Genomic DNA, 288,358 nt, shown 5'->3' with positions numbered 1-288,358 from the left:
GAGTAGAGCCCAATCCACCATCAGTGATGACTTATGTGAGCATCCAAAATGTAAGTGAAACTGTAGTTGAACAGAGTAAAGAAGGAGCTGTCAGTTTTGGAGTTTATAGTGGCTGAATCTTGTTTGGTATTGACTAGAAGGTGTATGTAAGTCACAGCGATACATATATTTCAATTGAAAAGGTCTGAACACACCTTTCCAGTCACTGCTATCCAATGTCCTGTTGCTTTATCCTTGCAGGGTACAAATACATAACACATGGCTATATGTCACACCCTCCAGGTTAATTGCACCTTGTGCAAGATCACAGTCCAAGCTGTCATCTTTAAGTGTGTCAATAGCCAAAGCCATTTCATTAGCAGAAACATGTGGATTACTGGTGGGTTTCTAGGAGTCCCTGAGAGAGACCATGCAATGTGTAGCAGAGTGTGGCAGGTTAACCCACAGGAAGATAACTGGTGTACATTTTGACCTGCACTGTACAGTCAGTCACTAAACTAGATGCATTTGTCTGACTTGCTAATAGTTTGCGTGTCAATGTTTCGCCTCCTATTCCAACCAGTGTCGTCCTGAAAGATAGTGAGCAAATGGAATCACTGCCTTTGGAAGATGGTCCACTTGGCTAATGTCGAATTTACAGAAAAGATGTATAGCAGCAAACTCGGCATGATTGAGAATGAAGCGTGGGAAGGAAATCACTCTTGGAACCTTCCATTACCAACTCAGGAGAGACCAAGACAGGCGGTGTGTACCCCAAACTTGACTTCAGACCGCATGTATTAAGCCCAAAATAGAAATCTAAATGTGATGGACCTTTGCAGTCTAGGTCCACAATGTCACTAATATTCCCTAGATTGAAGTAACAAACACCACCACGTTGACAAGTGAACTCTACGTCTTACCCAGTAAATGTGCAGAAGGAGAAGTAAGGGAGAAGCCTCTTCACTGATAAACAGACTGCAATCCACAAAGACTAAGCCAAACTTACCTTTTCCATCTCCTGTCGGCCAAGACGCCAATTGCATAAAAATCGAGCATGATGCAAGTTGAACAAGGTAGGCTTCATGAGTCACAATGGACCTGACTGGCACATGACAAAGGCGGGCCTAGTCCACAAATGTTGCGTTATAAGTATCTAGTCTTTACTGAACCATTGACTATGGTTTTTGTACTTTTTATGGTATTGTTGCTAATTATTTCCTAATGATTTTGGTTCATAAAATCAAAGGTAGTTTGGAAATTCCCTTTGCTTGTGCGTTCCTTTCTTTGTGCTAAATCTTTCTTTTGCTTGGCCCAACCAACAAACAATGCACCAACGACAGCCTAAGCAATGTTTAGTCACCACGGTCAGTAAACATCTAAGTGCAGGTGCTGTGGAAGTTCGGGTGTAGTAACCTCCTGCTTCTCTGCTCCATTGGTGGGTCAATATTTGTGTCTGTCCTGCAATAGCTGCACTTGAAGGACCAGTGGTTTCAGCCTGAAAAAGCTGTAGCAAGGGTACAGGCTTCCTTTTAGACATCGAGCACAAAACAGTTGAGATCCTCAATTTCGCATGTCACAAAAAAGGAAAGAGAAATGAAGGCAAAACAAAACAGTTGAGGGCAGCTCCAATAAAGGATCTCTAGCATAAAAAGGGAACTCCAAAAGAGTGAAGACAAATAGGATGTGATTCAAATGTTTTACCTCTCAAATTCCAGTCAGAGCCCAGAGGTAGTCGCTTCTAGATGTCAGAGAGGTATCAGTCCTGAAAAGTTGAATCTGACGAAGAATAGAAGAACTTAAGTTATCCATAGATGAAACCGGATAGTTTAACTCCAAAAAAGCTAAACTTTTATTTTGAGCCTGGTTATATAGAAAATGGATCTTGAAGAGGAAATGAAACCACTAGATTTGACACCATTGAGATTCTGGTCTCGCCCATCTAGGGCAGCACACCCAGCCACGATGAGGTGCCTGTGTAACTCCGTCTGGTGTCCATGGGGACCATGTCCCATCAACATGATCCTTCTTTGAACTTAGTTGTCAGATGCACCTTGAAATTGAAAAATACTGATCGGAGTTGTTTTTTAAAAAAATTTTTAATTAATATTCTAATTTAAACACTGCAGTTTTAATGGAGCTGCTGCCAACGTGAGGTACAAAGTCCTTTTTTATGTGAATTCGTACTGGTTTAGCATAGCCTTTTACCAGTGAGTTTAAGGGTACTGAAAAAGAAAACAAAATTATTTTCTAGATTTACAGATTAAAACTGACAGGGTAGGTGGGCTAAAGGAAAGAAATTAGACACCTGTGATGATAAATGTACCCTTCTGAGCTTGACACTATCCATCATGTGCTGATGTAAATCTTCAATTTACAACAAGAGAAACCCCATAAACGCAGTTGAGACCCGGGTGACTATAGTAACATATAACAATGTCTCAACGGGTAATAATTAAGTAATTATTTGCACAGAGTAAAATAAGTACATAGAAAAAAGAGAAACACCAAGGATCGATTATAGAGTATGTTTTCACGGTAGAAACGAGAACAACTTTGGGACATCAGTATACAGTGGGTGCATAGTGCTCATGAGTTAAAATGTGAACATGGCATGTGAGGCACATGAAAAGGAGGGCATTTATTTAAAATGGCACAAAACATTTATACTGGAGGAGACAATTTTACAGAAGCATGTTAAGTGCTAGAGGCCATAAATCCGCTGGTTCGTGTCAGACTGCGGTTTGACCTGTATTACGTCAGGTCATCATCAGGACACAGAGTGCACAAAATAAATGTATATGCTGTCAAAAGAAAGAGGAGATAAGAGTGGGGCTCGAAATGATGGGTACTTGATCAGTAAGGCCAATCAATTGGTGAAAAATAGCTAGCTGGACAGAGTCTAGTAGCCTATTAAGAGATCAATAGCAAGGCTGGTGTTAAAACACTAGTTTGGATAAGGGACATAATTGGAGATTGGAGCAGTAAGTCTCAACTTAAAGGGCACCAATGTACATGTGTGAAGGTTGGTCACTGTAAACCGTGGCCCAGGGAATGAAGGTCGACCCAACAATAAGGCAAGAGGTCCGTCTGTGGAGCTAATACCAAGGTCAAGAGAACGGGAAGTGTACCGTCCGATTACATTTATGGGCACAACCTGCAATCAGTGGGAAGAAGTTTAAGGAACTTGCTAAATCAAGCCGCAAGATTCGAAGTTGAAAATATTCGGTCCTGACATTCTCTCTCTGATTTGAACCAGGAGGCCTGTTTTACAGCAAAACAGCGGTTTTCACAGTTTTGGCCTTAGATGTTGTGGTTATGTGGATGCTTCTCATTAAGCTTGTTGCCTAAAGCTATTTTAGGTAAATTATTTCGCAGGCCATGTATGTAGTTGAATTGCTATCACGGGATAAGAGAACATGCTGCATGAGGTTACAAAGGAGATGTTTGAACTGTTGATTCTATTCTACCTAACTCCTCGTTGAATTATTCATCTACAGGGGCTGTAGTTAAATGTCATGGCTTGGGATATTGTAGTGCACATGCGCTGTTGAAGGGTTCATGTATTTGCTTAATAAGCATATATTGAAAGAGATATGTTGGCAAGCGGTGGAAAGTGGATCCAGCGGAGTTGTGTTAAAGTTCGTAGCACAACATTTTTTTTTGAATGATTTAAGTTAAAGCTGCCAACGTTCAGACAAGGAATATAAATAACATTTGAGTTAGGAGTGTATTAGAATAGAAGCAAAATCACATACCCTATCTATCAGGAGAAATCTCTGTAGCCTCATGTTTTTGTAACATTGGGCATGGGGAAGTCTTTGCATTTTTAGATGACATTCCAGTGTGGGATATGTTTGTGGGCCTCAGAATAGTGGTACATCCTGCCTGGAAGACTAAGGGCCATATTTAGATCCCGGCGGATGGAATACTCCCTCACAAACGTGACGGATATCCCGGTTGTGTACCACAAGCTCCATAGGATATAATCAATGGCATTGTAATATAGTAGATGTTTGTGACCGTATTCCCTCCGCCAAGATCTACATCGGACTCATAGTGCTTAATGTCCACAATACAAACCAGAAATGGATGAGTTGTTATCTGTACCTTTTTTAATAAGTTGTTCCTTGTTTTTTGACCAGCGACAACTTATTTTATTTCCAGTACTTAACGAGCATAATTTTAGAACAATATCTTTTACTGTTTATTTGTTATGCTAAATTCCCCATGGGAATATTATTGAAATTGCACATTTCCGAAAAGTGACTTTGAAAACTGCTGTTATGACTGACTCTTAGGGTATGAATATTGTGTTATGGATGATAACATGAGTGAGTATTATTTATGTTATGTACTTTCCAAATTGTTATAAGACAGTTGCCTTGCTGAACAATAAAAAGGCAGCCAAGTCTACCATGGAGAAGACGTGATTCACTTCTCTACAAGTATCTTAGTTTGAATGCAGTGGAAGGTCGCTCATTGAAGCCCTAACCTTCTCTCACGTCCCTTAGGCAAATGACTTACTGTATCAAACGGATCTTGGGACTCAAGCTGTGTATGATAAGGTAAAATGGCCAGCGAGCACCACCATTGGCTTGCAGTCTTTCTTTCCAGCCTTTGCTTCTATCTACTGGTCACCGAAGAAGAGCCCCTGAATGCTTGCAAATATCCCATTCTAGAGCGTTGAAGCTCATCACAACCTCCTTCACATAGGTGCATCACAGCTCCCCTGTAGCAAAAAAAATCAAACATAATTTCAAAGGCAAAAGTTCAACCCCTTCTCTTCCGTTAGACTGCTGAACATAAGGTTCTGTGCGAGGATATACAGATTTGTTTTTCCCGCGTGTTAGATTTTCTTTCTTTCAGTAACTGAGTCAAGCCAAGGCAGCACAAACTTGAATGTCATTTACTGATTAGCCAGGAAAGAGCAGGAGGTGCAGTCTGCGTCTTCTCAGCCCCACATATAACCCATATGCCATTGGTAAACCTGGTATAAAAACTTTGTTGCTAAAAACTCTTGTAACATAAAAACAAGTACCTACATATATTCCTACTCCCAAGAATTCAACCTGCTCAACAGGGCTCCAAAATGGCCATGAACAAAAGACACCCCAGACCAAACTTAACCGCATATCTGATAGAGACTTCTAGCTGCAGATTCCTTACCTTTTGAATTATCCCCGGGCGTCAGACTGGATCCAGAAACTTTTTCACGAGCAGTACTCCTGTGCGCTGGTAGGTGGTATTGTTCGGCTATGCGTGGCGCCATCGGTGTCATCTGGACCTGAAATAACGCTTGTGGTGCCTAAATAGGCGTGATCCTGGGGCACTGATGTCACTTCTTTACTTTCGCACCAATCCGTGCAGATCCGGGAAGAGCTGCCTCTTAGTCATATTTTCACTAAGCTTATTTCAAAGTTTTGTCAAAGTCTATTTTAGGTCTAGTGGAAGAGGTGTGACGCAGTGGCCAGGGTGCCTGACTCCGGACCACGGGGTTCACGGTTCAATCCCCGGCACCAGCAGCAGGTTAGCCCAGCACCATGTGACTCTGGGCAATAGCTTGCTTAGTCTTCCCGACGGCCCCCAGCGCCTGGACACCTCTACGGAGGTAGCTGTGCCCTTTACAAATGCTAGTATTTCATTTACCTTCTAGTGCGGTGAAATGTCATAGAAGAAGGCCAGTTTAAGACCTGCGGCGCCTGTCACTGACAGATGTCGGTGACACACCCGCACATTGTTGGACTCTGGTGCCTCGAACAAGACCATGACCCGAAGGTCTATTCCAACTGCCACATCATGCCTCTGAAGGCCTGAGGGAGCGATCCCTCAAACTCCTGGCAGTTCAACATGTGACGATCAAGGTCCCGGTTGAGAGGAAGGTCTGAGGGGAACAGTCGCAGAGCCAGGGTCTTCGTTGCACTCCAAGTCATTAAGGTAAGTCCCACTCCCACAAATAGAAAAAAGTCAATCTGTGCTTCGACTTCAACTCGTCCATCAGCTGATGAGACAAGGGAGTGTTCCCACCCGAGGCTTGGCTCTGCGGTTGAGCCAGCGCCTTGGCCGACACTGCGCCTCCCCAAGTTTTGGGGAGCTGTAGTGACTGACCAATTTCAACAATTTATTGAGGCTATTCCCCTCAGATGTGGGCAGCCCCTTCCCTCTGGCACGCCTTCAGGCCCTGCTGGTTCAGAAAGGGTCCCTGCTGAATCCACACTGGTGGCCCTTGCACCATTTGGATGCCAGAGATGGATCCAGACCAGAGCTGGTCGTACCATTCTGAGCTTCACAGCCGCCAATTCCGAGGCAGACGCTCCTGGCACCCTCTGGCAGTGCCATCCCCATTCTCATCTCTGCCCTGACAAGGAGCCCAAGGGGTGTCATCTGACGCATACTAGAGCCGTGCTGTCAAGACCTCAGCCTGGCCCTATTCTTTTGGACTAGGACTCTGGGAGGAATCGGATGGGCCGCTGAACCCTGGAAAATACCAGCTTTATGAAGAATTTAGCATGGACTGGTGTGAGGATCTGGGTGAAGCCCGTGGACTGGACACTTCTCCAGATACTGGTATTCTTTTTCTCCCTACTGTGGCTCCAATGAAGGGTGCGTCCTTCGCTATGGTGGTGCAGAGGGCAGCTGAGGTCCTTGACCTTAGTCTGCCCTCAGTGGCAGTCAAGACAAACATCTTGACAGAGATGCTGCAACTAGGAGTGTCTCCGTCTATTCTCCCCCACCCCCGAACCACTACTCCAGTTTAAAAAGGCCCTCACGGACGTCCTACTTGGCACCTGGTCCAAGCCCAGCACAGGGGCTCCTGTGAATAGGACAATTGCCTGCCTCCACTGCCCTGCTCCAGGGGACCCAAACTTACTCACACTACTACTTCACAGAGCTTTGTAGTCCAAGCCTCTTGGTCTCATGTAAACCAGGGTGCGTTCCCTACTGCGCCCCTGTGTAGGGAATCCAAGAGGCTGAGCACTTTGGGGAAAAATGTTTTCTTCTGCAAGCCTGGCACTGTGGTCTTGGAGCACCACATGCCTTTTGGGCTGCTATTCCCATGCCCTGTGGGATACTTGTTCACAGGTGCTGCCATCTGTCCCGGAGGTGACATACCTTCTCAGGCTGTTGCTGATGGGAGAGATGCAGCGAAGTTCTCACTACAATGTAGCCTGGACAACAGCTACTCACTAGGCAGAGCAGTTTCACCGATGGTGGCCTTACGGCTCCATGCCTGGTTGACGACGACTGCGTTTTCTGGGGATGTTCAGTCATCTCCTATGGACACACTCTTTGATGGCTCCCATCTCTTTGGGGGTCAAGGTGGATTTGGCCCCAGAGAGTATAAGGTTAGTAGGGCTAAGTCCAGGTCCTTGGGCCTTTCCATGGTCCCTCGTCACCCCAATCCGCCTCTGCTCCTTTCATGGATACAGAAGGGGTTTCCAACTGTGCCTTTCCCCCTTCCAGCCACTGTGCTGCACATGCCCCACAGCCTCTGCGTGGCTGAGGGCATGGTACCCACAGACCTCTTGGATCAAGCAGACCGTGATTGGGCCTGTCCACAACCCCCTGGCAGCCTTCAAACCCTCCTAATCTGCTCTCATCCGATCATGGGCACCCACTTAGCAGGATGCGCCATCACCTACCCCACTGGCAGGCCATATCATTGGACATGTGGGTTTTGCAAAACGTTCGAAGGGGCTATTCAATCCCCTTAATTACAACCCCTTCCCCACCATCTTATGACCGACTGTCTCTTCTCCACCAGAGAGTCGCAGCTTTCTTGGCCAAGGCAGCCATAGAGAGGGTGCCGTCACAAGAAGTGGGTCATGGTTGCTGTTCCTGCTACTTCTTGGTGCCATTAAATGATGTAGGCCTTTGTCCTATCCTTAATCTACATCCTCTCAATTACTTCCTCAATAAGAAGTTCAAAATGCTCCCCCGCTCTCAGGTCATGTCTGCCCTGGATCCAGGAGACTGGATGGTTGCGTTGGACTTGCAGGACACATGGACATTCCTGTCCTGCCAGGCCACAGACATTACCTGTGGTTCACAGTTGCCCACGAGCACTTGCAGTTCACTGTGCTTCCCTTAGGCCTTACCAGCAACCCTCGGATGTTCACCAAGGTGATGGCAGTGGTTGCAGCTCATCTGCGACGTTCAGGGGTATCAGTCTTTCCCTATCTTGACGACTGGCTGTTGAAGGGGGGCTCGTCCCAGGCTGTCGTTTCCTACCTCCACAGTATGGCGGGCCTCCTGCATTCGTTAGGATTCACTATCAACATGTCAAAGTCACACCTGACTCCCTCTCAGATCCTCCCTTTCATCAGAGCTGTTCTGGACACGGTACAGTTTTGGGTCTATCCTCCTGAACGGCGAGTTCAAGATATTCAGGCTATGATGCTGACGTTTCAGCCTCTATCTTGGAAGGCTGTTGGGTCTCATGGCCTCCTGCATGATGCTGGTGACACATGCTAGTTGGCGTATGTGGGACCTGAAGTTCCAGTGGATGCAGCATCAGCAGAAATCTCTGACATGGTCCAAACCTCAGAGGGAATTGTCAAAAGATCTGCTGCGGTGGTTAACAAACTGCGATTGGGTCAGCGGCAGACCTCTCTTCCTACCCCAGCCAGATCTTACAGAATTGACAGATGCATCACTCCTGGGATGGGCAGTCATCTGGGACAGGCGGAAATCAGAGGGCTCTGATCTCCGGCTGAATCAGGACTCCACATCAATCTGTTGGAGCTCCGCGCGTTCTGAATGGTATTGAAAGCCTTTCTACCCTCCATTCATGGAAGACTGGTGCAGGTGTTTGTAGGAAGCTGGTTTTCTATGTAACATACCAGTGCAGGGGCACATCATGCAAAATGTCCAGACAACCTTTATTGGTTTACAGGGCTTACTTTAATAATCCCAAATGCTCTATTTGTGGTAATGTGGTCGAGCAGTTTAGGCTTATCAGGGGGCAATGTTAAGCATTTGTTGCACACAGAGTCAATAAATGGTACACACGCTCAAGAAGAAATTCGAAACCAATATAGAAAAATAACACAGATTTCTATATCACTTTAGACACCAAGATCATCAGAATCAGGTAAGTACTTTCAGAGTTAGGAATATTACAAAGAAACAGTAAAATGTTCAAATAATGTTTTTTGAGGTACAAGCCTCTAATGCGGTAATGTTATCCTATGGGAGGAAAGACATGGACTGCATACATATACTTGCAAGCGGTTGTAGAGGGCGCCCTTTAGGACATAAGATGCTTGGGGCCCAAGGTCCAAAGAACCACCAGTACAGTAATTCGGGTTTACCTGCCCTGGTATGTCTGGGTGCAGAGGTGCTGGTCTCGTTGCGTAGCCTCGAGTGAGACAAGTCCTGCAGAACCCGAAGGGAGGCTCGGCTTGTGAGGGTCTCTGGAGCAAGGGGACGCAGGTGGTTTCAGTGAACCTGTGCTGTGGGGCTCGGGTGCAGAGGTGTTTCGCCAGCTGGCCACTTGAACTTTAGGCTTTCATGATTCTCGATCTTGTTCAGCAAAGGAGAAGAAAACAGACAGCAGGGCCTCTCTCTATGTTAGCTTCATCGGTCTGTACAACCCTCGGTCGGCAGGTCGGTTTTGGGGGTGGTGGTGTCCAGACTTGACACTCAACAAACCTTGGTTGTGTAAAAAGTTCTGTTACCCAGGGGATTGGTGCAGGGGGGCTCCTGGAGGATCTAGCCCCCCAAATCTCGCTGGAGAGACAGTACTGACCTTTTGGAACCACAGTGACCTCCTCCTGTAAAGATGCTCCCTTGGTGGGCCAGATGGTGAGTAAAAGGAGGTACCAGACAATCGAGGTCGTGGTCGTGCCTGCAGATGCAGAGGGATGGCTCCTTTGTTACAAGGGAGATGCTAAGTGGTTGTTGAAGCAGTGGACAGAACTCCAGGGGTTTGGGGAGGATGTGCAGCTTTTGGACGAGTTGATCTGGCAATCATCAAGGTTACCAGCAGCCACGCAGAGTATGGCACCAATTTTGGAGTAGGTCCTCTATTCTTGCGGTGTCAGCTCTACTTTTCCTTCTTCTGTTCCCAGTTAGACAAATCTGAAGTTCTAGTGTGAGAGGGACACCTAAATACTGATTTTAGGAGTGTTTAGGAGAGCCAATGGGCTATCTACACCTGGGGTGTCAACACCCCCTATAGTACCACTTCCTGCTAGTAGCGGGTGTAATTGTGGCCCAGAGTTCCTAGTTTCACCATAAACAAGATGGTGAAACCCATCTTCGACTGTCCGCTCCAGATGATCCACCTTAGGGTTGTGCCTAGCCTGCCAGGTCTAAACTGGGGTGGCATTGTGAGCAAAAGAATGATGGATTTAACCCAGATCTCTTAACTGGGGGTGAATGTTTTGATTTGTTCTGCAGTCCGTCCATCAATTGTGTGTCTTTTGCTTCCTCGCCCTAAGTGCGCCAGGTATGCCCAGATGTGAGTCCCGGGCTCACTGTGCCACTGGAATCAAGCTATCCTGGCAGAAGAGGGGTGAAACCCCAAAACTGGTCCTAGGATACTTGTTTCCGGTCCAGGGAGGACCTGGCTTGGCAGTTCGGGCTGGACTGTTCCCATGAGGCACAGGGTCAAGACTTATTTGCATATGGCCAGGTCTAAACTGGGGTGGCATGGTGAGCAAAAGAATGAAGGATTTAACTCCGATCTCTTGACAGGGGGTGAATGTTTTGATTTGCTCTTTGTCCCGTCCATCAATTGTGTGTCTTTTGCTTCCTTGCCCTAAGTGTGCCGGGTATGCCCAGACGTGGTTCCTGGGCCCACTGTGCCACTGGATACAAGCCATCCTGGCTGATGAGGGGTGAAACCCTGAAACCTCTCCCATGATGCTTGTTTCCGGTCCAGGGAGGACCTGGCTTGGCAGTTCAGGCTGGACTGTTTCGATGAGGCACATGGTCAAGGCTGATTTGCATATGGCCGGGTCTAAACTGGGGTGGCTTGGTGCGCAAAAGAATGATGGATTTAACCCAGATCTCTTGACTCGGTGTGAAGGTTTTGATTTGTTCTGCGTGCCGTCCATCAAGTGTGACATGCCTTTTGACTATCTAATTTCCTGCCTGCTCTGGGCCAGATGGGCCTCCGGGCAGAGGGTGGTGTTCCTCAGATCTGGGCGAAAGCCATGGATGCATTTCAAAGGCAGCAGAGGCATTGAAGCATCTAGCCTTGAGATGCTAATCTGCTAGCCATCCTGCTGGAGGTGGTGTGATCACCTTCTGCCAGACAGGCATTGTTCCTGGCCTCAGAGCACAGGCTCTCACCTGGAGGGGGCCAGAAAGTCATCTGTGGTGGCAGGCTGGAAGAATCCAGTCAGCCAGCACACTGTTATTAGTAGCGTTTCGGGGAGGGGAGGGGGGTTGGGGGGACCTCTAAGGTGCCCTGTGTGTGCATGTCATAAAGAAATCCATTACTGGCATCAGTCCGGATTTATTAAGACAAGCTGTTTGATACCAAACATCATTATTTTCAGTGAACCTTAAGATGGCTTCCTGATCCCTTGCAAGGCTTAGTAATGGAATTAGGCATGACAGGGACACATCTGCTCATGCACTTGTGCCCTCACATGTTATATAATGTACCCTGCCTTAGGGGCTCTAAGGCCTGATGTATGGGTGACTTACATATAGTATGTGCAGTGTACTGGGGCAAGGCACACCAAGAGAGTGCCATGCCGTATTTTCTGAATGGTTTACCACCATTTCACGCATCCTGCAAAGTCAGTCTGCATGCAGCTTGTGTGTTGGTCCCTTAGGGTGCCATAATACATGCTGCAGCCCTTACAGACCCTCTTTAGTACTGATGACCTGGGTACCAGTGGTACCATTTACTAGGGACATACAGGGTTGCTAAGGTTTTTGCTAATTGTCTTATAATTTAACATTTGTCTTGTTTTTAGGGAAAGAGCACTGGCACTGGGACCTGGTTAGCAGGGACCTAGTTGACTACCTATCAACATCAGTACCAGTGAGCAAAAAGTGATTGTGACCATGTCAAAAAGTGGCACTTTCCAACAGTGTTCACAGATAATACCACTGCCATGTGGTACTGCAACAAAGAGGGTGGTATGGGATCGTGGACCCTCTGGCAATAGGTCATTTGTATCTGGACGTGGCTGGAACAGAAGGGCATTTATATTACTAGTGGTTCAACATTTGTTTGGGTTCTCTGAACACCAGCATGGATGAACTCAGCGGAAGATGCCTACTGGATCACGAATTTCCATTCGGAGGTGGTGCAATGTCTTTCAGCAGTGGGGAGATCCTTGGTTTGATCTGTGCCACCAATGAGAACGCACAATGTCAGCAGTACTGTGCCCTGGAGTTTCCAAGGTTTCTCTTGGTCTGAGATGCTTTTCGTCTCCAGTGGAGCTCAGGCCTTCTGTGCGCCTTTCCGCCCATACCACTCCTGCCCAGAGTTCTCAAGAAGACCAGGAATGACTGGGCCCAAGTCATCCTAGTGGCTCTGCATTGGGCATGGAGAGTCTGGTATCCAGAGCTGTTGAGCATGACCATTGGTCCTCCGATTGGGCTGCTTCTTTGGGACGATCTTCACCTGAACCTGTCAACGCTCCACAATTGACTTCTTTCTACCTCCCAAAAATTTGTGGCATGGTATACAGAACGAATAATTGATCCCCTTTCTGACCCCCTTGCCCCCCTTTTTTGAGTTCTCCTGTTCATCTTTTCCCTTGCCCAGCAGAGTTCTGCCCCGAGCACTATGAAGGGCTATCCCTCCACCATTTCAGCTTTTCTGTGGTAGCCTGATCGGTCATCCCTCTTCAAATCTCCTATTGTAAAACGGTTTCTGAAAGGTTTAAAACATTTGTTTTCTCCTTCTCCCTTTGTTATGCCCCATTGGGACCTCAATCTCGTCCTCACTTTTCCTTATGTGCACTCCTTTTGAGCCTCTGCACAATTGTCCACTTGGGCTCCTTACCATTAAGACAGTCTTCCTGGTTGTAATAACATCTGCCTTGAGGCTCACTGAGTTTCAGGCCTTGTCATCCAAGCCTCCTTATCTTAACATCTACCCAGACAAACTAGGGATTCATACGAGAACTTCTTTTCTTCCAAAAGTGGTCACTCCATTTCACATAGACCAGTCCATCACTCTGCCTACTTTTTACGCTACTCCAAAGAAAAGCAAGTCCACCGTCTGGACCCAAAAAAAGAGTTGTCATCATACTTTGACTGCACATGATGGGTCCGGGTGGATGACCAACTCTATGTGGAGTATGTTGGAGCAAAGAAGGGACGCCGTTTGAGAAGCAGACAATCTCTTGATGGATCATGCTCTGCCTAAAAATCTGCTACACATTGGCCAAAAAGCAATCCCCGGAGGGTTTACGTGCTCATTCCACCAGAGCAAAATCTGCTACCAGTGCTTTAGCAGACTGAGTTCTGGTCCTGGGTATCTGCCAGGCAATAACTTGGGCCTCTTTATTACACAATTTACCAAACATTACTGTCTGGGCAGTCTGGTCCGGTCCGTAGAGATGGGCATCTTGCCCATTCGATCCTGCAGTACTTCCTCATATGAAATTGATCGGTAGACCCACCTCTGGGGAGGTATTGCTTTGGTAGCTATTCAGAAGGTAAGGAATCTGCGGCTAGAAGCCTTTATCAGATGAGCAAGTTGCTCACCTTCGCTAACGCCTTATGTGGTAGAGACTCTAGCTGCAAATTCCTTACTGAGCCACCCATCCTCCCCGCTCTGTGAACGGATTTCTTGGCACAGGGTTTTTCCCCTTTCAGGGCCCCAGTTTTCCCCATCGGTGGTCAGTATACTTAGTGACTGCGCTTCTGGCGTGGGTAGTCACAAAAAGTAAGTGACATCAGCGCTCCTGGGTGGCATCCATAAAGGCACTGTGAACGTCACTTCCGACGACTCTACATGCAGGCAAACAACGCCACCTACCGGCACGCAGAGATACTGCTCATGAAAAAGTGTCTGGATCCAGTCTGACGCCTGGGGATAATTCAAAATGTAGGGAATCTGCGTCTAGTAACGTGTTTATCAAAGGTGTAGCTATATAAAGACTGGATACAAATCAGGCTTTCAAGACTGCACTTATTCACTGTGCAAATGAGCTTCCTTTTAGATTTGTACTAATAAAATGTATCTTTAGTGACTATTCTGAAGCTGTACCATTGATCTGGCCCTTCTGGACCTAAGGTGAACACCTCTAGGTTATTGGGTCTAGTGAATCAGTCATTTGTCATGCAGGATTAAAAATCTAATTGCTAAAAAGTGCGAAAGTTGTGCTGTTTCAGAGTGGGTTTCCTTCAAATAATCCAGTGAGATGCCATCTTCACACTGCCAGGTCTAGCTGTTGACTTTCATGGATGTTTCTTGGAGAGCATTTTAAGAAACAGCACGATTTCATATTACATGACAACTAACATCCTGCCTCAATCCAAGATCTAAATATATGAGGTCCATAATATTACTGTAGAGTCATTATTTAAATGTAGTTTCTGATGGATACTTCTACCTGCAAATTATTCCCCTCTTGAGTTCCCTCCAGGTGCTTGACTGGATCTGGAAAGTTGAAATAGGTCTCTCTTGTTGATAGATGGTGCCTCACCTCTGGGAACCACTGCAAATGTGACATCACTGAGCCGTGTAAGGAGAAACCTTGGTGCACTAATGTCCGTTCCTTTTTTCCACAACATTCAACATGGATTCATAGTTGTTCTCTCTGAACGTTTTCTACCAGCTTTGCTTTTTTCTTTGTAGTGCAGAATATCTGTGCCCCCCAACCGCCCTCCCCCCAAGAAATGTCATGGTTTAAAGCATATTGATCCTGCCACAAACAGCTTTTGCTCTCGGACCCTCATCTTATCTTTCTTTGGTGCTTGTAACCCATTCCTGTATCTAGGCCATGCAAGTAGTGTGGTCTGCATATTTAGACCGTGATGCAGCGCAAGGGGCAAATTTACATATTCTCCCTATGTCACAGATTCGTAATCACAACTCCTCCTCCATACACTCATTCAATGGTGGGGCCCATAACACCAACACACACTCGTCTCATTCGAATCCGTACACAGGAGAAAAAGCGCTGGACATGTGGGTACCTTATTACCTATCAGGATTACATTTCTTTACATTATATACATTATATACACGTGCACCTATAGAATCCTGACCTTAACATCAAGGCACTCCACCACTTGGTCGATGAACCAATTAGTTGGACTGGTTGATGGTGAATTAGAACCAGCTAAAACACAATTAAAGTCTAGGAAACATTTGATTATTTTCTGTCATCAATTAAAGAACCACAAACTCTTTTCTTATTAATTCAAATTTTGTTTATCTAATAATAATTTCCTCTGCATTAATATTTATTCACTACAGGTCATAGTATAAATTCGATTTATTTCAAAGAGAGATCGAAAAGCTGGTAAATAAGCATAGATTTAGAAAGCACATTTAATAATTACCAATTAGTATGTGTTAGCAAGTTTCTGAGTAAAACGAGGAGCTATCCGCATCCTCTGGTATAGTATCCAGGATAAGCTGTCCGACCCACAGCAATAATCAAACCATCAGACGAAATAACTTCCCAAAAATCAAAGAAACCCAAGGTAAACCATGGAAATCTTCACCAGCTCAATGCAGACCCAACGCCATGAAAGATCCACTCAATGAACCACCCCCCTTTGGCGGAGGAGGGCATTTTATACCCTTTTTCCCTCTTACTTCATTTTAACACGCAACATTTTAGGGGTAGAGAAATGTTCTGATTGGACAGGACGGGGTTATCTGTAATTTTATAAAAGTTTCCCAGGGTAAACTGGTTCTTCATGAGACTTGGCATAGCAAAGTGCAAATTTTATACTATTCATTCAGCTCCCAGGCGAAAGTTTCGAAAGTAACGTTTGGAGGAAGAGAAGACAGTACAGGTTCTGTACTGTCCCCTTTGCTGTTCACACCGTCCATCACTTGACAGGCAACCACGCTCATATCCTTGACAAGGAACACGGTGTCACAGAGCTGAGGTCACTTGGAGATCTCCAGAGCCATCCGATTCTGCGCAGAAGTCATCGCGCTCACATGGCGGCAGCTTTGTAGGGACTCCATCTTCGGTACTGCGGTCTAGTAGGCCCGATTGCCAACTTAAGCAAAAACAGACATAACCATAATTAAATTATAGAAATGGAGATTCTAATGTTTAAACCCACACTAATCCCAATTTATATTAGTATTTACCTAGCTTGTAGCAACATTCAAAGCGATAATACTCACCATTTTGTAGTACTGGAAGCACAAACCATCACAAAAGCAAGATAAATCATGCAATTTTCTTTTTCACCACAATCTAACGTTAGTTTGCGTACCATAGTTCATTAATTAATTGTTCTGCCATACGACTAGCATTTTAGTCCGACGTGTATCTTGTGTTTATCAAGGTGTGAATGTTGATTAGTAATATTTCACTTTAAACCAATTAGTACGAGTTAGATTTAGAATGATTACATAATTAATTTCATGCAAATTAGAGGAGGTATACATAATCTTGTTTTACCTGCTCCATCAATCCCCCCATTTGGTGGCTTTAACAGCACCACTAATCACTAAATTTTCTAAATTTCTCTACGGAAATAGTTTTATTCAGTCTCTTGCATTTGTTAGGTTAAATCATAGTGTTTCCCATGTTGTTCTCTTTTGTTTTCTTGTACACATTTTCTTGCAACTCTTCTAATTCTATTTCTTCTATCTCTCTTTCTCTTATTTCCTTCTCTCTTCTTTTCTTGTTTTCTCCTTTTATCTTATTTTGTAATTTTCTTCTTTTCACGCACACACATCCTAATCTTAATATTAACACTAAGATAATCGCAAAGGTCACAGGTATCAGTATTTTACCCACAAAGGAACGACCTAGTTTTGTTAATAAATTCTTAATAGTGGAAAAACCCTTATCAAGTTTCTCCCATACACCTTCAACCTCCAGTGGAACAATTTCTTCATGCAAATCAGTTATATTCTTAATGTATTTCTTTAGGATCTGCCTTTCTTCAGGAATGTAAGTACAACAATGTTGCACTTTCAGCATTCCACAGACTTCTCCCTCTTTGGTCAATATAATGACAAGGGCAAGTCGATTTTGCATAATCATAGCTCTCATGGCAACCATTTCGGTATTCACCATTAAGAACCCTCCAGCTGTGCTGGATGATAAACGATCTACAACTGTAGACAATTTTCTAATCTTATGAGCATTCAGAGATATTCCAACTGCTGGTATCAGTGCTCCAAAAATATCACCTATAATTTCTGACCAAATTTCCCTCCTTCTACGGGTTAGTTGTCTACCTATTTCGTGCAAACCGTCCTCTCCCCTTCCCACATGAAATATTTTTGGGGAGACCAGGCCTAGGTAACGTGTCCCATACCAGTGGTCCGGTAACCTATAGTAAGCTCTATTCCCACAGATGTAATATATTCCAGGGAATACCAGATCATTTCCTCCTTTAAATCCCCATCCTCCCATGATTTTATATAAGTCATGGCATTCACTTGCACCTACAAAATAATTATCATGTACAGTATTATCTCTACTGATGCACAATTTCCCTTTCTGGGGCCAATCTACAGCCATTGCTCGATGTGTTTCTCCCTTTAAATGTTTTTCCTTTGAAGCATCCCAAAATGTTGTTTTCATCTTTTCCCCAGACGCCTTCCTTTGCATCTTAACTCTTCTCTCCTCTACCATGTTCAGGAAAGTTTTCTCTTCTTTTCTCAAATTACAAGTAAGGTTATTCTTAAACACTTCTTCTAAAGTTAATGTTTCCAGGAAAAAGTCACCTAATGTTCTACCAGGAATTACCTTGTTTAGTTCAGGAACTACAGGATTCTGTGAGAAAATATTATCTACATCAGTGTAATAGTATTCTAATTTTCCTGTTTTATAAAACAAACTAGCTAAGACACTACTAGTTATCCCATATGTCAAAGGAAGGTGATAAATGACACCTTCTGATACGGATGCAGGGAACTGCATGCAAACGTAGCAGTCTCTAACTTCCATGTTTTTTACATACTCTTACAACAACTTTGAAAAAACATTATTAGACAAATTATTTATGGACTTATCTTTGTGAAGTTGTGTTCTATCTACCAGTTTGGTAACATAACTTTCATCAACCTTTTCCTTATTAGTTCCGTTTTACTGTGTGTTCTTCTATATTTTCAAATGTTACTCTAAATGAAATTGTTATTGCTAATATGATCCAGACAAGCATTAGTAATCCTGTACATCAAAAACACATTTTACACTATCTTTGGAGAAACCCATATGTGGGATTTCTATTTTCTCTGTTTGCCATTTCGGTAATGATCAGTGTCTTTTGACTTAGCCTCTTTTCTTCAACAATTTACCTTTGTCTAAACCTAAGGCTCTAATTGCCTACTTGGTTCTTTTCTGGTCACGTGTCTTGTCCGGGTTTTTAATTCCTTGTGATTTCCTTTGTCATTGCACTCAATGTATGAATCTTCTTTGCCTTTAGGTTCACAGTCTTTGTTCAGAACTTCCTGATCATCTGTTTCTTCTCTGGTGTCAGACAAGATAACTCTCAGGATTTCCGAATCTTCTTCTTCAACCACTTTCCGCACAGTCACTCTTAGTCCTTCTTGGCTATCAGCTTCCTCTTGTATATCAGGAAGTGTCACATATGTCCATTCCAGTGACTTGTACTTCTGGTTTGGTTTCTTTATCCTCTTTGCAAGTGTTTCTGATCAGTGTCTTCTTGTTTTTCTTGACTAGACACTTCATTCACTTGTTCAGCATTGCAGATTTTATTCTGGTTAGTCGGTATCTCAATCTTTTGATTCTGTTGGGCCAAATCTCTTCTTTTAATGGCCTTTATAATTTTGTTCCTTTCCCTTTTCGCTCTGTTTTCCAGGCTCTTTTTCCCAAAGTTCTTCTACCTTTGCTTTCTTCTTCACTTTCTTTAGATTCTGTATCTGTCGGGATTTTACTTTCTTTGAATTTTATTCTCAAGACTTCAGGTTCACTGTCTGTATCTATCCCTCCTCGTGTTTCTTCCATGCAATCTTCCTGCTGACTAACAGTCCCTTTTTCTACCTGGGTGTGTTGTGTCCCTACACCTCCTCGGGGGTCTTCCGCAATCACCTCACCCTCACTCTTTGTATCTAATTCCTCACCTTCTATCTCTATGATTTCGGGCGGAATTTCTCTTGTGCTTGTACTCGGGACTTCCTTTCCAAAGATTACTTGTTCAGTTTTTCCAGTATTCTCATTTATTCTTTCTTGTATTCCCACTGGTTCTGTCTCCGATTCAGAACTGGTATCAGAAATTTCAATTCGCCTTCTTAGTGGTATATTTTCTTTCCCAACAATTTGACTTAAACCCACTTCTCCTGTTTCTGGGTTTTGTCTTGTTCTCGTTTCTTCTGATTCTGATTCAGAACTGGTATCTGATGCGTCTTGTTGTTCCTCTTCAGATTGATCTTCCGGATTTGGGACTCGAAGAGTGTGACTGTCATGAATCCAGTTCTTCACCCCTGCACACTTCACAGCAGTTGTTGTTGTCAGAATCACTTGTCGTGGTCCTCCCCAGCGTGGAACCACACAATTTCTCCTTCTGTGTACTTTGGTGCGTACCCAATCTCCAGGACTTAAGTCATGAGCTGGCTTCTTGTCAAGAGTGGTCGCATCTGGTCCAACCTGATGAAACACAGAATGTACCATATCAGCCAATTCTTTGCAATAGTTTAAGACAAAGTCATCAGATATAGGCAGTAGTTTGTTGACAGGAATGAAAACATGTCTCATTTCTCTGCCCATGATAATTTCATGGGTACTCAAACCAGTCTTCCTATCAGGAATTGAACTTATTGTCATGAGGACAAGAGGCAAGACATCTGGCCATTTTAGACCTGTGGCCAAACACATTTTTCCCAATCTGTTCTTTATGGTGCAATTTATTTGCTCCACCACTCCAGCAGCGTCTGGTCGGTAGGCACAATGCAGTTTCTGTTGTACATTCAATGCTTCACAAATCAATTTTATAATGTCATTCTGGAAATGTGTTCCTCTATCTGTTTAATCGTTACTGGGAAACTAAACCTAGGAATGAAGTCTCTCAGTAGGAGTTTTGCTACAGTAACTACATCATTCCTTCGGGTCGGGTAAGCCTCCACCCAACGTGAAAACAGACAGACAATCACCAGTACATATCTTAGCCTGTTACATGAGGGCATTTCAATGAAATCAAGCTGCATTCGAGTGAAAGGACCTCCCTCCCGTCCTATGGTTCCCAAGCTCACTACAGTTTTCCTTCCTGGATTATATTGCTGGCATATAAGGCATCTCTGACAAAGGCTCTCAGCTATAAGCTGAAACTTTGCATTGTACCAGGTCTGTTTAAAAAGTCTAATCATGGCATCCCTAACTATGTGAGCCTGCCCATGGTACATCCATGCCATGGTAGATATCATGCTATTAGGCATTACTGGTCTTCCATCGCGTTAAACCCAAACTCTGTCTGCCTCTCGTGGTGCACATCCTGATTTTATCCACTGTTTCTTCTCCTCTTCCCCGGCCTCTTCCTGTAACTGTATCACTTCATTCCATGTACTTTCAGTGTTAGTAAAAAGCAAGGGACATAAATCCATTTCCTTCTCCCTATTACGATTTAATGAAGTATGGTTTTGTGCACAATACTGTGCTAGGTCATTGGCAAACTCATTGCCGGCTGACACATAGTCAGTTCCCTTTCTATGGGCGGCACATTTTATAACAGCGATCTGTTTAGGCAGCTGTATTACCTCAAGTGATTTTCAAACTATTTCGGCATTTCTGATTGGTGTTCCACTTGACGACAAGAAACCTCTTTGGGACCAGATCTGCCCAAAGTCATGCACCACTCCAAACCCATACTGACTGTCAGTAATCACAGTGACTCGCAAATTATTTCCCAACTTGCATGTTCTAATCCGTGCAAACAACTCAGCAACTTGAGCAGATCGTACTCCTCTCAAACAAGATGCTTCCAACACAGTCGCTACAGTACACACAGCATAGGCCGCGCTCAAAATCCCTTCTCCAGTTCTTAGGCATGACCCATCCACAAACATCACATAATCACTCTCTTTCACAGGCACATCTTTTATGTCCGGACGTTGTTTGGTGCAAAAATCAAGCACTTCCAAACAATCATAATCAACCTCATCATTCACTTCCGCTGCATTAGGTAGTAACATCGATAGGTTCACATTAGTGCATCTTACAAGACTCACATTTGTAGCACCCAAAATCACCTTTTCATATTTGGTTAGATGACTATGCGTCATGAACTGTGTTTTACTGCTTGTCATAAGGATTGCCACATCATGGGGCACAAACACTCTCACAGGGTATCCCATTACAATTCCTTCACTTTGTTCCAAGCTTTTACAAGTGACTGCTACGGCTTTCAAACAACCAGGCAAAGCTACAGCCACCGGATCTAATCGGCTGAAAAATACGCAATCGGTTGTCTCAATCTTCCATGTCTCTGCACTAATACGGCAAGGGCACACCCATCTCTCTCACTGCAATAGAGCTCGAATTATTTTTCGTAATCAGGCATTCCAAGAGCTGGTGCTTCACACAAGCTGTCTCTCTCAGTTGTTTAAAAGCCCATAGCTCTTCTTTATTCAGCTCAAGGGGATCTTTCACATCACTTTTTGTCAGGCGTACCAGTGGTTTTGCAATCAGCGAGAAGTTGCTGATCCAGTGTCGACAATATCCCACCATTCCAAAAAACATTCTGACTTCTCTCTGTGTCATTGGTGCTCTCATTCCTTTTATTATTTTAATTCTGTCCACAGTCACCTTTCTCAGGCCCTTTTCAATCTTATGACCCAACTATTGTACTTCTTTCTGACAAAACTGTAATTTTGATGGGGATACTTTGAGTCCTCTATCGGCCAAACGATTCAGCAGTGCAACTGTGTCAACCACGCATGCCTCTCGCGTCTTCGATGCCACCAATAGGTCATCGATGTATTGCACAAGCACTGAACTTTCGGGCATCGTTAAATCTTCCAGTGACTTCTTCAGAATCTGATTAAATATTGATGGACTTTCTGTATACCCTTGAGGGATACGGCAATATGCCAAAATACGCTCACCGAACTGGAACGCTAAAATTGTTGGCTATCGGGGTGCAACGGAATAGAAAAAAAAGCATGACACAAGTCAATAACTGTGTACCATTCTGCATCATGGGGAATCTGATCTAGAATTACCAAAGGGTTCGGCACAATGGGACAGCATGGAACAACAATTTTATTCACCGTTCTCAAATCCTGTACTATCCTAAAGGTCTCTCTCAGAATTCCTTGTTCAATCATTCTGTCTATTACAGGCATTACTCTTGCAATTATCTCTGGTGTTAATTTATACTGAGGAATATTTGGGTAATTTACTCCTCCTTTTACAATTATTTTCACAGGATCTACTCTTTTCATTAATCCAACATCCTCTCCTGTGAAATCCCACACTTCGGCTTTCACTGTTTCCTTCAACTCTTGAGGCAATACTTCCGGATCAAATGCCTCAGTGATTTCAGGTTCTAAGTTTGCCATTGTCATTCTATACAATACGTCTTCATCAGAAGTTTCAAAAGCTATACCATCAGAAGATGGTGCAATTCATCTTGCACAACAAATCTCTCCCCAACAGATTTACAGGACTAGTGTCACACACGACAAATCGATGCATATCAGTGAATTTCCCTATTTTAACCTTTACAGGATCAGTAAGATAAGCTTTTATCTGTATGTTTGAAACTCGGACTACTTGGATTGTTTCACCCGAGAGAGGAAGATTTTTAACTTTAGCTGATCTAACAGTTGAACGAGTAGCGCCAGTATCCACTAGGAAAGTAATGTTCACTTCATTCACCTTTCCATCCACAAAGGGTCCCGTCTGGTCTACCTCTAGAGTTGCGCCAAGTACGCACTCCTCTTCCTCACGGTCAATTACTGTCTTCTGACTCACTCTCATCGCATTGCAGCCAATACTGCGAAATGGCACCAGCGCACGGTAGCTTTGTTACCTGTTATTCGGTGTAGAATCCTGTCTCATTACTGTATCTTTGAGGATTTACATGCTGTGGAAAAGGTGGCTTTGGCACCTGACACTGTTGGGTAACATCCTGCTGCTGTCGCGGCGGTTGGCAACTCACCTCATTCTGGACCTGTGGATTCAATGATGAATTATCACCATTAGCTCTTGGTGGCAATTTACACTCGGATTTCCAATGCCCTAATTTTCCTCAATTATGACATGGCCATTTCTTTGTAGCTTCCTCTATGCTGATCTGTCCTTTTCCTTTTCCAATATTAGGCTTTTGTTTTGCTTGCCCCATACCATTAGCTTGCTCGATCAACTGGGCTTCTTGTTGCTCAGCTACCTTAACCTGTGCCCACATCGCCTTTTCTTTCAATTTACGCTGTTTAGCTTCAATTTCATCACTAAAATATTTTGCATGTCGTAACACTTCATCTATCGTTTTGTTCTGCCAATCCACTGTATGCTGTTTAATAATTTCACTAACCTCAGGCTTTAAACCATAAACAAATCTGTACACAAAATGATTCAAATCCTTTTCGCTTAATTTCTCATCTCCACTGTATTGTTTAAAAGCCAACAATGACCTTTCATAATATGCATGTATGGATTTTTTAGCCTCCTGGTGAGTTCTGTCAATTTTTACCCAGTCAGATTCTTTCGGAGGTACTTTATTTTTCAAAAAAGTAATTACCTGATCATATTTTTTCATTACTTCCGGATCAGGGGCTCCCGTATTAGGATCCCTAGGATACTTCTTGCGTTGGCCAATCTATTGCAATTTTACATTCTGCCCATAAATCTGCAGGTACAATTATATCAAAAAGACCGTTCAGATCTATCCACAACACCTTTGAAAGTTTGACAAACCTTTTTACCTGTCGGTACCATTAAACTGTTTTTTCTCTTAACCTTAGAAAATCATTGGTAAATGACAAAATATCCTGTCTAGTCCATGGAACATGCACATATCCTCCTCCAGGAATTTCTCTCATGGGACATTATGTTACCACTGGCTCTTTTTCTCTCACTGGGAATGCTGAGAAGGCCTTATCTGTAGTTTCTTCTCTCTTTCTGAACCATCTACTTTTCCATCGATCCACATCACCCCATTTCCTTAGCAATGCAATCAGTTCTTTAATTTGGGTCAACCTTTCTGTAGTATTCAAGTTTTCAATATCCTTTTCAGAAAAATCTACCCTATATGGCTTTTGTAATGACCGTATTTTCTCAAAATCGATTCCCATTTCACTCACTGTCTCTTCTAACTTTTCATGCAAAGTCCTTGCTCTCCAAGTTATACTTTTGCAGAGAATCATTAACTCCTCATCCTGAAATGCTTTTAATTTTTCAGTTGGAATGGTTCCTACAATTAACTCTTCTAATGTTACTTTCAATTTTGCTACATCTAAAGGTTGTGGTTCTGTATCTTTTTTCTGTAAACTTCTTAACCAATCACTTAATTCTTCCGATGTTGGTCCTACAGGGGTTGTCTCTGTTCTTATTTTTTCTATCATTCTTTCTGGGGTTTCGGTTGCTGATTCTGTTGTCATAGGTGTCTTACTCGCAGGACTTTGATTTACAGTTCAATTTTTAGGGGTACTTAATCCTGATGTTCCTGCCATACCCTTCCATTAATTTTCTTCGGAACCACTCCTTTCGTTCTGCTTTTGCATACTACAATTATATGGGACTGTTCAACAATGCTCACTATCTTTTTGTTTATCAAAAACAGGTATCACCGGTCCAATAGTTACAGGTACTGTCACTCCTTCCATATTCTTAGTTAATTCTCTAATTTTCTGAGTTAATTCCAGTGTAGTTCTAACTCTGCTGAATTTTCATTTCCAGTTCTAACGGGTTGTGACATTTCAGATTCTTTAAATGGATACATTTTTCCCAAATTCGGTGGCATGTGCTCAAAATTTTTATTCATTACAGTCTCCTTTGCCGGTGCACTTGGCGTCATTAACGTGGAATTCGGTTGATATGGAGGTGGGTTTTTATAAAACATGTCTTACAGCACTTCATCTTCTGATTCACTCACTCCATATCTATAATCTTCTGACCCTGTGTTATTTCTCTTTTCTGTACATTTCCTGCCACTCGTCTCTTCAGCATTTCACAGAGGAAACATTCCAACAGTCATATTCGCATTCCGCCATCTTCTCATTCTGTCATCATGGCTTTCTTGACCACAATGTCTACCAAACATGTAATTATACCTTCTTCCACTCCGATGCCTTTCCCTTTCATACATCTCTTCTTCCCATTCAGTCAAAGCCTCGAATTGGGTAGGTCTGGGTTTCGGTTCTAACCTCATCATCCTATCTCTTAAATTTCGTAATACTGCCAAACTAAACAAACCATTTTCTGGAAATGCTAGTACTCCATCCTCTTTGGTGTACTTTGCCCAATTTTCTAACCAGATACATGTATGATAACCATATTTCGCTACCATAAAAGATGCAGGCGATTTCGGTGGAGGCAGTATCTGTCCTTCCCTAGTCACAATCGGCATATCCTTCTTAAATAGGTCTTTAATTTTCCCAAACCATGATTTTTTTCTCTTTCTCAGGTGGATCGTAGTACATCATTTTTATTTTTCAAAGTTCTTAATCAACTAAGCTTTGCAAATCACTTCCTTCACGGCTTCTCCGTATTCTGTCCAATCCCAGCGCGACTGACACTAACGCACCAATCCTGGGCGTCTACGTCACTCTGGTAATTCTCCACTCCCAGCGCATCTCACACTAACGCACCAATCAATGAAAGCTTCGTCTTTCTACAGCTGACCAATCCCAGTGCGGTCTTTCTGACGTCAGCCTTTCTCGCTGCTCTTGCTGACCCCTCCTTTACAAACTTTTTCAGCAAACTTTTCTTACGTTTTCTTTAATCAAAATCTGTTAGTAACAACATAAAACATCTCCAATGCCTGTTTCGCTAAACCAAAGAGATAGTTTTGTTCATTTACATAAGAATTCTCTATTTCCAGTAGGCAGCGCTTACCTCTACCCTACGACAGAATTTTCTGTTACGCCGATAAAGTAGCACTTCCCTCTACCTTACCCTTCTAACAAGCAAAAGGTAAACTGTTTTTCTGGGGATAAAACACATGTGGAGACTACAATGCTCCTGAGAATTAAGGCCAGAGTTTGACAAGAGAACCTATTACCATGCCACTCACTCACATTCACACAAAGATTTCCCTAACATAACACAATTCTGTGTTATCACAATTCTTGAAACCAGACCATGTTCAATTCAATGTGACTTCTCTTGCCACATAAATCCACTCCCTACTTCCTGGAAGCTTCAAATTTCCGACTACATTTAACGTAGACACTACTCAACATAAAGTGTTAAACCTAAATCAATAATCACCAAACCAATGCAATAAAACCATCAATCTGCAACCAAGAAATCTGATGCAGCGCAAGGGGCAAATTTACATATTCTCCCTATGTCACAGATTCGTAATCACAACAACTCATCCATACACTCATTCATTGGTGGGGCCCATAACACCAACACACACTCGTCTCATTCAAATCCGTACACAGGAGAAAAAGCGCTGGACATGTGGGTACCTTATTACCTATCAGGATTACATTTCTTTACATTATATACACAGGCACCTATAGAATCCTGACCTTAACATCAATGCACTCCACCACTTGGTCGATGAACCAATTAGTTGGACTGGTTGATGGTGAATTAGAACCAGCTAAAACACAATTAAAGCCTAGGAAACATTTGATTATTTTCTGTAATCAATTAAAGAACCACAAACTCTTTTCTTATTAATTCAAATTTTGTTTAATAATATCCTCTGCATTAACATTTATGCACTACAGGTCATAGTATGAATTCGGTTTATTTCAAAGAGAAATCGAACATCTGGTAAATAAGCATAGATTTAGAAAGTGCATTTAATAATTACCAATTAGTACGTGTCGGCAACTTTCTGAGTAAAACAAGGAGCTATCCGCATCCTCTGGTATAGTATCCGGGATAAGCTGTCCAACCCACAGCAATGATCAAACCATCATACGAAATAACTTCCCGAAAATCAAAGAAACCCAAGGTAAACTATGGAAATCTTCACCAGCTCAATACAGACCCAACGCCATGAAAGATCCACTCGATGAACCACCTCCCTTTGGCTGATGAGGGCATTTTATACCCTTTTCCCCTCTTACTTCATTTTAACATGCAACATTTTAGGGGTAGAGAAATGTTCTGATTGGACAGTCCAGGGTTATCTGTAATTTTATAAAAGTTTCCCACGGTAAACTGGTTCTCCGTGAGACTTGGCATAGCAAAGCGCACATTTTATACTATTCATTCGGCTCCCAGGCGAAAGTTTCAAAAGTAACGTTTGGAGGAAGAGAAGACCTTTCATTACAGGTTCTGTATTGTCCCCTTTGCTATTCACACCGTCCATCAGTAGGCAGGCAGCCGAATAGATTATAGTTGATTGGACTAGATTACAGTGGAGTGAAGTAAAGTGGAGTGGCGTGACAAGAAGGACAAAACAAAGACACACACAAGGAGTCATCCTTGCACAATTGCAGTTAAGTACAAAACTCCTGGAACTCTGTGCCAAAAAACAGACACAACAAAAAATGAATATGACCTTTTCTAAATTAACTTGTGCTAATGTAAAGCACTGCAACACTGTCGGGTCAAGACAAATTTGTGCTATAAAAGCATTGTAAAAAAAAAAATAATATTACTTTAATTACAGCATGAGCAGACACTCAGAGAAATCAATGTGAACTTCGTCCATACACCACGCAAAGAACAGAAGGGATGCAGGAATTGACGCCTGGAAACTACTGCCGAATTAATGGGCAGTTAAGAAAAGTGATAATGATGCCAACAAATGGAAAGTGATGGGCGAGCTAAAAGTCCCTTTTAAGGATTTAAAGAAAAATGTATTCAATAGGTCGCAAAGCAACAGCAGCGCATGTACTCATCCTGCAGGCTCGATCTAAAAAAAATTGTATAACTCAATATAACATTTACTTGGGGCCTCCTTGCATGCAAAGCAAGCAAAGATTACACAGCGAACTTGCCTGGATTTCATTCAAGTACCTCAACCATCAAACATTCTCACCTTTGAAATGTAATCTCCTGACAGACTATTTACTCTGCTTCCTCACCTCCTAAACTCATGGCACGTAATGCCATACCAAAAAGCTTTTGACCCACCTCTCCATTGCACTTAACGCCCTCCCACCATTATCAATGAACCAAGGATTGCATCTGAAACCTATTTCTTAACCTAGATACCTTTGAAGCACTAAAGGGTTCCATTGCCAACCCCAGGTTTCCCAATCGGATATAGATTTGTTCACTCCGCATGTATTTATTCTTCTGGAACTTCAAAAATACTTAGGTCAAATAAATTTAAATGAGTCGCTAGTTTCCTACCTCAAGGAAATCAATTGCCTAATGTTAAACAAGTAAATTGAGATCTGATTTGGAGAATCATGAGATTATTATTGATCGTCAACTTTTGTGGACAGTCGCATATTTAGAATCTGGTACGTGCTACAACAGGCTTGTTACCGAGGTCGGAGATTTGTATGCATTCATATTTTTGTATGTATCAATAACCTGCAGAATGTATTTTCGCAGTTAATTGCACATGTAAATCCTGCTTTTGTACTATTGCTTTTGAAACAAATTCTCTATGATATGTCAAAGTGTTTTTCTGATATGTGTTAACTAGGCCTCAAGATCAAAGTCACCCCTGTCACTCATGTCTTTCCGGGACTGACCATGTCTTTCCTTGCTATTTCTGCAGCACACAGACAAGCTAAGATGTACTTGTTTATTTCCACTGTTATTGTTTATGCTGCTCTCAATGAACTTCCTCAGCTCAATTATGAAACTGCAACTACTTTTTACAAGGCCCTTCCGCTGGATCACTGTGCCCTATAGATTCTTATAACACTCTGTTGGTCATGTATCTAGTTTTGTTCAAGCATCTCTGGTCAACATAAGCATAGAGGGAACTGGATAATTATTTATGTAGTGGGGTAGTGCTTAGGTTTTAAGGCAATATTACAATTCTTTTTCATGTGCTCTGATTTGCTGATAAAAAAATATATTTACTTACACCACAGTGATTCTGCAGTTTTGGGAATTTCATATATGAAAATAGCGTATAAAAAAAACACTAATTCTGGAGGTGAGTCAGAAGATTTTTCTGCTCTCCTAAGGAGGCTGTCTGTTACTCTCCCTGTTTTGCTGCTCAGTTGAAACTTGGAATGATTACTGATTTTGCATTTCTCTATACTTTTTCATTAATTGAGAGCCTTCATGGCATTGACTCTATACTGCTCTATTTTTTAAAATCTGTGATAAAATCCTTTAACTTTTATTGATCTAGAACTCAGTTATTTAGAAGGCCTATTTACCAAATTGATTGTTTCCGGATATTTTGATGCATTACAACAGTAGCGGCCCGTGGTGGGAGTGCTACCGGGCGCTGAGGTGGGGCACGGTGGGGGTAAATTACGGATTACTTCCGAATAGAGGTAAGTAAATATATAAATACATTTTTAAAAATAGTTGCGCGCGCTGCATCGATGCAGCACGCGCAATGAAATTAGTTTTATTTATTTATATGTTTACTTACCTCTATTCGGCCGTAATCCGTAGTTTACTACCCCCACCTTGCCCCTCCCCACGTCAGCACCTGGCAGCACTCCCACCACGGGCCGCTACTGCATTAGAAGGTGCCCTAACATAGGGACACACTGCCTCATGAAATTGAGGTTTAACACCGCCTCCGATCCAGTAAATGTGGGCATTCTGATTAATTTAACATTTTAGGGTGTCTAAAACACGAGGTGCAGCCGCACAGGAGCAATGGGGCGCATAGCTAGGAGTATATGTTTTGTGGAGCATGCCTACATGTAATGACATCGACACACAAAGTTTTTGGATGAAAGGGGGGGGATTTTTTTCTGCAATATCTTTAACAAAATGGTACAAAATGGTCAGATTTGAAAGATCACACTATATTTCTGGTGTTTTGGAAATTATTGGCGTTAGTCTACCTCAAGGAATCTGTATTGTAGCTGGTTTATTATAATGCAAAGAGGATCATTGGTTAAAACTTCATCGAATTTTATAGAAAGGCTTCTCTTCCAATAAATTTCTTAGAAATGTGTGTCAAATTGTGATGTTTCAGGCACCTTAGTGCAGTCGCATGTGTGAAAACTATTGAATTTAAATACCGTTATGCACGTAGTTAGGAGTTCTCTTCAAAGAACTGTGTCGTGCGCTTTCAAATGGTGGTGTTACATTACTTTTAACCAGGAAGATAGGTCAAACTTGGATAGAATGTAAACACTACTTTATAGAGGACTTGCAAAATCACAGCCAAGTTCCTTTTGAGAAAATGTGTGGCAAAATGCTGCATTTCTAAAGTAAATTTTAGCAAATAAACAATGAAAAGTGAGTGGACTTTAGGAGTAGTTCTAGACACATGCGTGCACAGACTTGACCACAGAGACATAGTGCATCTGGGGGAAGATCTGACATGGCGGCTGCCACCTGGGGACCCGAGTTCGAAGCCCGGCCCCGTTCCTAGACTCACCATAGTTAATCTCTGTTCGCCTAACGAAAAGTGAAATGCAGTGTCTGTAAAATGTATTTGGCAGAAACTGGTATGGCATACAGGCAGTGTAAATAATTAAATTACAGGTGGGCAATCTCTGTGGCTCATAGTCTATTCTCCCACGTTCCTCTAGGGCAACCTCCTTCGGTGTGTAGAAGTCTCAGGGTTATACATTTTCTGTGCATTCTCAACCGAGGTACAATAAACTCTGGGGCAGGAAAGTGGAGATCATGATGAGATTCCTACAGCCATGGCGTGCCAATACTGGGCAGTCCAGGAAGCAGCTCTAAGCTAAACTGGTGGTGTTTGTTTTAACTTTCATATTCAAGAGTGTCTGATGTCGAGACCTGATTGTTTCAAGCAGAATTTCACTACCAAACAAGTGGTTTTCAACAAACACCGCCTCCATCTTTAGGCTTGGGTCGAGGCAGTGCACCAGAATGAACAACTTGTGCCAATTGTGAGCAATTGACCAACTGGGGATGAAACCAGGCTGGTCAAGGAGGATTGGGAGGAAGCGGCACGAGAGGAGCTTGGTCAATATCTTTGTATCACAGTTTATAAGTGACAATTGCCTTCAAGATTCACTTTTGTCCATTGTTAGGTCTCGCTGAGCCAGCTCATGCGCTGCGAGACATTTATTGCACACGCACAGCCGCCAGCTTTCAAAGCCCGATCAGGCGGCATCTGGCTTTCCTCTCGCTTGCTCTCTAAACGCTCCTCCGCCCCTCCCCCGCCGCGTCTTGCGTTAATTATAAACATATATGCAAACGCGATGCTTCCATTTTCGCTCGCGGGCGCACCACTTTAGAAGCCGGGCTTGTTATGTGTAGATTGTACTCCGAATTGGTAAACGGGGGAAATTTCGTGTTCTGGCACGTACAAACCCTACACTCGCCCTAACATAGCGCCTGGACAAACCAAAGGGAGCCAGCTCTTGCTTACTTGAAAACAGCGTTTTTTTTTTTAATGGAGCTCGTTCTGCCTGTTGCCTACAGCGATTTTTAGGTCTCGCTGAGCCAGCTTGCATGCGCTGCTCGGAAAGCATTTAGTATACGGGTTTTCAAAGTGCTACCCACATGATTTTGTAGGCCTGAAGCTTAAGTGCACGATGGCGTGCACGTGCACAGCTGCTGCTCGCACTCCCTCCTCCCTTCTCCCCCTCCCTTTTCGTCAGCTTTGATAATGCTCCTCTGCTGCTGGCATTCCCCCTCCCTTCTCGCCCAGCCCTTCTTGTCACCTCGGCTTGCACTCACCCCTCCTTTCTCCCCTTTCAGCCTCTTTCGGCCGCTTTGATGTTCTCCGTGAGCCGCGCGGCCAATGCTTGTTGTTAAGTGCTAGGAGTTATAGGACTGAAGACGTAGAAGCGTGACAAGCTGGAAAGAGGATCTTTTTATGTTTACATACTTCGTGCCTGTAATTTATGGCATGCTAACTTGCAGATATGTTATGTTGTCAGCGTTTGTGTAGCACTTTCCTGTCGAGTGTAAGGCCTCACAACACACGTACTCACAAAAAAGGCCGGTGACGAGTTGCTTGTTTCTGACGTGCTTCCTCAGTGCTAAATGGCAACAGATCCCTTGCTGTCCACGGAAATCCATGCAAAATGCTGCCTCCTCGCATGCTGTCTATGTGAACAGTCACATCTGTGGCGCATTCTGAGTTCAGCAGTTGTGGAAGGCCTCTCTTGCACACTGCGCCCCCTAGGTTGCTTAGCCTTGCGCTGCATGATGTAAGTCTCAAGATAACAGCTGGGCTTCTGCCACCACCCACATGTGCGGCCGGGGACGTGTGGAAGTCAGCTGCAGAGCCCATCGCACAAAGGCAGACAATAAATATAGAAATTGCAGTGCCAGCAACTGTCGGGAATCTTTAAACACAAGGATAAGGTTTTCAAGGATAAAAGTTCATCCAGAACTTGTGCCTGGCACTAGTAGCACGGACGTGTGCTCAGCTGAACTACTGCGTTGTGACACTCTCCTTGAAGCTGCTTTTATACTCTAAATTTTGAGTGGTGCGATCTAAACCATCTCTTTTGAGGGCAGAGTGTTGGGCCTCACTTCGTTTCTTCTCTTCCGTCTCGCCTGCCTTGCATTGTGAATGCAGTACTGTAACTGACCACTCCAGTGAAAGCACATCTTAAAAATCAATCAGTTAATTTTTTTTATCGACCGATTCTTTCATACACAATCTCATTTGTGAGGCTCCTCAGAAGAGATTTTTTTTGTTTTGTTATCTCTTACGCCATAAATAGCCTAGTATACATAGGTATTTTGTATTTCCTGGACACATGCTTTTTTTTACGCCTCTCTTCTCTCGACCCCAGTTACATGACAGATTGAAATCATAACGTCCAAACAAACACTTTGAAAAAGTTTGGGAGTACTGGATCCTGCCATTGATAGGATTCAAACTTGTACGTTGCAGATCAGAGCTTTTAATAGTGGCCAGTCTTTTCCATACTATTACTTAATTTAACAAGCATTGGCATAGTCAATAGTTCTCGCTTTTGGGACCTTATAAGTATTTAGTTATTCAGCACAATATCCTTGGTGCAACAACATAAACTGTTGCATGGCTAAACACTTACAAGGTTCCAAAGGCGAGACCTATTGGCTATGCCAATGCTTGTTTAGGTCGAGCCTAGAGCAGCGCATGCGCTGCTGCTCGACTTTTATTAAGGGGCTTTTCAAAGTGCTACACTGTGGCCTAGAGCTTGCATGCATGTGCCCAGGCACGCGCTTACGAGCAGAGGCGCCATATGGCTTTACTCTCTCGTCATGGGTCATCAGCTTTCAAGATACGAGAGCTTTCTTTCACATTCCTGAAGTCAATAGCTTCCTTGTTGCTCTTTGTTACTACAATTGTCCACAAGGTGGTGGTGTTCCCACATTGTATATGGAAGCTACTTAATATAGACAACATAGAAGTTAATACAGCATTATATGGCTTCCTGGCCAGTATTGTAACGACACAGCTGGTGTTTGTATGTCACGACCGTTTAAAAAAACAACAAGCATTGGCATAGCCAATAGGTCTCGCTTTTGGGACCTTATAAGTATTTAGTTATGCAACTGTTGCATGGCTAAACACTTATAAGGTCCCAAAGGCGAGACCTTTTGGCTATGCCAATGCTTGTTTTTAATGGAGCTCGTTCTGCCTACAGCGATTTAAGTAACACTCAACGGCACATCACAGCCACCTGCCAGAGGGTGACGACCACACCCTTAATAGTAGGTACCTCCCCATCTCCAATATCCGTCGTCGCCTCCTGTGAAATCTACCGCCCTGTACACCCACCAAAGATACCAAGCAAACCTGCCATCCGCCGTCATTTTAGGCAATCACCATCTATCCAACCACCCATCTATACTCCACTTTTCGACACTCGAAGCCCCGCTTCCACGTAAAAGCAGAGTTTGCAATCGGGGCCAAGCCCAATTTACAATGAGCATCAGTTATGAATCGACAGCATATGGACCCCCGCAACCTCTCCACGTCTAACTCTACCACCGCCCATATCAGGCGATTTATGCTTCGTTCAAAAAATAACAAAACTGTACATAAATGTAAGCACAAACCAGTATCCCCTACAACGGCCTGCTTTCCGCGCTCCTCTCACCCCCTGCGGCTCCACTGGCAATTAGAGGTCTCGGATGGACAGTTAAGTGTGCGCACGTGATGACACAAAAGTCCAATTAGGTGGAAGTTGTGCGCGCGTTCAGCCCCCTCCCCCATCTACGGAACCCGCAAGGCCAGAAAGGAAAAGTAGAGTCTGGTTTCGATTTTAAGCAAGCCAGTTTCAGTCTGTTGAGGTCTACCACCTCTTCATGTCCCTTGCACTGCTCGGTTACCTTTTCAGTTATTTTACGGACTCTGACAGTGTGAACTTTTGAGGTACTAAAGTCCAACAATCTCATGAGAAGTATGCTAAGTATAACTTTTGTTAATTGGGGCATATGGCACTTCCAAATTCAAGGACACCCATATAGAGAAAAAGGCTTCTTCATTGAGGCAGCCTTCTGCTTTTTTCATGACCAAAACTTTACAAGAAATTTCACGCTTCACTAATACCCTAACCACCTCCCTTTAAACCACCCCCTACTTGTTAACAACAAGCATTGGCATAGCCAATAGGTCTCGCCTTTGGGACCTTTAAGTATTTAGTTATGTAGCACAATTTCTTTACTGCAACAACATTAATGGCTAAACACTTATAAGGTCCCAAAGGCGAGACCTATTGGCTATGCCAATGCTTGTTTTTTACTGCTTCAATAGTGCAACCAGTATTCCATCAATTAACATTAGAGGTAGGACCTTTGCTTTTTCATATAGGTCAAGTAGATGAAGGGCCAGTATCTCTGCATATTTCTTATAGAACTCATATAGTAGCCCATCTGATCCTGGAGCCTTTCGATACGGCATGCTCCTGATAACCCAAACACACAAAAGGTGATGAGAGGCTGCTTGCAATACAATAAGTCTAACCACAGCAATAGCTTGGGTAGCACTCCAACTCATCGATCTTTTGCTCACTGTTTCACCTCAGTTTGTACCCAGCCATATTCAAATCAGTCTTGACCCTGTTCCTCTTGGGAACAGTCCAGCCCCAACTGCCAAGCCAGGTCCTCCCTGAACCAGAACGCAAGTAACCCAGGACAAGTTCTGACCTAGTTATGGACATTTCAGCCAGGTACAGCTTTATTCCAGTGACACAGTGAGCATGGGATCTACGTCTTTTGCCATTGGTTACACTTATTGCAAGCAGCCTCCCATCAACTTTTGTGTGTTTCATGTACAGCCCTAAGAGGCATGTGTATGCCCAGACGTGAGTCCCATACTCACTGAGTCACTAGAACCAAGCTGTACCCAGGTGATGATCCCATAATGAGGGTCAAACCGGTCCTGGGTTGCTTGTATTCTGGTTCATGGAGAACCTGGCTTGACGGTTCAAGCTAGACTGTTAACATTGGAGCAGGGTTGAGACTGATTTGCATATGTCTGTGTCCAAACTGAGGTGGCATGGTGAGCAACAGAATGATGGGTTGAAGTGCTACCCCTAGCTATTGCCAGTGATTAGACTTATTGCATGCAGCCTCCCATCAACTTATGCGTGTTTCATGCTCCTGATAACCCCCTTGACTTCCTCTAATGCGAATAGATGGTGTGTGTCACTCACTCATGCCAAGGCAACATCCACCAAGTAGTTTCCCGTCTAATGCTCGGAAGACCTACCCTCGGAGGAGTATAAACTTTAGTAGCATACCTGTATTAGAGGCTACCATCCTGTGTAGTTATTTCTGTTAAATTGTTTGCAGCCCAGAGTTTCATTATTAATTTGTTCATCATTTTCTCAGGCATCTCCCCTTCCCTATTTGCACAGGTTTGTGCACATATGCCACTATATTTCATTTTGTCTCAGCCAGTTCATTGCAGAATGAGATTTTATTTCTGAATTTTTTCCTAGTGATCTGAGTATGCACTGTCATTTTAGTCTGATTCTAGGAATTTTATCTGAGATTCAAGTTTATATGGGTGATGCTGAAGTGCTTTCAGAACACTTTCTCTTGTTTTAGCTTTTCAGTGCCCCCAGATAACAACTCCAAATATCACTATGCTGTTCCATGATTCATATTTCAATTTTATTTATGTTGAAATCACTACTGAAGTTCCAGTCTGGCTTCTTCGGAAAGAAGACTCACTTCTGAATAATGTATGCCTTCGGCTTTTGAGTGGTTTTGTAACGTAGAGAACGGAATTCGACAGGAGTGCTACTAGTTTCGCCAGTTGTCTCTTTCTTTCTATATTTTATCTTCAGATTTCAGAGAGGCAGAGTCACAGAGGTTGAATCCAGTTTGATCCATAAAAAATTCATTGCCTTCTTTGGGCGTAGACTCATTTTGGAATATTGCTCAAGGACCCCAGGATCTGAGGTGTCTACACGTCTAAGGATACTTGAGAATAGAATTCAACTGCCCTGGCCAATGTTGTCTAAACAATGAATTTCATTTCTAACCTTCTGAGATACTCTGCCACTGGCCATAGGACCTTTGTGAGCCACCAAGGAGCAAAAGAAGATCTGAATGGAAGGCAATAAACTGGAATGTGTGTTGTCTCCACACATATTGAAGGAATCTGGAGGGTGGCTAGAAAACTGCAATTGTTAAGTATGCATATTTCAGGACCAGCCTCACCATCAAGCCATTATTTCTGAGAATGTCTCTCAAAAAGAGCACACACCCTCCATTTTGAAATACCGATATAGGATTCATAAATTGAGATCTTTCAAGTTTAGCAGAAGACGAAAACCTTTGTTCTTGTTTTTGGCTAAAAACGTATTGTTCAGAAACTCGTTCAGATGAGGGCTCGTCTGCATAACTGCTCTTTCTTTAAGAAGCTCCGCGATCTCCTTCTCCACCAGGTTATGCTCTTGCCTTGTGAAAGAGGTGCTGTGACAATGCTTGCACTGGGGAGCCATACAATTCCAGGCGAAATCCCAGAATTGTCTGGAGAATCCATGTATCTTCCATCAACCTTTCCGAGGTTAAGGCACTCTTCATTCTCCTTGCTTAGAAAATTCCTTCAAATGGGATCAAGCTCCTCTATAAATCTAGCTTGGAATAAGTTGTCTCCTTTTGCATTACTTCAGAAATAGCTTCTGCCACCTAATCTTCTGGAGGGTAAGAAAATGGCAAACTTGCTCTGTTGCCATCTGCCATGTAGTGCATCTGCATTGTATCTGTGAGGCCTCTTTTAGAGGGAATGGCCAGCAGTGCAAACCCTAGCACGACCAGCTTTGACAAAAAGTTGATGACAGAACACGTTTTTAAAGGAGAGATGGACCTAATTCAAGCCTGTGGAGGTGGTCATGAAGCCTCACAATTATTTAACAAAAATATTTTTGAAACCGCAATGGGGCCGTCTTCCGAAGAAGCCAGATCACCCAATTTGGGTTCTAGGAAACATAGTATGGAGCACCTTTGTTGTGTAGTTAATGAACATTGGTATTGCCCAACATTGAAATGGAGTGTTTGGCTAACTCAGTCAGCACCTCTAGATCAATTAGTGCTTGTTGGTCTCTAGATGTCAAAGCCATATAGGAACTTCATATGAAGGCCTGTCAGATTCCGAAACCAGTCCTGACAGCCACGTTCGGCCCGATTGAGTCCTTTCTTGGGGTCCCTGGTGAATTTTCCGATTAAGGTGGACATCTTTGTCCCCCTCCTGTGTATTGGCCACCTTGCTGGTTAGTGAAGGTTTGGGGCATTTTTCCCTAAGGTTGCTCCTAATCTCTTTCTCTAAAGCCTTATGTAACTTTGTGCATAACCTGGCTCTTGCAAAGATGGTATCTAATGTGCAGACTTGGGATGAACAATGTCCTGTGGATTGAAAATGCAGACTGCTAATCGTTTGGTTGAGGACATCTCGGAACCCGGAGGGCTGTCCTCCTCTCCCTCCACAAAAGTCCATTTCCTTGTAGACCATGTGCCAGCTAAGGCAGGATCTTCTCCGCTGGAGAGATAACAGACGTGTCCAAACCAGAAACTCCATCTTCATCTGAGGAATGAGATTTCGCTCTCTTTCTGAGCAGGTAGCACCGTGAAAAAGATCTTCTGGTAGAAATAGTGAGCTCTTGGTTTTTTCAAAGGTCCCCTCGTTCATCAGTGCAAATGTGGATAGGTTGGAACGCTACATCTAGGCCTTTTTTAATACACTCTATTATGTACATGTCACCTGTCATTTGGGAAATAATTCCCCCCCCAACATATTGGTGGCAGCACGCTTCTCCACAATGTTATGGGCCACCTATTTTATTGCCATCCGCAAGCAGTAGGAAAGGTCTACGACAATGTCTGATTGACTCCCCAAACAAAAACTCAACAGTACTACAGAGGGAACTTTTTGAAACAACACCCCTTGTTTTGCATGGGGCCACAGGCCTATTAAAGGTGCACCAACCTTATGTTTAATGTCAAGGGTTGCCTCACTGAGAGGCGCAACTGATGGGACCAACTATCCTTCCATCAGTAGAAAGGGTGACTTTTGACATGTCCAGCCCCATTTAGAAAAAAAAAATCTGGGCAGGGACGTGGAAATCAAGCACAAGCGAGTAAAGGGCAACGGCACGCCAGGCGGTCCAACATGAAGATCTGGAAGAGCAGACCTTCAGAGCCTTAGATGCTGCCCCACCCTCAGCACTGAGAGAGGACTGCAATGTGTCTCCCCTTATATTTCACTTCAAGCCGATAGAGCTCTGGGCCAAATTAAATAGAAGCAGATGAGGATAGCATACATTGCTTAAAAAGGCAGGGAAGGTTCAGACACCCTTGACTAACTTCGGAAGTCTCAGACCTCAAGTCTTTTATTGACTGGCTCTCCAAATAAAAATAAACAGTCTGCCCAACAATACGCTACAATGCACCAATCTGATGTGACGGGCCTTCTTTATTGTATGTCATTGTTTCAAAAAGTTTAATTTAAATTGTAAGTGATTTGAATTGAATAGTTAAAACATAATCAACTTAAAGGTAAATGGCAGGAAAGTACCTGTAATCCCCTTAGTCTTCCTTCCTCATGTTCCTCTTCACCTTCAGTGCACTTGTCCCTTCCTCTCTTGTTCTCTATTTCCTTCATTCTGTGTCTTTTTGTTCACATCTTCATGGAGTAAATCATCATCTACAAACCCCTGGGTAAATTCTGTAACGTTTACGCTTACTGTTTCCCATTTCTCTCAATGATAACCAAAATATTTTGAGCTCTGTTTAATAACAGGTGCTTATCAGGTCTCAGCTAGACAGTGAATGCGCTGTCTCAAAGAGACGTGTTGTGTTCTGTCTGTGAGCTTACAGACCGCCCCTCTCCTACTATTGGTAAACATCATCATCGCTCTCATTTTCTTTGATGCTATTCGTCATGGCATGCAGGGGTCATGTCCTCGTCTTATGTTTGGCCCTCCTATATCACATGGACCACGTAGATGTCTCCTTACACTGCTCCCGGTTTGCACAGCTATTTTTTTCTTTGTTTTAAGCACTCCATAGGATTGCTTGTGTTTTTAGGCCTTCTCCCTTGTACACATGCAACTAAAATCCATGCGCGTGTACATAAACTAATGCATTTCTTAAAAAGTTGCTAAAACACGAACAGCACTTGTTTATTTATTTTTTTGCACGATCTAATGGTATTGGAGCATATGCTACATTGTCTGTCTTGCCATAGGGCATACACAAGTCAATGGTATTAAAGTGCTTTTAGTGCTCACCAGTTACATTGCACAGTGACGCAATCATTTTTGTTGCTGATCCTGCTTCAATTAAGGTTTTTTCCCGTTGTTGCTTACCCCTCTCCCGATCCCCTCCTGCTTACCTCTTTGACCTGTCGCCCCACTGCCTCCCTCATTGCTGCTGCTCTTTTTCTTTTTTTTTTTTTGCACAGTCCAATAGTATTGGTGCACTTGTTTTTTGAGCTGTGTATCTTTCATAACTATCTTCTTTCTCATTGATTGAATCTTGTAATCATTAGACTCGGACTGCAAGAAGTTGTAACCAAATTATTACACTAGGTCCTGGATAACCTTTGTCTTATTTGTCCTGGTAGTTAAGAAAAAATATTCATTGGGTGGGGCTCCAGTGGCTGGATTATACAAAAACGATGAGCAGATAAGCGCTTTACTTTTTGCAATGCTGGTATCTGGAGATGAGTTAACAATGGTTCACTGTAGACTTATTCAAAGCACCATTCCTTGATTACTTAGTAGATGCAGTCACTATTCACAGAAGATACATAAATCAAAAAAAGATGTGCAATTTTAAACATTGAATGACCTGGATAAAGCGTTCATAACATAACCCAACCATAGCAAGTGAAAATTAGTACAATTATTTTACAGAATTTCACAGGTAAAATCTGCAATAATGATAAGTGAAAAAGTTATAACAAACGCAAAAAAGTGCCAACGTGAATCAAGAGTGAAAAGTGCATCTGACAAAAAGATGTATAACTCTTGATTCCTTAAACGATTTTTAGACTTGGAACCAGAGTAGAGTCTATATAACATCTGTAGTTAACGGCGTTTCGACCTCTGGACAGATAGGAGGTCATCATCAGGACGGCAAAATAAGGAGTGAGTCCTAATTATAGGGGTGAAGCCTCAGATGAGAAGAGGTATGGACCCAACACAGGGCACTCCCGTTAAGTTGAAGTAAGCCGAAGAGGGTCTATGGAGCGTTACAAGGTAATAGGTATTACTACTAGAGCCCCACTGGATCAGAGCTGAACCAACAAGATAAATGAGAGATGGCAACTCATCAGTATGAATGATCTGGCAACACAGAATTATATAGTTTCTCACCAGATTAATTCTGGATGGGGTTGCTGCCAGTGTAAGGAGCACAGTGTGCCGAATGCACGCACTCGGATGCATTGAATCTAGGCGTTTCAGCTGCCCGTGCAAGAAAAGGGTGACTTAACAGGAGCTGTAGCAGCTAAGAAAAGGCTAAGATGGCAGTATTTTCTGGTGTTATGTACTATATGCACAGATAGGATTCGATAATGATGTCATGTGGTTTGTATTTCGGATTAATCCTCCTGTTGGGATTTGTAGTTTTTGATTGTACTCTGGTATGACCTGAGGTGTAAAAAGTAAAGAACATAATACTTACTTCTGGGTCCTGGCACAGACTTGCAAAGCAATCACAAATGTGTCCTACTACATTCCTTCTGAGGCACACTAGTCTTTTGATACTGCCCTTCTCTACCAGTCTGTTAATTCCTAATTAACGTTTTCACACAGAACGCTTGTGATCAAGCCTCAATACCAATAATTGATCAGGGATCGATACTTAACAAATCACTACAATGGCCCATACACATTCACCCAGTATCCCTGATGAGCTGGGGTCAATTTGTTTCGTTCATCACTTATTTATTTTATAAATCTCCTAGGACATCTGCCAAAATAACTAATATGGATATCAACTCTTCCTCTACTTGGTCAATGGACCAATTAGTTGAATATTTGATGGTAATGATAAGATACTAACTCACCAAACATTTGTCAAATTAATCACAGACTCTCTGTAAGGTTAACAAGTGGGTTTTATCTCAGAGTTCAAGGTAAATGCTCATCTGCATTTGGTCACAATTATAAACACCAAACCTCATGATCGGAGACAAATTTACATCTAAAACAGACTCATTATGCAATGACATTATGCAATGAAGGAGTGAATAGAGTAAGAGACAAAGGATTCAGCAAAATAATGATGCCAAACAAATATTACCTAATGGAGGGATAGACGAAGAGACAACATGTTAATCTAAAATAATGCATATCAATATATTGTTGATGGAGTGGGTAGGTTGAGAGACAAAAGAATCGGAAACAAGTACATTAATGCTAAAAACGACATAGGCTAGATACAAACCTATCGGTCTGTAGGAAAAACCACTCCCTGGACCCAGGAGATGATGGAGGTTCCCCAAAAGGTAATCAGGAAATGCAAGAAATTTGATCAGGAACAGGACAGGATAGGAACAGCTAGGCCTCTCTGCAAACCAACGGACAGCGACACATCTCCCCTCTTCTCTCCTGTCAGCCTAAGCATCTATGACACGCCCCTAAAGGTACCCTAATTATAGCCTAAATTGACATGTCCATCCCTCAAATGTTGCATTTTACTCTCTAACTCGCACAGGGATTGGAGGGCTCGGGAGGTGGCGTTGTCACACCACCATGACTTCGCATTTATTCAACAACTTTATTGTGTAAGATGGTTCCCATGGTCCAATTTTCAGTTTATTCATGCACTCCCCATATAAGATACATTTTAGTACATTCTTCTTTCATCAGTCAATATTTTTGCAGAGCTCATCCCAGGTCTCACGCTCGGGTACAACAATTGGCAGTCATCTGATGCTCTGGCCTTCACTCCTTCATGTCATCTGCGATGCTCAGCACATCTTTCTTGTCAGGGAAGACTCTATCCGAGGAAACTTCCCCCTCCCAATCATGTCAACTTTTAAAAATCGAGGCTTCATTCAGCTCACTATAGTAGATGAAAACGAACAATTATTAATTATATGACAGTGAAACCTTCACTGTTTCCCACCCACCTTGCACTACTTCCCCATTAATGTTACCTAGCATAAGCTTAGTGCGAAAGAGGCATTAATAATTAACCTTTAAAGCAGGATACAACGTGAAAAGCACTGATATACATGCGGCCTACTCATGCAATTTCTTCGTTTCTTCCAAAACATCAAAGTTATTACAAAATTCTTTATTTACGTGTTATTTCAGGCATGCGCAAAGCAATTCCCCTGTGTTTATGTGGGTGCACGTTAGATTTACCATGTCTACTTACTGTTAGTATGTATTATGGGGGTACTCGATTCGAGCAGGTTTCATTTTTGCGAAACCCTGCTCCATCAATTGCAAAGTGAATCATGTAAAGGCCACTCGCATAAAAGGGCACAAATCAATTTGCACACTTTTTGCAAGTGGGGGAAGCCAAGATTCAGTTGCTGGTCTAGAACACATCTCATTATTGCCCTCCCTTCCTATATCTGGGTATTAGAAATGGGGTTTCTGATTGGCGGAGTATGCACCCTGTCCAAGCAGAAGCCACAATCCTAGTCAGGGTAAGTCACTACACACCCTAAATGATCCTGTGGGCACCCTCTGGTAGCCTGGCACAGAGCAGTCAGGCTTAACATAAGAGGCAATGTGTAAAGTATTAGTGGAACACTTACACAGTAAAACTGTGAAAACACCACAAAAGACTCCACAACACTTTAGAAAAATAAAGAATGGCTTGGGGAGGAGCCTAGCGCTTGACCAAGATGGCCGCGTGAGCTTAGAGCTCCCGAGACCCTCGCGCCCTCCGTCGACTATCCTGTCTCTAATCCTGATGGTATGCATGGCACCGTGTTGCTGAGTTGTCAGGGAGGCGATTGATGCTACCCGCGGTCGGATCGCCCATCGGGAACCGGACTTACGACTGGCGGAAGATTGCGGCCTAACTCCCGGGGATGCCAGGGGCTAGAGTTGGCAGGATGCCCGACTCCTAGTTGATCAACAACGGCCTGGCGAGGTGTGAACTGTCGGACGGAGGTCCTCGCACTTTCACTTTCGATTTCGTTCCCTTTGTCTGCCCGGACACTGTAGAGCTCTGGGTGGCTTTATTACCCCAAGGACGCTCGGCGGGCTGCTCACTCCTTATCCCTCTCTCTGAGAGGGAACAGTCTTAACTGCACTGGACTGCCCGGAGTCCATTATGTCGGGCAAAGCAGAAGGGGATCGGCTGAAGACTAAGTCCACCAGGCGGGGAACGTATTCCCAAGTCAACAGTATGGACCGCTACGCCCTCCTGAAAGCATCGCCGAGTGGATCGAGCCAGGCGCCGGATGCCCAGAAGGAGGACTCGCCTGGGACACCGGAGCTCTCCCTACAGGATGTCATGGGCACGCTCGACGGGATGCAGACCTCGATGGGGAGACAGTTCGAGGCCCTGGCGCATAAGGTGGATGCCATCCTGGTAGATGTCAATCTGATCCGCTCGGACCTGGGCAAGACGAACGAGCGCGTTAAGAACCTGGACCACAAGACCACGGGCCTCACTGATGATGTTGCGGATCTGCAGACCGAGGTTCGGAAGCTGAGGGCCGAGAGTGACCTCGCCGCCCGCCGGCTGGAGGACTTCGAGAGCCGGGCCAGGCGCAACAAGGTGCGCGTCATCGGGGTCCCGGAGTCCTCGGATGAGGCTTCGGCGGACCTGCTTGTGGAGGATTTGGTCCTCAATCATCTGAAGCCTAAGGGCCTTGGAAAGTTTTTTGCGGTGGAAAGGGCCCATAGGGTGCCGGGCGGGCGGCCTAAGGCGGGTGCCCCGCCGCGGCCGATTGTCGCCCGGCTCTTTCATTTTCGAGATCGGGACGCTATCCTGCAAGCTTCGAGGGTGACGGGCCCAGTCCCCTTCCAGAATGCGTCGGTGAATTTTTATCCGGACTTCACCCAGCAGGTGCAGAGACAGAGACAGAGCTTCCTGGGGGTGAAGCGGAGACTTCGGGAACTGGATCTGAAGTATGCCATGCTTTTCCCTGCCAGACTACGGGTGGTGCATGAAGATCGTACATTCTTTTTTGACTCTCCTGTTATATCCGACGAATGGCTGGACGCTTTGCCCCGGCGACGGACGGGGGATGACACAGCCGAGCATGGAGACAGTGGCCGGGATGGACAGGGCTGAGATCTCAGAGCCGGCCTGACTTGATTTGACCATACTTGAAGCTTCGATCAGAGTGCAGTAACTGTGGAGGGTTGCGGGAGGACGAGGGGTGCTCTTTTCCTCCCTTAGGGTACTTTTTGTAGAATGTTTGTTTTTGTAGGGCGACAGGCACACTGCAAGTTGGGGGGGCTTTGTAAGCTGCAGCAGGGGTGCAGGGTGGGGGGAGTTTTGGGGATTTTGAGTTTGTTGTTGGGGGTTTATTTCCGCAAGGCATGATGATTATCCTCATGGCTGTTCCATGGTGGCTCCTCGGGTGTGGGATGGGCCTCTTTCCGTTTGAGGATTGGGGGTAGGGGCTTAAGTGTTATAAGCTGGAATGTTAATGGTTTGGGGGATCGCATCAAGAGGGGGATTGTTTTGCAATTTTTGAAACGCTCAATGCCAGATGTTGTCCTGCTGCAGGAGACGCATCTCATAGGTAATATGTGCTATGCCTTGAATAGGAAGGGGTATAAATTCATTGCACACTCGGGATTCTCTTCTGGGTCCAGGGGTGCGGGCATCCTTGTTAGAGCATCGTTGCCTTTTGAGGTGGACTCCACCATTGTTGACGATAGGGGGAGGTTTGTGGCGGTGGCGGGGCGGTGGGAAGGAAGGACTTTGGTTTTGGTTTCGGTTTATGTCCCGCCGGCCCTGCAGGCCTCCACACTTGCTGAACTGGGCAGGGCTTTGCTGACTCTCCCGGGGGGAATGCTGGTAGTGGGAGGGGATTTCAACGCTGTGGGCTCCGGACTGTTGGATAGATACCCGCCCAGGGACACAGGGGGGGCTCAGAAATGGCTTCCAGACTTCCTGGATACGTTTGGTCTGATAGACTGCTGGAGGCTCCGGCACCCCACACAGAGTCAATACACGTTTCACTCCGGGGCGCATGGTAGCCTCTCCAGGATTGATTACCTGCTCACTCTGGCCGCACATGCCTCGTTGATATCCGAGGCGAGGCACATGGCACGCGGTATCTCTGACCACTCGCCAGTGTGGATCCGGCTGGATCTAGGTCGGGAGGGAGGAGGGAGGGTGGCCCCCATCAACCCATGGTATTTCCGAGACCCCAAGATGCGCAGCGCCCTGGTAAAGAAGGTGGATAATTACTTTAAGGACAATCTGGGAACCGTGGACTCGGCGGTGTCGTTGTGGGAAGCCTTTAAGACCGTGCTTCGGGGGGAAGCCCTCTCCCTGGTGGTGGCTGCCAAGAATCGGAGGGATGGCGAGGTGCGGCAAGTGGAGGAGGAGATCGCGGCCCTTGAGGGGGCTATGGAGGAGGAGGTTACAGAGTCCTCAGTGCATGAGCTTTGCTTGAAGCAGGCGGAGTATAGGGACCTGGTTACGAACGCCGCTAAGACCCTCAGTAGGGAACAACAGGGCCGCCTGTATGACGTTGGTGATAAGGCAGGGAAACTCCTGGCGTGGTTGGACAGAAAAGAACGGGTCAATAGAGTGGTGCCAGAGTTGACGGGAGAGTGGGGAGAGGCGATTGTGGAACCTGAGGGGATTGTGAAGTGTTTCGCCGAGTATTTTCGTAGGGTTTATACCTCTGTGTCGGACAGGCCGCCCGAGGACTCGTCTGAGCTCCTCCGTGATATCGAGTTGCCCTACCTCTCTGACATAGATAGGGATGATTTGGATGGTGACATAACGGTTGACGAGGTGGCGGGGGCGATTCGCGCGTTAAACTCGGGTAAGGCCTCTGGACCGAATGGACTGCCGATCGACCTGTATAAACTGTTCCCGGATAGGGTCGCCCCTCACCTGCGCGCCATGTTTTTGGAGGCGCGGGGGGATGGGATCCTTCCGTTGGATCAGCGGCTGGCGTCGATCGTGGTAATACATAAAGAGGGTAAACCCCGAGATAGGTGCGCCTCCTATCGGCCCATTTCACTCCTCAACGCTGAGCCGAAAATTCTGGCCAAACTCCTGGCTATCCGTTTGAGTAGGGTGCTTGGCGATTTGGTCCACCCGGATCAATCTGGCTTCATCCCGCACCGAAACACAGCATTAAACCTTAGGCGTCTTCATGGCGTCATCGCCAGGGCGGGCACGCTGCGTGAACCGGCTATTGTGGCATCTCTTGATGCCACGATGGCCTTTGACACGGTGGAGTGGGCATACTTATGGGCCGTGCTGGCCAAGTTTGGTTTCGGTCGCGGTTTTGTGAGTTGGGTTCGGTTGCTGTACGAGGGGCCACTAGCGAATGTTGTGGTGAATGGTCGGGCATCTACTCCGTTTCAGCTTGGTAGGGGTACTCGGCAGGGTTGCCCCCTGTCGCCTCTGTTGTTCGCCCTCGCCCTTGAACCGTTGGCTGCGTGGATACGTTGGCACCCGGATATACGGGGCCTTCGGTGGTCGCCTGATCACGAGGACCGTATTTCGCTTTATGCCGATGATATCCTACTGTATCTTGCCTCACCTAAGAAGTCACTTATAGTGGTCTGTGACGTACTCGCATCGTTCGGTAGGAACTCGGGGCTTGTGATTAATTGGGGCAAATCGTACTTGTACGTTCTTAGTGGAGAGGTCCCACCGATCCCTAGAACATGTTCGATACAGGTTGCCCAGCAGGGTTTCGTGTATTTGGGGATTTTTATATCCATGGATCCTGCTGTGCGCTATGAGAGGAATCTGCTCCCCCCCTTGGCGCGCTTGAGGCGAGATGTTGAAGGTTGGCGGAGGCTGCCGCTCTCCCTTGTTGGGCGTGCGGCCCTGTTCAAAATGATGTCTCTTCCCCGCTTCCTCTATGCCCTCCAGAACACCTTGGACTGGGTACCGGCCAAATACTTTCGGGAGGTCGAAGGCCTCCAACGGACGTTGCTGTGGGATGGGCGGCCGCGAATAGCTATTTCAAAGTTGACGCTCCCATGGTACGATGGGAGCATTGCGCTCCCAGACATCCGACGGTACTATTGGGCCACGCAGCTGAGCGCGATCAACCATGGGTTTTACGGCCCTGCCCTCAGCCCTGGGTATGCCCTGGATAGGTGGCTGCTTCGTGGCGGCAACTACTACAGGGCGTTGTATTCGCGGTCCTTAGACTCGTCCCTCACGGGGCCCACAGGTGTGGCGGTGCGTGTATGGAAGATGGCAACTGATTCGTTGGGCTGGAAGGATAGGCTCACCCTCGCTACCCCATTGTTTGAATCGGAGAGATTGGGAAGACTCTGGCATACGAAGGGCTTTGATAAGTGGGACCTGATAGGTATATCCAAGGTGGGAGATGTGCTGCATAAGGGGAGGGTGAAGTCCTTCGAGGAGTTGCAGACTGAGTATGAGCTAGGGCCCTCAGAGTATTTCAGGTATATCCAGCTGCGTCACGCCCTCCGATCAGTCCTCGTGGAGGGTGAGAAGGTGCCGGAGTCCTCTCCCCTTGAGGACCGAGTCCTTGATGGTCATATGCCCGAGAGCACGATCTCGCTCATATATAAGAAGTTGATTAACGTCCGGGCAGATATGCTTTTGGGGCTGAGAGAACAGTGGACTAGGGATGGCCTTGAGTTGGATAATGAGGACTGGCAGTTAGCGGTTTCTTCTCCTAAGGAGGTTGCGATCCCGTCGCGTCTGCGGCTGGTGCAGCTTAAAATACTGCACCGGGTGTATGTGACGGGGCCAAGGCTGGTCCACATGGGATTCTCGGAGGACGGCCTGTGCAGAAGGGGATGTGGTATGGTGGGTACTTTCCTGCACATCATTTGGGAATGTGGTGTCATTGTGGAGTTCTGGAGGAGAGTCCATGCAGTTATGGGGGAGGTGACGGGCACTGCGGTACAGCCGGAGGCGCGGTGTTGCCTCCTGAACGTCTGGGGGCCCACTGACCTCGATGAGGCGCAGACCCAATGGGTGACTCTGGGTAACATGGTAGCTAAAAGGGATATCGCGCGATTGTGGGGCTCCTCGGGACCCCCTACACTGACCGCGTGGAAGGAGAACATGGACTGGAGCATGTTTAGGGAGAAGACGGTCTACTGCTCTAGAGGTCGCCCCCGGAAGTGGCACGCCATCTGGGGGCGGTGGAACCAATACAGGGGGGGAATATGTCTTGCCCCGGATCTGGAACCTCCTGAGGAACAGCTTTCCCCCTGACCTACTTTCCAGCACAGTTTGGTTTTAGGAACCATTTTGGGCCTCTGCTGTCCCCCTTCTTCCTCCGTACACAGTCTTGTAACTAGTAGATGAGTGGGGTCCGGCCTCCCCTGGGGGCTTTCGCCATGGGCTTTCAATGTTCTGCCTTGCTGGGGTTTGTTGTGAGTTTTTTCTGTGTTTATTTAAAATTGGACCTTTGCATTACTCTTTCAACTGTATTGGGGACACATCACTGTATCTAACTCTCAATGCTGCCGAACCTTCGGGCTGTCGGCTGAATAGCTGTGTCCTGAATTTTGAAATAAAGGTTTTCAAAAAAAAAAAAAAAAAAAAAAAAAAGAATGGCTTTATACATAAAACGAGATGAAAACAATGAAAATCCAATATGTATTATTTGAGATACAAATTCTGAAGTAGTAAATGTCACCGTAGCGCTTAGAAGCAAATAGCGTTTAAAGGGTTAACTGTTCGCGCCGGGATGGGACAAAGACAAGAGTTCAGGATGACCACAAAGGAGCGCGGGCCATATACGGGGATGCACTTAGGGCCACTGAAGAAAAGTACTTTGATCCTAGGTTTGTGTTAACAGAAGTAGGGTGCAGCCGACCGATGCTCCCCAAATGCAGCAGAAGCAGCGATGCGACGAGGTTCATGGGTGAAGTGCCGGTCTAGGAGTGTGGTGGGTCCAAGTGCGATGCGGTGGCTCTGGTGAGATGCACAAATCCCATTTTAGTAACGTCGGACAATAAGTCGATAACACTGCACAGGCACCTAGGCCCACGTCCAGGGATCCAAGACTGTGTTGGCACCTCTTGGCAGGATAGAATCAACAGCCAATGAGCCCAAGGGGTGGAAAAGGAGAGTTCTAAGTCGTTTGAGACATAGACAACAGGAGGCAAGCCAGCAATCCATTGGAGTCACTCTGGATTCAGTGATGCAGCCTTCTTACCCAGGCCGAGATAGAGAGCAGCAGGGCGTCAGAGCAAGGCAAGAGTTCAACAGCCGATCCAGCAAAGTGGCAGTCCTTTTGCTGCATAGCAGTTCCCTTTCTTCCTGGCAGAGTGGTCACCGGTCCAGAGGTGTACTGATTTTAGGGGGTCAGATGCCCACTACGGACACCCAAATGTGCCTTTGAAGCGGGAGACAATTCAAAGAAGGGTCTATGAAGTGTACACAGGTCCTTTCTTCTCAGCCCTTGCTCCAGACTATCAGTAGGGGGTAATTAGCCCTTTGTGTGAGAAAAGGACACTACCTGTTGAAGTGTAAGTGTCAGCCCTTCCCTCCCTCCCTTCCTGTCCATGATTAGTTATCAGAATGCAGCTGTATGTAGATGGGTATGCAGACCCACCTAGCCCTCCTGTGTTTGTGGCTGTCTCGAGGAAATGCACAAAGTGTAGCTGTGACCCACCCCAGATGTGTATTGGGGCAGGCTGCAAGGCACACAGAGCTAAGAGCAGAGAAATGCCCACTTTCTAAAAGTGGCATTTCTAAAATAGTAATTTTAAATCCAACTTTACCAGTAAAGGGGATTTATCATTACCTTTCCAAAGATATAAAACATAATGCAGCTACTCCTTTCTGATCAGGAATTACAGCTTAAAAGTGTATTAGGAAATTTCCAATGTTACCCTATGAGAGGAGTAGGCCTCGCAGTAGTGAAAACAAATTAAGCTGTTTGTCACTACCAGGACAGGTAAAACTTAAGAGTACATGTACTACATTTTACTCACACGGCACCCTACCCGTGGGCTACCTAGGGCCTACGTTGGGGGTGCCGTAGATATAATAAAAGGGGTTTAAGGCTTGGCAAGTAGCTTTAAATGCCAAGTAAAAGTGGCAGTAAACTGCACATGCAGGCCCTGCAATGCCAGGCCTGAGTCATGTTTAAGGGGCTACTTATGTGGGTGGCGCGATCAGTGCTTGTGGCCCACTAGTAGTAGAACAACCACAACGGCGGACTGTCACGGCCGCACTTCACTGTTCTGTTTCTTTTTCTTTTCGTTCTATAAAGATGTGCACAACAATTCCTGCACCTGCCGTCGTTCGGTGCAACTTCAATGCAGAACAGAAATTTTGGAATGGTGCACTATTAAGCTTCCTGTCCACATCCAATAAGAGTAGACATGAGGACAGGTATTACTTTTTTTTCTTTCTGCTGCAGGCCCACTAGTAGCATTTAATTTACAGACCCAGGACACATGTAGTGCACATTACGAGGGACTTCTACGTAAATTAAACATGCCAATTGGGGATGAACCAATATTACTAAGCACTAAGCACTTTAACACTGTTTAGCAGTGGTACAGTGCACAGAGCCCTAAAACCAGCAAAAATTAGATCAGAAAAATGGAGGGAGGCAGGCAAAAAGTTGGGAGGAAGACCATCATAAGGCTGTCAGGTCGAACATTGGGATAGTCCAAAGGATGAACACATTTGTGTGAGTACAGCAGTATCAAAGTGGTCAGATCCGTACAAATAATTCTTCAGGATTCAAAATTGTGAGGCGACACCTCTCCAACTACAATCTTTAAAATGATTTTTTTTAAATCAGAATATGTCCTCGTTGGTTTTTCCAGGTTAATCTCTCTGACTTTGGCACATAAATGTCTCATTTATTATAGTTGCTGTCATTTGTATTTTCCTCCTCAATTTTCCCCAGCTGTAAGCTTAGTTTAAAATGGAGCACAAACTGATGCAAAGCGAAATGCAAAAATATTATTTGTTCTTGTCAAAAATAATCAATCAGTGTGGTTTTCACTGCTCAATTTACCTTGATGGCCAAAGAGTAAGACAGTGTCAAATGTAAGTTACAAAGTAATGGCAATAGAATGGTCAGCTGTCCTGCATTGTGCAGATCAACCCTGCAATCATGGCGCGTGTCCTGCTGACTAAACACAGGCAATATGAGAAGCCAGTTCTCACTCTTTCAGCCCTTTATTAGCTGTCATAGAGGTACCTATCGGTGGCTGGAAGGGAGGTGCTGTGGCACTCTAGCTTATATGCCAACATTTTAGAAGACGAAAGTGGGAGATACAAAAAAAACCAAGAGGATGTATGTTCCCCATTGACTTCTATTAAGGCAGAGGCAGTTTCTGATGGGAGACAGCCAAAATAAAGCGAATTTTGCCTTACAAAATGGGCAGTCTCCCATCTGATTCGGGTCTATTGGCGTGTATGCTTTGGGAGTCCTGGACAATGCAACTTCGGATGCATGTTTGGCCTTAGAGATGTAATTACACCCACCTGGTGTTAAAAAGCCCTGAATGTGGGGATGAAAACGATGGTGGGTCATGTACCAGGATAAACCTTAGGTGTTTATTTACACCATTAAGCTGGTCTTAAAGCGGTCACTTATGGTCTAGTTATCTGGCGGTGTTTTTACCAGCCTGCCCTGTATTTTTAATTCCAAGCCGGTAAAACTATTGGGCAAACAAGTGAAATCCGTTTTTTTTCAATTCTGAAACAAACTTAAAACAGAAAAACCATAAAGAAATCAGTTAAAATATATTTGAGGGCTAAACCATTTCAATAATTATTGAAGCAAACAGAGGGATAATTGCCATGCTGGTAAAGAATCCTGGCAATTTGACACTAATTATTTTCAATCCACCATCTCCTGTCTGTTCTAGAAGAGCAGTCTGGAAACAAATGGCCAGTATGTTTTTTTAGTAGAAAGGTGTCAACCCTGAGACAAAGGGAGCGTAGAATTGCCCATGGTCGAACAATATGTTAAAATATGAGACCTGAGACCCCACCACGCTGTCACCTGCTCTAAAGGCTATAAATGTACCTTGAATATAAAATGAGGCTGGGCACAGTCCACCCTCTCCTCCAGGTAATATCCAGTCCATATTTTAACCATACAGTTCTTTGCAGCTTTTACATTGATTCTGAAAACTCCCAATCTTGCCCAAAAGGGACCAGAGCAATAAGTTTAAAAAGGGACTGTGCAACTGTACAGAACTGATGAAAATAGGAAGACCATGATTAAAAAAACACGTCTCCTGGTTCCACAGTTTCCAACAAACTCACTAGTCCACAGCAGGAGTGGGAGTAATTCTGATGGCAAGGCCAAGTGACTATCATTTCCAGAGAAATGTCATTATGTGTAGGCACTGCCAACTTTAGACTACAGTGTTTATTTCAAGAACACTTAGATGAAATGATAATGCCGAGTTCAGATGTCAAATACTCTACTTCCATGACTAAAACCGAACGACTGGACCACATCTTGTTCTGGGTCCTAGGCTCACTGTGCCACTGGAATCAAGCTATACTGTCTGAAGAGGGGTAAAACCCTGACACCGGTCCTAGAATGCTTGTTTCCGGTCCAGGGAGGACCTGGCTTGGCAGTTCCGGCTGGACTGCTCCCATGAGGCACAGGGTCAAGACTGATTTGCATATGGCCAGGTCTAAACTGGGGTGGCATGGTGAACAAAAGAATGATGGATTTAACCCAGATCTCTTGACTGGGGGTGAATGTTTTCATGTGTTCTGCATTCCGTCCATCAATTGTGTGTCTTTTGCCTTCTCGCCCTAAGTGCACCAGGTATGCCCAGACGTGGGTCCTGGGCTCACTGTGCCACTGGAATCAAGCTATCCTGGCTGAAGAGGGGTGAAACCCCGAAACCAGTCCTAGGATGCTTGTTTCTGGTCCAGGGAGGACCTGGCATTGCAGTTCGGGCTGGACTGTTCCCATGAGGCACAGGGTCAAGCGATCCTGGCTGAAGAGGGATGAAACCCTGAAACCGGTCCTAGGATGCTTGTTTCTGGTCCAGGGAGGACCTGGCTTGGCAGTTCGGGCTGGACTGTTCCCATGAGGCACAGCGTCAAGACTGATTTGAATATAGCCAGGTCTAAACTGGGGTGGCATGGTGAGCAAATGAATGATGGATTTAACCCAGAACTCTTGACTGGGGGTGAATGTTTTGATTTGTTCTGCCTTCCGTCCATCAATTGTGTGTCTTTTGCCTTCACTTAAACAATGGCAGGTGTCAGTCAGGTCGGTCTTCTGTTGCGCACATGTCTTAGACATGAGCTTCTTTAAACTCCAGTAGGACTAGGAGATTGATAATTATGATTTAATTATGTGTTAGGGTAAAGTTCGACAGTGACTGTGTTCCAGCTGTACCTGCTTTTCAAAAGCGTGCTGTCGAAAGAGATGCTGTTACTTTGAAGACCGCTTTCATTTTAAAATTGACTTTGATTTTTATACTCAGCTCACATATTGGCTACCTCACTCCACCCTTGCCCCAGCAACTCTGACACTCGGGTCCCCCTGCAAGAGGAAACACTGAGTCCAGGGAGAGCGTGTTCCAGACATGCCGACTTCGTGTAAGGAATAATCAGTTACATGAATACAGTTAGTGTGCTGTATACATGTCTCTTATTGACTGTTCCCCTCCTGGTCTCTTTCCTTCAAGGGAAGGCCTGTGGGTAGGGTACCACACTGATGAGGGCCTAGCCTGGCTGCTGAGGCCACTGCCTTTCACAGAGGTTGTTGTGCAACAGCGATGAACAGTGGCGGGTGTGCATTAACACACTTGAGCACCAGCTCTACGGTGAGTGTCTAAAAAGTTAGTGTCACCGCGCGCATCATTGTATATTATGCTCTGAAAATAATTCCGGTATTGCCCTGTTTATCGCTTTATTGGCGTTATCTGTCTAACGCTTCATACCATGATGCAGGCGTCTAAGTGCTTTTGTGAATCCTTGAGGTAGTAGGATCTGCCTCCCTTCCTTTCGAGGTTGACAGTATTAGTGAAATATTTGTGTTATTTGCAACGCCTCAAGACCGGAAAAGCATGGAAAAAGGCTGTAAAATTATATGCACTTATAAATCACTGTTAATGAAAAAAAACGTTGGTCACACCAGCCCTACTGCCTTCAAATCAAGTCAAAACATGTTTATTGTTTCAGTTAATTAAAACCATAACAATACAATTACTAATCAGAACGCTGTGATTAAAAAGAAAATTATTTTTTGTTTCCTAAAAAATCATGTCTTTCGTTTCTACTAAAATTACATTTGAAAGATGTCATTGGTAAAAAATGCAGACATTTTTAACGTGCGTAGTTTACAGTTGGTGAGTCTGGAGCGTTGATTGACTCCTGGGCCGCTGGGTAGGATTGAAGTGTTCCTCCCATTGTTCTGGTTGTATTCTACTTTGTGTTCAGGGGTACGATCTGCTTCTGCGCAGACCTTCTTTTTTGATATTGGCGAGCTGGGCACAGGGTTTCTTTTTAATGCTTGTGCATGAACTGAGAGGAACTTTATTAGTTGGCAATTCAATGGAGTGTCTGTTGGGGCCAAGGCCGCCATAATTGCCGTTCTGCATGTTCTTATGCCTCTAGTGTTCATTGCTTGTTTTAGAAAAGTGACTTGTGCTTGGGCTAATTTAGGACAAGGTGGACCAAGTCGTCTTTACTGCTCCCACATAGTCTACAATCTTTAGGCCCGTCGTGGACCCAAGTTGGCTGGTCCATGATGGACGGGAGTTTACCTAGACGCAAGGCCATTAATTGTAGCTTTCTGTAGGCCGAGAACGTGATGGTTAGGTATGGTGCTGGGGTGAGTTATTTGTAGTTGGACATTACCATCCAGGCATGTTTTCTCGTGCTGAAAGTGTTTTTATCCGCTAGCAATGAGTGCAGCTTTGCTGATTTGTTTATAGTTTGCTTAAAGGCCGGGTAAGGCAGGTTGGTTTCCCAGAGTTTATTGTGGAGACTTTGCGTCTTTATCTAATTCGTCCCACAGAGCCTTATTCAGTTCTGAGACTGCTATGTTTTGTTTCAGGCTGTACCATTGCTTGATGGTTGCATACATTCTCCCCAGCATTTCGTTGGTTACCCCAAATTCTGTCTGGTCTGTGCTTGCGAGGCTCCCTGATGGATTTGAAAGACTCTTTTGTAAATTGAAACTTGTGCTTTGTTTAGCAGGTCAGCGTCTTTCCTTTGGAGAGCTGTGCTGCCGTATGATAGCATTTTGGCTTTTAGTACTGCTAGCAGGGGTTTGAATGATGGCCCCTTGAGGTTTTTTTGATAAGGAGCTGAAGGCGAATGATAAGGCATTTGCTCTCTGAGTGATATAGGCTTTTTGCTCCTGGTGGTTATGCCGATTATCAAAGTAGAACCCCAAGTACTAGTAGTTAGATGCTACTTCTAGCTTTTTGCCCTCTAGTTGGAATTGTTGTTTGGCCGTCCGACGTCTGGTAATAAGCATTGTTTTGCTTTTTGTGATGTTTATCTCTAGGTTGTTGTTGGCTATAAATTCCAACATTCCTGCAAGTGATCTTTGTAAGCCGATCTTGGTTAGGCTCATCAAGACAACATCATCCGCGTAGGATAAATGGGTTAGTGGTAGGGTACCTAATTTAGGTGGGTGGGAAGTGATCTTATTGAGTTTTGGCGCGAAGTCTGCCATAAAAAGATTAAAAAGATGGGGGGCCAGGACACAACCTTGTTTGAGCCCTTTGGTGGTTTTAACTTTTCTTGATAGCCTTGCACCGTCTCCCAATTTTACTCTCATCCATGCGTTGTAGTATAAGAGCAGTATTCCTCTGAGTATTTTGTCCAGGATGTTCCAGTTATGCAGTTTTCCCCATAGGATGTTACAGTCCACGCTGTCAAAGGCCGCCTTTAGGTCGATGAAACAGAGGTGCAGCTCTTGTTTCCTTCGGATGTATTTGTCAGCTATCAGGGAGAGTGATAAAATATTTGTTGTTGTCCTGCACCCTTTCCTGAAGCCTGTACTGCCTTTTTTACCAATTTACATTTTTCGTGTACTAAATATGGTGTTAGATAATATTCCATATATTCCTTCAGAAAGATATTTTTTTTTTTGCCTGAGCTCATATGTATAACGCATGTCTATAACTGATTCACCTCTAGCGGGTGTGAGAATGTACAAGATGCATTTGGTGCTAGTTAGTGGTACCGCATTGAGAGCACAGGCATCTGAAGTCCTTTGCTGTAGTGACAGCTTATGGCAGGCAAATGGCATTACGTTTTGGCAACATTTGTTTTTGCTTTGTGTATTCTTACAATAAATCAATAATCCCACAAGCTCGCCATTGCAATTGGCTTAATCATGCCCACATTTACATTTTGATACATGTAGTTTTTCTTTCCTATTGAAAATGCAGGAACTTTATTGGTGAACAACTTAATTTACCAACTACGACACTAGGGAAAAAGATCCAGAATAAAGACGGAAACCAAAACGAACCTACAGTCTCGGAGCAGGGCATGCAAAGGGATAGTTCATATTGAGCCTTGCATCCTACTTTCTATGAGGTTCTGACAGCTGGGCAAACACAACACTAAGCAAGACACAAGAGTTCACACAACCGATAGTACCACAGTCCAAAGTCTAGGAATTATTTATTTCCATGGTGCCCCGTAATCTGTAATAGTCAGTATCAGGGGGTGCTGACGGCATAAACGTGAACACGGTGTGCACCCGTCGTGAGTCCTGATACAAGGAGCTCTGCTGATACCATGCATGACCTGGGCATGTCAGCCAAGCTTCAGCCATTTGAGCTCTTACTTATGTACGTTATAAACGAGCATAACAAATTTGCTTAACTATTAAGATGGCTATTGGTGCTAGCACTAGTATATGTGCTTTCTTTGCGCGTAAACTGGAGAGGGCACTGGAACTTTTCAGACACTCACCCCCAGTCACAGATCTGGGTTGAATCCCTCATCGTTCTTTAGCTCACTTCGCCACCTCAGTTTAGACCCAGCTATATGCAAATCAGTCTTGACCCTGTGCCTCATGGGAACAGTCCAGCCCGAACTGCCAAGCCAGGTCTTACCTGAACCGGAAACAAGCATCCTGGGACCGGTTTCGGGGTAACACCCCTCATCAGCCAGGCTAGCTTGAATCCAGTGGCAAAGTGAGCAAGGGACCCACGTCTGGGCATACCCTGCCAACGTAGGGCGAACAAAGCCAACACAAGGAGATGATGGATGTAGCTCTGAAATGTTTCAGACACTTACCCCCAGTCACAGATGTGGGTGCAATCCATCATCTTTCTTCAGCTCACTTCGCCACCTCAGTACAGACCCAGCTATATGCAAATCAGTCTTGACCCTGTGCCTCATGGGAACAGTCCAACCCGAACTGCCAAGTCAGGTCTTACCTGAACCAGAAACAAGCATCCTGGGACCAGTTTCAGGGTAACACCCCATATCAGCCAGGCTAGCTTGAATCCAGTGGCAAAGTGAGCAACGGACCCACGTCTGGGCATACCCTGCCAACTTAGGGCGAACAAAGCCAACACAAGGAGATGATGGACGGAGTTCTAAAATGTTTCAGACACTCACCCCCAGTCACAGATCTGGGTTCAATCCATCATCTTTCTTCAGCTCACTTCGCCACCTCAGTTCAGACCCAGCTATATGCAAATCAGTCTAGACTCTGTGCCTCATGGGAACAGTCCAGCCCAAACTGCCAAGCCAGGTCTTCCCTGACCCGGAAACCAGAATCCTGGCACCGGTTTCAGGGTAACACCCCTCATCAGCCAGGCTAGCTTGAATCCAGTGGCAAAGTGAGCAAGGGACCCACGTCTGGGCATACCCAGCCAACTTAGGGCGAACAAAGCAAACACAAGGAGCTGATGGGCGGAGCACTGAAGCTTTTCAGACACTCACCCCCAGTCACAGATCTGGGTTGAATCCATCATCATTCTTTAGCCCACTTTGCCACCTCTAAAAACCATGATGGATTCAACCCAGATCTGTGACTGTTGGTGAGTGTTTGAAAAGTTTGAGCTCTCCGTCCATCATCTCCTTGTGTTTGCTTTGTTCGCGTAAACATTGTGTCACCATTCCATGAATTGCCGAAACTTCCTAGCTGTGGGTCTTCCACAGAGACTGCTATCTAGTTCCCAAGATGACTTGTTATTTGTTTCACTCTGCAAGCTATATGTATTTATGTTTAAGAAAACAAAAAAGTGTAGAAGTGTTTTAATAACTTAGAAGTTGATAAAAGGTGAATTATGTGGCATAAAAAGCAAATTTTTGTAGTTTATATTACTTTATATTTTGTTCCTTTTTACATGTTAACAGTGCCTGCCATAGGGAATAAAATATTGCTATTATATTAACACATATTATTTGAGAGGCAATACGGTTTTACAATTTTTATTTTTATTTTGTTTAAATTGGCTACATACCTCTCTATCTTTCTTTCTATCTATTAAATACAGCTCTCAACCCTATCTATTCACGTACTTTTATGGCAAGATCGGAGGCTCATATTATGCTTTCTAATCTTGCATTTATTTAAATAGCAGCCAAGATAAGCACTAAAACTACACTTCACAGAAGGCCAAGCAAACGGTTGACCAATGGGAAAAACATGGAATCAATCAACAATAACCAATGAATGAGCAGTCCCAAGTATAACGTCAGCTCTGACTGCGAACAGCCCTCTTTTCTTGCTGCTCGCAGTCAGATAAGTACCTCTCCTCCTTGCTTACATTGAATTTGTATACAGTTCATAGTATTATTGGTTATTTTGTGTATTTAAGGGTTTTTTCGCTGTCTTTAGCTTCGGCGCTCGACTTTCGCGCTCTGGGCTCCCCCCCTGTTGCGCTCTCCCGCCGGTGCCCGTAATTACTGCTCTTTGCCGCTCGCGCGGGTTGACAGTTGTTTCAATGTGTTCGGGACGGCCGTTTCTGCCTTTCCCTTTGGTTACTCCTCACCTCTGTGAGCTACTGAGTTCCGGCCTGACACGCTTCATCCTTTCCATGTTTCCTCACCGGAGTTCCGTCTTCCCTGTCCTCCGGTTGGGCCCCACCGTCAAGGGAGTGGTTTCCTCCCCCTTTCAGTGCTATTTGACGCCCAGAGGCGGTCCTTAGCTTTGGGTTTAGTTAACCCTTACTTTTCCTACGCCCTCTGCCTTCATATATATTTATGATGGAGATTGACAGCTCTCCCGGCTCAGACATGCAGAATGATGAAGGGGAATCCTTCAAGAATGATTTGAATGTCTTTATTAATTCCTCTGTAGAGCATGCAGTGGAAGTCTCTATGAAACGCTTCTCCAAAGACATGGAAAATTCTATGCTGTCTCTAATGTCCAAAGCTTTGGCCCATTCTGTGGGGGATAGTAGAAAGAGGAAATTGGTACCCTCCAACACTAAACATGATACTCCCGATGCGTTACGTTTGGTTAGCGAGGTTTCCTCGTGCAAGGTTGAGGACGTGGTGCCCCCAGCCCTCCTTCTAAGGAGGGGATTTCTGTTTTGGGTGGTAAACGTAAGGATAAGTCAAAAAATGTGGAGGCACCTAAAAACTGGTTATTTCCCATATTCTGGACCCAGACGATGATATGGGTGACACAGATGATATGTTTGACCTTTTTGATGTCACTGACCCTTCTTCCCCTCCATTTAAAAAATTGAAGTCCGATTCTTTATCCTCAAGACCTGTTCTGGATTTGGAGGGTGCTCCTATGTTCGAGCCTTCTTAAATTCGCCATCCAAACTCCACGGAGTGGTTCCCAGTTTCTCATGTTGGAGATTATATTTCAGCTACACTTTGTCTCTCTTTAGACAAGTCTACCAGGTCCAAGCTCAAGTCAGAATGCCCTAAACCTTCTCTGGCTTCTAATATTACGGTTACTCCGACTATTGATCAGCCTTTACTAACCTTCTTTTCCAAGTTTGGTAAAGATCCCCGTTAAGGGGTGGATAAGGCTTGGTCTACTTGTCAAGACAAGTTATTGGACGTCGTAGGGCCCTTAGCCTTGACTTGGCAGAACCTGCTCGTTTGGATGGCAGCGATTTGGATCCTCAGGATATTTTCTTATGGGTTCAAAGAGGCTTTTGTCTCCTCGGTAATGCCAACTTGGCTCTTATTCATGAGCGCCGCAAAGGTCTCCTTATCAAACTGGATCCCAAATTGGCTAACTTGGCTACCCTTGACCCTGGCATTAAGGCTGATGGCCTTTTGTTTGGTGACTCTTTGGTAAAAGAATTAAGCAAGTTCGTATCCACATTTGCTTCCCTTGATAAAGCTCAACAGTCCATAAAGAAAGTTTTTTCTCCACTGATTTTTGGACGGGCCAGCAGAGGCAGGAGTCGCTTTGCTGGCCGTGCATACCAAAACCAAGGCTCCAAAGGATCCTTCAGTTCCAACTACCAGGACTTCAAGCCTCAATTCTACCCTCACAGATCGAGGTTTCAGAGGTCGGGGACAGAAGAATTTCCGCAACAATTCCCAACCAAGTAAGTCCCTCAGATCCTCCCCCGGTTGGGGGTCGCTTAAGCCTATTCGTTCCAAAATGGCAAACTCTGACTGCAGATCCTTGGGTTCTAAACTCTATCCAAGCTTATCTTATAGAGTTTTACGCTCCACCTTTCCAAACAGTTTTCCCTCCTCCTCTAGTTTTCTCTTCCGACATGGCAAATCTAATTTCAATAGCGGTTCAAACCCTTCTCCGAAATTAAGCAATTCAGATTGCTCCTCTAGATCCTTCAGGGTTCCTCAGTTCCATCTTTCTCGTGTGCAAAAAGAAAATGTGTCCCGTCATAAATCTGAAGTGGTTCAACCAATTTGAGGTTTATCGCCACTTCAAAATGGAAACCATTATTCATCTCAGGGATTCTCTTCGTTTAAATGATTGGATGGTCAGAATAGACTTGCAGGACGCGTACCTTACTATTCCAATTCATTGCACTCACAGGAAATTTCTTCAATGGCTGGGAGTAACCTATCGGTTTTGCTCCCTTCCCTTCGGTCTGTCGTCAGCACCATAGTGCTTTACGAAGATAATGAAACCGGTGGTGACGTATCTGAGGTCCCTCGGGGTCAGATTAATTATCTATCTCGACGACATCTTGATAATGAATCTGGACAGGCAAACTCTGGTGTCCCATTTGAGCATCACTCAATCTCTCCTTTTAGATCTGGGATTCCTTTTAAACCGTGAAAAATCCATGCTCACTCCTTCACAACGAATAGATTTCTTAGGTTTTCTCGTGGATTCTTCCACTGCTTCTCTTCATCTTCCTCAGTCAAAAGTCTCAGCTATAAAATCAGAAATCTCCCAAGTGATTCGGACCTCTTCGGTCTCCCTCAGATCTCTCGCAAGGATTGTAGGTCTGCTGTCTGCCTCCATTCAGCGATCTTTCCAGGGCCTCTTCACTATTGTGCCCTCCAGCGCCTAAAAATATGACATCTGCATCGAGGCCTGGCTTATTGTGATCTCATTTGTTTAGACCAGGAATCTCGTCTAGAACTTCAATGGTGGATAGACCATTAGATGCATGGAAGAGGCGAACAATCTTCGCCTCAGCCCCAGATCTTGTGTTAGAATCTGATGCAAGACTGTCGGGTTGGGGCGCCAGTTGTGGTATAATCTCGACTGGAGGTACATGGTCTCTCGAGGAGTCGAGATTACACATAAACTGTTTAGAGATGCTGGCAGGCTCCTTTGCAATCAGGAGTCTTGCAAAAGACAAAGTTCGCTGTTCTATCCTTCTTTGCATGGACAATGTTTCTGCGGTGCGCTACATAAACCATCTAGGTGGCTCCAAACCCCTTGCGGAGTTAGCGAAGAGCCTCTGGGAGTTTTGCCTTCTCAACAAGATTTCTCTCAGAGCAGAGAACCTCCCAGGCAATCTCAACTCTATAGCAGATTGGTACTCTCGTCACCTTCGGGACTCCAGCAATTGAAGCTTCTTCCATCTGTTTTTCAATCTCCGTTTAAAAAATGGGGCCCTTTGCAAATCGATCTCTTTGCCTTAAGTCTCAACTCCCAACTTCCTCAATTCTTCAGTTGGCGTCCAGATCTTTTACCTCTGGCAACAGATGCTTTCCTCCAAGATTGGTCTCCTTATCTCAACTACGCATTTCCTCCTTTTGTCATGATCAACAGGGTCCTTGCCCAGACCAGACACCAACTTGCCTCTCTGGTAATAGTGGTCCCCTTCTGGCAATCACAAATTTAGTTCCCATCTCTGTTGGAGATGGTGGTGGATTTTCCAGTCCTTCTTCCTTCTTGCAACAACCTTCTTCTAGATCCCTGGGGTCAGCCGCACAGTCTCATTCTGGACAATTCTTCGGTTCGGTCCGCGTGGTAAGTTTCGGGTCTAACCAGTCTGACCACCTCATTTCGCAAGAAGCTTCTCTCTTCATTATCAGAGCTTGGGCTCCAGTAACAACTAAAGCTTACAAGTCAGCATGGTCTTTATGGGCAAGCTGGTGTGTGGCAAAACATGTCGATCCCTTTTCAGCACATTTAAATTACATCGTCAATTTTTTGGCTTCTGAGGCCAGTTCAGGTAAGTCTTACAGAACGGTTAATCTGTATAGATCTGCGATTTCCCTTAATCACTGTCCAATTGAAGGCAAACCAGTGATTGAACACCCTTTAATTTGTTGGCTTCTAAGAGGTGTCAAGTTCTCTATACCTTCATTGGCAAAGTACTGTAAGCTATGGGACGTGAATCTAGTTCTCAAACATTTTTCTGACTGGCCAGATAGTGCAGTTCTTTCTTTAAAAATGCTTCCAGCCAACCTTGCTATGTTATTGTGCTTGGTGTCTATCAAACGTGTTTCTGATGTCAAGGCTATGGATGTTTCCTCTCGCCAATTCACCCCTTCCGGTGTGATGTTTCACATTAACAAGCGTACAAAAACTAATTTGAACACTGTTTTTCATCCCTATTTTCCTTCTCAACCTAAACTGTGTGTGGATCAATGGCTTAAAGTGTATGAACAACTGACCTTTGATCTCAGAACGTCCTCCCATTCCCAGCTTCTCATTTCTTTCCGCAAACCTCATAATCCTGTTTCTTCTGCCACTTTAGCCCGTTGGGTCCGCTGGGTTATGAGTCTTGCTGATATCGATGTTTCTGTTTTCGGGGCCCATTTCACCAGGGGAGACATGGCCTCCAAAGTTTTTTGGGCAGGCTACAGATTGGAGGACATTCTGAGATCAGCTGATTGGTCCAATGACAATGTGTTCCGAATGTTTTATTGCAAACCTGTTATTACTGCTGTTTCTTTGGTTGTTGATATGCTTTGAACAAGCATAATATGAGCCTCTGGTCTTGCCATAAAATGTAGATTTTCCTAGTAATTTATGACGGAAAGTCTTAATTTTTATTAAAGACACGGAGGTGAGTATTATCCCACCGCAACACCTTTTAATATGTGTTTTATCTCCCTCCCTACAGCGGCTCCAGCTCTGCCTCCCGCTTCTTCCTGATTGGGACCATCATCTTCACAAGAATTCTGTTCTTCTAGGTGGTGTTCCTTCGCCCACCAACGATTCTCCGATCCTTGCTCCTGCTTCAAGGACGACTCTGCTGGATTTTGGTCAACACTTTTTTGCTTGGTCTTTAGCTTTTTGTATTGTTTTCTCTATTTTTCCTCTGTTTATGGACAATATCTAGCCTGCTCGCCGACGAAAAGAGGGCTGTTCGCAGTCAGAGCTGACGTTATACTTGGGACTGCTCATTCACTGGTTATTGTTGATTGATTCCATGTTTTTCCCATTGGTCAACTGGTTGCTTGGCCTTCTGGGAAGTGTAGTTTTAGTGCTTATCTTGGCTGCTATTTGAATAAATGCAAGATTAGAATTTTACTCGCCTCTGTGTCTTTAATAAAATTAAGACTTTCTGTCATAAATTACTAGGAAAATGTAGATTTTTATCAGCTTTGATGGACAGAAAATCTGGATTTTATTAAAGACACAGAGGCTAATATAATGCAATGTTCCTTTATTGCGCCAGCCACAGCAGCACCTTTAAAGAATATAGAACACAACCAAAGTTCTAAGAAATTTAACAATGTGCCAGAACCTGCAGTCATCTTCCTTCTTTTTTTTTTTTGAGTACTGCAATTAAACACAAACATAAGTTTTAAGGAACAGCAACTTGAAATCCAGTTGAAAATATAATCTACAAACAGCAAGAATCCATTTTCCTGTCTCATTGTTGACCACGAGCTGAAAAAGAACAAGAACAATTACCAAACATGGGAAGGGAGAGAGGTGGGATAATATTAGCTTCCGTGTCTTTAATAAAATCCAGATTTTCTGTCCATCAAAGCTGATGAAAATCTACATTTTATGGCAAGACCGGAGGCTAAGATTATGCAAGTTTAAAGCTTCTCTAACAAACAAGAAGCTGCATTAATCACAGGTTTAAAATAAAATTTCCTAAAAACAGAATCATTAGACCAATCGGCACATCTCAAAATATCATGCAAAGCACCTCCCAGCATAAATTCTTTAGAAGCTGAAGCGCCCCTCACTGAATGTGCACCAAACCTGCTTATATCAACTCCAGCATTCTTCATCACTTCTTTCACCCATCTAGCCAGAGTCCGACTAGACACAGGCCTGTGTGGTTTCCTATAGGATATTAAAAGCTGTTTTTCATTTGTAGAACGAATACCTGAAGTTCTCTTCTCAAATTCCTTTAAACAACGTACAACACATAGACATTCATGTACGTCAATAATAAGGGTAGAATATGCTTTCTGAATTCGTTTTCGTTCTTCTGCAAAGATAAAAACAAACTCCCTCGGGATTGAAAATCCTAGCAGAAACATTCAAAGCCTTCACATCTGAAACTCTTCTAAAAGATAACAAACACAATAACATAGTCAGTTTCCCACTTAAAATTCTCAAGTCTAATCCACTATTATTTCCTAAATTCTCTAAATATAATAATACGTTTGATACATCCCAAACAGAGGTATATCTGTCCACAGGAGGCTTTGAAACTCTCACACTTCTCATCAATCTTTTCACCAAAACATTCTGTCCCACAGAAACTCCATTAATCAATTCATGACGTGCGGCAATGGCTGATCTATGTAAATTAATAATTCTGTAAGCTAATCCTGACGCAAACAAGGTAGTCAAATAATTAACTATTATGACTACATCCACTGAAACGGGACTGTAATCCCTCTCCACACACCAGCGTAACCATTTGTCCCATGCCAATCCCATGCCAATCTATACATTTTTCTGGTTCCTGGAGCCCAGGATTTCATTACAAGACCGGAGGCTACCATTATGCAAATACTTTTATTTGCTGCCCAACATGCAGCCCTTTAAAGAATGCAAATACATCACAATGAATAGAACATTAACAACATATCTAGGAGCCAGTGTACACTCTAATCTTCCTCTTTTGTTCGCTGCTCTGACACAGATAAGTACTGTTCTACTACTACTCCTTATTTAAGTTAAATTGTATAAATGAGTTGATTATGGTTCAAGTAAGATTATTTTCTGTTTTTGTATACATGACTAAAATGCTTTCTTAATAATTACATGATGCTTTCTTAGCCTTACTAACTGACTTTATATTTCAGAAACCTTTTTTCCCTGTCCAATTTATGGCTGGGAATAGGTTTTAGTTTCTTCTTCCCTCCGATCGCTAAGCGTTGGAGGAAACCGGTAAGCTTTTCCCTTTTATATTTTGTTAAAAAATTCATAAGATTCATTATTTTGGTAGCGCTTATCTCAAATGAGGCTCATCTCCTTTTTTTCCCCTTGAAATAACTGATTTTACAGCGTGTGCATAATTAAAATAATAAATAAAGAAGGGAGATGAGGAAACGAATATCAGCGCAAGCGCCGCCCGTTTTATTTGACTCCCGCGTCTCTTAGCAACTTGCTGGTAGATGCGGGAGCGTGCCATCACGCGTCATTTCCCTCCGGCTCAGCTTGAGGTTACCATAGTTACGGCCCTTCAACGAGCGCGTAACGGTGCCTTCGCGAGCCGGAGCAACGGAGCCTCTCACCTTCGTTTTTTCTCTCGAAAATAAGATAAATTAGCACAAGCGCCATCTAGTGGCCTGTATTAATACTCTTTTTAGAGTTAAATTGTTCTCATTTCAAATGAGAGATTGGAGATCGGTTTAAATACCTTTTTGGTACATCCCAACTTTGGTTTATTTCAACAGATCAGACCTGATTTTAGCAAGATATTATTGTAAGTACTCCTTACAAGGGCCATTTACTATTTTAATAAATTTAATTAAAGCCTAACCTTATAATGAACTCTGACACTATTAACCCACCACAGACCCCTAAGGAACTACTGGGTGATAATTTAAAAAGAATGATTGGGGAAGAACTTAAGTCTTCCGTCAAGGGAAGCGGTTGATGCCGCTTTAAGTAAGAGAAAGAGGACGTCCCCCGTTGAGGAAATTTACTTTTCTCTCTCGGACGGAGACTCCCCCTCTACATCAGGCCCTAAAAAGAGAGGGAAAGTTCCCGAAAAAAGGAAACATACGAATGAGACACCTACCCGTGCATTTGATATCGGTAGCCCTCGCGCTACAATAGATTTTGGTGCTCATGGCAGCACAAAAGCAAGATCCCAATACCTTGGGACAGAGAGAAGAGTTGTCCATAGCGGCATGATAAATCAAGGTAACCTTTACGGTACAAATTAATTATATGATGATCCGGAATCTCCAATTTATGAGGATCAAACTATGGATGAATTCATTTTCGATCCCCAGGACACCTGGGAGGATCTTGATGAGGATATTAATAATCCTTCCACCTCATCATGTATTGTTAAAGACCCCCTTGCTGGGGAAATGTTTAATCCAAATGCTATTCGCCACCCCCGCAGTTCAGAATGGTGGCCAATGGACCACGTCGGGAAATACCTCTCTCAGAGAGTAAGGAAACCCTTAGATAGGGATACACGCAATCTTATGCAAAACGAGTGCCCTCACCCCTCCTCGGAGGACACGATTTGCAACACTCCTAACCTGGACCCCGAGATCATCACCTTCCTATTTAAATCTTGAAGGGATTCTAGAAAAGGAATCGAAAAATGCCTCAAGCAGTGCCAGGACAAACTACTTGACGTTCTCGGCCCACTATCCAAGATTCTTGATATGACCGAAGAGGCAAGGACCAATAATACCCCGGTCGATATTGAACTGTTACGAGGTTGGTCTCAACGAGCAATTTGCTTTGTTGGTAATGCCAATTCTAGCCTCATTACCGAACACAGAAAGGTGGTCCTCTTAAGAATGAACCCTAAGCTCGCAGATCTTTCTACAAGAGAAGACATGTGCGATGCAAAAGGGTTATTGTTTGGGGACAATTTTGTCCAATCCCTTGGAAAGTATGTATCCACCTTTAACGCCTTTAGTAGAGGCCAATCTAGTTTTTGGAGGTCGCGCAGTTTTTGGAAGGGTTGACAGGAAGGGACAGTCTGTCAGCCGAGGCTTCTACAGGTCCCATTTCTATCCCCAAGACGAAAGAGGCTCCTTCCGCTCCAATACAGGCTACCGCTCGTACTCAAATTTCTATCCAACAAGAGGAAGGGGCGCAAGATCCCGGAGCGGCAGACCCAGATCCACCAATCAAACTTAGCAAGGTAAGCCAGAAGCCTTTTTTCCCCTTAAAGGTGGCAGGAAGACTGAGACACTTTGCTCACAATTGGACAAAAATTACTCAAGAACCTTGGGTATTAGAAACAATAGTTGAACACAGGATACCCATGCACACGTCAATGATTCAGTTCTGTAAGTACAGAAAGTAATGGAGAGAACACAAGTTCAAGAAACACTTAGTAAGTCCAATGAAGTGAATATTTCTTGATTTAATAAAGTTCCGTTGCCCAGCCAACACGTGTTTCGTCTGGGTGGGAACCCACGACTTCTTCAGAGCTAAGAGGCAAAACAGGAAAGAGTACAAAGTCTCTCCGCCGGTTATACTACCGTCCCGGCTGCACGGGAAAACAAGTGAGTGATGAACACTCAGAACGTGTAACACGGGTAAGTACCCCTTCTGATACAGGACCTGGAAGAAGAGTACGCCACCGGATTGAACCGGTGGCGTACTCGTCTTCCAGGTCCTGTATCAGAAGGGGTACTTACCCGTGTTACACGTTCTGAGTGTTCATCACTCACTTGTTTTCCCGTGCAGCCGGGACGGTAGTATAACCGGCGGAGAGACTTTGTACTCTTTCCTGTTTTGCCTCTTAGCCCTGAAGAAGTCGTGGGTTCACACCCAGACGAAACACGGGTTGGCTGGGCAACGGAACTTTATTAAATCAATAAATATTCACTTCATTGGACTTACTAAGTGTTTCTTGAACTTGTGTTCTCTCCATTACTTTCTGTACTTACAGAACTGAATCATTGACGTGTGTATGGGTATCCTGTGTTCTACTAATTGTGACCTTGGTCTACTTGGGGGGTTTAGGGTTGTTTCCCCTCGCCCTTTTGCACCGTTGTAAATTTCATCATAGACTAATTACGTACACACCGGTGGGCGCCACCACCTACCGTATACCTGAAACCCTTCGCATGTATCTCTTAGAAACAATAGTTGGGTTCAAAATAGATTTCTGGGAAGAACCATTTCAGGAAAAAGTCCCAAGAGAATTGACCTTAGACATGGAGAACTCAAAACTTATAGAATTGGAAATTTCCCAAATGTTAGAAAAGGGAGCCATTATAAAGATTCCTTTATCCGAGATTCAGAATGGTTTTCTAAGTACCATATTTCTAGTCAAAAAACGGACAAAGATTGGCGTCCTGTCATAAATCTAAAATATTTAAACTACTTTCTAACATACAGACACTTCAAGATGGAGGGTATCCATCTCTTAAGAGACATTTTGCAAGCGAAGGATTGGCTAGTAAAACTAGACCTCAAGGATGCATATTTTACTATACCCATAGACGAGGTGTTTCGCAAGTACCTCCGTTTTCATTGGAAAGGGACCCTTTATCAGTTCCAGTGTCTCCCCTTCGGTCTTTCCTCAGCACCTTGGTGTTTCACCAAGGTTCTATGACCAGTGGTCTCTTATCTCAGGGAGAGAGGAGTTTGTCTGATAATTTACTTTGACGATATCCTCATTATGTCTCAAGACATTTTGATTATCCAGGAGCATTTAAAAATGACAATAGACCTACTTCAGAATCTGGGCTTAATCGGAAATATAGAGAAATCCATCATGGTCCCTACACAGGAGTTAAAATTCCTTGGTTTCAAAGTAAATACTATTCTTTCCAGTTTAATACTTCCACACAAAAAGGTTACAAAGATAAAGAAACATGTTTCCTTTATCCTTTCGAAAGATTTAATCCGCCTCAAAGACCTAGTCGGGGTTCAAGGTCTCCTTTCTTCCTCCATCCAGGCTATTTCACCCGGTCCACTCCATTACAGAGGTTTACAGAGGCTGAAAGCTTTAGCCTTGAGAAAAGGTCCTTGGTATGAAGACTCAGTTCCCCTCTCAGAGGATGCACGAGAAGATCTTTATTGGTGGTTGAGAAACCTTCAAGCCTGGAATGGGAAAGCTATTTTCGGGAATATTCCAGACTTTACTCTAGAATCGGATGCGAGCAATCGGGGATGGGGCGCCCGCCTAAACAATTTGGAGACCGGGGGAGGTGGTCCTTAGAGGAACAATCCCTTCACATAAAGTCCCTGGAGATGTTAGCAGCTCTGAATGCGCTTATGAGCTTCAAAGAGCTTCTAAAGAATTCCAATACCTTAATCCATTTGGACAATTTCTGAGCTGTCTCATACATAAATCGCCTGGGGGGCACGAGATCCAAGAATCTCTCAAGTATCGCCAAGTGGATCTCGTATTTTTGCTGGGATCACAAGATCATTCTCAGGGCAGAATTCATTCTGGGAATTCAGAATCTGAGAGCAGACTGGAATTCTCGTTATCTCCACGATTCCAGCGATTGGAAATTGAATCCAGAGATTTTCTCACTGATTCAAGAGTTATGGGGTTCAATTCAGATAGATCTTTTCGCCAGCAGATTAACCTATCAAGTTCAGACGTAGTTCAGCCGGAGACCGGACCCCAATGCATCAGGGGTAGATGCCTTTCTCCAATCCTGGACGGGAATCAGGGGTTACGCTTTTCCCCCATTCTCAATGATCCAGAGATTGTTGTGGAAAGTGAGACTCGAGTCTTGTTCAATCATCCTCGTAACACCCTTTTGGAAATCTCAAGTTTGGTTCCCAGGGGTTATGGAGTTAGCAGTGGTCTTTCCACGCTTAATCCCATCTTTGCTAGGCCTCCTCCAGGGTCCGGACGTAGAAGAACATCCTTTGGTTCTAGAAGGGAAATTGAACCTTCTTGTCTGGAGGATCTCAGGAGTTCAGGGAGATATTCTGAACTTTCAGGAGAGGTTAAGAGCCTTTTGGAAGACTCATGGGCACCTGGAACAAGAAAAAGGTATTCAGGTGTATGGAGAAAGTGGTCTTGCTGGTGCTTGGAAAGGGATCTGGATCCCGTACAAGCCTCTCTACTGCAAGTAGCCAACTACCTTGCCTGTCTTTTTGAGTCAGGCCTCTCTTATAGAACGATCAATTGCTACAGATCAGCAATTTCTTCCGGACATGCATTGATCAATAATCTTGCTATTGGTAGCAACCCTCTAATTAAGAGAGTTAGGATAGGATAGGATAAGGATTTATATAGCACACGAATGCCGAAGCGTCTTGGCGCTGGTAAGCACAGAGGGAAGACATAATCCTCAAATACGATCCTCTTGGAAGAGCCGTGTCTTTAACACTTTTCTAAACGCTTGATGATTTTCTGTTAGTTTTAAAGAACAGGAAAGCTTATTCCAAAGTCCAGCAGCACGGACTGAGAAAGCTCTGCCGCCCCATCTGACTTTCCTGATCCGATTGATCTTGATAAGACTCTGAGTGCTGGACCTTAGCACACGGACAGAAGTATAGGGGATAAATAATTTCTGAGCATCCTTGGCTCCCCCACCGAAGACAGCCTTATGTACTAGGCATATAGACTTGAAGTCTATACGTTGTTGAACAGGGAGCCAATGTAATGTTTTAATTCCCCCTGAGATAGATTGATCTCTTGGGACGTTCAGTAATAGCCTTGCCGCAGCATTCTGGAGAGTCTGCAACCTCTTTATCTGCGTCTTATTTATCCCTAACAGTAAGGCGTTGCAATTGTCTAATCTGGACAGCACAAGGGCAACTACAATGGTCTTACGAAGATCTGGTTCGATGAAAGGGAAAATCTTACGCAGAGTCCTTATTAAAAAGGAACAAGATGACGCGAGGCTGTTGACATGCGTTGAAAAGTTTAGCTGGTTGTCGAACAACACGCCCAGATTTCTTACTTTGGGCACGGGGCAGGGACACTCCCCTACCCCCACCGGCCACCATGATCCGTTCCACAGGGGACTCCCCTGGCCAAACTCGATAATCTCCGTCTTCTCGGTGTTGATCTTCAAGAAACTTTCCCACATCCAGCTCATAATTTCAGACAGGCAGCTATGGAATTTAAAAGCCATGTCATTAGATTGTTTAGCTGCGGAGATTATGAGCTGGGAATCATCAGCATAGGAGGCGATCGTAAAGCCATGCTTCCTAATGAGCTTGGCCAGAGGAGTCACATAGATATTAAACAGCGTAGGTGACAGCGCTGAATCCTGCGGAACACCACATGGCAGATGGAAACTGTCAGACTGCAACCCTTCCCATAGCAGACTATGCTCCCTACCCTCCAGAAAGAAGAGAGAAGGGACAGCACAGACCCCTGAATGCCAATTTCCTGAAGCCTTCGGATCAACACCGCATGGTTTACGGTGTCGAAGGCAGCCGATAGGTCCAACATCACAAGGATTACCTTGCCTCCCATATCCATTATACTGCAAATTTCCTCTGCTGCCACAAGAAGTGCTGACTCCGTGGAATGTTGTGCACGGAAACCGTTCTGAGAGGAGTCAAGCAAATTGTGGGAGCTTAGATATTCTGTCAATGATCGGTTTAACTCCTTCTCCAAAATTTTGGCTGCAATAGGCAGTGCAGCGATTGGGCGGTAGTTCTTTAATATGTGGGGGTCCAGTGTAGGCTTTTTTAACAGCGGTCTGATTATTGCCGTCTTCCAGCTTAGAGGGTAGCTGCCGGACTCGATTACTTGATTGATTAGGGAGGATAGTTCTCCTGCAATCAAATCTGTAGCAAGATGCATAATTGAAGGGGGGCAGGGATCCTTGGGTGAGCCTGATTTAGTTAAAGTAACCAGTCTACACGTTTCCTCTCTTGTAATAGGGGCAAAATTCCTAAGGCCAATATGGCCCTTAGTACTGATTGTCAGCCACTGCCCACGACTCTCCGAACTAGGGTCCAGACTCATAAAATCCTTATAAATTACATGCACCTTATCCTGAAAGTACACGGCAAGCTTTTGACATGTTCGTTGGTCTGGCCGATAAGTGTTGTCCTGAGGGGGCTTAGACAAAGCAGTGATTGTCTTAAAAATCTCCTTGGCCGAATTCCCAGCTTCCCTGATCTTGATCGCGTAGAAAGCACTTTTAGCTGCAATTATTGCATCTCTATATGCTAATAAGGCACGATTGTAGCTGCCTTTACCATCAATACTGTAGTCCACTCTCCAAAGGCGCTCCGCCCTCCTACAAGTGCATTTCAGGGCCTTGAGTTCCCTATTATACCATGGCACGGGTGGTTTGGCTCTCCTCGTGCCGAGCAACTTCTCCGGTGCTACTTCCTCAACAGCGGCCGCCAGCCATTTATTGAAGAGCAGTGCCGCCTCTGAGTTATCCCTGCTATGAATAGGACGTGAGCATCCCAGCGCAGCAGTTAAATTGTCCGCATTCACCTGTGACCAAGGTCTAATTTTTTGCTTCGCCGGTTTAAGGCAAGTGGGGGATACTAGTGATCCAGCCCTGATATTTAAATGAACTGCACTATGGTCAGACCAAGGAAGAGTCGTGATGTTGACAATCTCCAGGTCCATATTATTCATAAAGATGCCATCTAAGGTGTGTCCCAATTTATGAGTAGGACCCTTGACTACTTGGTTGAAGCCTAATGCTGCCAAATTTTCAAGCAACAAGGCTACCTCCGGCTGATTAAGGAGTTCCAAGCGGTAGTTGAAATCACCCAAGAGAATAAAAGGATGGGGATCCATCTGAGATTCTAGAAGATTCATGAGCCTTGAAGGGAAAGAGGCCTTAGGCCCGGGTGGTCGATAAACTAATAGACCTTGAAACTTAAATAAGTTTCCTAAATAGATAGTGAAGAAAAGTACTTCCGCGGGGAGATCTAGGTGTGTTTCCACTCGTATTTTTAGATGTGTTAAATGGGCAACCACTATCCCACCACCCCTCTTACCTATTCTATCTTGTGAGGTGACCACATGGCCACTTGGTAGAGCAGTGTTCCAATCTGGACCGGATGTACTGTCCATCCAGGTCTCAGTTAAAAAGATTATATCTGGTGAACAGCTCTCAATCAGGTCCTCAATTTGATACCTGTTTTTATGTAGGGATCAGACATTTAAAAGGATACAGCTTAAAATTTGTGGCCTATTGGTTCTGGTCACGGTGTGCCCGTTATGTCTACCGTTGATTGCTACACAAGCTATGCGCCTCGTATCCAGCGGATTGCTTGGACCCGCCTCCTCTCGGTGCCCCCTATTGTGATATGAACATTTGGTACAGGCCCAATTCTCTGTAGCTTCATAGGATAAATCCCTATCGTGGGGCCTGCATAGGGCATTATCGAGAGCCATCAGCTCTCCTCTACGGTAGAGATATGCCTGTGGAGAGGCAGGGGTTCTGGCGCTGGGCGCGCTCCGGATGCGGACGGGCGCAGACGGGCTTGCCTTTGGCACGCCCACTGCGCGCGCCCGCTGCGCGGACGTCCCAGCGTCCCTTTTGTGTGCATCCGGAAACGCCCCCCAGCTGACGCGTCAACCCAGGTGCAATGCGGACCCGCCTACTTCCGGGTCCGCTTGGGTCGAGCGTCAGAGAGCAAGCAACAAAGAAACAGGACAACAAGTGAACAGTCTCCCCCAATCTGGCAACCGATTAAAAAGTTAGATTTCAATTTGTGCAAATGACGCAATGTGCAATGTTTAAGCAGCGATTTTAACAGTAAACAGGAAAAACAGGCTATAAGGAGCAACAAGTTAAAATATTTAAAATACTGATGCAGTTTTCAATTTTTCAAATTCTACCTGTGCAAATAACGCAGTGTGCGGGATTCGAGCGGTGCTTTAGAGCAATGCGGGAAAACCAGGCTTGGAGAACCACGAAATGAGGAAAACAACAGCCCCCTCTGCTTAGCCGCTGCGCGGACGTCCTGGCGCCCCTTTTGTGTGCATCCGGCAACGCCCCCCAGCTGACGCGTCAACCCAGGTGCAATGCGGGTTATGAAAGGTATTAGATTGAGGAGACCACCTAAAGCCCGTTATGAATCCCTTTGGGATGTTAACCTCATCTTTAATCTCGTCCTTTCCTGGCCTGTCAACAATTTTCTCTCTCTTAAAAGGATCTCCATGAAACTGGCGACTCTTTTGTGTCTGATTTCCTTTAGAAGGGTCTCAGACATTAAAGCTTTGGAACTTTCTAACAGATTTTATTCATCTGAAGGTGTTCACTTTGATATCTGGAGAAGAACTAAAACAATGTCAGAATCTGTCTTTCACCCTTTCTTTCACGAGTGTGAAAAACTGTGTGTTGTGAATTGTATGAAATGTTATGACAATAAAATTTCTATTTTTAGGCCTGTTGACACCTATCAACTTCTTTTGTCATATGTTAGACCTTAAAGACCTGATTCTTCAGCCACCTTAGCCAGGTGGGTACTTCTGATTATGCATGAAGCTGGTGTAGATCTCTCTAGATTTGGAGCTCACTCTTCAAGGGGAGCTATGGCTAGCAAAGTATTTTGGGCCGGAGGTTCCCTGCCCGAGATACTTAGAGCCGCAGATTGGCCCAATGCAGAGACCTTCTCAAAATTCTATTTGAGACCAATAGAGCATGTTAGCAGTGTAGCTTTACATGGCTTTAAACATGCATAATGGTAGCCTCCGGTCTTGTATGTCTTTAATGAAATCAAGATTCTCTCTGCATAAAAATTGGAGAATCGTCATTCTCTAATAAGGTTTGTAGCCTCATCTGAAAGCCCAGGCACTTCCCAGACTCTCCTGAAATTCTTCATGCCATCAGACTTAACTGACCTGATACCACTAAATCGTGATGTTCTCCCAAAGGACCCATCAGAACACCTTGAAACGATGGAAGCAGAATTGGAAAATCTATTGACATTGCTAGAAGGAGATGATACCAGATTTGGGACTTCCATAGTGGAGTTATCAAACCACTGTTTCCTTCCATTTGCGAACTAACAAGGTTACTTGTGTTATCAAGACAAAAGGAGGGAAGGCATGAGGACGAAGTCCCCTCCAATCCTGTCTGAAGGCATCTATCCCTGCTGGGTCTGGATCCGGACGCCAACTGAAGAACTTTACTAGCTGAGTATTCCACCTGTTCGCAAACAGATCCACATGACAAGGACCCCACATCTCCATCAACCTCAAAAACACCGACCTGTGAAGAGTCCAGTCGCTGGAATCCATGTAATTCCTCGAGTACCAATCCGCTTGCACATTTTTCAGGCAAGGAATGTGTTCCGCCTGAACCAAAATTTTCTGATTCAAACAATAATCCCAAAACACTATCGCAAGATCCGCCAGACCCCTTGATCTCAGACCCCCCAGTTTGTTGACATATCTCACAGCAGAGACATTGTCCATTCTCAATAGGACCGAACACCTTGTCTTGTCCTTTGTAAAGCTCTTTATCGCAAAAGACCCTGCAAGAAGCTCCAGACAATTTATATGCATTTTCCTTTCCTCTACAGTCCAGGTTCCTCCTGTGGAAGTCGCACCACAACGAACTCCCCATCCAGTTAAACTCGAATCGGATTCTATAACCAATTCCGGATTTGCTCCAAAAATTGCTTTCCCATTCCAAGCCTCCATATTTCTTAGCCACCAATGGAGCTCTGACCTTGCTTCCCTTGAAAGTGTAATCTCCTCTGGATACTTAGTACTGTTGGAAGGCGTTCCCCGGGAAGGCTGCGGAATGTGTTCCCGACCACCCGGAGGCCCACCTTACCCAGAGTTAGGCCGAGCAAGAGCAGGGAGGCCCTTCCTGGAAGGGTCTCGCACCTAGGATCGCACACGCTGCGCTTACTCTCTCTTCGGATAGAGGGACACCACACAGTAAGTCGTTATAAGACAATATGCTTTTATCGGTAGTTGTCAGGGATCTTTATGATCCGGCAGGCAGGTGCAGAATTAATGCCACAAGCGGCCGCGATCTCGTGAGGAGGGAGAGGGTAGCGGGACAGTCTTTGAATCAGTGTCTCTGCGAGGTATCCGGCGCACAGCTCTCAATCCTCGAGCTGAGGGGATGTTGCTTCTCTCGGCAATCTCTGCCGATTCTCTTGGAGGAGTGGGCCGCGAGTCACTCAGCAGGCACCGGAGGGTCGTAGTTCAGGGAGCCGCGACGGCGTCAGCAGGGCTCAGAGGGTGTCGAACGCCTTCTGGCAGGAGGGAGTCCAGTGTACTTTCTTGGGGTGTTTTTTGGAGGTTAGTTCTGTGAGGGGGCCTGCGATGCTGCCATAGTTCTTGATAAACCTTCGGTAGTAGCCGGTGAGGCCCAGGAAGGCCCGGACTTCCGTTTGGGTTGCGGGGGGTTCCCAGGACAGGATGGCGTCGATCTTCGGCTGTAGGGGGGCGACCTGCCCACTTCCCACCTGGTGCCCCAGATAGGTTACGGAGCCGTGCCCAATTTGACATTTGCTGGCTTTGATGGTGAGGCCGACCCGGCGCAGAGCCAGCAGGACTTGACGGAGGTGCTGGAGATGCTCGGTCCATTGGGAGCTGAAGACTGCTATGTCGTCGAGGTATGCTGCGCTGAACCCCTCTAGTCCGGACAGGACCCTGTTCACCAGCCGCTGGAAGGTGGCCGGAGCATTCTTCATTCCAAACGGCATCACCCTAAAGCGGTAGTGCCCATCCGGGGTGGAGAAGGCGGAGCGCTCCTTGGCTCCCTCGGTGAGGGCAATCTGCCAGTATCCACTAGTCAGGTCGAAGGTGCTGAGGTAGCGAGCGGCCCCAAGGCGGTCAATGAGCTCGTCGGCACGGGGGATAGGGTGAGCGCCCGCTCGGGTGACCGCATTGAGTCCTCGGTAGTCCACGCAAAACCTCAGCTCGGGGGCAACACCCGGGGTAGTTGCTTTCGGAACCAGGACTACCGGGCTGGCCCAGGGGCTGTCGGAGGGTTCAATCACCCCGAGGGCTAGCATCTTCGCCACCTCGGTCTGGATGCAGGTTCGGACCCGATCAGGGACCCGGTAGGCCCGATGTCTCACTGGCGGGCTGTCGCTGGTGTTCACGTCGTGGACACACCAGTTGGTGACCCCAGGGGTCAGGGCGAAGAGGTCCGCGAACTGCCCTAGTAGCTGGCGGCAGTCGTCGGACTGTTGGGCTGTGAGGGCGGTTGACAGTTTCACTCCCTCCACGGACCCATCGGTCTCTTTCGTCTGGAAGGGGCTCGGTGTCTTCTTCGGCCCCATCGTCGGTGGCCAGGAGTAAACTTAATTCGGTCCGTACAAAGTGAGGTTTGAGGCGGTTCACGTGGAGAACCCGGAGGGGGTTCCGCGGGGACTGCACATCGACGAGATAGGTGACCTGGCTCTTCCGCTCGACCACCTTGAAGGGTCAAGTCCATTTATCTTGGAGGGCGCAGGGTTTCACCGGGGCCATGACCCAGACTTGTTGGCCCGGCTGAAACTCGACCAGAGTAGCATTCTGGTCATACCAGCGCTTCATTTCTTCCTGACTAGCCTCGAGGTTCGCTTCTGCGAGTTCTCTGAATTTCCGGGTCTGGTTGCGGAGCGCCAAGATGTATTGGAACACATCCGGAGGGGTCCCCCGGGGGGTTGTTTCCCACCCCTCCTTGACCAGGCTCAGGGGTCCCCGGACGGGGTGTCCATATAGTAGTTCAAATGGGCTGAATCCCAGGGATTTTTGGGGAACCTCCCGGTAGGCGAACAGGAGGCAGGGGAGGAGGGCGTCCCACCTCCGGCGTAGGGGTTCCTCGAGGCCCATGATCATCCCTTTCAGTGTTTTGTTAAAGCGCTCGACTAGGCCGTTTCCTTGGGGGTGGTACGGGGTGGTGAATTTGTACGATACTCCGCACTGCTGCCAGAGGGACTTCATATATCGGGAGATAAAGTTCGTACCCCGGTCACTCACGACTTCGCGGGGAAACCCCATGCGGGAGAAGATCCCCATCAAGGCCCGGCCTACCACGGGGGCCGTCACGGTGCGGAGAGGGATGGCTTCGGGGTAACGGGTGGCATGATCCACCAGGACGAGGATGAACCGGTGGCCCTGGGCGGTCTTGGGGTCCAGCGGTCCTACAATGTCGATTCCTACCCGCTCAAAAGGGGTACTGACGACGGGGAAGGGTTGTAGCGGAGCCTTGCGCTTGCCCCCACTCTTTCCGCTGGCCTGGCACGTGGGGCAGGACTTGCAGTGGGCCTCCACATTTGCTCGCATCTTGGGCCAATAGAAGTGGGTGACGAGTCGTTGGTAGGTCTTATCTTGGCCTAAGTGTCCGGCCAGGGGTACATCATGGGCCAGGCCCAGGAGATGACTTCGGAAGCGTAGGGGTACCACTAGTACTCGGGCCGATCCCAACTCGGCCGACTTCTGTTCGCTGTACAGCAGTCCGTTCTCCCAGTATACCCAGTGGGTGCCAGTCCGGTCGCCTGCTGCTTGGGCCTCGGCCTGTTGTCGGGGTCCAATGAGGGACGGGCAAGTGGATTGTTCTTGGCAGAACTCTTCACGGGAGGGGCCCCCTTCGCAGGGCCACGGGGCCAGTTCTGGCAAGTCCCCGAGTTTGGTCAGGGTTTCGGGGTTGGAAGGCACTGATCCTTCGTCGGGAGCGGTTGGTTCGTCCAGAAGGGGGTCGTTGGCCTCTGGTGGTGTATTCTGGATCTCGGGGATGGTGGCGGTGCTCAGCGGCATGGCCTCTCCCCCCTCGGAGGAAGGCGCCCTGAGAGTCATCGAGCGCGTGGTGGCGCATACCCACTCGGGTAGGCCCATCATGTCGAGGTGGGCTCTTCGTTCCACTTGTCCCCACGGGGAGTTCTCAAGGTCGTTGCCCAGGAGGCAGTCCACGGGCTGGGAGGTGCGGACCGCCACCTTCAACTTGCCGGTGACTCCCCCCCATTCGAAGGGGACTAGGGCCATCCGGCAGAGGCTCTCGGAATTGTCTGATGATATGACGGGGCAAAAGGCGCCAGGCAGGATCTGATCTTCGGAAATCAGGTATCAATGAACCGCCGTGACACTCGCCCCCGTGTCCCGGAGGCCCTCGATGCATTGACCGTTGACCGTTACCTGCTGTTGGTACTTCTTCGTGTTGGCGGGCAGGGACGTTCCGGGGACCATCTCCTGGTCCCCTAGGGAGACCAAGGCCATGGCGGCTGGTTCCCATTCTTCGGAGTCTTCCATCTCTTCCCCCAGGGCTACGGAGGCCATCTGTCGAGCCGGCGGGGTTGTTGTGGCGGTCCGCTGGTACAGGGGACATTGAGGGTCACTGGCATAGTGTCTGGTCTGTTGGCAGCGGAAACAGGTGATCCTCACTCGGGGCCCCGGCCTCCCTGGTGGCCCGGTGCTGGCCGGAGGTGGAGCTGGAAAGGGCGGAGATTGTCCTCTGGGAGGGCTGAGCGGGGATCCCCCCGGGAGCTCCCTTTGCCGGCCTTGATTCCCTCCGCCCCTCTGGCGGGGGGGTCCCTGACTGTGGCGACCGTAGTCTCCCATGGGGCCCCGGGAGGCCCGGGTGTTCACCCACCGGTCAGCCTCGACGGCCAGTTTTCGAGGGTCTGTGAGTTTGCTGTCCAGGAGGTGCTGGCGCAGCTCTACGAAGCAATTAGCGGACAAGTGTTCCCATGCGATTAGGTCGAACAGCTCCTCAAAGGTGGAGACCTTGCTGCCCTTGATCCATCCGTCCAAGGCCCGGCTGTAAAAGTTCACGTACTCCACCCAGGTGGTACCGGGTATCTTTTTGCAGTCTCTAAACCGTTGCCGGTACATTTCAGGGGTGAGCCCATATCTGGCTATCGGGGCCTCTTTCATGTGACTGTAGGAGTTCACCACCGTGGAGGGCAGGTCCAGCAGGGTATCTCTCCCCTCGCTCAGGAACCGGCCCCACAGCCCAGTCCCCCAGTCTTTCTGCGGGACTCGGTGGGAGGTCTTGGCAACTTCGTAGGCCTTGAACCATTGCTGGATGTCGTCGCTCTTATAGTATTCTTTCACCACATCTTTGGGGATGTGGACCTTTGGTTCCGCGGTGGAGGAAATGGGTTGGGTTTCCGAGGGTCGGGCCTCCGCTTTCTTAGGCTTGAGCTCGATTTCTTTTAGGCTACGTTCGTGCTCTAGTTGGAGTTTTCTTTCTTCGTGTTCTCTCTGTTGGTTCTTTTCCTCTAGTTCTCCTTGTAGGCGTAACTGTTCCACCGCCAGTTTTTTTTCAGCCAGTTTTATCTCTCCTTCCATTTTTAATTTTGCTAGTTCCAGTTCGTGGTTGCGACCTCTTTCTCGGTCCGCTAGTTCCTCTGGGGATAGGCCCCCCTCGGGGGCGCCGATCCTCCCCGGGGTGCTTCGTGGTTCGTTGGGAGGCTCTCCTTCTGTTTGTGTCCGGGGAGTTCCCGCCTCGATCCAGGTTTTTAATGCCCCCTGGAAGTCCTCTTTCGTGCTTAGTCCGGTGGTAGCGATTCCAAAGTCTTTGCAAAATTGTTTCAGTTCTCGGTGCGTATAAGATTCTAACTGGTCCTTTTGAAATGCCGTGCTCGGGTTGGTGCCTGCGGCACCTAGGGAAGTTTCTCCTTCCATTTCTTCTTGGTGGTGCGTAAGCCGTCTACTGCACGATCTCTAGGTGTTGGCTCGTATCCCATCGCCTGCCACCAAATGTTGGAAGGCGTTCCCCGGGGAGGCTGCGGAATGCGTTCCCGACCACCCGGAGGCCCACCTTACCCAGAGTTAGGCCGAGCAAGAGCAGGGAGGCCCTTCCTGGAAGGGTCTCGCACCTAGGATCGCACACGCTGCGCTTACTCTCTCTTCGGATAGAGGGACACCACACAATAAGTCGTTATAAGACAATATGCTTTTATCGGTAGTTGTCAGGGATCTTTATGATCCGGCAGGCAGGTGCAGAATTAATGCCACAAGCGGCAGCGATCTCGTGAGGATGGAAAGGGGTAGCGGGACAGTCTTTGAATTAGTGTCTCTGCGAGGTATCCGGCGCACAGCTCTCAATCCTCGAGCTGCGGGGATGTTGCTTCTCTCGGCAATCTCTGCCGATTCTCTTGGAGGAGCGGGCCGCAAGTCACTCAGCAGGCACCGGAGGGTCGTAGTTCAGGGAGCCGCGACGGCGTCAGCAGGGCTCAGATGGTTCAGAATTCGGGGAGCCGCAACGGCGTCAGCAGGGCTCAGATGGTTCAGAATTCGGGGAGCCGCGACGGCGTCAGCAGGGCTCAGATGGTTCAGAGTTCGGGGAGCCGCGACAGCGTCAGCAGGGCTCAGATGGTTCAGAGTTCGGGGAGCCGCGACAGCGTCCGCAGGGCTCAGGTGGTTCAGAGTTCGGGTAGCGTTCTTCTGTTCGGTGAGCGATCGAGCCGCTACCAGGTCAGCAGGCTCTCGTCAGTCCAGGTCTTCTCTGCTCCCGTCCTTTCCGCACCCCTTGTTATACTCCCCCTCCTCTTTGAAGTCCGGAGTCCTCGCGGAGAGGGGTCTCGTGCCTGGGGGGCGGTGTGTCGGGGTTTCCTGTCGCTCGGCCCTTTGATCTGTTCAGGTGGGTCTGGGAGGGACTCCAGACAACTAGCAGGCGAGGCGCCCGCTCACCGGGGGCCTGGTGGTCGATCGAAACCTCCCTCGGGGGAGAGACCAGAGGTGTGACAGGGTCGGCGCCTCTCGGTCTGGTTTGGGGTGGGGGTTTCGTTCTCCCTCGGCCGGGCATGCGTGTTGGGGATCTGGTCGGCCCTCGGGATGTTGGCCCACGGGAGCCAGAAGGCCGTGTCCACGAGGTTCGGCGTGGTGGCAGAGTAACCTGCTGGTCGGGAGGGCCCACGCCACGAGGCCGGTCTCACACATACCACGCCTTAAGTGACTGCTCTTCAGTCTTTGAAGAGCACGATAATTCAAAGGTCCTGGAAAAATAGCCTGGATAGTTGAGAACAACAGACCTAAAATTCTTGCCAACATCCTCAATGAAATCACATCTAAAGACAACACTCTTCGAATTTCCTTCCTTATTCTCTTTATTTTCTCCATAGGCAATCTCAATTGACCTTCAATGGGGTTTATCAAAAACCCCAAACACGGAGTTTCCTGACTTGGAACTAAGCATGACTTCTCCCTGTTTACTACAAAACTCTCCAAAAGCTTTACCGCTAACCTCGTGTGATCTTCCACTCACGATTTTTCCTGATCCATAATTAAGATATCGTCTAAATAAAATAATCACACGTATACCTCTCTATCTCTCAAGAAAGCAACTACTGGTCGAAGCATTTTGGTGAAGCACCACGGGCCGAGGATAGCCCAAGGGGGAGACAAGCAAACTTCTACAACTTCCCTCCCCATCTGAACCTCAGAAATCTCTGATGTTCTGACCAAATAGGAATAGTTAAATAAGCGTCCTTTAGGACTAGACGAGTAATCCAATCTCCTGTTTTCAAAATATCTCTAAGCATATGCATTCCTTCCATCTTGAAATGATGTTACTCCACCCAATCGTTCAGTTGTTTCAAATTTATTAGGGGTCTCATACCTTTCCCTTTCGTTTCCACCAGGAAAATATTGCTTACGAAACCCACACAAACATCCAATTCCTCTACAATAGCTCCTTTAATTAGTAGTTCTCTCACTTCTTTTTCTACTAAATCTGTTAGATCTTTTTTTAATCTTATCATTGGAGGATACCGATTCTGAACTGGTTCCTCCACGAAATCTATGCGATACCCCAACACAGTCTGAAGGACCCACGGATCCCCTGTTAACATACGCCAATTCTGGTCAAATTGGGCAAGTCTGCCGCCCAACTTTATATGGGTAACAATATGTTCTATTCTTACCTGATCTTCTTGATCTCCTATTCCCTCTTGAGTTTCCTCTTTCCTTTTGAGGATAGAAGCTCCCTGATTGGAAACCATATTGAGACTGATATCCGTAATTGTAGGGTCTGAAACCCCTTGAAAACGAGGTCCTTGTAATCCCTTGACCTCGGCCGGGGAAGCGACCTCTAATTCGCCCGGACCTGTAAAAAACACGATGGTCAAAGACCTTTTTTTATCTCCCTTTGCGATTTCTGGAGGGAACTAAATGCCCCAACATATTTGGACACTTAATAAAGGATTCTCCAAACAACATGCCGTTAGCTTCCATGCCACCCTCATTACTTGCTAATTCAGCTAACTTGGGGTCTATTTTGAGGAGGATACTCTTCCTCCTTTCCACAGAAATCGCGGTGTTTGCATTCCCCAGCAAACACACTGCTCTCTGAATCCATTCCCTAAGTTCCTCGACATTCAAAACTTTCTTACCAACATATGCCTCCTCGGTCATATCAAATATCTTTGTCAGCGGTCTCGTTAAATCCAAACATCCTTAGACCCTTGTCTAAGCCTTTCTTAGGGTCTCGTCCTCCTTTCCCAATGAATGCAATTATCTATGCATCGAGATCAGGAGTCATTCCGATTTTATTTGCTAAATTAGCTCTTGGGCATTCAGAACGGAGCCTCAATCTCACATCCTTAGGAATCTGTCTCCTCAGCCACATTTGTACATATTCTGCCACATGAGGAGCTGGACTCCATTCTGGAAACAAAGGGTGTTTCAATAACAAAGGGTCAAACATTGACTCACTCAGAGGGTCCTTGACCCCACCAAGGCCATCCGAATTACCATTTGTTTTTATCTCAACTGGCTTATCATTCTCAACAAATTCTACCTCAGATTCAAAATCGGATGAGCAGCTCAACTCAATCTCTGCGCTTCCAGAAGAATCATCGCACAGGATAGTTGTATGCCTTCTAGCACCCATCTGACCTCCAACAAGGTCCCCTTGTGTGTCCTTGACATTTCCATGATTCGTACGTTTACGAAAAACCGTGACCGGATTAACAGATTTTGCTTTTTGCCTTTAAAAACATCTGTATCCGTATTTTTCCTATTTCTTCTCACTTTTCCTCCTTTCTTCTCTATCGCTACTGGGCCTTCTCCAGCAGACCAAAAATGCTCCTCTTGCGAGGGATGGCCATTATTTTTATTAAAATTCTCAAATCTTTTATCCATTTTTTTGTCTAAGTCTGTAGTAAATGTATTCAACATTTGACTAATCTTCTCCTCCAAGTCTGACTCAGCTTGTCTATTTTCATTTTCATCAGACATGCTTTAAAACCTCTGAGTAAATAAACAAGATAAAATCAAACCTCAAGGTAACTCTCACCAAACCAAGGTTCCTAAATTCTGCTTAATACTTACACACTAATAATATACAACAACTTACTTAAGCTACAACTTCAGCACAACCAATTCAGCGTGACCCCTTGCTAATACGGATCACCGCTAACACTTCAAAGTGCAAAACCCTCGTACGCGACTCTTAGTCAGTTTCTGACTAAACTGTTAGTCCAGCTCGCGCTGTGCACACGCGTAACACAGACACGTTGAACAGACGTGTGTATGCACATCAGCGCGTCATTTTACCGAAACAGCCTGACTCCAACATGGCTGCTAGGGCATTATGACATTTGTTCCACTCGCGTACCCCTAACGGTAAGGGTCTTTTAATCCTAAACATAATGCATCGTTAAACTGTAATATGAAAATCTTTTTAAGCCCCCAACAAAAATCACATTAATTTTGAAATCGCAACACGCCAAACATGCTTGTCGAGCGATTTACAAGCATTTCCTATGTAATTTAAAACATTATGAATGACGCGCCATGTTTAAGCTGTAAAGCCTTTCCACACGGGCGATTGACATTCTCATAAACTTCTTTTCTGAAATTTAGAAATCGACATTTCTACTTTAAAAAGCAAGTTCTTAAAACATGTACACTACTTTACAATGAATAATCCTACAATTATTAAAGTACATATAAATCTATCCGATTCTATGCTTAGACTAAATACTAAAGTTATAAATTTACAGTCTCAGAATCTATGATTACAATAACATCTAAAATTATGAATTTCACTCATCCAAATTTAAATAATACACCAAGCATACATAACAGTTTCTAATTAAGTTAGTATCAGAGCAACCGCACGCAAGACTTATCTTAAGGGCAGCAGCAAAAAAAGAAGGAAGATGACTGCATGCAGGTTCGGGCACATTGTTAGATTTCTTAGAACTTTGGTTGTGTTCTATATTCTTTAAAGGTGCTGCTGTAGGTGGCGCAAGAAAGGAAGATTGCATAATTTTAGCCTCCGGTCTTGCCATAAAATCTACATTCCACTACACAAATATACTTCACAATATGGGAGAGGTTGTGGCTCTACGGCCGGAGCTGCCAACTTTGGAGCTGGGGAACTGGGTTTGAGACTTGGTGTTGGCTCAGCTTCCAGTGATCCTGGGCAAATCACTTAACTTCCTGTGTCAACCAAAAAATGAATGTCCAAAACCTTTGGGTCGAGTTTGTGCTATGTAAATTTGCAAAATAAAAAAATACAAAATTCCACCCCACATGATTCACCAACTAACAATTCCAATACAACATACATAATTTCACACCACACCACATACATCCACTCAAAACCAAAATGGGTAAAAGACAGTAATTTACAACGCAAGTACCTCTAACTCTCGCAAATGCGAGACGCATTGCAAATGCTTGTTAGGTCTCGGCCTGGCGAAAGCAGCGCATGCGCTGCCCTGCCATGCTGAGGACTTTTGGGATCGATACGATTCCAGCGTGCATGCGGGAGACAAACGAGGCAGAAGATGTGCACACGGGGGATTGGATGCTTTACTGGCGGCGTGATACACTGGGGACTTTTTTTTCGCCACCAGTAAAGGCAGTCCCCGTGTGCACATCTTCTGTCCGTCCCATTACGGGCCGCGCTTGTTAGCAGCAGTTCCTCCCTGCAGATCTGCATGGCAGGCGGCGACAGCGGAAGAACCTGTCTCCCTTCACTGCCGCTCGTGCTACTGTGCTGACAGCCCATTCATCTGAGGGCGGCTCAGTCTCAGGGGAAGAATGTGCGTTCTAATCCGCCATAAACCAAAATCATAATGTTTTCATCTTTGCCAATGAAAGGCGGAAAACAGCAGTCCTTAAATATGCAGAAATGTTAAAACTGACACGGCTTATTACTGCATCAATGACCTGTGCGGTACAAACAAGAAGAGAAATCTGATCTGAAAGTCAACGACAAAAATACACAAGAGCAGTACTTTCAGCTCTACTACCGTGTCGTTTTTAGAGGGCATTTTTATTTCTCTTGCTCAAGTGTACAAAGCCGCTAAACTGACACACCACCTACCTTTGTATGTTAAGCAAATAGTGTCATCCGTGTACTGAGAGCTTCTGCCCATTTACTTACAATATACGTCGCTTTTGTAACGTGTTTTAGGAATCCCTAACAGGGGCAGGAGGAGAAAAGAGCAATGTGGTGGTTCTTAACCTCGCTCACACCGTCTGCCACAGGACTACATTCCCTAACAACAGTAGTAATCTCAATAACATATTTACTAAATGAAGCATCGATTTTTCTCACCCTTGTTCATAGATTCTGTGCTGCCACACGAACAGTCAATATTGAAAGTAATGGACAGCGCAGTGCTCGGGTTTGGCGTTGAGCCCCACCCCCTTCTATTGATCAGAAACAGAAGTGTTGGCCCAGGTCTTCCCTCCCCTCCCCGCCGGGTCTGCAACTCTTCCAATCCGATCCTCTTTCCTTCCATGGAGTCTCAGGGGCAAAAGTGTGGGAAGTACGAATTTCCACCTGTGTTTTTTATTCTGCGCATTCGGGAATTTATGCACCAACACTGATTCTTGCTGGAATCCACAATTCCTGTGCGAAAAAACTCAAATGGCCTGGTAATTCTTCAGTCTAAAATTACCACACCCCGCAGGATATGTAGTTCAGGGGGCAGGATTGCTGGGGGCAGTGTTACTGCCCCTGTTCTATTGAGGGCCCGTGTTGCCTGTTCTACCACGTCACCCATGAAAGATGAAAAAGCTTTAGAGACCGGCCCTCGGTCAAAGGACTTCCTTTCACGGCACCAGTTAAAATCCCTCTTATTTCCCTTACCAGAATCCTGCTAATTCCGGAGCTCAGGATTACAAGTATTTTGGAAATAGCGTGGGAATAAAAAATTAGCTAGCATTCGTGCCAAGAATTTTCAATTCTATTAAGGACACTGAGGCGAGGATTATGCTTCTCTTTCTTTTATTTGCTACTCACAGCAGCCAATGAAAATCGTTTTGTATTCAAATAAAACTACATTTCCTATGATGCTCGTCAATACATCACATCCTGTATAACCCTATAAGTGCCGCCATATCCTGTTTCTGCTACTCTTTCTTTGCTCGAACCTTAACAGTCAATGACATTAACAATTTCAGCCCACAATAAGGAATATGAGTCCCAACAATCATCCTCCGACATGGAAGAGCCATCACCAAACTGGAAAGTTAATGTCTTCTAAACCAGAAGTACTTCTGCTCCGCCATCATTTTCATAACCTGAAAGGAATGAGACAGGAAAAACCCGTAACTTCTGCTTATACGGAATATCAAGTACATATGGGTGGTTAATTATTACCATCATTGTAATAAAACCGGGTGGGATAATCCTCGCCTCCGTGTCCTTAATAGAATTGAAAATTCTTGGTGCGAATGCTAGCTAATCTTTTATTCTATTACAGGACCGGAGGCTTCGGATTATGCTAGTTTAACAGTAGAATCATCATAAAAAATAGAGATGCCATAGCACCGAAGCAGACGGAGTCCCAAACATTTGGGAATGAGTACCGTCATCTGGCATTAACTGACCTCACCACCTGGCTCTCAAAGCGGCAGACACATGTTTTAAACGATTTTGTAATGTAATCCACAAATATGTCAAGCATCAGGTCGTAAGACCGAATACATCCCTTGTAGGCCGTAAGGCATTGAACCACACATAAATTGCATTAGCTGGAAGCTTAATACGTTACAGTTCTTGACAAACAGTAGACCTGACATTAATAGTAGATGAAAACCCGTTTTGGAATAGATACTGTACCTGTAAAGTCCAGGATTTGCACGTCGTAGGAACACCAAACAGTGGATAGGCCTAGTAATACAGATTGAACTATAATGGATTCCCTGTCAACATATGAGTTGGTCAGTTATCTAATAAGGAAAACACTAGAGAAACATCTCACAGAGAGGAAAAACTTGGATTGGGAGATATTGCTAATACCTTTCAATAACTAACATAATACCGGTGCAAGCCCACCGGTCTGCCCTCTATCTGAGAGTGATCTGCAGACACGGTCGGACGGCCGTTACGAACCGAACAATACACCAATCCCTATGACATTATTTCCGATCAAGCATTCACAATGGGGAGAGGCAGCCCCACCAGAACCACCCGTCGCGTACTCACCAACGAACCCAGCCTTTCCAGGTTGAAGAGAATCGTGTGCGAGTGGAAGAACCCAGGGTTGTTACAGAAATCCAGCAGTGTGTCGGAAAAAAACCCGGCAAGTTCCCGTTGTTGCCGGAAGAAAACCTTTATGTCATAATGAACCACTGCCCCGATGTACCATCGGGCGCTGCTGCATGAGGGCCCTAAAGTATCGTGGAGGAGCACGGAGCACTCTGAGCATGACACAGCCCGTCTCAAGAGAACAGGAAACCAAGATGGAAAATTCCATAAGAGAGTTGCAAAGATCGCCTCTGCTAAGTGACGTGATATTCGCGATACGTCCCCTCCCCAGAAGGTGGAATGAACGGAGGGAAGCATGGGTCAGTCCCACCGACAATCGTGAGACAGGGCGTTAATGTCCAAATGAATCCGGCCTCCAGATGAAAATCAACAATTGCCGAATCAGTCCAGCCGCTAAAAAGGCCTGTCGGGCAAGGACCCTAAAAACTTCTTTTGGTGGAAGCTGCCAATCGCTGCAATCTGGGAAATACCAGTCCACCACAGTGTTCTATTGTTATGGAATGTAATCTGCCATTATCTAGTGAGATGACCTCGTACCTTCTAACTTGTTGATAGCTCTCACTGCCAAGACTTTGCGCATGATAAGTAAGATGCTTCTAGAGACCTGTGTGAGAAAGCGTCCCGAACATGAATGGAGGGGGTAGGGAAGATTGTTGGAAAAAATGATGCTAATAGCATCATTACTTTGGCAAGTGCCCGAAAGGGAACTGTCCGCATGGATAACACTGGTAAAAACTCCTTTTGGAGATCCCTTAATGCAAAGCGTGTAAGACCTAGTTGAGCTGTGTGGGAGGTCATAATCAAATCAGAAGTCTGTCAGAAGCGAACAAGAGAATGAGGCAATCCTGGAAATCTCTAACCCAAGAGAGACAAGGATACCGAATATATATAGCTGGAATAGGCCATTACATATTGTATCCCTGAAGGAATCGGAATCCGAAGAGGAGATGACATCCGGAAAAAAGGTGTGAGGCTAAGGCCTATGTCCGTGCCAAGATGAATATATGTCCCGAGAACACGATCTGGAGGACGCCCTGTTCCCTTAAGGGAGCAATCACCTAAATCATTAACTTGGCAAACCACTACGGAGATGAGGGCAGCCCGAAGGAAATACCAAGTACTCCAACTACCTGTCCCGTTATCAGAACAGCAGGAAACGACGGAGGGGAGGAAGATGGCGAAACTGAACGCCTTCATGAACACTTGTATGTTATGAAGAGATTGAATATGTTGGAAACAATGGGGGTTGCCAAACACTAGTAGGGATCCCTAAGGTCTCTAAAGGACCAGCATCGTGAAAAAACCCTCAGTATCCCAGAGGGTGTGACCAAGAAAATAAACATGCCTACTTGTTTTAGATGCGTCTTGTAACGAAACTGCCCCCAATGAGAACCCTTCGCTAAGGGCCAGGTACTGCCGTTGCCAGTACGTCAAAGTTTTCAATCCTCATGAAAGGAGTTGCGCCACTCGGGAGAGATCGGTACAAAAGGGGGTGGTGATGGACGGAGTATCAGAACCAATCAAACACTCACACCCAGTCAACAGATCTGGGTTAGATCCATCACCGTTATTTAGCCCACTCTGCCACCCCAGTTCAGACATGGCCATATGCAAATCAGTCTGACCCTGTGCCTCATGGGAACAGTCCAGCCGAACTGCCAAGCCATGCCTTCCCTGGACCGGAAACAAGCTTCCTAGGACCGGTTTCTGGCATTTCAGCCGTCTTCAGCCAGGCTTGCTTGAATCCAGTGGCAAAGCGAGCAAGGTACTCACGTCTGAGCATACCCTGCCAACTTATGACGAACAAAGCGGTACAAAAGGGAGTGTTTGATTGGTTCTGATGCTCCGTCCATCACCACCCCCTTTTGTACCACTCGGGAGAGATGGCACAGATGGCGTTCCACCAAAAAGCATATCGCTTTTGTGTGTCTAGTCAGCTAACAGACCCGGAGCCACAGGTGTGGCCGATTCCTCAGCAACCAGAGTCAACCAGGGAGTCGGCTAAAGGTCCCGCTATGACTAAGAGCTTGTCCTGGCATGCCTGCCAGGTCCGGTTAAAACCCTCCCTGTGATTTTCACAACTAGGAAGAAAAAGAAGGAGGCTGGCATTGACGTCTGGTGACTCCGCCATTGTAACTGGACTGTCCGGCCGCAGCACTCTAATTATAAGCAAGTGCGCCCTACAGGGCGGAGCCCCGTCGAACGTGCGCGGGTGCACCAAGATCCGCCGGGTCGAAGGAAGTAGGGAGAAAAACCATGCCTATTGACTTGAAGGGAGTGACGCTTTGGGGGTGTGGAGTTATCGAATTGGGAATTGTGTGTTTTATCGCTGCCTGATTTTAAAATTGACTCGCACTTTTTTAAAATATACCTGCTACTGTTTCTTGCTCTTTTGCACAAAGTTATTCCTGGTAACCTAATTACTTGCGTGACCGGAACTAGCGCGTTTTTTCGATAGGCGGTCAGCGCTCCAGTCTTTTGTGCCTGACGCCTATTTAAACGTCATCATTAAGCGACCGCGCCCTAATTGACTTGAAGGGAGTGACGCTTTGGGGGTGTGGAGTTATCGAATTGGGAATTGTGTGTTTTATCGCTGCCTGATTTTAAAATTGACTCGCACTTTTTTTTAAATATACCTGCTACTGTTTCTTGCTCTTTTGCACAAAGTTATTCCTGGTAACCTAATTACTTGCGTGACCGGAACTAGCGCGTTTTTTCGATAGGCGGTCAGCGCTCCAGTCTTTTGTGCCTGACGCCTATTTAAACGTCATCATTAAGCGACCGCGCAGCGGACGCGCGCAGCGGGCGCGCCGGCGGCGCGCCAAAGGCGCGCCAAAGGCAAGCCCGTCTGCGCCCGTCCGCGCCTCGGACGTGCCGGATGTGCCATACCATGCTGCCAGCAAGTCCCCACCTTGTGTGAGGCCTCTTAATAGGCGACTTTGCTACACCCGGTCACAGTTACTCCAATTGAATAATTGTGCCCTGATTCCGGAAGCGATATCAATGGGACAAGAACTAGGGATTCCTGGCTGCCCCGACAAAGAAGAGGGACTGAAATGTGGACTCTTAAACGTTAGGTCTCTCCCCAAGCACTCATCAGAAATTCAGATGCTTATCGATGAGCATAGCTGCAATGTTCTGTTTATGACGGAAACTTGGCTGTCGCCTGGTCTTGATGGGGAACTTGGGGCTGCCTGCCCCACTGGGTTTAAAGCCTTCCATAAACCCAGATCTAATGGCAGGGGTGGTGGTACCGGCATTATCTTTAAAGAAATCTGGGATTTTGTTCCTTTGGACATTGACGAGATCTCGCAGTGTGAAACCTTGGGCTTCTCGCTGAAGGACAAGTCCGGCAATGTCCTGACCGGAATACTTTGTTATAGACCCCCGGGGACTGTGAGCGAACAGACACAGCAGCAATTTCTGGAGGTGATTGGCAATTTGGCTCTCACTCATCACAGTCTGCTGATCTTGGGAGATTTCAATCTTTGGCCTAACGCTACGATGAAAACGGCATATAACAATATTGTTCAATCCTGCGCCAATCTCAATCTAGTACAACATGTGTTGGAGGCAACACACTCGGCAGGACATGCCCTTGATCTTATATTTGCGGGCGAGAATGTAGCGATTCTCGACAATATCCTCCCTATGGACTGGTCTGATCATTATTTGATCAGTTTTAGTATCCCGACAATTTCCAACGGTAAACCCCCTCTGTTCAAAGGTGCTGATAGTGTGCTGAGCAGGGATTGGAAAGCCCTACGAAGGAGAGCGTACGGTACCTCTCTGTTTAATGCGGCTCCTCTCCCTGTTCCAGGGCAGTCGGTTGACACTAACTTCAAGGAGCTCTGCAGTTACATTAAGAATACGGTTAATCAGATCGCCCCAATGAAACAACTTAGGAAAAGAGCTACCCCTTCGGCCCCTTGGTTTTCAGAGGAACTCAGGGCTTTTAAAATTCAGTGTAAACATGCAGAGAGGCAATGGCGCTGTCACTACCTAACTAGTGATAGGATCATTTGGCGGAATCTGCTGGGCAGATATAAGTGCGCTATTGTATCTGCTAAAGCGCTATATTTTGCTGACCTCATTCAAAACTCCCCGAATAGTGCTAAGTGTGTCTTCAACATTCTGAGAGGTTTTAATAATCCTGAATGTCTGGCCAATAAGATTTCTCCCTCGCAGGATTTGTGTGACGGGCTGGCGGCCTTTTTTCACAATAAAATCAGGGCGATTCTTGAGGGCCTGCAGTATGATCCTATTTCTAGCTGTAAAGCTGATGTAGTCTTATCAACAGTGGAGCCATTGAACCACTCAATTCCCAGTCTAAATGTGGACGTAGCAGCAGGGCCTCGGTTGGATCATTGGACGTGCCCTTCTTGGGAGGAATTTTCCAATGTGGCCAAGAAAGTCTGCTCGGGGTCTCCTCTTGACCCTATTCCGCATAAATTCTGGAAGGAATTGGGATCAGAAACTTTTCCGCACCTCCACCTGATTACCAATCAGTCACTAACTAGTGGTGAGGTCCCGGCCGGCTGGAAGGATGCGCTGGTTTCCCCCCTTTTGAAAAAACCATCGCTGGATCCCACTTGCTATGGGAACTATCGCCCTATCTCTTTGCTGCCTTTCCCAGCCAAGATAGCGGAACGCCTCGTTAGCCAGGAGCTATCTGGGTTTTTAGAGAGTAGAGGTATTTTGGAGGAGAATCAATTTGGTTTCCGTCCAGGGCATGGCACTGAGACTGCCTTGATCACTGCCCTGGATGACCTGCGAATGCGAGCGGATAAGGGACAGTCTGCAACGTTGATATTACTTGACTTATCCGCTGCATTTGATACTGTTAGCCATAAGATTCTCTTACATCGGCTCGAAGAGATGGGGATCACTGGCTTGGCCCTAAAATGGCTATGGTCCTATCTGTCGGACAGACGGCAGGCGGTCTTTTTGCCTCCATATCAGTCAGAATTTTTGCCTAACAAACAGGGTGTCCCACAGGGCTCCTCTATCAGCCCGATACTGTTTAATGTTTACATGCGACCTCTGGTACAAATCATTAAATCTTGCAACATTACGGCTGTTAATTATGCCGACGACACACAATTAATCATTTCCCTGGAAGGTGATCAGGCGGATTCTCTACCCACCTTCCATAACTGCATGCTGGAAATGACGACTTGGCTGAAAAACAATGATCTGCAATTTAACGGTGCCAAAACTGAGATCTTACATTGTTCAGTGGGCAGGGTATCGCCACCCCTGCCTCTCAATTTTTGGCCTCTTCCTTTGGACACCCCCCTGGTTCCTGTAAAGACTGTACGTAATCTGGGGGTCTGTTTCAATGAGAAGCTAAGTCTCGAGTCACATGTTAACAAGGTGGTCTCAAACTGTTATATGATCATGAGAGGCCTCCGCAGGATCTTACCTCTTCTGCCCCCTCATGTGCGAGGCACAGTAGTTCGCTGCACCATTCTTAGTCGTCTGGACTATTGTAACGCCTTGTTGCTTGCGTCCCCGGCTTATCTGATCCGGAGGCTTCAACGCATCCAGGCAGCTGCCGCAAAACTAGCCCTTCAAAGACCTCGCTATTTTTCCAGCACCAAGGCTCTGGCTGAGCTTCACTGGCTGCCTGTGCAACAGAGGATTATGTTTAAATCCCTGTGTGTAGCCTTCAAAGCTCTTCATGGCCTTGGCCCTATACCACTGCAAAGTCGTTTTGGATGGTATGTCCCCTCGCGCACTTTGCGCTCTTCTTCAGCTAGGCAGGCCTTGATTCCCAAAACAAAGAGAGCCACTTTGGGAGGCAGAGCTTTTAGCTCCGCGGCTGCTCGACTCTGGAATGGTCTTCCCTCGGAGCTACGACAGGTTCAGGATCTGACTCTTTTCCGTGGACGGCTCAAGACCTGGCTTTTTCCCAGAGTCTAATTTCCTCCTTGCTCCCCCTACTCTGTTTCTGCCCTGCATTATGTCTATAGCGCCAGGATGCCCGTAGGGTTACAGTGCGCTCTACAAATAATTATACATACATGCCCAAAGGATTTTTCCACTTAATAGTAAAGATGGGCGGCTATCCATGCTTGCTATACAAGTGCTAGAGACTGTCATTCCTGAGGCCCTGTTGACCAACTCCAGGACGGAGATATCCCGAACGTCAACAAAATTCTTCTAGGAGACTTTTCTGCGCTCCTTTAGAAAAAATCACATCCTCCTTATCTCACACCCATGCAATGTTTAAGGGTGCCTGTATGTATATTGTAGTGCAAGGCACAGAATAACGGAGGAGTAAAGGGGGAGCCAACCCAATGCACATCAGAAGTAAAAATAATGTACCAAGCTCCTCAGCAAAGCTGTAGTCTAAGTTATTCCAGCCCCAAGAGCGTAAGAGCCATATCAACATAACAGGAGCGTGTGCTCACTGCAAGGGCCAGCCTATTATTGCAGCCAGGTAGGCGTAAAAGGAAAAACATGCTCCGAATGCATGAGGCATTATAAGCCTCGGATCAAAAAGGGGGACGCGTGCGATGTGCGAAGCACAAAACGTTCAAATATAGCCCAATTGGGCTACGCACATCAGAGCGTTGTCGGCTCCAGCCCGCACTCGGCAACTAGGGAAAGCCTGTGGCGGGTAAGCGCAATATTGCGCAGTGAACTGAAATATTTTCTGACATTTACCAGAGAAATACATTGAAACACCAGTTGTTGAACACATAACCTGCGGAAATAGGGTCAGATACCTCAACCACTACCTCACCGTGACCCGTGAGGAATGCTGTAGATAACAGCGCGGTACCTCCGCCTTCGTGGGAGCGTCTTGATTTTGAGCCCAGCGGGGCCGAATCTATGTAATGTTAGCGCGCGCATATCCAAAGACATGCCACAAGTAATGTCCAGCGCGTCATCTCTGCTCCCACGGGAGCATCCATATTTCGTACCCGGTCGGGTTAAACAGCTTAGCGCCATCACGCACACACACTCCATAATGCCGTGGAGCCATGAAGCGCACATCGCGAAAGCGCACATATACAACACAACCAAAGCGCACACAGTCCACGTAATGTCTGCAAACATCTCGCCTGAGCGGGCCGCCAACAAGCCACGCTGGAGCACGTGACACCTAAGGCATGATAGAGCCAAAAAAGTGACAATATATAAACATAGAGAGAAATATATAGATAAATATATAAACAGCCCAAATCCTACCAAAAAGTAGCCCAAGTGGGTTACGCCCATCAAAACCTGGGATAAATCGGCTCCGGGCAAGTCCGGCTAATGAGAGGATCTTCAGCGAGGTAACAAGCTAAAGATCGCTGCTGCAGACAGCGTGGAACCAATAGTCGCAGCAGGAGCTTAAATGAAACTGGCCGGCCGTGCCACGATAATCGTGGTAATTCCCGAAGGTGGGATATTCAAAGATGTTATCTTAAGCACAAACGCTGCCGAGGACAGCGGAGATGCTGGGTCCCAGCGGGAGTCTTGTCATTTAAGCCCGAGTGGGCGCAGACCTAAATATTGCCCCCGGTCCCAGCAGGAGTGCGAGACCCCGCAGGAGACTGAGCCGCAAGGAAACAATAAGTGAATTAATTAAATATGCGCATAAGCAAACAACAAAGCGTGAGCAGCGCATTCAATTAAATAAACAACGGCGTGTGCCTGATTAACATAGAAACGATAATCACAAGTAATTGCGATAATATTGAGTAATGCACTTAACTTCCTGCGTGAGCAGCAAAGAAAGAGGAGCAGAAACAGGATATGGTGGCTCTTATAGGGCTCTACAGGATGTGATGTATTGACGAGCATCATGGGAAATGTAGTTTTATTTGCATACAAAACGATTTTCATTGGCTGCTGTGAGTAGCAAATAAAAGAAAGAGAAGCATAATTCGAAGCCTCCGTTCCTGTAATAGAATAAAAAATTTGCTAGCATTCGCGCCAAGAATTTTCAATTCTATTAAGGACACGGAGGCGAGGATTATGCTTTCTCCTTCATTTACTGACAACACAGCAGTCAATGAAAAACATTCATTCAATAACAAAAACTACATTTCCCATGGTGCTCTTGCACCAATCACGTCCCATCAGCCCCATAAGAGCCATCAACGCAGTCCCATAATCCTCTTTCTTTGCTCGAACTGGCAATACAAGTGTGAACCAAAACTTCAATGTCAAACAATGTTCTCCAACGTGAAAGATTAACAGGAAACCATGACTTCCTCTAAAGTCTTCAACTCAAAGAAACTCCTACTCGGATTTCTTATCCAACACTGAAAGAAAAGAAAAGAACAACCCGTAACTTCTGTATAACAGAATAAGCACATCACATCACATACGGGTGGGTAAGTATTACAATAACTTTGCAATATAACCAGGTGGGATAATCCTCGCCTCCGTGTCCTTAATAGAATTGAAAATTCTTGGCACGAATGCTAGCAAATTGTTTATTCTATTACAGGACCGGAGGCTTCGTATTATGCTAGTTTAACCCTTGCCAAACACAACTGAGGTTATATCACCCACTGGTTTATAATAAAATTGTTTAAAAGTTGATTCAGCTGACCAGTCGGGACATCGCATAATGTCTTGGATACTAGAACCCAACATATAAGACTTTGATGCCATGGCACCACGTACAGAATGTGCTCCAAACATTTGAATATCAATACCAGCTTCCTGCATAACAGAACGTAACCATCTGGCTATAGTGGCAGCTGACACTGGCTTAAAAGGTTTTTGCAAAGCAATTAACAATTGTGTACAATCATCAGGTCCCAGTGAACGGGTGCATTCCTCATAAGCTTTTAAGCATTGTACAACACATAGTTTGGCATTTTCTGGACAGGCATTATATTCAATACATCTTGACAAAGTCTTTGTACGCCCTGTAATATTAAAGGAAACTACCTCTGGAGTGAATACTCTACCTGAAATATCCATGGCCCGTACGTCCAATGAACGCCTACAAGTGGATAGACATAAAAGCATAGCCAATTTGGCAGATAATTGTTTTCTGGATAAAAGATTATTCGCTGGACATCTATTAAGATATGACCAAAGAAACGTCCCATAAACCGGAATATCTAGGTTTAGGAGGGTTCGCCACCCGTATCCCCTTCAGAAGTTTGCATACCACCAGATGCATACCAATAGGCCTACCATCAACTTGAGAATGCCCCGTGGAAATGGCGGATCTATAGTTATTTACAGAACGATAAGCTAAACCTCCTGCGGGCTTGTCCGAGAGAAAATTCACGACATGGGATAGTCCTGCCCCCACGGGATCCACGTGTAATTCCAAGCACCAACCCATCCAGCCCTTCCAGGCTGAAGAATATTGTTTTCTCGTGGACGGAGCCCAGGCTTGCTTGATGAAAGCTGAAGCCTTGTCCGAAATTCCCAGCAGTTCCCACTTTTGCCGGAAAGCCTCCATGCCATCAGAGAGCTTTAATATGACCATCGGGTGCTGCTCCTTGAGAGGGCCCAGGAGAAGCGATTGTGACCAAGGAAGCATCCTGGGAAGATCACAACTCATTTCCAATAATACTGGGAACCAGGGCAGTGATCTCCAAAGAGGAGTCACGAGAATCACTTCCGTTTGCTGCTTGACAATATGCAACGTCACCCTGGGTATCAAAAGAAAGGGGGGAAACGCGTAGTTCAGCCCCCCTTACCAATCCTGAAGAAAGGTATCCGTTGCCCTCGCCATCGGGTCTGGTCACCAGCTGAAAAAGGTCGGAATCTGACGACTCAGTCTGGACGCAAACAGGTCTATTTGACAAGGACCCCAAATCTCCTGTAACCATTGGAAAAGGATCGGTTGAAGCTGCCAATCGCTGTATTCTTTGAGGTGTCTGGAATTCCAGTCTGCTACAAAGTTGGATTGGCCCGGAATGTATTCCGCTATTACCGTGATCTGTCGACTCAGGCAATAATGCCAAAAGTCTTTGGCAATCTCTACTAGTAGAGACGACCTCGTTCCTCCCAACTTGTTGATATACCTCACTGCCAATATGTTGTCCATCCTGAGAAGGATACAACATGAGGTCCGCTTGGGAGATAGTGTCCTGATTGCGAAGGAACCCGCTAGAAGTTCCAGACTATTGATGTGTAGGGACAATTCTTGGGGAGACCGCCTTCGTCCTGTGGAGATGTCTCCGCAACGCGCTCCCCAGCCCCGACAGGCGTCGGATTCTATTGTAACCTCGGGTTGAGAGCCAAAAATTGCTCTGCCGTTCCACGCATCCACGTGTCCCAGTCACCATTGCATCTCCTCCCGCACTTCCTGCGACAACGGAACTTGGTCCATGTATGACAAACCTTTTTGGAGATGTTGAATCTTTGACCTCTGGAGAGCCCGGTAGTGCAGAGGACCGGGGAAAATCGCTTGGATGGAGGAGGCCAATAGCCCCACTACTCTGGCAATTGTCCTGAGAGAGACCATTTGCCTGTTGAGAATTGCCAATATCTCCTTCTTGAGATCTTTTAGCTTGGACTTGGGAAGGCTCAGCTGAGAAGTCCGAGAATCTATTTCAAAACCCAGAAAATCTATTGTCTGAGACAGACAAAGAGATGACTTGGGTTTGTTGATCACAAACCCCAAACTGTGCAAGAGAGACATCGTCATCTGAAGATGATGCTTGGCCAACTCTGGACTCTGTGCCATGATTTGTATTTCGTCCAGATAAATAATCATTATCTTGGTGAAGCATCAAGGAGCTGAGGAAAGCCCAAAAGGAAGGGCCAAATACTCGAACCATTGATCTCTCCATTGGAATTTTAGAAAACGGAGATGAGGTGGATAAATTGGGATGGAGAGAGAAGTATCTTTGAGATCTAACCTGACCATCCAATCCCCTTTTTTCAGTAAGTCCGCCAGAAGATGGATTCCCTCCATCTTGAAATGTTTGTAAATTATGAATTGATTGAACTCTCTCAGATTTAAAACAAGTCTGTGACCACCACCTTTTTTTTGGACTAAAAAGATATTGCTGGAAAAACCATGAGGCCTGGAGTTGCAGTGAGCGATCGCGTGTTTTCGCAGCAATTCGCCTATTTCGGTGTCTATAAAAATACATTCTTGTTGGGAAAAACTGAGTTGCCTGGGATGTGTGTCTTGGAATGGAGAACGATAGAACTCTAGATGGAACCCCTGAACAGTCTGTAATACCCATGCATCCTGTGTCAGCGTTCTCCAATTGTGAACAAAGAATTAAGTCCGACCCCCCCAAAGGTAGTGGAGAAATGTCTACTACGCTTACCTGTAGAACTCTGTGCCTGGCATCCTGCTCTGTTTCCACCTCCGTGGAAACGGCGTCTGTTGAAGCGTCGGCGACTGGTTGAATCCCATTCTCCCCTGCAACGGCCATAGTCACCTCTCGGGGAACCTTGAGTATAGAAATGGCCTGACGAGCGTCCCCTCCCTCGTCCGGCCCTTTAAAAAGGCCTTGCTGGAAGACTCGCTTTATGCCAGATTGCACCTTGTCCATAGATGTGAATATCCCCACATACTTTGAGACATCCTTTACAAAACGGTCGCCGAAGAGATTGCCATCAGCAAGGGGTCCAGGTTCTGCAACAGCAAGGTCAGTAAGATTAGAATCCATGCGCATGAGCAAGGATGTGCGCCGTTCGGTGGATATGGCGCAGTTGGCATTGCCAAGGAGGCAGACCGCTCTTTGAGTCCATTCCGCCAAGATATCCGGGTCCACGGGAGCACCAGATTCCTTTGCCACCAGGGCCATTTCCAAAATTTTTGCCAACGGGCCCGCAACATCTAGGAGCTTGTCCTGACACCCGCACCAAGCGCGGTCTGTCCCTTTCTTAGGATCTTTGGCAATTTTTTTTTTAAAAAGTAAGAAGACTGACGTCGATTTCTGGAGTCTCAGCCACTTTGTTTGGAAGATCGGGCCGAGGACACTCCGAACGGAACCTATTACGTACTTCCTTGTCAAACCCCCTGCGAAGGTTATTGTGCAAATATTCTAAGACTTCAGGGGCCGGAGCCCCGTCGGAAGTGCTGGGATGCACAATGTCACCTGGATTAAAAGTGAACGGGGTGTTGGTCGGTGGGGTGTCTGGAACCAAAGAGGCATCTCCCTTGGCCTTCTTTTTAGGAGGGGCTTTCTCGTCGGTAGTGTCAGTGCCAGTTTCTGTAGTATCAGTATCAATATATATTTTGCGTTTGCATTGCGCTTTGCCTCCAGTAGAATAAGCATGATCCCCTAGATCCCTCTGAGGTAAGGAATCTAAAGCCTGTGAATGGGGCCACTGCTTCTCTTTCGCCCCAACTCTGTCTGAAAGAGTAGCAAGCTTGGACTTAGATTTACCGTACCCATGACGTTTAGCAAAACTCTCAAGCTGCTTTGTTATAGGTTTTAATGCAGCCGCCAAAGCTTGTTGCACAGTAGTAGGAACTGTACTCTCCACGGCCTTGTTAACGGACTGCTGGACGGAGGTCTCCAACGCATCTACAATAGTATCCTCAAGGACAGTCTCCTGTCCATCATAATAAATCTCCTTCTCATCTTCATATCTCACCCAGTCATCCATGGTATTAATTTTGAATATAATAAAGCTGAGGTGACTATCAAAGAAATAGTAATAATATTAAAAGGTAGATAATGGAGGAGTAAGGGGGGGCAGCCCACTTGCACACAGAATGTCTTTATCTTTAGAGTACCTAGCCCCCTCAGCAGTGCTGTAGTCAAATTATTGCAGCCTAAAACAGGCGTAGGAGCAAAAATTTGTATACTAGGAGCGTGTGCCCACTCCATAAAGCAAATATTCTTACAGCCGGTCAGGCGTCAGGAAGACGGAGAAGCTTCTCCACAGGAATCACGGTAAAATTCAACAAGCATTGGCATAGCCAATAGGTCTCGCCTTTGGGACCTTATAAGTGTTTAGCCATGCAACAGTTGCATAACTAAATACTTTTAAGGTCCTAAAAGTGAGACCTATTGGCTATGCCAAGCCGTGAAAGTGATGGCGATCGCGATCAAACATCAAAGCGGCCGTGTGGCCGCGAAAGTGAAAGTAATCGGGCGCGCGCGCCCGCGCACATGCACTGTAGCTCTAGGCTGGCCTGGTAGCACTTTTTGGAGACCATGCGCTGGGTCAGGCGAGACCTAAAAACGGGCAGTCAGGACGTGTGCAGCCCAATTGGAGCCCAAATGAAGCCCAATTAAACTGCGCACGTCGGAACCTGATAACTTGGCTCTGAAGTTGTCGGGCGATGAGGGAAGCCCCTGACAACAGCGCTAGAAGCGCGCAACCAATGCGGCCTGAAAGTCTGTGTAAAACGGAACGGTACTCTTCGTTCTTTAAAGAACGGCAAATGGCAGCAATGTAGCAGTGCTACGAACGCGGTCAAAGACCCAATCAGTCGTGCAACACGTGTCACGCTCTAGACTCTAAATAAATAAATATACCACATACAGTTAAACAAAGTCATGTGAAAACCAATACATGCCTATAATTAAAAGGTACATTTCACTTGTCATAACGCACATAGCTTAAATCATAAACACAGTAAGATATAGAATAATAAGAGAGCCCTTATCTCTGCTGTGAGCAGCAAAGAAAGAGGATTATGGGACTGCGTTGATGGCTCTTATGGGGGCTGATGGGACGTGATTGGTGCAAGAGCACCATGGGAAATGTAGTTTTGGGTATTGAATGAATGTTTTTCATTGGCTGCTGTGTTGTCAGTAAATGAAAGAGAAAGCATAATACGAAGCCTCCGGTCCTGTAATAGAATATGTATGTCTGCACCGATTCCAGCTTGTTCTCCACCAGTGTCATACAGCAGTGGATATTTCCATGTGGAAAACCAAAGCTTGTGACTCCAGTGGGTCCGATATCTCCTGTTACCGCCCCCTGGCATTTACGGGCCACTGCTAATGAGTGCTTACATTTTCGGGGTCCTGGACAGTAGGGACGCAGACGAATGCACTCTCCCCTTTGATGCAGCAGGGCTGTCCCTACAGCTTCAGAATCTGGGAAGAAGCCTGACTTGTTCACTACTCCGTGTCTGTTCTGCACCAAATCAAGACACTGAAATCCAAGGAAAAGTTTATTTCGTAATCAAGACGCTGAGATCCAAGAAAAAGTTTATTTCGGAAATCTTTTTACTGAAATATGTCTTTGACTATTACAATTTCAGACTTCCTGCCTCGTCCCTCCTCTTCTAAGTATCCTCCTGATCAGAGCTCCCAAAAGTCTCACAGGGAGCCTGTTGGCGCTACGCAGGAACTCATTCTCACACTCAGTTAAGCAAAGGTTTGATAACAAGGGAAGGGATGCCGGGCCTAGAGTGGTGCAGTCTGTGAAAGATGACTTAAACATTACTCCTATGGTGCCAGGGAGACTGCAAGGGGATCAGCAATCCTGGAAACACATGTGAGGAAGATCCTACAGCAGTCTTGAATACACCCTGCCCTCAAGGACCAAGGGACTCCGACACCTGATGATAAAGCACTGCAATCCATTCAGCTTCCTTATTTGTACATCAGATATCAAATGGAATGGATCACTTGACATGAGTAACCAGGGTTTGCAAATGTTCATGTAATATACAGATAAAAAACCCTCATTCACATACAGAGGTTGGATTGGCGGTATATCTTGATTCTCCGCCTAGTTCTTAAAAACACGTGTGGGTCAAGTGGGCTTTTTTCAGGACCCGCACGGGCAACCACGAGGGCTGAAACATGTCGACCTTTTTTATAGACTCCCCAAGTGCGTTAGATTCCTAATTAATCTTCCCACGCACAAAACAATTTTTTTAAAAACCTCTCGAACCCAGGTTTATTAAAATTACGAATCGGGGTATACAAGCTTTTTAACATCACTTTTTTGAGACTCACTGCACTAGAAAACTCACATTTTTTCCCTGATCACTACTGTACTAACCAGTGGTTTACCTCCAGGTGGAGGAAGCATAAAAACTGACCCTATGATGATGCTGTCACGTTTTTAAGAGGTAGGCGGAGAATCAAGATATACCGCCAATCCAACCTCTGTACGTGAATGAGAGTTTTGTATCGGTATATTACACGAAAATAGGCAAACCCTGGTTACTCAGATAAAGCCACTCACACAAGACTCGCCTCTCACCTCCACATACTTACACTGATGGTGGGAAGTCGAGGGACCAACCACCTTCCCTGGCCGCTGTGGAGACCTCATTGGTGATAAGTCGCTCCAGAAGTTGGCAGTCATAGGGAGCGAGGGCACATGGGTGAGGAGTCTGAGGGCACAGGCTCACCTGTGAGGTTCAGCCAATAAAAGCATGTTCTACCTCAGACACTGTCTGGATAGATTGGGAGCAGGTCAACACCTACATGATTGAAACTGAGGGTCACAAAACTTAGTAGCCTCTAGGAGCACCCTTCAGCTTTGGGCTACCCATCATCAGGATGAAAATTACACCAAATAGGCATTTGAAACTACACGTCGCACTATATACAACAGCTTGAAGTTCATCTGCTGTTCGGCGTACAAATAGGTGAACCATTTCTCATTGTTAGTTTCACAATCCTTTTCGACCTTCACCATACTTATTGCCTGTGATGGACTGGAAACTACAAACAGCCCTGGAATATGTCCACGGCCAATGGAATTACATGGCAGGAGAGGACCAAATTATGGTCACGGTTTAAATTATACGGTAAAGGAAAAGAAAATGATGGGGCATAATTTGGTACATTTTGTGATACCTCATTATTTTTTCATTTTTAAATATATTAAGACTATCTGGGCAAATGTTTCACCTCCTTAGTAACAGCCATAGACTAAAATGAAATGATAAGCAACAGAAAGATGCCAGCTAACCTTTGTGAAGAGCCTTCCACTGGCAGCAACATGTGTTGCCGAGTTTTTAGTAACTGTTGATCCGTTTGAGCTAGAAACAAATTTCCTTTTGTTAAAATCTGTAGATTATGCAGTAGATGGTGGATTATTTAGGCAATACTCCAGCGCGGAGTGCAAAATCCCTCCCTACTGTCACGGACTAAAAGATCTCACACACACACACTATCCCTACATTCGCTGGTGGGGACCATAACACCAACACACACTTACCATTAGTCCGTGCAAGAGGCGATTATCCTTCCAAGCGCTGGATAATGAGGGAGGAAGATACCACTTTACCCTAATGAGCAATAAACCTACAAACCCTTCTCATACTCATTAGGCCCTAGATTCCACATTTGGTATTACCCTCATAACCGGGACGGATCTGTTAGTTGTGGTTTAAGTGAAATTCTAATACTCTAATTAACCTTTTCATTAACACATTTCAATGAATAAACAACCCAACTCATTTCTGTAGATGTTCAAATCCAAATTTATATTAATATTGCAGATTAAATCATTCATTTGATCAAGTTGCCATTCATATTTACCTATTCTGGCTAAAGTCGTCCTCTATGTCAAATTTTGCAGTCTCGCAAATCTATACCCATCAGTTTTAGCAGGTTCAGTTAATTAGGAGTTTGGGCATTAATTCAGTCCGTCAAAGATTGAGGCTAACAGCTGTCCTGCAGTGTCACCGTCCTCTCCGTCATAATATCATCAGGAAATTGAAGGAGCGACCGCCGATCTGATTACCTCTCTATTCTACCATAATTTATAGTAAAATTGATGATAACAAGTAACAAATTTTGGGCATCCGAGTTCGCTGATTGGACAATCAGGGATCATCCTTTTGGGTTCTCACAAAAGTGTCTTTTAGGTTATGACCCTTGCCAGTTCCGGTTCACACAACAGTCTTTGTTCAAATATATTTGACTGACTTCCCAGGCTGTCCTTGGAAGGTATATGTTCATCTGGGGTCAGGTCCAGGCCACAGTTGCTAGCGGTGACGCATGCGCACTTCACCCCGAACCTTGAGCAATGGAGCCGGTTTCATCGGATACAGGAGTCAGCCATTTTGTGGCCACTCGAAATGGTCAACTTAAGCAAAGAAACACAAAAACGTAATTAATACATAGAAATGGCTAATTAAATGTTATTCCCTCGCTAATACCCATATGTGTGTGTATTTAACTAGCCAAAAGCAACACTCAATGCCGTTTATACTTACTAAATAAAGCACAAATCACAATTACATCACCAAAGCAACATATATCATGCAATATTCTAATTACCTATCATTAATATGCGTACGAAATTTAGTTCACATAATTAATTAGGCCATGCAGATGCAAATCCCACGTGTATTTCGGTCATTAATAAGGTTGATTAGTTATTTCCACATCACTCCAAACCATTAGTACGATTATAATTAAGTAATTAATCTAATTAATACAACGACATGCAAAATGGGGTGGGTATACAAAATTTTGCATAACCCGCTCCAGCAATCCCCCCTTTGGTGATTTTATCACCACACCACCCAAAATTTTGTTCTGTTTTTACGGAATCTTTAAAATGTTTTCTTGCTCTTAGCCATAATTCAGTTTCACCTACGTCTTCTCTTTTTACTGATTCATACATACTCTCCTTCCACTCCTACAATTCTATTTCTTCAATTTCTCTTTCTTGGTTCTTATCTTTTCTTTTTGAATTTTCACTTTTTATTCTTTTCTTATTTTTCTTGTTTCTACAGCAGATACAACATAATCTTATCATTAAAACTATGCAAATTACACATGTTAATGGAAACAATATTTTACCTATAAGAGTACTACCTATTTTAACTAAGAAGTTCTTAATAGCAACTATTTTCTTTCCAATTCTATCCCAAACACTTTCAACCTCCAGTGGTGCAAGTTCATCATGCAATTCAGTAATATTCTTAATATAAGTTTTCAGATCTTTGCTTTCGTCAGGAATGTAAGTACAACAATGTTGAACTTTCAGCATTCCACAGACTCCACCCTCTTTTGCCAATAAAATATCAAGGGCAAGTCGATTTTGCATTACCATAGCACGCATGGCAACCATTTCAGTATTAACCCATAAAAATCCTCCAGCGGTGCTTGTTGACAAGCGATCCACTACTGTTGACAATTTTCTTATTTTGTTTGCCTTCAGAGTTATTCCCACTGCTGGTATCAATGCCTGAAAAATATCACCTACAATTTCTGCCCAAGATTCTCTCTGGTCCTAGCTAAATGATTACTTAAGCTATGTAGACCATCTTCTCCTCTATCCAAATGAAAGATTTTTGGAAAGACCAGGCCTACGTAACATGTGCCATACCAATGGTCTGGCAAACGATAATATGCCCTGTTCCCACAAATAAAATATAATCCAGGAAAGACTGGATCTCTTCCACCTTTGAATCCCCATCCACCCATGATTCGATATGTATCATGGCACTCACTATTACCTAGAAAATAATTATCATACGCCGTTTGATTCCTTCAAATGCAAAATTTCCCTTTCTGAGGCCAATCTAAAGCTATAGTTGGACTAGCTTCTCCTTTCAAATGTTTTTCTTTCTCTATATCCCAGATTGTTTTCTCCACTTTCCCTTCTGCTGCTTTTCTTTGCATTTTCAATCTCCTTTCCTCAACCATGTTTAGGAATGTCTTTTCCTCCTTCTTCAAACTGCATGTTAAATTGTTTCTAAAAATATACTCTAATGTTAGTTCCTTAGTTTCTAAAAAGAATTCACCTAATACCTTAGCAGGCTTTACTTTGTTCAATTTATTATAAGAAGGCACTTGCGCAAAAATATTATCTACATCTGAAAAATAATATTCTAATTTCCCTGTCTCATAAAACAAACTAGCTATTACACTACATGTTATACCATACGTTGCTGGAAGGTGATGATATGTCACTCCCTCAGAAACAGATGCAGGTAACTGCATACATACGTAGCAGTCCCGTACGTCCATTGTCTTTACATATTCATACAATAATTTTGAAAACACATTATTAGAAAAATCTGTTATTGACCTGTCTTATTGCAAATTTTTTTTATCTATTCTAGTTGGAACTACCTTTGGAATTTTCCCTATATTAGTTTTATTCTCATTATGTCCTTCTAATGTATCTATAGTGGCTTTAAATGAAATGACAAGAGCAAGGAGGCTCCATAAAAGCATTAATAATCCTGTACAACAACAACACATTTTACACCATCTTTTCATGAATGTACATCTACCTTTACTACTTTCTATGTTCGCCATCTTGTTCAAATGGACCGTGTCTTTTGACTTAGCCTCTTTTACTTCACAACTAGTTTTTCTAACCTAAGGTTATAACACCTATTTGGTTCTACCAGTCACTATTTTTAATTCAATATCTTGTTTTCTTCATCAATAGTTTTCTTAACTCATTCAGTTTGGCATCTCATCGTTCTTCACTCTCCTCTCGTCTTCCAAATATGGATTTTCCTGAACTTTCGTTTCTTCTTCTCCAATGTCGGACAAGAGAACTCTCAGGATTTCCGATTCTATTTCATCCTCAACCACTTTCAGTACAGTCTCCTCTGGATTTCCTTGACTATCTGCCTCTTCTCCCTTTTCAGGCAGAGCCATGTACGTCCATTCTGGTGACTTATTCTTCTGGTTAGGTTTCCTTGTTCTTCTACTCTCTTTGTCTTCAGTTAATTCGTCTTCTTTTGATTTTTGTTGACTTGTCACTTCATTCACCTGTTCAGCTCTTGGTGAATTCACTCTTGTCAATCAATATCTCAGTTTCCTTATTTTATGGGGCCAACCATCATCTCTTGCAACTCTTTTTACTTTGCTCCCTTTGTCATTCTTTTCTTTCCTTCAATCTCTCTTTCTTCGAACTCGACCTTCAGGTATTTCATTTTCACTCTCTTCAGACTCTGTTTCAACTTGCTTTGTCTTTTCTGCAACTTCTTCTTCCACCACTAGTTTTGTTTTCCCTACTTCTGCCCCTCCTCGGGTCTCCGGCACGCAATCTTCCTGCTGGCTACTTGTCCCTTCACCTAACTCTATGTTGCAGTTCCCTACACCTCCTCGGAGGTTTTCCACAGAAATCTGTCCCTCTCTCTCTGTACCTGTCCCTTGTTCCCTTAGATTTGTTACTTCAGGTGGAATTTCTCTAAGTCTTTCATCTGGTACTTCCTTTTCACGAATTTCTTTTGTTGCGTCTTCAGTACTCTTTCCCCTTTTCTTCCTGTGTTCCTTCTTGGAACCCTGCGCTTCTTGCTCGTTTCCAGAATCACTAGATTCGGAAATCTGCAATCTTCTTCTCAGAGCGATACTTCTGGGGACTAAAGCTGATCTTTGTTCTGTTTCCCCCCTTTCAGAGTTTCCTTGATTCTTTGACCCTTCGTCATCTGATTCAGTGCTTGATTCTGATTCATCAAAGTATTATTTTCCTGTGCTATCCACCGGATTTGGAATTCTCAATGTATGACTGGCATGGATCCAATTTTTCAGTCCAGCACACTTCACAGCTGTGGTTGTGGTCAAAATGACTTGTCGTGGTTTTCCCCACCAGACCATTTCTTCTTCTTTGGACTTTTATCCCTACCCAGTCACCTGGGCTCAGATCATGGGCTTGCTTCTTTTCAAGTGTGGTGGCATCTGGTCCAACCTGATGAAACACAGAATGAACTGCGTCTGCAGGCCTTTACAGGATTCCAACACCATGTCATCAGAAATTGTCATCAGCTTGTTGACTGGTATAAACACATGTCTCATTGCACGTCCCATGATTATTTCATGAGGACTCAATCCTGTAGTTCTGTCTGGAATTGCCCTGATTGTCATGAGTACTAGAGGCAAGACATCAGGCCATTTCATACCTGTGGCCAAACACATTTTCCCTATTCTATTTTTGATAGTACCATTCATCTGTTCAACCACACCAGAAGCCTCTGGTCGGTAGGCACAATGTAGTTTTTGTTTTACATTCAATGCTTCACAAATTAATCCTACAATCTCATTATGGAAATGTCCTCCTCGGTCTGACTCAATTGTTACTGGGAACCCGAACCTGGGGATGAATTCTCTCAGCAGTAGCTTGGCTACTGTCAACCCATCATTTCTTCTTATTGGGAATGCTTCCACCCACCTGGAGAATAGGCAGACCACTACCAAAACATACCTCAGTCTGTTACAGGGAGGCATCTCAATGAAATCTACTTGCATTCTGGTGAAAGGCCCTCCTTCTCGACCTATTGTTCCCAGACTCACTACTGTCTTCCTTCCAGGATTGTACTGCTGACATATTAAGTATCTTTGACAAAAACGTTCTGCCACAAGTCTGAATTTTACATTGTACCAGGTCTGCTTAAATGACCTGATCATGGCATCTCTCCCAATATGTCCCTGACCATGATACATCCGTGCCATGGTAGACATCATGCTATCAGGCATAACTGGTCTTCCATCTCGATAGACCCACACATGATCCTTTTCCCTTGGGGCACATCCTGCTTTTACCCACTGTCTCATTTCCTCATCTCCTGCCTCATCCTGCAATTGTTTTACTTCTTCCCAAGTTCCCACAATGTTAGTGAACATCAATGAGCAAGAAGACATTTCTCTTTCCTTAGCCCGATTGACCGAATTCTGATTCCGTGCACAATACTGTGCCATGTCGTTGGCATACCTGTTCCCAGTTGCAATATAATCGCCACCTTGACTATGTGCAGCACATTTTACAACAGCCAATGGTTTAGGCAGCTGTATCGCCTCAAGCAACTTTCCAACCACTTCTGCATTCTTAATGGAAGGTCCACCCGAGGTCAGGAAACCTCTTTGTAGCCATAGTTGGCCGAAGTCGTGGACAACCCCAAAGCCATACTGGCTGTCAGTTATCACAGTCACTCTCACACTCTTCCCAATCTTGCATGCTCTAGTCAAAGCCACAAGTTACCTGGGCTGATTTCACTCCTTTACTATATGAGGCTTCAATTACTGCTGTGACTGTGCATACTGCATACGCTGCACTCAGCACTCCTTCATCTGTTCTCAAACATGACCCATCAACGAACATCACAAAATCACTTTCTGGCAAAGGTACATCTTTTATGTCTGGTCGTGGTTTGGTACAAAAATCAAGTACATCCAGACAATCATGATCAACTTCATCTCTTACCTCCACAATCTCAGCATCAGGCAACAAAGTTGCAGGATTCACATTCACACATCTTGCAAGACTCACATTAGTTGCACCTAATATGACCTTCTTATACTTAGTCAGTCGACTGTGTGTCAAATACCGAGTACGACTCCTTGTCAACAGAATTGCTACATCATGGGGTACAAACACTTTCAATGGATATCCCATCACAATTCCTTCACTCTGCTCCAAACTTCGACATGTTGCAGCCACCGCTTTCAAACATCCAGGTAAACCTACAGCTACTGGATCTAGCATTGATGAAAAATATGTAATTGCTCTTCTCATTTTTCCATGTTTCTGGGTCAACACAGAAAGGGCACATCCATTTCTCTCACTGCAATACAACTCAAATTCTTTCTCATAGTCAGGCATACCTAATGCAGGTGCTTCACACAAACCATCTCTCAATTATCTAAATGCTGCAAATTCTTCTTTGTTTAATTCAAGAGGATCTTTTACATCACTTCTCGTTAATCGCACCAAAGGCTTTGCGATCAAGGAAAAGTTCCCTATCCACTGACGGCAGTACCCTACCATTCCCAAAAACATTCTTACTTCTCTTTGAGTCATGGGAGCTCTCATTCCTTTTATTATTCTGATTCTGTCTATGGTTATTTTCCTTAGTCCTTTCTCAATGTTGTGTCCCAGATACTGCACTTCCTTCTTGCAAAACTGTAGTTTTGTGGGTGACACTTTAAGTCCTCCATCTACCAAATGATTCAGTAAGGCTATTGTATCTACCTCACAGGCTTCACGTGTTTTCAATGCCACCAAAAGGTCATCAATATACTGTACCAGTACAGAGCTTTCTGGCATTTCTAGACTCTCCAAAGATCTCTTTAACAACTGATTGAATATTGAGGGGCTGTCTGTATACCCCTGTGGGATTCGGCACCAAGCCAAAATACGCTCACCAAAACGAAATGCAAACATTTGCTGACTGTCATGGTGCAATGGGATGGAAAAGAAAGCGTGACACAGATCAATTACTGTGTACCATTCTGCATCATGGGGAATCTGATATAAAATCACTGATGGATTTGGTACAATGGGACAACATGATACCACAATTTTGTTAAGCTTTCTCAAATCTTGCACTATCCTGAACTTCCCATTAGGCTTTTTTAGTCTCATTATCGGTGAATTACATGGACTACTCATTTCTCTCAAGATTCCTTGTCTGATCATTTTCTCTATTATAGGAGTTACACCTTCAATTATTTCAGGTGTCAATCTGTACTGTGGAACATTTGGATACGTTACTCCTTCTTTTACAGTTATTTTGACCGGATCTACATTTCTCATTAGTCCTACATCCTCCCCAGTGAAATCCCAAACCTCTGCCTTTACAGAGTTTCTCAATTCTTTTGGTAATTCATCAGGGTTGAATATGGCATATGTTCCAGTAACTTCACTTTCTCTGTTAGCTAGGGTCATCTTATACAATACATCATCATCTGGTGTTTCAAAAGCTATTCCATCCGGAGTACAAAATATAGTGCAATTCATTTTGCACAACAGGTCCCTACCTAATAAATTCACAGGACTGATGTCACACACCACAAAGCGGTGCATTTTTGAAAATTTCCCTATGCTGACTTTCACTGGTTATATTAGATAGGTCTTAATTTGCCTGTTGGACACACCAACTACTTGGATCATTTCATCCGATGGAGGAAGATTCTTAACATCAGCTGATCTAACAGTTGATCGAGTAGCACCAGTATCCACTAGGAAAGTAATATTTTCATCATTAACCCTCCCATCTACGAAAGGTCCTGTCTGGTCTACTTCTAGAGTTGCGCCAAGTACGCACTCTTCTTCCTCCCTTCTGCACCGTCAATAGCTCTCTTCTGCGTCACTCTCATCGCGTTGCAGCCAATACTGCGAGACAGCGCTAGCGCGTGGCAGCTTATTTACCTGCTCTTCATTGTAGAATCCCGATTCACTACTATACTTCTGTGTGTTTCTGCTCTGTGGAAAAGGCAGCTTTGCCACCTGATTCTGTGGGGGAACAACTTGCTGCTGCTGCTGCAGTTGACCACTCACCTCATGCTGCACCTGTGGGTTCAATGATGGATTTTCATTGTTAGTACTCGGGGGAAACTTACACTCGGATTTCCAATGCCCTATCCTGCCGCAATTATGACACGGAAATTTCTTCTTGGCTTCTTCAATGTTCCCTTTGTGCTTCCCATTATTAAATTTTGGCTTGGTCCCTGCTTGTTCCACCAATTGTGCTTCCTGTCTCTCCGCTACCTTTACCTGTGCCCACATTGCCTTCTCCTTTAACTTCCGCTGTTTTGCTTCAATTTCATCACTGAAGTATTTAGCATGTCTCAATACTTCATCTATTTTCTTGTTTTGCCAATCTACTGTATGCTGTTTAATCATATCACCAATTTCTGGTTGTAAACCATATACAAATCTGTATACAAAATGGCTCAAATCCTTTTCACTCAGATTCTCGTCTCCGCTAAACTGCTTAAAAGCTTGTATTAGCCTCTCATAGTATGCATGTACTGACTCTTTACTTTCCTGGTGTGTTCGATCAATTTTTACCCAGTCTGTTTCTTTAGGGGGCACTTTATTTTTCAAAAATACCCTAACCTGCTCAGATTTCTTCAGTCTGGTGCTCCTGTTTTAGGATCCCTAGGATATTCCTTGGTTGGCCAATTTATCATCAATTTGCATTCTGACCATAGGTCTGCTGGTACTATTATGTCAAACAGGCTATTCAAATCAATCCATAGTACTTTAGACAATTTTACAAATCTGTCTACCTGTCTGTACCACTCGACGGGCTTTTCGCGTAGTCGAGGGAAGTCATTCGTAAATGACAAAATATCCTGTCTCGTCCATGGAACAAGTACATATCCTCCTCCTGGAATCTCTCTCATAGGGCACTCTGTCACTACCTTCTCCTTTTCTCTTACAGGAAAGGCTGAAAATGTCTTATCTGAGGCATCATCGTGTTTTATATACCACCTGCTTCTCCATTTATCCACGTCTCCCCATTTTCTCAGCAAAATTATTATGTCCTTAATTTGACCTATCCGTCCTGTGGTGTTCATGTTCTCAATGTCCTTTTCAGTGAATTCTACTCGATAAGGTTTCTGTAAGGCTTTTACCTTTTCAATATCAATACCCATTTCATTTGCCACTTCTTCTAACCTTTCATGCAAGTTTTTCACTCTCCAGGTTGCACTTTTACACAGAAATATTAATTCTTCATCCTGATAGGTTTTCAATTTTTCTGTCGGGATCGTCCCTACAATTAATTCTTCCAATACCATTCGTAACTTGGCCACATCAATTGATTGGGATTCTTTGTCTTTCCTCTGCGAGCTTCTCAACCATTCACTTAACTCGTCTGTTGATGGTCCTACTGGTTTTCTACACTTCCGTGTCCAAAATCATTTTGTGTTTCTGACACTGTCTCTATCATTGTCACACGTCTCTCTGCACAATTCTGATCTACAAATGGATTATTTGTAAAATTCGGTTCCATTACACTCATAGTTTGCCTCCATGGATTCTCATTCTGACTCACTCTTGGTTGTTCTACAGGGTTACTATTTCTGTAAGGGTCTGTCAAACAATGCTCACTGTCCTTCTGTTTTTCAAAAATAGGCTTTACTGGACCTATTGTTACTGGAACAGTTACTGCTTCTAGATTCTTGGTCAATTGTCTTATTTTCTCATTTAATTCCAGGGTTGTTTTTGCTAATTCTACAGAATTGTCTCCATCTGTTCTTCCTTCTGATCTATTTTCTACCTCTCTGGTACAACTGTTTTTACTCAAACTTAGGGATTCTGGTTCCGATTTTATATTTCGCATCGTTTCTCTCATTGGGGCACTTGGAGTTAACATTTCTGGTTCTGGTCGATACGGTGGGGGATTTTTATAGAACATATCATCAAGAACATCATCCTCAGACTCATTCGCTCCATACCCTCTTGACTATAAATTATGCCTCTTTTCTGCACACTTTCGACCTTCATTCTCTCCTACAGTTCTTACAGGGAACACACCCTCAGTCATGCTCGCATCACGCCATCTTTTCATTTGATCACTATGCGTTTCGTGTCAGTATGGCCTTCCAAACCAGTACCTATATCCTCTACCACTTCTTTGTCTTTCTCGATCATGCATTTCGTCTTCCCATTCTGTCAAAGCCTCAAACTGTGTCGGTCTAGGTCTTGGTTCCAAATTCATCATCTTCTCTCTTAAATTTCTCAAAACAGCCAAATTAAATGAACCATGCTCTGGAAAAGCCAGCACTCCGTCGTCCTTGGTGTATCTCACCCAGTTATCCAACCAAATACAAGTATGATACCCATATTTCGCGATCATAAAGGATGCAGGGGTTTTCGGTGGAGGAAGTAACTGTCCTTCCCTAGTCTTAACTGGTTTGTCTTTCTTAAACCACTTCTTAATTCTCCCTAACCAGGTCTTCTTCTCCTTCTCTGCTGGGTCGTAATACATTTTCTTGTCTTTCGCGCAACGCTAGTCCATCTTTACAATTGTACCGCTAATCTATCCAATCACAGCGCGACTTCACACTAACGCACCTATTCAGAGCGTCCACGTCACTGTCACAGTCCTCGAATCCTAGCGCGACTCACACTAACGCACCAATAAGGAGCGTCTACGTCACCCTGTTTCTTCTCCAATCCTAGCGCGGCGTACACCAATCCGGGGCGTTTTACAGTTCTGATCGACTGTCCCATCCCAGCGCGGTCGTTCTGACGTCAGCAGCCGCTGCGGCAGCTCCTGCTTCTGTCTACCCCTCCTTTACAAATCCGCTCAGTAAGTTTTTGTTTCAATTTCTACACTTCTGTTAGTAACAACATAGAAACATCTCCATTGTCCGCTTCGCTAACCAACGAACAGCAAAAAGACCTTTCTCACGAGAATTCCGTCTTTCCCGAGAGCAGCGCTTACCTCTGCCCTACTACGGAATCATTACTTCAGTTGATAAAGTAGCACATCCCTCTACTTCACCCTTCTATCATGCATTAGCTAATTGTTTCTCTAGTATTTAAGACACATAGTTGGAGACCCAATGCTCCTGAGAAATAAACCTAGAGTTTCGCAATCAACCCAAATGCCTTTACATTCACACTCGTTCACACCAGAAAATGTAGTACATTCACACAGAATCCTGTCTTTCCCGAGAAAAGCGAACAGTCTGTTCTACTACAGAATTATAACACACGTTTAACAAAGCAGCGCTTACCTCTCCTTTGTCCTTCTAACAAGCTCAGAGAGTACCTATTACCTTTCCAGTGATAAGCGTTATCGGAATGCCAGTTGGATCCCTGGTACCTAAGACCAGAACTTCACAGGTAACCTTCTCTATCATACACACTTCTCTCACACAGAAAACGTCTCTAACGGCAACACACGACAATGCTACCGAATCGAACCCAGACAATGCGCCGTGCAACCTCAATTGTCACACGTTTCCCCTGTGTACCTACAGGGCAACAACAATTCTGTCTTTTCCGAGAGCAGCGCTTAGCTCAGCTCTACTACGGAACCGTTACAAACTTCCGACTTCCTACATCCCAGAAGCCGTGCAAACAACATTAAACTCAACGTAACTCAACATAGAGTGTTAGTACATAAATCAATACCAATCAATTACCAAAATCAATAAGCAATGTACAAGCAATAATCACTAAACCAAACAATAACAAACCATCCTACTGCTACCAAAAAAACTGCTCCAGCGCGGAGTGCAACATCCCTCCCTACTGTCACGGACTAAAAGATCTCACACACACACACACTATCCCTACATTCGCTGGTGGGGCCTATAACACCAACACACACTTACCATTAGTCCGTGCAAGAGGCGATTATCCTTCCAAGCGCTGGATAATGAGGGAGGAAGATACCACTTTACCCTAATGAGCAATACACCTACAAACCCTTCTCATACTCATTAGGCCCTAGATTCCACATTTGGTATTACCCTCATAACCGGGACGGATCTGTTAGTTGTGGTTTAAGTGAAATTCTAATACTCTAATTAACCTTTTCATTAACACATTTCAATGAATAAACAACCCAACTCATTTCTGTAGATGTTCAAATCCAAATTTATATTAATATTGCAGATTAAATCATTCATTTGATCAAGTTGCCATTCATATTTACCTATTATGGCTAAAGTCGTCCTCTATGTCAAATTTTGCAGTCTCGCAAACCTATACCCATCAGTTTTAGCAGGTTCAGTTCATTAGGAGTTTGGGCATTAATTCAGTCCGTCAAAGATTCAGGCTAACAGCTGTCCTGCAGTGTCACCGTCCTCTCTGTCAGCATATCATCAGGAAATCGAAGGAGCGACCGGCGATCTAATTACCTCTCTATTCTACCATAATTTATAGTAAAATTGATGACAACAAGTAACAAATTTTGGGCATCCGAGTTCGCTGATTGGACAATCAGGGATCATCCTTTTGGGTTCTCACAAAAGTGTCTATTGGGTTATGACCCTTGCCAGTTCCAGTTCACACAACAGTCTTTGTTCACATATATTTGGCTTACTTCCCAGGCTGTCCTTGGAAGGTACATGTTCATCTGGGGTCAGGTCCAGGCCACAGTTGCTAGCGGTGACGCATGCGCACTTCACCCCGAACCTTGAGCAATGGAGCCGGTTTCATCGGATACAGGAGTCAGCCATTTTGTGGCTACTCGAAATGGTTAACTTAAGCAAAGAAACACATAAACGTAATTAATACATAGAAATGGCTAATTAAATGTTATTCCCTCGCTAATACCCATATGTGTGTAACTAGCCAAAAGCAACACTCAATGCGGTTTATACTTACTAAATAAAGCACGAATCACAATTACATCACCAAAGCAACATATATCATGCAATATTCTAATTATCTATCATTAATATGCGTACGAAATTTAGTTCACGTAATTAATTAGGCCATGCAGATGCAAATCCCACGTGTATTTCGGTCATTAATAAGGTTGATTAGTTATTTCCACATCACTCCAAACCATTAGTACGATTAAAATTAATTAATTAATCTAATTAATACAACGACATGCAAAATGGGGTGGATATATAAAATTTTGCATAACCCGCTCCAGCAATGCGACAAATCCTTAATTGTGCGAAAACGCTGCAACTGCAAAAAATCGCCTACTTCCAGTTGCCATACTTCTGGGCTACATGGCTTGCTGGACCAGCGGTGGTCCTTGCCTCAGAATCTGTGCAGGGAGCTGAATGCATGGCTATGCAGTATTTACTGAAAGACACGCATTTGATTCCTCCAAATATTGTTTTGAATGTTGTCTCATGCTCAAAGATGACACCACCCACATGTTTATGCCCAAGAAGTACTTTCAATTACTTTTAAGTTACCCGCCTGCTCCTTTCAACCCTGCTCAAAGCATGTTTAGTCTTTGTTTCTGTTGGAAACACTGTGTTTAAAGAAGTGATTCCGCATCGATACACAGGTAAAACAGGTTTTGATGGTAAAGCACTCGCTACAGAGGAACGTGTATGACTTACTTCAAAGATTTGCAGCCCGGTGGAGTGAACTGAGCCTGTCTGTGTCTAGACATCAAAGTCTAAAGCAGCACCCTTATGCACAAAACATTTTCCCTTCCCAAGTATCCCTGTTTGCGTGCAAAAAGTTACATTTTTCAAGTTCACAGAATAAACCACTGACAATTTTTACAAACTGAAATTTTACTCCCTTGTGCAAAAAGGTCTGCCTTTTTGGTCAGTTTTTATTGCATGTGTAAGTCTGTATTAGCGGATAGACCTGAGTGCTGCTATGGGGGGTTGTATTGGTTACAGTTGTGTAAATTCCTGTAAAAAATCAGAATGACTTTGTAGGTATCAACAAGTTTTCTGTAGCGTTCCCCACCCTGGAAGCACATGGAGCACACTCCCTGAAAAAAGACAGGAGTAAGAGTGCGTAAATTGGGAAGAGGATTAAACCAGTGCTTAACTTGAGCCGGTGGTTTTGAGCTGGCGATCTTTTTTTGGGACCGGGACTTTTTTTTAATCATCAGACTTTCACCCAGAACAAGACAGAAAGGCAGCAAAGGGGAAAGTAGGAGGAAGAAACAAAGAAAAACAGTGACAAAATGAGAAAGAGAGGATGAAAAAGAACCTGGAAGAGATTAACGGGCAGGAGAGTATGTTGGTGGATGAAAGAGGCAAGAGGTGAAATCAAAACTACACAGTCTTAGTATTATGCATCTTTCCTTTCTATAGGGTCGGTCAAAGGGCTCTTGTTCTTTTACAAATTATGAATGCATGTATGTAAATGTTATTGTTGTGGAAAGGATATCTGTAGAAGGAGCAGTATTTGGGGGGAAAACAGGTTTTTAGAAAAAAGTGCAACTAACGCAAATTCTCCCGTCCCCTCACCTGCCTGATCAATGGTTATGAAAAAAAGACCAATCAAACTTCAGAGATCAGTCAACAATGGCGGCTCCTCCTCTATGAGCGTCGACTCACCTGCCAGCTGCCAAATAAATGACAAATATAACAATAATAATCCCTTGTTTATTATCATTTTATTTTTTCTCTCAGAGCCGAGTCTTGGGGGTGGGGCCAGGGGATGACATGCAGGTGCGCATGACGGTTTGGCCGGCCGTCTCAGGATGGCCAGACGGTCATGCGCACTGAAGCTCTCTCCGACCCGAGTTGCCTTGCCGGGTTGGAGATTGCAGGCATAGTCTACCAGTCTAACTGGGAGCGCAAATCATCTGCGCTCAGGCCTATCCTGACTCTGCTTTCAGCAGCATAAAAGTAGCGTCAGGATTGGCCACAGTGCACTCTGGACCCTTTGCCTGCAGAAGAGTGGAGCGTGATGCGGTAGGTAAGTAGTTTTTTTAATTTCTTTTGTCTCGTCTGTCTCCCCCACCCCTCTATCAACACACCGACTGCTATTGTCAGTCAGGCCAGAGCAGTAGCCATATGAGTGCAGCTTGTCCAGCGGTAAAGTGTGACCAGTTATCATGAGCAAAGTATCACTTTCCGTGCCACAATATTACTAAAATACCAAAGAAAAACAGTATAAATTACGGTTTTGGGTGGGAGCAGTCAAATTCAAATTTCAAAGCTTTATTCGATTATTAAAAAACAATCATAAAAGCATACATTGTTAAAATACAGAATAAAATACAGAACATGCATCAGATATTACAGTAAACGAAGCAGCTTAAATGGCATCAAATATGTCAGCCAGACAATCTAATGTTTATAGAAAAACCACGGTTAGAACACCAGGCTTTTCCTATGGGAGACAGCTTTTAATATAAAGGTAGCAGTAAAAAAACAAATGTCCAACATATCAAGTCCAAATAACAATTTCATCGCTTGGGCAGTAGTGAACACAAAGTATTTCTTAAAAACAGGTTTGAGATAGTAAAGACGAAGATGCAGATAAAAAGGGCAAATAAGCATAAAGTGCAATGTGCTTTGCTTAGTTGAGCCGTCACAAGGGCAAGGTGTTGGGCTATAAATTTTCATCTGTGGAAAGGCCACCAGGTTATGGGCAATGCCTAATCTCAACCTAGTGAGAACAAACTGGTGAGATTGTTTGGTAATGGCTTTTAAATACATAGGCAAGCCCGAGACAACCGACATGTTAGAGTGGTAAAAAACATGGGTTGACGAGAGGCTACATTGAACACTACGCAGGTTAGATTTGGTCCCTAGAAAAACGTTTTTAAGCTCCTTTTTAAGTATAGTGACAGCGCTCAGGGCTCATCAAAAATGTCAAGATTAAAAATTTCACTGTAGGAAGATGAAACATAATTTAACCAGGGGATCTTATGGACATTATCCAACCGAAGACAGTCTAAAATGATTTGCCTGGTAAATCCTGTCTCATCCTTAGCCCAAATTGACCTCCAAGCCATAAGAGGTCTCAATCCCGTTAGATCTGTAAGATAATCAAGGCCCACCTCTCTATGACTTAGTTCAGTAGATGCCGAGGAGGGAAGGCAAAGGAGTCTTTTAAGGAACTGGTTTTCTGTAACTTGTAGATCCCTGTGTTTACAGTAGCCCCATATACCTGAACCGTATAAGGCAATAGATACACATCTATGCCTATAGATGTTTAACATGTCAGGGATGCGACGACTGCCTAATTTGAATGCAAAGCGGAATACACGAGAGGAGCTTTTGCCCATCTTGGCATTCACATTTAAAATCTCAGGTGCCCAAGTTCCTCTATTATTAAAAGTTATGCCAAGATAACAGAATTTGTCCACTACCTCAATTCTATGATTCTTAAAATGAAATGGTTTAGAGCGTTTCATCCGTTTCCCGCAGGCCATAATGAAGGTCTTAGAGTTATTTATTTTTAGTTTTCTCCCCTTGACAATGTCGTAAAAATAATTCATAAGGTTTTGGAGTCCATTCGGAGTACGCGAGAGTAGAACCGTGTCAACTGCATATAGCAGGACCGGGACAGGGTGACCACCAACCTGTGGGGAATCTGCATGTACCCTCTTCAATTCGGACTCCATGGAGTTTATAAAAAGGGAGAAAAGCAACGGGGCCAACACACAGCCTTGCCTTATGCCTGATTTGACCATGATTTTCCTGGTACATTCCCCAGCCTGGCCAAAGCGGATCTGGGCTGATAGCTTATTATAAAGTCTGGCCAGGAAATATATTATTGCTGGGGGGGCTCCCATTTCCAATATAGTGGACCATAACAAAGTATGATCCACTAGGTCAAAGGCACTTGAGAGGTCAGCGAAACAGAGAAATAAAGAGCCCTGTTTCGCTTTAGTGTATTTCCCGATGATAAGATCGAGATTAATACACTGCTCTGTTGTCCCAAGACCCTTACGGAAGCCATATTGAGATTCAGCTAGAATTGTATTTTCCTGCGCCCATTCCTTCAGTCGCACCAGTAGGACCCTGCTCATAATCTTGAGTGAGGGTTCCAGAAGGGAGATAGGGCGGTAGTTCTTAGCCTCTCCTCTATCTCCCTTCTTATAGATCGGTAGAATTATGGATTCACTCCAGGTGGATGGTGTACTATCCCTAACTGATGCGTTGAACACCTGGGTCAGGAGCGGGCTCCAAAGTGCCGGGTTGGATTTATACAGGTCAACCGGGACCCCATCTGGTCCCGGTGCCTTCCCCCCTTTGCTCTGGCTGATGGCCATTTCCACCTCTTGAAGGGTAATACCCAGGGATAGCTTAGGTTCATACGGGGCGGTAGAAAGGCTAGCACAGTCCTCCCTAGCCGAGTCAAAGATTTCTGTAAAATATAATACCCAATTATCTTCGCTAACCTGTGCTGATAATATAGGGAAATCTTCCTTTACAAGAAAAGGGCAATTGACCGTATTCCAAAAGAGCTTACTGTCACACAATACTGCTGCTTTAGTCAAATCGTCCCAGGCAAGCTCCCTTAGCTCTTGTTTTCTACGTGTTAGGTGCTTTTTGTATAACAGCCTGAGGTATATAATGGCCTCCCTGTCTCTGGTTTGTTTAGAAAGTGCCCGCTTAAGTTCTTGGAGGGATTTGGTACACGCATTATCAAACCAACCGGTAGCTGCCTTTTTCGTTAAGCCTTTGGTGATGGTGAGGGATCTTTTTATGATGGTACCCAATTCCACAAAATCAGCTATAATGCACTGGGGGGAAGCCTCTGAGTCCAAACATTTGAGTATCGCTACAGACCCCATTTCTACAATTTTATGCTGCAGCTTCTCGGAATTATGCACACGCCATTTGATACGAATACCATTCTGCCTACAGGGGGTTAAGTCTTCTACTATCATACGCTGGATGTTAACCGGAAACCCCCAAATAAAAATCTACATGGTGATGGCATTATGGTCGCTACTTCCAAAATCTACAACAATAGGAACCATACAAAATGGAACAATATGAACAGAAACTAATAAATGGTCAATAACAGAAGCCAAGTTCATTCCTACAAAAGTCGGTACAAAGTTACCCTCATGGTCTGCAGCCGGGGAATGTATCAATAGATCCAGTTTAAGCATAAAGGAGTTGAGGGAGTCGCCATATGGTGAGTATATAAAATGTGCCCGGTTTTCCTCATTATCCCCGTCGTACCCGCAAACTTTGGTGAAAGAGTGGGGGCAAGTACGAATATTAAAATCCCCTCCCCAGATGATATCAAGAGGTGTATGGATGCCTTTGCAGATGTTTCTCTCTGCTACATCCAACTCATCCAAAACTGAGGTATTTGTAGCATCAAACAAATTGTTATAGTGGTTAATCAGCAGGGTTACATGGCCCCTTTTGTGTTCCATGCTTAAAATTTGCGAGTGAAAACCCACAGTCTGGTGCGATTTCAAACGAATAGGGAGGTTCACAGAAAGTAGAGTTACTAGCCTCCCTTTAGCCCTGCCCATATTGAACCTTTGTGCCGGGTTGTTATATGACACAAATCCATCAAGGATGATATCAGTTGTTACAAAATGCGAAGTGGGTCGCACACCGCTCGTCATACTAGCAAATAGCCCCATAGGATTCTGGAGAATGTAGTGACAGCGGCAGGTACACCTATGCCACGAGTAAAAAGTTTAAAATGCCATCCCTGGACACGTGTTTCGAGGTAATTGCCTCTCGTCAGCAGGGAGCAGGTACGTCTGCGGGGTGCTGTAGACTGCCAAAAATTATCAGGTATAGTACCTCTCACGGCGCGCGGGTGCGGGATCCGGTCTCGTCAACCCATAGCTCAGGGAGCTTTAAATACAAAATGCGAAGTGGGTCGCACACCGCTCGTCATACTAGCAAATAGCCCCATAGGATTCTGGAGAATGTAGTGACAGCGGCGGGTACATCTATGCCACGAGTAAAAAGTTTAAAATGCCATCCCTGGACACGTGTTTCGAGGTAATTGCCTCTCGTCAGCAGGGATCAGGTACGTATGCGGGGTGCTGTAGACTGCCTAAAATGATCAGGTATAGTACCTCTCACGGCGCGCGGGTGCGGGATCCGGGCTCGTCAACCCATAGCTCAGGGAGCTTTAAATACAAAATGTGAAGTGGGTCGCACACCGCTCGTCATACTAGCAAATAGCCCCATAGGATTATGGAGAATATACTGACAGCGGCGGGTACACCTATGCCACGAGTAAAAAGTTTAAAATGCCATCCCTGGACACGTGTTTCGAGGTAATTGCCTCTCGTCAGCAGGGAGCAGGTACGTATGCGGGGTGCTGTAGACTGCCAAAAATTATCAGGTATAGTACCTCTCACTGCGCGCGGGTGCGGGATCCGGGCTCATCAACCCATAGCTTAGGGAGCTTTAAATACAAAATGCGAAGTGGGTCGCACACCGCTCGTCATACTAGCAAATAGCCCCATAGGATTCTGGAGAATGTAGTGACAGCGGCGGGTACACCTATGTCACGAGTAAAAAGTTTAAATGCCATCCCTGGACACATGTTTCGAGGTAATTGCCTCTCGTCAGCAGGGAGCAGGTACGTATGCGGGGTGCTGTAGACTGCCAAAAATTATCAGGTATAGTACCTCTCACGGCGCGCGGGTGCGGGATCCGGGCTCGTCAATCCATAGCTCAGGGAGCTTTAAATACAAAATGCGAAGTGGGTCGCACACCGCTCGTCATACTAGCAAATAGCCCCATAGGATTCTGGAGAATGTAGTGACAGCGGCGGGTACACCTATGCCACGAGTAAAAAGTTTAAAATGCCATCCCTGGATACGTGTTTTGAGGTAATTGCCTCTCGTCAGCAGGGAGCAGGTACGTATGCAGGGTGCTGTAGACTGCCAAAAATGATCAGGTATAGTACCTCTCACGGCGCGCGGGTGCGGGATCCGGGCTCGTCAACCCATAGCTCAGGGAGCTTTAAATACAAAATGTGAAGTGGGTCGCACACCGCTCGTCATACTAGCAAATAGCCCCATAGGATTCTGGAGAATATACTGACAGCGGCGAGTACACCTATGCCACGAGTAAAAAGTTTAAAATGCCATCCCTGGACACGTGTTTCGAGGTAATTGCCTCTCGTCAGCAGGGAGCAGGTACGTATGCGGGGTGCTGTAGTCTGCCAAAAATTATCAGGTATAGTACCTCTCACGGCGCGCGGGTGCGGGATCCGGGCTCGTCAACCCATAGCTCAGGGAGCTTTAAATACAAAATGCGAAGTGGGTCGCACACCGCTCGTCATACTAGCAAAGAGCCCCATAGGATTCTGGAGAATGTAGTGACAGCGGCGGGTACACCTATGCCACGAGTAAAAAGTTTAAAATGCCATCCCTGGACACATGTTTCGAGGTAATTGCCTCTCGTCAGCAGGGAGCAGGTACGTATGCGGAGTGCTGTAGACTGCCAAAAAATATCAGGTATAGTACCTCTCACGGCGCGCGGGTGCGGGATCCGGGCTCGTCAACCCATAGCTCAGGGAGCTTTAAATACAAAATGCGAAGTGGGTCGCACACCGCTCGTCATACTAGCAAATAGCCCCATAGGATTCTGGAGAATGTAGTGACAGCGGCGGGTACACCTATGCCACGAGTAAAAAGTTTAAAATGCCATCCCTGGACACGTGTTTCGAGGTAATTGCCTCTCGTCAGCAGGGAGCAGGTACGTATGCGGGGTACTGTAGACTGCCAAAAATTATCAGGTATAGTACCTCTCACGGCGCGCGGGTGCGGGATCCGGGCTCGTCAACCCATAGCTCAGGGAGCTTTAAATACAAAATGCGAAGTGGGTCGCACACCGCTCGTCATACTAGCAAATAGCCCCATAGGATTCTGGAGAATGTAGTGACAGCGGCGGGTACACCTATGCCACGAGTAAAAAGTTTAAAATGCCATCCCTGGACACGTGTTTCGAGGTAATTGCCTCTCGTCAGCAGGGAGCAGGTACGTATGCGGGGTGCTGTAGACTGCCAAAAATTATCAGGTATAGTACCTCTCACGGCGCGCGGGTGCGGGATCCGGGCTCGTCAACCCATAGCTCAGGGAGCTTTAAATACAAAATGCGAAGTGGGTCGCACACCGCTCGTCATACTAGCAAATAGCCCCATAGGATTCTGGAGAATGTAGTGACAGCGGCGGGTACACCTATGCCACGAGTAAAAAGTTTAAAATGCCATCCCTGGACACGTGTTTCGAGGTAATTGCCTCTCGTCAGCAGGGAGCAGGTACGTATGCGGGTGCTGTAGACTGCCAAAAATTATCAGGTATAGTAACTCTCACGGCGCGCGGGTGCGGGATCCGGGCTCGTCAACCCATAGCTCAGGGAGCTTTAAATACAAAATGCGAAGTGGGTCGCACACCGCTCGTCATACTAGCAAATAGCCCCATAGGATTCTGGAGAATGTAGTGACAGCGGCGGGTACACCTATGCCACGAGTAAAAAGTTTAAAATGCCATCCCTGGACACGTGTTTCGAGGTAATTGCCTCTCGTCAGCAGGGAGCAGGTACGTATGCGGGGTGCTGTAGACTGCCAAAAATTATCAGGTATAGTACCTCTCACGGCGCGCAGGTGCGGGATCCGGGCTCGTCAACCCATAGCTCAGGGAGCTTTAAATACAAAATGCGAAGTGGGTCGCACACCGCTCGTCATACTAGCAAATAGCCCCATAGGACCCTGTCTCTGGGTTGTTTAGAAAGTGCCCGCTTAAGTTCTTGGAGGGATTTGGTACACGCATTATCAAACCAACCGGTAGCTGCCTTCTTCGTTAAGCCTTTGGTGATGGTGAGGGATCTTTTTATGATGGTACCCAATTCCACAAAATCAGCTATAATGCACTGGGGGGAAGCCTCTGAGTCCAAACATTTGAGTATCGCTACAGACCCCATTTCTACAATTTTACGCTGCAGCTTCTTGGAATTATGCACACGCCATTTGATACGAATACCATTCTGCCTACAGGGGGTTAAGTCTTCTACTATCATACGCTGGATGTTAACCGGAAACCCCCAAATAGAAATCTACATGGTGATGGCATTATGGTCGCTACTTCCAAAATCTACAACAATAGGAACCATACAAAATGGAACAATATGAACAGAAACTAATAAATGGTCAATAACAGAAGCCAAGTTCATTCCTACAAAAGTCGGTACAAAGTTACCCTCATGGTCTGCAGCCGGGGAATGTATCAATAGATCCAGTTTAAGCATAAAGGAGTTGAGGGAGTCGCCATATGGTGAGTGTATAAAATGTGCCCGGTTTTCCCCATTATCCCCGTCGTACCCGCAAACTTTGGTGAAAGAGTGGGGGCAAGTACGAATATTAAAATCCCCTCCCCAGATGATATCAAGAGGTTTATGGATGCCTTTGCAGATGTTTCTCACTGCTACATCCAACTCATCCAAAACTGAGGTATTTGTAGCATCAAACAAATTGTTATAGTGGTTAATCAGCAGGGTTACATGGCCCCTTTTGTGTTCCATGCTTAAAATTTGCGAGTGAAAACCCACAGTCTGGTGCGATTTCACACGAATAGGGAGGTTCACAGAAAGTAGAGTTACTAGCCCCCCTTTAGCCCTGCCCATATTGGACCTTTGTGCCGGGTTGTTATATGACACAAATCCATCAAGGATGATATCAGTTGTTACCCAGGTCTCTTGTAAACATAAGACATCAAACTGGGAAAGAATTTCGCTCCAGCCCAAGGACGACTTTTGCCGGCTCCAGCCAGCAATATTCCAGCTAGCAAATTTGAAGCCGGGGGTACATGGAGCTAGTTCAATAACCTCCGGTACACTAGTAAATCCCAGTGATTGCCTGATAACAACAGGGGAGACCGTAGATACAAGAAGGTGGGGTGGGGCAGAGGGGTCAACTCCCTGGGATAGTAAATGTGCAGGGGTAGGGGTGAGGGGCATTACGGGGACTGGATCGATCGATATACTTTTACCCATAACTGCTATTAAACTATTACCAGTAGCAGGGGGGATGCAAAATGGGAAATATAATGTGGATAGTCAATCTACTCCATCTAAACCGTTAAGACAATTAAATCGGTTAAAATCACAGAAAGGAGTCTCCGGAGACAACAGGGCCTGTCTTGCTTCATACCCACGGAATCTACCCCTCCGCTCAATCCTCGTCCAATTAGCTCGGCCTTGATCATGGTGCAAGTGGATAGGGGTAAAGAAAAAAGACACTGGCAGCGTCTGGATGGTGGAATCAAAGGATCTATTAAACCCGGCACATATGTGCGAGACTGTTCTGGGGTCTCTAAAGCTCACCATGATACTGTCCCTGATTATAGTCTTTCTAGTTTTACCCAGCCAAGGTACCCTTCTAACCAAGATGATTTCATTATGAAGGTGGGCCGGGAGGGGTCTATTCCAGTTCAGCCATTTAATGACTTTATTTTTAAGAGATTGAAAATTCTCGGCTTCTCCAACTTCTAAGGGAGGAACACCGGCCAGGACTACCATGAAGCGGTTAGCTTCAGGGGGCAGGTCAGGCCTACGTGGTCTAGGGACAATCTTATCAGGGGGTGGGGAAGCTATGTGGCCATTAGTTGTGGCCCCGTTAGTAGTGGTCATAGATTGAACTGGACCTGCAGGTAGCAAAGGGGGAATGTTAGAGTTGCTATTTTGAATCGGGGCTAGATTGCCCGTTGGGGGACGCAAAGGGGAGGCGGCATCATTCACTAAGGAGGGGCCTAGATTACCTAGGTTAGTAAGAGTGATTTGGGGGTTGGAAGAAGTATTGGACTTGGGGGATCTAGTAGCTAATATAGCAGCAGAGGTTTTCTCAATGTTGGTAAGACGGAGTTCTATGCGTTCCAATTTAGACTCTAGGGGGAATAAAAGGGATTTGAAGAGGGCTCCCAAAGTTTCTAAAGAGAGGTCCAAACTAGGTATGTGTTGAGAAAGACCTGATGTGGGGTTGGTGGTATCATGTTTATGTTTGGCTGTTTTAGATTTGCCACCAGGTTTCGAGTTATACGGCCTTTTACATTTAGTTGCGACTCCTTCAATAACTCCATTTAGTATAGTATCACAAGTGACAACGGAGTCTGAGGGGGTGGGCACATTAGTATCAAGGACCATATCAATTTCTGGGAGAACTTCGTTAACCAAAATATCCAGATCAAGTGACGCCAAGTTGGTCACAGTAGATGTTGAAAAAGGGCCCATCGCAGATTGTTAGTAGACTCTGTAGGTCGTTCGGGGGTTTTAGCATTAGCCAAAGTACCAAGGGAAGATCTTTTGAAGGCCGATAATTCCTTTGATAAACGCTTCTCAAGAACGTTTATTTCAGTGTCAATGAGGGTATTAGCTCTAATCAAAAATGTCTCCATACCGCCAGAAATGACCGCTCCAGCTAGGGATGACTTGCTCCTGGTTTCACGACAAGACATCTCCCCACGCTAGAGATAGCAAAATATAGCAAAATGTAGCAGCAGAAGCAAGAGGGGGGGCCCCGACCGGACAAGATCGGTCACGAACGGGCACAAACGGGCCCGCCGTTGGCCCGGGCTTCGCCCGGCGACGCTCACGCGCAGCGGGATGCTGTATCCAATAAGTAGGGAGGATTACGGGCTGTGGGCGGAGCAACAGGGAGAGCGGACCAGGTGATGTCTCTAGGTCAGGCAGGGGCTCCTGGGAGATGGAGTCCCTGCAACGCTCGCAGCCCTCATGCAAGCTTCCTGTAGGAGCCCACGGAACTCGGCTCCTTCTAGCCGTCCAAAGTGCCTCTGCCCCAGATCACGATGCGAGGTCGGCAGGAAAGATGCAGAGAAATACAGCCACAGCCTCACAGGACCAAGCCTTCAAAGAAACACCCCACTCAAAAAAAGCACAGACCTCATTTTGGTGTGCTTTCTGCATCACTGAGAAGTGACTCCATGTCATGTGAAACCATCAGGCCTTCCTGGCTTTTCAGCTGGCAGCATGGTGTTTGTAGTTTTGATTTTAAAACATTATGGACTAAAAGTTCGCAAAATGTAAAGTCAAGTTGGCTAAAAAGACTGAACTGACTAAAGGTGGTACATGTACAATAGGGTCACATGACTGTTTATAACTTTACAAAGTGGTCTAGTTAATTTCTCAAACTGTTTTACATGCAAAGCCAAGGTATTAAAAATGCAATAGGTCTCGCCTTTGATTAAGTTAAAGCCATTTGCTTTGCTAATGGTATTGTATAGCACAGCAAATGGCTTTGACTTAATGAAAGGCGAGACCTATTGCATTTTTAATGCTTGATTTTTTTGGCAAACGTTTCAAATGTAAAGTAGTGCAAATTCCCTATTGCCTCATGGTGGCGCTGTTTAAGATGAATTCTTTGTCTAGCATCTGCACGGCCATTCGTTCCTCTCTTCCGGGTTTCATCTCCATTGGTCGCGCCTGTGGAGCTCGAAGTGCAAGCAAACTCCGCGTATTGACCAATAGGAGAAGGCGACAAATACATTTACCTTACATTCGCCATTCAGCTGACCCAGCAAGAACCCAATGTCTGTGAATGGCTGCGGGGAAAGCAAGGAGAAAGTGACAACATGAGAGGCAAGTTAGTTACCAACAAACAACTTCTGAGCTTGCTGTACCCAAGTTAGGTGAGTGGTAATTAGAATAGCTTTAGTTTAATTGGTAATAAGTTGTACAGGGGCTGCGCGTAACTGAAATAAACGGGAATGGGGCTCTGCACTGGTGATGCGTTGCAGATGTAAATGAATCTATTTAAAGGGACCTGTCAGCGAAAATTATTTGATATGCCGTTACGCGTTCTGCACTCTGATGCTAGGGACTGAGAAAAGGGAAACGTGCCCAGTGATGTGCTTTTCATTTTCAAACAATATTGTATTGTAATTGCATTTGTATAGCGCTTACTACCCCTGACGAGGCGTCGAAGCGCTTTTTCGGCGAATAGCTTGAGAAGGGTAATCTGTTATATTGTTTACTAGCTTGAAGTTGTTACTCTTTTCTTCGACGTATAATGAAGCGTGCTCATTCTTTCAAGGGGCAATGCGACAAAAGACACTAATACAAACATGGAAATAATTGTCTCCCTTTGTGTTAACCCTTATAGGAAAAATATATTTTCTATGGCGATATGTCAGCAAAACGACTATTGTTTTTATGTAACTGCCTCTGCCGAGAAACCACTCGTTTGAATCCGTTGCTTGTGACAAGATTTGAAAATCGAAATGATTTAGTTTCGTGAACTTTAATGGAGCGGCTCAGTTGACCCAGTGAAGGGACACTCAATTTAACTTGTACTGTTTAACAGCTGTGTTTTACCGAGAGCCAGATGTGGGATATTCACTCCGCTCTGTTTTTTTTAATGTGTGTTCGGTCTGACGTTATCAAAGACCTTCTGAATTTACTAAAGTGATTTGATGTAATCAAAGGGTCTCTTACGTGCCAACGATTCAGGTGGGAGACGCTCGATTTATTAAAGCCAAAAATGGGTTTATTTCCCTGTCTCCCACCTAAAATTGACTGACGCTCTCACTTTCCTGTTATAAAATGTTGACATATATGGGGGCTTTCAGCCAGCTCTCTTCATCCATTGGTGTGTTGTTTTTTTTCTTTTTGACATTGGGATGGTGGCTCATCCAACGATAAAAGTTGACAAAAACGGTCACAAAATTGAACAAGCATTGACTAACCCTGGCTGCCAATATCAGACCCATTGTTTGTACCTAAGCTTGTTTTATTTTCTGTTCTTGTTTTGCTTTTAGCATGACAAGACTACAGGAAACAAGCACTGGTAAAACCAATAGGTCTTGCCGTTTGGCTTTGCCAGTGCTAACTTAATGGCTATGCCAGTACTTTGTGACAATACTGTTAAGCATTGGTAAAAAATAATAATGCTATTCTGTATTTGTATGCCTGTGTCCTGAAGGTAGAGGGGCCCCTGCAAGATGACACGCATGTGTCCATTTTTTTCAAGATCTCAAAGTCCTTGTTGCTCAAAAAGAATAATAAAAGTTTCTTGAAAGTGTGTGTTCAGAAAGGAAATTGTAGCGGTCAGCCCTCTAAAAAATGTGATAGACTATGGAGCAGCCAGAGAGGAAAGGAGGAGTTGGAAGTTGGCGGGAGAAAGCAAATGCCATTGATGTGCAATGTTGAGCTGCGAATCAATGGCAGGGTTTTCTTATTAGAAAAAAACGTGGAGCGATGGGAGAACAACCTGGAAAGCATGTGGGGATGGGAGCGTTAAGTAGGAAGCAGCATACAGTAGAGAGAGGGCAAGAAAACACTTGCACTCTGATAGAGTGCTACAAGCAAAAGAAAGTAGCTTACATAATTCTCACCCACACACTATGATGCACAAAGCCAAACTTACATCAAGGACTACAGGGCTTAGCTTATAAACAAACAACTTTTCAATGCTTGTTGTCTTTAAAACACTTTCGGGGCCATTAGTCCTGGCGTCAACTTAACATCTGGTGATCCTTGACACATCACGTAATCTTCCTGAGCATTAAAAAGACAATGAATGTGACTGTGTGTATTGTAACTGTTGCTCATGTATAGCGCTCCAATACCTTCAGGTCTAGTTCGCGCTACATAAAACTACAAAAAAATTTGCTGATCTGCTTCATTCTAAAAGCACCTTTTAAAGTGTAAGCCAGGGGCAGCTGGTGACATTTGAAAGTGGTGGGGCGTAAAATGTGTGGTGAAGTGCACCGCGGCAAGCGAACGAGCCCGATGGGCATAAGGAGGGTTCGGGGGGGGTTTCCCCCAAGAAAATTTTATAAAAAAGTGGGCAAATGTTGCATTTTCAAGCAAATTTGCGAAAGCAAGAAGGTTAAAAAAGCAGTTGTGAAAGTACAGTTATTACATTAATAAAGAGAAGTCAATGTCATATAATAACATAGGTAGTTGCTTATTCACTATAATCACAGAACTTCATAACAGACTTCGAGATAACAATGCTGAGTACCATTCATACATAGCACATTTGACATCAAAATGCGTTTTTTTTTGTTTTTTTTTTTTTTTAAAAGCATTCACCTTATCTGTTTGAGCTCTTAAAATAAGTAAAGCAGTGGCAGGTGGTGATTTATCAAAGAGTAAAAAAGTGAGCCCAACCGATATAAGTCAAGATCAGGGGGAGGGGGTTCTCAAAACTAACATTCAACACAGCAGAGGAGCTAGTCTATACAGATGGGTGCCACCCTGGACTCAGAATCACTCTCTGCCAGCGCAAAACATGCTCTGTTATACAGAGCACACGGAGAGAACTCCTGACATACACACAACACAGTTCAAGCGTGCCATTAGATCACTCGCTACTGCCATTTGCCTTGCCTAACATACACAAACTTCACCCAGACAAAGGGCGTGTGCCATCGTATAAGAACCATAAGTGATTCTGTACAGCCATCCATACTAAACCTTCAAACAGCAAAAACACTCACACCAAAAACACTCACACACAACTCACAGAAGTTCAGATTCACCAACAGAGGAACACACCCTTCACACACACAATGACTAACAGCAAGACTTCATAAGCTGAATCATCAATTCAGCACCTTTTTGCAAAACCACCCCCTGACTACCAAAAGTGCTACATACATTCACCAGCACAAATCAAGCAGTGCCTGCAATGTCTTGCAAAAATCAGATCTTGCGCTATAGAAAGTGCAATAATAGAGCCACACGTCATCATACAATAAGTGCCAGAGTGTTCACAATCAACGCTACGACGCATTCTAGGCAGCAGTTTATGAAGCACCAGCAGGGACCGCAACCTTAGAGCCAGGGTGGTGTGTGTCTGTGTGTGGGGGGGGGGGGGGGGGGGGCTGGCTAATTATTACTTTGTGATGGTATCGAAAATAAACGTGCAGCCCATTCAGGACAGTTAATAGGTGCTTACTATTGGAGAACTTGACATAGCTAAAAACTTTGTTACATAAGATTTCAATGTTGTACAAAGGTATACTAGCAGCATAGTAATGCATGGACATTTTAATAAGTGTAATTCATTAAAATCATTGCACTAAAGTAAATACATTTCCAATAAAATACAGCACTTAAAAACAGAACTCACATTTACAAATCAGAAGAAAGTGCAGCTATTTAAAGGGCAGGGCATTTATCGGTAGACTATCTGAATATGTAGAACGACTGCGCTAAAACATGTGGCCATTGGCAGGTCAGAAGTTCGATTCCCAACAACATCGGCTCCGTTTTTTTTTTCCAGTTTTGTATCGTGCTAACACGACCCGAAGGTATCACCTCTTATTTGCAGCGTTTAGAAGTGGCAGAAAAGTCCGACGTGTGGCACTATATTTTAAAGCATTATTACTATCACAAGATTGTGCCAATTTTACAATGCTCCCTAGCACACAGAAGCCCATTGTGAGCCGCTTTCGGTCAGGTGCAGAGCCCCCGCGCAAAAGCATTTAAACTAGCAAATCAGGGAACACTTGAGCAGCCTGATTGCTTTTCACATTTTTACGGCTTCGGGATTGTTGGGCTTGCCGGGGGCATCTGGTTCTCTTCAAATTCATTGCTGCTTTAAGTATGCGTTTGTGGAACAGGAAACAGTGCGCACTATCAGTCATGGTATCAATCTGCTGAACAAGGTATCGCTCGCGGGGGGGAGTGTTAAAATAAATTTAAGAAAAATCCTACCGGACATCCTCAGCACGTCCGCGCCGCCTCGGGTCCGTCCGTTGGCGCCTACAGCCCCTCTCAGGCTCTCAGCCAATCCTGGCGCTGCCAGCAGCACCAGGATTGGCTTAGGGCACGGTTACTGCTCGCCCGCCTGCCCATTAGGAGACCGAGGTTTGAGCCTTTGCTCAACCCTCAGTCTCCTAATGGGCATGCGCCAGCCAGAGCAGAGACTAGTGCGCATGACTGGACACGGAGCGAAAATTCGCTCACCTTCCCCAATCATGCGCACTTGTGCTGCTGCCTGTTGCCCCTGCCTGGTCCGTCTGACCATCATGTCAGTCAACATGACGCCGGACCGCCCACCCCCTTCAGACTCTGAAGGGGGTGGGCGGTCTGACGTCATGCTGACTGACATGATTGTCAGTTCTCCCTCTGCTTCTTTGAACTTAAGTAAACTGATTCAGTTTACTTAAGTTCAAAGACGCCAACGCTGCGGGCGACTCTGCGGGCGGGGGGGCTACGCCCCAACGCCCTAATGGACGCACCACTCCTGAAACTAAGTACCCCGCTTCTGCTCCTTTGTGTTGAATACCCTAACAAGGAAGTCCAGAGCAAAGCTGGCAGTGGGGAGCAAAAGTCCCTGCGCGCAGATCCCTCCATTAACAAGAACAAACGAAGACTTCAGTACCTTTATTGCTATAGAAAACCAAAAGGAACCCAGAGTTTGCGATGCCTAGACGAGAGGAGGGGCCATCATGTGCTGTACCAGGAGGAAGTGTGAACGGGGTCTGATGACTACCAAAAATGTTTACCTAGGGAAATTGCCTGGGAGGGTTTACGTTTTATATTCATCAATAAGAATTGAAACTCTGTGTAAAATACAATTTCAAAGATGAAAGCCGTATTTTCATTTAAAAATACTAAACTATCATAAACTTCACCACTTGCTCCAAATCTAAAGACAGAGGGAGCAGCTGTATGAGAGGAGACAAGAAATCGCAAAATAACTCCAAATCGAAAGGCAGGGGGAGCAGCTGTGCGAGACGAGAGCCTTCCCATGCCACCAACTAAAAAAACAAAAACTGGGGGACGGAAACAAGAGCAAACGCGGGCAAGCAAGAAAAAGGGCTGTATCATTCAATGAAGAAAAAAAGTGTGCGCTGAACAAACGATAAATAAATCAAAACGTAAGGGGACATGCAATGGGGGCAGTTGCCACCAAAGTGAAATCACACCCAAAGGCAGGACAAAGAGCAACGTTTCACCAATAAAAAGCAATTTATAAAGGAATACAAAGGAACAAATGGAAAGCGATGGGCTTGGGTCTCAGTCAAAAGAGGAGATACAGTATGCCTCGTAGAGCAGCACGTACGTGCTGCTAGGCTCGGCCTAAAAAGGAGAAGTTACTCCCACCACTGAGGATCTTTAGATCTGTTACGTATCCTACAACGTTCTGGCACCTCGCCCAGGAACATTTTAATCCTAAAAAATACTTCTATAATACATATTTAAAATGTTGCTATAATATGTGTATTTAATATGGTTGCAGGACTGGTGTTGACTGTCAGCCTTTAGGTTTATCGATTCCTGATTTCTTTTGCTGTCATTTTTATTAAAGGTTGTGGGTGCTGCTGGGCCCTCGCCGATATTATTAAAAAAGCATTTTTTTTAAAGCGTGAGAAGAAAAATATATTTCTACTGTTTCAAAACACATTGTCCTTGTCACTGAAGGAAGCTACTTTGTGTGCTTATGTGCTCCTTGTGATAGAGCAGAATACTGTCACTCACAGTGTTAGTAGTCCATGGCTGCAGTTGCGGCCGGCATGACTCGCGCCAGGGGTTTAATTTAAGGAGAAGAAAAAAAGTTAACTTAGCTTCGCCAGCCCGTTATCGTGTTGTTTCTGCTCCTGTCCTGGTAGCCTCCCTTCCCCTAAGCCAATCGCCACGCAGCAATGGCAGCGTTGGGATTGGTCGGGACGCCGACCAGCCAGGCGCCTATGGGGATGCCATTTGCTCCATGTAGGCTGCATGCAGCCTACATGGAGAAACGACAGAGTCCGCATGCTGATAACGGAATTGGGAGCCCACTGTTACGGACGACAGGTGCAAAATGTGAGGGGCCTATCACAGTCTAATTTGGTAATTTAAATACTGTTGCGATTCGATGAGCAAACTTTGGAAGACATATGGATTCCCGGGCATACAAATATATCTGGGACTAATATATCCTTGAAACCGTATGGGGATTTCAGCAAATACTAAGTTTAAGACGATTGGTAAAAAATACCGCATATTGAGACCGGACTTATATAGGATTTACGGCAGTTTCTCTGGTAACCGCACCTGAGCCTGATCTTTTGAACTTCTGTCTGCCTACAGAGTGTAAACCCTATTGGGCATTGCATAATATTTTCTGAACATTGGTGGACTATGATGTTTTAACCGCGCTCTGCACAATCTATGAAGAAGCAGGGTCAGCTTTACGACTATCAAACCAATTTTATAGATCCTTGAGAAAGTCGCTGGATGTGACGAAACACGTGTCGGCTGTTCTCGTGCACACCGATCAGGACCGTGTAGTATCCTGACTCTTGTACATTATTTTCCTATTTGTATTAGCTTATGCAATAGGGATATACGCAGACCTGACGGAAATTGTTTTAGAAATACCTGCATAAATTAAAGACAAGAAGTGTTTTGTACAAACTCATCTCTGTCGTTTGCCTGTGAAATATTGAGTACATTGTTTTTTTGTGAAACCAACTTATCAAGGTTCTATATTTGGATTTATATAACATTTGGAGTGCCGGGGTAGAATAATGTTGCAATGTATTTCAGTGACTGTGGCTAGTCCCTGCGTATTTGTGTACGCATGGTAGTAGGGGACACTCTTGCCCTTAGTGGCACCTTCAGAATTGTTCAACTGTTTGACATAGTTGTAGAATTTACAATACATCTGGTTCCCCAGTCTGTACACTTTATGAGGTGCGACTCCTTAGACACTACTACCGATTCTTGCATTGAACACATTTTAAATACGCTGTTGAAATGAAATATACGTTTTATGTTGTTATAGGGGAGGAGCGAAGTACACATTTGTAGCCATGTTCCAGATTTATTCTTATGTACCAGAAGTCCATTTCCATTCTGAAGAGAGATGTGACCAAGTCATAGGCTGTAACAAATGGAATACATTCAAAACCTCATAAACTATTGCACAGTGAACAGCGTCTACAGACTAGTTTGGATTAGTAAGGCGGGCAATAGGTGAAGGTCCGGTACCTGAGTTGCAGCCGTGGGCTGCTTTTTTTTTGGACACCGTATTGGCCGATTTGGGCTGTGACTGTGCTGTTCAAATGCTTCAGTGGGGGCCTGAGCAGCCTTTTCGGAGGCAAATGAGCATCTATTATCCTGCTGTTACTAAAGGGGAGGAGGTCATTCCCAATCTCTCCCTGGGATGGCCCATTAATGTATGCCAATTGCACAGGGGCAGGGGGCCTGAACAGGAGAGGCGTCACTTACGTTCAGGTGTGGTTCACCATTGTGAACTAATCCGTGCACGAAAAGTCAGCCAACATTTTTATATATATATATCCAAAGTAACCTTTTTCCGTTGGATTCTGATGAAAATATATATATATTTGTTTAATCTCAGTAATGTTAAAAAAAAAAATGCCTCTTACAGAGAACCCCTCTCCCTCATTTTCATAATACTTGAAACACTGAAGCAGTGTTTTTCAAAAAGGTGCAATCCGCAAATGTGGGCCACTTTTTCTAGGATGCCCGGGCTTATTTTTGATCCCAAACCAACCCAGTCTGCAGACCTGCACCCTTCCACTCTCACACACATACTGGACGATTTAGTCATCCTTTTGAAAGTAGCAGGTAAACAAATGTGAAGAGTGTTAAAAGGAGACAATGTGGTTAGTGATTACGTTTATAACTTCATCATGAAAAGTGTCTGAATCTCGGCTTCCTCGCTTGACAAAATTATATGAGCTTGGTGTTTTTTTTGGTTTTTTTTTTGTCTCCCTTTATGGGAGTGCTTAAATGCAAAATATTTTTATGTTTGTGGTACAATAAAAATTATGTTAAAATCACAATATTGTTTTATGAAGCAGCAGACACTGCATGCGACTATTAGTTGACTGGTTTACTATGTTTCTTTTTTGTTTTTTTGGCAGGTTCAGGGCGTTTTCTTTGACTAATTTGTTTTGGATTATAGAAGTCTAACTGATACTGAGACAATTACTAGAGATTTGGTTTTGCTACTTGTTATATTAACAGTCATCACTTTTGTTGTGGAACTTGGCTGTCCTTGCAATTAATGTTCCCACAAATGGTGTTCACTGTTGCGTTAAATCAAAATTACTAATATAACCTTCCTTGAATTCTTTTTCAAAAAGATTAAATTAGTGGAGGATTTGTAATTTCATAACCTAGATGCTGAATTCATCTTTTATAACTAGCGCAATTTTTTAGCAGATGGAGCACTCTAAAGATTGTACAGACGGTTTTAGTTCCCCAGAGACCGTTGCCACTTTGCCACCATGCTGCTGATTTCAGTCCACATGCTGACAGTGAATGGCACTGCTTCTTCTATAGTGGGTTGAGGTGTCATCTTGCCAGATGATAAAGAGTGTCCAAGCCTGTCATGGCACTGGTATAATTCATTTTGTGGTGGACAAAGCACTAAAATCTGACAGCGCATATGAAAGACAAGAAAAATACATCAAGATTGGCTAGTCTAAACAACCTGTCATATTCCTAGTTGATTTCTTATGCTCTTTTTTTTTTTTTAGCAGTAAACATATTGACCTTTTATTGTCATTTCAGCATTTTGACATTGGGTAAAGTCATATGGCACATGAAAGTTAATGTCACTGCTCGATGGCAGAGATTACTGTTATATGGAAATAGGTATTACATTGTTGAATAACGTGCTGTAAAACAAAAACATCCTTAGAATCTAAGCCAATTTGGTACAAAGTGCTCTAAAAGCAAAGATGTATTTTACATTACCTGACACAATCCTCAATAAGTGGCTGCCTCCAGGATTAAAGTATGTGACCTACACATGGAGTTTAGGAACTCTTGGTAGATATGGTAAATCGTCCAACCCCAAGAATGAGAGATCCTGCATTTATATAATAGAAGAATACATTTTTAAGTGTGTTTTCAGCTGGGGTTCTGTCCAAAACGTATCGGCAAATACGTTTTGGTAAATGTATGACAGTTTAATGGCTATGCAGATCTTGGTTGACTTGTTGGCAGCATAGACCACTAGATGTCACTGAGCAGTTATTGAATGGTTGAGGTGTTTTTAAAAAAAAAAATCTAATGGTGACTTGCAGAATGATATACCTGTTGGTTGTCTCCATCTGTACTCAATAGGACCAATTCTCCACCAAGTTGAATTGCTTTCGTGAATTGGATTAGTGGATGCATCAAACTAACATGGGTACAAACTGCGCGAAGACGGAAATATTGGTGGTGATCCTGCATGGTCTCCATAGAACTGATGGCATCTCTGATTATATATTGGGTGGAGCTTCGGTAAGGGGGGGGGCCTTTGCACTTAATAATATAAGTTCAGATTGGAGCAGGTATGATCCCCTCCCCCCTTCAGCTGTAGAATTGTTGAAAATGTCTGCTTTTAGCTCTACAAAATAGACTCTAGTAGTGGCCAGTGATTGATTGATGTAATGCCTCTTTGGATACGTTTAATCTTTCTTTGGGCCGGATCCTCAACTTATTAAAAGGACATTGGGAAATGGGAAGGATGTTTCAGAACTTTGGACTTGTTGCTGTTCCTAACTATTTACAAGCTGTAAATGAAATGACGATGTTCTACATGGAGTTTAAATGACACATTTAGATTTGAGAATCTCCACTTTTTTGCCTGACCCTTCCTTATCCCATACCGAGCACTCCACTACCAATAATACTCCACATTTTTCAGCCTTCGAAAATACCACAAAAGAAATTGTTCAACCCCTGATCGCCCGAACCAAATCCGGATCACCACTTGACCCATGCCCTCCTGCCGTTCTCAACCTCGTCGCAGAAGCCGTTGCCCCGTCACTCACCACTATCTGCAACGCAATGTTCATATCCGGCACCTACCCTTCGGTATGGAAGGAAGCCATTATTAAACCGCTACTCAAAAAACCCAGTTTAGACCCTTCTCTTCCAGCCAGCTACAGGCCTATTGCATGCCTCCCTTTTCCGGCAAAAATCTTTGTAAAGATCATGAACCAGCAATTGTCAACATACATCCACAACAACAACTTACTGGATGACACCCAGTTCGGGTTCCGTCAGGGACACGGCACGGAGACAGCACTCCTGAAAGCTGCGGACGAGATACGATCCACTATGGACAATGGAGGAGCTGCAATCCTCATACTTTTAGATCTGTCCGCAGCCTTCGACACGGTCGATCATACCACACTGATCGACCGTGTCGCGGCTATAGGAATAAGGGACAAGGCTAAGGAACTTCTCGGCTCATTCTTGTCAAACCGCCCACAAACGGTGAAGTTGGGACAATACACCTCCCAGACTTTCTCCTTGCCTTGCGGTGTACCACAGGGATCCTCGCTAAGCCCGACACTATTTAATATATATCTGTCTGACTTAGCGAGGGTCATCAAATCCCACGGAATTTCTCTCACCACATACGCAGACGACACACAACTGGTGTTGTCCGTATTCGATGATGGCCAAACAGTAGCTTCAAACTTCCAATCTGGTATGAAAGCAATAAGCTCCTGGATGTCATCAAACTGCCTCAAGCTAAATTCTGATAAAACAGAAGTGATGACATTCGGGAGACTACAACCTATCTGGTCTCCACAATGGTGGCCCCAACAAATGGGACAACCTCCAGTAGTCAAGGTACGAAATCTGGGGGTTATCTTTGACAACAAATTGTCCTTCCAGCAGCATGCAAATTCAGTGGTTTCATCCTCCTTCCACACCTTAAAAAAGATCAAAAAACTCATTCCGTACTTACCATCTTCTGCAGGCAAAACTTTAGTCAGTACGTTAGTCTTTTCTAAAACGGACTATTGTAATGCCTTGCTTCTAAATGCACAACAAAAGGTCCTCAACAAACTACAGACTGTACAGAATGCAGCAGCCAGGACCCTGCTACCCATTCCCAAATTTGCATCTGTCTCCCCCTACATCCAACAGCTACATTGGCTGCCGGTGAGGAGCCGCATCAAATTTAAAGCCTTGTGCATAGCTTATAAAGCGATCCACAATCATGGCCCCCTATTCCTAAAACAAGCCTTTCATCCGCCCGAACAGCGAAGAATACTGCGTTCATCCTCAGCCCATCTGCTAACAGTCCCCCGCACAAGAAGGGCTAACTGGGGAGACAAACGCTTCACCGTTGCCCCAGCTAGACTGTGGAACACTCTCCCTCTCCACATCAAATGTGCACCAACTCTGCTTAATTTCAGAAAAAAACTGAAAACATGGTTGTTCCAAGCCTAAACCCCCTTCTCCGACAGAGAGTTCTGTGACAACAGCGCCGAGACACCCTCGGGTATTTGTGCGCTCTAAAAATCGCCATAAATAAATAAATAAAATAAATAATGTTTTTGATCTGAGGAGATAGATGTAGGTCTTTTATGGCCTTTAAACATTTGAGTGCTCTCTTGCTCAATCAAAGGAAGTACACACCCTTGAGAGATTCCGAATATTGCTGAAAATGTTTATTTTATGCTATTCAACACTTTTCTCTTTTGATGGTCACTGCATACCACACAGACATGCGATAAACAAGTTTCAACCTGCATGTTAAACATGCATCTATTGCACTGCACTCGCTCTCTGTGTGGGGTATTTTTTTTTACTTTTGATTTTTTTATGCTACTGGTTTTATATTTCCTAGAGCAAACAATGTGAATGTTTTCTCTTTAATTACTATTGTACAACTTAAAGTGAGTACGATTCAAGGCAATTAATAAAACATTTGTTTTTTATTTTGCAAATTGCAGTACCTAAAGCCAATTAACTTTGTGGTCCGCGCTTGTTTAAGAAACGTAAGAACTGTCTCTGGAGGGAAGTAGCTATCGCCCTGCCCCGCCTTTGATTACAAACTCCTTGTTTACAGACACTGATCAGTATGTACTGTGTATGAAACCCTTGTCATGTACAAACTTGTGCTAGTAGATTAACAATAAATATGAAACCCCGGCTTCCTAACCTAATATGTTTGTTTTTCCTTTTTGTACAAAAAAGAAAGTTCACTTGCATATGTTCTCAAAGAATTTTGCACAACGCCACACAATTTTCCGAACAACATTTAGTATAACAAATACTTGCGTAATATGTCAGGTTAGATGAGACCGAGTAATGCACTCCCTTTATTAAGGATCACTCCTGCTTCATAATATCAGATCAGAGAACATAGTGTTTCCTGATGGTTCGATAGGCTTTTGATTTTGGTGTTTAACGCACCAAACTTTGCGTGAAATGGTAAATACCATACACGTTTCACCTGTTAAATTTTAGTAGGTTTGAGCTACTGAAATGTACTGAAGCTTGAGGTGTTTACCGTATATGATATCAGATGTGTTAAGAACTTTTTAACTCATAATTCCGACCCGTGCATGAACGGGGGTATATGCATGGGTCAGAGTACACCGCCAAACTCCTAATTAGGCTTTACGACTCCTTTTGTGGTGTGTTTCCTGTACCACAGAAAGGACATGCTCCGTCATGGGCAGACATAATGTCACTGTACAGAAACTTACTGATGTGTATTTTAAGACTGGTTTCAAATACTCCATAGGTTTTCTTATTATTTTTTTAAATGTATTTATTTTGTAGCAATCTGTGTGTGTACATATATACTTATTTATTTTTGGAAACGGTAAAAAAAAATCATAAATGCACTTCACAGAATAATTTGAAAGTATTTGTGATGACGTACATTACAGGTGTACTCTGATGGGAACTCTGTCTATTATCAGTAATGTTACGGGTCTTAAAGGGGTTTATTCTTGATTGTAGACCTGTTCTCTATGTACAGACAGATGATTTAGTGAGAGATGTTCATTTTTAGCTGAGACTACTTTGTAGAAACAAGTTCTTTGTTCATTTATCCGTATTAAAAAAATGCAATGTTCTTACTAGTCCTTATAGTGCTAGATTATCCAAATGTTCTTCTGCGAGGGATAAAAGGCATTAGCATTGTCCCTTTCAAGGTAGCACTCCACACAGCACTAAAGCTGGTAGTAAAATGGAATGTCATTCGCATTTTGATAGCATTATTGTGGCTTTCAGTTGATACCAAGTTATGTAAGAATTGCTTTGCCTAACCAAGCTGCACCTGGAGTCATCCTAATGTCTGAAACAGAAACTGGCATTTTCTCAAGGCATCCACTCAGTTGATGTTTTTGAATCAAAACAAAAGAATGCCCCCTATTACCTTTTGCTCTTGGGTTTGCACCCTTCCACCTTTTCTCCAGTCCACTTTCTCTTATTCTGTTTTTAAGCACTTCATAAGGAACCTATGTTAGTAAATTTCCTCTTTACCATCACAATCCTCCAGGGATCCTAGTAGGCCACAAGTGTGTCTCTTTAGGAGCGGTCAGTATGCTTCTTGCATGGAAGTTAAAGGCCAGTGTCCTTAGGGGAGTGGGGGGGGGGACGTTTGTCCTCCATGCATACTTCTATATCCCCATACTTTACAATACATGATATTCAAGCCGGACTTAAAAAAATGATGACAGCTACTAAATCACCTCAACCGAGGATTCCAGTTTATTGAAATGTCTGATTAAGAAATTTGCTTTGCAGCAGCCTACTAAATGTTAGTGTGGCCACTCTTGATTTCATGTCCACATTTCCCGCACAACACTCCTGTATCTCTGAAGAAAATAGTTTATCATGCACTTTGTCTGGACCTCCAGCTGTCTATGAAGTTTCTCGTGAGTTCTCAGTTTTTCTTTTGCTTACCCTTCCGAAGCCTCATCTCCCATCTCTGCGAGTAGTAATTTTACTTCAGTCTTAGATGTGTCTTAGTAATGAATTTGTAGGGTCAAGCCATATTTACGGAAAGAAATATATTTGTAATTTGAAAGCTTTTATTTGTGAGTAAACGTATCCTAATCTTGAAAAGATCATATTTGTTGCTAGTACGGTCCTGTTACTGAAATGCGTTTAGGCGTAACTGAAAAATGTATGTTTTTACTTACTGCACCATGTGGCATCCACCATCTTGGATTGCTAAATTTCTTTTTTAAATGGTGTCCGCGTCATTCAGTTAGTGGGAGCATGATTAATGACGCATGTACATGTCCTCACACAATTTATTTTTGCTGAGGTTTGACAACGTCTGGAAAAAACATTTTGAAAAGCCAGTAGTTTCCAAAGTCTAAACCTTTTGGTTTTTCCAGTGCTTGTTATTGATATTACAGAACACATGCATGAACCATAAACAGAAACGAGAAGAAAACAGATAATTTGTGGTTAACGTTTCATTTGCAGTATGTACAATTCAATGGATATAATCTGACATGTTTGGATTTTTCCACTGAAATGATGCAGGGTTTAACTGTCTTTTATCAATGAATTGATCCAAAGTATCACATAAGCCCAGGGCAAAGTCTTTGTCACCATCTTAGTAAGCCTCACCCCTTACATTTTTAATTTTATGGAAAGCACTCGGAAAGTATCTTGATGTTGGGAGTTAAATGACATTTGCTGTAGACTGCAGTACTTCAGTATACATTATTTTAGGTTATAGTGGTAACTTTTTTCAGTGGAAGAATATTGCTGCTCCTTTATCCTTCATTGGTGATTTTGCCACCTTATTCCTTGCACCTTACAATATAGAAGCGTCTGTGCTCTATGTTGATCCGATGTTCTCTCTTCACCCTTGTGCAGAACCTTCCCGTAGGAAATTTTATTTATTTCTGTTCTTCCACTCCTCGTAATTTTTTTAGGTCTCTCTTGACAACTCGGCTGTCTGCATGATGTATTGTTACCAGCTCCTAAAATGTACATAGAGTTTGATTTGGCTACAACAAGAGGATTGTTAGTCTCTCACCTCATGGTTTTGGCTGTTTGACACACCATTCCTTCTTGCAGGAAGTGCTTCCATTGAAATGCATAAAGGACTATTTTATATCAGAAAAGTACACTCGGATATCACACTGTTTGTCACACTCAGTTTTTTTAAATCTCCTAAAAACATTCTATAGAGAAATCAATTCTTTTTTGCTACCTTTTCCAGATATTTACTTAGCCAATAGTGCAGCCTATATTGCGACAAACATTTGTGTCTGCCATGCATGTAAACATTAGTTTGTGAATGTCGGTGCTTACGTGTATTGCTGTATTAAAGGTAGACTTATTGGCTTTGCCAATGCCTTTTCGTGTTTTTGTGTTGTGTATGTGGCACCAAATGCTTTCTTTTTGCCTTGTTCTCTGCCTCTCTTTTAGCAGCTTGCTTCGCTTTTCCTATTCTCGTTGTTTTGGTCTTTACATTGTTGTGTACCTCTCTCTTAACCAATATTGTCCCCTGCCTTGGACCCTCCCCACACAATTGTAATCTCTGCAGCCACCCGGTTATCCTGATGGTCAAGGCTCTTGTTGTAGGGAGAGATTGTAAACCTGCCTATTTTATCATATAGGGTTGAGTTCTACTTTTCAATATGCATTGAATTGTATTGTAGCATTTATATTGGAATTCATACTCCTACTGTAAAGCCTCACTGTGGGGGGAGTAGGTGGTTCACTGAGTGTTGTATTGTGTAAAAGTTGTGATGTCCTGCGTCAGTGATGAGGGATGCTTTTATCTTTTTCTGTGGCACAGCACCTAGTAGCGTGATGGAGAAGGGGGTGTGAGACAGAAGTATGTAAAGTATAATTATGGCTAGGACTAAAACATTGGCAGTAATATAGCACTGAGCGAGCCACAGGGGCAGTGGAACTCTGTGTGCATGTACACCAAACATGGTAATCGAGAAGACCAGTAATCCAAATGCAATATGTGCAAGGCAGAGATGCTGTCACATGAAGAAAGGTCTCCTGAGTAAAATCATTGGGAGTTGTTAATGCGCTGTAGCTAAGCACCTTTCATAAAAAGCAATCATCCTGCGTCCTGCTGCAGAAGTACAACTCTTGAATTGGTAAAGAAATGGAAGAGGATTCGAGATTGGCAACCTGTTAAAAAAAAAAAAAAAAAATTACTCTATCTGTGTATTTTCACCTACCCCTGGGCTGAAGGAGGACAAACGTGTTGAGAAAGAGTTTACAACCTAATCCTTCTTCGTGCTCCCAAAGGCTGACGAGCACTAGTTGGGTGACAGCTTAGACCCACACCCTACACTTGAGAGACTAAGCACTTGATAGGTTTCTGCCCTAAGAACACAATAACGAATAATGTGAACTCTTACCCCCCCCCCCCCCCCCCCCCCGCCCCCGTTCACTCCTCCCCATATTTGAGGTGGTCTAACTTCCTTTTTGGCACATGGCAAGATGTGTAGTCCATGTTTCTCTGTTTGCATACTGCTCACTCTCTGCTACTGAGCGTGGCCTTCTAGTGCTGCAAACAACAGGTGTCAAAGTTGCCTAACTTAACGGTACTCATATTTTTGTCCTCAGAAATATGAGACTCGGCCCGAGTCCGGTTACATAGTGGCCTCCTTCCTCATTGCACGCATAGCTATCGTACACGTATGGCGACCCTGCCCCGTCCGGCGACCCTGCCCCGTCCGGCTTTGTACTTTTAATTATTGAAGCATTTGGGGGGAGGGGGTGTACTTCACTTTGTATATATGTGTGTGTATGTATTATACTCGCGCTTGGTTATTCTAATAAAATGTTAGAATGAAGAAGTTGCTGGGCTGTAGGGTGAGAATACTCCTTGTGAATTTTCGTTTTGAACGTTTCCCTTCTCATCCGAACAGTAATTGCCCACGCCTATTGAACTGAACGTAGAACCAGTTGTCACGCAGTGACTCTTGACCACCACGGATGTGGTGGGCACAGTTTCCGTTTTTGCAGACTTGTGTATTTGATCTGTGATTCATTATTTTACGTAACCTTTCTGCCGCAGTGTCTGCAGAGAAGCATTGCGTGACTCCATGTAGTTTGATACAACGCGCTGTACTTCCGCCGCCTGCCGTGTTCCTGCCCACATATTATTCATAATGCGAATCCATTTAACTGCACGCGGCCCTTCTGCTTACTGGAACCTTATTACTCGTCTTGTCGCATCGTATCACGTCGGTGGCCTTATTTACAGCCATAGAGGACCAGAGTACTGCTCTTTTTGACTAATGTATCGTAACTGGATCTGCTTTGGAGGAACTGGCCCCGGAAGATTGTTGATTGTGGTGGATTTATCTCCTCCCCGCCGAGCCTTACGTATACAGATGCTCATGTTTCTCGCGCTCGTGTGCAAAAAAGGGGACATGCTGCAATAATTCTTCCAGTCCATCGCTGACGTCGGTTTCTCTGTTTTGCGGCTAGGTGCGCCCGTTGCACCTGGGTTTTAAAACTGCAGTGCTTGTTTTTGTTAGCAAGCGAAGTGGGTCACAAACAATCCAACAAATGGGAGGATGGGAGTGCCGTTTCCGCAGCATGCTTTTAACCCAATGCACTTCATCCATTTTTTTTATTATTTATTTCTCGCCTAAGCACAATTATTGCTAATTTGACCATCTGCTTTTATTTTCTTTAGAAAATTTTCATTAGGTGTGTCAGTGCTTTTGTACTTTCCCTAGAAAAAGGGAGCCTTGCAGAACGTGCATAGCGCATATAAACACTCAATTTAAACCAAACCTGCTTTGTGAAGAATGTTTTTATTTATTCCATTAGATTTTTGTTGATTTGGAACTTTGAAGATAATACAAATCTCTGCCAACATCATTCACAGTTTGATATAATGGGTAGCTTAACCAACGGGACTAGACCCCAGTAAACACCACTCGAACCCACAAACATGTCACAAGTTCCATGGAAGAACATTTGAAAGCAAACAGTTGTAAGACATCAGCGTCTATATAAGATCCCATTCCCAAGGATCATTACCCTTGTGGCTATCTCACTCTTGCTCCCATCCAGCATCCAGGTCCAGTGAAATAGCCACATTAATGACAGCGAGCCAACACCGATAAGTTTTGTATATAGGACAATGCTGAAAAGCCTTTAAACTTGTATCCCATGAAGGACTTGTATATCGCATCAGATTAATCCCCTCCCGTCATGATTAAGTTTGAAGCGTTCAACCACTTTGAGTTTCTAGAGACACCAATATGAGATGGTGGGTCTAATTATTTTTTAAATTGGGTTAAATGCTATGGCCAGCACTTTGCTGCATATAGGTAGTGCCAAGGAAGTGTGCCATCCTGCTCGGTCAGCCCCCCCACCCCCGCAGGTAGGAGACTTAATGGCCATTTAAAGTATGCCTGGATTCTTCTAATTGGGTAACCAGTATCTTTTTAAGGTACTTAAGTCCTCCTCCCAAATGTTGCCATGCATGAACAATATCGCTCAATATCCGCAACCTCTTCATCAGTTGTGACTCGCAGAGGGGAACATATTTCGTTTTCCAGGAGTATAAAATAGTCTTGAAATGGATCTCTTATTCTTAACACATCCCTGTTTTTAGCAACATCACCCACTGTTTCCAATTCTGTATCCGGTTTCCTCAATCATGAATAACTTCTAGTTATATGTGTGCAATCCTGGGCAAATTTGTTTTAACTTGTATGGAGGAGCTGTTTGAAACAATGTCTCTGGTACCTGTGATCGTGGCCAAAAACTTCTCTAAGTGTGTATTTCCTGGTTGTAACAGCTAGACGAATGCAGCACCCAGTGTCTGAACTGTATGTAGTGCAGTCTTACCATCACATTTAAATGAAAATCATGCTACTCTGGACAAAGGTTTGAACACATCCCTGGTGAACATATCAAAGCTAATCCTAGATCTACCTTACCTCCATTTGGCAAAAGAACCTGTAAACCTGGCAAAGCAGAAGCTTTATGTGAAGTGTATTGGAGTGTAGATCGAGGGTAATGCGTTCAGCACATGCCCAGCTGGCCATTTGTTCCATGCAGTTAGTGTGGTATTCATCAGGGTGCCCAGATAAGCATTCAGGGGTCTTTTTACCCTGCATCACTAGACCATGTCCCAAAGCGCCCTCCCCATTACAGTCTGGTCCGTGTTATCCAAGCGAGTCCTGGACCATTCCACCAGAATCCGAAACTGCACTGCTGAGTGTTGTAACACAATCTCCGGTAGGTAGATACACCTGAACGACTTGGATCTTTACAGAAAGTTGGAGTGGCAGTCTGTGAAAGATACTCACTTGGTGGGGCAGCGGAATCCCTGGTAGGTGGTCGGCCTGTTCATTGCAGCGGCAAACTGAAAGGAAAAAAAAAAAGACCAACATTAGGCAAGGAAAAGGGTCAAAGAAGCGAAAACGTAGAAAGGGGACAGTTGATAGGACATATAAAGGAAACAAGACCAATGAACGTACCTTTACGGTGCCATAAACACCGCGTGGAAATCAGGAGGTGTGTTCCATGATTTGAGGAGGAAGCGGGTAAAGCGCAACATCAGGAGGAAGAAGACTCCACCAAAGACACAGCTGTAGCACATCTTACACTGTGCCAGTAAATGGGCTTGCAGAATCACCACATAGCTTCCTATTCATCGTCGGTGTAACTGTCACTGTTTTGCGCGATAAACAGTTATGCTTGCACAGCTTAGCCCATAGGCTTCTGACTTTTGCAGAGGTCCTTCCTTTGTTCAAGAGCCCCATGGCCCCCCCCCCCTCCTTGTCCTTTCTGTTTTTTTTTTTTCTTTTTCTTCTTTACACTGTACAGAGCGCTTACAAATACATTAATGTTTTAGAACTAAAGGGTCCTTATAACCCTCACTGCTAACTTTTCCCCCCTATTGTCTTTTTTTACTCGTCCATCACACAACCATTTCTAGTCTCCTCTCTCTTCCATTGTGTTTTTTCTCCAGTGAATCTTGAGTGGAGGAGCAGATACTTAATGTTTTCAACTTGTATCTCCTCTCAACACATACAAATGTTGAAATGGAGTATTGTGCTAAGTTGTAGATTGTATTGGGTTACTTTTGGCATAAGACAGACACACATTTCATTTGTTAACTTGTTCATTATCTACTTTAAATTCAAGAACAAGGGGCATGGTCTAACAAGAGGGCCGTTTGGATCTTTAATGTGACAAGCCTTTCCATATCTGTTCACGAGGTTCAGTTGGCCAGGAGATATCCGCTGCATCCTGAATTGTCATATGAACAAATTCATTCCCCCTCCCACCACCAATAAAACCAAGAATGGAAACCGCTCTGGTAAACATGTGAGAGAATTGGACCAAATTCATGTGTGGATGCATGAACACCCCACTGAAAGTGTATTCATATTACACTCACATTCATAATAAACTAAGCAGAATAATTACATGCTGAGGAGGACAAACATTGCAAGATTCTGTTATTCAACCTATTTAAACAGATTGCTCTCGGACCACTTTCGTCAGACCTTCATATGAATCTACTCGCATGCTATGCCCAAAGTACCACTCTGAACACTTAGAACTGAGGTACTGACTGATCACCCCTTCATTTCGCACATGCATGATTATACCAAACGGTTCTTTCAGAATAACCATGAAAAGACAGACAGTAGAATACCAGAGTGGAAGGCCTAAAAGGTTGGCCCTTGGTGGAGGAGGGGTGTAACAAAGGGAATCAATCTCCTAGGTTATGGTAGCACAAATGCAGTTAAAGTTTACACTCCCTGAAACTGAGAGAATGGCTGTCGTAGAAAAGAAGGCAGTACTAGACCCCAGTAGAGCCCACCAGCTATTATACACAAAATGCTAGATTGAGGATACCTGTCTGGGCTAAACCAGATAAAAACACCCACTCTCTACAGATAAAGGCTTTTTAGGGAGGGAGACAAATACAAAAGGTTGTTAAAAAGCGAGAAAAAAACACCACACCCCTCTTTGCTTGCTCCAGGAGGGAGGCCTGGATATGGTAGCTAGCATACAAATAAATGCCAAATGCAAGGACTACTTGGCAAGGAACTATACTTGACTGAATAATATATAGAAAACCGAGATCCTAGATCAGTTAAGTGGGATGGAACTCCCACAATTGATAGGCAGGCAGTGCAGCAGTTTAAAAACCCCACTCTTTATTCAGGAGCTCAGGGAGTCTTTAGACGAGATGCAGAATCTTAGAACGCCTAGAATGGCTGGCGTCCGTGCTGACGTATACCAGGCAATTCCATCACTGTTCTAGATGGACTGCTGTTGTATCCTAACTATATTGTGGTTTGTCACCCATTGCTCCACCAGTGGAACTCTGTAAGAATGATGTAATATGGAATGTTGGAGTCTGGAAACCTCAGTTGGAGAAGGGCTGAGCAGCATGCTGGCTGCTCCTGGTGGGGCTAGTCCTCAACTTAACTACTGGACATGTAACTACTTCAATAAATACTCTTGAAATACCACAACCAGTCTGGAGTCGTTTACTACATTTTATGGTGACGAGTTGAAGCAAAGAATCTGCGTGTGCTATCTCTAAAGGCCTTCAGTTTCAAGTCTGGAGTATCTGAGGACCTACTCTCAAGCTAAAGCAACTCCTGTAACTACAGCTGCGTTTACTCAACTACTGGAACACATCAGCCCCACCAGTGACCCCACATCGGTCGTCCTTTACGCAACCGTGCCAGCCCCTTTATCAACTGCAACCTTAGTTCTGTTCCAACAGCGTCTGTTTCAAGCTACAACTAAGGGCTGTTCTGTAGCTGCATCTACTGCAACTGGATTTCAACCGCAGCTCAAAGTATTGCATGCTGTTCCTACAGCGCCTCAAGAACTCAGTTCCTGCTGCCCTTACAGTTTCTCTAGAACTCCAGTCCCTACAGCGTCTTAACAAAATAAGGAACTGGGTAATTATTTTAACCGCAGCTAAAGCGGCACCGTTGGTAAGCCCATGCGCATATTTGGACAAGTAAAGACTGTGGACGTGACACCTCTAACATGAATGTTGCGATTTTCAAGAAACACAAGGAAGTACATGCCTGCACTATTTGTTTTCCTGCTCCTATCAAACCCCGTTTCTGGAGAGGTTCGTAAAGAATCTTTTTGTTTTGCTGCGGTCATCTTTATTTTGGACCTTGTGTCCATGATACAGCGCGAGGAAGGTTTACCTCGTGTCTGTGACTTCAGCTCTGTAATGGCACCAGTACCGGGACATTTGGTGAGTCTTATTATGTTTAGCTTTCCTTAATTTTTATTTTCTAACATGGGAGCAGTTCAACTGTCACTGTGCCTTTTTAAATGTGTTGTGTGAGCCGCGTGAAGCTTACCTGCTCTATGATCGCGTTCAGGATCTTCAGGCCTTCCCTGACATCACAACAGTTTTACACCAACAGTGCTGCTCATGGACGTTTTTGAGCACTAACGTCCCTCGAGCCACCTGGGTAGCGTTTTTCCAGCGTGCCGCCATCTTGTACCTGTAGCAAGCAGCCAGGCTTGAAATGTACCGAGCAGTGGCTGTCAATCATGTTCTCGGTTTGGCAATAAAGTTATTCAAGTTGAAGATTACCAAGAACGCCGTTCTCTTTTGATCTACTTCTCCAACCACGCATTAATATCCAGATGGAGTCCAGTTACTACGCTGCGTTTCTGTCGCCAAATCATCTTGTTTTTTAGGGAATGCGGCTCTATCACCAAAGAATGTTGCAGCGTTGTGTTTCTTTCAACGAAACCTCTTCCGAGTCTACTACGTGGGATTATCATAATTTGGACTGACTCGCCTCGGAATGAGGTGGCACCATGTGAACTGTCGTGTTGTTTGTGCCATCGGACTGTATGATGGCATTCTCCGGTACTGTGTTTTTTTTTTTTTTTTTAAGTCCGTAGTTTTCGGGATGGAGCCACATTGTTTTACATTCAAATGGAACCTTCACAGAGATCACAGATTTAATTTGAGGGATAATTATTCACGTTTACAATTTTGCATAACATGTTGCTGTCTTGGCAATACTAGTATTTTGTCTGGACCTGTACTGTTCTGTTTTTTTTTTTTTTTTTTTTTTTTTTTTGTCCTCATACGCCATTATATATAGCCAAGATCAGATTTCCTCTCTCTGCGGCCACCCCTACGATATATAGCGCCAGCAGAGAGCAAGTGTTGATCTGGTCTTAATGGATGCACTTTGCACTAAACCTCTCCTAAATAATCAGTTCAGTTTATTCTAACTGGATGACCCTTGAAACTGATCTAAGAGGTACTGCATCTGTGCAAAGGCAAAATCATAGGACATATGAATCTCTATATTCACAGCCCATCAAGCCAACCCATACATGGCAGCCAGAAATCTTTCTTCCTTTTCCAGATAGCTCTATCTAATTTGAATGTATATTTGATGGCATCTACCCAGTCTAGAAAGGTCGGAGATGTTTTCTTGAGCCAAGATTTGCAAATTTCTCTACGCGCCAGGAGAACCAGATAGAAAGACAATTTGCTTGTATCCCAGGGTAGCGAGTCATAGTTTGGAAAAATTCCAAAAAATACCAAAGAGATGCTCACCTGGCAATCACAATTGAGCATTACCTTCATACCTTCCATAACCGCTCCCCAGAAAGTGTGCAGCATCGGGCACCCCAAGAACATATGAATGTCATCTGCTTTTTCCTGCTGACATTTCGGGCAGCTGGGAATGGGACCCTTGGAAAATTTAGACAGCCTGAGGGGAGACCAATAAACTCTGTGAAGGGAGAAAAGATGGTTTCTCTTTAAATTGGCAGGTGACACAATAGAATGTAGTAAATCAAAAGATACTTGCCAAACATCTGTTGGAATATGTTGCAACGAAGAGTCTCCCCAGAGCTGGAATGGTAAGGTGAAATCTTGATCTGTAATATCGATCAACAACCAATAGAGAATTGCTGTTTCCTTCTTTTTCTGAGGATTTGTGAGTAGTGCTGACTCCAAATCATTTGAGGTGCCTACCGCAATGCCGATTGCCTGGCTCCAGCTCTTTATTTGTAGGTATTTAAATTTTGAAATTCTGTAATCCAGCATACTGTTCAACTCATCCCAAGAGATTAAGGTGCCCTCCGGAATAAGTGTTTCCCAATGATCAAGCCCCGCCTCTTTCAGAGGAGTTGCCAATACGTCTTTAGTCCACTCCAGTGAACCTGGGGAATCCCATATCGGGGCCAGAGCACTGTAGTAACTGATTTTCGCAGTCTTTCTGACTTTATACCAGATGGACGCCATATCTCTTAGAATCTTAAGACAAACCTTTTTAAAGAAGCGCGGGTCTCCAAACTTGAACAAAAAAGCTTGATCAGCTCCTTTTAACTCACTTAGCAATACTTTAAACATTCTACCTATGTCTGTGTCATCTGGCTGGCTCAAGAGCATCTTCACCGCCTTTGTTAAAATCACCCATGCATAAAAGATTAAATCTGATGCACATAATCCCCCTTTGTTTTTCTTCCTTCGTAATTTTTTCCAGGAAATTCTTTTGCCCTTACAAGCCCATATAAAATAATTCATTTTAGCCTGTATTTTTCTTAGAGCCTCCTCCTTAAATGCTAAGGGAATATTCTGGAATAGAAAAATAAGTTTAGGTAGCAGCATCATTTTCACTAAATTAACTCTGCCTATGAGAGTCAGAGGGAGAAACGCCCAATTTCTTAAAGAGACTATAATTTCTTTGTCTACCCTACATAGATTTGTTTCAGGGGTTTGGTGTATGTTTTGAGTGATTCTGATACCCAAATACCTTATCTCATTTTTCAAAATTGGGAGGTGGACATTCATATTCCATGCCATACATTATGTCTTAGACTGGTTAATCTGATACCCTGAAATTTGACCAAACTGAGAGGCTATATTGTAGATTATAGGGATAGATGCTGCAGCATCTGACGTGTAGATCATCATGTCGTCAGCATAAAGTGATACTTTCTTTTCCCAGTTTCTAAACCTAAAGGGGATTATGCAAGATTGCTTCCTGATCCTTTCCGCAAGTGGTTCTATATAAAGGTTGAATAACAGCGGTGACAGAGGACACCCCTGCCTTGTCCCTCTTCTGATGGTTACAGCCGGCGACAGATTACCATTAACCAAGATTCTGGCAATGGGATTTTGGTAAATTGACATGATTGTGCTACAAAAGTTTTTGCCCAGATTACAGCTGTCTAGAACCTTGGCTAAATACCCCCAGTTCACACGATCAAATGCCTTTGTGGCATCTAGAGTAACAATAGCCAGAGGCAATTTGTGCAGTGTCGCTATGTCAATGGCCCCCACCAAATTATAGGTCAGATCCTGTATGCTCCTACCTTTAACAAAGCCTTTTTGATCGCTATGTAATAGATCTCCTATGACCCTATTCAGTCTTATCAGCCAAAATCTTAGCAAAGATCTTATAATCAAGATTGAGTAGAGAAATAGGCCTATATGAGTCACATTGGTTTGGAGGCTTGGATGGTTTTAAAATCAAAGCCACCGTTGCTTCATTCCATGACTGGGGAACCTTCCCTTCATTCTCAAATATATGAAGAAACAGTCTGTGCTGCACGGGGGCAAGGGTTCCCGCTAGAGCTCTATATAGATCAGCTGGCAGCCCGTCTGGTCCTGGTGCCTTCGCCTTTTTACCAGACTCAATTGCTTTGATTATCTCAAGTCCTCTTGAGGAACAAGATCTTCACCATAGACCTGTTCAAAATGCTTAAAAATGGCCACCGCAATGTCCTCAGAATTATCCAGTAACTTGCCAGCGGATTCACATAATATTTCCTTTATACAGTTCTTATTCAGATCCTGTTTAGTTTTCCAGGCCAGGAGCTTACCACAAGATTCCCCATAATCAAAATGAGCCATTTTGCTGGCCTCCCACCTTTTCTTCACCCTGGAATCCAGAAACCCCATCAGCTCTAGTTTGCAAGCGGCTAATGTCCCAGCAGTAGCCCCTTGAGCTGGATCCGCCTGGGTCATGAGGTCACGCTCTATAATACACATTTTTGCCTCTATTTCAGCTATCTCAGCCTTGTGTTTTCTTTGCCTGGCAATTTGTATAGATGTAATCTGGCCTCTCAAGAAGGCCTTATACGCATCCCACACTATTTCTATTGAAGCAGTCTCTTGGTTGTTCAAAAAAAAGTTCTCTGTTTCAAGAACCAATCTCTGAACCACTTCCTCCTCCAAAAGAATAGTTCTATCCAGGGACCATCTTTTAGTGGTAGGCCTTATAGGGAGATTTAAGACAAGTGATATTGCCGAATGGTCGGAAAGATGACTTCCTAAATGGCTTGAATCTATGACCCAGCTTTGCAACTCCGCGCTTAGCAAGAAAAAGTCTAGTCTGGACCTATGCCCATACTTTTTATTATGGAAGGTGTATCCCCTTGTGCTTCCCATTCTACTCCTCCGTATATCTACCCAACCCATCTGCTTCATTGCACTAATAATAAGGGAACACGTTTTGCGATTTTGTACAGATCTACTCTTGCAAGTTCTGTCCATTAGAGGGTCTAATACCAGATTAAAATCTCCGGCTAAGATTAGTGGATCCTTAAAAAGTAATAACTCTGCCAACAACTCGCTCAGCGGAGCTGGATCATCCAGATTAGGTCCATAATATCCTGCCACTGTAAATTTATGTGAGTGAAGCCGTATCTTAGCTATGGCCCATCTACCCATCTTATCAACTTTAAACTCTTCCACCACTAAGACAGCATTATTTTTAATGAGAATGGCAACACCCTTAGTAGACAGTTGTTGTTTGGTACAAATAACTTCCTGAATCCATTTTTTGGTCTTACATAGATCCCTCCTCTCCTTTTCTGTAAGATGTGTCTCCTGTAGGATGAGAATTTGTTCAGGTGCATCTTTCAAGTACCAAAAAATTCTCTCCATTCTAGATTTTACCCTTAAACCATTATGGTTCCAAGACTACACCTTAAGAAGTAAAGCCTGATTGCTCTTGTTATGTGCCATTTCTGAAATTTGGATGGAATATTGTTTGAATGAAATATATTGACGCTTTGGACTTAATTTTTTTGGTTTTTTTCCTTTATGCTCCCCACCCTGTGACCACCCTCCTTCCCTCCCTTACCCACCCAGTGATACTCTGGCTTTGAGGCATCCCTCCCAGGTTTACGGGACGGTAGATTAAATTTTAACTATTGTTAATTAGCTAATATCGTTACAAAGAAACAAAGAAAAAATAAGACTAATGGTATGAAGTGAAAGAAAGAAGGAAAAAGGGGAAATAAAGAAAATAAACCCGAGGGGCCTAAGATGCTACCGGGCTCCTGGCTCGCCCCCCGCCACTGATAGTGATTTTAAAAAGGATTCTGCCTCTTTCACCCTTTTGAAACTCCGCATTTTGTTGTACATTACTTTCAAGGTTGCGGGAAATTTTAGCTGGGCTGTTGCTCCTTTCTGTCTAAAGGGGTCGAATAGCTGGCCCAGCTCCCATTGTCTAGAGGCTGTTAAAGAAGAGACATCTGACCTTATCTGAAACGTTATCCCATCTACACTCAATTAACTCTTCTTTAGAGCCCTATTTAATATTTCATCTTTAAGACTATAAGTCAGAAAATGTACCAAGATTTTCCTGGGCCTTGTTTTGTTAGGGTTGAGTCTAAATGGATCTCTATGCACTCTCTGGATATCACTCAGGAGATCTTGCTCCGAGCAGTCAGCTAGGGATGACTGTTTAATCAGCTTAACCACAAACTCCTTGATGTCCTTCCCCTCTGTTCCTTCCGGAACTTTGAGTATACGTAGATTGTTTCTTCTCTGAGAGTTTTCAATTGATTCAATCTTTTCCTGAAGTCCCAGATCATGCTCTTTTGATTTGGCAAGTTCTCTAGAGTTTTCCGAGGTTTGCACTGACAGTTCTGCTACAGTAGTCTCGAGTGCGGAAGCCCTAGCTGACAGAGAGTCGAGCTCATCTTCCAGCTTTTCACAAAAGGACTTGATCTTGCCTTGGTTCTTTTCCGAGATCTGAAATCTACTCTTCATCTCCTCACTCAAGGAATTTAAAAGTTGCATAAGAGATGATTGTAGAAGCAGGTCCTTATCAGGTGCCGAGATAGTCTCTGCTTCCCTTCATCGTATTCTGTTTCACCATTGCCCCTTCTCTCACCTGAGAGATCAGAGTCGGTGTTAAGCACTTTATCACCCTTCCCAGACAACGTGGAACCGTCTATTGCAGAACCTTCCACCTGCACATCCAATAATTGAAATCTGTTCGGGCTTAGTACTACTTCTGGGTAGCTATGAAGTTGTTCTACATAGTTACCTGATTTATCTGGAGAACTTGCCATCGGCTTCAGAATGAGGGTGCTGAGAATTACTTTTAAATAATTTTTTAACGATGGTAGAGGTTTTACATTGAGAGAGGGATGGGCCGGTGAAATTGGTAGAATCGCCTTTAATTTTTTTCTTTTTTTCTTTAATTTTGTTGATTTGACAAATTTGGGGTGCTTTGCAGACACTGGTGGGTTTAAATCTTTTGCCTTTGATTTGGACCCACTAAGTGAAATATCAACCTTGATGTCGGATGTTTTATTTATGCTTCTTAGAGCATACCTCGAAGAGGAATCCTCTGCAGCGGAGACCGCTGTGCCTTTTTGTACACTCTTCCCTGAGGGGGTTCTTAGTGGAGCTGATCTCAAATTGGAGAGTTCAGCCGCATGGTCTCCCCCTGCGAGAGCCCCACTTGACTTTGTATGTCTCTTTGTATGGCCCTACAGGTTTCAGGCACAGTAAATCTTATGGACCCCCTTCCCCTTCCGGAATGGGAGAGTCTGGCCGCCACTCTGCGACCCCCGCCGAATCTCTAGGGCTGCCCTTGACCACTGTGCGACCCCCTCCTGATATAATGAACGAGCCTCCTCCTCTCCAGGAGCTGGGGTAAGCTCATCTGCGGCCACTGCCGCTCCAGGGAAGACCAGCCCCGCCACCACCGCCGGCACCTCTACCGCATTATGACCCGACAAACTGTCCCGTTACAAGGCGATCCCCCAATACTTCGACTCTCCACTGCTCTCACCACATCCCCCCCCCCCTCTCTCAATGTTTATTGTATTACACGGTATCTTCTTGTTTAATATTTTCATGCTAATTATATCTGTTGGTGTAGTTGGTGAAGTTGTCGGCGTATGATTTAAGTGAGCTGCCCCAGTCTCACCAGCTATCATGCCGACAGCATCGCCAGCGCCGGAACGCACCCCTTTTCGAAGCATTAACCCCCCCCCACCCCACCCCAAGGGGACACCAACAAAATCAGAAGCGACTCACTGACTCAGAAAAGCCGATGTTCCTGGCAAATTACAGCAGCAGTCCCATCCCCTCCGCTTCAGAACGGCAGCCTGCACGAAGGAGAAAACAACCGAAAACAGCCGAGCAGCTGAGAGCGTGACGCAAGCGTCTCTCCGATTCCGCGGTGCTCCTGGCGCCCTACGGTAACGAGCCTCTCGGATCAGCAGTTACTCCAGCGGAGGGGGGCACCTGGATGCCTCCTATGCCGCCCGCATATTCTCTCCTGCCACTACGAGGTTTTTTGGTAAGTTTAAACTGAAAAATTAGCTATCTTAACATTGCGCTAGCGGTCCCACTCCTCTGGAGCCTCCGCGTCCGACTAGCCGCGGGACGCCATGTTCTCCGTATATTGTGCCCCGTACTGCACGTTCTTTATGCATGCTCATATGGTGGGATGTTATCCCCAATTTGTGTCTTATAGTTACACATGTTATTGACCTGATTTTCCTTACGCTAGGGCCGAGTACATTACGTTTTTGCCTCTACCTGAGTCTTTACTCTATTTACACAGTTAACTGACACAGTGCACATTGTCTTTACCTCATGGGGTGTCATCTCTTTTGTACGGTGCACAATATGTTTAGTATTGTACTGTGCACAATATTTTTATCTTCACACAGTGCACAATGTCTAGATTTCAGTCCTGGGTGTTTCCCCTCACTACAGTGCACAACAACAGACCTTCACTCAAGGTCGTCGATTCTCGTTCTGTTACCCTACACAGGGTGTGTCTTACGGGCTTTACGCCCATTGGTACAGTGCACAATGTTTTACCTCCAAGTACATGAGGTGTGTCGCCTGGACTGCTGTCCCGCTCCTACAGTGCACAACTCTTGACCTTTCCGAAGGTGTGTCTGTTGGGTCTTCTCCCATCGTTATGTGTATAACACTTGACCTCCACTCGAGGTGTCTCGAATGGGTCCTTTTCCCATTGCTCAGTGCACCTTTACTGTACCTCTCCACGAGATGCGTCCTTACTCTTGGTACACAACATGTGACCTCAATTCGAGGCGCGTTCGCTCGTGTACTTACTCGCATTCATTTACACCCTTTTCTCTTAGTGAACAATTTTTACCTTTCTTAAGGTGTGTAGAGTGAGTTGTACTGTTTCTAATAGTGCACAACATATTAATCTACTCTGTTTCTAACAGTGCACAAGATATTATTCTCCACTCGAGATAGCCTTTGCACATTCAAATTGTCAGCCTTTGCACATTCAAATTGTTACCCTTTTGGGTGTGTAGTTTGGTTCTAGTCCCATTTCTACAGTGCATGGGTTACGCCTCACTTGGTGTTTTATGCTTCTTGTCTCACCTTTAACTCTTTAACCCAGTGCTCTTTACTATTTAGTATTCATTTTTAGGTCTTGCCTGAGCCAGCTCATGCGTTGCTCTGGCGAGACATTTAGTGAGTGGGCTTTAAAAAGCCGACCACAGCTTTTTGTGTGGCCTACAGCATGCTGTTACGCGCACAGTAACGCGCATCCCTCGCATCGTTCGCGGGCACCCTTGCAGCACGCGATCGGGCGCCATCTGACTTTCCTCTCGCTTGCTCTCCCAAGTGTGCACTTCAACGCTCCTCACCCACCACAGAGTGCGTCTCGCGGCCGCGTGTCTTGTTTATGCTTGCTTTAAACTCGTTCTCGTCACTTTAACGGCCATGCGGCCAATGCTTGTTTTTAAAGCTTCTGGCTAGCTTCAGCATTGATTCCTGGTCCCTACAGCACACCTGCACCATGCCGGAGGCGTTGAAACCCAAAACTGTCACCATTTAACAGCTCCTCCGGTGTCGCCCTCTGACCTCAAGTTCATATTTTTGAGCCTCGGTCTCTGGCTGCTGGCATGCGCTCTCGACTTTACAGCCTCGGCCGCAGATTAAGTAAGAGGGCAGACTTCATTCTCGCGGTACCTCTAATTTACACCCCAGGGACGCGTTGCCGGCCTGTTGTGAGCCGGTTGCAGAGGTTACCAGCTTGTTAAAGCTCTCCCCGCAGCATTTAGTCTGTCCGCTCCTCCCCCTCCCCCACCACAGAGCACGTCTCGCGGCCGCGGGTCTTGTTTATGCTTGCTTTAAACTCGTTCTTGTCACTTGCACCCTCACAGCCCCACCCCCTGCATTAAACTACTGCTTGCACTCTGCGGTGTCTCTTCCCATCCTCCTTTCACTCTCTCCCTCTCAGCCCCCCCCCTCGAAGTGTCACCCCTGCATCACCACAAACCGTCTACCCACCAACACTCCCTCCCTGCATTCCACCAGCCTCGCATCCTCACCGTGTGCAGCCCCTTCGACCTCACATCTCCCACTCCTCCGTCACTCACCCTCTGTCTCACCCCACCAGCTGTCTCACCCTACCCTGTCATGCCTCGCATCGCCCCCCTCTCACCTCACCCTCAGTCTTATCCCCCACCTGTCACACGCCTCCACGCTTTCACCCACCACTCTCCCCTCAGTTTCACTTCCTTCCCATCATATCTCGCCCCTGCCTCACCCTACCCATATTTCACCACCCTCGCAGTGTCACTTTGCATCATCCCTGCCCATCCTATCTCCCCCTTTCTTGATCCCTCCCTGTGCCTCGCCCCACCCTCACACCCTGAATCACCCTCCCCGCAGACTTCCAGCGCCTGACCCCATTCATGCTGAAAGCTGGCAGTGTTTGCTGCATCTCGTGATTAACCCCTTCGAGGCCTCGTCCTGCATGTCGGTGCTGCTTGTTGTAGGTTTGTCCTGCATTTTTCTGATTCTCGTCTGAGGTGTACTTCTTTCTGTTTCTTATCTCACACGCAGATGTCTCGCACACACGTGTCTCTTGGAGACTCCTTGTTTCTAGCCTTTATCTCATACACATTTTTCTAGCCTTCCACACTTGTGGTATACGTGCGCGTAATACATTTCTATAACACCACACTGCCTCTGGCGCACAGCTCGTCAGAATTTTCTTGCACATGTTCCTAGCGGTGCACACACGTGTCAGGGCGCTGCTGTTAGTAATTAAGTGCTGTGCAGCCTCTCTTAGGGGTACACCTTTCAGCTAGCACACACTTCGATGGTTGCACACTTGAGATCCTATCTTGTGCACACCACTAACTGCTCACACTCATCTCAAGGTACTTCTAGTCATGCGCGCGTGTGCTCCCGTGGCACCCCAGTTTCACGTGTTGGCCTTGCACACTTTTCACCGTGTGTGACTGTGTCTCTGGGGGTTAGTGTGCCCTTGGGTAATCTGAGGCTCCCAGCACGAGGTTACACACTGCCAGGGCCACACGATGTGTGAGCTCGGCTCTGTATGTGGCGGGGTGTCGCTGGAGAGTGCGGGGTACTGATGGCCACAGAAAGAGCTGGTGTCAGTACTTCTGTGAACAGCGAATCGTGTCGGAAAGTGTCACCCATGTGATCGGCACTATTTGCTGCATTGGCACTGGCACTGATGTTCAGGAGCCTGGCAGTGCCCCCCCCCCCCCAACTGCCCTTCATTGCCCTTGCACCAGCCCTTCCTAAGCATTGGCGTTCAGCAGCTTGGCACTGCCACCTCCCTTTGCTGACCTGGCTCCGTCCCTTAGACCCCTGGAGTTCAGTAGTCTGGCTCTGTCTTGCCACCTTCACACGGTGGTCTGGCACTCGCCCTGCACAGCCCACTCCTGTACTCTGGTTACGAGTGACCTGGCACCCGCCTTTCAGAGGTTCTTGCATCCACCCAAGTCTGGCCTGGCACTGGTGCGTCCCAGCCTGGCACACACCAGGTGATGATCTCTGCACCTCCTTCTAGACCCCCGATCACTACTGTTTGCAGTCTGTCACTCACCCCTCACCTCCCTGGCACTCACCCTTCACCCCTCTGGCCTGGCAGTCACTCCTCGCCCCAGGCACTCACCCATCTCCCTCTCTGGCACTCAGCATTGACTCTCCGTGACACTCAACTGTCACCTCCCTGACACTCACCCTCGACCCTCCTGGTACTCATACTTCCCCCTCCCTGGCACATATCCTTCACCTCCCTGACACTCAGCCATGTCCCTCCTAGCATTCACTACTCGCCCCCTTGGCACTCACCCTTCACCTCCATGGCATTAGCCCTTTACCCCCCTGGCCTGGCAGCTACCCTTCGCCCCTTGCACTCACCCTTCCCCTCCCTGGCACTCACCCTTCACCTCCCTGGCACTCACCCTTCACCCTCCTGACCTGGCACTCACCATTTACCTCTGTGGCACTAGCCCTTCACCCCCCTGGCCTGGCAGCCACCTCTCACCCCTGGCATTCATACTTCCCCCCCCCCCCCCCCCCTTCCCAGCACTCACCCTTGACCCTCCTTACTCTTGCGTCTCATCTACCTGGCACTCACTCCTCACCTCTCTGGCACTCACCCTTCACCCCCCCTGGCCTGACAGTCACCCTTGTCCTTCCTGGCATTCACTCATCACCTCCCTGGCACTCACCCATGACCCTCCTGGCACTAGCCCGGTTTCCCCCAAGAATATGTAATCATTTGTATTTCTCTGCTTCTCTGTTTCCTTGTTCCCTCCTGCTCTGACTTGCTCCTCGCCTACCTGCCTGGCCAGTAGGTATGTAGGTCGTAGTCCTTTATGGTTTCTCCTTCTTCCCTTTCTTTTCTTTGATTGTATAAGAAGGGAGGATGGGTAATGGATTATCGTGATCTGTTTTGTTCTTAATTCTATTGTTTCCCACTGCTCTTCCTGTCTCTCCTTGATCGCTCTACTCTTTTCCGTTCATCTAGCTTCTACTTTCTCTCTAAGTTCACTATGGTGTTCTTTTCTGTTTTCCTTTGTGGAAGACAAGAGGATATGTTGTATCCTAACTATATTGTGGTTTGTCACCCATTGCCCCACCAGTGGAACTCTGTAAGAATTATGTAATATGGAATGTAGGTGTCTGGAAACCTCAGTTGGAGAAGGGCTGAGCAGCATGCTGGCTGCTCCTGGTGGGGCGTGTCCTCGACTTAACTACTGGACATGTAACTACTTCAATAAATACTCTTGAAATACCACAACCATCCTGGAGTTCGGAGAGCGGCAATGATTATTTGGATTCCTAAAGAGGGGAAGATCACTCCCTGGTATCCGCATAATGACCCATGTCAATGCTGAATACAAGTGTAAAACTGCTTATCAAAGCTTTAGCAAACAAACTTTTGTGGGTGGTGGTTACCCTTATCCATGAAGGCCAAACTTGGAAGAAGTACAATTAGGCAACTAAACCAGATCATGCATTCACTGGAGTCCTCCGGGGATACTTTTCCTTGGCAACTTTAGATGTATAGTGTGCCTTAGACACTGTGAGCTGGAGCTATGCATGGTTATGGAGCAAATTGGTTTTGGGCCTACCATTTATAGGTTGGGTCAGACTTTTGTATGCTAAACCTAGGGCGTGCACAGGGGGCTTGATTTCAGACTCCTGGATACTGGAAAGAGTAACCTGTCAAGGTTGTTCTTTATCTCATTTGTTGTTTGCTGTTACAGTGGAAGCATTGGCCTTTGGGCTGGGTCAACACTGTGTCAATGTATGCTGATAATGCTTTGGCTTATTGAAAGGATGCGGTCCGGTCAGTGCCCTATCTCCTTGCTAAGTGGAGTCATTTGAAGGAATTTCGGGATTAAAAACGAATTGGGGTGAATCAAGAATCTTTCCTTTGCTTACGATGGCATTGTACATGGTTTTCTTCCTCACTGATCCTGGAATGGAATGGGGAAATCAGGAACATTAGGTATGGAGGAATTCGGGTCATCTGACTCCACAGCTCAGTACACTGGAGTGAGTACTTATGGGACTTGAACACTGTGACATTTTGGAGGTGTCTTCACCTGTTGATTGTGAGTAGATTGTCACTGACAGGGATGATATTTCTTCTGTGCAGTCTTTACATGCTGAAATGAAAAATAAATTTATATAGTGTGAACAATTAACCGAAGGTGTCAAGGCGCTAGCTCGTCAAGTAACTATGCCGTAAAGTCTAGTTAGGAATTCAGAGATTAAACAGCCACGTCTTTAAAGCTTTTCTGAAGGCCAACAATTTGCTGCAGAATTACACATTTTGGGAGCTCTTTGAAGAGTGGAATTGGTCTATCTGACCTTTTTTTTCATATTGTGCAGCAACGCAGCTGCAGCAGGATGTACACTGGTTTGATGATGGTGTAAACTGGGAGAAGAAACTTGGCGGCCTCACATGCACAATGCACTTCATCAAAAGTCTTCATGATGGGACACAATATTCCAAAAGATACCCTATTTTATACGACAAGTGGGGGTGGGTTTGCAAAATAGTGATATTCTCTGTACGCAAAAGACATCTGTTCGCATTTGACATTTCACAAGTCTGTTAAGCCTTTCAAAGATATGATCCGAGACATTTTGATTGTCAGATGGAGGGAGAAGGCCTGCCACACGGTGGGTGACTTGTTTGGAAATGGCAGGTTTCTTGCCTTTGAGCAGTGCATTCAAGGCAGGCTCACAGCAGTTCACGCCAAAGAAATTTGGAACACATTCCTGGAAGTGCCGCCAAAACAAATGTTATGACACAAATCTTAAGTATCTCTGCTAGGAGGCAGTAGTTTAGCTCGCATGAGGCAATTAATCACAAAATTCTATGCAGCTTTACTGTAGGATTGTAAAAAGGCAAAGAACAGGCATGTGAGAAATGGACTGAGGATTGCCTGGAGCCACTGACTGATTCTGAATGGTTTAATGTGTGCAAGAAGGTTAAACGAATCTCCCCTAACCCACGTTACAAATTGATACAGTTTAATTGTTTTTACATATAGCCTACCCCCAGGAAACGTTCATTAATAGATCCTTGCAGGCAGCCTTTTTTTGCATTAGGTGCATTTCACAGGGTGGAGACTTCCTGCACATGACATGGCGCAGTCTTGAGTTGCTGGATTTTGGAGTTAAATGGTGGGAAGATGTTTCATGCAACGGGCACACTGCTCAAGAAATCCGTGAAACATTATTTATTGAGGATATTTCCTAATAGAAAAAACTGCTGTGTTCTTTGGGAACTGCCCTAGCAAAACTACGCATAGTAAACCTAGTGCTGCATACTTCCCCACATGGAAAAAAGATCTGATGAAATGAGCCATAGTGAACAAACCGCAGATGAAAACCTCAAGTAAAGAAGACAAGTTGACAGAAGATAATTCTGAATGGGCAGAAATATTCACCAAATTGACTGACCTTCAGAATAGTAGGCCACCTCGCAAGACGTGTGTGATTGCCGGAACACAATGTAGTCTTAATGTAAATTCCTCTTTTGTTTGATCACAAACTAGATGGTACTGCAACTGCCTAAAGTAAAAGTGTTGCTATGATAAATGTCAAGAATCTTTTAAAATGGTGTCAATGTTAACAATACTCCAACCGTACTGTTAAGATATCCTTGCTAAAACTCGATAAAAAGAATAAAAAATAAAAAAAAGAACAAAAAGTGATGGGTGGCATGCTTGAATTAATCACCGCCCCAGGTACATTTTATGTCCAGTTCTGCTCTGTATGTTTTTTGCTCCGTGTCCCCTGATACCCTATGGCTCGCACCTAACCAGGCAGTTTATCCTGGACTGCTTTGCCATGCCTCCTCTTTAAAAGACCACAACTAACCTGTGACGTGTTAGGGTCTATGCAGACATCACCCTTGAGGCACAACTTGAGTCCTATGGCACAGTAAGCAACAGAGCTGCTTCAAAATGATCCTACCTAACATCTGAAACTTGCAGCCATGTAGTGGAGAGTGGTTTTATAGCTCCTACACTTACTCTGGCATGCTTAGTGACTGCTAAAAATATATTTCACCTTTCTGTCTACAACACCTCATATAACCTATGTTCATTGGAAATTTGGTGCACTTATCAGGAGAAATCTTGCAAACATAGCCCATTGCGACATAAGAATATTTATTTTACTTGGAGAGGAGTTTCCTGCTGATTGCAAATATTATATTAATTTATAAATCTAACTGCTGTCACAAGGGGTGACTCGTGTCACTTAAAACACATGGCAGCTGGGAGCAAGGCTGGGTACAGCTGCCTGCGTAACTCTGTGGAACCCACGACAATGTAGACACACTCTTGCTCACTCCAATCTCACATGCGGAACATGCTGTCTGTCGACCAGAGCAGAACGTCAGGAGGGTTTGCTTGATTTTGCCAGCTCTATTAGAAACTGTGGCCACAGCATGTCAAGCTGGAAGCACTACGTGAAGGATTCCCTTGCTAGAACACCCAGAAGCCTCAGGGGAGGCATAGGTGTTGGACCTGTAAACAGTTGTCCTCTTGGCCTAAAACTGGGATACCTCTCCGTGCATCACTTGGATCTTACCCTATACCTGAAAGAGCAACAGGGGTTCCTTCTATCCAGCTCCCAGGGCCAAGGGATTCATAACAGACTCTGGAGATGCAGGGATATTTTCCTGACCTGACAGAATGGCGTGGAATCACTGTATCGATTCCCTTGTGTGTCCGTGCCAACAGCCAGATTGGGGAGAGGGATGGTGCTAAAGAAAGCCCTTCAGTGTTGCCATTCACTTTGTTTCTATTTTAAAGGAGATTTTTTTTTTTTGTAAACATATCTTACTAGTTTTACAGTTCTCAAACCGCATATTTTACAACTTTTATCTGATATGTCTTCTCAAGGTCTGTCATAATATATATGACATAATATATTCTCTACAAAGAACTGTAGGCTCTGTCTGCCCCTGGTGAGCAAGAGAATACTCAGTCTTACATCCTCTCTTGGAAGTCTAACAGCGCGCCCTCCTCTAGAGAGGTCCCAAATTGTCTGTATGCCTGTGTCACCCCGAGGTCTTTCTTTACCACTATGTGCACTATGTGCATGTTGCAAGGCCTGCATACACTCAATCAGAAAGTCTGGGGCGTAGGGTACTTGCCTTTTGGGTGTTTTGTTCAAATCTAGTCCAACAGTTTATCACCCTCCTGTATCCCGATGTTGCCACAGCCCCACATCTGAGCCACAACAGGGCCGTAAATAGTTGTAGCAGAGTGGACTCATGTCTCAGTACCCGTCCGGTCCCAGCAATCTTCTCTGCCACCGATCTAGACAATTGCAGTTACACAGCCAAGTAATAAGCGTCCATATCTGGAGCTGCCATGCCCCTTCCAGGGTTGGAAGCTGCAACTTGGCCAGGTCCACTGTGTGCCTACCTATTTCACATAATAAATGAATAAGTTTGATATCCAACTCACTATACCACTCTCCCTCTGTGATGATTGATATTGTGCTAAAAAGATAGAGCAGTCGCGAAAGAGCCATCATTATTTTGAAACTGTGATTCCTCCAGCCGCCGATATTGGCAGTGCCCTCCAGAACTTCACGATTTCAAAATAGTCTGTCTCTGGTTTCCTTCCAGCAAATAAGTCAGTTTGAGATAACTGAACCTCCAGATATCTAATAGTTGTAGGTTCGCATGATGGCTTTACAAGGTCCTCTAATATGACTTCTTCGCGGTATGTGGGTGAACGAGGAATTGCCAGGATTTACTCCAGTTCACCTGAATGATATCCAGGTTGAGGCATAATTTCCGAGTACTTCACACCACCCCTCCTATAAGTGGGTGAAAAAACATGCCGGAGGGAGACACAATCGGCCTGTTCAACCCCTTTCCAATAGTTTCAGATGTCAAGGAGGGTGAAAATGCAGTTAATAAGCAGACGCAGTTTTTAGCTGACGCGAGGACCAGCAAAACTGAAAATAAAAATCCTGAGATATTTATCAGAAGCCAACAAGAGGTCGTCTCTGAACACTTGCACATTATCATAGCCAGGATATTCAAAATACACAGTGGCGTCCAACCCGCTACACTATGCTCCATATACACTGGGGTTCTCTGCAGGAAATATGGGTGTCTATCCTCAAGTTCTGTGCTCTAACCAATCCAGTCTGCTTGTGCATCACTCCCCTTAACATACCCCCAACCTCACTGCAAGCTAAAAGAAGTAATCTCACTGTAAGAACATGGGCAAGGACCTCTGGGACCAACTTAAGGAGCAGTATAGAGTCTGAAGGTCTGGAAGAATCTGAGACCTCCTGACTATAAAGTCAATAAAAAATATCCAGCTCTTTTACAAATTCCTAAAGGAAATTCAAGGCATAAAGAGCACACTAGCTGAACAAGGCCAGAAGATGGAAGCCTTGACAAAAAAAATGAAGGCACAGAAAGGCAGGCTGGAGACTTACTTTGAGAATCGCCAAGAAATGGAAAATAAACTAACCAGACAATATGAGTAACTTAATCAACAAGTGTGAGGAACACTATAATCGAGCCAGATGCTCCAATATCTGCATAATTGGAGTCCTCGAGGGTACTGAGTCAGAGACCCCAGGTATGATCGCATGGGTAGCTCAGCTATTAAGTTAACAATTTTGATGAGTTCTGGAAATGGCAAACTACTCCTAGTCTATCAATCGCCAGAGACCATAGAGTCCTAGCCAAACCAACTAAAATCAAACCCATAACGATAATTGCCTACCCCCAGGACCACAGGATCAAAGATGTGATTTTGCATATTGCTTGACAAAGGAGGAAAGTAACAGCTGAGCGAACGTGATTTTATATTTTTCATTTTTTCTGACCTTGCTTGGGGAAAAGGCAAGAATACAGCATGTGTTGCGGTCTTTACTCCCAGTATTTCGATGCACTTATTGTTTCTGCTACGTTGAAGGGGTTGTGCATAGAAATCAATTGGCAGAAACCCTTCAAGAAGTTTTGCAGAACTATCTAATGCAAAGTAATTTCAATTACAGAAAACTCATAAGAAGAGCTTATGGTTTGAGAAAATTATGGAATTAGAAAGTAACTTGTGAGATTCTATGTTTAAATATCAAGGAATCATAACAGCGGGGCGATGTGTGTTATAGCCGTGTTTCTAAGACTCTGCATTGGAAGGGGAGGTGGATGAGCTTCTTCCATCCGAACGAGCGCTTGAGGCAAAGAGAAAATGGGGAAGAGTTGGGTTTTGGGTGGAGGGTTGGGAACATGGGGTGCATTGTAAGGGAATGTAGGGAAGACATGACTTGTAAACCAAGCCCATAAGACGCCAGATCGTAGATAACATTGGTTACCCTGAATGTCAAGGGGCTAAACTCTAGACTAAAGTTGAAAAGGATTAAGCAAGAAAAAAACACCTGTTTCAAACCTTGTATTACATATTTACAAGAAACTAGAGTTACTAATTGCCAGACTGGGGGCAGAGGGGTAATTATAGGGGTCAGGATAGAGGGCTTATTGTCGAATAATGAGCTTTGTATGGCCCCAATGATGGCAAACCCTACCATGTATGGAGAAATCAGAGATAACGTTTTATATTGCCAGGCAACCATATAGTAGTAGGAGACTTTAATTGCATCTCATCTATATCCAAAGATGCAATTAATAACTTTGGGCTTACTCAAATGACCAAAGTTAGCAAAGCCATAGATTTCTTTAAGGACATTCTAGACTGGGTTGACCTTTGGAGATGGCGGACCTTAGAGCTTACATTTTCTTTTCCCCAGGACACAACCAATACTTCTGGATTGACTACTTCTTAGTAAGTAATGAAATAGCTGAGGTCAGTGGTAGAGTTCAATCCTGTTTGGGTTTCTGATCATCCACCCCTCGCACAGACACTAACTAGCGCCACTGTTTACACACAACGTAATTTCGAGATGGTCCTTTCCCTGGTTTGTGCTTCTAGAAAAATAATATAAGTTAAGAATTAAGGAGTTTGTGGAAGGCTTCAGTGATATAAATTATGCCATTGCTAGTGTTAGTCTGGTGTGAGACACTTTAAAAGCTGATATTAAAGGATTCACACTGCATATACAGTTAATAGACAGCAAAACTGTTGGGAGCAAGAAATATGCACTAAATCTAAGCTGACCTTGTTGGAGCGGGAGTATGCCTTCCTAATAACAAACATGGATAACCAGTAACCAGTTTTAGAATGTAGCCTTTGGATAAGATATGCCCACTTTTATCAGTCCAAACCAGAGCACGATTAGTGAATCAATGAGTATTGTAAATGTATATACTGGGGAACTGGTGTTCGCTGATATAGTATATGAATTCCGCAAGTATTTTAGCAAACTCTATACTACTAAAGTGGGGAAGTTTAATGACCGGTATACTAACCAACTCCTGGTTCTGATCCGGCTACCTAAGCTCTTTCACTTTCAGCAAGAGATTGCATTTCCTAAATTGCAGGAATTCACTGACTTCATTAAGGTGGGATCGGTTAGGAAATCTACAGGTATGGACTCCATCCTCAACGAATTATATATGTCTAATTTCAGTAATATCAACTTTTTTTTTTAGCTGATTGGAGATATCGTATGGTGGATGTCAAATATAAGTATATTTGATCTGGGAAATTTATAGACATAGATGCTGAGATACTTTAAAACTTCTAGATACCATGGCTATACATTAGTCAGGGATGTCCTAGATACTGTGATTCAAATCTCCCATTCGTCACCATGGGCCAGCATACACCTATTACATCAACTATGTATTGTTGGAACATATTGAAAGTACCAGCTGATTAGGTGTGAGCTTAATGTTTCCGAGAATGATTTTTATAGGTGCCTAGAAATTCGAAAGTGTCGAAACAAGAAACAAAGTTTTTGTACTGGACTGCTTACCACAGATATGTGTAACAGTGGTAGAAATGGCCTGTTAATTATTTCTGGGCATTGTAATGAAATGAAAAAGGTTTTTATAAAGCGCGTAGTTACCCGAGGGCATCCCAGTACGGTAGGCAGAACCGAATTAAAGCTGAGGCAATATCATTTAGGGTTGAGCCAAGTTTTAAGCATTAATAAAAGTTCATGAATGCAAGAGAAAATCGGATATGTAGATTGGTGCAAAAGTGGTTCATATGGCAGGGACAGGAAATTACTCCAGAAATGCCGATCCAGTCTGTTGGAATGAGAACTTTAGCAATGGGCACTGCTAAATATAGAATCCAGCACTGTAGAACCTGTTAGATCTTCTATAATCCCAGCTAAAGTTACCAAGTGGGCTAGGCATATGCTTGTTAAGCAGATCATCAGAAGCTGACAGAGTTCATATGTTCACTTCCTGCCCAAGGTTAAAACCGTTTTAGGAGGAAGAATTATAAGCTGATTACTTGTTGCAAGGGCCCACCAGATCACAGCGGAAACAGTAGGGCTTAATTGGAGTTCAAGAGACTTGTTTACATTCCTAGCCATTTTGATCGAACTGTTACAAATAGCCTGACAGTGGAAGAGTGTAATCCAAGCTACCATAGAGACTTGGGAACTCAAGCTATTAGCTATTTGCAACTATGAGAAGTTAAAAAGCTTTGACGGGGCTACAAAAAGGTTGATGCAGATTTGGGGGGGTTAATGGGACTAACACTATTTAATCTGGGTGTGGGGGGGGGTCTTGCGGGAGAGTGTGAAGCCCAAGGGATGGGTGTGTTAATAATCAAACATTTGTGGGCTTATTATACATAAGATGGGCTGAAGCACAGAGTGTATTTGTCTGGTTATAATGTATAATGATATGGGACCTAATTTTCTAGCTCATTTAAAAAAAAAAAAAAAAGTGAGGTCATGTAGTGCTGTTTACTTGTGTAGTAAGGGCATGAATGGCTGAAGTATTAAGTAGTGTAACTTAAATGTAGTGTTAATTAGTGACGTCTGAGGCTTAGAGATGGCTCTGATTGTGTTTCAGCCCTCTTGTGGCATAAATGAGTAGGATGGGCGGATGCATTGAGAGGAGCACTTAAGCAGGTGGCTGGCAAATTGGGAAGTTTGAATGGTAGTTCTTGAAAGTGGTGTGGTCGATATGTTGTACATGGTAACGCATTGAGCAAAGTTTGGCACCAAAGATGTTGGGCAAGATGAGTATCATCATGATACTCTGATCAAGGGCACAGTTGGTAGTGCTCCATGGTCACGACGACTCCTTATGGTAATGATTATCTAGCTTACAAGGAACTTATTATTCTGACAGTGTTTTTCTTCTGCCTTGACCTGTATCTTTGTTGTCCTCCCTCCCCCCTCCCCCCCCCCCCCCCCCCACACCCGTCCCTTGCAAAGTTGCATTTGAGGAGGAAAATGTACTGTAGTGCTCAGTCACTTTTTTAGTTCTAGTGGTATGCATATTTTCTTCCTAAAATCAAAGGGCCATGGCTAATATACTTACTTATAAGGTCTTTCAGCCAGCTCTGGCTATCCATTAGTCTGTTATGTGATTAACATTTTTGTTCTACCCACTACTGTAGACAACATGGGTCAGCCCACTTCAGTCATTGGCTAACTTCTCCGTGAGTGATGGCATTCTACTCTTTCACAAAGAGCATATCCACACATAGTCGTTTTCTTCAGTATCTCAGACTGCTGTGGCAATGTGTGATTTCTGAGACCAAAAATATTTCTGCTTTTAGCCAATTTATTTATTTCTTTCTTTAATAATGATGAGGGACCATCAGTTTCTCCAAGAATAAAGGTTTGCAAAATAAAATAAGTCTCAAAGTCAATGCTAGACTTATTGGGGGGGGGGGGGGGGGGGGGGTCTGTCTGTCTGTGACTTGGTAGGAGAAAAGACAGACAGCTGATATATGGCAAAGCATTTTATAGAGCAACCTATTGGAGCGTAAAGGTTTCTCCAGTGACTTCTTCCTCTTGACTACTATCTGAAGTTATTTTCATCTTGCGAGGGGTACTATGAAATGGAAAAGTTGGGATCTGATTTAAGAAGAGAAGCTTGAGGCTGTTCCTGTGAGTGCTGTGTGGAAAGTGAACGATTAGTTGTTGTAACTCATAGTACCAATAACTGAGATCGCGTATTTTCAGTATTGTCTTTAGCACCTTATTCCCAGATGTTCCAGATTTTATGATTTGCACCAAAAAAAATTTATTTGTTCCAGCAACTGCAAAGTTGTGAAATAATTTCTTGAAATACACTTTAATGTCTGTGGGGATTTATCATTATGTTCTCTGTCTTGAAATTTGAATGTAGACCCATGATCTGGTACTCGTATGATGCAAATGAACTAGTTCAAATCAAGATTATGATGGTAACATCTGAAAAAAAAAACTGGGAATACGTTGCTAAAAACAATATTGAAAATTTGAGACAGTCTTGGGAAAGTGGGTTCCCACAAAACACGTGTTAGCTGCAGTGCTTAATTTGTAAAATATAAAGTGCAGGTGCTCAAATGTTTGTCGGAGGCCACACCTACTTTCTCTGGTCCCATCCACTTCTTCCACCGGCTCCACCCACTAACTATATTAGCGCCACCCACATCGTCAACTGGCACTGCCAAAAGTCAGATGTAGTATATACCCGATCTGAATTTCTGCAAGGGACCTTCCTCATAGTAAGGTTTTGATAGGAGGTTCCCCTGCCCTGTGAACATTTTAAAAAAAAGATTAAATCAAAAGTGCATTTAAAGTACAATTTTGGAATACATTAGCTAAAATCACTAATGCATTGAAAAGGGACAATTTCAGTGCTGTATGTGCTGATTTGGGGAAAGGACAAAACTGGGGTAGGGTATGCCATTTTGAAGAGTCTATGAGTACAAAGGTACACCTTTTACATAGCTTATGTGGCAAAATAAAGCAAAATGTTGTGAAAACACTCTAAACAGATAAACTGAATAAAATCATGCAATACACTTGAATGAGTCAGTCACAGTCACTTCCAGTGGCCGAAGGGGTATGGGTTTATTTAGTATATGTCTACCTCTAACTCTGATTGTCTTTACTTTAGTTTCTCTCTAGTCTACCTATCCCTCCCTCAACACCCTGTCTTTCTATATATCTTTCCTTTTCTCCTCACCCATCTCTTGCTCTGTCATCTCTCTCTTGGTATGTGACCTCACGGCTCACCCCTCTTTACCTCTGTCTCTCTCTCTGCTCTCTCTGCTTCCTACCCTTGCCTCCCTACTGGCATCTTCTAAGTTATTCTTCACCTCACCTCACCTCCCTCTTGCTACCATGCTTCTGCGGCGGTTAGTAATAATGAAGTTAAGAAAGTACAGGCATACATAAACTTCATTAAGCAAAAGTATTTCCTTAGTAGAGACAGATACTGCTGCTCTGCCAACCTCCGCCATAAATAAAAGCAAACTATTCTTGTGAAAAATAAATACCCACGAGTCACTGAAGAAAGGCAGTGGCATGAAAAGTCAACGGGGCAGCCTGTGTAATCAAGTGCTCAGGTGACAGCCGGCGCGCGATATAGATTGCTTTGAAGTTCAAATTAAATTAATGGAGGACACTGAGAGGGTGATGGCTGACCTACTCCTGTCAGTTTTTTGCACATCATCTCTTGAATACATATTACATCATGGTACTACTACCACGCCGTGATGTGACCTGCTGCAACCGGCATCACGCTGCCTACCACCACACTGCACATTATGCAATATTCCTACCCTTCGCAAAAGGTTACTTCGCTCAGGGCCGGCTTTAACACTGGTGGCGGCGTGGCGCCCTGTGCGACATTGTTGGCGCCCCCCCCCCCCCCCATGACCACCCCTCACACGCATTCCCTCAGTACCACCCTTTAACACTGCCGTTCAAGTCCCCATAACATAACCACTGTCTCTCAGATTGATTTAGTTTTATAGCGCCTCTCATACCAGTGTAAGGTGTCAGAGCACTTTGCATCATACACACATTGCATAGATACAATCCTACGTGTGTAAATCCGTATATAGGCAATGTTACATCAGACAGGACTACAAGGTATAGGAGTCACATGTCATCCATGATTGTCATTGTAAGCGATATAGTTTAAGAGTTCTGAGTCTAGAAAAGCGCAAATTCAGAATTTAAAAAATAACAGCATTGTTAGGGGTTCTCTCTAATAAGAATTGATTTCTACCCAAATGAACCTTTTTGTAAGATTCGGATATTGAAAGATTGGGCAAAAAAAACATATAGCTCTAATATATAACTTGCAGTTTGCATGCAGCTCTTTGATGACAGTTAATAGCTTGATGTTCTATGATAGGATTTTAACTTACAAACTGCAAGTAACAAAAGGATCTCTCGGACAGAAGCAGTAACACACTGACCTACTTTACATTATATGCACTTTTTGATCTGCATGGTAAACGTTTATATTAACCATCTGTATTACCTTACAAGCAGTCACAACTTCCCCTAGACAAAACTCCTGTCTCTCGCCAGGAAGACGATTAATCATCAGAGTTATCTTGACATTTTAATTTATGCCTGAATATTACTGGAGGTCAGGAAGGAACTCGGCAGCAGCAGGTGCTTTTAAAACAAGAATATACATTGCAAAGCTTCTCATTCTTTCCTCGGATTGTCGGAGAATAGAGAGTTTGATCGTGTCAACTCACTTCCAAGTTCCACCCAAGTGCTGGGGGTTAACCCGGCCTCTGCTTACCTTTGGGACTACTAGCTGATTGTGATATTATGGATGATGTACAGCTGGATCAATATGATGATTTGATAACACGATCAATAAAAGGAATTAATCTAAATCATAAGGCAACATAAAATTATTTTGCACAAAACCAGAAAGAAAGAGATTACTGACATTGCTGGAGATAAAAACTGAAATTCAGCCTGTCAAATACATCTTTTTGACAGGTATAAACCTCTGTTTTAAATATATCAATAAGACACACCTATGTAGGCCTTATAACCAAAAAGGCAGGCCTTACAGTGACTAGCACCCAAAAGCTATTTTCACTTTGACACACATAGCTATCCTATGTATAAATGCAGAATATCGATTTAAAATATTAATACTGTTTCTCCGGAAGGGGCCAGCTAAAAAATAATTAAATCTGATGTTTAATAAATATTTCAGTCAACGTGAGTTGTTGTGAGTTGCCCTTTACCTGACTAAACTGTCAGAATGCTAATTAACATAAGCCTCTGCCAGCTTCCAGACATTGAATTGTTGTGAATAGGTGTGAAATGCCGCCCAGGAGCAAGCAATAGGCTGACCTGAATGGTCAGTGAGCATTCCTCTGAACTTCAAACAAAATGCTAGGTGGGGGGTGTGGGCATTCTTTTCGGCACTACAGTATCAAATCCTGCTTGGCATATCTGTTTGGTTTACATATAACACTTGGGGCATTCTTTTAAAAAAGGGAGAACATTGTATGCCAAGACAATCCTTGTAGATTCACTGAATGGTTGTTGAAGAACTCTACTTTTGCCCCACCAGACTTCTGTCTCTAGGTTTACTGTGTGTAGATTGGCTGCATCAAACTGGATTTTAGTATTCGGTTTAGGACACTAGGATTACCATAGTATATTCCCCACACACACCCCTAGCCATCTGAGCCTAAGTTTAGTGTGACCGAAGACTTTAATCCTCTTCATCTTGAAAATGCAAAAAGTGGGTACTGTTGGCCATGCAAACCTTTACCCCGTTAGTTAGGACATCCCCTGGAGTCATTCCCATCCTCTAGCAAATTGCTAGGTACACATGTAGCACCTCCAGGAACCAACTTCAGAGCACCTCCTGGAGCTGTAGAAAATCGGAACAGGATTGGACCTGCTGTATGTGACCTGAGAGGAACCCTGCAGGACTGGACCTGCTCCCACTTGTACTCAGTACAAAGAATAGATCTCCAAGGGTCATACAGCTGATCTCCTGTTCAGGTTACTGGGATACAATGAGCTACTAGAGGCCCTTTCCTGGAAGTACCAAGCTGACCAGTTGCAACTGGACTCTGCTGTTGGCCTCTGCCTCATGCCCTATGAATCTTAGTTTTTCCCATGAGGTCCTGGGGGACTTTAGAATTGTACTCCTGTGGTAGATTTGAATTAGAAGCACTATGTCAGCAGATGAAATCTTTTATCAGAACGAACCTGGTTGGTGTATTCGACCTGTGTTTCATTTCAGAGTCAAATTGCGTGTAGGCCCCAGTCAACCATGACCGTTGGCTATCATTGGAAATTTGTGCTTTTTGGCCCGATTTCTATTTGGGACTGTTAAAAGTTCATATCTCCAGTTCCCTTTTTTAGTTTTTTGTATATTTGGTGTCATTTTGTTTATTAAAATGTACTCTATTTTTTGGTCTCTCCTAGGCAGCGCATGCGTTGTCTCTTCAAGCCATGCTGTATCTAGTTTGTGGGCTTAAAGCCCACTCATCGCTTTTAATTTGTTGCTTTGCTTGTCCTTCGCAAAGGGTTGCTTCTCTGTCCTCACTTTTGGTTAAATGTTCTCCACCTTTTTGTGTGTCAAGCATGCCCCCATTACTTGTAAATGCAAAAGGAATAAAATAATGGGAGGACCTTGCTTGGCAGTTCGGGCTGAACTGTTCCCATGAGTCACAGGGTCAAGACTGATTTGCATATGGCTAGGTTTAAACTGGGGTGGCATGGTGAGCAATAGAACAATGGATTTAACCCAGATCTTTTGACTGGGGGTGAATGTTTGATCTGCATTCCATCCATCATCTGTGTGTCTTTTGCTTTCTTTCCCTAAGTGCGCGGGGTATGCACAGACATGGGTCCGGGGCTCACTGTGCCACTGGATTCAAGCTTAACTGGCTGATGAGGGGTGATGCCCGGAAACCGGTCAAAGGAGGCTTGTTTCTGGTCCAGGGAAGACCTGGTTTGGCAGTTCAGGCTGGACTGTTCCCATGAGGCACAGGGTCAAGACTGCTTTGCATATGGCTGGGTCTAAACTGGGGTGGCAGGGTGAGCAAAAGAACGATGGATTTAAACCAGATCTCTTGATTAGCGGTGAATGTTTGATTTTGCTCTGCATTCCATCCATCTGTCTTTTTTTGCCTATTACTTGTATGCTTGCCCTTTTGTGCATGCAGATTTGTTTAAGCTCATTATTTATTTTATTTCGTTTCTGCTGGTGTTTTCAAAATGTTGGATATTTCCTCTGCGCGTTCACGCGACGAAAGTTCAGCAATGATTGTCGTAGTGCTAATAAACTTATGGATCTCCTTTCCATGTTTTGTTTCCAAACGGATTTTTTTTGGGTTGCACTATTGTTTTTTTTCTTTTTCTTCTGATCGGCAGGTCTCTGCGTTGTTTTTTTTTTTTCTTTGTAGGCACAGGTAGAGCTGATGCAGAGACTCCAACCAAGTTCCCCAGTTCCAAAGTTGGCAGCTCTGGATGTTACGCCACATCTGTTCTCCGAATCAATCAGCAATTTTTCGATCACAATCTGTGAAGCTGCCTTCACCTATGTGAAATCTAATGCAACAAATTGCCCACCCCCATTAAATTGCGTTAATATGTTTCACAATGTAGTAGGTTGTTGAAGGACGAAATTTGAAGACTCCGTTATTAGCACAAACTATTGCAGTGAGATGTGATTGAGCAGCAGAGGTGGCTCCTCCACGTGGGAAGGAGCGTCACCTCACTGCTTTCTCGCAGTGCGAGAAGCAGAAACATTAAATTGTATAAATACCATTTTATGTTTCTGCTTCTCGCACTGCGAGAAAGCAGAAGAAGGGTTTGGTTGGGGGAGGGTGGTCGGGTCGGGGAGGAGTGGATAGCCCAATGTTATGGGTGCTGACTGTTTGATTGGCCCCAGGGCCGCCCAAACCAGTCATGAGCGCACTCCTGTTTTCTCCATGTAGGCTGCATGTAGCCTGCATGGAGAAAATGGTCCTCCCCATAGACGCCTGTACGGATTGCATCCTAGCCAATCACAACGCTGCCATTGCAGCGTTGTGATTGGCTTAGAGGAGGAGAGGGAGGCTGCCGCCTTCTGCTTTCTCTGAGCAGAGAGAGAGCAGGAGACGCGATGTGGGACCGTAGGCGAAGGTAAGTTTTTTTTAAATTTATTTATTTATTTATTTATTTTATTTTTATTTTTTAAACATTTTTATGAAATTAACCCCCTCCCCTCTCAACCCACCGCCCCCCACCAGCGAGTCATGCCGGTGGTGACTTGAACAGTATGTCCGTGACGTTTGGCTGTAAGCGGTGTTCTGGGTGATATGGGTGTGAAGTATACCCAGGTGAAGGGGACAAACTTTCATTGCATGCTATGAACATTAATATAGCGCTTACCATGCTTTGCGAGGCACTGAAGCACTTTGCGGCTGGGCAGCGTTTTACTCTGCGTTGTCTGATATTATTCCTCATTTTCCCTTGCAAACGGGGGCTTTGTTTTGTTGTGGCCAATGGTAATACTAAGTTGTGCTGTTTCCATGCCTTGGAACACTGGATGTTACCCCCTGCCAGTTTCAGAATTAATGTCTTTCTTTTCGGGAGTGTTGTAAGAATTCTTAGAAAACATGCTTTTATTTTTATTTTTGTACATCAACAAAGAGATGAACAAGCATTTACAATGCAACGGTCTCGGCATTGGTAAAGTTAGAGCTATTGGCATTGCTCATGACAATGCCGTTTCTTTAAATGTTTTAAAAACAAAAACATAAACAAAAATAATGTCATGAGCAATGCCAATAGCTCTAACTTTACCAATGCCGAGACCATTGCATTGTAAATGCTTGTTTCTCCTTTCTTCTCTGCATGGGGACTTCTCAGACAAACAGAGAAGCAGCCCTAAAAGCTCCAGTCAGTCCGCTCCCAACCTCACAACGTTCCCAGTTGCCAAATCCTGAACAGTTTTTGCTAATCAGGGATGCCATATTCTTAGCAGGGTGCACTTGTTGATCACCCGAGGTGAAAATATAGCAAGGTGTCTGCTTTCAGGGCTTGTTTGCTGCATTTCCACAGCCTGCTGAAGGTATTTCAAGTACCCAGAGCAGGGCACCCTATTCCTCGGCTAGTTTCCAAGCCAAAGACGTGTATTTTTATCTCCTAGGTTTCACCAATCCCAGGGTCCAGCCCAGGGCTGGGGCATCTCAAGGGGTGTCAGTGGCCCCCAAAGCATCGCTTAACCTAGTGTCTCGAGGTGTCCATCACAAGGGGTTTTAGCTCGCCCCAGGCACGTGAGACCCGGACATTGGCAAGCGCATAGCAGGCCCATTCCAGCGCCCGGCGTGCCGCCATGTTCTTTTCTAGCCGCAGAGCCAGACGGGCACATTTCAGCGGCGGTCTTCGCATACTAGCCCGGAACGGAGCAAAAATAAAAGGCGACAGATGCTGCGAGGGCACGCAGGTGAAGATGCAGCCGCCTGCATCTTATTATGAAAAATATGGCGTGCTCCGGCAGGAACGCACAGCAGCTGGTGCCAATTAAAATGGCTTCTCGGGACGATTTCTTAACGAAGACACGTTTCTGTTCTTGTGCCCGGTTTACAAGCAGCAGTGGGGCAGAAAAAAAGCGGAGATTGCAGGGGTAAATGTCACATACCTGACGTGTGTCTAAATAGGCCAGAGTCTAGGCAGCGATGACCTGCCTGCTCACCTCTTATCCTAAGGAGAAACGACGCAGTAGCAGGTAAAAGCGCATAAAGAACTGCGTGGTTAAAAGGAGGAGCGTGGAGCACGACAAGATGGGAAGAAACAAGTGCATGGGTCCGTATCTATTTTTAGACAACGAATGCTGCCTTACCAGAGCAGCAGCCAACAGCAGGGGGAGAGGACGCCAGGAACACCACCGCCTTTCTCCGAGGTGAAGCAGAAATGCCTCGGAGAAACGCAGTGGCGTTTTCGGATTCGGGGGCGTGTTTTTCTTTTTCTCTACTCTTGCCATTGGCTGGAGGAGATAATTAGAAAAGTAACGAAAAAACACGCCCCCGAATCCGAAAAGAACGGGGCCTGTTCGGAGTGACAAAGCCTCTTCTCCAATGGCTGGCCAGCATTCAAGAGGCCAGCCAATGGAGAAGAGGGGCGGGTTCAAGCCCCTCTTCTCCAAAACATTAAATCTCCGACTTCCGGTTCTGCCTTCGGCAGACCGGACGCTCCTCGACCTAAAAAGGATAGTAAAACCAGCGAGGTAGGAATCCAATGCAAAAAAAGTGAAGTTTAGAACTGATGGGAAGTTTGTGGTGCTGGGATAGCCTGGTGGGTTTAGTGCCACTGCCGAGAGCCTGCAGGCGATTTCTCCACCCCCCATGTAATCTGCTTGAAAACGATTCGGATCTTTCAGGACAAGTTCAGTTGTTCAACCTGCCAGGGCCAGTAAAATGAGTTTTGGGTGACACATCATCCCTTACTAAAGTCAACCAAATACGCTTCCTGACAGACATTAATAGTAGTTGTTTTGAGGAACATTGTGCAGAGGATCAGTGACAACCCAGTTAAACGGGTAACTAGCTACTGAATCGGAAGCTAACATAGTGCTCATATTACCACATTGTGAGATCTGGGGCAAATCACTGATCTGCCCCATTAGTTGGTTTGATGTGTCTGCCAGGAAGTGGAAGCGCTTACGAGCTCTATCATTTGCTTCATTATAGCTTCTAAGTTGATTTGAAGTCTATACCAATAATAGTCCTAACTCAGCTGGTTAGCATCAAGCTTCTATTTGTTCATAATACAGGGGTGAGTGGTAGGGTGGGGTGATGGTAACTTACCACAAAAGTGAGGCCTATTGGTTATGTCAATGCTTGTTCTAATTAGTTTTGGTATATAATTGTATTTTTATGAACCATCACTGTCATTTTTTTTTTTTTTTTGGTGGGCACGCTGGATGTATTTGTGGTGCAAGGATAGATGCACGTGGTTATCGGGTGTGTGTTTTTGTTTGGTGCGTGGAGTCTTCCCTCTCCCTTGGTTCGACCAGTAACTTAGGCAAGCCAGTAGAGACTAAACAAGTTATACGCTTTCACCTGGTGGGACAGATACTTGTAACCTCACGTCTACCTGTGTTTGCTGCACCAACTGGTAGCCTGCTTCATAAGGAAGAACTCTCAGCATTTCTATTTTTGCTATTTCCACCCACAGAGCCGCTTACTCAATTAAGCCTTCAAATCACTGCTGTGCAGTTTCTAATGTGCGAACTGTTCTTTCATCAGCCGAGAGCTGACAAGCAGATGCCCCTTTTCTTTCATCAGAAGAACATGGATGCTTCCTAGAGACCGGACCGAGATTATTCAGTGCACGGTATGCCTCACCCAACGTTTCCTTTTTGTGATAATTTGTTAAAGGGGGTGGGGGCGAGAAACTAAGATTCTGTGATATATTTTAATATGGTCTATTGTAGAAACTGCCAAGAATTGGTATCTCAGTGTACACTTTGTGTAGGATATGGGTTCTAAGCCCACCCACTATTGTCGGCATGCTTTTCGAATTGTGGTGTTTAACCAAAGAGACAGACTCCAGCTCTAGGAGCTACATTATGAGGCACCAGAAGTGAAAAATAAGCGTTATTTCTCACTGCTGTGATCTAATTGGAGTAAATAACAGCATTGTGAAAAGCATGTTTAGCATGGTAGATGGGTGAGCTTGGGGAATTGTAGAACAGCATGTGTGATAAACAGGTGAAATATAGTACTACTCTTCTAGAAGGTCTTTCAGGTGCAAGACGAAATTGATTCATTTTAATACCAAATGTCTTGGATGGTCCTTGGAATTGTGGCTCTCCAGTAGGGATTTATTTCCCCACTGTGTTTCTAAAGGAAAAATGAGGTCCATATTCTCAAAGCTATTTGAGTGATCAATTAAAAAGAAAAAGCGGTGTGTATGAGTAAAAAGCCTTTTTTAGTGCCAAACAACTTGGCCAGCTCAGGTAATTTTTGATTTTGCACGCATGAAAGGATTTACTTACCCTCATTTTCTCCTCAGAGTGTGAAATGGCTGTTCTAGAGCGAAATGCTCTGAAAGTGAAAATTATTTTCTGACTCCTTCAGAAGGATGGAAACCTTCCGATAAAGGTTGCGAAGGCAACACCCCTGAAATTGGTGAGGGTTGAAGTGGAAGGGACTTCCCCGTTGGTGAAAAAAATATATTTCCCTTTGGAGAGAAGGCTAGTGCACCTCTCTAGTACCGCATATGTTATTATCTGAAAATATTTATTTTTGTATTTTTCACATGAGCAGGCGAAACTCATTTGAGTTTTCAAGAAGCACTCCAAAAATCGGCAACTGTACAACTTCTGGACGTCTTTGTGCAATCCCAAAAATCGTAAATCTGTATCAATGCGTTGTTGGTGCATTTTCCGTCCCGATGTTGGGGACAACCGATTTTTTTTATTTTTTTTTATTGCACTTTTGTAGTGCTGAATGCTGATTGTTTGTGAAGGAGCCTCACACAAATCAATTATTAGGCGTAACCTGGCAAGGTTAAAATACTCTCAAAAACATCAAAATGGAGGAAACGTGTTTTTTTTTGTTAGAAATAAAAATGTAAACTTTAGCCGTTAGTTTATAGTAACTTTTTTTCTGTGGCGATTGAAAGAGCCATAACTTGATGTGTTTTTGGCTGTTTTTTAAATGCAGGTGAACAACACAATTGTTTACCGGAAATGAAACTCCAGCTCCGTAGTTGTGACTAGTTTTATCTTGTGCCAGATGGCTGCTCTTTTCATGTCCAGACTGGACTACTGCAACGCCCTGTTTTTGAGCACCGACAATTTTCAGGTCAGAAGGCTCCAATCCTTGCAGAACGCCGCAGTTCGGGTTATCCTTAACTTACCCAGGGGCTGCTCCACCTCCGTGGGAAGGTACTCCCTCCACTGGCTCCCGGTTCAACAAAGAATCGAGTTCAAAGCACTCTGTTTGGTGCATCGGGCTCGTTTTGGCGGGGGCGCGAATGATGGGACTGACAGGTTGATACCCTACACTCCGCCCCGCGCTCTGCGATCGGCTAATCTTGGACTTCTGTGTATTTCCAGATTCAATCTTGCCAGATGGGGTGGGCGATCCTTCGCCATCTGTGCAGCCAGATTATGGAACCAACTGCCTGTCGAGTTGCGACTCCAACCTAGCTATGCCCTCTTCAGAAAATTGCTCAAGCGTCACCTATTCCAGGTCCAGCTGTAATTTATTCTCCTGCAAGTCACACACACCACAGCGCCAAGACACCATATGGTATTCGAGCGCTTTATAAGCCTTTTTTATACTTATACTTATAACAATGAAGTTGCTTAAACACCCTAGAATGTTTTCAGCAGGAACTTGTAGACAACCCTAATTCTTTCTAATTCATTTGTTGGCTGATTAAAATCTGTGGAGGTTTTTTTTTTTTTTTTTTTTTTTTTTAAGGGTTGCCATAGGCATTCTGCACCGCCATGTAAGTCGGACCAGTTTATTGGCATAGCTACAGTTCTAAAGCTTCTCAAAACTGCTGTAGTTATCCGACGGAAAACTTAGACATATAGCTGGCAAATTGATGTGCCACTTATAGAATATGTTAATTGCACCTCTCAATACCCAGAACAAAAGAGGATAGCATCATAGCCATGGCAGAGCAACACCGCCCCAGCTGCACATAATTTTCCTCAGATATACGTTCCAGATTGTACAAACACATGTTTCTATACTGACCCCACACTGTGCTGAAACACTTACTGCTGTCAGTGCTTTGACGCGCCCGTGTTTTTTTTCTTTGTATTATTTTAAACTGAACTTAGATGTACTTAAAGAACGTGGTTATACTTATATCAAACATGACAATATCAGGCAAAACTATGAACGTTCCTTGTCTATCGCGTCAGAGGGTTTCCCTTGCCAAGCTTTATGCTGCTGAATACGAGACGAGTTAGTATCTTCTGAATAAGGCAGTAAATCTAAGATGTGGAATACTCGGCAAGACCTACCAGGTCATGTATCACCGGACCTGGCCCGATACTCCAATCCGCAGAGGTGCCTGTGGAGCACGCCACTTTAGAGGCGTGCTGAGATCATAGATCCACAGAGCTGAGTGGGGTAACTTACGCCCGTTCCTCCCTCCATCATCAGTGCCCCTGCCCCCTCTAACCCCAACCCATAGCCCACCAGCCCACCAGCCCACACCCCAATCTCTTCAGTGTCATTGATATAGTTTTGAACCGCACTGGAAAGGAGAATGCTTTGCTTTTGTCCTGAACTCCTCCCTATGCAGCCATTTTAGCTGTTTGCATATCTATGCCTCTGAGGTTCCTTTATTTCTTAAAGCAGTGCAAGGCTTGTGCCTGGTTAAAATGACTTTAATATGGGGACAGCTGAATAGATGCATGTAGTTTTAGGGTTGAAACTCTAGACCCCCCTTAGGGGCTCTGGGAGTCCCAAGTAAACCAAAACTCCAGAATCTTGTTTTTCTGATTGTTTTGTATGACCATTAGGAGAACAAATTAACACTCGCTAGAAACCAGCTGGAGGCACTTGGAAACGTTCCTGCTTGCTGATATCACTCTTGATACTGCCAGTGTTGCAGGATTCCTCCCTCCCCTGCACTTTCAGAGCAAACCCACTGTATTTCAGTTTTCATTTCCGCCAGTTTGACTTCTAGAGCTAAGGTAGGAGCCAATAAAGAGTATATGTGGATGAGCTGTGTAAGCACTGTGGGCTTTGGCAGTATGTGGACAGTGCCACTGGGATAGGCCTACCTGTTCCGGGTCTTAGATACACAACAAATGATTTGTATGCTGTGTGCAGGATGTGCATGTCATGTGTAGGGAGTAGGGTAGATTTCGAGGTGTTTGTGTTTAGTTTTAGGAGATTTGTTGGGTATTTGGGATCTAGTACGGTTTGCTCCTTACACCTTATGCAAAGTTAGAATAAAGTATAGCAAAAAGCTAAATGAAAAGTTGTTTCTTTTGCTAGTGTCAAACCATTTACATATCTACTTTGTATCCCTGAATGTGTACGCGCAGTGTATTATGCCAAAGCATAGGACGAATCTCCATTCCTATTACCATGGAGGAAGAATGGAAATTAGGATGATGGGTTGTGGGATTCCTGGTGACCCCTTGATTATGTGCTATAGTAACCACCTAAACCCAATTTAGAGCAACAGTTAGTCGGTATGGTTTTTATGTTGTATTGTAGCACTCCACCACAGTTTGAACATTTTCTGTGGTAGTCATTTTGTAGGTCTCGCCTGACCCAGCGCATGCGCTGGTCTGGCGAGACATTTAGTAGGTGGGTTTAGAAAGTGCTACCCACCTTTTTGTGCTGGCGACAAGCTTACAGTGCACGATGGCTTGCATGCACACAGCTGCTCCCCGCATTCCCCCTTCCCTTCTCGCCCAGCCATCTCCTGCGCCAGCCTTCAGCACCATACCCCTCCCCCGCTGCTGCGCGCGCATCAGTAGCGTGCGTCATTGCGATCGTGATCACTTTCGCTTTTAGAGTGATCGCGATCGCGATGAGGGATTGTCAGTGTGTAAGGGGTACTTCAGAGTGCCCGCCCCACTCTTCTCCGTGGTCTGTCTACTGCTATAACCCTGCCTCCTTCAATCCCCTCTGTTTCCCCTTCTCCTGCCCGCGAGCTGCTCTACACCCGCCCAGTCCATCTTCTCGCGCCTCTTCCTGTCCATGTGCTGCTTTGCTATCCTCATAGCCCCGCCCTTCTTCCTCATTCCCAGTGCTGATCTAGAAACACTTTAATACCGCCTCTTCCGCCCTTCTCCATCCTCACGTCTTTGTGACCCCAGCTTCGCCCCCACCCTTTCACTCTCGTGCCCGCACGTGCTCTGTTCACACACTGGTGGCAGCTTTGCATGATCTCAGCTGACAGGTGCCTTCTTCCCACCACAACATAAGCTGATTATGAAGGGAACTAGGCGCATTAGAAATCTGTCTGTTTCATCTCTTTTCTTTTGAATCCGCCCGCTCATGCTGGACCCCTCCGTGTTACTGAAGTTCACCTAAGTAAATAAATATTTTTTGGTGCATGTAAATTCGATTTTTCAGCCTCTACCACGCAGTGTCCTTCATTGTTAGGAATATATGGGCTCCTACAGCGTTACTACTGGGCTGCGCAACTGGTAGCTGTCAACCACTGGATGTATCACCCCCCTGACGACCCAGCGTACGTTCTTGACCGCTATCAAACTGATCGGTCCGGATATCTGGGGGCTCTATACACTGCCGATAGGAAAAAGAGGGGGAGGTTCTTCGGACCTACTCAAAATACACTAGAGATCTGGCACTTAGTCAATTCCTGGTTGGGGTGGGCTGGAGTCCTCTCGCGGGCCACACCGTTGTTCTCCCAGAAGCTCGGCATGCTGTGCTATCAGCCTGGGTTCGATAAGTGGGACCTTATTGGGATTTCGGCGGTGAAAGACCTGGTTCAGAAGGGTGCACGACTTACTTTCGAGGACCTCCGGAGGCGCTACCATATGGCGCAAGGAGAAGTGCATAGATATTTGCAGATAAGACATGTGCTGAAGGAGGCGTTCCCGTCTTTTAGAGAGATACCAGAAACGTCGCCACTAGAGGACCGTCTATTAGATGGGCCTCTTAATTCAAAGGCAATTTCCCTAACTTACAAAAAGTTGAGCAATAACTTACCAGACACATTTCCGAAGCTTAGGGAGCGGTGGCAGGATGACTTGGGTCCCATAGATGATGAGGACTGGCAAACGGCTCTCATGTCCCCTCGAGAATCGGCCATCACACAAAGATTCAGGCTGATTCAGCTTCGGATATTGCACCGATCATACATCACAGGGAAAGTTCTGGCGAGAATAGGAGCTAGACCTGATGACTTGTGTATGAAGGGGTGTGGACAACAGGCCACCTTTTATCATACTCTGTGGAGTTGCCCAAGGATACGTGCACTTTGGGAAGGGGCTTCAGAGCACATGCAAACCTCCCTGGGGAAAGACATAGTACTGAAACCACAACTGGGACTGTTGAACATATTGGAGGCAACTGACCTCACGGAAACTGAACAGCACTTCACAACACTGAGGTATACGTTGGTGAAGCGAGAACTGGCCAGAGGCTGGGGGGGGAGTAAACCCACCACTCGTCACCGTGTGGACTAACGAAATGGATAGATGCATGCTACCAGAGACCGAGATTTTTAAGGCTCGGGGGTGCCCCAAGAAATGGGATAAGAAGTGCATATCGAGGGAATCTCTGTGTATCGCCTACTGTCGAAATGGAGATGAATAAGCAAGTAGGATGTGAGGGGAGGGTATAATATGCATTGAGAACTAATGGCTGCTTCCTTACCATGCTGAACATCTTGAATATGTCGTCCAATCATATATGTATGGCTGTGATCGAAACTAATATACAAATTGTTTTAAAAAAAAAAAAAAAAGGAATATATGGGCTCCTAAGTGTCTTTGTACGGCAAGAGCCTCCTGTCTCTAGGAGCTATGGGGCTGCGAGTGCATATATTTCGTTTTATGTTATTCTCAGTACGTAATGGTGCCAGCGCAGAGATAGACAGCACAGTGTTGATGCTATGGCAATTAAGCTGCTTCACTTTATATTTGGCACTGAAATAAAAATGTGTATTCAACAAGACTAAAGTAAGCCATTTTATCAGGGAAAATGCATATTGCCGATTTACTGAGTGCTAGCTCAGCCTAGTGTTTGAGGTGTTTTCATGTTGCCCCCACATAAACTCAATGACTGCAGGACCACTTGGGCTCCAAAACCTTGCCTCCTACCCCATTATTCTCCCTATGAATTCTAGGTCAATGAAGTTCTCTGGCTTTACACGTGCTCACAACTAATTAGTGATTTACTTCTAAACTAGCACAAAAAACAAGCTGAATTCATACTAATTTCCCGTGAATGCTCACTAATTTTGGGGTAACACCATATATCAACTCTGTTATATCAATAAGCAAAATTCCTACGGGGGCAGAGCGAGGGTCATGTTTCTGCCCAGTGTCACTGGGGAAGCTGCAGTCAGTGCCGTGCTTGCTCTGGCGATAACATCAGTCTGGGTGATAAAGAAGCCATCTTTCCCTTAATTGAAGGCGCACTCGGCCTTTGCAGCGTTCCTGACCTTCAATGCCTAGGATTGTTCGGTCACCCAGTGTGCCAGCCATTGCTGGAGTAAACATTTATTTTTCTTGCTAATCTTAAAATGTTATCTGCAGCTTCAGAGACTCTGTCACTGGGGTTCTCTGGAGAACATTCCTTTCCAGAACAAGCATTGGCATAGGCAATAGGTCGTGCTTTTGGGACCTTATAAGTGCAGCACAATATCCTTAGTGCAACAACACCAACTGTTGCATGGCTAAACACTTAAAAGGTCCCAAAAGCGAGACCTATTGGCTATGCCAATGCTTGTTTAAATTGACTGTGTACTACATATTAGTTATTGATTTTGTATGTGCACGCACTATATTCCACTTGGAAGGTTTTCACTCTTTACTTGATTCTGTCTCTTTATAGAAACATTTCCATGGATGTTTAGTCTGAAGATTGTCTTTTTCATCGAACACGTTGTTTGCCGTGAACGTTTGTGACGACAGATATGGAAACAGATTCAGTAAGTATGAGGAAAAAAAGCCTGAGCATTTAATTATCACTCAAATTGTCATGGTCATTGTTGATAGATATCTATTGCCACTATATTCACACTTTTTATGTGGGTATTTTTGAATGTCCTTTATGAAGCCGGGTAAATAGTGTTCACAACTGTTTATGATCTTCTAAATGTAATGACATTTGGTCAAAAATGACTTCAGTATTTTTGAGACTCCTACTTGTTTGCATACTGTCATTAGCATCTTTGTATACTCGTGCTCTCACTTGTGACACCAACATCTAAATAAGTAAAGCTGAAGAAAGAAAACCTTAATACTAAACCAATGAGGCCTCCTAATGCCAGATAGAAAGTAAAGGAGGCGCTAAAAAAAAATTGCAGTCCAAGTTACCATGGGTTGTACGGACTCCACCTAGGTCGACATCCACCATGGAAAAGGTTTTTAAATTAATACTTACGGTCCCAGTCCTAAAGTGATGGTACAGAACCCAACATGTGGCTCTGGAAGAGCTTCAACCTGCAAACCATTCGTACAGATAAATACCTGGTTTTGTACTTTGGAGGTTCAAGCCACTGTTGAATTATCATTGAACTTAATACTGTTGCTTAGCCTTTTCAGAAGTAATTATCTTTGTATCTGCGTTAGCAACAAAAAGCAGAACTTGTTTGGAAAGGTGGAATTTGGAATACGTTTTGCCGACTCGACTTTTTAATTGAAATACAATTTGTAAATTTAATATGGTCCAGCGGCGGCTCGTCAGCTAAGGCGGAGGAGCGCCGCCTCACTGCTCTTTGATCAGTGGAAAAAGGAAAAATACAATGATAACACTATTATTGTTTTATTTTTTCATTGTCAGGCAGGTTTACGGGTGGGGCTGTCATCACAGCCAGCAGGGGAGGAGTGGTTGGGGCACTTAAGTGCACCACTGTTTGGCTTGGTTGTCTTGGGCTGGCCAAACAGTCATGCTCACTGTGCATGTTCTCCTGCCAGTCTATAGAACAGGCTCGGAGTCCCCATCTGAGCGCCGAACCATGGCGCTCAGACCAATCATTACGCAGCTGACAAGGTGACAACAGCATTGTGATTGGCTTAGGGGAGCCTGAGTGTGCTTCTGGCAGGTACAGAAGAGGACTGATGCAAGACGGCGGCCGGCAATAGGTAAGTTTTAATTTATTTTTCTATTCGCTGCCCCACGTGTACTGCTTGATGGCAGCCACCACTGATATGGTCCAACAGCTTATTGGAGAGTTTGTAATGTCCAAACAATTTTGGTAGAAGCAAAAATGGCTACAGACTGCTTTATGAAGCATCCACTCTATATAGATGTTTGGAATATTTAGTTTATCTTTTTGGGAAAGGTTATTGCTCCTTCACCTATAGCAGTCCCTAAATAAAAAGGTAAAATCTTTAGTCAAATATAGTTTTAATGGAAAGTGCCATTGCTTAAAGCAGTCTAAAATAAAAATGTATTGAATCCACATGTCTTACCCTCCAAGGGTACCTCCTTGAACATTTTCTATTAAGTGGTCTTGGTTAGACTTTGTCAGTGCTGCGTAGTCACCAGATGATGACATGGACACTATATAAAACAATCTTACCCTCCAAGGGTACCTCCTTGAACATTTTCTATTAAGTGGTCTTGGTTAGACTTTGTCAGTGCTGCGTAGTCACCAGATGATGACATGGACACTATATAAAACAATCTAATGTGAGTTTAAAAGACTCTTCTTAGTGCCAGTGTCTTTGTTTAAATTGTGCTATAAGGGAAATGTATGTTTTGAACATTGATAATTGGAATATGGTAAGCACCAAGCCTGTACATGCCTTTGCCATGCTCCTACCTGCCTGCCCCTTGCAGCCACATTATATTCTATGTACAGCCTTTACTCCTGCAGCCATTTTGTCCAGCCTTGATATGCTGTCTACACGCCACCCTCAATCCTGCAGCTCCTCAGGAGAACATTGTTTCAAGGAATGTGTAGAAAAGGCTTCTTCAGCTATTGCAAGGGCAGAATGTTTGGCTTGCGGTTGTCCATTCTCCAGTGTCTAATGGATCGATTGATCTCGTTTTAGAAATGGTGATGATTGTTTAGGCTGCATTTTCATAAAAATATTGAGATTGGGTAGATTTTCCAGCTATCCTTTTTTCTAGTGGGAATCTAAATCACCAGTGATGGTATTGGAGATAAGACGTTGTTTGCAATTAGCAATCCCTGGAAAGTGAATTGAAGGGTGTATTCAGTGCAAGGTGCAGGCTCGGGGGACCGAAGGCAGATTTCCACAGTAGTTTAAAGAACACATGAAGTGATCTTTGTGCAAGGTTAGACATAAAACAAAAATATATCTCAAGGTGAGATAAATTGATGAGAGGCAGAGCCACAACTCTTTATACCAAAAGGAAAGCTTCAGTGGCTTAAACATAATCCTCATTCCTCTTCAAAGATGAAAAGATCTGTTCTTCTTCCTCTGCCTGTTATGGAGCTCTTCATATAATGTAGTTTAGTGTTTTTGTGTGCAACCTTAAATATAATTTATGGACTCGCTGGTTCGTTAATTATTCTGTACTAAATATGCGCTTGTTTTTATTTACTTCTCTTCCAGACTCTTCCATTATGGCAGAACAAACCCCACGGGGCAGCACGCAGTGTCGTTAGAAGGATTGGGTCACGTCTTCCCTTAAAACCTTGTTCCAGAGCATCTTTTGAGGTAAATACTAAGTGTACGTTTGATGTGCGTGTTTGTAAAACACTTATTAGGATGCATTGGTGTCAATTTGTTAACAATTAGAGGTGCAACTATATTAGTGGATAGCTGATGTTTTGACTGATCTTAACGTAAATGTTTGTGATGCATTTCTAACTTTCTTTTGAGAAAGACTAAGCACATGTGTTTTGTCCTTGGTGCTCCACTCATCCCAATAGGTCATTAAGAGAACCTCGAGGAGAAAGAATATCAGCATTCAAATCAATATTCTGTCTATTAAAGCATTGCATAGCTCAAGATAATACGAGTGCAGTGTTCACATTAGGAATGATAAAGTCCCATTCTCCCCTTTTCAATATCGTATGCAGGCTCACAGCCTGCCCTCCTCGGAAGGGGATTCCATGGTTAAAGGTAAATTAATGTTTTAGGTGCTTTTAAGTCGTCAAAATAAGCTAGCGGATGAAATAAAATATATTTTCTAAACCCCCCATGTACTTTTAAGTCTCTACTCGCCATTCCTGTTTGTCATAGTGACGTTTTCCGGTGATTACATCTACTCTTTTGCTGAGCCTTTTATGTTGAGGACTTCTTGGTAACAGGCCAAGCCTTTTCCAGAATATTAATTTAAATTGTAGATCTTTTCAGGATGTTTCTCTTTTCCCTGTTGGTTTACTTCAATCGGATGTTTTCACTAAAACAATCTCTGCCTTTAATGGATTTAACTGATTCACTCGCCTCTGCTGGCCAGTAATGCGAATGATAGTGTTTTATTCAAGCCTGTGGCACAATTTTCCATTGAAATCTTTTTTTACTTCAAGATCGATGGAGTTTGATTCACCTCTAATGAGTAATATTATTAAATGGGGATGGTTTATTGTTTTTCTTACCTCCCGTCTATGTCCCTCTACCTTCCATTTTATCCTAATTGTATTTTTTATAAAGTTTGAACTTCGTAGGTGGTGTCTACTGAACTGTTAAACAATGTGCTAATGTCCCTACTCTTTACTTTAGAAAAAAAATGTAAATACAGTATTTTCAAAGCATTGGTAAAGAAAGTAGTTCTGGAGTTGGATGCAAAGCTTATGTGTTGGCAATGTTTGTTTTCTTTGGAAAGGTTTTTTGAAAACCCTTGTTTGAAAAACCATTGAAAATGACCACCCTTATGTGTGCACACATGAACGGGTGGCTGTTTTGGAATTTTTTTTGTATTAAAAAAAAACAAAAAACTAATCCATTGAAGACTGGCACCTACTCATATGCTTACATGTGCCTGCATGGCTGGCCCTTTATAAATGGATTTAAAGACCATTCAGATGGGACTACCCTTATGTGCATGTGCATGTGCAGGGCAGCCATTTTTGAGTGCTTATAAATACAGCTCAAAAATGGCAGCCCATTTATGGCAGCTTTGGTTTTAAAATGGCATCATAGATGGGCTCTGCTTGTAGTGACCACGCAGAATGAGGCAAACTTCAGATGAGGGCCTAGTAGCAGTGTCTGAGGAGCTGCTGGGCCCTTCCAAAGTTTTTTTTTTTTAAGTTTGGAAAACAAAAGTGATTCCCCATTTCCCCCATCCCTCACTCCCTCAAAAAAAGACAGATTAAGTTCTGCATTTGAGTGAATTCTGCAATGGCAGAATGCCATTACTCCGAGTGAAGTAAGCCACGGGCTGAATTGGGCTCACCCTTTGCCCCATGTTGTAGGCTGTGGTGACAGAAAAAGCTACATGACACGCCAACAGACCAGTGGATGATAAGGGCTGGCTGAAAGCTCCTACAAGTAAGTATAATATAATTATAATCTTACTAAAATAAAAAGGTATTGGCTAATGCCATAACTAAAATTATTACTCTTACTACAGGTTTTTCAGCTGTTAACCCCTTGCGCAGAGATAAAACTTCCATGGGTGGCTTTGTTTGTAGACCACTTAAATGTTGCCCTTTCAGTACCCACGTCTTTCTGCAATAAATACACCGCATGATCTAAGACCTGTATCAGGAAAGGTTTTCCTGTGTGAACCCCACGGATCTGTACTGCATTTTTAGTCTGGTTTATTGATCAACTCTGTGCCATATAGTACAAGGGCTGAAACTGCTTTTATTTTGAAAGCTAGCATCCAAAATACTTCAATCGATGGACCTTAGGGTACGCGTCCGGTAGTGATGTCCACAAACTACTCTTGGCCTAATACCTCAATATCTGAAAGAAACACGTTAGTTAGATTCCTCACCTTAGAATATCCCCAGGCGTCAGACTGGATCCGGAAGATTTTTCGTCAGCAATACCCCTTGCGCGTCGCTAGGCGTCGTCTGCGGCTCCGCGTCCGTCGTCGGCGTCGTGCGCCGGGATGACGTCGTCGGAGTACTTAGACGCCGCCCTCGCGCGCTGACGTCAGTTCTTCTTTTTTCCGCGCCAGTAAGCGCAGATCCGGGAGAGCTACCCCTTTTAGTCTTTTTTGACTAACTCTTTTTGATCATTTTTGATCCCTGTCTGTCGACATCTGGTGCCGGTAGGATGCCTGGGTTCAAGGCTTGTGAAGACTGTCATCGACTGATGTCGGTGACCGATCACCACCGCCGGTGCCTCTATTGCTTAGGCCTCGACCACGACGCGGAGTCGTGCAACGACTGCCAGGCCCTGACTTCGAAGGCTAGGCGGGAGCGGTCCCGCAAGCTTCTCGAGCTTCGCCACTCGGCTCCGCGTCGTGCGCGATCCCGGTCCAGGAGGAGGTCCAAGGATCGCTCGCGGAGCCCTAGCCGACGCCACCATCGATCGTCGGGCTCCAAGTCGTCGGGTAAGTCCAAGCACTCAAAGAAGTCCAAGAGGCGACATCGCTCTTCGGACTCCCCTCGCCGGTCGCGCGACTCGGCCGAGGGTCCAAGTGGTTCCACCCCCGCGGCTCCGGCGGAGCCGCAGGTGCCGCGTCCGCCCCCATACCTTCCGGTCCCTGGGGCTGACGCGGCGCCGGCGGAGATCAGCGCCTTCCTCTCGGCCATGAGGAGCCTGGCCCCGCCGTCGACGCCCGCTGGCGCGCCTTCGGGCCCCGCGGGCTCGACTGGGCGACCTCGCGTGCCGGCGGCTCCGGCCCCGGCGCCGTCGACGACTCCGGTCTCGACGCCGCAGGTCCCCGCGGGGCCCATGCCTGGGCCCCAGTCGACGCCGGTTGACCTTGTCACTCCTCCACCGGCGCCGACGCCTGAACCACCGACGCCGTCACCGGCGCCGCCGACGCCTGTGACGCCGACGCCCCAGTTTAGCCCTCATCCGGACCCGACGCCGGCACGGCGTCCGCCGACGCCGCATCCGACGCCGCTAGAGACCTACCATCTCTACAGTCCGGTTCCGATCATTCCTCCTGTTTATCAGGAATCGGAAGAAGGGGGCGACTGGGAGGGGTTCGAGGACCCTCTGGCTGTTCAGTCACAGCTTTCTCAGGACTGGGCAGATGAACTGGGGGAGGCCAGCGGGCTGGACACCTCGCCAGACGCTGGATTCACTTCTCCTCCGACCGTGGCTTCGGAGGAGGGTGCAGCATTTTCTGTGGTGCTGCGCAAGGCGGCTGAGGCCCTTGGGCTCGAGTTGCCTGCCGTGGCTGTGAGGACCAACATCCTCACTGAGGTGCTTCAAACCTCAGCAAGCTCCACTGAGCCTCTGCTGCCGTTTAACGAGGCCCTCACTGACGTTCTGCAGGGCACCTGGTCCAAGCCCTCCACAGTTCCTCCTGTGGATAGGAACGTTGCCAGGCGCCACCGCCCTGCTCCGGGCGACCCCAGCTTCCTGTCCCAACACCCCACCCCCGAGAGTCTGGTTATCCAGGCCTCTACTTCCCAATCCTCCTTCCCGACCGCTCCGCCGGACCGGGATTCCAAGAGACTCGAGCAGTTTGGCAAGAAACTGTTCTCGTCCCTTAGTTTGGGCCTGCGGTCCTTAAATACCGCCTGTCTCTTGGACCGTTATTCCCATTCCCTGTGGGATACGGTGGAGGACGTGCTGCCCCTGTGTCCGGAGGAGGTCCGGCCACGTCTTTCCCAGGCTCTGGCCGATGGGAGGGATGCAGCACGGCACGCCATAAGATGTGGGCTTGACACCACGGACTCGCTAGGTCGGGCGATTTCCACCACGGTGGCGCTCCGCCGCCACGCCTGGATGCGGTCCACGTCATTTTCCGGGGATGTCCAGAACACCCTCATGGACATGCCCTTTGATGGCACTCGCCTGTTTGGTGAGAAGGCGGACAGTGCGCTGAACCGCTTTAAGGACTCCCGGGCTACGGCCAAGTCCTTGGGCCTCTCGGCTCCGCGGGCGCACACCTCCGCTTTTCGCCCCTTTCGTGGCCAAGGAAGGGGCGCCTCCTCACGTCCGCAGAGCCACCAGCCGCAGAACCAACCTGCGCGCGGTCGCGGACGTGGCTTCCGCCGTGGCGGAAATGGAGGCCGACGTGGTCAGCCCACATCCACCCCGGCAGCATCCGCCTCAAAGCCTTCCTAGTCCGAGCTTTCAGGCCCATACCACGCCAGTGGGCGGCAGAGTTCGCCATCACCTGCTCCACTGGCGGTCCATAACTTCGGACAGGTGGGTGCTGCAAATCGTCCGAAGGGGCTACTCCCTCCCCTTCGAGACGACCCCTCCAGCCATGCCACCACAGCACCACCGTATCTCGGGGGATCATTTGGATCTTCTCCGCGAGGAAGTTTCGGCTCTCTTGGCCAAGGGGGCCGTCGAGCGCGTTCCGAGTCCAGAAGTAGGTCGTGGTTGTTATTCCCACTACTTTCTGGTTCCCAAGAAGGGCAAGGGGGGCCTGCGCCCTATCTTGGACCTCCGGAACGTCAATGCCTTCCTCCGAAAGGAAAGGTTCAAGATGCTAACGTTGGCTCAGGTTTTAGCTGCCCTAGACCCTGGAGACTGGATGGTAGCGTTGGACTTGCAGGACGCATATTTCCATATCCCCGTCCTGCCGGCCCACCGGCGTTACCTGCGGTTCGCGGTGGGCCAAGAGCACTTTCAGTTTACCGTGCTCCCCTTCGGCCTCACCAGTGCCCCTCGGGTGTTCACGAAAGTGATGGCGGTGGTCGCAGCTCATCTGCGCAGATCAGGGGTCCCAGTCTTCCCCTATCTCGACGACTGGTTGTTGAAGGCGGGCTCGCCCCAGGCAGTCGTCTCCCACCTCCAGACTACGGCGGATCTCCTGCATTTGCTGGGGTTTTCCATCAACGTGCCGAAGTCACACTTGAGTCCCTCTCAGAAGCTCCTCTTCATCGGAGCGGTTCTCGATTCGGCGCAGTTCCGGGTCCATCCACCGGAACAGCGGGTCCGGGATATACAGGCCCTGATTCCCATCTTTCGGCCTCTATCCCGGGTTTCGGTCAGGCTAGTGTTGCGGCTTCTGGGGCTGATGGCCTCCTGCATCCTACTAGTGCATCACGCCAGGCGGCGCATGCGGGCTCTGCAGTGGGACCTGAAGTTTCAGTGGGCCCAGCATCACGGCAACCTGTCCGACCATGTCTTGATCTCGGAGGGCACTGCACAGCAGTTGCAGTGGTGGCTCACGGACCGCGAGTGGGTCAAGGGCAAGAGCCTCTCCCTTCCCCAACCGGAGCATGTCGTAGTGACGGATGCGTCCCTCCTGGGTTGGGGTGGCCATATGGGAGAGGCGGAGATCAGAGGCCTCTGGTCTCCGGCGGAGTCTCGTCTCCACATCAACCTGTTGGAGTTGAGAGCGATCCGTCTTGCACTGAAAGCCTTCCTTCCCTCTGTCAGGGGAAGTGTCGTGCAGGTGTTCACGGACAACACCACCGCCATGTGGTACTGCAACAAACAGGGCGGGGTGGGGTCGTGGACCCTTTGTCAGGAGGCTCTGCGCCTCTGGACATGGCTGGAACACCAGGGCGTCACCCTGGTGGTTCAACATCTGGCGGGCTCTCTGAACGCCAGAGCAGACTAACTCAGCCGCCGGTGCATGATGGATCACGAATGGCGTCTGAACTCCGAAGTGGTGCAAGGCCTCTTTCAGCAGTGGGGAGAGCCTTGGTTAGATCTATTCGCCACCGACGAGAACGCGCAATGTCAGCAGTTCTGCGCGTTGGAATTTCCAAGGCGGCACTCGCTCGGCGACGCTTTTCGTCACGAGTGGAGTTGCGGTCTGTTGTACGCCTTTCCGCCTATACCACTTCTGCCCAGAGTGCTGAAGAAGATCAGGCGCGACCGGGCCCAAGTCATCTTGGTGGCTCCGGATTGGGCACGAAGATACTGGTATCCCGAGCTACTCAGTCTGTTGACCGATCCCCCGATACGTCTGCCCCTTCGGGAGGATCTTCTGTCGCAGCAGCAGGGGACGGTCCTCCACCCGAACCTGTCCAGCCTCCACCTCCATGCGTGGAGATTGAGCGGCGGCAGTTGATGCCATTTGACTTGCCTCCTGAAGTCTGTGATATCATTCTGGCAGCCAGGCGTCCCTCCACAAAGACGGTATACGCCTGCCGGTGGAACAAATTTGTGGCATGGTGCACAGCAAAGGCTGTGGATCCCCTTTCCGCCCCTCTTTCTGAGGTTCTCCTCTTCCTTCTTTCTCTGGCCCGGCAGGGCTCTGCCCTGGGCACCCTGAAAGGTTATCTTGCTGCCATCTCCGCCTTCTTGCGGCTTCCTGATCAGCCTTCTCTTTTCAAGTCCCCTGTGGTTACACGCTTTCTCAAAGGCATTACACACACGTTCCCTCCTGTCCCTTTTGTAATGCCTCAGTGGGACTTGAATCTGGTTTTGACATTCCTGATGTGCGCTCCCTTCGAGCCTCTTCACAATTGCCCTCTTCGTCTTCTAACTCTAAAGACTGCTTTTCTGGTAGCCATCACCTCGGCTAGACGGGTGAGTGAGCTCCAGGCTTTATCTTCAAAGCCTCCTTTTCTCTCTGTTCATCCGGACAAGGTTGTCCTTCGGCCTCGTCCCTCTTTTCTTCCTAAAGTGGTGACTCCATTTCACCTTGGGCAGTCTGTCACCTTGCCCACCTTCTTTCCGCCTCCGCATCCTTCCAAAGAGGAAGAGAGGCTCCACCGTCTGGACCCAAAACGTGCGCTCTCCTTCTATCTGGACCGCACAAAACAGTTCCGGGTGGACGACCAGCTTTTTGTTGGGTACGTGGGCGCTAAGAAGGGGAAAGCTGTGCACAAACGAACCATCTCTCGGTGGGTCGTTTTGTGTATAAAAATCTGCTATTCCTTGGCTAAAAAGGACCCTCCTGTTGGGCTGCGCGCCCATTCTACTCGGGCCACGGCGGCTACTACTGCCTTGGGACGGGGAGTCCCTTTGCAGGACATCTGTCAGGCGGCGACGTGGGCTTCTCTACACACGTTTGCCAGGCATTATTGCCTTGACAGCCAAGTCCGGAGGGATGGCTTCTTTGGCCGTTCTGTCCTCCAGGACTTTCTGGTGTGATCTTGGTTCGCAGACCCACCACCGGGGATGGTATTGCTTGGGTATCTATTCTAAGGTGAGGAATCTAACTAACGTGTTTCTTTCAGATGAACAAGTTACTAACCTTCGGTAACGATGTATCTGTAAGAAACATTAGTTAGTTAGATTCCTCACCGACCCTCCCATCCTCCCCGTTCTGCGAACTGACATCTAGGGTTAAGGTTGTCCTTTCAGGCCCCTAGATTTTATTTTTGGCACCAGTGTCGGTCTTTGCATGGCTCTGCGTTCCTGGCGCGGAAGGCTATGTACAAGAACTGACGTCAGCGCGCGAGGGCGGCGTCTAAGTACTCCGACGACGTCATCCCGGCGCACGACGCCGACGACGGACGCGGAGCCGCAGACGACGCCTAGCGACGCGCAAGGGGTATTGCTGACGAAAAATCTTCCGGATCCAGTCTGACGCCTGGGGATATTCTAAGGTGAGGAATCTAACTAACTAATGTTTCTTACAGATACATCGTTACCGAAGGTTAGTAACTTGTTCATTAAGAATGATGTCTGGTGGCAGAAATGGTTCAGAGATTGTCGGCAAAACCGATCCTAGAGTTTGTGCTGTTCTAGGTGAAAATGCCCAAAGTACAGCACTTTACAACTCTTTTTTTCGAAGCATGCATACACACGAAACCAAATCGGAAAGTTGTTTTTTCAAGTATTCATTTGAAAGCTACAAGCAGACATCATAGATTTCTAGTAGGAATATACCTCTAAAGCCATAGAAGGTTGTTTTAAGAAACTAAATGCTCTTCAAGGAATGGAAGAACAAAAAGGGAGGAAGTTGGGTGAAATTGAGAAAGGGAATGAATTGGAAACAAAGAAAGTGAAGGGAGGCCGAAAGAAAAAAGGGAAGAGGTTAGGGTGAAATAAAGAGAAAGCAAGCCAGAAAGAAAGAAAGGGAGAAAAGAAAAAGGGAGGGAGGAAGCAAGAGAGAAAAAGAAGCAGAAAATAAAACGAGAAATTAGGTAGATAAGAAGGCAGGAAAGGGAGAAAACGAGAGGGAGAGAGTGAGAAAGAAATTGAGAAACGAGAGAGAGAACGAATGGGAGACTGGAGGGACAAAAAATGAGTGTCAAAGAAAGAACTATGAAAAAGGAGGAAGAAGGAAAGAATGAGGGAGGAAGAGAAATGGAGTATGGAAGAACAAGGGGGGAAAGGAGGGAGAGAAAGAACGAGAGCAAGAAAAGGAGGAACCAGTATAAATGTTGAGGGAAAGCGGAGAAAGAATGAAAAATAAAATGGGGTGAAAGAAAGAAAGACCGGGCGAAAAAGAGAGAGGTAGGAAGAAGTAAAGACTAGGAGAAAAGACAAGCGAAAGGAAGAAAGAGGGAGGACTGAAGAAGGAAAGACTGATAAAGGAAGAAAGACAGAAAGGAAGAATGCAAAATGAAGAGAAAAAACAAAAAGTGGACAATTTAAGAAAAGGAGAAAATAAGATGAAGAAAAACAAGAAACAATACACAAAATAAAGTGGAAGGAGAAGAGAAATGAAGGTGTGAAAGAAAATAAGTGAAAGAATAAAATGTTAGTGCAGCTGACAATGTAGTACTTGATTTCTGAAGATCTTGATGGCAATGTGTTTTTTCATTGTCAAAGTTTTTAGTGTTCTATAAAAGATGAAGCATTTATGCCTTTTACACTTCTGACTAGGCACAACATTATTTTGTGAAAGGGAGTTCAATTTAAATCAGCTTTATTCGGTGCAATACATGTCACCATAAAAGCAAAACGATTATTATAAAAAACATGCATACCACAACATTGACACAATTTAAAAATACATTTGTAATGTCTATACAGGTCATAAAGTACATATTAACAAATACAGTGACCAGAACGTACTATCCTGCAGGTATAGTTTTTAACAAATAATACTATGTAACAACTCCCAAGAGTGCTGGTGTCATGTCTTTAAAAAATATAGTTAAAATACCACACAAATACCAGTATTGCAAAGTTATCCACATACAGATCAGTGCATTAAAGTATGAAACACTTCAATAAAGTGCCTTCAGCCATTATTTGGTCCTGGTTGCCCTCTGGTATTTCTTATTTTCAGTGCAACTTTCTGAAAACTTGTTATACATGCCAGGGTCAATGGATCTTCAGCCCTTTGTAAATATAATAGAGCGGCCCTGGCTTGTCTAAACTTGACATTTTTTAAAATTCTTACTAAGAAATGACGCCTGGGAAAAGAATAAAAGGGGCATAGCAGTACAAAATGAAGGGAATCCTGCGGGGATTTACTATCGCAGCCGCAGGGTCCTTTCTGCTCAACCGTGGCGGTATAACCCACGGGATCCGCCAACAAATGATGTATAAGGTTGAGCCTAAAACGAGTAAATAAAAACCTAATTTCTGCATTATGTATCAGGCTAAGATATGGTTCCATACCACCTACTGTTTTAGTAGTGCTGTGCGCACAAGCTAGAGTCTTCCTACCTTCAGAATTGAGTCTGCAATCTGCAGCTTTCCTCAGGAGCAAGCTCTTAATTCTGTTCTTGTCTTGGGGTATGATTAGGGCTCCCGGTTTTCCGTATTTACGGATTTATACATATAAATACAGACGGAAATCGATATTTCCTTTGTCTGTATTTATATTTATAAACGGTAAAATACGAGTAAATGTTGCCGCGCTAGTCTCCCGCCTCCCGATTCCTGCAAGCAAAAACCAGATGCCTCTGGGTTTCAGCTGACAGGGCAGTATTGTGTAACGTGCTAATTCTTCCAGCAATAGTCGGAGTGGCGATGCAGGGGCTCTAGAAGGGGTGAAAAACCAACAAAGCCTCATTACTACTGGTGAGGGGCATGCTTTTGTTTTTGATAAAGCCTCTAGCTGTTTGAACGTGAGTTTCTAATGCTATTACTTCTCAAAGGTTAAATGCTTTTTTCAGCCAGGCACAGCTCCGTACTATACTTCATGTGGTTTAAGCATTAGAAAAATGTCGTAGCACTCTGTGTGTTATGAATTAACTTTTCCTATTAGTCAGGACGCGTAAAATAGATAGAAAAAAGTCTGCAATTATATGTGTGTGCCTCATGGGCGTAGGAAGTGTGGGGGACGCGGGGGATATATCCCCCCCAGATTTTGGAGTGGGGGGACAAGGGTGGGGGGACGAGGGGACAAAAGAATTTCCCCTCTCCCTGCTGTTATCGCAGGGCCATTAGCACGCGAAAGCTACCTAATGGCCCTGCACTTGACCTGCCTGGAGTCAGAGGCCACCCGCCCTCTGCCTTTTGTTATGCTGCAGGAAGGCTCAGCCGTTCTGGGAAGGGCAGAGAACGGAGAAAAATAAACGTTCTCTCTTTTCCTTCATGGCAAGGACCGTGTCCACTACCCCTGATCTGCCTCTGGCGGCTGCCCTTCTCTCTTTATTCCTCCATCACTTTCTCTCTCTGTCTCGCTCCTGCTTAGGTGCTGATTTCAAGAGGCAGCTCTTAAGGTACTCCCTCTTGCCTCTCCTTTTCTTTATTTGTTCCCCTGTGAAATTGATCCAAAAAAGGCTGAACACTTTGGCTGTAAATGTCCTCATTTTCTGACCGTTTTCTATTGAAAAGAAAAACCTCGGAATGGAGAGAAAAAATAGTTAAATGCCTCAATAAAGCAATACAGAGTGGACAGCAGACAGGCCAGACTGTTATTTACACCCACACACATTAGCGCCACTTTACAGAGTTTGCCAGTGAAAGCGCTACTTTCTTTTTATCTTCTTTCTTTGAACAACAATGTTTTCCCAGGGTGGGTAAGTGCGCCATTCCTAAAGGGACTGCAATACCTGGTTGATGGGTAGAGTGGAAACGTTTAATATGATCGTTTTCAACTTTTTAATTATTTTAGCTTATAAAATGCGGCTCTGTGTTTGGGGATGTGGTCTTTTTTAAACCAAACTGCATACATTTTGAAAGGATATAAGCAATGGACATTGAAAGGGGTCCCTTCCTGGTCCTGTAGCCATGTCTTGAACTTTTCAGGCAAAATCACTTACTGATTTCTGAATAATGAGTTTAAAACCGTTAAGGTAACCATGTTTTTTTCTGATTACAGTTCACATGCTTTGCTTATTCTTGCATTCCCTATGAGTGTTTGCTTTTTCCAGGGTGTTATTCATTTTTTTTCAGACAGCATTTTACTGTTGTCTAGTGCATAATTTGAATTTAGTCGCAGCACAATTGAGTTGTGCTGAAGGCAGTGCGAGTTTCTCTCAGTGGGGCAGTATGGTGTAAATAAATGTGGAAAAATACTAGCTGTCACGTCGCCTTTTGCTTGTGGCAAAAATAAATATGGATAAATACAGAAAAAAAGCCCAAAAAATAAATATGGATAAATACAGACGGAAATGGTAAAAAAATAAATACCATAAAACCGGGAGCCCTAGGTATGATTATGGTTGGGTTAGTAAAAAGGTCTAGGCATTCTATTCCTTCCAATGTCAATTTTACATATTTGAGCCACGGGATGCACATCCCTTTATCCCTACTGATACAATCTCTAATAATTTGTCTACCCAGTTCCGCATCAGGATTGGACCAGATCCTCAGCCAAGCCATAATGGGCCTGGCCTTGATCAGGTCCTCAATGTATGGCCTCCCTAATTCGGCATGGGTGATGTAGGCTGGGGAGCTCTGCGGCGTTTTGAGTATCTTACGCAAAAATTTATTTTCTTCAACTTGTATTTGCCGTACCCCTGCAAAGCCCCAAACTTCTGCTCCCTACATGACTTTGGAGCAGCAAATGGCGCCATAGAGGTGCATAACCTGCTCCGGCGACCACCGACCCAGCCTGCGACCATAATTCATTATTGCCCCTGATGATGAAATCAGTTTTATACACCGTTCTTCAAGTAAAAAATTAAAATTTAAAAGCCCATCAAATAAAAGACCCAGGTACGAAAAGGTTTTTACTTGTTCAAGTGTATGTGTGCCTATACGGTATGTGAATTTTTTACAGGGTTTCGGACCGGCTATTAAAACATAGGACTTAGTTAAGTTGGCTGCCAGGTCTAGTGTGTCCATAAAATCAACGAAGCAGTCTATTAAGCATTGCAGACCTCTTGGAGTGCGCGCCAGAAGGACCGCATCGTCTGCGTATAACAGCACTGGAATTGGGCGAGACCCTACTCTTGGGGTATCAGCGTTCAGTTTGCACAGTGCCTGTTCCAGTTCGTTTATATACAGAGAGAATAAGAACGGGGCCAAAATGCAGCCCTGTCTTACTCCGCTCGTGCAATAAAACGGTGCAGTCGTATTTCCCGCCAAATTAAATCGTACTTTGGCGGAGGTGTTCCAATGAAGTGCTCTCATAATATTTACAAGACCTGGGTCTACTCCTAGTCTGGTCAAGAGACTCCATAATTTTTCTCTATTCACGCGGTCGAATGCGGCCGAAAGATCCATAAATCCTAAATAAATTGATTGATCACTGGCTATAGTATATTTTGACACCAGTAGGTAAAGATTCAGGCATTGGTCAGTAGTTGATCTGCCAGTCCTGAAACCATATTGTAAATCAGAAATAATATGGTGTTCCTCAGCCCAGTCCAATAGACGGTTTAGTATCATTCTGCCTAGGATTTTTGCGGTTACGTAGATTAGAGATATTGGACGATAACACTGCGGGTCGTCCTTTTTGCCTTTTTTAAAAATGGGCACTATAGTAGCTGTTGACCAGGAATGTGGCATACCAGTGGCAATAGCTGCATTGATCACGTGTGTCAGTATTGGAACCCAAAAATCTGTGTTAGATAAAAAAAGGTCTGGTGGTATCCCGCCAGGGCCTGGTGCCTTATTGTGTGACAGTCCCAGAATGCCCGCTTTAGTTTCACCAGAAGTAAATTCAATCGCTGTCCTCCACGGGCACGTTTTCTCTTCAACCTCCGGGTATTCATCTAAAAAGTTATATAGTTTTTTTAAATGATTAAACCAATGCTCTGGGAGAATAGTTGTACCAATTGCTGGCGCTGCAGAATCCTGGAAACCTGGATTATTTATGGTTTTCCAGAAGGTACTTAAATCCCTCCTCTCCGCGGCTGCCCTCAAAGTTTCACAAGTTTGGGACTGTAAGGCAAGTCTCCTACATTTGATGGCCTTTTTATAAACAGTCCTACAATATGCTATTTGTGGTTTGTCTCTGGGTCTCAATTTCAAACTTTCTTTGAGATCTTTCTGTGCTCGTGAGCAATCTTTATTAAACCATCTTGGCGCATTATTTTGTTTCAGGGGCCGGGAGGTTTTTAATAGTCTATCTATGCGGGTGGCCATTGATTCAAAAGCTTTAGTCACGGCCAAACCCTCAGCCAGGGGATCAGAGCAAATTTCAAACTCTTTGCCCCCTTCCTTAATTAAAGTCTTGTAAAAGGCGTCTCCGTCAATACGGGACCACTTTAAATGCCTCCCCTGATCTGTAACCTTCTCAAGACTGCCTTCCAGCGTACTTCTTATTTCTTTGTTGGTAGACCAATTTTTAATCCATAATACAAGTGGGTTGTGGTCACTGAATATGCTCCAGTCAACTGTGGCCTCTCTTATCCATTCCCAAAATAAATTAGAAACTAATATAAAATCTATTGTAGAGCTACACCCCCTCCCTTTAAAGGCAGTGCCTTCATCTACATTCACTAAGTCGAGTGTGTGTTTTAGTGAATGAGTTTTCATCACTTTCTCTAACTCACTCCCCTCTTTCGTGTGTTCAAAATGCAGACCTTTTATCAATGTGCATCCAGACCAACCCCCCGTGCAGTATTTTAGGTTTTGACACAAATGACAATTTAGGTCACCCGCTAATATTATATAGAGGGCCACTGTGGACTTACTCTGCTCTATAACAGCAGTCAAGTGATTCTGCAAATCATGTAATATAGAACCTTCCTTGCTCGATGTTATGGCGTTGTAAAAACTAACAAGGATAAAACTCATTTTATTTCTTTGAAACCTTAAACCGAGGAAGTAGTTAGAATTCCGATTCAGGCTGGTCCACACTCCTTCCAGTTGCAAGTCCACATAGATAATTAGTCCACCAGTGGGCCTACCTGGTGCTAATTTTTGTGCGGGAACAGCAAAGCAACCATACCCTTCTAACTGGAAGGGATTATGGTCCACCACCCACGTTTCCTGGAGGCAAATGACATGAAACCTAGTTATATATTCCCTCCATTCATTGTTGTCAAATTTGGAGGACAGGCCAGCTATATTCCAGGATACTAAACCAATGTCACCCCACCTTGGGTTCTCCATGGGAATAGAATTACTGGGAGGTGGAATATGTAGTCAGTCAACCCCCCCTCCATTCCAGAAAGTGAAGCAAAGCGATTGGAGGTGGAGATGTTAAAAATGGGGCCTGCCATCTGCTGGGCACTCCGATTTGTTGAGCTCACCTGATTTCCTATCAGAGATATTGGGTAAAAATAACTTAGGTCATGGGTAGATATACCGCCCTCATAACCCTCTGAAAGCCAGTCTCTGATATAGTTTACCACTCTGTGGTCTCTAAAATTGATAATTATAACATCCCCTTGTACATTTTTAGGTCTTTGTCCCACCCAGCTCAGCCTTCTAACGTGAAGAATCTCTCCATCTAAGTTGGGGGGTAATGGCCTATTCGCTCTTAACCAATGCATTACTTTGTTCTTAAGAGTTTGGTACCCTTCTTATTTCTCACATTCTAACTCTGGGACCCCAGTGAGTGCAATAACGTATGGAGCTGCCTCTGGTGGGAGATCAATGTGTGCAGAAGAGCCCCTAAGATTTTTGTCTATGTGGGCTCTCTCATCACTTTTACTAGGTTCATGGTTCTGCTTGTTTGGGACTCTGCTACCCCTTAGCTTCCTTGGATCTGTGTACTCATTCTGTGAAGCTGTGCTATTCTTGTTGGTGGGAGAAAGCGTCTTAGCACCCTTTACGGGGATTGTAATATTCATTACTGGTTCAGGTGTTCGCGTTTTCAATGATAATTCCCTCAACAGATTCATGTTGGCTATGCCAGTATCTTGCAAAGACCCCAACTGCTCTGTTATTCTCTTTACCCTTTCCACCAGGGGAGATAACAGGGACTTAACTAGTTGTTCTATGTCCCTCATTAGGTCTTTATAGGGATGCACTGCCGTGCTAACTGGACCAGTATTGCGTTCTACCACCTCTATTATATTCACAGGACTTGTGGCAATATTTGGGGGTTTAGCGTGGCCTCCTTTTTTAGGTCTCGCGAGCCAAAGGCTCGAAGAGACATTTTATATCTGGGCTTTACAAAGTGCTGCCGTGGCCTAAAGCTACAGTGCATGTGCGCGGGCGCGCGCGCCGCGCTTACTTTCACTTTCACGGCCGCTTTGATCACGATCACTTTCAATTTCGCGGCCGCACGGCCGCTTTGATGTGATGGCATGTGCTTTGTACGGCTCGTTATACAAACCTCACATTCCTTCCCTCCCCCCAGCATTGTGTGGTCCTGTGTCAGCAGGATCCCTTACTCGCCTTCCCTCTGCTCTATTGTGTTGCAGCGTTATCTGATCCCTTAGTCATGCGCGGCCAGTGGGGGTGGATTTAGGAAGCTTGGTTACCTTTCAGGAAGAGCTCAAGCGACCCATAATCCCCCTTGCAGCATCCTTTGTAGAATCTTTGGTACTGCGCTGCGAGTTTAAGGGGTCCGAGGAGCTAAAACAAAGGCTCTGCTTATCGACTCCAAGGCCAGACTTTTTTAAGCCTTCACTGCAACTCAAGCTACGAATGCACAGAAGCCGAAGGGCTCATACTTCACAAGCAGACAGGCCCCTGAGTCGGAAACGCATTGTTTCCTCTCAGTTCCCACCCATCTCATCTCCAGATATTTTTACACAAGAATAAAGTCACTTTTGTTTAGCACTAGTGCTAGTAGGCCAGTTTACTCATTTGTAAAACATTCATTTTCTGAGGGAATCCGCATTAGCAATGTTTTTTTGGGTTGTTTTTTTGTATACCGCAAATACATACAACAAAAATTAAAACGAGAAAAAAACATGACCTCTTTTAAACTTGGCAGCCACGTGTTTGCTTTAAAATATTAAACATAATTAAATTTTTGCTATCACGTATCATTTTAATTTAACCTTATTTGTGCTTCTTAGCTGGAAGATTTACTTTTAACAATAAATGAAACCGTTTTTCGTTTTACTGCTTGTTTTTTTTACAGCCGGGTGTGTGCATTTTAAACAAGTTCGGAAAGAGGAAGGCAATCCCTTCGCACTGGTGCCAATTTGCTCCAATCCATGCCTTAACTTGGAGAAATTCAGTTACATGTTTGAACTTTACACACCTCGCACGCTAAACACAGACTCTCCACACATCATTGTAGGGACCCTGCTTACAGATCAAAGCTAGGATAAAGAAAACTCATGTCCGGAAGATGCAGCTTTAATAACAAATTAACTGCATCGGCCAATGAAGCAGAATATTATTTTAGAGGCACATCTTTAGAAAACCATTACAAACCGGTCCATACACCGCTTGCGTTTCAGTGCGCAGTTCCTATTTTAAATAGTGCCTTTTAAAAAAAATTAAGGCGAGGTTGGGGTATTTAAGGAAAATGTACTGAGATTATATCTTGGCGATTTTACTGCAAATATATGTTTCAAGGATATTGAAAGTAGAGATACAGTGCATGTGCGCCAAAAGCGGATTGCATGGCTAGCACGCGCACAATCACGCGCATCGTGCCGCCATGCAATCCGTTTGGGGAAGCGCTCCAGCCCACTGGCCACAGCCTCGGCATCATACTACTTCAAAGGGTCCGCTCCCCCGCCTGAAAGCTTTCTTATCTTTATGGGGCCATGTGTTTCAAACACATGGCCCCATAAAGACAATAAAGCTTTAACAACGGACAAAAGTGAAAGTGGACCGTGATGTTGCTGGTGTTGGTGGTGGGACGCAGCCTGTGACACTTCATGATCCTTTGGTGAATGGCGTCTGGCGCTGAGAGGGCGGCGGGGAGGCAGACGGCGCTGTTGCTTGCTGTTCAGCAAGCCCGTGACTTTGATCTCCGGCAGTGCTGGCTTCCGCTGTGCCTCCAAAGGGGGCACCCATTCAGGCCGCCACACACCCCTTTCTTGGACTAACTGAAATAGTTGGTGTTGCCCCGTCTTTTGCAACCCCCGTTACTCACACACATAAATACATACCCTTGTGTATGTGTATGCGTGCGAGTGCATACATGGACACAAGCACGTGTGCAAATGCACCGCAAACATATACGCATCGCTATCACACATACACACTGTGACACACACTCCACACACTCTCTCTCTCTTTCAGCCTTTCAAAACCCATCAGAGTCTCCGGAGACAGATATTTCCTTCTCTTTTACACTCGAAGGGCTTGTTTACACGTGTTTTCGCTCTTTATCACTGTTCTCCCTCTTTCTCTTCCCCCTTCTCCCTCCCTCGTGTTTTTTCCACCCTCTTGCTGTGTCAAAGTATGATGCAGGCCCCAGCTGCAAACACCGGCTCAAATTAAGCTCTGGCTCTATACCAATAACACCTTCCGTTTAATTGCCATATGTAATTTCCTGAATTAGCGATTCCTGTGATAAAAATGTAAACCCGATGCACTGACACCCAGGCCCATGTTGACAGTCGCGCTTCTGTCCTGCACCCCATGTGCTCCAGCTGTGCGCGTGGCTGCTGAGGAAGCCATTGTTGGGGTCGGCTGCCAGGAAGCCTGCGCCAGCATCAGGGGCACATTGTTCGAGCCCGGAGCTCCTTCGGGCGACGGAATGAAAGAGACCCTTTAAACCTCTCTCAGGACACATCTGGAGTAAAGATCAAACACGGCATTGCCAGCAGCTGTTATCAGGAGTATATGTGGATTTGTATTTTAAACCACACTTGATGTATATAAAGTAAAGGATGCCTTTTTCGGAGATGAATTTCCACTAGCTATCATGGGAGTTATTGCATTTGAATGACAAAGTTCCTCATTGCCCGTTGAAAGAATAGTAAGTAAATTGAAGAATAAAAGCCTCTTTGCTCACAAGAAACAGACATCAATTATGTTCCATGATTCTGAAGTCTCAATGCGACAATCCCCCTGTCTAGGACAGGGCCTTGAGAATGAGAAGTGCATCTTTGGTTCAATACATGCTCGCTCCCTCTCTCACTCATATAGGCATTTATTCATTCATTCAATGTCTAACTCGCTCCAAAAGGACAGGCACTCACTCACCTACTCACTTTCTAGTGCACTCTTACTCACTGACTCGGTTTGCTCAACTGATCACTCGTTTACTCAATCAAACTGAAACTTCAGTTTTATTAAAAATCCCTAATTTTAAATGGTGTCTTCCAGTAAATCTCCTTGGCACACTAATGAATGATAGAAAGGATGGAGTGCAGACATGCAGCCACAAATCATGTCCTAATACACTAAGAAAGTGGGGGAGAGGGCCTCCACCAGAGAGACCGTGGCATAGGAGAGTAACTCTGACAGTAGTGCCACTCATGTGCGCTGGCAGGTGGGGGCAGCTTACTGGTACCTCATTAGGTAGGGGTCATGGCATGTTGTGGGCCCCATCATACCTTGATGGGCCAAAGTGCATCGGTCATCGGTGTCCTGCGGATAGCGCTGTATGTGTTTCTTTATGCTGCCCGCCAACTCGCACAGCCTCTCAGCAGACAGACAGCAGCTGTTGTGGGGAGGTGATGGAGGCAAACGAGCACGAATTCCTCCCTTAGGCGAGGAAAAGGTTCACACTCTTCTTGGGGCAATATGACTTCTTCACCGAACAGGCAATCGCGGCAGTACTGATGTATATATCCTCCTCCTGCACGGCAGTTAGCAGTAGGTCAGCACGATAGGGACCCGTCTCAGCACCTACTTTTAACAAGCATTTGCAATGCATTAGGTCTCGCATTTACGCGAGTTTGAGTTATTGACATTGCAAATAACAATGCCTATTGGCATTGTCATTTACAATGCCAATAGCTTTAACTCGTGTAACTGCGAGACCTATTGCTTCTCAGCAGGGGTGTAAGCCTTTGAATGGAAGAGTACCAGCACTTTCAAATAGCAGGCAGGTACTCTGGGGGAGTGAGTGCCTGCACTTCTAGAATTCCATTGCATCAGTGCTTGAAATGGGCAGGTACTACCCGTACTGAGTACCTGCCATTCCTTCATTTGAAAGGGACAGTACCTGTATGTCTCAGCACTGCTGCAATGCATTTAATTGCACTTCTCAAAAGAAAGCAGCACTCTCAAGAGTCAGTCCCTGCACTTCTGTATCTCCACGTAAAACACTGCATTGCATGCACTTGTCAGGCCGTTCATTCATGCCATTCTGTGCCTGCTTTTCTGGTGGGACTATTCGTGTGTCGGTGTTTGTGTGTTTTTTTTACTGGTACTTACCTGGCGTGCATGATATTACTGCGTGTTAATCGCACTTATATAGCGCTTACTACTGACGAGACATCAATGCGCTTTTCGGTGAGGAGCACGCTACTCCGGAACCCAAAAAGTATTAATGACTGGGGATGTTGCTTGCGCAGATGCTAATGCACGCCCTCGCCCCTCCCCCACCCCCCACAGAGAGAGCGGTGCATCTGTCTCGTCCCGACCACTCTCCTCAACGCCCGTTTGTTGCTCCTTAGGTTTTTCCTACGAGAATGAGTCACCAAGTGCTGCGCTGGGACAGACAGATGCCTCCCTGTTGCTGTTATCCCAGGCTGGACATGCCCGCCACGGCCTGTAATTAGCTCCAGGCATGTCCAAACAGCCCCCCACAACACACACACACCATACTCGCCCCCCCCCCCCAACGGAGCATTCCAAAATCCAAGCAACCCGTTTTACAGCTCACTGAAGCCATATACAACAACCTAGCGGCTAGCGGTGTTGGCTTTGGAACTAAGGAGTCAGGTTTAAATCCCGGCCTCGGCACAACACCCTGTGATTCTGGGCATATCTCGTAATCTCTGAATCCCTATACATCTATGTATCTAGCCTGCGTCTCCTGTAAATTGCTCCAGTGACCTCGGGCCAAGTTAACACTATAGAAAATTGAAATAAAGGTAAGAACGGACGTTCCTACTTTCTTCAACTTATCTTACAAAACTGGGACCGTTTCGGGGAAATAGGGACACTTCCAATTTTTTTTTTTTAAAGTAGTGTCTCTTTGAATGGTCTGTTATTGTGTTCAATTTTGATTCATATGGTGGAGACTGAAAACCGATCCGATATCCGCTGGCCGAGGGAGTTAATTTTCCGGCTCCAAACACACGTATTTACCCCTGTGCAATGGAGGTAATCGAATTAATCGTATGTTGATGATTTCCGTTGATCAAACTGTCAGCGCGTTCGTTTGGAAACATTCTTTTATTTCATATTTTAAAAACACCAATAAGCAGACTATTAAAGTTTGTCACTACATCTTCGTCTGACAATAAAAAAAAGCATATTAAAATGTATCACCAACACTCTCATTCATCCGCGCATGCCTTTTTCCCGGTGGCGTATATGTATAAACCACAGCTGAAATGACATTGTGTGTACAGCTGTGCTTTCTTAAATAACGAAATAATTTGTAAAAGGATATCGTAATTCTTCAACTTTCCATTAACAAGCATTTGCAATGCATTAGGTCTCGCATTTACGCGAGTTTGAGCTATTGACATTGCAAATAACAATGCCTATTGGCATTGTCATTTACAATGCCAATAGCTTTAACTCGTGTAACTGCGAGACCTATTGCATTGCAAATGCTTGTGCTTGTTTATGCCACGTTTCTTCTTTTGTTTTGAGAGCCCAGGTCCTGGATCTTTTGTTTTGATTGTACTGTTCTTTTTAGTGAGATTTTTAGTTACTGGGGTCGCTAACTGCTCCTCAAGAGAAAGTTCGATTTGTGAGCCTATGCTGTTATCTATAGTAACCGATTCCCTTGATCTTAGCTGTGATTCTGTTATATCTTGTAGTTGCGGGGGGATACCTATATCAGTGTTTAGTTCTAAATCTTTAGTATGTGTGATATGATGGGAGGGGGTAGTTGCTAGCTGGATAGCCCCCAGCGAGGAACGTTTCCTCAGTAATTCAGATGATAAGCGGCGTTCGGTATGCACAATTTCACGTTCTAGTAATGAGGCAGCCCTTGTGATAAACTGATCTAGGGTGCCTCTAACGGATCCCCCCCACCGACGATTTTCTTCTCGTGCTAGGCCTGGTATTCATAATAAACAATATGATGGTGAACCTTTTTTTTTTTTTTTTTTTTTTTTTTGCAGGCGACTCCAGTACAGGCTAACAGTATGATAAACTTAATTGGCCCACAAATTAGTTCAGAGTCCCACAGAAAGATAAACCTACTTCACCTCCTTTTGCTCTCACAACACAAACACCTTTAGATTCCTCTTATTGTACTAGAACCACAATTGGCAGGAGCGTTAAGTCTCAACCTGCGTGGTGATTTTGACGCGACACCACTCCACCCAGCTCCTGGCAAAGTTAGGTCCACAAACAGACAGTCTCAGGTAAAGTTTACATCTACACAATGAGATGCCAGTACTTACTACTCGAAGTCCCACCACAGATGTTAGGGGGTATGCCCAGCCCAGCCTTATCCGGCCTTTGACGGGCAAGGACGGGCCTGCCCTTGGCCCGGGCTTCGCCCGGGCGCTTCCCGCGCTGCGGGGCACCAGCGGCACTGAAGTAGAGCCAGGCGCTGCCTGATGACGACAGCGGCGAGCGCCTGGCGCAGAGACTTCTGCGGGATGTGGTCCCGCAACACTGGCCGTTCCCCTCACGGCGGTGCCGGTAAGATGTTAGGCTGATTGTTTTGGCCCTGCTCCCTCGTCCGAGCCGTTCCCCTCACGGCGTCCTCCAAAGTTCCTTGGTGCTGGCAATCACAAGACAGGCTCCCACTGCAAGCGCGTCCCGCGCTGCGGGGCACCAGCGGCACTGAAGTAGGGCCAGGCGCTGCCTGATGACGACAGCGGCGAGCGCCTGGCGCAGAGACTTCTGGGGGATGTGGTCCCGCAACACTGGCCGTTCCCCTCACGGCGGTGCCGGTAAGATGTTAGGCTGATTGTTTTGGCCCTGCTCCCTCGTCCTAGCCGTTCCCCTCACGGCGTCCTCCAAAGTTCCTTGGTGCTGGCAATCACAAGACAGGCTCCCACTGCAAGCGCGTCCCGCGCTGCGGGGCACCAGCGGCACTGAAGTAGGGCCAGGCGCTGCCTGATGACGACAGCGGCGAGCGCCTGCGCAGAGACTTCTGGGGGATGTGGTCCCGCAACACTGGCCGTTCCCCTCACGGCGGTGCCGGTAAGATGTTAGGCTGATTGTTTTGGCCCTGCTCCCTCGTCCGAGCCGTTCCCCTCACGGCGTCCTCCAAAGTTCCTTGGTGCTGGCAATCACAAGACAGGCTCCCACTGCAAGCGCGTCCCGCGCTGCGGGGCACCAGCGGCACTGAAGTAGGGCCAGGCGCTGCCTGATGACGACAGCGGCGAGCGCCTGGCGCAGAGACTTCTGGTGGATGTGGTCCCGCAACACTGGCCGTTCCCCTCACGGCGGTGCCGGTAAGATGTTAGGCTGATTGTTTTGGCCCTGCTCCCTCGTCCTAGCCGTTCCCCTCACGGCGTCCTCCAAAGTTCCTTGGTGCTGGCAATCACAAGACAGGCTCCCACTGCAAGCGCGTCCCGCGCTGCGGGGCACCAGCGGCACTGAAGTAGGGCCAGGCGCTGCCTGATGACGACAGCGGCGAGCGCCTGGCGCAGAGACTTCTGGGGGATGTGGTCCCGCAACACTGGCCGTTCCCCTCACGGCGGTGCCGGTAAGATGTTAGGCTGATTGTTTTGGCCCTGCTCCCTCGTCTGAGCCGTTCCCCTCACGGCGTCCTCCAAAGTTCCTTGGTGCTGGCAATCACAAGACAGGCTCCCACTGCAAGCGCGTCCCCAAAGGGAGTTATACTAGCTGACAGTGCTCCTGCACCGTCAGCTTACAGAAGCAGGCAAACATATTATGAAGTGCAGCCCTGGATGGGCGGAAATATGCAAAGCCTGTATTAAAATGATGAATTATGCTTGTGTTAACTTATGCTCGACACTCCTATTATATGATGTGAGTGAATTATTATTCTTTCACATTTGATAATGTTTTAGAGGACCAACTATTTATTTGTCAGTTGTTGAGAGGGGTTTCCTGCCTTTTTAATGTTTGTTCTAAAACAATTATGCATTAGCTATAAAAAAAACACAGTAACATTGTTTGTTTCCAGGTCCTACCAGACATTTCAGATCTGTATGCAGCTAATGCACCCATGGTACCCACGTTAGCAGACATTGCCTGGATTGCTGCAGATGAAGATGAAACCTATGCGCGAGTTAGGTATTACTTGTGTTTGTTTCTTCTTTCTTTCATTTATAGAATGGTATGAGCCAGCAAATGGTGTAAGCATCATTTTACTGTAGTTGTATTTTTTTCTGTTTTTTACATTTCTTTGCATCTTCTTGAGAGTTGTACCTTGTTGCTCTATGTGGGACCAGTGCATATCAGAGTTTCAGGATCAGCACAGACTATATACATACTTCAGTTTAGAACAGGCTTCTCCACCGAGTTGCCCGTGAACACTGGTAGCTCTCCAGCTACCTGTAAGGAGCTCTCCTGTGAGCAGCCCAGCCTACTAAATTAGAAGCTTTTGATTCGCTGAATTAGTATTCTACCAAAATTGAAAGGTGTGTATTCAAGCCAAGATGTGTGTATTTTTAGAACTCCTAAGCTGATGTTTGGAGAAAAAATGGTAGAATTTCCAAAATATATTTATAGGGAAGACTTACAACTGGTATTATTACCTTGCTGCCAAGGGTGTTGTGGCTATGACTGTTTTGTATTGCCCTGATAAAGCCATTCCAAATTTGACCAATCTTTTATTACATTACTGCTGGCAGCCGGGCCTGATCCACTGAAGTGATCATTAATGCTAATCTTGCATAGGGTGGCCACTAATGTGAACTTGTCTGAGGCCACTATTACACACTACAATTCAAATATTAGTAGGTCAGGATGATTTCAATTGAACATAAGTAGCTCTTGTTGAATAAAAGGTTGGAGACCCCTCGTTTAAGATAATTGCATTCAAAAGTATCCTTTGAATAAGCTGAACTCTGGAGTGGATCTGACCACAAATGGTCCAAATAGTTTTTAATATAATAATCTAGGACATTTGGTAATCGATCAACAGCTGATTAGGCCATACCAAGTGGACTAGGCAACATATCCTGTGCTTCATTATACTCCTTTCATGTCTACTGTACCAAACTGATATTGTGGAAAAAGGACAAAATATTCCACTGACTGTTAAATGTCTTTGAAAGAAGTATATCTTTGGTTATGAAAACAACCTTTAAAGTTTGTCACACTATCTTGAAATTATTACATTTCTTTGAGCTTTTGTAAGGAATAATTGAAAATTAAAAATAGATGTTCCGAAAGAAGATATGTCATACTTCTGGCTTTATCTTCTTAAATCATATACAATTCCTGTGATAAAGGGCTGCAGGAGATTTTGCACTATTTCCACAGGAATCCCTCTTTTGTACAACAAAAAATAAGTGGTATAAAATAGGTGACTTGATACAGCCCTAGAACTTGCTTTTTTGATTGCCTCTGCAATTAGTTGGTCTATTAAACCTTTGCTTATCATTAATATTTGTAGCTCCTAGCAATTTTTTGTCCATGAAAATCATTCAATTGTCTGTAATCAGACCATCCCACCCAAACATTAGGTGTGTTGTGCTTTTGGGGAATAATCTGTGCAAAGCACTCCATGTACTTGCCTACTATTGAGGGCAGTTTGCCCCTCTTTTTTCTGATAACCATATGTGATGAATTGTCACCATGGTATCAGTAGATTCATGCTGCATATTTCAGTACCAGGCACCTTTCAGTTTGTCAAAGGAACCTGACTCACATTATCTTAAAGCCATATTTGTGAGGATTCTAACTCCAGAACCTTTAGCTTGTTAATGGAAGTAACAGGGAACGAGCTTCCCTTGCAACATTGTTGGTAATAAAATTACACATTTTTTATTTAACAATTCAAATAAAAGGTATGATTAACCAAAAACAAGGAACTTAAATGAGCATGATATTTAGTACTATACTGATGGTCTAGACCTTTGGGTATATCTCTTAATTAGGACACCAGCATGCTTTATCATAGGTCTTCTCCTCAACCTGACACGTGAAAGGTAAGCCAGGATGGACTGTTATGTAGTAGTTCTTAGCAATGCAATTTAAGGAGCCTGTGAAGAAGTAAGTGATTTGATTTGAAAAGTATTCTGGCCCATTAATTAAATAAAATTACCGAATGGTAGGCTATAATTCATGTATTGTTGTCTCCCTGTGATAAAATTAAAAACTAACTGTTGAGTATTGTGAGGTGAGCAAGCATCTCTGTTTATCAACATGTTTTAGCCTCATCACAGCCCCATGCAGGGTCTGAGTCTCTCTTTAGGACAGAGGTCCCTGTCATTAGTCACTATCTATTTCTTTCATTAGAGGAGAAAATTAAAGTGTGGCATGTAGGCTGCACAAATGATTTAAGAGGAAGAAAACATAAGAATACTTATACTAGACCAGTTCTATTACATTCAATATGGTTAAAACCTAAATGAAAACAATAAGTACATCATGTTATTTATGCTTAGTTCTAAATAGTTCCCCCACTGTTTTACCAAATGCTCTTCCTTTTTATGCCTATGTCATACAATAATGAGAGTAAATAATTGGCCAACACACAGCTTTTGTGCACTGCAACAAAATCCCTTCAATACCAGTTTTGTAGACCATTGCGCTGTAATCTCACATCATGCTTATTGACAGGCATTAAAAGTAATATAGTAAAGTAGAGGTAGTATTATAAATGCAGGGTACTTTCCCAGCACTAAACCTACAGGGTAACATGGAGGGGGTGGGTGGGTCAGTTCTATCGCCTAATAAATGAAACGATAAAAAACTTTAAGCTTCATTGGAAGTGAGCTTGTATACTGAAGAAAGGCAACACTGATGTCTTAGCTTGTGCACATCTGAGAACCTCTGGGTACTCAACTGTTAGGAGCATGATGTTTAATACAGTTGTCACATTCTCTAGAGCGAGTGTTTCGTGGCAGAGCCGCAGCATTGTGATATTACATGAGGGCGCCATAACTATACATTGTCTCATTCGGGCAAAAAGACTAGCTTGCTTGGCTCCAAAATGCAAACAATTTTATCTCTAATTGGAGTCCCTGTAAGTGGTGGGAGAAGGAAGAAAAATGTAAGAAACAAGAAGGTGGGCAACAAAGAGAACATGCAAAATTCAAACATCCAGTCACCATACAATTATCATTATCAAACAAGATTTGCGGTTCGGTTTTCTGCTTCACCCAAGACCATTGTAGTTTCACTGAGCTTTGTCTGAGGGAAAGCTGCAGAACAGAGAGCATTGTACTGAAAGTCATTCATGAAAGATCAAGCAAAGTGCTTATGAGTGAATACAATGGTCTTCCTTTCATGTTGTACTTTCAGCCTTGCAAGGTGGCTCACCGCCGCAGATATTTCCATTTTGGTGGTCTTGCTACAAACCACTCCAGCGGTCTGTCAGAGACAGCCTTCTATACAATGCTCCATAGAGCCAATCCTTGCTCAAGATTGAAAGGCTTTCATATCTATCTCAGTTGCCTTGCTCTTCATTGTTGATACCCTCCTTTAATGTGTTTGAACCTCCCTCATGTGATTTTGCCATTGCTAGATTTGCGGCTAAACGTTGCATTACATTTAAGATAACAGTCATATTTTACCACCACCAGTTTGGAACTTTTCATTGCTACCTAGTGGGCACTAGCAAACTGCAGCGGAAATCTGGAAGATGCAACTGCAATCTTTCTTTTTTATTTTTTTTTAAATGTGTTTATTGGTTTTAATGACAGCCATACAGAAACAGTCAGACGACATTTTGCAAGTTATTCAGTACATTACATGTGCGTATATTAAATCAAGATACATGTCACACATTTCTATCTCAATCTACATTTCTGCGCATCTCCAGTTCTACCGTAGGGGACACACAGATATCTCCACGATAGACAGTCCACTTTAACCACTTCCGATCCCATGTTTTGGGACAACCCCTAGCTACAAAGACCTCCGTCTCCGCCAACATGCACCTGTCTAGCTCTTTCGCCCACATGGTAGTGGATGGCGGGTTTGTTCCCCCCCCCCCCCCCCACCCTCTCGCCAGCTCCCGTTTGACCAACGTGTACCTCAATGTTGTAAATTGCTGTTCGAATTCAGTGAGATCAGTTGCATCCCATATGTTCAGCAGTCCCAGATATGGTGTCAGAACTACCTCCTTTCCCAAAGCCGTCTGCATATGATTCAAGGCTTTCTCCCAAAGGTTACGTATGGCTGGGCAACTCAAAAGAGTATGATAAAAGGTGGCCTGTTGTCTGCACCCCCTCAAACAAAGGTCATCAGGTCTGGACCCCAGTTTTGCCAAAGTCTTCCCTGTCATGTATAATCGATGAAGTATCCTAAGCTGTAAAAGCCTAAATCTGAGTGTGATGGCTGCTTCTCTGGGGGACATAAGAGCCAGTTGCCAATCCTCGTCGCTTATCGGGCCCTGGTCATCCTGCCACCGCTCTCTAAGCTTTGAAAAGGTGTCTGGCAAGTTATTACTCAATTTTTTATATGTGCGAGATATAGGTTTGGAGAGTAAAGGTCCGTCCATCAGGCAGTCCTCCAATGGGGAAGACACTGGTATGTCCTTATGGGTCGGAAATGCAACCTGAATTGCGTGTCTTATTTGCAAGTATCTGTAGAGTTCTCCCTGGGTCAGGTGATATTGGCTCTGAAGGTCTCCAAATGTAAGTACAGAACCCTTTTTCACCAGGTCTTTCACTGCTGAGATACCTATGAGGTCCCATTTGTCGAACCCAGGCTGATAGCACCACATGCCCAACTTCTGTGTATACCACAATGGCGTTGCTCTAGAAAGGACGCCCGCCCATCCCAGACGAGAATTTGCTATGCGCCATATTTCTAGTGTATGTAAGGTGGGCCCAAAGTATTTCCTTTTGTTCTTCCTGTCACTGGAGTATAAGGCCCCAAGGTAACCGGAGCGATCGGTTTGATACCTATCAAGAGCGTATGCCGGGTCAGCAGGGGGGTGATATAGCCAATGGTTAATAGTCACCAGCTGAGCCGCCCAATAATAGAGTTGCAGGTCAGGCAGCGCTATTCCCCCATCGTACCAGCCTTTTGTTAGTTTCTTCATTGCCACCCTGTGGGCCCTTCCATTCCACAACAGTGTGCAGATTTCGCTCTCTACTGCTTTAAAATAAGAATCTGGGACTCTGTGCGGGCAATTATGGAGAATGTACAGAAAACGAGGTAGAGCAAACATTTTAAAGAGGGCAGCTCGGCCCAACAATGAAAGAGGCAGGGACCTCCAGTGCTTCACGTCAGCGCGTAGTCTAGCAAGTGGGGGAGCTAAATTGGAGCTATAAAAAAGAACCGGATCCGAAGTGACAAAGACCCCCAAATATCGAAACCCCTCCTCCGCCACCATTATGGTGCAGTTAACCGGGAGCCGGGGGACCTGGCCCCGCAGCATAAACAACATGGACTTATGCCAGTTATTCGCATATCCAGAATACTTCCCAAACTTTGTGAAGATGTCGAGCACTACACGTATAGACTTGTATGGGGAGGCTAGATATAACAGTATGTCATCAGCATACAGGGATATACGATCCTCCACATCATCTGCCCACCGCATCCCCCACACCATAGCATCTCGACGCACCCATGCCGCAAGGGGTTCCAACATGAGAGAAAATATCAGCGGGGATAATGGACACCCCTGTCTGGTACCTCTCTTTAACCTATATGCTCTGGGACGTGTTTCTATTGACCTTCACTTGTCCCAACACATCAGTGTATAGCAATTTCACCCAGGCTATACATTTATGGCCCAACCCTACCTTTTGCAGGACTGCGAACAGATATGGCCATTCTATTGAGTCAAATGCCAATGAGGCATCGAGAGACCACACCGCCGCGTCTGTTTCAATGTACTCCCTACGCGCCATCACATTGTGTAGGCGTCTTATATTAAGGGCCGTATTTCTCCCAGGCATAAAACCGGATTGATCCGCATGGATCAGTGAAGAAATAACCGTCACTAGCCGATAGGCCAGGACTTTCGCCAATATCTTGGCTTCCACATTAATCAGCAAAATTGGCCTATAAGAGCCACAGCTATCCGCTGGTTTTCCCGGCTTGTGAATAACTACAATGGTAGCCAACCGTTGATCCACAGGTAGCCTACTCCCCTCAAAGCTTTCCTCGTACATGGCCCGTAAGTGTGGCACAGTCCAGGAGGCAGTGGCTTTTAAAAACTCAACCGGAATTCCGTTGGGCCCCATCGCTTTCCCGGATTTAATCTGTCCTATGGCTTTACTAATCTCCTCGTTCGATAGATCTCCGTCTAAAGTTTCCCTTTCAACGTCTGAGAGGACCGGCACGTCACTGTCCTGGAGGAGCTGACGTGAATCGTCAGCTGTGTATCGGGTAGAGGGGGAGTACACCTCTTCCAGGTGATCTGCAAATACCTCTGCTATTTCCCGTGTATGGGTCATGATTACACCCCCTGGCTTTGTCAGTCTATGTACCCACCTCGTTGCCTGTTCCCACCTCTCCAGCCACGCTAGAGTCCTACCTGCCCTATCTCCCATTTCGTACAGTCTGTGATGGGTGTTACGATACTTAGCCATCATGTGTTCCCTAGTTTTGATCCGGTATTCATCTTGCTTCATTAAGAGTCTATGACTAGTGTCGGCTGAGGGATCATGCGCATGTACCAGTTCAAGGAGGGCCATCTCCACCTGAACCAGGAGCTCGCGTTTCCTGGTGATGTACCCGGTCTTTAAGGATAAGGCTTACCCTTTCAAAACCACCTTGTAGGCTTCCCAGATTGTTTGCGCGGAGTCAACAGAGACCACGTTCTCTGTTTGGTACGGAGTTCCTCCCTTATGTCAGGAATGTTAAGGAGCCATGGGTTAAGGACGATGGTGGTGCGTGCCTGCCGTTCCCAGTGTGTGTATTCTACCCAAACAGGGGAGTGGTCCGATATACCTCTGGGCAGAACCCGAATCTGTCGGAAATTCCCTATCGAAGCTGAGTGTGTGAGGAAATAATCAATACGAGATCAACTTTGATGCACGTTAGAAAAATACGTGAATGATTTGTCAGTGGGTTGTAGCGTCTGACCTACATCAGTCAAATCTAGTGCCTTCGTAAATTCAGCCATCAGCCCATTTGATTTCGCTCTCGACCTTGGCGGGTGCCGATCAGTCGTGTCGTCTAATGTCATATTCTAATCCCCACCAATGATTAATGAGCCCGCCTGGAGTCCCGTCAGCATACGTCCAAGATCTGCCAGGGCTGCCTTACCCAGAACCGGCGGCAAATAAACTGAAATTATGTTAATGTCTCTTCCTTCCCACTGAGCCTCCGCCCCTGCAAACCTTCCCCCCTGGTCGGTCCATGTCTTGTGAACAAAAAGGGGTGTGCTTTTCTTTACCAGGATTGCCGTTCCCCTCGAACCAGTAGTATAGTCTGCATGCACCAAGAGTTTGTACCCCCACCTGGTGAGGGCCTTAGTTTTCTGACCCACTAGGTGCGTTTCCTGCAGCAGAACTACATCAGGGGAATGTCCCTTTAGGTGTTGTTGCACTATCCCCCTCTTAATCTTATCGCCCATACCATTGACATTCCAAGTTAGGACAGAAAGTACTCGATCTCTATCCCTCCCCCCCCCAATAGCCTTCCTTAAGACAACTCCCAAACATACGGATCAATTCAAACGGAGAAGTAGCTCGTAATAGCCAACTCATCTGTGCAAGTCTACTCTTCAGCATGGCCCCTTTGCATGTCGAGGTCAAACAATCACATTGCAAGCCAATAAAAAAAACAACTGAACACCCCCCTCTTCCCCCTTGACCCCCTGCCCGTGGATTTAGAACTACCCACTCCAAAACATGGCAGAGTGCCTCTCTCCCTCCCTGAAATGCTGAAAATGCACGGGGTTAGTTAGTTAGTCAGTCCCCATCCACGCTTGTACATATCACAATTGTATAAGTTTGGCCATCCACTATTTGTGGTTACTCTAGTCTCGGTCGAACCCACAGCAATTAGGCACGCATGTCGCGACCAAATCGCCAGTTCCCAACTGCAGTGTCTTGCACAAATTATCAGGAACCTTATCCCACCCCCACCATACTTGCACTTTCAGCACGGTTCCAGCTCTCTGCGATGTCCTCAAGGGGTTGTTGTTCCAGCTCCCTCGTCTGGCTATCTCTCTCCGCTGAGCCACTTCTAGGTGCATCTTTACGGCCACCTCTTTGCTGGCCCGATCTGCCAGCGCAATCTCTTCTCTGGCTTCCCGCTCTGCTCCACCCCTCCATCCAGTCCCACACTTCCTCAGGTGACTCAAAGAACCACGTTTTACCGTCCGACTCCACTTGCATCTTCGCTGGAAATAGCATTGCATATTTTATTTCATGGTCCCGAAGTTCCTTCTTCACTGCCTGAAAACTGTGACGTTGGGCCTGAACCTTGGCCGTGAAGTCAGGAAAGAAGGCCACCTCGTTATTGTCTATTTTCAGTGGGGGACTGGATCTCGCAGTCTGCAGGATAATGTCTCTATCTCTGTTGTTGAATACTCTGGCTATAAGGGGCCTTGGGGTGCCCCAGGTTTTGGCCTACCTCCTGGCACTTTCAATTGAGAAGTAACTGGACAAGGTCTTGGGTTTGAGGTGTTTGGTAATGAGTTCCTCCACATATAGGTCCACAGCCGGCCCCTCTGCCCTTTCCAGAACCCCCAAAATGCGATTATTGATACGGCGTGCGCGACCTTCGTAGTCATCAAGCTGCTGTGCTATCCGCTCCTGTTTTCTTTGCAAGTCGACCATCTGCGTTTGAAGCTCCGACGTATCCGTTTGCAAAGCGTTAGTAACTATCTTGAGCTCTTCGACTTTCTCATCCATCTTCCGAAAGTCCGCCCTGACCGAATCCAGCGAGGTATGCACACCATTAATTGCCGCCATGACATCATGCAGGGTTGGCTCCGTCCCCTGTTTAGGGGCAGTATGTACCCCGTCCGTCTCAATTTGTGGCAGCTCACTTTTGTCGCCCGCCTTGGACCAGGCAAATTTGGCCAGTTGCTTCTGAGCGTTAGCCTTGGGACCCTTTCGCATGTCGCCATGTATGCAGGGCGACGACACGTGTTTCGGGTAAAAGTCAGGGACCGTACTGGAGGTTACCCGCAGCCTTTTTAGCGAGTATGACGATGTCACCGTCTGCTTGCAAACGTCCCCCCGGGATTGGCGCCACTCCGCTGCCTACGTGAGTCCAAATACCCCAGGTGAGATCTCTCCACCAACAGTGTCCCTCCGTCGTCGCGTGACCCAAGGACAACTTGGCTGTGGCCCACCTCCGGCCCCACCTAGGCAGGCCAGGCGTCTTACACCTGTCACCGCACGCAGCAGCTCCAATGCTGACTCCCTTCAATTTACGCGCAGCACGCTGTCCTTCTCTGCGGAGGTACTGTGCTTCCTAGCGGGGCTGGAGATGGCTGCACTCCCCCCGTATGAGCCAAGCCAGGTCCAGTGTTCTCTGCGGACCCCAAGCTATAGTGCAAGTCATGCGATCCAGTATGTAGCCTATTGCAGACCTTCTGGGCACTTGCATCCGTAGCTCTCCCGCAGTAATTTCATTTAGAGGCGCCAGTGCTTAGGTGTGCAGGCCACACTTACTGTCTCACAGAGCGGTCCTGAGACTGGTCCGGTAGGCCAATGGGGTGTTTTATCCTAGATCCAGGTCTCTGAGCTGCGCCGGTTCCCAGCTCCCGCAGGCTCCGCTGTATGAAAGCGCAGGGTCACAAGGCACGCATCAGGTCCGTTATTTCTAGCACCATAGACTTTACAGCAATGTCTGGCTCTCTCTTCCACCTCAGGCACCACCAGTATCTCCAGGCCGCGGTCCGGCCGCACGGGGCCTAGCTGACCATGCAAGCCTGGGGCTCGGATATTAAAGCTCGCCACCGCTTCCTCCCCAAGCCACAGGACGGCAGCCGCGGCTGTACATATTCCGTGTTCCACACTGGGGCGCTGAGCCCTGGTCCGCAGCTCCTTCCCCTATGGTGCCAAGCCGTTCAATAGCACCCTCCTCTGGCTTCCAAGGCTTCTGCACCCCGTTGTCCACCAGGCATCCAGCGCTTGTCGTAGCGCGCCGTGCCCCCAGGCCTCTGAGACGGGGCCTCAATTAGCCGCAACAGTCACCGGGCTCTCACCTCTCGGGCACCGACGCGGAGCGTGGTCTTACCCGATCGCCCTTGCTTCTGTGAGTCACCTCTGGACCCCAGCTGGGGATCATGGGATCAGAGTGCCACTACCTCCTGAAGGCCACGAACTCCGCCTCAGGGCATCAGAAAGCCGCCCTTACCGCTCCATCGACGATGCCGAAAGGACACTTAGACTCACTTCCCGGCCACAGATCCATCCGATTTTCCCACCGGTGGTAATGAGCAAGACCCGGCACAATTATAATTGCTTTAAAGCAGTGGATGGCGCAGGATAAGGTAGGATATCGAGCGGGGAACGGGAGCTCACTCAGGCAGCTGCCATTCTCGTTGGCTGCTAGCCATGCCCGTTACAACTGCAATCTTAACAGACATTGAAGAATATTGCATGGAATCATTGGCATTGTCTGTTGGTATCACTTGTATGTAAATGTAAGCAAGACCAATTGGCATTGCCAGTGCTTGGTATTGATTCCTTTCTGATCCCTTTAAACATTTTTTCATTGCTTGATGACTGGGCTCAGATCGAAGAACACGTGAACCTGACTTGTCTTCAAATGTCAGATCATTTCTCTTTAGGTCATCCTCCGAATTCTGTCTCTATATCTGGCAGACTTTTGGGCCAGAATGACACTGCCACCACCTTGCTGTCTTCCAGATGATCGTTGGTGCACAGCCTGAAAGCCCTATCAATCTGTGCCATCCCACTCGCTCTTGTTGTCCGAACAGATGACCTCAAAGAATAGAACTTGGATAGTGACTTTCATTGAATGAAGTGTATCAGAATTCTGACATCAAGGACAATTGTAGGATCGCTTCAGCAACTCCATACTGTACCCTCACATTTTGTTCAAGTTGCTCCATCAAGACAACTCTGCCTAACAGCTCCTTCGTCCTTGATCCCATAGTTTTAATTGCTCCTGTAATTTTCCTTGTTTGAGTGTGGAGGCCAGTGCAGAGGCAATTACTAGAATTTTTCAGCATCAGTAAACTTTCACCCTTTGCAGCCTGTTCTCGTGTATGAATTAGTCTCAAGACCCTTGAGTGTTCAAAAGCTCCTGTGCCTCTCCTCTTTTTCTTAAGAGTCATTTCCTTATCTGGCTGTCTGCCATTGTGACTGTGACATAAAATGAATTGCACCATTTAGAGTTTGAGAACCACTGCCATACCTTCAAGCTGCAGGAGCCTCGTACTCTGGCGGATTATGGGTTTCTATCCAACTGTTGCCCGTTAGTAACCTCCTTTAATGCCGCTTCAGCGAGATGTCTGCCTCCCTCAAGTCAGCACACCCTCCCATGACTCTAGTTATGCTGTCGGCTCCAACAGTCACCCAGGCATGCCGCTTCCCACATCCATCCAGGGTTCAGGCTCACCGCTGACATGCATCCCATGCCAGACCTCACTAGCCTGCTGCCACTATCTTGAGTTATGGTGGCATAGGAGGAGAAGAGGGCATAGGCACTAAAGATATGTTTGCAGGATTTTACCCCTCATTAAGGTGCACCAATTTGCTCAGACACGTTTCTGCCACATTGGCCCGGATCCCATTACCCCCTCGGACAGAAGAGCTGTAGCAGAGCAGTGAATTCATGTAGCCTCACAGAGGGTAAACCTCTTCAAGCCCAACTGGCTCTGCCCAATTTCACTGATTTAAAAGGAGCTATTTAAGAATTATGATCCCACATCGACAAGAACGTGTCGGGATGCTCATTAAATCGGGCTTCTTTCATATTTCGCATACTCCCGAGCCATCCCTTTTGGGAGCCTTGGACCACTTTCTGATGTTCTGTTGATGTACACTTTTCATGGTAATTCTTTTGGGCTGGGCTGCAGCCTTCAATACAGTGGCCCACCTCATATTGTGTGAGTACCGAAGACCGTATCTGACACTACCTTTCTCATCTTTCTGATGCCACTTTGACGTACGACCCAGCAGGTCAGAGTTGGGAAACCATTCCAGCTATCTGTAGCCTTATGTCTTTAAGAAATGTTCTTTAATTCATTGCTATCCACTATTTATGATGGACTTTATCTGACGCTACACAGGATCCTAGTGTGTATGCCACAGCCCCTATAAAGATCCTTTACTATTTCTTAACAGTCATTTGCGCAGCTTTGGATCCTGTTACACATCTACCATCATTTCCTGTTACAGGTGAATCGCTATTCATTTGTCTGTGTTTCAGCTCATCCTTCATTTTTGTGTTTGGTACATTAGAATTAGTAAATGATCTCCAAATAATAAATTAGTCTAGGTACTCTGATGGAATCGGCTCTTCTTGCTCCTTTCCAAATGGTTGGAATTGCTTTCCCTATTTGCTGCTCCACGTCGGTGAGGAAAACCCTTATGTACTTGAGCACGTAGGCAGAGACCCTTGCTGGACCAGTACTTAATAAGAATCTTTAATTTGTCATTATTCTCTCACCCTTTATAAAAGGTTGGGCTTTTCATTTGTCCCATGATTGTGATGGGAGTATGGCTTATCTGCTCAAAAAAGATGCGGTCTGAAGTGACTATTGTATTAGTCGTTCTTTGTCTTCGCCTCCATTCCCTTTCTCCAGACTAAACTGTTCACACACCTTGGCTGTAGGACCAGATAGAGGGGAATGGACAGCGGTATGGGAGCTAGATAGTTTGGATTCTGTATGTACACATGTACCATGGGTCCTGTTCAGATTTTTAAGTCTTCTGTACAAGAGATTTGGCCAGTGCTAAGCCTATGGCTGAGACTATCCATAATTCTTAAGGAAAGATGAACGGACTATCCAGTCAAGTCACTAAGGAAGTAGCTAGTATTGATTAATAGAAAACAATGGAAATCTTGTGAACTGGAGTCTAAAATTATAGTACAAACAAGCTTTCATAATCACTAAGATAGTGACCCCAGTTATTCTCTTTCAGTCACAGGAATGAAACTTGGAGAAACAGACTGCCATCTTGTATTGATTTCATTTTGACGGCCTCCTCTTTTTGCCATATCTGACCTCCCCTACTATTAAAAGTGATCTTTCTAGGGTGTCCTGAAATAGTGCACAGTTAAGTATTTTTGCTCGTTTGCACCTGGCTGGGCCAGTGGCCACTAGTATTGCTTCCTTCGCCAGAATCTGCTTTACAATGTATCCAAAAAGATAGTGCGTAAATGGCCATTAAGGGACAACTCTGCACGCCAGACCTGCAGACTGCCTTAGGTTATAATTATTAGTAGTCAATGCTTTGAGGACATTTTTGATAAAGGGCATTACAACAGAAATAAGATACATTTCTGTATACCTTGACCTGTAATGAAAATATAGGTGGTTTCCTTGAAACAATAGTCTTCTTACTCTGTTGCTAAATGTAGCGCTCTGAATCTGTGTGTAATTACCAATGTATATGTTAATAGACATTGGCAGGTAAATATTGCTGCCCCCAGCATTCTGAAATATATTTCCTTATAATAATTAGTGTTCCTATGGTCATGCTACAAACAAAACCAGGTTTGTTTTATGTTTGTCTAGGTTATCTCAACACTGTACAACCACCACTATTATTTGCACCTATATGTACTTTGTATCCTACCTTAACTAGACACAAACCGTTACCATAGTCTCCTTGTATTGTTCTGCTGAATCCACTTTTATAGTTATTTATTCTTGTTTATTTTATTGTTAGGTTTTGTTTATTTTATTGCTGGGTTTTTATAAAGACCTACTAACAACCCTATAGTCGCCTTGGAGTTTGTATCCTATCTCCACTTCAATAGTAATCATCTGATCTACTGTGTGATACTTTTCTTCCCTACCTACTCGTACTATGTAAAGTATCCCTGAATTACATGACCGGTCAGATTCAACTAAGGTGCATTTTCTATTGTTATGTCTACCATATTGATGAAGCTGCCATACAATGTTTAAACACACTCACTTTTACTTTAATTTGAAAATTATGTTTAGGCTCACCTTGTATCTCTAAATCTGTACATTTGTCCATAACTCGCCCCTCAGTAATGGCAAACAACACTAAAAAGAGGTTTTCACCACAAAGTACTTCTCTGTGACGTAGGAACAATGCAGCAAATAATGTGTACCCATTATTATTATTCTCCAGTGTACATACATAAATCTCAACATTTTGACCACATTCTTCAATTTTAAACTTTAAATCTAGCGCTACTTACTCTCACGTCAACGTTTCTCCTATACCCTTCAGTTCTACTTTTAACATCTCTGACAACCATGCTGACATCCAGTCAGCCACTACCACACCAATGAGCTAATGTGTTTCCTTCTGACCCGGTCTCCCTCTGTACCTATGGAGCCACTCTTGTAACACACAATACTGTCATTGTTGATGAATCAGTCCATCTTTTTGCAGAACATAATATCTGGCTTGAAAGACCAGTCTCTCCGTGCTCCATTATCATGCTTCAACATTGCTCACCCACCACTCTCAGCTATGGGTTTCATTCTCTATTATGAGCTGCACCCTTAAATGTCTCTTACTACAATGAACAAAAAAAATCCTATGTTCCTACCGGTCTTCTCCTTAGCTCCCCTCCATTCTCCACTCAGGATATCAATTCTCCATCAAAATGCTAACCCAAACTAGCATCTATTTTAAATTTTCACTTATGTTTGGCACCAGTTCCCTCCCTATTCCCACCATTACCAAAATTAGAACTTGCAGACTGAATCGGAGATCAGTATGCACAAATAACTTCATATTTGCTCCCGATAGTTAAAATGTCCTAAAAACTGCTGTCTGTCAGAGGTGCCATGGTAAAATGTAGATATGTATCCAGCTCAAGAGCCATCACCGGCTTTATTTTGGAAAACAACCATGCCTTGGTCACACTCACAAACTTCTGGTAAGATACTGAACTGTTTTGCGGTCACAAACCATGCAATTCACAAAATCACAGGGTTTGCAACTGAAACCCACAAAATGGGGTTAAACGCTCATTGTGAGGGGCGTGAATGTATCCATAACTTGTGGCTGCAATTGCTTTTGCAAACCATTGAAAAGGTAATGACCCCTCAAAAGAAATGTTAACAGATTTGCAAAGAGCAGGCTGTGTCCAGTAGACAGCCTTCCTTTTGAGAATTGTTGGGTAGCCACAGAGGGGCTGAGGGGGAGTAGGCAATGGTGAAGAGGACCCGTCCCTGCTCCTACCAATACCTTCTCAGTAGTTTTTTTCTCTTTAAAGCACCAGCAATTCTTTTAAAGAACATGGGCTGCTTTTAAAAAAATAAAAAAAATAAAGACATTTGGAAATGCAGGCCACCATCCCTCTATTTGTAGTGAATCATAAATAGTGACCTGCCTCAGTAATATTAATTCAGCTGTTTTTTCTGCAACACTGTGCAACTTTGTGATACAACTTATTAGTATATATCATATCACCAAATTACAGACTGGTCACAAATAGTTGGTTCACAATTTGCGACCGGTTTGTACATCAAGCCAACAGTCCACACCCTCATCGAGGCCTCTACTGGATCTTTCTGCCACTCTGCGGTGTGATAATTCACCTAACTAGCACTGATAAAATAGGGGTACGGTAACTAATTTTTGTAAAATAAATCATTCTGAGGCCCGCTGAAAGATACCCTGTCGGTTATGACCTTCTAGAATTATACCAGCTGGTTAAAAAAAAAAAAAAAAAACTAGAAAACCTGTTTCTGGGACTGCATCATTGGGGCTGATTACGATGGTGGACAGGCTTCAGTCCGTCCACCATCGTATTGGGGATTGGGACTTCCCGACATGCTGTCGGCAGTCTCATAGTAGGCATTTCAGTGCGACCTCCACCACAGCGGTAGCAATGCCTATTGTTTACATTGCGATAGGTGCTGCTGGCTGCAGCACCCACCTCAATGTAAAAATGGGACATGTTACATATCGCTGCACTATGTGGCAGGCACCATGCGGTGCCTGCCACATGGTACAGGAATATGACTGGGGACACCATATGTGCCCCCCAGCACCCACAACCAAGGGAAGGGGGTCCCGGAACAGGCCCCCAATGTCCCTTTCTGCCAGCCTTTTCATGTTGGGTAACCCGCCATGAAACGGCTGGCGGAAAGGGACCTCTTAATCCCTACGGCGGTGCCTGGTAGGCGCTGCCAGCATTGTAGGGACTACGAGTCCCTCCGCTGCCAGGCGGGCTCAAGGAGCCATCGGATGCGTGTTAGTCGGTCTTTACGACCGCCACATGTCCGTCATCATAATATGGTGGGCAGTAAAGTTGCTTATGATGGCGGGCAGATTGCCACCAACAAACAGCCTGTCGGTGGCGTTCTCCCCACCATTGTAATTAGCCCCAGTGTTTTTAGATCTGGTCACAGCACAGAAACGTCCATGCTCAAGATCATAGATGATTACTTACGGATCTTCTATGGAGGCTAACAAAGCATGCTAGTACCCCTGACCTATGTGAAGCTTTTGATACTATTGACCACAACATGCTCCTCACATTATGCAGTAGGTTGGGCGTTGATGGCATGGTACTCAACTGGTTCACATTTTGCCTATCTATCAGATCGAGCGTATTAAAGCAGGTGATTTTCTCCGCCCCACAGCCATTCAGCTTGGCATAACACACGGATCTTTTCTCGCGCCATTACTACTCACCTTGTAAGTTCAACAACTAGGCAAGGTGTTCTCTAAGGCAGTAATTGGCTTCCACCATTATGCTGGCAATATACAGTTGTACCTCAAAATTACTAGCACAGATGATATTGACACTCTAGCCCAATGCCTAGCTAACCTTAGGTCATGGGTGCTCTGGTTGAACATTAAACTCAACCCTTAAACAACTGAATTCCTCCTATTAGCACTTAATCGCATTGGATCACTAGGCAAGACTGGGAATTCAGCCTGATCGCCAGGCATTATGCTGAAAAAAGGTCACTCATTCTTGATCTACATATCAAAGAAATCACTAAATAGGTTATTTTTCAACTACAGCTGCTTTATAACATCAGATCCTTGAGCCACAAACCTAACTTCAGAGTGACTGTTAAACCACTGTTGATATCTTGCATCGAATATGGGAACTCTAAACTAACCAAACTACTTCAGTCCCACCTTAGCCCTCTCAGAGCCACCCTCCACTCTTCAGACAGGGTGATCGCTTGCACTGACATATTTGACAGAATTACTCCAGCTCTAAAAATGTTTAACACTGGAATCTAACTCCACTTATTAAAAAGCTTGTATCGAACATGGGGCGATGCACCTTAATTAACATTTTCCCCTCCCACATCCCCTGCCCACAAGGTCTCCTCTCACACAGAAATTGGATTGGAACTGATGGGTTTAAAACAAAAAACAAAACAAAAAACTTTGTGAACAACCCATATGAAGCAAATCTAAAGTACTTCACAAAACTCCTTGTTTAAAAAAAAAAAAGTGTCCACCTTCAAGCGCACCTTTTGAGTGCACCTCGAATCTGGAATGCTGTTCCGACTCCTGTGAGATTTCCTCCTACATTGCAAATCTTTAAACCCAAACTAAAGTGTCATGTGTCTCATATCTTGCTCTAACTTTCTCACTTTGTTCGTGTCTGCTGAATATAAAGGCACTGCCCTTGTACTGCTGCTAACCTCAAACATAAAACCTGTCAGTTTCACCACTAGTAGTCACATTATGTGAACTTACTTGCACAGCGACTCAAGTGAGCTCTTTGTGTTCTTCAGGTATTAACCTCACCTCACCCTCTTTCCCTCAACTGCTACTTATTGCAAATATATATTGCTTACATATCTTACTATTATACTGCTGTCCTCCATATATGTTTAGCCAGGAATGTCTACAGTTATGTAATTTTAAAATTTTCTTCGGTTATGTTGATTCCAACCATGCATATCTATGTGTTTACTTGCCTCTTTTATGTGTTAATTATGTAATTTCTGGACTGCTTGCAGATGTTGTGCAACCATATCCTATTACTCTTAGTTGTAAACAGTTCTGTCACTCTTCCAGTGCAATATCGAAAACTAAAAAAACATGGGACCACAAATATGTAGTGGCTAGGAGTAGAAGTGTTAGAATTAAGCATAGGATGAACGAGACATGAAATCCTCAGTGAAATGAGCCAGGAAGGAAATTGGTGACTGCCCAGTGGAGAAGGATAGGAAAGCAAAGGTGGTTCAGCATACCAATACAGGAAATCAAAAGTAGTTTTGTGGGGAGTGACATCTCTTTGAATGTGACGCTGAAATGGGGCATTGCGAGGCATCAGGGACTACCGTTATTTCTTTTTCTGTAGACTATAGCATTGCATGTTTGCCAGAGTTCAAGGTTAGGCACTTGACCAGTGCAGCTGTCACCATTTTCTTTTACCAGAAAATGATGTCTTGTTAGGGCAGTAATTGATCAGCTTCTGTTGATAGCAGTTGACTTTTGTGGTGCTTGTTATCAATTCTGTATGATTGTACAAGGAGAGACCCACGTGGATTTGAAGGAAATTCTACAGTACTGCATAGAATTGAGGAAACTTGGATCTGTTGAACCTTTATGAAAGCTATAGTAATGTTATTTTTTTCTTAGGACTGATACAAGACCATTAAAATATAAGTGGAAGCCCAGTCCTCTTTTGGTCATGCACAGAAACTCCTCTGTTCCTAATTTAAGACTTAAAGAAGCCAAAGTGAATGCTCTGAAGAATCCAAGTTTAAGTCGAACTACAAATCTTCAGGATGAACTCAGCAATATACGAAGTCAAATTGCTAAACTTGTTGCTGGGGATAGAGGTACAGTATTAAGTGTGTGACTGTAAAGAAATCTGGGCCATAAAGAAAATATACACTTGACCCCCTGGTGATCCACTCTACCTTTTGTGACCAGTGTAGAACTAACCAGGGTGATCCACTAACTTAGACACTTAAATGTGCTTTTGGTTATTCACGTTGCATTACCTTGTTGTATGCTTGGATGTCATAATGTACATGCAAGTGTGTGTTGTATTCCTTTGCAAAGATGACTACCTCCCATTATTTGAAACTGTCTGATCATATGTCATACGAATATTACATGCAAGTTTAAAAAGTACATTTGAATGGTTCCTAAAATATTGTAGAAGTTTGTCTGTTCTATTGTTCTATACTAATGTTTTTACACAGATGTGGCTTCTCTTCTTTTATATATTCTGAACAAACAGGACTGTTTGATGCACTTGCCAAATTTTCTGGCTCCACTTCTTATGCCAGATTTCTTATAATCTACTCAGTAATGCACTACTCAGTAATGCAATCCTAGATGTTTGGGAAACCCAACAACAAATCTACCTTGATGGTAATAATTTAACTTGCATTACCACCCTGTTCACACTGCCATAAAACGCCTATATTTCCAAGCAGCTTAAAATCACGCGTCCACACAGTACCCCTAAATTGCATTCATTAGACACACTTGTTTCACATTTATGCATACACATTACATGTTTCTAAATTTTTTAATCTCGTTTAATCTGTACATGCTTTGAGTTTATTATGCACCAGATATCCCAAAGGGTATCCATTGTTTCAAGTTATCTGGGCGATGACACACCGCCTCCTTGTTCTTGTAAAATGCCTCCTGCCCAATTAATAATTCAAGTAAGGAAATGCAAACGTTTTTAAATGTTAGTCTGGCAGTATCCGTAAAGCACAAATGTAGTTTGAAGTGCCTTGTAGTAATTTATTCCTCTGTTGTTAATAGCCACTTACAGTAACTTCACCCAAATGCCAGGTTCAAGTTGTGGTGATTTTCTTTTGCGCCGTTTCTTTGGGCTTTTTGTACTTTAAGTATCTATGAGCCAGAATAGATGAATACAGTCTGCGTAGAATTTTGAATTAGTAGCTAAATAAAAAAAATGAATGAAAAGGACTGAACTCTGTTTGCTTTGTGAAGCATTGTTAATTGATTTTTAGTTTCAATTCTTAAATTCCCATGCATTTTCCAACCATATGTCCTACTTGGGACCTCTCAATCATTCACAAGGGTCTCCAAATATTAGTTTATCAACATTACATTAATATTAAAACTGTCTGGAGTAATGTGCAATTTGGTTTGAAAGTATTTCAATAAGGCCATGTTTTCAGCAGGTTTAAAGAAGGAATTTCTAAGCCTAAGCCAAAACTGGTTTGTTTTCCACAGGTAAATTGTTTATTGTAAATGTAAAATGTTTGTAGATTTATATACTGCAGGAAAGGGAAGCTTGTGAATCCTTAAAAAAATGACTAACTTTTCAAAGAATATAGGTTAAGCTTACAACTCATTTGTTTCTGAATCATTAACAAATTTCTATAGTTCTCAAAAGTGATGGTGAAAAAGTAAAGTTTAGCTACGAGTTGAGCAATGAAGCCTTTGTGATCGTAGGTAGAAATGAGGCAATCCTCCACTCACTCATTCCTCATATTTCACTTTGTAACAGCAGCTGCTGTCATGAGGAAGCATTCCTTTCTACATCATCCTGTTTGTGTCCTAGCCGCTTTTCAACCATCCTTGTTTGATGCTTCCATGTGTCCTTTCTTGCTTCTAAAACATGTATTCAGTGGCTCCCTGTTTTCAATGCCTCAAACCTAAATTGACTGGGTTTGCAGGCTCTCCGTCTGCTCCACACTGCTGTCTGTGACAAAGATGGTTACTGTGGCGCATAGGTATGATGGATGCACACTGAAGCCCTAATAGGAGTTTGTGTGGGTCAAAGAACAACATTTTTAGAGCACACACTCCAGCACTGGAGCCAAAGAAAGTAGACATTTCATACCAAACCCAAGTCTATGAAAACCCTTCTAAGAATCCTTAAATTTACCCATTAGTGTTTTTGAAACAATTTGCTGTTTTTCTCTGAATCACTGAACTACCTGAAGAATGGGCATAGCTCATGCTGAGAGCTTGGTAACTATAATTGGATGCGCAAGTTAAGCATGCATTATTCAGATTGTGCGATATACTTTAATGTCATCATTATCTGTTGTGGGTTTGTTTCTTCATGGGTTTGAAATCCATTGACCTCGTAGCGTGCCCGAATGTTATGAAACATGACGAAACTCACAAACTAGATTTTTAATTAAAAAAGAGTGCAAAAGTTACTTAATAATTCTTTTAGTACCACTTTGCATATAGAAATGAATACATAGTGGAAGAGTCGAATAAAAGTAATTGCTATCCAAAAGTTGGTATATTTCTACCAGTGTGGTTCCCACCATTCAACTAGAGAGGGAGTGCAACCTTGTGGTAAAAACTGCACACCCCTCCAGTTTTGGCTCCAAGAGACCGGTAACAGCCAGTGAACGTATTTGAATACAAATATTGGAAACTAACTATAGTTTTCGTTCAATTCCATTATACCTTTACTTGTTTCAACCATATCCTTTTGTGGCTTTCATTGAGTCGAAAACAAAAATAGTAATGATGCTTCCAATCAACTTGTGTCAAAACAAATTGTCTTAAAAGACTCAATTCAGTACACCAAATGAATGCAGGAAACTTGTTGCTTGTAGGAAATAATTAACCGGGGCAGCTCCTCCGCTAAGGCGGAGGAGCGTTGTCCCACTGCCTTTCTGCACTGCAAAAAAGGGGGGAAAAAAAAGATAATAACGCAATGTTATCATTTAATATTTCTGAGCTGAGGCAGTTTAGCGGGGCAGGGCTAGGCTGAGCAGCAGAGGAAGGAGTGGTGGCACCCTCTTAAGTGTACATCAATGTTTGGCTGGCCCTCTGGAGCCGGCCGAACATTCATGCACACTTTGCATGTTCTCCACCCAGGTTGCATTACTGCTTGGGTGGAGAACATGCCCAGGCTTCCATTCCCTGTCTTAGTGCCAAACCACGGCGCGCAGACCAATCACAACGCTGCATTGCAGCATTGTGATTGGCTTAGGGGAGCATGGGTGCTTCCTGTTACAACTGAAGCCTGAAAGAGAGGCGGCGACCAGCAGGTAAATAATAAATAAATTAAGAAATAAAAACACCCTACCCCCAGTCCCCACCACTCTCTCCCCCCCCCCCCCCCCCCTTCCTTTTCCACCCCACTGCTGGTTCGTGGGAGCAGCTGCAACTGATATTGAAACTACTGGTTGTGCTATGTTTGGCTTTAGTTAAACACAGCTGTGAGGGTGAACTAATTGTAAGAAAAATGCGGTAGGCTGAAAATAATACGGAGGCCGGATTGTCTGCTCTCATTCGTGAGATTTGCCAATACATTCTAATCCAATGTGAATACTTGTTGTGGATCATTAGAATTCAGATAAAAATAAATTAAAAGGCAGAAAATCTTATTATTGATCAAAAAAAGAAAGTCACCTTTCAGTGCATCAAATGGAGTCTGGAGAAAATGTTTACTCCCCTAATTTGGTTTTGTTAAAAGCAATGAAAGACCTGAAATCATGAGGTGAAATTGCGAATTCTTGAAAAATTGTGTACAATAAATCGTTGGGAATAAAAAACCAACTGTATTAAGAAAAATTAAATGAATAATTTAGATTTATGTATATCTACTTGAGAGTAATTTGACTGAAATATTATTCTGTAGCACATATGTAAATGCATTATGAACAAGTATTAGCAAAGCCAATAGGTCTGGCCTATGTGACATTTATTGACTTTGCTAATGTTTTTTAACTATGTTGAAGATGGCTGAAAGTAATGTAAATAATCTGTATGACACAGCCAGCGTTCTCTGTGTTGTAGCACTTTTAAAAAAAACTTTCCGTTATGCTGCACTGAAGCTAGTGCTGCTGTACGATATGGCTAAAAAACATTGACAAAGCGGATAGATCTTGTATAAGCGAGACTTATTGGCTTTGCCAATGCTTGGTATGGAATGCCATATGGTAAGTTATAAGTATTTATATAGTGTTTACAACGGCTGAAGTGTCAATGTTATAGAATGGAGAATGCCCTTGCCAAGGTGTTAGTGTGTCTAGATTCAGAAGCATTTTAGGACCATACAAAAACTGTGAAAATGTGCCATATAAATGCGTTGAATGTAACATAAGTTTGTAGGTAGATAGAAAAGTCCAATAGGTTACAGCTTTCATTGCAGTGATACTTTAAGCTATATGTTACTTTGGGTGCAATGGTTACAAAACAACCAAAAATGCACCACTGACTGCTTGCTCAGTAGTAAAATATAGCAATAATCGGTGTTCACTGCTTTTCCTAGACCTTTTGGCTCCTGTGCCACTGCACCTGTTGTACCATTCAAATCATGACTCTAGTGCCTGCAAGGTAATTGTACTCAACTGTTGTTTAGCAGTAAAATATAGCAATAATCTGTGTTCAGTGGGCTTCCTAGACCTTTTGGCCACTGCACCTGCTGTACAATTTAAATCATGACCCTACTGCCTGCAAGTTAACTGCACTTCTGACTAGTAGTAAACTATAGCAATAATCAGTGGATAGTGGGTTTCCAAGAGCTTTTAGCCCCTGTGCCACTGCACCTGCTGCACCATTCAAATCATGACCCTAGTGCCTGCAAGTTAACTGCCCTTCTGACTACTTGTTTAATAGTAAAATATAGCAATAATCCAGGTTCAGTGGGTTTCCCAGACCTTTTGGTCCCTGTGCCGCTGCACCATTCATATCATGACCCTAGTGCCTGCAAGGTAACTGCACTACTTGTGACTGCTTGTTTTATTAGTAAAATATTGGACGCAATAATCGTTCAGTGGGTTTCCTAAAGCGTTTGACCCCTGTGGCACTGCACCAGCTGCACCATTGAAAGGACAAGTTAGGAAATTGTTTATAGCCAGTATTATGAGCTTCGAAAAAGGCACAGTTGCAGATGGAATACATAATTGTGCAGCTACACATAAACACAAAAGCTTTCATAAAACGTGCCTTTAAAGGTATCCAACTCTCCAAAACGAGTTGCCACAGATTTAATAAATAAAGCATATGCGTGGCACGTCAAAGTGAATACCAAGCTGTGTTAAATTGTGTTACAATATGGCTGGCTCTTTCCTGTGAAAAGATCTTATCCTGTGTTTGATATTGAATGGGCTTTAAACTGTGTAAATTGCCCCAAATCACAGTATGTTAGGCTGACACTGCGACCGAAATGCGGGTTTGTACTTTGTTCCTAAAAAGGCAGTTTCACAAATTAAATGGACGCTCCAAAGAAGAGGAATTTTGCAAAAAAGTGCAAATGTTTTGTGCAGCTGAAGAACGAGTTACCTTTTTAGATGGCTATGTCTATAATAAAATGCTCTCACTTTGAAGTCAGCTGAAAGCCAAATAAAAACCAGACTCCTACGAAAACACAGCTTGACATTGGACCTCAGTCATTGAATGCTCAACAAAATAACGAGATAAGAACAAGATTTAAAGGCCTGTTTATTACAGAAAACGGGTTGTGGAAGAATACTGTAAACACAGCTTTAGGATGGAAAGGTACAAACTCAGGCTGCACAGCCTAAAGCAAATAAATCCTGCAAATAGAAAGACGGAAAGGCATATGAGCTGCAGATTACACACTTTTGCATAGATCGCCATCTGGTGTTGGGCCCGGATGTTTGCAGTTTGTTTTTCCTCTTGGAAAGTCTTTGGAAGTCACGAGGTTGGTGACTCCTCCTTTGGATGGTATTGTGCATGGGCTTCGGCTCCATCCTCGGATTGTTTTTTTCCGTCATCGGGCTCTGATGTAATCTTCGCGCTTCGGTTCCGAAAAGCTTCCAGTTCGACGATCGACGCGCAATCCTCACCCTAAATCGCGGTATTGTTTCGATCGCGATCTCTTCAATCAACGCGCCTTCTCATCGGCACAGACCTTCGGTTCCAGTCGTCGTCGACGGCGGCCTACGGGCCTACCCAAGCTCCGGTTTCGGCTCATGGAAAGAACTCCATTTAAAAAGTGCCCTCGGTGTGGGTTCAAATTTCCCCACACCGATCTTCTTGAGGTATGCAACCTCTGCCTCTCCCCTGAACACGAGGCTCGAGACTGTCCGGCCTGTAAGTCTTTCCGATCCAAAAATACTATTCGGGACCGAAGAGCCAGAAGGAACATGGCACACTCCTCGACGTCCATTCCAGTCGACATCTTCGGAGACGACATCGACGATCCGGAACACCATCGCACCGAAGAGGACCTCGTCCGCACTTCCGAGGCCGACGAGTCAGATGTGGAAGACATCACTCCGGCGCAGAGGGTCGTGAGTACCAATCTACCCCCCCCCCCCCCACGCCGACACCCAAAAAGGCTTCGGTCACGCCTTCGCCTCCGGGCCTAAGCAAGACCAGAGACACTGCTTCACACATCCCACCTTCGGGCCCGGTGAAGAAGCCAAGTAAGCCTTCCGGCGGCTCGGGCTCGAGCCAGCCTACCAGCAGTGCCGAGAAACACACTTCGGCACCGAAAAAGAAACCGGCCTCGACACCGAGCTGCGCACCGAAGCCCTCTGGGTCGAAACCCAGCTCTTCGGTACCGACGCCATCTTCGGTACCGGCCAAACCACACAAGGGCACCGACACTTCCAAGCCGAAGCCCATCTCGGCGCCGACCAAGAGACCGGAGGTTCCCAAGCCGGGTTCTAAGCAACAAACCGGCACAGAAAAACCTAAAAAGACATCGGCCCCGACGCCTTCGGCGCCGAAGGACCAAATAACCTCACCAGAACTATTTACTCCGGATCCCTTGCAAAAAACTTTCACCAAGGATCCAAAAACTGGACATTTGACACTCTCTACCAAAAAGAGACATTTGGAGAAGCCTGCTCCGCCTCCACCTCCAAAGAGGAAGGACTGTGCTACCTCTCCGTTCAGAATACCTTACCCTCCCCCTCCACCTCCTCCTCCTCCTTCCCCACCTCCACCCTCTCCACCCCCACCTCATCGTTCTCCGACCCCCGTCTCCAGACGATGATGATCAGGGGGACCAATATCATGATATAGGGGATGTGCCACAGGACCCCACCCCTACAGGATCCCCATACCCATGGGACGATTACAATATTCCAGATATCCCCAACGTCCCACAAGACGATCTTTACCCTTCTAGGCCATCTCCACCAGAAGATTCATTAGGGTTCAACCATCTTCAAAGGGGGGCATATTATCACGGGGTGGACTTGCATACCGACCCCGTGGAGGAAGATTTCCTCCTAGACACATTTGATACGGCACATAGGTCCACCTCCATACTGCCCATGCTCAAAGGAGTGGTAAAGCATGCGCCAGAAGTTTTTAAGAACCCAGTTAGAGCCAGGGTCATTAACCCACGTATTGGAAAAAAAATACAAACCTGCTCCCTCAGATCCCTCCTACATCAGAGGACCAGCGCCACTAGATTCTTTAGTGGTATCTACTGCACGTAAAAGGGCAAATTCACAAGCGTCAGGTGATGCACCACCACCTGACAAAGAATCAAAACTACTAGATGCATCAGGCAAACGCACAGCATCCCAGGCGGCCAACATATGGCGTATAGCAAACACTCAGGCACTACTGGCCAGATATGACAGGGCTCATTATGATGAGTTAGAAAGCATAATGCACCATCTCCCTGAAAAATATAAAGCTAGGGCCAACAAGTTAATTCAAGAGGGTAAAACAATCACAAATACCTCCATACGTTGTGCCCGAGATGCAGCAGACACAGCCTCCAGGGCCATCAACACCAGCGTCCTTCTCTGTCGCCATGCTTGGCTAAGGGTATCTGGTTTTAAACCAGAAGTACAAGCCTCCATCCTTAACCATCCCTTTGACCAGGAACATCTATTTGGGCCAAAGGTGGATGAGGCCTAAGCAAAAATGAAAAAAGACACGGATACCGCAAAATCCATGGGGGCCTTACAGTCACCCGCCCAGACGCTCCTTTCAGCACTCCTCCTTTCGGAGTATATCCAGAGGCTACTCCTCAGACACAGCGTCCACATCATATAAATCCCCTACTCAGACCACCTTTATAAAAGGTTACCAAAGAGGCGGCTACAGGGGTAACAACAACAAGAGCAGAGGCAAAACAAACAACGCCCGTTCTGCCACACCTCCTACCCAATGACTCCCCCCAGACCATTCCACTCCGGTCGGGGGCAGACTCCAAAATTTCCTTCATGTCTGGGCGACCATCACCTCAGACAAATGGGTGACCCAAATAATTCGGTCAGGCTACTGCCTAGAACTAACATCTACCCCCCCAAACATTCCACCCAGGCAACGCCCAATGTCACAAGAACATTCAAAATTACTAATACAGGAGGTAATCACCCTCCCACAAAAACAGGCAATAGAACACGTTCCTGTCAATCAACAAAATATGGGGGTCTACTCCCTATATTTTCTCATACCAAAAAGGGACAAGACTCTACGACCTATTCTAGATCTCCGGCCCCTAAACACATACATACACTCAGACCATTTTCATATGGTAACGCTTCAGCAGGTACTTCTGCTCCTCTCCCAAAACGACTTCCTCGCCACTCTGGAATTGAAAGACGCATACTTCCACATTCCAGTGCACCATGCTCACAGAAAGTACCTCAGGTTTGTAGTGGACGGACAACACTACCAATTCAAAGTGCTACCGTTCGGAGTCACAACAGCACCACGGGTATTCACCAAGTGCCTGGCAGTGGTGGCGGCACACTTGAGAAGATAGCACATTCACGTCTTCCCATACCTAGACGATTGGCTGATAAAAGCCACTTCATACAATCGGTGTGTACAACACACCTCCACCACAATCTAACTACTTCACCAACTAGGCTTCACGGTGAACCACCAAAAGTCCCAGCTACAACCATCCCACATAAAACAATACCTAGGTGCCACCATAGACACCTCAAAAGCGATAGCCTACCCCAATCTGGCCAGGATTGCAAGCATTCAAGCTTTACGACAAAAATTCATACATCAACACTCCCTTCTAGCACGAGTGTTCATGCAACTAATAGGGATGATGGCCTCTTGCATTTTCATAGTGCCCCACGCAAGACTCCAGATGCGTCCCCTCCAAGAGTGCTTAGCGCACCAGTGGAACCAGGCCCAAGGTCAACTGACAGATCTGGTGTTGGTAGACGGTCGCACCCATCGCTCTCTGCAGTGGTGGAACACCACAAACCTTTCCAAAGGTCGACCGTTCCTGTACCCGGTTCCCCAGATAATACTAACAACGGACGCATCGCTCTCCGGCTGGGGAGCTCACCTATTGCATCTCACCGTGCAGGGCACATGGACGCCTCAACAAAAGTTACTCCATATCAACCATCTGGAGTTACTAGCAATCTTTTTAGCCCTAAAATATTTTCAAACACTGATTTCAGGCAAGGCAGTCCTCATTCGCACAGACAACATGACGGCCATGTATTCTATACAAAAACAAGGCGGCACACACTCTCCACAGCTCTCTCAATTAGCACAGAGCATATGGAGATGGGCAATTCCCCACAAAATCTTTCTCCTAGCTCAACATGTCCCAGGAGTCCAAAACACCGTGGCAGATCTGCTCAGCAGACCGACGCAACAAATCCACGAGTGGGAACTTCACCCACAGGTTCTTCAACCGTTCTTTCAAATGTGGGGGCATCCACAGATAGACCTCTTTGCCACCCACGAAAACACAATGCCCAAGCTTCGCCGCCAGATGCCCACACCCATTGTCCAAAGGAAATGCGATATGGATGAACTGGTCAGGCAAATTTGCGGACGCTTTTCCGCCTCTCCCACTCATTCCATTAGTGGTGCGCAAGCTACAACAACACTCCCTCACACTAATCCTAGTAGCTGTGGGCCAGACAACCGTGGTATACCACGCTGCTGGAACTCTCTGTAGTACCACACCAAAAACTACACCTCTCACCATGCCTCCTAACCCAGAACCATGGAGAGATCAGACACCCGGACCCAGCTCAGCTCAACCTTGCGATCTGGCTCCTGAAATCCTAGAATTTGGGTACCTAAATCTTCCCCCTGACTATATGAACGTCATCAGAGAAGCTAGACGACCTACCACTAGAGCGTGCTACGCTGCCAAGTGGAAACGATTTGTTGTTTATTGCCATAACAACACCATCAATCCCCTGGACGTGTCCATTCAACACATCATAGGCTACTTACTCCACCTACAAAGGTGTACTCTAGCCTATACGTCCATTCGACTACACCTCGCAGCAATTGCAGCTTACTTACAAAACAGGCAACATCTCTCACTCTTTAGAGTACCTGCCATTAAAGCCTTCATGGAAGGCCTGAAAAGAATAATTCCCCCCAGAGTACCACCCTCACCTGTGTGGAACTTAAATATCGTTCTCACAAGGCTGATGGGGCCTCCCTTCGAACCTTTGCACAAATGCGAACTACAATTCCTAACATGGAAAACTGCTTTCCTTGTAGCCAACACTTCCCTTAGAAGGATCAGTGAGATACAAGCACTTACCATACAAGAACCTTTTCTTCAAATGCACCATAACAAGGTTGTTCTCCGTACCAACCCAAAAATCCTACCTAAAGTCAATTCCCCTTTTCACCTAAACCAATCTGTAGAACTACCAGTATTTTTCTCGCAACCACAGACAGTTGCAGAAAGGGCTCTGCACACGCTAGACGTCAAACAAGCCTTACTCTACTACATCGAGAGAACACAACCTTTCCGCAAGACCTAACAACTGTTTGTCTCTTTCTCTCCACCACACAAGGACAACCCCATCTCAAAATCAGGGATAGCTAGGTGGATTGTAAAATGCATCCAGATTTGCAACCACAAAGCAAAACGAACGATATCCGTTCCCCCTAAAGCCCATTCTACACGAAAGATAGGGGCTTCCATGGAATTTTTAGGGAACATCCCATTAGATGATATCTGCAAAGCAGCTACATGGTCAACACCGCACACTTTCACCCAACACTATTGTGTAGATGTGCAAACTAAGCAACAAGCTAGTGTGGGCCAGGCTGTACTCAAAACATTATTTCAAACCACTGCAACAGATACCGGTGGTTGCCGCTAACGTTGGGAACTGCTATGCAAAAGTGTGTAATCTGCAGCTCATATGCCTCGAACGGAATATGCTACTTACCAATATGCATCTGTTCTTGACATGTAGAGCTGCAGATCTACACACGCCCACCCGCCTCCCCGGCTACCTGTATCTGTTCCAGTTTATCTTATTTAGATACTCACATGGGTTTCTTCACTGTTATTACTACGCTCCATCTTTCCCTGCTGGCGAAAAACAATCTGAGGATGGAGCCGAAGCCCATGCGCAATACCATCCAAAGGAGAAGTCACCGACCTCGTGACTTCCAAAGACTTTCCAAGAGGAAAAACAAACTGCAAACATCCTGGCCTAACACCAGATGGCGATCTGTGCAAAAGTGTGTAGATCTGCAGCTCTACATGCCAAGAACAGATGCATACTGGTAAGTAGCATATTCCTTACAAACCACAAGACCAATAGCAAGAGATGGGTGCAATTGCATTCCCAGATCAACTTTCTGGAAGTCCCGAATATGTCTTTCACATAGCCAGACAGCTATGCTGTCTGGTAGGTGGTGACGTACTTTTTATTGGGTCTTGATTACAGAGTTCAGCTCCAAAGTTAAGATGTACTGATAAAGTTGATGTGCTGTTTTAAGGATGATTTCTTGGTAATAAAATGTTTCAATTTCTCCAACACTATAGGGCAATACTACTCTGAAAGTTAACAGCTGCACACATTATGCCAGTTCTGCCCGTGCGTTCTCTGTCTGCACAGCCACTGCATTTCACTCCTTCTCTGCATGCCTTTTTTAATTCACTTTGCTGCAGCCCTCCCCTAGCCTCTTTTGTTGGTCTGACATGAACATTAGATTATGTCCGGTGTTGTGGAAGGTAGTCCCACTAAGTAGGCAGGCTTGTGATCCACAATTGAAGACCTCATCTCCTCTGTGACACGTCTCCCTGGTACTGCCTATTTCATTTTCAGGTCTGCTGTGCCCTACTTTGCCTTTTGTGTTTTTAATTTTCTCCCCACCTGCATTTGCCTTCAGGTATTTCACAAAGTTCTGTGCCAGCAGGGAATTGTCCTATGGATCAGTTGTCCTGACATAATATTAGCTGCATAGACCCCTAAATATTAGTCCCACTATTGTATTGTTGTGAATTATTCCTCCACCGTAAAGTAAACTAGGTGATAAGCTATCCATTACAAATCAAACATTTTAGACAGTTTCATCCTTCACTGGCATCCTAGTATACCAAGCTCACTGTCTGTGTTTGAGGCTGCTGTGTTGACTGAACCGAAATATTTTGGTAGCTCGCTGCTGCTTTGTGGAGAAGGCTGAACTTTTAGGCCAGCCGTTCTAATGTACTGGTTGTACAGTGTTCCGTTACGTAGCCGTGAGTACGGTATGTGCTACAGCAAAACAAGCAAATAAAATACAGATAACATTTCAAAATAAATCCTGTTAATTCCAAACATCAGTGCCTGATTGTTTGGTTTCCACCAATATCATCAATACCAATAGTGCCAGGATACCGGTTATGTGACAGATGCGCTTTAGAAATGTTTTAAATAAATAAATCCCTCCCCCATACCACTGGACATCCTCCCCTCTGTGCAGATTTCTTTTTTGTAATGAGTTTTGTTTTATTTGACTTGTCATACCCTTTAGCCTCTGTGGGCCAGAATACATGAATACAGTCTATATTGAATATTGCATTAGCAGCTGTATTAAAGAATGAATGAAAGATATACCTTCAATGGGAATCACTAATTGGTTTTGGACAAGCACTATTCATATATGCAGTCTGCTATAAGTGTGTACCTAGAATTGTTGATTCATCTGTCGTTATGTTTTAAAGTAAGGATCTGGTTACATGAGTTCTTAAAGTGTTGTAGAAAAGGGAAAACCAAATATTAAAACAAAATTGATTTCATTTTCTTGGCTGACATCCTCTAAATACAGTTACGGTGCAAAATAAGTATAAAACGAGGTTTTAGAAGTCTTGCAAAATATTCAGAAGATTAACGCTTTAAAAAAAATAGAAACATACTGTTAATAGAGCTACATTGTTTAAAACTGCATATACTTTTACTACAGGTACCACTTCAATGATGACTGATCTAGTGTCGGAAAGATCAGACCTGTCATCCCTCCCTTGTCTTGGATCACCTGTCCACTCCTCCGCCTCGTTTGTAATCAGTGACATCTCAGAAGAAGAGGAGGAGTTGGATAGCCCCGACATTCCATCAGTTTCTATGCTGCTTTCATCAACCTCAGAATTTGGTGGTCGAGGACTAAATGATGCAAGCTGTGCTGCCGATGAGGAAGAATCTGTGTCTATGTCAAAGTCCAATAGTTTTGCTGACATGATGGGCATTCTACAGGATATACACAGGATGAAGCAGAGCAAAGATTGGTATGTCCGAATCCTGGGCTAAAGTCTTTACTAATATCTTTTAACTTGTTTTTTACGTAGTTTTGTTGTTGTTGTTGTTTTCTAATCATGTATGAAAAATAATAAAATTAATTGGTCAATCCTCCAGATCCAAACCATGATATTCTCACCATATACCCTAGATATTCCCATGTTTTTGTGGGCAGCATTGGATCACATAAATGGGCTTTTCATGAGCAGACAAGTCCACCCCCGCCCGTCATTCGGCCACTGTGGAAGGGTTTGTGGATCTCCCATTTCTGAGCAATGTCTTGTTTGGCAAACAACATTGCAACCCTGATGAACGTGCACTCCATTCTCAGTCCTCCCAAGACCTCTAGTAAACCTAGCAGGGCAACCCTGGGAAAAAATTCTAGTGGCCAGTCTAGTCTAGGACTTCAAAAGCTTTCGCTCTTCCACCAGTACCGAACCATCATGTGACAGGACCAGACCACTTGGAACAAGTCAGCGTCCGGCGAGGAACAGAGGTAGTTAGCTTGGGGAGTCTTACCAACCAGTTGGAGCTGCGGGGGGGGTGTCATATAGGTCATATAGGTTAGATGAAGGTCCCAGGATGCGGGTTTCCGGTCCAGGGAAGACCTGGCTTGGCAGTTCAAGCTGGACTGGCCAGGTCTGAACTGGGGATGTGAAGTGAGCTAAAGAACGATGATGGATTCAACTAAGATCTGTGACTGGGGCGAGTGTCTGAAAAGTTTCAGCGTTCCGTCCATCATCTCCTTGTGTTTGCTTTGTTCTCTCTAAGTTGCCAGGGTATGCCCTGACATGGGTTTCTTGCTTACTTTGCCACTGCATTCAATATAGCCTGGTTGATATGGGGTGTTACCTCGAAACTGGTCCCAGGAGGCTTGTTTCCGGTCTAGGGAAGATCTAGCTTTGCAGTTCGGGCTGGACTGTTTACACGAGGAACAGGGTCAAGACTGATTTGCAAATGGCTGGATCTGAACTGGGCTGGCTAAGTGAGCTAAATAAAAATTATGGATTCAGCCCAGATCTGTAATAGGGGGTGAGTGTCTGAAAGGTTTCAGCACTCCGTCCACCATCTCCTTGTGTCTGCTTTGTTCGCCCTAATGTAAAACATATAACGACAAAAGCAGACCAGTAAAAGGCAGCCTGTTCCCGCCTCTCTTTTAGAAGTCGCCAGTCTGATTTCACTAAGTGCCCAATGTGCTATATACACAGACTATGAACAATTTTATTATTACTCAGAAGTAACAACAATTGGATTTTGTATATGCACACTACGGAATGTAGGCTCAGAAACTACATTTCTTTAATCCTATTTAGCAATGTGCTGATGTGAGAGTGGACTGTACACTGTTGAGTGGGGTGTGCTGCTTGGAAAAATATTACCAAAGACCCTTGTGTGCTTTATGTGGTAGGTCTTAAGTCTCTTCCCCTCTATCATCCTGTTTATCACTTTCAGGCACATGCATCAATGTAAAAACCGGTCGCAAACTGGCAGATTCTCAGAATCTGCCCCTTTGCGACCGGTAATTTTGCATTTGGGATGCATCATCCCAAATGCAAAAATTGCAATTTAAGGAATCTCTAAATTGCGATTCCTTAAATTGCGATTGCATTTAAGGAATCCCAAATTGAGATTCCTTAAAATGTAATGCATTAAAGTAAAAAAATTAGCGATTTCGCTAATAGGGGGAGCAAATTACCATGAAGTTGAACTTCATGGTAATTTGCAAAAACTTTGAAAAATGCACTTTTGTGCATTTTTCAATGTTTCATGTTGCGCACACACATGCCCTTAGAGCATGTGTGTGTGCAACATATGTGCACAGATCAATTTCAGGGGTGCAATAGGGTGTCATTTTGACACCCTTGCACCTTTGAAATTGCATGAGCAATTTGCGAGTACCTACTGGTACTCGCAAATTGCTCATGCAATCTCCAATTAATTCCTATGGGCCTGGAGGCCCATAGGAATGAATGGGACGGCATTCCTTAATTGCGCCTCGCAATTTGCGAGTCGCAATTAAGGAATTTGTAGGAATCGCTATTTTTATAGCGATTCCTACATGCATAGGCTTTTGCAATTCCTTAATTGCGATTCCTTAATCGCAATTAAGGAATCGCAAAAGTCTTTGTTGATGCATGTGCCAGTTAGTCTCTTAACCTCCGGGGCAATAAGGAGAAGTTTAAGTTCTTGGGTGCCACATAAATGTTCACTTGCAACGGCTCGTCCTGGGTTTTTGTTACAGATTGGTTGTTGTGGAAAAATTAACCAGCATTGACATAGCCAAAAGGTCTTGCTTTTGGGACCTTATAAGTATTTAGTTATGCAGCACAATATCCCTGGTGCAACAACATCAACTGTTGCATGGCTAAACACTTATAAGGTACAAGGTTTAGCTTCACAGAATGAACCCCTGTGAAAGTGTGGGTGAAACTATTTGATGGTGTTTGGAAACCAGCGCTCCTGGTTGAGTTTTGGGCTCTTCTGAGCCAACAATTCCACGAAGTGGGACAGCAGTTCATCGCAAAACATGCACAAGCTGCTCTACAAGCAATCATTCATGTTAGGTAAGAATATTCCGGGCGACCTAGGACAAAACACATACAAAAACCTCCTACACAATCCTGCATGCACCTAAGGAGAAGTGACAATAAATGCTTCAAGTGCAAAGCCTTACAAACCAGAAAATATACAACAAATCTAATAATTTAAGATACACACCACTTATAGGAGATGCACACCACCTAAAGAAGCGAAAAAAACATCAAGCAAAATAATGAATCACATATTGAACTAAATAACAATACACCATATATTGAAAAGCCCCAATGTGGACAGTGAACAAGATGAAATGATACAAGTTACTGAGCACAATATGTGGTAGTTAAGTAGTGAAGATGCTTCTGGGTTGATAAACAGTCCAGTGCGTGGCTGTCTGTGAGGAAGTCCTGCTGTGCAGTGGTAGGAAACGCACGGGCACGCGTGTACTACGCCAGCGCTGGGCTCTCATGTACTTCCTGGGTCCTCATGTACTTCCTGGGTCCTGCGAGGCCTGCTTGCACTGCCCCCCAGGTTTAGGACGCACCAACACTGTGGACTCCGGGCCACGCACAAAGTAGGCCAGGCAGAGCCACACCAGGGTCCAAAGTAAAGCACATCCCCTCCTCTGCATTGGGGGCAATATAGGGCAAGGGCAGTGCAAGGAGAGGCAAGGTAACGCAGAGTGAGTGGACCAACCTGCTGGGGATGGTAGGGGGAGATAGGAGAAATGGGAAGCACGCGAAATGGAAATTGGGAGAGAGAAAGAGGAAGGACTGCAGAGGGAAAGGGTAGAAATTTGAGAAGACCGTATGAACTGGATGGGTGAGGGGGAAACAGGAGAGAGGCGAGGAATAATTGTAGAGGAGAAAAGGGGGCGGAGTGAAATAAGAGAATAATAACAGGGCAGGGTGAGAGTGAAATAGGTAAGCCACGCGGACCAGGGCAGAAGAACAAGGACGTAACAGAGGAAAGCCAAACACAGCAGAAACATATGGACGTAATTTTGAGAGGGGAAGGGAATCGCAGTACGAAGGAGCTGAGAGGAGGGGAGAGAATACTAGATGAAAGAAGGAAAGGGGACTGAGCAGGGTCGTTTGGGCAATGGTCCACAACAGCAGTACGTCATCATCATATGAAAGTCAGGCGCTGAACCCCCATCTTGAGTGGAACATTATGACGCCTCCATGGAAATAAAAGACAAGCGCTAAAAGACCAGCGCGGCCCTGCAAGTGGACAAAAAGAAAACAAGCACGCGAGTGGTGCGTGCGTGCAGAAATGTAAAATAAAAAATACACACAAGTGCTAAAACACAAGCGCAGCCCCACGAGTGGACAAAAAGAAAACAAGCACGCAAGTAGTGCATGCATGCGTGCGCGCGCACCATGACAAGAGAGGAAAGCCAGATGGCGCCTCTGCTCGTCATTGTGTGTGTAACTGCACGCTCCATGCCACCCAAAAAGCTGTGGTCGAACTTTTAAAAGCCCTCTCACTAAATGTCTCGCCGGTGCAGCGCATGCGCTGGCTCAGGCGGGACCTAAAAAGAAGCCTCTTGGAACTCCTGAACAGATGCACTCCAGCGCAGCCTCAGTGCGCTGCCAGTAAAACCTCCATACCTCTGTACTATAACTCTCCAAAATTGCTCCTCTGATATTTCAACCCCCAGTGCAAGAACAGCACTGGAGGCAATACCTGTTTCTCTGTCGCTCTGGAGGTGTGCTGGTGTGGCTGTGAGATTGGTTTTGACTGCTGTTGATGCCTCACAGGGATGCTATGTTAGGTCTGCTCCATGGTTGCCAACGTTTTATAGGCTGCTGGTGCACCAGTGTTCTATCCCTGTTGGTTGGTGGGTGGTGATGAGATGTGGCTTGAACCCAGGACTTAGGTATGTTGTCAGCTGGCATGACGGTGCTTCACAGCATGGATTGCTGTGGCACAGATGAGGCCTTTATATCTGGGGCCCTGAATGAAATGTATTTGCCCTTCCCTTCGATGCTGCTGGTGACCCCTGGTGGGCGGGTCTCTGCACAGGACAAACCAAAAAGGTGATTGAGTATCTGACGTTGGCTTTTCAGGGGGGGGGTCATAAAAGTCAGTACCTCTCCACTGTCTCTCAGAAACAACTGAGAGCTGCTGCATGGGCTAAATCCTGATATAGGTGGAGGGGCACTCACCGAGAGACACTTACAGGCCCAACGGTGTAGGCAAAGCAAATCACACCAGCAAGAGATTGCCTGATCAGATTACAAAGTAAGACTATACAACAAAGCTATGGGTTCTTCTATTATTGCAGTCTTTGAAGTGAGTGATTTGAAGTCCAACCAATAGATTGGGGGAACAGGAGGCATTTGATAGATAAGCACACATTTATTGTCACCCTACCAGGCTGATCCTATAGCTTTGAAGTGGGGGCTGGCACTGAGCTTGCCACATAAAGCTGTCCGTTTGGAAACTGAACCTGGGTGTCAGAACTTGTGAATACGCTTTCTCTTTGGCACTCCTTTTGAGGCACTACCGTCTTTTGATGATCTAATAAAGCAGCTAATGTGCGATAGAGGAACAAGTGTACTCTGAGAACCACCAAAATGCAGAAGTCCTGCTTGAATCACAAGAGGCCAGCTTCACAAAAATTATGCACACCTCCGCCAATCCAGCACACAGGACAGATCATCCTGCGACTCCATCAAACACAGAAATAAAACTGCTTATTATGGCGAGCTGAAGGTCCGTTTCAGAAACAATTGACCATCTGGCAATCAGTTCATTTTACTCCGGCTTAACCTGGCTAAAATTAGTGAACTTCTTTCCAAGATGGATCGCACAATATTAGGGGTGAATGGAAGATGACGAATGTGACCACTCAAGACAGTTAGCCAGCTTATAATCCATGGTGAAGAGGCTTGAAGTGAAGCTCATGGACCTCAAGGAAAGATTGAGATGCAATAACATGTGCCCCATGGGACTCCTTCCTTGGAGACGTTATACCCACCTTGTTTTCGGATCAGAATATAAAGTTGATCCTCCATGTAGATGGAGGACACTGGACACCAAGCCAGTATTCGCCACCGGGTCACCTCCCAGAACCATCATGATTTGTTTTAAGAGATTTTTTTCACAAAGTCAAGTTAACAGTGGCACACCAGCAAGAACGTTGAATATACTTAGAACCACCTTTCATTCTACCCAGACTATGGTTTGACAAAGCAGAAAAAAAGCAACATTGGATGAAGTCCAAGATAAATTGTGAACCATGAAGATCCCATATGCTTTACTACCCCACTCCAGGCTGTCTATTGAAGCAAAAGGAAAGATGGATTTTTTCAAAAATCCAGACGATAAAATACAATTTATCGAAACTTTGGGTCCAAACTGGTAACTATAAATATGCAATGTCACTTAATCAATCAGGATTTATAAAAAGCTGCTAATCACCCGATATGGTATCCAGGTGCTTGCAGGTCCCAGAGACCCAGCCAGGTCTTGAGGGCCATTCGAATTTCTGAAACCGAGGCGATGGTCCGGAGGTGCGTGGGGAGACGGTTCCAGGTCTTTGCTGTGATGTGGGAGAAGGAGCGTCCTCTACTTCTGCTTCGGTAGATGTGGGGAGTATGGGGATGTGAGAGGGAGGTGGAGCGAAGTATTCTCAACGGTTTTTGGACGTTCAGGCTGTGGTAAATGTAGGCAGGTCCTTAGTTGTGTAGAGCCTTGTGTGCATGGGTCAGCAGCTTGAATTGGCCTCCCTTCGATATGGGAAGCCAGTAGAGTTGCCTGAGGTGGGTTGTGATGTAGGTTTGTCGGAGAAGGTCGAGGATGAGACTGGCTGTAGCGTTCTTTATGGTCTGAAGTCTCTATAGGGTAGGGCGTTGCCGTAGTCCAGTCGACTGGTGATGAGGGCCTGTGTCACGGTGCGTCTCGTGTGTAGGGGTAGCCACCTGAAAATTATACGTAGCGTGCACAGAGGGAGGAAGCAGGTGAGGGACATGGCATTGATCTGTAATTTCATGGTGAGCTTGTTGTCGATGATTCTGAGGTTTCTGGCGTGGTCGGAGTGAGTGGGTGTAGATCCTGGCCCTGATGGCCACCAGGAGTCGTCGTATGCGTTGCTGCGGGAAGCAGCGTTTACATCGCATAAGATACAACGCATGCGATTACAACGCTAACCATTACACCGCAAGTAGTTTCTACGACTTGCTGTAGGGGGCGCTCTAAACTAAGGAATAGTATAATTTTATATTGCAACACCTTCCCTACTGTTGCGTAGGCTGGAGTTGGAATAGAAAATTATACTATTCCTAAGTCCAGCGCACGCCCTACAGCAAGCCGTAGAAACGACTTGCGATGTAATGGTATGCGTTGTAACAACACGGTCGTTGTAACGACCGCGTTGTAATCGCATGTGTTGTACCGCATGCGATGTAACATCCCATATTTGTTGCTAAAGATCAGTATTTCCGTCTTGCCTGTGTTCAGCTGCAGGAAGTTGTTCTTCATCCAGTCGGCAATGTTTGTCATGCATCTGTGGAAGTTGTTTATGGTAGTGGTGGGGTCATTGGTGAGTGAGAGGATGAGTTTGGTGTCTTCTGCGTAGGAAATTCTTTTTAGACGCTGGGATCTGACTATGTTGGCCAGTGGGGGTCATATATGTGTTGAAGAGCGTTGGGCTGAGGGATGAGCCCTGTGGGACATCGCTGGTGATCTCCTAGGGTTCAGAGGGGAAAGGTGGGAGGTGGATCCTCTGGGTTCTTCCGGTGAGGAAGGAGGTAATCCATCGAATATCTAATGTGTGGCAGTGTGAGTTTGTCTCAATTAAAGGGAGTATACTTGTATCAGCTGTACATTTGAAAAAACACAGGCGGAGTATGCAAGTACAAGGTTATACTTATTGCATCTCCCTTTGCTTGTTTGTATAACTGTATATTTTATATACACATCTTTGATTCTGGTACCACTAGTGATTGTTCTGGCAGGCGAGGATCTGTTGCGATCCTGTAACTTAGGGAACACCAACTTAGATTAAAATCACAGTCTTCTGTTACAGGAAATATACTTGGTGTACTAATTGTTACGACTGAGGTTGGGTATTTGGTACACAGAAGGAGGGCTTTTAGGAATTCAGGATCAAGATACACTGAAGGTACTTACATGCAAACGATTGAGAAGTGCAATGATTACACTACACGTCAACGAGGAATAATGAAGTGTATGGTTTTAGCATGTAAGATTAAAGGCATTCGTGGAGTGATTAAGCATCGGAGAATATGGTTCTCTGTGAAAAAGAAACCTAGCCAGGTATCAATGTTATAAGGGACTCGTACCATGACAAATTGTGTAAGATGTGGGTGTTTAGGGTGGGGCGAAGCACTGTTATTTAGTTTACGCTCTAGAGACCTTCTTCTCTGGCAGGCCTGAACATATCATTCAACCCCCAAAAAGTATTTAAAGACTTCACTAGTACATTAATTTGTGTGGTGGGTGCCCTACTTTGTAAGGTGAGTTTACTGAACCCTTGTGCACCTAACATAGAAACAATAAGCTTTTTTGAATTTTTATACAATGTCTTATTGGCTTTTAAAAAACTGCTAAAAACTTATCTTTTTGCTTGGTCTGCTTAGTTTGCTTAGTCTGGTAGTGCTTTCAGTCCCCTGTGCTCGTGCCGGGACACTCCTTGGAGTAGCTGTGTGCGTTAGAAAATGCATTAACATAACATAACATAACATTTCCCTTTGCAGATCATAATATTTTGTGTATGGGTGACTGTCCTGGCAATGGGATAGCTCCAGGGCTGCGCGTAGACCTCTGGTGTACCACTCAACCACTTTATTAGCAACTAAGAAAACATTGAATTGCAGTATGATGAGCGCAACAGAACACAAGAAGATGCTCCTTATACAGTCATCCTCCTGCACGTAATTCATATCGCTCACAAGAATTTGCGCCAATATATCTTGAACTGTGTTGATTTGATTAAGCAAAATATTTTGATCACACTCTAGCCAATCAGGCAAAATTAAAACTAGAGTGGGTGTGCTCTGTGTTCTCCAATTCTCCAGTTAATCACACTATATTGGATAGGCCATACAGGTAAGGTATTAAACTGTCAATTGTACATTTCTTTGCTCTAGATATTGCTATGGTTGCATTGGTAGGCACAACATGGGAAGTGCGAAAACCAAGGGGCTCTGGGTAATAACGGCCCTGTTAGACTCATCCCACCGGGTTACTATAACAGCCCTGGAAAACAACTGCAGTACAACTATTTCCTGAACCACTGTAACAATAAATGTTACAAACTGGTGAAGAGTCCATAAAACAGAAACAATAACAGTTTTAAAATTAAACAAAAATTACATTTATTTCTTGAACATATCAATACAATATTAATTTAATTAGTTTTTCATTTTGCAAATTTGTATCTTTACGTGTGTAACATTACTTCCAGAATTCAGTGTTGCTTATTTAAATGTTATTGATGTAGTATAGGCAAACAGTTCCATGAGTCGCCTTCCATTCATAACAACTGCAATAACTAGTTTCCATGTTGTTGTACAGGCAACACGTTTCGCACCTAAAAGTGAACTGCTTCTTCAGGGCTGTTAAGAATTAATATCTGCAAAATAATTAGAAAACGTGCATTAATTTATAAAATAAAATACGCACAATCTCAAATATACAGCAATGTTCTCAAATTCATGTACTTTTATTTACTTGAAAGTGAAATCATAAAAGCAAAGACGATTAAAGTACAAAGGTGTCATTACAAATAAGCATTCACTTAATTATCTTCTAGCCAAAGAAATTGCCGTTTTGTCATGATGTGTTTTTAAATAGAATCTCTGAATTCTGGGTTTATGCTCACATGTCCCCTGACTACTCAAAGTGTATCCTCTTGCCTTAATCAAATCTCCTCAAATAAGATACCTGGATTAATGGGGAATCCCTATTTATTCAATCCGGAGTACTTTTCCTGTGTTTACCCCTTTTGCTATTTGCTCAAATGCATTGCTGCTAAACTAAAATGGCTGTATCTAAGTCACCAAATTATAAGTTTGAGGTGCTAACCTGTTTTCTGACCACTCACAGTACATCTGCTTACCTTAATCAAATCTCCCCATGAGCTAATAGATTAGGAATATTCTTACAAAAATGGCAAGTTCTTTTAGTTCATCACACTAATCCTTCCAATACGAACCGATAATAAAAAAGACTCTATATACTGCCAATAAAACAGAAAAGAAGAAACGAAAAGTCGTAACTCATAAGTATCCAAAATCCCATTATTTTATAAATTTCTTCCTTATAGAAAAGGGAGGAAGGGCACTCGCCCCCTTTTAAGAGAATCCACTGCTTCTTCAAAGCTTTATTCACCAATTATCTTCGATTGAAGAGGGTTGGTCCAAACCAGTCTTATGTATATGCATATTTGTATGTTATGCCTGTTGTGTTACAAGAACCTGGCAGGCAAGTAAACCTGGCACGCTCCCTCCTAGGAGGGTCTAGCAAGGATTATCACAGTGCAGATCTTCTACTGCCCTAAAAAAGAATAACCCCAATCCCTTGCCTACTAAGGTGATCTGTGGGATTTCTATAGAACAAAATACCAGTCTGTGCTTCAACACCGTGAAATACCAATACACCTTTGAGGGCCTATTGGCTTTTATGTAAACTTTTCACAGTAGGCCTACTGCCATTGTCATAACGTTTCATAATAAACAGATCATACCTGTGGCGTCTGACATAACTTTTTACCAATCTGGCTTGTATACTTTATCATTGATTTGCCACAATAAACAAGGCTGTCGAGACAGTCCTAAGAAAATGTATGGACAACAGCTAAAAATAATGGAGCTAGTTTTGATTCCCGCAAATATATGAACTACTGCACTATAAAAACAGCAAGCCATCCCAACACTAAACACCTGGAAACTAAATGCAAGCTCAGAAAATAAAAACTACTAGGGAAAGGGCAGATCCAAGTACTAGAGTATGGTATCTTGTAGTGATCAATTTGTACCTCTCATCAAAGGTGATTGAAATGTTTATGCTAGTTAACAGCCTACATCTGTAATAGCTGTAACATCGCTAAGCAGTTCATAAATTGGTGCTCTGTACAGATTAGGAGTACAGCATTTTGTAACTTGTAAACTAATTACTTTTTTATTACTTTTCTTGCTATTTATTTTTAATTGCAGCTAAAAAGCAAATAAAATATTGCCTAGAAAAAACTTGCAATGATAGTTAAAGGGGGTATCTTTGGCACAATTCATGTTCCCCTCTCAGCTGCCAGGAATGGGTATGTGTCATAGAAGTGCTGGGGTCCTCTTTTGACTTTCTAAGAAGTTTGCTCCATCTTAGATTTCTTTAATATGTAGCTGTAAGGGTACATTGCCAATTGGATGAGATCCATTTTGCCTGAGTTCCACTTTGCCTGAGTTACACTTCAGCAGATAGTGACGTTGTCAGGAGCACTTGTTTGCGGTGGCGTGGCCTTCACACCAGTCTTTACGTGGATGATTGGTTCATTTGGGTTTCATCCCCGTGGATGATTGGTTCATTTGGGTTTTCTCCTCTCAGGGCTGTGTTGGTCACATGAGGAAAGTGACTGCTGATTTAGAGAGTAAAGGGAAGGATTCTTGCTTCCAGAGAAGATTTTGAGGACGTATGATTGCAAAATTCAGCGATTATCCACCACAGATGGCTACAATTGGTCCACTCTAAAGATATCTCTGACCTCAGCTTATTCTAAATCTATTCTACTATAGATGAACAATATCTTTCCGAGCATATGCATAGAGGATTGGAAGCTCAATATAAGTTTCCTGGAATTGTAGATCATCATCCTCTTGAAAGGCCCTCTACGTGTTAAGTAACCAGATGTTAATTTATACGGCGGAATCATATTTTGGCCGTGTTTGCAAGACGCAGAACAGAATAGCCTCCAGTCAATCCCTGGAGGAAATCATTTTTGCTTAAATTTTATATTTAACTTCCATGCTGTAGCATTGCTCCATGTAACGAAGCCTCTCGCCTGTAAACACATTACCTGACAGGACGATGGGCCTGACACACCTATTTTCAAATATAGTGCTATATAAGAATAGTATGTAGTTTGTTTTGCAGCATGGGTCTTAGTAAATGTTTATGCTTCGCATTTCCCAACAAGTAGCATGAACTATTGCAGAAAGGGCAAAACATTTTGTAAAGCGTTTTGCACCATCTGCTGGATTGTGTTTTATCCAAGAATGTATTTGCTGTAATAATGCGACAGATTTTAGTAATTAAACTATCCTTATTCTGTTTTCTTCTAGAAGTATTTCTAACATTTATAATTGCTGTTGCAGGTGTAGCAGAAGTCGAAGTTCCGTCCAGGAAGAAGATCCTGCTAGTCTCATTTCTGAAGTTTTACGAAATAAGTTTCTTCTTAAGGATGTGAATGCAACAATGAAGGACATTAACGTCAGCCAGTAGTGTGACCACTGTATGCTCTCACATTATGCACGCCAGAAAAAGCCTTTTGTAGACACCCATAGAATTTTGAACAATCCAGTGAAAGTTAACTTCTATTCACTGGTTGCAAATGGAGCAAGTTGGTAAAAGCTATACTTTTTTAAATTGAATGTTCTACTTGTAAAGAAAAAATACATAAAATTAGTTTACATAAACTTCATTTCAAAGTTTCTTGTACAAGAATGAAAGTTTTTTTGAAGCGCTGTAAAGAAGTGGAAAAGTAGGCATTTACCTTTTTACCGATTAAATGAAGGTTGCAGTGTTGTTGGCTTTTTTTGTGTGTTCTTCACAAGGAAGCTTCGAAGACATATTTCTTATGGTGACGGTCATATTTTCATTCTTATCTTTTCGGAAGCTGATGAAAAGTCCATACTCCCAACATCCCCTGGATGGCCCGTGCTTTCAGTGCCTATGTGCAGTGAATCAGTCTTTTGGTTTTTAAGGTTATTGGAACAATGCCCTTGCTTTTGTGACCTGATTTGCAAAAGAGAACCTGTGTTAATGGGATGTGGCTTAATGGCTAGAGTGTCCGACTTTGAAACTGGGGAACCAGGTTGGAGTCTGGCAGGAGGCTCAAACATCCTGTGATTCTGGTCAAAACACTTAATCTCCCCGTGCCTAAAAATTAATGAGTCTGTCAGTAATGCAACTGGTGCTCATGTAAAGTGCTCTGATACCTTCGGTCAAGTTCGAGCTATATAAAACTGCAAAAAAAATTCATTGCGGGAGAAGCATTCAGTGGCTGTTGAAACCTGGCATTAGTGGTCATTCATTTTTAAAGCAAGATCTTAGTGGCATTGAAGTCCCCACCAAACCTGTAAATTCGAATGTTGTGGGAGCAACATGGAACCGCAGTGTTAGATGCAAATCCTATTTGAACCTTTGTTTCTGTCAGTGTCTCAAGATTTGGAACATTAACAGGTGCTATAGGGCATCGTAAGAAGACCAATCTCATAACCATTCTTTTACTTTTTATAATCTTACATTGTCAGAAATCTCATGTGACCAGGGATTTGGATGTCTGTGTTGCCTCTTCCTAAAGAGGCCTAAACGCTTCTCTCATTCTCACTTTGGCAAGATGGAGGAAAACAAGTAAAATGTGGAAGTTTTTTTTTTTCCCCTTTTCCCATGCTCAATTCCAAGAGATAATCTCAAAGCAGTGTCAGCTTTTGAATCTATGGATGCCCCACCCCCTCCCCAGTCATTGGGCATGAGTAATTTTTTCCTTTGATGTCTCTGGTCTGTCTTACTGTGGCTCTGCAAAACTGGACCAAGTAAAGCTCCTTCAGCACTTAAATGTCAGTTGTGGCAATAGCGAGCAGTCTAAGGCAGGTAGTGTCAGGTTGCCCAAGCTTAGAACTCTGTAATCACACAGCAGTGCAATAAGTGATTGTCTAACCCAGTCCAATACAACAGTTAAAAAAAGACTTTAATACTCCACAGAACAGGTCACAGGCAGAATTAGCACTTTGGTGCTTGGCTTCTGCCTAAACTTTGCCTAGAAGTACCAAGGGGAGGGCACCCTTGAGGAGTCTTCCCTTTGGGTTTAGCATATCCTTTGGACATATAACAAGGTTTGGGTGTAGATTGCACATCCGTTCTGTTTGTAGCACTCGGTTATTAATTAGCTCCCCTTTTTAACAAAGTCTCACCCCTGCCCAGTTGCCAGAGTCCTTTCCCTGATGGCCAGCAGGTTCCTGCAGCATATGTCTCTTCTCATGCCCGTGAGGAGACATGCCAATTGGAGGTATGGCCCCTACCCCCATTCCAGCAGAAGGAAACAGCAGACACCTGAGGCCACTTTCCAACCGCTGTGTAGATGGGTGGTTTCTCCTGTGGATGGGGAACCTGCTTCTGGGTCTCAGGTGAGGTGTAGCATTTGAACTGCCAAGGGTCAGAAGTCTGGGCAGATGGGGAGAGGAGTTGGCCTAACGGGGGCGCTCGACCTCGGAACTGGGTTCGAGTCTCGGTAATGACGCTGAACATCCTGTGATTCTGGGCAAATCACTTAATCTCCCCGTGCCTAACAAAAAATGAATGTGTGTCCTCATGTAACGTAACGGGTGCTATGTAAAGCGCTCTGATACCCGATTTGATTCGGGTCAAGTTCGGGCTATATAAAACTATGCAACAAAAAATAAAACGAGGGCAGCCATTGCAGTCTTTGGCTGTAGCTGCAGCAGGTTACTTTAGGTGTTTTACTTCATGCTGCCTGTAAGATCTGCCTCTGGTAGAGCCTCTTCCTGGCAGTAGAACCTGCCTCAAACACAGTGCATAGTTGGAGCAACACAGTCCTTGTCTAGTACAGTTTATAGGTGCAGCGGCCCATGCTTCTCGGGCCATACAGATTGCTTTCCAGAGTCTTCCTTCTTCTGGCAAACCCACACACCAGTGTGGGTCAGCTGCTTCTGGCGCTCACTGGACAGTCATACCTTCTGCAGGGTTGGTAGGATCCTTCCCTCTCCCAGCAGGCAGGTTGAATCCTAGGCTTCAAATCTGAGGAACAGCTTCTACCATCAAGGCATATTTCAGGTTTATTCCCTCACCTCGGGTAAGCTGGCTATCAGGCAGACACTAGCTCTAATTTCAGAGGCGTACTTTGAGTACTCTGTGGAGCATTTCAGTGGTTAAACCGAACTTGGAACTGGTGGGTCAGTGGCTTCTGCTTTTATACAGTCAAAGCAGGCAGGAGATGTGGATTCCCTGTCTGCACTTTCAGAACTGGTTTGGGGTGGTTCTACTTTCAAGGGTCATTTCAAGGCTGCTCTTCAGACACAGCCTTTGTATAGAGTGATGCTCCTCACAGCAAAGTAGTCTACAGCCTGGAATGCTCACAACTGAAGCACAAAACCATGTACTTGGCTGTCAACAGCCACACTGAACAGAGATCAGGGAAGAGACAAAGGGGTAGCCTCACCCAATAGGGGCTCTTTCACCTTAGCAACAGAGACTGCAGTCCCACCCGTCCCCTCCACCATCTACAGTGCTACAGGAAGGTTAATCAGTGGCTATCTCCGCAAAAGGCCTAATTGGCCTTGTCTAAGGAACCTGGTCTTCCTGATCCTACTTTTCACCCCCACTTCAATGTCTGTTTGTCTCGCATTTCCACTGTCTGGGAAAATAACCTCACATTCATCAAGTGCACAGGGACAGGCCAGGCTCCCAAAATGCCTTCATGACTCTAGTTTACTGTTTCACACAATGCATGTACCATGCAGGTCACATGCACAATATCCCCTGCCTTGTTCAACCTCTTTATGGAACCCCTTGCAGTGACTTTAAAACAAGCCAGGATTGCTTACCATCTCTATGCCGATAGCATCCAAATCTACATCAAAATCTTGTTGTCCAAAGACATCCAGCACCTTAACACTCTCTCCATGGTACAAACCTGGCTGACCAACAACCACCTAAAGCTCAACCCAAACAAAACCAAATCCCTCTTCCTCATCCAGCCAAACGAAAAGCCTTATCCTACCCAGAACTGGTTTGAAAACCTAAATGCACTAAACTGTAAACTAGCTCCAACTCTGTTAAATCACTTGGGATTACGCTTGACAAAAACTTAAACATAAAAGACCATATCAATGCCTCTGCAAAAAGTGCCTTCTACATGCTAAAACACCTAAAAAAAAAAAAAGTTTCTTTTAAAAATCAAACCCTTCAAACACCCCTCCCCCCTCTAAAGCCCATAGTGCAATCCTTCGTCCTCTCCAAGCTGGACTACGACAACAATCACTGGTACTCCAAATATCCACCTTATACCTATGAAATCCACACAACGCAGCGGCTAGACATCTCTCTGGGGAGAGACGATATGATCCCATCATTCCCACTCTTAAAAAACTTAGTTGGCTACCAGTCAAAGCAAGAAACTCTAGAAAAACCAAACTACCTCGCTAGCAAACTTTAAAAAGTTGGCAAACAGATACCTCTGGGAAGTTCAAACACTCTACTCCTAATTCCGCTCAAATTTAAGACAAAAATGATAATTCACCCGTTCCTTCTCTGGGAATGCTCCTAGAATTTGGAACGCTCTGCTACAAGAACTACATGACAATGAATCGCACACATCCTTCAGGAAAAGCCTTAAACTATTTCTTCTCATCAACCCACCCTCCTAAACTACTACTCAGTTGCACCTCTTCCCCCTCTATCGAAGAGCTCATACATCTTTTCCTCTGAAACAACTGTTCATTTATTCCGCCAACCCCGTTACATTCTACCATCGCTACCTCCGAACTTTATCAACCATCTATTCCACCCTCTATTGTATATTTTTTCCAAGTACTCATGCATCCTATTTGTATTGTATTCCTTGTAAACGCTGTCTGTGCAAACTCTGTAACACGCTCTGATGCTCTTGGGTCAAGTTCACGCTATATAAAACTTGAAAAATAAATATATACTGGATATTGTCGTTCGATAGGAGAAGTTAACTATTGATAGTGGAGAGTGCCACTCATCCTTCTTTGGATTGCACCATTTAAGAAAGCAGAAATCTCAAAAATCATCGCTTCAAACTGAAATTTACATTAAAGTGTACAAGCCTTCCCGATATAATCAGAATTTGACTTACTTTATAGTTATGGTATATTTTGATGATAAAAGCTCTGTAAAGCTTATGAAGTAGTAAGGCAGACCTCTCGTTTTTTATTTCACAGATTGGGCACAAGCTATCTCACCTAACCAGTTGGCCTACAATGGCTATACTGAATCAGACGCTCCAAGGCATTGCACTTTTCATATTGGGCTGCTTAAGAGTATAATAGATTACATATTAGTCAGTCTTCCTAGTGGGAGCTTTGCTCCTGGTATGACAGTTGAGCGTTCAGTAAGTGACCGCAACGCCTTATTTTTCCAGCTATAACCCCACGCCATCTTGCCGTTGCTCAGTACGATTTAGCAATACAAATAGCTAGGAGGAAAATAACATGGGCTCAGGTGTTGCTCAAAACTATTGTATTCCCAATAAAGGCCTTTGTAGCGAGTGCTTTAGAATCTGTACAAATGCCATCACTTAAAACATACCAACGTATAATATTGTGCATGTCAACCTTTGATTATATTGCTCTACAATTCAACAAACTAGCCTCCAGTCGTCTAACCATGAGATTTGGCCGCCATCTCTGGTTTGAAAAGGACTGCAGATGAGCAAAGGTATTATAACTTGTGGCAATAGAAAACAATAACAGAGGGGAAATCATGGAAAGCAGAGCATGTCAAAAAGATTTGATGTATATGAAGATGATGAAATGGGAACACAGACAATGACAAGCGTTTACGAGTGCTGTCAGAAAGAACACACGCACCTTTTAGTTTATTCTAGCCAACAGTAGCAAAGGTTATGTGGTGTGGGAGCAGAACACCAATATTGTATTGCACCCCAAAATCCAGAGAACCCAAAACTTTACCTCTGGAATTCTGCTTCGGCACCACTGATCTACTATTAAGTCACCTCCCTTCATACCATCAGAACCAATAAAATTGACATTAGCTAAGAAATAACCGAGACCAATCAATAAATGAGTTTTAGTCCAAGGGAAAGTTTAAAGGTTGTATTACAAAATCTCATTATGCTACAGAACATGGCTAAAATGCCACAAAGATACTCAGCAAATACATAATCAGAAGGAATTCAGAAAAGTCTCTCCAAAACCCTTCTAGCCAGAGGTTTCTATACAGTTTTTATGCATAATAAGCAAGGACTGCAAACGCAGCGGTATGAGTAGCGATAACACATTTCTAACAATTTACCAAATGTAACGTCAATAACCCACCTTTACACACATCTCCGCAGTTTCTATCCGGAGATGCACAACTTTATGAAACATTATATAAACACCTTACCCCACACATTAGTATTTACTACTTGGCTTATCGCGCTGCTACAGCTGGAAAAGGCCTTCACAACGAGACGCCTTACAATAAACAGAGAAAAGCTTCATTTACAGTACATGCCCTCTAAGAAAGGTACCAATTGCGTCACAGTGTTCTATGCACTCTGCAACGTCTGCAGAAACCACGAGGAAAGAAAACAAATGGGGGGGGTGGGAGGAAATGAGTAGGAGCTGGTTTGCCTTGTACACCAGAAACATCCAATTCAGTCAAATGTGGTTTATATAGGAAAATGTATACAACAAAAACACGTTGATAAAACCACTTCCACATGAGTTAGAAATATAGTTTTAAGTGCATTATTAAGTCATCGGTTCCAACTATAATAAATCATAAACCGCTTTAGGATCACATATATTTTGTCACCCAAAATTACACATTTAAAAAACACTTCTGTAGTACTCCTCCCTCTGATTTATATATTGTAATCACAAGAATACATTCATCTTTAGTAATAACTTGCCATTAGTACTAATTTAAGTTGTACTATTCAGCTGTTTTCAAGAATTTTGTTTTGCCATTTTCATTTGGTTGTAGACCATCTTTTTCAAACATTCTAGTTCCATTTCTATGGATCCGTTTCAACCTATCAGCTTGACCTCTTTTAATGAAACACTTAAAATTAATCACAAGAAATAAAATTATGGGACAAATCATCATTTGTATTATTACAGGGGTTAATAATATTTTGAAAGTATTACTTCCCATAATGCCCAACCATTCACTAGATTTTTAAACCGTTTTCCAAACCAGGGCCGGTTAACCGCCCCGGGAGGGGATAATAGTAAAAAGTACCACTTTTTTTTTTTATTTTATTTTTTTAACTGGGGGCCCCCCAGTGACAAAAACGGCCCTCACGGCGAGAAAACTGGCCCCATCCCTCCGGGTAAATGCCCGGTGCCTGCTACGGCCAGTCTGGCTCTGTTCCAAACCCAGAGGTGTATATCACGGAGCTGCTGGTTCAAACACTTCGCATCCCTTCAGCCTTGTCAGGAAATGAACTGCACTGCAGAGATGCATCAGAACTGTGGCTCAATGATTAGAGCGGCAGACCCTGATGCAGAGGTCTAGCCCGGGACCAGGGTTCAATTCCCCGCCTCGGTGGGTCTTGGGCTCAAAAATTCCACGGACCTGATAATTCTCCCCTCGGTGCCATTCCAATCATGGAGTCCCACTCTGCAACTCTGGGCAATAGCTTGCTTAATCTCCACAACGGCCCCCACAACGCTAAGGACGCCTGGCCTCCACCTTGGGGGTGCCCAGGAGTGGACGCCTCACAGGGAAAGCCAGGATGGGTTCCACAGCGGTATTCGTACAAGCGCCTTGAGACCCTTGCAGGTGAGTAGTGCGCTATACAAGTATCAATTTACATTTACAGATAGGCCCCGCAAAGTAAGTTATTTACTTGAAACACGTGTAGCAATCAATAAACCAAACTGGACCAATTCTCTCGGCCCTGACAAAATACTGGCCAACCTTTACAAACTGATCCCATTATGTGTAACGCTATATTAAGTGGGCTCCAATACTACCTTGTTGGCTTGGCACAAAATTTGTGCCATTATGTAAGAAGGTTAGGAACAACCTTGGGTTTTGACTTCAAGGCAGCAAGGCCAAGTCAATATATGATTAGAAGAACAAGAGAGTTGCCAATGCTGCACAAATTAACAACAAAATACTTCAAATGGACTGAACAAAACAGTGCCACTGAAAACCACTTTTTCCGTTTGGTTTTAATCAACAATTTTTAGAGGATCAGTGCTACTCAATCATACTGTGAGACATATAAGACAAATACTCAAATGACAATTTTGTGACTTTACAAAGAAAAAGGGGGGGGCCACCGTGATTTTATTTACAGCCTAACAGGAATTTTTGAAAATAATTAGGTTGAAGTTTATGCGGTTAGCCCACAGCGAAGACCTCTTCGCTGTGGGCTAACCGCATAAACTTCAACCTAATTATTTTCAAAAATTCCTGTTAGGCTGTAAATAAAATCACGGTGGCCCCCCCCTTTTTCTTTGTAAAGTCACAAAATTGTCATTTGAGTATTTGTCTTATATGTCTCACAGTATGATTGAGTAGTATGAATGTATGGTATGAGTGACACTTGTATGCTAGTAGTAGTGTCGTGTATATCTATGTAGGAAATGTATATATTGATATTGTAGTGTTCTTTGCTATTTTTTGTATAAATTGAACCGTGCTTAAAAATGAGTTAATGAAGCACTGATCCTCTAAAAATTGTTGATTAAAACCAAACGGAAAAAGTGGTTTTCAGTGGCACTGTTTTGTTCAGTCCATTTGAAGTATTTTGTTGTTAATTTGTGCAGCATTGGCAACTCTCTTGTTCTTCTAATTATGTAAGAAGGTGACATACAAGATACTGCCGGCTATTGTCCAATCAACCTCTTTAAACAATCTGCAAAATTCCTGTTCCTTAGTCGAGACAAATAAGGCCCTGTCTCAGATTCAGTCCGTTTTTAGAAAGAAAATTGGAGCAATTGACTTGGTTGTCAGTCTTTACCTGATCACCGAAATGTTTCTTAGCGTAAAGAGAGTACAGTTGTATGTGGTATTTGGGGATCTGCGATCCACATTCAACAGCATTCTTAGTCACCTCCTCTGGAAATTTTTACAGGATATGGCATTCTTTTGTACCTTTTGAATGTCCTGATCCTGCTCTATGAGCAGAATCTTCCCACTTTCAGATGGAGGCCAGCAGGAGAAACTACTAAACCGTTTCTGGTCAACAGAGGTGTCCGGCAAGGTTATTCTTCTGCTCCCGTTGTATTGTTGTTATAAATGTAGTAGTCAAGAAGGTTAGTAACTGTATTAACAATGTCTCTAAATTAGGCGGGTCTAAGATTGCCATCTTAATATTTGCTAACAACGCCCTACTAATCTCGAAGATTCCGAAGGGCCCGCAGAACCTACTTGAAAAGTTTGCAGTGGTCTGTACTCTGAATGGCTTCCCATTAAAACAGATAAAACAAATTTTATGATATCACGACTACTCAAAGGTGTGAAAACCACTATATTTTGAACAATTCCACCCTTAAACAGTTGGAGTAATTCAGGTACCTTGGAACTAGCTTGTCATCAAGCATGGGGGGGGTGGCAGACTCCTTTTTAGAATGAGGAACCTCCCTGCACAAAGGGCAGGTGCAACAGCCAGTTTCGCAAAAGAAAGTGGGGGGCAGTTGATGTCCCCTGCTCCCGAGGTATGTAAGGCAGAGTGTCAGAAAGACTCTTTGTATGAGCACAACTCTGAGGTTACTCAAACATAATGCAACTGTGTTTTAGTGAAAGAGTGTTCCCCAAAACACTATAGAAGCTTCTGACTGGCAAATCTTTTCCCCTTGTATCTGGACTAGGCTTGGGCAGAAGTTCAATTACACTGGAGTAATCTCGGTAATTCCATGTTAATTCCTTGACGTGGAATTACCAATAATAGTGTGATTATGCCTACTTGCATAATTAGGAGAAATTTTGGGGAAACCAACTTGCTCTGGTAGCACATTTAGCGAGCATGAGTGGGTGCTTGTGCTGCTGTTTACGATCTGTTGCATTTAGTGCTATTTTCTTTGCGCACAATGCAGTCTCTTGTCCATTTTCGATGCAAGGGTGCATTTTGCACTAAGAAATTAGCCCGAAGTACTAGGAGTAAGTTGGGGTGAAATCCTACTGCAAGTGCACATTTATCAAGTGGCTGCCCACGCTGTCTATTCATGTTCTGTTGCATTTAGTACTATTCTTTTGTGCAAAATGCAACCTCACGTCCATTTTGGATGTGAGGGGGCATTTTTGTGTTAAGAAAATAGCTGTAAATGCAAAATTACTCTTTTCACTTAATTCTGCGTGATCGCACTACATGGAATTATACGAGTTACACCAACCCCAAATCTGGACCTCATACATTGCTTCCCCTCCTAAACTCAGACCATTGCATCGGATCAGAGTAAGATGCACACCGAGTTTAGTCACTTCGAGGATGCGCTACGTGGTGTACTGGTCTACACTTATAGTGGATCACGGGATTAGATTAGGTATTATGTAAAGGATATGCTGGAGCAAATTGGTGTTTTTCAACTCTTGGAATTTCCCAGCACGATTATGCCTGATACAGGAGAAGCAGTCCCTTAAAGAGCACGTGGTAGTTTGACTGCAGCATTCTTAATCTCTAATAATCGCCTACATTTGACCCATTCTTAGATAACGTAACTCCAGTATTAGCCAAAATGATGCATCCTAAACTCGGGCTTAGCACCCAACTATTCAATTATTATTTTACCTATATTTGGAACGCCACATATTTTCAAATTGGTTGCTATCACAGCTGTGCAAATTGTGTTGAAGATGAGGTACACTTTTTTCCACAGTTCATTTTATGCTGCACCACGCCGAAAGTGGCTGCTTCCATTAATACGCAAATTAGGTATTCGAAATTTGAAACAAGTTTTTGAGCGGGGGAAGACTTTTCCATCAGGTGGTATGGTGGTAGCAGTATCTTGTGACTTGTTTGCAGCTTGGTACATCAGGCGCTGGTATATTAACTTGTGATGGATGTCATTTTTAATATTTAGATATAGTCTCATATTTGCTTTTATCTTTTTCTGTGCTTTATTACTTATACCCGAAATAAACTTAAACATCATTTATTTCTGTCACAGTAAACCGCATTAATAATTGCATGTGCCTGAAGTAGTAAGGTGAAAATGAGGAAATTAGATAGATTTACTGATTAGAACATTTCCCATTAGGTCTTAACACACAATACAATATTTACGTACAAGTCTCCAAGGTGTGTCCCCTTTACCAAGTTATCCTTTTCTCCTTCTTCCCCAACTGGCTGTAATTTGCCTGCACGATGACTTTAAGAACTTTAGAGAGACCGTATAGAAGCATCCAACTGGATGTCTAATATGAGTCTCACCAACTGCCACACCTAGGCCCTTTTTAGGGTCGAGCCGGCGTGTGCACCATGCACTCTCAAGTGCGAGACTGTTGTGTACAATAAGGGGCTTGCAGCCCGCCCATTGCTTACCATTCGTTGGCTTAATTGGCACTCTTCTTTGCTGCCTCCTAATTAGCCAGGGTGTGCTTTGGTATCACTTCCTGTTCTATGGAGCATAGACCAAGCACAGATTTATTAACCTTAATTAGTGTCTTTCCGTGGATCGTGCTGTAGTTCAGGTACTCTTTCCATTTTCTTTCTTTCTTTCCCCCTCCAGCCCCACCATATTTGAGCTTTCCCCATAACTTTTAGCCCTGCTGCAGGCTAAAAGTTATGAAAAAATAGCGCTGTGCTGCATATAGCGTTATGTAAAAAGTGCTATTACAATGCATCTCCCATCAGTGTTCATGACGTATATATCTAACTTCATTTTATATTATGAGAGTGCTCACAGACGCAACGTATAGATGCAACTTCATTTTACAGTATATTTTCATGAGTAATGTATTGTCCCTAAAGCGCACAACAGTGACATGCATAGTTGCCAAGATTTCAGGTTGCTTATGTGTGACGCTTTCATAATTTCAGTGTAATAATGAGTGATATTTAACGACTATGAGTGACTTTCTCTCTATCAAAATCAAGCAATGAAGACCAGGGAAACCTATAAATGTCAGAAATTACACCCATTTAGGCAAAAAGAAATTCCTTTTGTATGTGTAAAACAAAGCAATTTAGTACACAGATATTATCCTAAACTACATCCTTTTGAGCGATAAGAAGCTCTAAAAAAAGATCTTGAAACTGCTGCAAAAATACTTGAAATTGAAGGTCACTAAGCTACAGCTGCTTTCTAAGATGACTACTGCATATTCACACAGTGCCTTAATTGCTGGATAGTAGCTCGTAGCACTATGAATACAGAAGTCGGTGATCCCCACACCACCAAATAGTGCTCACATCTGTCACTCTCTCGAATTACATACACAACCTACAGTGATTGTACTAATCACTGGTTCATAAGTACATAATGTAAATGTTAAAGAAAAATTAATTGCATTTTCTCATCAATTTAACTTGCATGATCTATGAACATCTTTCATTTAAAGTATCTCATGGTTATTTTTATATATTATATATATATTGCCTTAGGTCAGCAGTCTAGTTGCTGACGTCGACGGGGACGCGACCAATCGGCATAAATTTCACCGTTGACTCTTCCTTTGTTGGCACCTCGCTTTCAGCCTTAGCTTCTCTGCGAGTGAGGGACTGCGTGTTTTACTATTTACTTTTTTTTTTAAAAAGGAGTCATTTGCCTTTTTAATCTTTTTGTTTGCTGCTTTTGTGTTGTTTAAACGTGGGTGCTGACATTTGGTGGGAGGGGGCTCGAGCTGTGTTCAATGCTCGAGGGAACTTCCTGGTGCACTTTCCTTAGGTCAGCAGTCTAGTTGCTGACGTCGACAGGGACGCGACCAATCGGCTTAAATTTCGCCGATGACTCTTCCGCGCAGCTGATGCGGGCATGCCGGCGGCGCCCCAAAGGTGTGCCAAAGGCAAGCCCGTCTGCGCCCTTCCACGCTAGGACGGGCCCCGGGACCAGACCCCCTGTCAAACTCCCCCCAGCCAGTTATGCATATCCAAGGGAACAGCTTTTTAAGCTCAGAGGTACGTTCTTGAGAGAGTGTCTCCATCATATGTCTGCAGATAGGAGGAGCTCTCCTTGCTCCCACTGTAATTTTAAATTTTCACCTTCACCCCCACCACGGGCAAAGCTGGATAATGTTATTAAAATGTTGCTTGTGAACTGCCGCTCGTTACCTAAACATGCGGCTGAAATACATTTACTCATTGAGGAGAACTGCCCAGACATTTTATTTCTCACCGAAACATGGCTCACTAAGGACTCTAACTTTGATATTGTGCGCGCCTTACCCCCTAATTATGTAATTCTGAGACATGACCGAGAGGGTGGTCGAGGCGGGGGCGTTGCTATTAATCTCAAAAACATCTTCAGTTGTAGGTCTACTATTAACCTAGTACCGCACTGCGAAAGCCTAGCTTTCTCAATTAGTTTTTCTCCTATCAATACGTTTTCCGGAATTTGAATTTACCGCCCTCCTGGAGCATCATCTAATTTTTGTAAGGAGCTTCCAGATATTGTTGCCAATTTGGCAAGTCCCCTCTCTAACTTTTCTATTTTGGGTGATTTTAACCTTCATCTCGATGAACTGTCTTCCAATATCATCCAGGAGTTCATCGACGGCCTGGACACCTTCCAACTTAAACCAAAAGTGTCTGGCCCCACCCACGTCCATGGGCATTTGCTCGATCCCGTTTTTTCAAATCTACAACATCTTAGAGTAACGGACCTCAGTCCAATTCCTTGGTCCAATCATTTTGTACTCTCAATGACATTGACATTGGCTGCTCCACTGTTGCCACGTATAAATATTAAGAAATGTAGTCGCGTTTGGTCTCAACTACCCTTAGGAAAGTTAATCACTGAGCTAAATAAAGCAGTCCCCCTAGCTCAGACCAACGCTATTATTGCTTATAACAACTATAATAGCTGGATTGAATCTACCCTTGATTCAGTGCTTCCTAGGAAAGTATTCTATCATCGTATGGGAATCAACAAAAAGCCCTGGTATTCCCAGACTTTGAGGCAACTGAAACAATCATGTAAAAAATTGGAAAGAGGCTGGAGAAGAGATTACTCTGTGAGTAAAAAAGTTAAATACAGAGAAGCAATTAAATTGTATAAAAATAAAATAAAGGAAGCTCAGTCGAGCTTTTGTTGTGACAAGATCATCTTGGCTGCTAATTCTCCTCGTGAAATTTTTAAAATTACAAAGTCCCTTCTCACTCCCCTCAGTCCTCTCCTGGCTCCTGATAATGCCCAGCAGAGGTGTGACGATATTGCAGAATACTTTTCTTCTAAAGTCCAAAGGATTTATAACACATTCTCAAATGTTAATTTTTTGGGGGACACTGTTATTGTGGATAAACAAACTCTGCTGAAAGAGTTTCCTCTTCTCTCCTTATCGTCCACGCAGGAACTTCTCAAACAGTTGAAATTAGGCTCCCCTTCCGATCCGGCCCCTCCGTCTATTCTAAATCTAATACCTGACATTGTCTCTCCAGTCATACGGGATGTGATAAATTCCTCCCTGTGTAGTGGAGTGGTGCCTCCTCTCTGGAAACAGGCCAGGGTCAAGGCATTACTAAAAAAAGACTAATCTTGACCCAGAGGACTAGGCGAACTATCGGCCTATTTCCTTGTTGCCAGATATTAGCAAATTGGCTGAAAAACATGTCAACTCTGCCCTGTCCTCATTTCTTGAAAACAATAAGTGCCTGCATCCCTCCCAGAGAGGTTTTAGATGCCATCAGGGTACTGAGACCGCACTCCTTGTTGTGATTGAGGATACTAGGAAGATCCTGGATGTCAGAGGCTGCGCAGCTCTAATATTGTTGGATCTTAGCGCAGCCTTCGACACCGTCAATCATCAACTTATGATTCAGAGACTTAAGGAGGTGGGCGTAGAGGGAGTGGCGCTTCGCTGGTTTCAGTCCTTTCTGGAGAGTCGCTCTTTCTGTGTCTTTGAGGGTGAAGCTGCATCCGAGTACATTCCTTTGCAGTGTGGAGTCCCCCAGGGATCATCTCTTAGCCCTACCATGTTTAATATCTACATGAGTTCCTTAGCTGAATTGGTGTATGCTTGTGGCATCCAAATTGTCACCTATGCGGATGACACACAGCTTGTGGTGTCTCTAAGCCAGAAGGGAAAACGAGAATCGGGTTTTGTATCTTGTCTGGGAAAAATTTCGTTACAACAAACAAATGATGGACGGAATGCTGACAATGCAAACATTCTCCCCCAGTCAAGAGATCTGGGTTAAATCCATCGTTCTTTTGCCCACTACGCCACCCCAGTTCAGACATGGCCATATGCAAATCAGTCTTGACCCTGTGCCTCATGGGAACAGTCCAGCCCGAACTGCCAAGCCATGTCTTCCCTGGACCGGAATCAAGCATCCTAGGACCGGTTTCTGGCTATCAGCCGTCATCAGCCAGGATAGCTTGACTCCAGTGGCGTAGTGAGCACGGGACCCACGTCTGGGCATACCCATCCCACTTAGGGCGAAAAGCGTTACAACAAACAAATGATGGACGGAATGCTGACAATGCAAACATTCTCCCCCAGTCAAGAGATCTGGGTTAAATCCATCGTTCTTTTGCCCACTACGCCACCCCAGTTCAGACATGGCCATATGCAAATCAGTCTTGACCCTGTGCCTCATGGGAACAGTCCAGCCCGAACTGCCAAGCCATGTCTTCCCTGGACCGGAATCAAGCATCCTAGGACCGGTTTCTGGCTATCAGCCGCCATCAGCCAGGATAGCTTGACTCCAGTGGCGTAGTGAGCACGGGACCCACGTCTGGGCATACCCATCCCACTTAGGGCGAAAAGCGTTACAACAAACAAATGATGGACGGAATGCTGACAATGCAAACATTCTCCCCCAGTCAAGAGATCTGGGTTAAATCCATCGTTCTTTTGCCCACTACGCCACCCCAGTTCAGACATGGCCATATGCAAATCAGTCTTGACCCTGTGCCTCATGGGAACAGTCCAGCCCGAACTGCCAAGCCATGTCTTCCCTGGACCGGAATCAAGCATCCTAGGACCGGTTTCTGGCTATCAGCCGTCATCAGCCAGGATAGCTTGACTCCAGTGGCGTAGTGAGCACGGGACCCACGTCTGGGCATACCCATCCCACTTAGGGCGAAAAGCGTTACAACAAACAAATGATGGACGGAATGCTGACAATGCAAACATTCTCCCCCAGTCAAGAGATCTGGGTTAAATCCATCGTTCTTTTGCCCACTACGCCACCCCAGTTCAGACATGGCCATATGCAAATCAGTCTTGACCCTGTGCCTCATGGGAACAGTCCAGCCCGAACTGCCAAGCCATGTCTTCCCTGGACCGGAATCAAGCATCCTAGGACCGGTTTCTGGCTATCAGCCGTCATCAGCCAGGATAGCTTGACTCCAGTGGCGTAGTGAGCACGGGACCCACGTCTGGCCATACCCATCCCACTTAGGGCGAAAAGCGTTACAACAAACAAATGATGGACGGAATGCTGACAATGCAAACATTCTCCCCCAGTCAAGAGATCTGGGTTAAATCCATCGTTCTTTTGCCCACTACGCCACCCCAGTTCAGACATGGCCATATGCAAATCAGTCTTGACCCTGTGCCTCATGGGAACAGTCCAGCCCGAACTGCCAAGCCATGTCTTCCCTGGACCGGAATCAAGCATCCTAGGACCGGTTTCTGGCTATCAGCCGTCATCAGCCAGGATAGCTTGACTCCAGTGGCGTAGTGAGCACGGGACCCACGTCTGGGCATACCCATCCCACTTAGGGCGAAAAGCGTTACAACAAACAAATGATGGACGGAATGCTGACAATGCAAACATTCTCCCCCAGTCAAGAGATCTGGGTTAAATCCATCGTTCTTTTGCCCACTACGCCACCCCAGTTCAGACATGGCCATATGCAAATCAGTCTTGACCCTGTGCCTCATGGGAACAGTCCAGCCCGAACTGCCAAGCCATGTCTTCCCTGGACCGGAATCAAGCATCCTAGGACCGGTTTCTGGCTATCAGCCGTCATCAGCCAGGATAGCTTGACTCCAGTGGCGTAGTGAGCACGGGACCCACGTCTGGGCATACCCATCCCACTTAGGGCGAAAAGCGTTACAACAAACAAATGATGGACGGAATGCTGACAATGCAAACATTCTCCCCCAGTCAAGAGATCTGGGTTAAATCCATCGTTCTTTTGCCCACTACGCCACCCCAGTTCAGACATGGCCATATGCAAATCAGTCTTGACCCTGTGCCTCATGGGAACAGTCCAGCCCGAACTGCCAAGCCATGTCTTCCCTAGACCGGAATCAAGCATCCTAGGACCGGTTTCTGGCTATCAGCCGTCATCAGCCAGGATAGCTTGACTCCAGTGGCGTAGTGAGCACGGGACCCACGTCTGGGCATACCCATCCCACTTAGGGCGAATAGCGTTACAACAAACAAATGATGGACGGAATGCTGACAATGCAAACATTCTCCCCCAGTCAAGAGATCTGGGTTAAATCCATCGTTCTTTTGCCCACTACGCCACCCCAGTTCAGACATGGCCATATGCAAATCAGTCTTGACCCTGTGCCTCATGGGAACAGTCCAGCCCGAACTGCCAAGCCATGTCTTCCCTGGACCGGAATCAAGCATCCTAGGACCGGTTTCTGGCTATCAGCCGTCATCAGCCAGGATAGCTTGACTCCAGTGGCGTAGTGAGCACGGGACCCACGTCTGGGCATACCCATCCCACTTAGGGCGAAAAGCGTTACAACAAACAAATGATGGACGGAATGCTGACAATGCAAACATTCTCCCCCAGTCAAGAGATCTGGGTTAAATCCATCGTTCTTTTGCCCACTACGCCACCCCAGTTCAGACATGGCCATATGCAAATCAGTCTTGACCCTGTGCCTCATGGGAACAGTCCAGCCCGAACTGCCAAGCCATGTCTTCCCTGGACCGGAATCAAGCATCCTAGGACCGGTTTCTGGCTATCAGCCGTCATCAGCCAGGATAGCTTGACTCCAGTGGCGTAGTGAGCACGGGACCCACGTCTGGGCATACCCATCCCACTTAGGGCGAAAAGCGTTACAACAAACAAATGATGGACGGAATGCTGACAATGCAAACATTCTCCCCCAGTCAAGAGATCTGGGTTAAATCCATCGTTCTTTTGCCCACTACGCCACCCCAGTTCAGACATGGCCATATGCAAATCAGTCTTGACCCTGTGCCTCATGGGAACAGTCCAGCCCGAACTGCCAAGCCATGTCTTCCCTGGACCGGAATCAAGCATCCTAGGACCGGTTTCTGGCTATCAGCCGTCATCAGCCAGGATAGCTTGACTCCAGTGGCGTAGTGAGCACGGGACCCACGTCTGGGCATACCCATCCCACTTAGGGCGAAAAGCGTTACAACAAACAAATGATGGACGGAATGCTGACAATGCAAACATTCTCCCCCAGTCAAGAGATCTGGGTTAAATCCATCGTTCTTTTGCCCACTACGCCACCCCAGTTCAGACATGAACATATGCAAATCAGTCTTGACCCTGTGCCTCATGGGAACAGTCCAGCCCGAACTGCCAAGCCATGTCTTCCCTGGACCGGAATCAAGCATCCTAGGACCGGTTTCTGGCTATCAGCCGTCATCAGCCAGGATAGCTTGACTCCAGTGGCGTAGTGAGCACGGGACCCACGTCTGGGCATACCCATCCCACTTAGGGCGAAAAGCGTTACAACAAACAAATGATGGACGGAATGCTGACAATGCAAACATTCTCCCCCAGTCAAGAGATCTGGGTTAAATCCATCGTTCTTTTGCCCACTACGCCACCCCAGTTCAGACATGGCCATATGCAAATCAGTCTTGACCCTGTGCCTCATGGGAACAGTCCAGCCCGAACTGCCAAGCCATGTCTTCCCTAGACCGGAATCAAGCATCCTAGGACCGGTTTCTGGCTATCAGCCGTCATCAGCCAGGATAGCTTGACTCCAGTGGCGTAGTGAGCACGGGACCCACGTCTGGGCATACCCATCCCACTTAGGGCGAAAAGCGTTACAACAAACAAATGATGGACGGAATGCTGACAATGCAAACATTCTCCCCCAGTCAAGAGATCTGGGTTAAATCCATCGTTCTTTTGCCCACTACGCCACCCCAGTTCAGACATGGCCATATGCAAATCAGTCTTGACCCTGTGCCTCATGGGAACAGTCCAGCCCGAACTGCCAAGCCATGTCTTCCCTGGACCGGAATCAAGCATCCTAGGACCGGTTTCTGGCTATCAGCCGTCATCAGCCAGGATAGCTTGACTCCAGTGGCGTAGTGAGCACGGGACCCACGTCTGGGCATACCCATCCCACTTAGGGCGAAAAGCGTTACAACAAACAAATGATGGACGGAATGCTGACAATGCAAACATTCTCCCCCAGTCAAGAGATCTGGGTTAAATCCATCGTTCTTTTGCCCACTACGCCACCCCAGTTCAGACATGGCCATATGCAAATCAGTCTTGACCCTGTGCCTCATGGGAACAGTCCAGCCCGAACTGCCAAGCCATGTCTTCCCTGGACCGGAATCAAGCATCCTAGGACCGGTTTCTGGCTATCAGCCGTCATCAGCCAGGATAGCTTGACTCCAGTGGCGTAGTGAGCACGGGACCCACGTCTGGGCATACCCATCCCACTTAGGGCGAAAAGCGTTACAACAAACAAATGATGGACGGAATGCTGACAATGCAAACATTCTCCCCCAGTCAAGAGATCTGGGTTAAATCCATCGTTCTTTCGGACTGGATGGATAAGTCTTTCTTGAAACTTAATGGTGCAAAAACGGAACTTTTGCTGCTTGGGCATAATGTTCCCACTAGCATTGAAGCTTATTGGCCTAGCTGTCTAGGTGCGCCACCTGTACCAAAGACTAAGATTAAGAGCTTAGGAGTTTGGCTAGACTGCAAGCTTGATTTAAAAGAACAGGCATGTAAGGTGGCAGCTAGCTGCTATGGACAGATCAGGATGATAAGGAAGATTATTCCTCTTCTTCCTTTTGATGCTAGACGGGTGTTAGTCCAGGCGCTTATACTTTTGCGACTGGACTAAGCAAATGCAGTGTACCTTGGTGCCCCTTTGGGCACTTTTAACGGGTTACAAATTGTTCAGAACTGTGCGGCCCGCTTACTTATGAACATTCCTAAATATAGTTCAGCTAAACCAGCATTGGCTGCCCTGCACTGGCTCCCTGTTCAGGCCTGGATAGGCTTTAAGACCCTTTGCATTGCCCACAAGTCCATCGCTGGGAAGGGATCATCTATGATTCAGTCGCTGGTTCAACTCGTATGTTCCCAATAGGATGTTGCGATCTAAGCATACATTTTTGCTCCGAGTGCCTATGATCAAGCGAGCTTGCTCCGGAGGTCGTCTATTCTCATACAATGTTGCTATGCTATGGAATCGCCTGCCTGAGCATATTCGCCCGGATTCCAATTACCTTAGTTTTAGGAAACAGCTGAAGACCTTCCTTTTCCGATGAGTTGTGTCTGATGAATGAGGTGCCATGAGTAAGCGCCGGGATGCCTTTGGTAGCCATGCGCTATATAAATGTGTATTCATTCATTCATATATGCTTAATTGAAGAAGACCAAAATAGTTGTAGAACATTTTGTTCTCTAAGCCATGTGATGTCATTGACCCCCCTCAAACATTCTAAAAGGCATGATTACCCCCCACCTCCATCGATTAAACAGCACTCACATTCTGTGCCCTGCTGGACTCTCCCCTCTTGTGCCAACAAAATGTCCCTCTTTAGATTCTCCAAAATCACGTTTGCATGCAGGTGATAGTTACTGGAGCTGAACGAGACGAACATCATTGGTGCACAATATCCGAACCACAAGCCTAAGAGTAGCATGCGTTGAGAAATGGGAGTTGTAGCTCATTTCTTTAGGCCCCGGGCGGTGGTGAAATGCTCACCTGTGTGTGTGGGGGGGGGGGGTGTTGAGGCTTAGGGCTGCTGACGCGGGGGAATGAAAAACATCTTCTTGTTGGTTCTCCCGCTGTGTGCACGACCACCTCAGTTGCACGGAGCAGCAGCACTGAGTGTCTGACGGGTTGGCGCGTGCCTAGACAAGTAGGCTGGCAAAACTTGTCTGTATAGTAAAGCGCAGCTGACGCCACAATGACTGCTTGTGGCCAGCCAATGATCAGACCGTTATGGCCGGGTAGGCGCCTTGCCATGAAAGAACAGGCATGGCGCCGCCCCCGGATCCACGTGCTGTCACGCAGTAATGAGTCCGGATTTTGTTTATCTCACATGACCTAGACCATGTGGTGCTGAGACATCACAGCTCGGCTCGACTTGATTGAAGCGAGCCGTGACCCTGCCTGCATGGAGCCTTTCAGGATAGCTGCCAAGGTTTCAGATAGCTTATGTACGACATTTTCATAATTTCAGTGCAATTATGAGTGACACCCAATGACTGAGTGACACTTTCTCATGAGCAAAAATCAAGCAATGAAAACGAGGGAAACGTATAAATATCAGAAATGGCACCCATGTGAGCAACGAAAAACTCTAAGAAGATCCTAAAACTGCTGCAAAGGACCAGAACTTGAAGGGCACAAACCAACATGACACATCAAGAGTCTGTCCACATGGCTGCCAAGTTTTCAGGTTGCCTATGTTTGACATTTCCATAGTTTCAGTGTTCTGAGTCACATTCTACTACCTAATGAGTGACACCTCGAGTGACACTTTCTAACCAGCAAAAGCAAGCAATAAAGTCAATATAAAGTGCTAAATATCATAAATTGTCACCTTTTAGAAGAATGAGAAGTAGTAGCCGGACTACATGGTCCATTCAATCATCATTAACCAAGAAGTAGCATGACCCAAACCAGGTTCATCTTAACTCCATTAATAGTATCAGAAACAGCCAGCCAACGCAGTAAGTTCACACATTGTACACATCCAGCAGATCTACCCCTACTCAAGTGCTGTAACCCCATTTAAATCAATCGGCCCCGTAATCTCAAAGCCATTCTAGCCCCATTCCCATCCACCAGAACCAGTGTGACACTAACAACCATTAGAACCAGCCTTGCCCTGCCCAGTCATCCAACCCAGTCAGTTCCAACTATTCTACCCCCATGTACATCAACCAGAACCGGCCTTAAATATGGTTGCCACCTGGCCTGATCAGTATTTCACTGGCCTGGCAAGCACAAATAAAAATCCTCTTGCCAGTATTTACTTTCCTCTTATCAGTACATATTTAAAATGGCAAACATAAGAACAAAGGACTTTAAAATGTCTTCAGGAGCTACCTTAATGGTCAGTGACTGCCAATTAAAGCAAACCAAATCAATTAAAGTAAACAAAATTCTGTTTACTATGTTCAGGCCTTCGGTCAATGTTGAAATAAGAACACCTATGGTATTATTTTCTGGGAAAGGTGACAACCCTACTGGTGTAGCCGAATCTTACTTTAACCCCATTCACTGTCTTGTTTAACTCACCAATTTCTGGCCCAGTCTCTTACTGCCAGGCAGAGCCAATGTGTTTTCATGTGGCCGACGGGGCTGGGGGAGATCATGTGGAGCTCTGGAGTGCTGCAGTATTGAATATGAGACATCCAGGGCCCAGCATGCGCTGGCTGGCTTCAGTCATGGATCTTGCTCCATGTTACTGCACCTCCCGTTTCAAGCCAGGAAGAGAGTCCAGCACTACTCATTGTCTTCGTTGTGGGAGGCAGAAGCCCAGCTGCTGCAGCTGGGTGCAATCAGTTGGCACTGATCAGAGAAAAACTGACCATAGGGTGTGCTCAGTGGCAGTGACAGCTACCCTGCTGGATTGTGCATGGAAAAAGCGCCACTCAGTACGGCAACAACTGCCACCCTGCCTTAGTATCTGTTTTTGGCCAATGCTGTAGCGGGGTTACATTGAGGCAGGTACCTCAACGACGAAACACCGGCAGGGCCTGATTGTCTGTATTCATGAGAGACCACTTTGTACTCTCTCTAGCTGGGCGGGGTGGCTGGCGTCCTAAAACTGGTTTAGTAACTGGGTGATATCCAGGGCCGTGGCATGGTGCAATGTATTTAATGTTCTCAGGGTGAAAATAAGGCTTGATGCAGCCACTGTTGTGAGGACAAAGAGCATGCTGCTGAGCAGCACATCCTGCTTGCTGCTTAAATGCATTCTCCATCCTCCCCTCTTACGCCTTGGGGTGATCCCTGGGGTTCTATATTTGCACGACTGATGTATTTTAGTGCGGTGATGTAGACACCAGCACTAAAATGAGTTAGTCTAACACCTAATGTATGGTACTTGGCAGCGCTGACACTTTCTCACCAGTAAAACTAAGCAATAAAGGCCATATAAAGAGCTAAACGTCAAAAACTACCACCTTTGGAGCAATGAGAAGCACTAGCTTAACTATATCGTCCATTCTAACACCATTCTAACCCCATTCGCATCCACCAAAACTAGTGCGGTCCTGTCCGTCCATTCTAGCCCCATTCGCATCCAATGGAACAAGCCTGGTCTTGACATGTCCCCTCTGTTAGACTTGGCACTATTGACATGGGTCTCCTTTCCATTTTCTGGTGTTGCCTCATCTGTTTTTACTGGTCTAGATGCTTTGGGCACTTTGCCACTGCTGTTCAGTGCCAAAGTGCAAGTGCTTCCTGTTGTAAATTGTTGTAATGGATCAGTGACTCCATGAAAGGTTATTTGATTTACTTGACAGACCCTAGTAAAGTGCACCATGTGTGCCCAGGGCCTGTAAATCAAATGCTGCTGGTGGGCTTGCAGCACTGATTGTGCCACCCACAGAAGCAGCTTGTAAAATGTGACTCAGGCCTGCCATTGCAGTACCTGTGTGCAATCTGGGACTATCATGGCGACTTGGCCAGTGCACACACTTGCCAGTCCCTAAACCTTTCCTTTTCTACAGGTTAGTCACCCCTAAGGTAGGCCCAAGGTACCCCCATGGGCACGGTGCATTGTATGTGAAAGGTAGGACATGCCCTGATGTGTGTGGCATGTCCTGATAGTGAAATACTGCCAATTTTGTTTTTCACTATTGCAAGGCTATGTGTTCCCATAGGCCAGAATGGGCAGTTTGATTATAACATCTTCTAAACATAACTGATCCAGGGAACAAGATAGGAAATTAAAGTTTAGTATGCCTGAACTCGGAATGTTAAAGTGCATCTTTTACTGTGGGCGCTTTTTACATTCTGTGTTTGAAAATACCACTTTTCGAAGGTAGGTATTTTCTTGCCTAACCATCCAATGTGCCTCTGCTAGGTTTGTGTATTGCATGTCTGGCTTGTGAGTGACAGGAGCTGGGAGAGGGCAGTGGCTCTGGCAGTCTGATGAGTCAGGGCTGGGCTGAATGGAACCTGGGTTGAATTTAGAGTAGGGGTGGAGATTACCTTTCACCTGCCTGGGCCAGGTCTGCCATCAACAATGCTGTTTCTACCTCCTGCCAGGAAGCTGCACCAGTGAGGACAGAACTGGTTTTGGCTGGGTACAGACACTCGCTGCCTTCAGAGAACAGAGAATTTGTGTATATAAAAAGGGCGAACCAGACCCCAGAACTTTAGAGCACTTCTGGGAAATCAAGAGGAACCTTTGCCAAGGAGAAGAGCCAGAGAAGCTGAGGAAGATTACTGCCCCTGTGCTGTTTGCTGTTGGTTTGCAGTGGCTACTTGTTGCCAAGGAAAGGAGAAAAGGACTTTGCTGTTGCTTTGTCATCTTGAGGAAGATCTCCAAGGGCTTGAAACTGAGCTTGCCTCCTGTTCTGAAGTCTCAGGGACACAAAGACTTCACCACCAGCTCCCCTGAATTTCCTTGCTGGGAATTCTAACCTGCAAAGAGGTGACTGCTGCTGTTTAGGACCTCTAGAGACGGTTTGTCGTTGGGAGATGGAAGATCGATTCCAGACGCATCGCCGAACCACGGGGAAGGACCGTGCCGCATCCGCACTTGGTTCCGACACCTCGCCGAGCAACCAGGAAGGACCGTGCCGCATCCACACCGGGTCCCGACGCATCGCCGAGAAACCCATCGCAGCACCTGCTCTGCGGCTGCAAAAGATCACGCATCATACCGGATCGTCTCCTCATCGAGCTGCCATTTTGTCGCATCGCACTGGATCGTCGCCACGCATCAAGGCGCCATCTTGTCGCATCGTAACCGGAACGCAGTAAGAAACAGACGCATCCCCTCCTCTCCGGTAAGGAACAGACGCATCACTCCCCCTGCGCTGCAGTAAGGAACAGACGCATCACCTCCCGGAAGCAAGGAAATGACGCATAACAGTCCCTGCGACCCTTTTGTTTGTTTTGCGTGACGCATCCCAGGTACTGTGTGAGAAAAGTGTTGCATTTACAACTTGCATTGAATATAACTATTTCTACCATTTGAGAACCTTATTTTTAATATTGTATTATGGATTTTTGTCATTTGGTCTTGTTTAGATAAAGATTACTTATTTTTCTAAACTGGTGTGGTGTCTATTTGTACTGTTTTCACTGTGTTACTGTATGTGTTCACAAATGCTTTACACACTGTCTCTGAGATAAGCCTGTCTACTCGTGCCAAGCTACCAAGGGGGTGAGCAGGGGTTATTTTAGAAGTGTATCCCCCTTTCCCTGACTAGAGGCAAGGGTCCCTATTTGGACAAAGGTGCAAACCATTGCCAAATAGAGACCCCCATTTCTAACACCCTCCATTAGCCCCGTTTCCGATATCACCCAGTCAGCCCCTGCCCAGTGCATTTAAACACCAAACTATCCATCCAACCCAGCCAGTTTCAACCATCCAAGCCCCAGGAACATCGATCGACCAGAACCAAACAATGGCGTTGCTATCTGGATGTTTTTATCCAGACTGACCAGTATTTCAATGTCCCACTACAAAAATTAAGAAACTCATCTAACCTGGTCTTTTTTTACTCTTAACAGTGTATTTTTAAAACAGCAAACATAAGAGTAAAGCTTTTTCAAATTTATTCCAGGGTTATTTTAATAATCCATGACTGATAAAGTAAATGAAGGCAGAAAAACTGTGTTGAAATGAATTCGAACTACTTTGAATAAAGTCCTGTTTAACAT

The 288,358-nt window shown here is 44.8% G+C and overlaps 1 protein-coding gene across 4 annotated transcripts; it reads left to right on the top strand.

Annotated features, from left to right (window-relative positions):
- Nucleotides 1–131,054: 131,054 nt before the first annotated feature.
- MTFR1L (mitochondrial fission regulator 1 like) lies at nt 131,055–262,996 on the top strand. Of its 4 annotated transcripts, none has more exons than XM_085647840.1 (8): nt 131,055–131,256; nt 184,440–184,598; nt 191,780–191,876; nt 194,476–194,580; nt 218,255–218,364; nt 236,913–237,115; nt 250,365–250,683; nt 262,567–262,996. In XM_085647840.1, exons 3-8 carry the CDS (start codon nt 191,862–191,864, stop codon nt 262,691–262,693), a joined length of 879 nt encoding a protein of 292 aa, XP_085503966.1. In that variant the 5' UTR covers nt 131,055–131,256; nt 184,440–184,598; nt 191,780–191,861; the 3' UTR covers nt 262,694–262,996. The 4 variants fall into 4 exon arrangements, with proteins under 4 accessions (XP_085503966.1, XP_085503970.1, XP_085503969.1 ...); XM_085647843.1 differs by having other exon boundaries at nt 131,147–131,256; nt 184,511–184,598; XM_085647841.1 differs by having other exon boundaries at nt 131,148–131,206.
- Nucleotides 262,997–288,358: the final 25,362 nt, after the last annotated feature.

This window comes from Triturus cristatus, chromosome 3_2, assembly GCF_964204655.1.
Source record: "Triturus cristatus chromosome 3_2, aTriCri1.1, whole genome shotgun sequence".
Lineage (NCBI taxonomy): Eukaryota > Metazoa > Chordata > Amphibia > Caudata > Salamandridae > Triturus > Triturus cristatus.
This window is presented reverse-complemented; position numbering and strand designations above follow the sequence as displayed.

What these genes read in the sequence shown, in the direction of transcription:
- MTFR1L (XM_085647840.1), top strand. An exon ending in GTTCCAGAGCATCTTTTGAG is followed by an intron (nt 194,581 to 218,254) that starts GTAAATACTAAG and finishes GTTTGTTTCCAG; the next exon opens with GTCCTACCAGACATTTCAGA. An exon ending in GAAACCTATGCGCGAGTTAG is followed by an intron (nt 218,365 to 236,912) that starts GTATTACTTGTG and finishes TTTTTTTCTTAG; the next exon opens with GACTGATACAAGACCATTAA.